This window comes from Felis catus, chromosome C2 (genome assembly GCF_018350175.1).
Source record: "Felis catus isolate Fca126 chromosome C2, F.catus_Fca126_mat1.0, whole genome shotgun sequence".
NCBI classification, from domain to species: domain Eukaryota; kingdom Metazoa; phylum Chordata; class Mammalia; order Carnivora; family Felidae; genus Felis; species Felis catus.
Genome location: NC_058376.1, coordinates 108,822,453 through 109,110,810, shown reverse-complemented (window position 1 = coordinate 109,110,810; position 288,358 = coordinate 108,822,453). Strand labels below are relative to the sequence as shown.

The 288,358-nt window shown below is 39.6% G+C and overlaps 2 protein-coding genes and 1 pseudogene across 11 annotated transcripts in view; 1 reads left to right on the top strand and 2 right to left on the bottom strand.

The window, feature by feature from the left end:
* Window positions 1-51,644: 51,644 nt before the first annotated feature.
* On the bottom strand, window positions 51,645-272,880 carry PLCH1 (phospholipase C eta 1). 8 transcript variants are annotated; one of them, XM_045037407.1, is made up of 29 exons: window positions 272,742-272,880; window positions 270,097-270,198; window positions 264,382-264,599; window positions 248,030-248,285; window positions 244,771-244,977; window positions 242,574-242,642; window positions 240,306-240,422; window positions 142,775-142,921; window positions 140,365-140,608; window positions 129,573-129,702; window positions 125,958-126,128; window positions 113,472-113,565; window positions 110,784-110,987; window positions 101,197-101,317; window positions 95,419-95,590; window positions 91,212-91,319; window positions 81,888-82,049; window positions 76,713-76,784; window positions 73,455-73,546; window positions 72,192-72,289; window positions 68,503-68,682; window positions 68,303-68,410; window positions 66,693-66,817; window positions 62,373-62,457; window positions 59,877-60,023; window positions 59,550-59,629; window positions 57,954-58,013; window positions 57,163-57,517; window positions 51,645-54,833 (listed from the first exon to the last, which is right to left on the bottom strand). In XM_045037407.1, exons 7-29 carry the CDS (start codon window positions 240,382-240,384, stop codon window positions 52,753-52,755), a joined length of 5,115 nt encoding a protein of 1,704 aa, XP_044893342.1. In that variant the 5' UTR covers window positions 240,385-240,422; window positions 242,574-242,642; window positions 244,771-244,977; window positions 248,030-248,285; window positions 264,382-264,599; window positions 270,097-270,198; window positions 272,742-272,880; the 3' UTR covers window positions 51,645-52,752. The 8 variants fall into 8 exon arrangements, with proteins under 8 accessions (XP_044893342.1, XP_044893343.1, XP_044893345.1 ...); XM_045037408.1 differs by lacking the exon at window positions 57,954-58,013 and having other exon boundaries at window positions 72,192-72,310; XM_045037410.1 differs by lacking the exon at window positions 57,954-58,013.
* Window positions 205,835-206,872, top strand: LOC101089035 (annotated as a pseudogene).
* A 13,863-nt stretch (window positions 272,881-286,743) lies between the features above and the next one.
* CC2H3orf33 (chromosome C2 C3orf33 homolog) overlaps window positions 286,744-288,358 on the bottom strand; it is a 14,845-nt gene continuing 13,230 nt past the window's right edge. For all 3 annotated transcript variants that reach the window (XM_023260448.2, XM_023260449.2, XM_045037404.1), the window contains exon 5: window positions 286,744-287,550. In XM_023260448.2, coding sequence (XP_023116216.1) covers window positions 287,149-287,550 — 402 coding nt within the window. In that variant the 3' untranslated portion in view covers window positions 286,744-287,148. The remainder of the gene's footprint in view (window positions 287,551-288,358) is intronic.

The window sequence follows — 288,358 nt, the reverse complement described above, 5'->3', positions numbered from 1 at the left end:
TCTTCACAGGAAACTTCTCCAGAGTACAGATAGCTCTCACATTGGATGAATTCCAGACCTTCCCCTGGGGTCCAGCTTTGTCCATCTAAGGCAGAACCAAGATGCACTAGACCTTATTGGAGTACCTTCCCACTAGTTATATACTCTTTTCTGGCACAGTCGGCAAGCAAAGTACTAGCACACTTGCCAACAAACCCAATGTCCTCTTCATAGCGACCCTTACAGGAATGAGAGGCAATTGCATTAACCAAGTCCTTCCACAGGCTGGCGCAAGCATCCATCCTTCCAAATAAGCACTTTGCTTTTCCTATAATGGCCTTCTGTTACATTTGTATTCTCTGTACTTGTCAAAGCTATTTCACATGTAACAGTTTTGTTTGACTATTACCATGACTCCCTGGGCCAAATAAACAAAGTAGATCTGGTACTCCCATTTTGCAGAAGCAGAAGAAGAGACTCCAAGAGTCAGCCCCTAGGAGAGGATGCTAACCAAAACTTGACCACAGATCTTAAAACAACTAATGCCATGCTCTGAGCAATATACCAAGTGCTATCTCCAAGATCTGCTCATCTAGTTACAAGCTAACTCAGGTAACCATTGCCAGAACTAGTCTAAGGAATGGCCAGCACAAGAATTAACACTAGCTGCAGAGTTGGTAAACTAAGCTAGAAATACTAGTTAACAAAAGTAATCTCAACTGCAAATCCATTTTAGATAGTGTTGGAATTGGGGTGTGACCCTACTGAAAACATTTTTCATTCTTCTTTGATTAAAAATTCCTTTAATTTATTTAATGTCTGTCAAGCGGCATATTATGCCTGTAAACAGATGGGGAGAGATTGTAAATCTGAGCTGTCAATAAAGGAGATTCCAAGGCTCCAGCTCACCACTGTATGAAATCACCACAGTTCTTCCCCAGAAACTTCCATTCTGAAATGTTAAAAGGTAGCTGAAGAGGAGAAAAGGGTAAATACTTTTCTGGAGAGCGATATTAATATGTTATTTCCCCACAATCTATTCTGCTTCTAATCTCCCTCCATCTCCTCCCATCCCCCACCTCTGTCTCTCTTCCCACACCCATTTCAAATTTAGTACTTACAGAAAATCATTTTATCCCATCAAAATTACATTAAAGGACAATTCATTCAAAGAATACTAATAAATGACAGATATTGTCTGAGAAAAATTAAATATTCTAATGATTTTTCCTTGCTTTTGGCAAGAATTCATCTTTACTTTAAAGAAAACAATAAAGTACACGCTCTGTAAAGTTGAAGTGATTCATCTTATTCTTCCAAGGTGAAGTGACCTACACCGCTTCGTCATTTCAGACTAGCAGTCATGTGAGGTTTCAAAATATGATTACTCAAAGGTAAAAACCAAGCACACCACAGCGAAAAGGCATAATATTCAACTTTTCATCCCTCTAGTTTGCATTTTTCAATCCTTCTTCCTTGCATCTCTTTCCAACTTGCCAGAATGAGACTTTATTATTTTGGAATAAAACAAAGTGCTTAGATGTAGAACTGTCTCCTTCAATTTCATTGTATATGGAAGAGGGTCAGTAGGAAAAATCTTTGATCTTCTTACACATCTCAGGATCTTGACTTTGTTGACCTTGTTCCTTAAGCATGGCAGAGCCTGGGGCAACTGGGTGGCTCAGTCAGCTGAGCATCTGACTTCAGCTCAGGTCACAATCTGGCGGCTGACAAGTTTGAGACCATTGTGGGGCTCTGTGCTGACAGCTCAGAGCCTGGAGCCTGCTTCAGATTCTGTCTTCCCCTCTCTCTCTGCCCCTCCCCCACTCATGCTCTATCTCTTTGTGTCTCAAAAATAAACATTAAAAAAGGAGAAAAGAATGGCCGGATCCTGGGGGCACCTGAATGGCTCAGTTGGTTGAGCATTCGACTTTGGCTCTGGTCATGATCTCGTAGTTCATGAGTTGAAGCCCTGCATCGGCTGTCTGCTGTTGGTGTGGAGCCTACTTCAGATCCTCTATCCCCCTCCTCCACTCATGTGCGTGTTCGCTCGCTCACTCTCTCTCTCAAAACTAAATAAACATTTAAAAAGAAAAAAAAAAGAAGACAAAAAGAATGGCCACAGCTTGAATCTTGTATTTTTTTAAGAACCATAATCCTGGGGGGGGGGGGGTGAGCCAAGATGGTGGAACAGCATGAAAGTTTTTTGTGTGTCTTGCCTCCATGAAATACAGCCGGACCAACATTAAACCATCCTGCACACCTAGAAAACTGATTTGAGGATTAACACAACAATCTCCACAACCTGAACCACAGAATTCACCAGGTACATGGCACGGAGAGGTGAACTTGGGGAGCAAGAAGCCAAGATGGGCAGGGAGCAGCTTTTGTGGGCAGAGAGTGGAGATTGGCGGCGGAGGGGGGGGGGGGAATACGGTAAAAGCACCCCTCTCCAAAAGCAGCTGGAGAGAAAGTGGAAAATTGGAAACAGCCACAGGGACTAAACTAAAAAGGGAGAAAGGAGAAAGGAGAGGGTTTAAATTCCATTAAGACTGTAAACAAGGGGAGTGCAGAGTCTGCAACTCCACAGCTTGATACCTGGCGGTACTCTGGTGGGAAGGGTGAATCCCCAGGAGCAGAGTGGGGTCCGGGAGGTTCTCAGGCCACACGGGGAAAGTGGTTCCACTGCTGGAAGGACATTTGGTAGAGACTGTGGAAGCCACCTGGTCCCAGCAGAAACCAGAGAGCAGCCACATTCGCTGATGCTGGAACAATGTCACTAAGGGTGAAGCCTGGTGCTAGATGTGTGTTGTGATTTTCCATAATCCCTGAAACGCTGCTGCTACACTATCTCACGAACTTTTTCTGGGTCGGGCTGGCATCTGGCTGCAGTCTCGGGGCACTGGCGGCAGCAGCAGTGTCCAGCAGGCATTCCTGGGTACAGCTGATATTTGGCCATTGCTTGGTGAGACCCTCTCACAGAGGAATGGAATGGGCCAAAGCCACAGTCCTTTAGAAATAAGGGGCTAGGGAAAACAGTTGCATCTGAGACAAAACTCGGGAGAGAGGAAATACCTGGGGCTTGGTCACGGACAGTGAAAAAGTGGGGAGTGGACAAAAGCAGAAGGCGGCAGAAGGGTGCGCGATTGCTGATCAGGGAGAACAGAGTTCCAATACTAGAGACTAGGTAGCTGGATGACGCCATTTTCACCACTTCCACGCATGCACATACGCACCTGTGAGTGCCACAACAATCTACCCAAGTAGGTTAGCAGCGCCACCTAGTGGAGAACAGAGCCGTTATACTAAGCCCCGCCCAACAGGGCCAACCTCACTCTTCAAGAACACAAGTCTCACCGCCTGCTTAGTTTATGGACAATAAAGAGCTTCATAATCTGACTTCTAGGGGAAACGAAGTAATTTCAGTCATATTTCTATCTGTTAGCAGGTCCATCTATTCAATTTTATTTTTTTCTCTTTTTCACTTCTTTTTTTGAATACAGAAAGAGAAAAAAATGAGTTTTATTTTCAAATTTTATTTAAAATATTATTCTTTATTTTTTTTACTATATTTTTTACTTTTGTGTAAATTTTTTCAAATTCTGTTTTACTTCCATCATTTCATTTTAGTCCATTTCATGTATTCACTTTTTCAAATTTTCAAACGATCCCCTTTTTTTCTTTCTTTTCTATTTTTTCTCTTTTTCATTTCTTTTCTTTTCCTTGAATACAGAAAGAGAAAAAATTCACTTTTACTTTCAATTTTTATTAAAAATATTTTTCTTTAATTTTTTTCTAGTATATTCTTTACTTCTGTGTAAATTTTTAAAATTCTACTTTACTTCCATCATTTCATTTTAGTCTACTTCAGTGTATTCATTTTTTCAAATTCTCAAATGACTTCCTTCCCCCACCCCCACTTTTTTCTCTAATCTGTCAAACCACTTTCAACACCCAGACCAAAACACACCTAGGATCTAGCATCATTTATTTGATTTTTTTTTTTTGGTGTGTGTGTTTTTAATTTTTTAATTTTAATTTTTTTTAACTTTTAATTTAAAATTTTTCTAACTCATTAATTCCTTTTCTCCCTTCAAAATGACAAAACGAAGGAATTCACCCCAAAGAAAGAGCACGAAGAAATGACAGCCTGGGATTTAACCAACACAGATGCAAGTGAGATGTCTGAACCAGAATTTAGAATCACCCTAATAAGAATACTAGCTGGAGTCAAAAATAGACTAGAATCTCTTTCTGCAGTGATAAAAGAAGTAAAAACTAGTCAGAATGAAATTAAAAATACTACAACTAAGCTGCAATCACAGATGGATGCAGCAGTGGTAAGGATGGATGAGGCATAACAGAGAATCAATGATATAGAGGACAAACTTATAGAGAATAATGAAGCAGAAAAAAAGAGGGAGATTAAGGCAAAAGAGCACGATTTAAGAATTAGAGAAATCAGTGATTCGTTAGCAAGGAATAACATCAGAATCATAGGGGTCCTAGAAGAGGAAGAGAGAGAAATAGGGGTAGAAGGGTTATGTGAGCAAATCATAGCAGAAAACTTTCCTAACCTGGGGAAAGACACAGGCATCAAAATCCAAGAAGCACAGGGGACACCCATTAGATTCAACAAAAACCAACTATCAACAAGGCACATCATAGTCTAATTCACAAAATACTCAGGCAAGGAGAGAATCATGAAAGCAGCAAGGGAAAAAAAGTCCCTAAGCTACAAGGGAAGACAGATCAGGTTTCCAGCAGACCGATCCACAGAACCTTGGCAGGCCAGAAACGAGTGGCAGGATATATTCAGTGTGCTGAATCAGAAAAATATGCAGTCAAGAATTCTTTATCCAGCAAAGCTGTCATTCAAAATAGAAGGAGAGATAGAAAGTTTCCCAGACAAACAAAAATTAAAGGAGTTTGTGATCACTATACCAGCCCTGCAAGAAATTTTAAGGGGGACTCTCTGAGGGGAGAAAAGATGAAAAAATATATACATACACCAAAAGCAACAAAGATTAGAAAGGACCAGAGAACACCACCAGAAACTCCAACTCTACAAGCATCATAATGGCAATAAATTCATATCTTTCAGTACTCACTCTAAACATCAGTGAACTCGATGCTCCAATTAAAAGACATAGGGTAACAGAATGGTTAAGAAAACAAGATCCATCTATATGCTGTTTACAGGAGACCCACTTTAGACCTAAAGATTGAAAGTAAGGGGATGGAGAACCCCCTATCATGCTAATGGTCAACAAAAGAAAGGCAGAGTAGCCATACTTAGAACAGATAATCTAGACTTGAAAATAAAGACTGTATCAACAGATGCAGAAGGGCATTATATCATAATCAAGGGGTCTATCCACCAAGATCTAACGATTCTAAACACTGATGACCCAAATGTGGAAGCACCCAAATATATAGAAACTCATACATAAAGAAACTCATTGATAGTAACACCATAATAGTAGGACACTTCAACACCCCACTCACAGCAATGGACAGATCATCTAATCCAAAAATCAACAAGGAAACAATGGCTTTGAATGACACCCTGGACCAGATGGACTTACCAGATATATTGAGAACATTTCATCCTAAAGCAGCAGAATATACATTCTTCTCCAGGGCACATGGAACGTTCTCCAGGATAGACCATATACTGGGACACAAGTCAGCCCTAAGTAAGTATAAAAAGATCAAGATCATACCGTGCATATTTTCAGACCACACGCTATGAAACTCAAAATCAACTTTAAGACAAAATTTGGAAAGGTAACAAATACTTGGAGACTAAGAACGTCCTATTAAAGAATGAATGGGGTAACCAAAAGTTAGAGAGGAAATTAAAAAGTATATGGAAGTCAATGAAAATGATAACACCACAACCCAAAAATACTGGGATGCAGCAAAGGCGGTCATAAGAGGAAAGTATAGCAATCCAGGCCTTCCTAAAGAAGGAAAAAAGATCTCAGATACACAACCTAACCTTGCACCTTAAGGAGCTGGAAAAAGAACAGCAAATAAAACCCCAAAACAGCAGAAGACAGGAAATAATAAAGATTAGAGCAGAAATTAATGCTATCGAAACCAAAAAAACCAGTAGAACAGATCAGTGAAACCAGAAGATGGTTCTTTGAAAGAATGAACAAAATTGATAAACCCCTAGCCAGTTTGATCAAAAAGAAAAAGGAGAGGACACAAATAAATAAAATCAAGAATGAAAGAGGAGAGATCACAACCAACACAGCAGAAATAAGAACAATAATAAGAGAATATTATGGGCAATTATATGCCAATAAAATGGGCAATCTGGAAGAAATGGACAAATTCCTAGAAACACATACACTACCAAAACTGAAACAGGAAGAAATAGAAAATTTGAACAGACCCATCACCAGTAAGGAAATCGAATCAGTAATCAAAAACCTGCCACAAAACAAGAGCCCAGGGCTCGATGGCTTTCCAGGGGAATTCTACCCAACATTTAAGGAAGAGTTAACACCTATTCTCTTGAAACTGTTCCAAAAAATAGAAATGGAAGGAAAACTTCCAAACTCTTTCTATGAAGCCAGCATTACCCTGATTCCAAAACCAGACAGAGACCCCACTAAAAAGGAGAACTATAGACCAATTTCCCTGATGAACATGGATGCCAAAATCCTCAACAAGATATTAGCCAACTGGATCCAAAAATACACTAAAAAAATTATTGACCACAACCAAGTGGGATTTATACCTGGGATGCAGGGCTGATTCAATATCCACAAAACAATTAACGTGGTTCATCACATCAATAAAAGAAAGGACAAGAATCATATGATCCTCTCAATAGATACAGAGAAAGCATTTGACAAAAAAAAAATGCATCCTTTCTTGATAAAAACCCTCAAGAAAGTAGGGCTAGAAGGATCTTACCTCGAGATCATTAAAGCCATATACGAGCGACCCAACACTAACATCATCCTCAATGGGGAAAAACTGAGAGCTTTCCCCCTAAGGTCAGGAACAAGACAGGGATGTCCACTCTCGCCACTGTAATTCAACATAGGATTGGAAGTCTTAGCCTCTGCAATCAGACAACACAAAGAAATAAAAGGCATCCAAATTGGCCAGGAGCAGGTCAAACTTTCACTCTTCACAGATGACATGAAGCTCTATATGGAAAACCCAAAAGATTCCACCAAAAAACTGCTAGAACTGATGCATGAATTCAGCAAAGTTGCAGGATACAAAATCAACGCACAGAAATCGGTTGCATTCCTATACACCAACAATGAAGTGACAGAAAGAAATCATTGAATCCATCCCATTTACAATTGCACCAAAAACTATAAAATATCGAGGAATAAATCTAACCAAAGTGGTGAAAAATCTATACACTGAAAACTACAGAAAGCTTATGAAAGAAACTGAAGAAGACACAAAGAAATGGAAAAAGATTCCATGCTCCTGAATAGGAAGAACAAATGTTGTTAAAATGTCGATACTACCCAAAGCAATCTACATATTCAACACAATCCCTTTCAAAGTAACACCAGCATTCTTCACAGAGCTAGAACAAATAATCCTAAAGTTTGTATGGAACCAGAAAAGACCCCGAATAGCCAAAGCAATCTTGAAAAAGAAAACCAAAGCAGGAGGCATCACAATCCTGGACTTCAAGCTATACTACAAAGCTGTAATGATCAAGACAGTATGGTACTGGCACAAGAACAGACACTCAGATCAGTGGAACAGAATAGAGAGCCCAGAAATAGACCCACAAATGTATGGCCAACTAATCTTTGACCAAGTAGGAAAGAATATCCAATAGAATAAAGACAGTCTCTTCAGCAAGTGGTGCTGGGAAAACTGGACAGCGACATGCAGAAGAATGAACCTGGACCACTTTCTTACACCATACACAAAAGCAAATTCAAAATGGGTGAAAGACCTCAATGTAAGACAGGAAGCCATCAAAATCCTCGAGGAGAAAGCAGGCAAAAACCTCTTTGGTCTTGCCCGCAGCAACTTCTTACTCAACACGTCTCCAGAGGCAAGGGAAACTAAAGCAAAAATGAACTACTGGGACCTCATCAAAATAAAAAGTTTCTGCACAGCAAAGGAAACAATCAGCAAAACAAAAGACATCCAAAAGAATGGGAGAAGATATTTGCAAACAACATATCAGATAAAGGGTTAGTATCCAAAATCTATAAAAAACTTCTCAAATTCAACACCCAAAAAACAAATAATCCAGTGAAGAAATGGGCAAAACACATGAAATAGACACTTCTCCAAAGAGGACATCCAGATGGCCAACTGACACATGAAAAAATGCTCAATTTCACTCATCATCAGGGAAATACAAATCAAAACCACAATGAGATACCACCTTACACCTGTCAGAAAGGCTAACAATAACAACATAGGCAACCACAGATGTTGGCTAGGATGTGGTGAAAGAAGATCTCTTTTGCATTGTTGGTGGCAATGCAAGCTGGTGCAGCCAGTCTGGAAAACAGTCGGGAGGTTCCTCAAAAAACTAAAAATAGAACTACCCTACAACCCAGCAATTGCAGTACTAGGTATTTATCCACGAGATACAGGTGTGCTGTTTTGAAGGAACACATGCACCCCCATGTTTATAGCAACACTATCAACAATAGCCAAAGTATGGAAAGAGACAAAATGTCCCTCGATGGATGAATGGATAAAGAAGATGTAATATATATATATGTATATATATATATATATATATATATATATATATATATATGTATACACACACACACACACACACACACACACACACACACACACATACACACAATGGAGTATTACTTGGCAATCCAAAAGAATGAAATCTTGCCATTTGCAACTACGTGGATGGAACTGGAGGGTATTATGCTAAGGGAAATTAGTCAGAGAAAGACAAATATCATATGACTTCACTCATATGAGGACTTTAAAGGACAAAACAGATGAACCTAAGGGAAGGGAAACAAAAATAATATAAAAACAGGGAGGGGGACAAAACAGAAGAGACTCTTAAAAATAGAAAACAGAGGGTTACTGGAGGGGTTGTGGGAGGGGGGATGGGCTAGTTGGGTAAGGGGCATTAAGGAATCTACTCCTGGAATCATTGTTGCACTATATGCTAACTAATTTGGATGTAAAGTATTAAAAAATATTAAAATAAAAGAAATATATATATATATATATATATATACTTATATATATGAACCATAATTCTAATAAAGGAGAATTGTAAATTTGCTTATTGCAAAGTGGCATGGATTCCTGAAAGCATTTCCCCTAAATATTGAGTTTCTAGCTTTCTTGTACAGACAATATATAATTTTACATATACTTTTTCACTGCTCCTCTTTTGTCCCTGGATGACTCAACATTTAGTTTAGATGTACTATCTAAATTTCTCTCTTTCTCTAAGATAGGTACTCGTTTCTGCTCCCACAGAAAGCTATGTACAGTGGCTACAGTGTCTGAAGGCCAAGATGTAAACGCTGGTTTTTCTACTCATTAACTTATAACTTTGAGAAGAAAATAAAAAGAAGGTAACCTCTCTCAGCCTGAGTTTTCTTATCTATAAAAACTAATGAAATAAATGAAAGCAAACACAAATAAATGGAAAGAAATCCTATATTTATGGTTTAGAAGGATTAATATTGTTTAAATGTGCATATTATTCAAAGCAATCTACAGATTCAATATAATCCCTATCAAAATCCTAAAGACATTTTTTACCAAATTAGAATAAAACAATCCTAAAATCCACAAAAGACCCCCCAAGAGCCAAAGCAATCCTGAGCAAAAAGAATGACATGAAGACATCACCTTTCCTGATTTCAAAATATGTTACAAAGTTATAGTAATCAAAATAGTATTTTACTGGCATAAAAAGAAAGGTATAGACCAATAGAATACAAAAGAGATCCCTGAAATAAACCCACACATATATGATCAACTGATCTTTGACAAAGGTGCCAAGAATACACATTGAAAATGAATAGTCTCTTCAATAAACGGTGCTGGGAAAACTCGACAGCCATGTCCAAAACATAAATATCGGACACTTATCTTATACTATACACAAATACTATCTCAAAATGATTAAAAAACATAAATGCAAGAGTTCAACTATAAAACTCCTAGAAGATAACATGGTACAAAATCTTGACATTGGTCTCTACAATGATTTCTTGGATACGACACCAAAAGCACATCTACCAAAGTAAAAATAGACAAGTGGGAAACAAAGCTTAATTTAGCTTATTTTGCAAGGCTAACTTGATGTAGATCATTTCTTGCTTGTGTCTCTGGAAATGATATGCAAAAACTTGAACTGTTTCTGAAGGGTGATATGAGGTGACCTCTGAATATTATAATATTATAACCAATCACTGTGAAGAATATACAGTCACTGCCTTCCCACTATATAGGCTGCTTTATAACAATATGTCACTGAGCTTTATTCCATGTTCTGGTTTGAGTGCTCCTGGTTTGTAAACTGTCTTTTTAGTGTCTGCATTATACAATTTTATCAATAACTACTTCAATGATTCATTTGTTTTACTTTGGCTATTTTGAACTTTGACAGAATACATCAATCTTAAAAACTCCACACAGCAAAGGAAACAATCAACAGAGTGAAAAAGTCAACCTAAAGGATGAGAGAAAATATTTGCAAACCATATATCTGATAAAGGGCTAATATCCAAAATATGTAAAGAATTCCTACAACTCAATATCAAAGTAACAACTCTACTTAAAAAATGTGTAAAGGGCTTGGATAGACATTTCCCCAAGGAAGACATACAAATGACCAACAGGTATATTAAAAGGTGCTTAAAATCACTAATCATCAGGGAAATATCAATCAAAACCACAAAATATCTCCTCTCACCTGTTAGTTTGGCTATTATCAAAAAAAGAAGACAATAAGTGTTGGTAAGGATGTGGAGAAATTGGAACACTTGCACACTGCTGGTGAGAATATAAAATGGTTCAGTCACTATGGAAAAATGTATGGAAGTTCTTCAAAAAGTTAAATATAGAACTGTCATATCTTTGGCAATCTCATTTCTGGGTATATATAGATCCTGATTGAAATTAGGATCTTGAAAAGACAGGTAAACTTCCATGTTCAATGCAATATTATTCACAATAGCAAAGATATAGAAGGAAACCAAATGTCCATTGACAGATGAATGGATAAAGAAGATATGGTATATACATACAAAGGAATATTATTCAGCCTTTACAAAAAGGGAAATCCTAACATTTGTGACAATATGGATGGATCTGAAAGACATCATGCTAAGTGAAATGTCTGTCACAAAAGGATAAATACTACATGATTCCTCTTATATGAGGCATCTAAAAGAGTCCAAGGTATAGTAGACATTAGAATGGTGCTTACCAGGGGATGGGGGGAGAGCAAACATGGGGAGTCATTGTTCAATGGGTATAAAGTTATAGTTATACAACACGAGTAAGTCCCAGAGACCAGCTGTACAAAATAGTGCCCATATTTAACCGTAAGGTATTGTACACTTAAAATTTTTTTAGGGGTGCCTGGGTGGCTCAGTCAGTTAAGTGACCAACTTTGGCTCAGGTCATGATCTTGCAGTTTGTGAGTTCGAGCCCTGCATTGGGCTCTGTGCTGACAGCTCGGAGCCTGGACCCTGCTTCGGATTCTGTGTCTCTGTCTCTCTCTGCCCCTCCCCCACTCGTGCTCTGTCTCTGTCTCGCTCTCAAAAATAAATAAATGGAAAAAAAAATTTTTTTTAATTTTTTTAGAAGGGTAGATTTCATGTTTTCTTACCAAGAAAAGGGGGGAGATTAATGAAACTTTTAGAGGTGATGGATATATTTATTACCCTGACTGTAACATGAGTGCTTACATGTGTCCAAACTCACCAAATTCTATACATTAATTATGTGTGGTTTTTTTCATACCAATTATGTTTCCAATAAAGCTAGGGAAAAAAGACAATACCTTGGATTTGAGAAATTTCCCATAATGCCAGCTATTGACATAGTTATTATTAGAATCCTTATGGTATTATTACATTGTGATTTATGTTTGTTTACATTTCCCCTACTGTGCTAAATGTTTCTTAACGACAGGGAATATATTTTAGATAAAATTTATTTCACCTTCATTTTCTCTGGTTATATATAGAATTCTTGGTTGGCAGAAATATTTTGTAGAGTGCTTTATTTTTAAGATTTTGTTTTATTATTATTCTTATTTTAATTTTTAGAGAGAGAGTGTGAACAGGGGAGAGAGGCAGAGGGAGAGAGAGAATCTTAAGCAGGCTCCACGCTCAGCATAGAGCCTGATGTGGGGCTTGATCCCACAAGCCTGGGATCATGATCTGAACCAAAATCAAGAATAGGACACTCAACCAACTGAGCCACCCAGGGTCTCCTGTTGAACACTTTTAAAATAGCATTTAGTTGACCGAAGGCTTTTATTGTTTCTGTTGAGAAGTCTGCTGTAAGTCTTACTGCTGATCCTTTGAAAAGATTGTGCCTTTTGTTCTGTTTTTAAAATGTTTTCTTTGAGGGCACCTGGGTGGCTCAGTTGGTTAAGCATCTGACTTTGACTCAGGTCGTGATTCTCTGTCTCCCTCTCTCTCTACACCTCTCCAACTTGTGCTCTCTCTCTCTCAAAAAATAAATAAACACTAAAAATTTTATTCAATGTTCTTTTTGTCTCTGGTTTTCAATCTTTTTGTCTCCAGTTTTCAACAATATATTTATGTCATTAAGGTTTGAAATTTTTATTTCCTTTATAGTTTGTGGGCCTTTTTCAATTTGTGAATTGATATCTTTCAGAGATAATTGAAAACTCTTAGTCATTAGATCTTCAAGTATTTCTGCCCCATTCTCTTTCTCATCTCTTTTTGGGACTGTAATCACGTATGTGTTAAACCTCTTCATCAAGTCCCATGTTTCTAATATTTGTTTCTGTATTTTTTTAATGTTTATTTTTTAGAGAGACACAGACAGAGCGTGAGCGGGGGAGGGGTAGAGAGAGAGGGAGACACAAAATCCAAAGCAGGTTCCAGGCTCTGAGCTGTCAGCACAGAGCCCAGCGCAGGATTCCAACTCACAAACTGTGAGATCATGACCTGAGCCGAAGTCGGATGCTTAACCAACTGAGCCATTCAGGCACCCCTATTTGTTTCTGTATTTTAAATTTTGTTTTTTTCTATGTACTTTCTTCAGTTTGGATACTTTATACAGACCTCTCTTCAACCTGATGTTATTTGTCTGTTTTTTGAGTCTCCTTACTCTAGCAAGGGATATTACACTGGGTACTGAAGAGATCTTCGTTATATTCAGTACTTAAAGTGAGGGACTTTTTCTTGTATATTTTACAGAAGTTCAATCTTGAGACACTAAAGAAATAAAATCTGGAGAAATACACCTAACTTTAATTCCTTACTGCAGTGGACTCAATGTGTTACCCCAAAATTTATAGGTTGTAAACTTCATTTCTAATATTTGGAGGTGGGGCTTTGGGGATGTGATTAGGTCATGAGGGTGGAGTCCTCATGAATGAGATTAGTACACCTATATAAGGGGTCTCAGCTCTCTTGTTCAGTCCACCACATGATGTTGTAGTGAGAAGTCAGCAATCTATGAACCAGAAAGTGGATCTCACCAGACACCAAATCCATTGGTGCCTTGATCTTGAACTTCCCAGCCTTCATAACTGTGAGAAATAAATTACTGTGTTTTAATAGACCACCCAGTTGGTAGTATTTTGTTATGGTAGCCCAAATGGACTAAGACACTCTGTTTCATGGGTTATTATTCCTGTGTGGCATTCATTAACATTTTTCTCTCCTTTATTATTTTCGATGTTTTCTATGCTATTTAATCCTTTTGTGGGCCTGCTTCTAAAACTAAAACTAGGGGCACCTCAGTGGCTCAGTCAGTTAAGGGTCTGACTTTGGCTCAGGTCACAATCTTGCAGTTCATGGGTTTGAGCCCCACATCAGGCTCTGTGTTGACAGCTCAGAGCCTGGAGCCTGCTTCAAATTCTGTGTCTCCTTCTCTCTCTGCCCCTGCCCTACTCACACTCTGTTTCTCTCTCAAAAAATGAATAAACATTAAAAAAATGTTTTAATAAAAACTAAAACTAAAACTAGATATTTATCACCAGCTTTATGAATTCTATTATAAATATAGGGAACCTGAATAGAGATAGGCAGAGAGCTACAAACTTTTCTAGTATGCTCTATAGTAGAACACTTAGACAAAATAAGAATAAGAATAAGAATAAAATAATAAGAATAAGATAATTACACCTATTTTTCTTTCTGGGAATGGTGAGAAAGATAAAATATAACCTAAGAAGAGAAAGAATGGAACACTGAATGAAAATTAACATCTTCAGCTTGGAACAGTCCTAAGTGTTTACTACAAAAAACTAAAAACCAAGAATCTTCTATGCTTTTAAAAATGTAACATTGGCACACCTCAATATCATTTAAACTCTTCTGGAAGAAGAGGCTTTGCAACATATGAGCATTTATAAACCTGAGACATGAGAGAATATAAAACCTGTATTTTTGGTTATGGTTATTCTGAATGGAACTAGGTTCATTCCAGGTGAATAAACATGAGACGGCAGCTTCTGAAGTGTTCTACATTTATTTAAGTAACTATCTACCCCTTAAGGAAAATATTTTACAACTCTAATGGGGCAGTGAGAAGAAATCATGCAAGTTATAATGCCTTCAAGTATAACAAAGGCCTGGAGACTCCAGAGAAGGAAAACATATGCTAAGAAACTATCCAGCTTGACAACACTTAGGAAACACTGAAGGAACAGGAACTTTCTGGCTCCTTCAACTGCCCTAACAAGAACTTCCACATATCATCTGCAGCCAATGCCAACTACAGTACTTACCCTAGAAAAATATGACAGATTCTGAGGAAAAAACAGATTTTATCCTCAAAACTGGAGGTAGAGTTGGCAGGGGTGCTGGGAAATGGGCAGGTATGCCTTCATGGAGACAAATATGAGTAAATATAGTATAATTCTCTTGTCACTGGCTCATCAGACCAAAAATAATTTCCTCCCTCATAGTTCCTTGTTAGTGAGCTGCATAAGTCCTTGAATATTAATGTTAATCATGTCCGCAATTTATGAATTAAAAGAAAATAACTAATTTGTTTCAGAATTTCTAGGAAAATGTTCTGGATTTTATACCTCTCAGGTATCATCTCCTACCATCATTCTTTTGATCACTAAATAAAGCATGTTAAGCATTAAATGAGAAATGAGAAAAGCTCCCTCCTGCATTCCCAACACCATGTTATGACTGAGCACAACCTTGCAAGATACAGTAGATTCAGAGACCTTTACAAATGCAAAAGCATGTCAATGTCTCCAACTCTATGAGTGATCAGTGATGACATTAAGAAGAAAAATTGTTGAGAACCAACATATTAGATATGTTCATAAGCACAGCATAAAAAGGACAAGCAAATGAAACTCTGATCTCCTTATCAAACAGAGGCAAGAACAGTTAGACTCAGATTTTCTTCTTGTGATGGTACAACCTCTGAGAAGTAACATTTTCAAAGGTTTTGTTTACCACTGTTGACTATAGGAGATTCTAAAAAATGCAGTCATCAAAACAAGCTAAATGGCACAATATCAACTCCATCATCTGTAACCACTTGGATTTCAATTTTCACTAAAGGTTATTTCATTCTCCCCAACCCCACTCACCACCCCCCCACAACAGACCTGGTAATATCACCTCCATAGCTCTTTCCTTGTTCTTTAATGTAATAACTTGTATCCAAAATATTTTGCATGACTAAGAAAAAAGGATTGAATAAAATATTATACTTTGCAAATCTCACTTAGCAAAATATGTGCATATAAATCAACATTTCTGTTAAAAGTCTCCAAATCCTTTTGGTCTCCCACTGAATTCACTCAGTGTCTCACATATGAATACATTCAGAGGAATAATGCTTTTGAAAAGTGTCTCACTTGATATTAATGGTTAAAAGAATAATTCAACAAGATGATCCCAGCTGTAAGCCTCATTTGAGCCTTCAAGATAGAGGTGGGGTTCAGTCATACCATTTTGTCCTAAAGCTGCCTAAAAGAAAAAGGCCTCTGGCCATGTAAGTGGTGCCATTCAACTCAAAAGAGGACTCTCCTTTTTATATATAATGTATATATATCTACATATATATACATGGTATATATAGATATAATTTATGTTTATTCATTTTTGAAAGACATAGAGAGACAGAGCATAAGCAGGGGTGGGGCAGAAAGAGAGGGGGACAGAGAATCCAAAGCAGGCTCCAGGCTCTGAGCTGTCAGCACAGAGCCCAACGTGGGGCTTGAACTCACGAACCACAAGATCATGACTTGAGCCGAAGTCAGATGCTCAACTGACTGAGCCACCCAGCACCTCAAAAGAGGACTCTTTACACACACACACACACGCACATACTCATATACATCCTAGGAAGATGGTGTGGTAAAATGAACAGAGCCTGGATAGGCTTTACAATAGGGCAGAACCAAATTTGAATCCAAGCTCTTCATCTTGATTAAATCGTTCAAACTTGTTGACCTTAAAGTCCTTCCTTCAGAAAATGGAAGTAATAATAACTACCTCTTGGAGTTTTGTGAAGACTAATAAGGTATTATGTGCACATGAACTTGGCACATAGTAAGCTCACATCCAGTAATGTTCATCACATCTTTCATCCTTACCATTTCCCAGCTATAATAGGTTGGCAAGGAAAAATATAAGAACCCTAATTCAAGTAATGGTTCTTAAATTATATCCAGTCTTTTAAGTAGTGTGCCCTCTGTCCAGGAAAAAATAAACCACACATGTTCCTGAAACTCTAGTATTATTGGTTTCTCACAGAAAGGGTGGGTAGTAAAATCTAGATGCAAATTGTCTTACTGTCAGCCCATCAGACACATTGAGTCCAAAGGAATATATAAAGCAATGCATTTCCTCAGATTTGACTTCTGACTGGGTGGGACTTTAGTTCTTAACCCTTAATGCATCGCCTAAGAGACAGTAGAGAAATCTCTCCTACCCTAGCTTTATCTTCCCCAGGACTCCTTGGGAACAGTTTCCTCTTTCATTCTGTGCCTTTAGAATATTCTTTTTTGTGTGTACTGGTAATCATCTTTTCACCAAATGCTATCTAGAAGATTCCTGGGCAGAGCATTCTGGGAGGTGGAGAAAAGGAGGAGGAGAGGCATTCATGGATGTCTTCATTTAAGATGCAATAGCTTCCTAGTGATGAACACTTTCACACTTCCCAGAAAATCTTGTGGGCACCTCCAAAGTGTTCTTTTAAAAAAATTAAATATTTATTTATTTGTGAGAGAAAGAGTGAGAGAGAGATTGAGAGAGAGAGAGCATATGCATGGGAGGGGCAGAGAGAGAGGGAGAGAGAGAATCCCAAGCAAGGTCCTAGCTGTCAGTACAGGATCTGATACAGGGCTCAATCTCATGAACTGTGAGATCATGACCTGAGCTGATATCAACAGTCATACACTTAACTGACAGAGCCAGCCAGATGTCTCTAAAGTATTCTTATGTGTTTTTCCACTAGTGAGAAAAGAAGAAGGAGAAAACGGATCCATCCTTCTATGCCCCTTCTATGGAAACCTCTCATTCATTCCTCACAAAAGCCAGTATCTCTCTCACTGGCCTTACTTGTGTGTGAAAAGGTACTAAGGTTTCTCCATATGTCCTTTGCCTTCAACATTCAGTCTCTAGACTCATAGCCAGTCTTCCAGGACCAACAGCTTAGGCACCACTCTGAACCAACAGCGCTGTCTCTGTCACGTCTATAGACTATACACACCAGAGGTCATTCTGCTTCCAGGATACCACTTACCATACCCATCCTGACACTGCTGGCTCCAGATCAAGTACTTTACCAGGAGCACACTTCCTCCTTGATTTGGAATGGTAAAAACAAACTCCTCACACACCTGAGAAGAAGAATCACTAAGCCTGTAGGCTCTCCCCTTCAAGCATCATCCTCCCACTGTACATCTTTTCCTACCCTTAGAGAGAGTAGAGGGGACTCTTCTTGACTTTGGGACACAGGTAAACTTTCTGAAAAATAGCACATTCTCCCCCTACCAACTCCCAGATAAACAGGAGAGCATTCTGAGCCCTGGCTTGGTCCAACCTTCAGACAAACTTTATCAATTTGAAGGTATCCTAGCTGGCCTTTCATTAGACTGAATTTGGGGTTCAAATACTATTGAGTACCATCTATTAAGTACGCTGGATTGCTGATGCCTCTGCAGGTGACAAGGGACTAGTCACCTTAAAAAGTCACTAAACTTTTTAATTTCAAACAACTGAACCACTTTCAGTGGTAAACAGCTCTCAAAATTTCATCCTTGATCAGAATAGACCCAAGAGAAAGATCTTTAAATTGTTAGATTTTTTTTTTCCTGGACCTGTGTGATGTCCAGGGGGGAGGGGGAGAGGATAAACAGTCCATTACCACCAGTATATCACCAAGGTTCAGATGTATAGCCCTCAAACAAACAGACAAACAAACAAGTCAAGGTCAATTAATTTTAGGGGTTTGTTGCTTGAATGATTTCCAGATGTGCTGCCTTCAGGGAAAATACTTTCCCTGAATACAGCAGATTCAGCAGTCTCATTTTATCACCACATTTCCCACCATCAGAGATGGAAGAATGACCCTAAGTATCTCCAGTGCATCTTTCCTCTCCATATGGCTCAAGTTATCATGCAGTATCCTGGATCCTAGAAGGGACTATTTTCAAATACCCCATCGATGGTGCACTCAGTGACTTTATAGGACACTTCATTTCTGGAGCAGAGCCCTCCTGGTCCTGGAAAAGCCATGTACCTTCCCTGTTACAGGGTTCACTTTTCCACCTTTGTCCACTGCCCCTGGCCCCAAAGTTTCTCACTGGGGATCTTGCCCACCCCATTCCCACAGGGGCAGTGGTGAGGAGTCTTGCCTGACAAAAATTCTCAGCAGAATGTAGGCATCTTTTCAGGGCTTATCTTGTCTTCCTCAGTCATGGGTCTGGTAACATTCAATTCTCCAATGTGAACCTGAGAACAGGGACTCCTTTTCCAATGGTCTGAGGCATTCAGAATCTGCAGCACAGTATACTGACCCACTTTTGCCCATTTGTTTAATATTATTAAGCTTTCTTGCAGAACCTGTCTCCTTCCATCATCCTAGCACTTTTTATGTCCAGTGCTAGGAAGTGCAAGAGAAAGGAGGTAAACCATGGCCTTCCACTCACAAACACACACAATCTTGTACATAACTTGAAGACACACGTTCGCTGCCTGTGTAGTTTGCTAGGGCTGCCATTACGAAGTACCACAAACTGGGTGGCTTGGACAATGGAAATTTACTGTTTCACAGTTCTGGAAGTTAGAAATCCAAAATTAGGGTGTCAGCAGGGTGGATTCCTCCTGAGGGTGGAGGGATCTATTCTGGGGCTCTCCCTGTGGCTTGCAGATGGCCATTTTTGCTCAGTACCTCTTCACATTGTTTCTCTTCTATCTGCATCTATCTCTAGGTCCAAATTTCCCTTTTTATAAGGGACACCAGTCATTTTGGATCAGGACACACCTTTGATTACCTCTGTAAAGACCCTGGATATGTTTTGGGCAGGTTTGGGGCTCACACAATTCAACCCACAACACTACCCATTCATAGACTCTGTTGAAGAATGCCCAGACTAAAGCATCATCCTGGTATAAGACTGAGACTCCAGTGGCAATTAGAAAAGAATTTTTCAACAAAACAAAACAAAATAGAAAAGAATTTTTTCTAGTTCTTATGCTGATGCTTAGTCAACAACAAAAAACTATACTCCCACCCATGGATTTATCGATCACATCAATTACATAGCATCTATAAATATTATTTTATTCCAATTTTCTGTATTTAATGCGAATCCTTTCTGGCATCTTAAAGCTCAACTTTTAAATAGGTAGTTTAAAAAAGGCTCTTGGTGTTTTTTTCAATTAATTTTGTTCACAATGGACATAATTATGGGATTCTTTTGGTTGAAATTTATTAACTGTAATGAATTAACAATATGTGCTGAATAAGTTGCCAGCATGAATATATATAAAGCTGCAAATAAAATGAGTTTCCTACTTACCAATTTTCTGTTTTGTACTGCCTGGGCAATTATCAACATGCTTTTGTACTCATCAAGACCAAGAAATTATCATTCACATATGTAACTAGTTTAACTCGGGGCTCTGGGAAGTTCTTTAAAAGCTATTAGGAACTGGGGTGCCTGGGTGGCTCAGTCAGTTAAACCTCTGACTCTTGATTTTAGCTGAGGTCATGATCTCATGGTTTGTGAGTTCAAGCCCTGTGTCAGGCTCCATGCTGGCAGTGAGGAGCCTGCTTGGGATTCTCTCTCTCTCCCTCTCTCTCTGCCCCTCCCTCACTCTCACTCTCTCTCTCTCAAAATAAATAAACTTTAAAAAAGTTATTAGGAACTTTTAAAGAAATGTTTGATGGAATTTGAAAAAAGTCGCCTATTTTAGAAGTTTGTTCTTGGAAAAATAACCCTTCTTGCATTGTCCTTTGAACAAATGGCACTGTAAGACAAATTAAGCCAGACAGGCAATAAGCCTTTTAGAAGGAGTATTGGTTTTACACAGATTTGAAATTTCAGAAGCACACCTGCCCCTCAGGACAAGAGTCTATTTCAAAAACTAGGATCACTTTTAGCTTTCAGCTTTTAAGTTTTGATAAAACCTAAATCCTATCCCCCCTCCCCTGCCCTGCAAATCCTCTGACTTAGAATGATTCTATCTTTCCATAAAGATCTAAGTACTTTTTTTATTTTCCCATGCAAACTCAAAAGAATTCCAGAAATTCCCTCAAATGAAAACCCATTGAGAAGAACCAATGCTGAGAAGCAATATGAGTTCTTTCTTCTCTCATATTTAGGTGAAGACCCTGAAGCACTGAGTGACCCAAAGTTTTCAGGATGAGGTCATCTGAACCTCAGATACTTGAATCAGGCCAATTCTAGACAGTGCAGAAAGGGGAAGTAGGCAGAAAACCCAGGAGAATGAGTCATAATAACTGAGACAGCTTGTTAACATCTAATATCACTTTGGGGTATAGGTAGTTAATATCATTCTACACTGACTTTATTGGACTTAGTATCTATTTTCAGAAATGTGCCCCAGATGATCTACCAGCCTATTTATCTGTTCTCAATACTATTCAGTCTGAACATTCGACAGGGTTGACCCGTTTGAACTCACAGCAAGCACAGCTATGCCTGGCATGTCAGCTATAAGTCTGTGAAACCGACAGTCTAGCTCACCTGGTTCCTAAGAGCAACCCTTATTTCTATCCCTACATCTTTCCCTCCGGGTTCCCCAACCCAGGCAACAACTCCTGTTTTGCCCGGGTTAACCCAATAAACACAGTTACTAGCATTTCAATGGTTTGGGATTTGTGAACAAATTTGCATCTCAGTTTCTTCTTCTGGGAAATTATGGATGATGTATCAGTATTTAGCAGTTGTATAAGCAATTTAATCACCTCAATTTGTGAGTTGGTGAGTTGGTGTTCCAGTCTCAAAGGAAACTTTTACATAGAATGGCTGGTAGTAGGAAATGCCTCCTTTTGGATCATGGTTCAGATGGTTGTGGGTTTCCACTTTAGTTTCTGATTTAGTGGAAGCTGGAAGTGAAATGTGATCTCAGAGCATTTGGTAACTGAGCAGGTGATTTTCAGTTCTGTGACTGGGTTCTGTTCTCCCATGTTTTTCCTCAAGTCAGTTATTGGATATTGGGGGTGGGGGTGGGGTTCTCATTGTTCCACATATTAGCCAGAATTTTCTGAAGAAACAGAACCAGTAGGGGATATATGTAGAAAGAGATTTATTGTAAGGTATTGGCTTACATGATTATGGGGTGAAGTTCCATGATCTTCGGTTACAAGCTGGAGCCCCAGCAAAGCCAGTGGCATAGTTTGAAGTCCTGAGAGCCAGAGAGTCAATGGTGTGGACTCCAGTCTGGCTCTGAAAACCTGAGAGCTAGGGGAGGTGAGGGCAAGAGAAGATTGATGTCCAGATGTCCAGGCAGAACTAATTCAGCTTTCCTCTACCTTTTTGTTTCTTGCAGGCCCTCAACAGATTGGATGAAGCCCACTCACATTGGGGAGGGCCATCTGCTTTACTCAGCCCACCAATTCCAATGTTAATTTATTCCAGAAACACCCTCATAGAAACCCAGAAATAATGCTTAACTGGATATCTGGGCATCCCATGACCCAGGAAATGTTACATAAAATTAACCATAGAAGGCTGTGTCCCCAGGGATTGCCACATGAAAAACAGCTTAGTTTCCATTGACTTGCTTCCTTTAAGTTTCTTAAAGGAAATGGGGGTTTCTTTTTCATAAGCATTTACATTGCTTATGTATTTCTCGGTAAACCAACAATTAGCAACACTGGGACCAGTACATATTTGCAGCCAGCAGTACTGCTTCATGCAGATTCAATTTGCTATTTTTAAATGGTATGTGCAGCACGTAGACTAACTTAATGCTTGCTTTCATTCCCCTATCTTGTAAAGCAAGATAATAGAGCAGAACATTGAAAATCTCCAATTCACTCAGGTTAACTTGACCTAGAATTATATTCTTGATGAAGGCATGAGGCGGAATACCAACATAAGAGAAAAGGAATAGAACAGACAAAATGAGAAGTCATATTCTTTCAAGATAGAAAAAAAAAAAAAAAGAGAATTGTCCTTCCACAACTGCACATAATTATACCACACTAAATTGTGCATAATATTGGAAATACATTCCAAGTACTTCACCAACCCTTAAATTCTCTAAACAATATGTTTTCTAAAAACTTTACTATATTGGGGCGCCTGGGTGGCGCAGTCGGTTAAGCATCTGACTTCAGCCAGGTCACGATCTCACGGTCCGTGAGTTCGAGCCCGGCGTCAGGCTCTGGGCTGACGGCTCAGAGCCTGGAGCCTGTTTCCGATTCTGTGTCTCCCTCTCTCTCTGCCCCTCCCCCGTTCATGCTCTGTCTCTCTCTGTCCCAAAAATAAATAAACGTTGAAAAAAAAATTAAAAAAAAAATAAAAATAAAAACTTTACTATATACAGTTTGGAATACATCTTTTCTCCCTTTTGCCCCCCCTCCTTTATTTTATTTATTTTTGTGCTTTCTTGGTAAAGGTTTAGTGGTATGAAAATAGAGGGTATTCATAAAATCATTCTCTCCTTATATATCTTACATTATGGTCCAAAGATTAAAACAAAAATTTAAGCACCAGTTTAAATCAATAATACTCTAAAGGAATTTCAGTGGTAGTTAAGTTTTTATGGGGAAAAGACAACATTAAGTACAGTGGTTTATAATTACTGGAAGAACTACTACTTATGAAATTGTTTTCTCATTAGAGAGTAATTTGTATTAATTGTAAAACATTTTATGTTTAATTATATGTAATTTTCATATAAAATTCATCTATGAAAATATACCTACAATGTAAACCATTTTATAAATGACTTTTTCTTCCCTTAGCTAAGTTTTTCTTTCTTATAATTAATACCTTTGGACAAATTTTAAAAATTGCTCTCCACAAAGGCTAATTTATAAATCTACCAGTAAAAAAATTAAAATCTTCTTTCCCCTCTATTAGTTATGATCTTCAAAATACAGATCTATTCTGACAACATGATCATTTAGAAAAGTAGTTCATTATTTCGTTTTGAATGTCTTTGGTTATAAGTTGTAAAATTTATTTGTTGTTACCAATTTAATGACTGTTTCCTTTACATGTGTTGTCTCTTGGGGTATTCATTTACCTTGTTTTCAGTGGCATGTAAGAGCTCTTTATGTATTAATATTATTAACCCTTTGTCTTTCATAAATTTTATAAAAAATCTTTTTTCTCACAGTTTATCATTTGTCTTTATATTTTTAAAGTGTTTTTAATGTCCTAAAGTTTTAAATTTTCATGACATCAAACCTATTTATTGTACCTGGCTATTTCTACCTGTGGTGTCTGTCTGAGCAGGGACTTCTCTACCTTAAATCTATATAAATATTCATCAAAATTTTCTGCAGCTGTTATGGGTTTATTTTTTATACTTATATCTTTAATTCATCTGGAATTTATTTAGATTTAAATATGAACTAGGAAGCTACCTGCTCCTCTGCTCTACACCCCTCCGCCCCCAAAAAGTTAGTCAATTGGCCAAGAATTTATTAAATAATTCATACTTTCAACCTAGATTTAAACCTCTTCATCACTCTTCTTCATTTAAAAAAAAACCTCCTATACATAGATCCCTCCTTAAGATCATTCTGCAATTTTTACTGTTTCTGTTTTTTTAATCCATTGTTATCTGATTGAGATTACATTATATTTTTGATTTATATATTAGGAAGGGAGACTCACAGTTCCACAAAATCAAGTCTTCCCTTCAACAGCTAATCAAGTCATGCATGTCCTTCAATAAAATATTTTAGCTTTCTTATATAGAACTGGTTGGATAAACATTAAGTATTCTTAGCAGCTATTTGGAATTGAATCACTTTTCCCCTTTTATTTTCTATTTTATTGTTGTTGCTATGAGAAAGTATTTTGTTTATTAGTTCATTTGTTTGTTTATTTGTCTACTACACTCCTTAGGATTCTTAGCATAGGAGAAAGGACTGGTGGTATTGAAGAAATTCAGAATTACCTTTGTTTTTTTTTTAAGTTTATTTATTTATTTTGAGAGAAAGAAAGCACAAGCGGGGGAGGGGCAGAGAGAAAGGGAGAGAGAGAGAATCCCAAGCTGGCTCCACACTGTCAGTGTGGGGCAGGACTTGGGGGCTGGAACTCACAAACTGTGAGATCATGACCTGAGCTCATATCAAGAGTTGGACACTTAACCAACGAGCCACCCAGGCGCTCCCAGAATTACTTTTAGTTACTATGGTTTGATGCTTACAGTGATTGAAAGAAATATTGAATTTCTGTTAGAGATTAGTGAAAATAAGGGTGAAATTGTTTTTCCATCCAAGCTGATGACCCCAGGCTGTCCTTGGAGTTTTTTGCCAGGCCAGATGATGATGAGAGAACATGCCCTTAACAACTGTTTGCCTGGAATACATTTTTTATTCCTTTATTTTTCAGTCTTTCTAAGTCATTTCATTTTAGATAGCTCATGTACACATCACTCATAGACTTTAGTACAGCCTGAGAGTCACTCACAATTATGAGTATCGAACTACTCAAGATTTATCTCCGCAATCTTACTCTTCCGTGATTATTTTTCATGCTGTGATTTCATTTTGTTTTGTAATTTGTTGCATTTTTGCCTCATTTAAAAAATAAATTTAGAAGTTTTATATAACCAATTTCTAGCCTTCTAGACTTTTAAAATACATTTGAGCTTGTATTTTTCTGTCATCGTTACCTTCAACATAACGTGAACCTAACAACAAACATAAAGGCAGGCATAATTGAAAGGATGTTTATTTGTCTCTCTTCCACCCCATTCTACTTATTTACCCACAACAAACAGAGAGGAGAAAACGAAGGGTGGGAGAAGTTCTATCACCTATCACCTTGGGTCTTGGTCGGCACCAAGAGATAGAGAACACGCAGCTAATAGGACAGGACAGAACGGTTTTCCTACACTTCTTTGCGGATGACATGTAGGGATGCCCCTTATAGAATTCTGAGTAAGAAGCAGTCCATGGAACCTATTTCTTTTTTATTTAGCTTGCTTAAGATTACCATGCCATTAACTGACTGTAGTCTGATATATCATGGGCATGGCCAGGAGCCTGGTCTACAGTAGTAGTATTTTACCCAGTGTGAGTCTCCATTTTTCTTTCCACTTGGGTCTCCTTGCCTCTGGCTTGAAATACAAATTTTAGTTAGAGTAATATATGCCCTCCCCTGCCGTGCACCATATCAGCACCAACTTATTAGCTAATGACTTTGTCATCATCTTGGTCAGTTGACAAACATGTGTAAGCATATATAAGTTTATACCTATGTAAATACACACATCAATACAAACAACTTCTATTTCACTATTTATATTTCAAAGACAGTATAGAAATGTAATTAAGAGTATGGAACTGGGAGCTAGATCTTCTAGGTTCAAATCCCAGTTCAGCTATTTACTGACTAAAAATTTGAGCAAGATTTTTAACTTCCTGGGACACCTGAGCAGCTCAGTCGGTTGAGTGTCTGACTTGGGCTCAGGTCATGATCTCACAGTTGGTGACTTTAAGATCCATGTCAGGTTCACTGCAGTCAGAGCAGAGACCACTTTAGATCTTCTTTCTCCCTCTCTCTGCCCCTTCTCTGCTTGCAGTCTCTCAAAAATAAATAAAACATTTTTTAAAAAACTTTAAAAAGAAAGAGTTTTAACTTCCCTATGCTTTAATTTCTCTGTAAAATGAGAATAAATAATGATATCACCTATTTCATGGGGTTATTGCAAAGATTACTTGCTGACCCATGTAAAGTGTTTAAAACAGCACATAGCACATAGTAGGTATTCAGAAAATGTTAGTTATTACACACTGTACACATAAAACAAGGAATGTTCACAATGAGTGCTTATAGCATTCTGGAGATGGGGTTAGTCATCACAAGGTGCTGACGCTAGAAAAGGGGAGCTTCCAACAAGTTGAGGTTTTCCCCAAAAGCCCTTTTGACCTCACAAAGTGTTGATAGTCTTTGACCCCATCCAGTTTGTGACACCAGATGAGGGGAACCTGGGGTTCACTCACAATTATGTGAGTCACTCACAATTGAGTACAGTCCCAAGAATGCACTGATGCCATAGTTCTTTCAACCCAACCCCCTTCTCACAGTGCTTGATTTGTGAAATGTTGATGGTGCACTGCATTCTAGAAACCATAGACTTCACACTTCCTGTGCTGTATTTCTCATGGGGTAAAGAGTGAAGTGAGATTGAGATCTCGAAAATAATCTGGGGGCAGGTTTGGGAGAACATTCTTCTAGTCTTCTTAGAGAAGCAAGTGTCTTTTTTGGTTGGTATAGACTCTGGCTCCCTGAGGCAGACAGAAGAGATATAAAGTGTATTCCTACTGTTTTTTATGCTGTTTTTGTTTTACTGAATTTTTTCCCTCAGCCCAGCTCCATTTGCTTTAAACTTAGTACATTTCTTTGCAGTTTATTAGAACTGTTTTTAAGTTTCAGCTTTTGATGGTAATGCAATCCTTTTTTTTTTTTTTTTTGTCTGTTGTCATAAGCAATTTAATTGGAAGCTGTTAGACAGTTGTCATTTGAAACAGGAGCCTCCACTACCATCTCTTCTGTTGTTTAACTGTTATTAAAGTCCCAGATAATGTGCATGATTCTGAAATACACAGTAACAAGTGATTTAGTGGTTTCGTTTTTCTGCCTAGAGTCTGAGCAGTTGATTCTTTGAAAAATAAGCCAAGTTGTAGTTTGTTTTTCAGGAGGGAAAATTTTTCACAATCAAGCCCTAGTTTCCTACTCATTTGTAGTCTACAGTTTTGATTGGGAGATCTGAAAAACCCTGTATAATGGAAACTTATTTTAAATTACTCTGAGTTATCAAGCAAGAACCATCATTTTTCATCTTATCAGCCAAACAGACCTGTTCCCAGGAGGTTGCTTGATATTAGATCTCAGGAAATGCTCAATTTTCTCCAGAATAGGAAGTTGTGATTGAATGCAACTATGCCATCAGCGACTGTGATTCAGAGCCCCCAAGAGGGGAATTCAGGAGGTTGTGTTTCAACAGCATAGTGATCTGGGGCAAATATTTGATGCTTCTATCCTTGGACATTGAGAACACTATTGTCATGCATGTTGACTTTGAACTCAACAACAATTTCCCTACTTCTTTTTCTAATCTGGCAGAGCCTGCCTCTCATGAGAGAGGCTGAAAATGCCAGACGCTTATTTGCCATCCTCCCTTGCAGCCAGGGGGAGGAATAATGGGAATTATTCTGACTAGTGAGGAATAATGGGAAGTTTGATGTGAAGAACAATTTTCTTCTTTGATTAAGAAATCAGGGTGGGAACTGAGAGAGAAAGAGAGGACTTACTCCTCCTGATAAAAAGAGGCAAGGAGAACCTACCCCTCTCTTCCTGCTTCTGGATATTGGCATGAGGATATGATATTTGGAGCTGCAGTAGTCATCTTGTGACAAAAAAAAATGTCCCTGACAAATCAGGATCCCAGATTGGAAAGACAGGAAGCACTTAAGTCTTCAATAACTGCTGAGTTACTAAAACAACCCTGGGACTATGTACCTCCAAATTTTCTACTGGGGAAAAACTAAGCCCTTGAGAGAACTTACTACCTCTGGTTGCCAATATCCTGTTCTTTTCTACTTCTGGACACACAGGACACAGCACTTCTCTGCCACCAAAGCATGGCCCTGTGACTTGAAATGAACTGTGACTGGAAGCTGCTCTTCCCTGCAGTGGTAATCAGGGAGCACATACACTGAGGGAGGCACCTAAGATCCAAGCAGCCTGGAATGATGAGCCAATGCCTAAAAACAGTTTCTGTGGAGCACTGCCTGGACTCTCAACCGCTTGAGCATGAGTGAGAAATAAACTTATGTTGTGTTAAGCCATAGGTGGAGGTTGTGTTGTTACCATCACATAATATAGCCTATGGTGCCTGATATGCTGCTAGTATAGCTGAAAGCATCCTAATTGATACAACATGCACAGCAATTTGCAAACAACCATTTTTGTAAAATGAGAGGGTTGCATTCATGGTGAAATGAGTATCTACCATTTTTGCCTGCCTAGCCTCCAACCTCCATCTTCTAGTAACAATTTTGCTTAAGGGAACCACTGTAGCAAACATGTCTTTCCTGGACCTTGTCTTCTCAGCACTCACTTCTACTCACAGAAAGCTTCTCACTGCAAACTCCTAGGTCTCTTTGTCAGAAAACTTTTTTCTAGTTGTAATAGCATGTTCAATTCATACACAAGATAAGCCAGTAGTACCCAAAAGTTAATGTTCCAGAAGCCCTCAACAAATGTTTTAAAGGAATACAGTTGGAAAATATCCTACCTTCCTCATCTTTCAGTTGAGATAATTCTGATGTGTGTTCTACACTGTATCCTTATACGATCAAAGTCCAGTTTTCCAGAGTGGGAACTGCTTTGGTAACACATCTTTTATTGGCTTCTTTCCCTTCCCTGTCTCTCTTCTCCAGTCCCAAATAAACCTCCCTGGGATCAGCTCCCAAATAAACCACTTGTTCTTGGATCCATGTCTCAGAGTCAGACTCCAGGGGAACCCGAACAAGACACTATCTCCTCCCAAGTGAACCCAATCTTTTTGAGACTGTCAATCAAGGTGCATTACCTGCTCTGTCTTTGATATTTGGATCTCAAATGCAATCACATAAAGATTATCTTCAGGGAGGCAGAAGCTTTTCCAAGGGTCTACTCATTAGTTCCTTCTATATAGATTTCTGCAGTCCCTCTAACACCTGTCTTTTTTGAGCCAGATTTCTTAGTTTTTTTTTCCCCAGTCTAAGAGTTACTCCATATCCTTTCAATAAATTCATTTTAGGATGAGATAGCTACAATTGCTTTCTCTGACCTGCAGTCAAAGAAATCAATGAATATAGATGATATATTAGGCCTCTTTCAGCTATAAAGATTTTGTGATAAAAATGAATGAGTTATAAATAGTATAAGAGCACTAAATGCTATATATTTATTATTTATAAAATAAAATCCATGGAAGTCACTTTAAAATACCAGTGTTTTCGTGTTTCTTCACATTTTACTTGAAATGGTATCTCTAGCTGATGAGAATGTCTTTCTAATATTTTAACATAATTCCCACAAACAGCTATTAATACAGAAGAGAAAAATAAATTGATGGTCATGGTGGTTGCTGTTGTTGTTGTGTTTTTATCTGGGGTGGCTATTAAGTTCCCATCATCTGGTGTAGAATCTTAAATTAAATGTATTTAAGAGTAAAAAGTTCTTAAGAGATTTCCATGCCAAGAAATCCATAATGCTATAATCATAGAGAAATTTTATTTATGCTAATCTTACATACCTGAACATGAAAATTCATAGAGAAAAGCTATTTAAATATGATTTAAAGAGAGGCTCCGAATACCCAAATCTAGGACAAGTTGAGAAACAAACTAAATAATGAGAGTAATGGATTATAACCCATAATATAAAATGCATCTATTTGTGAGTCCATACTGATATAAATAATTGAATGAATGAATGAATGAATGAATGAATAAATAAATAAATAAATAAGAATTCCAAGTAATAAATGTAGAAGGAATAATGGAAATACAATCAGTTGGTGACATTATAATAATAATTATCTCAAAGATAATAGATGCTAAAATTAGCAGGTGAAAAGTATGATGAAAAACAGAATATTTACATAGTCTCAAATATCTCCCCACAAGATACTTATCAGATATAAAAGGGAAATAGTAAGGTTGTAATGGAAAAACTCAGACCACTCTGCCTTATCCAAGTGATCCAAGTTAACATCACCAGTAATGAGACAAAATGGCATTATGTGCCTCCTGATTTGATGTGCTGAGAAGGTGTAATAGTTGATTTTATAAGTCAACTTAAGTGGGCCATGTGGTGCCCAGTTATTTGGCTAAACATTATTTAGGGTGTATTTGGGAGGGTGTTTCTGTATGAAATTAACACTTGAATTGGTAGACTGAGTAAACCAAAAAACCCTCCTCAATGTGATTGGGCCTCATCCAATCTGTAGAAGGCCTGAGTTGAATAAACTGAATGAGAAAGAAGAATTCTCTCTGCCATACTGTCTTCATGCTGGGACATCAGCCTTCTGCCGCCTTTGGGCTCAGACTTAGACTGGAACTATACCATTGGCTCTCCTGGGTCTTGGAGTCCTTAGCCTCCATAATTGCATGAGCCAATTTTACACACATACACACACACACACTATTGGTTCTGTTTCTCTGGAGAACCTGACTAACACAGATATCTTGCTACTGAGAATGGTTTTAGAGGAACAGAATTTCCTCTGTAAGGATGAATTTTCTGATTTTATTCTGGACTGTCTGGAATTGATTCCCTAATCTGATTAGATTTAAAAATAGTAATGACTCCATATCGGGTAGTAAAGAGAACACTGATAGTCCATGGCATGATCTGGTAATAGAGATATAATATATTCACATTGGACAATCCTAACCAACCACTTATAAGAAGTAGCTGAATGATAGGTGTATATGATACTTCCAAACATTTTTGGAAATCTAACCAATATAATGAGTTTGGCTGTTTGCTCCTAAAGTTGTTAAACAAAGCAGTGGGGAAAAAAGGGTGAGCTGGTGGATTCAAATTCCCAGTTCAGGCACCACATAAATGACCCAAAAGCTTCCAAATGTGCCCTGAAGGGTGCTTATTTCCTGTAGCTGCAGGACTGAAATTGCTGAAAATCAAAAGCAGAATCTCATCCAGTGATTAACTGAATTAGAGCACAAGTTGAATTCCCAGACTTACAGAGTATCTACTGTTAAAGTAAGAGCATTGGTTGGGAAAGGATGGGATCCTGTAAGCTAGCATGGGGCTATGTGGGAAGACCCCAGATGGAGCTGGGGACACTTTGCTCCTAAATCCTAATGAGTCTCCTTTGACTAGTGGAAAGATCTCCCCATACCGAGTGGAAGACAGACAAAGGCTAAAGAAACTTCACAGACTCAGGGAGACCAAGAAGACTAAATGCAACTTAGGATCCCGGATTGGAATCTGATCTAGAAAACGATCATCAATGGAGCCATTGATAACATTTGAATAAACTTTCGATTAGTTAATAGTACTATATGAATATTCACTTCCTATTTCTGATCATTGTGTCACAGTTATATAAGATGTTAACATTGGGCAAGCTGAGCGGAGGGTATATAAGAATTCTTTGTGTTATTTTTGCAACTGTTTTTGTAAGTCTTAAACGATCTCAGACTGAAAAGTTCAAAAAGAAAAAAGGAAGTTCAAAACATTAAAGTAAATTACACAAACATGCACTGAAATAGCAACTGGAGATAGAAGATACACTGAGGGAATAAATGTGAAACATATCTCAGATATTGTTTAGGCCCTCTGAAATCATACTGTGTTGAAAGCAAGCTGTGATCTCACCATGAAAAGCAAAATGGAAATAAGAAACCAGATGTAAAAAAAATCACAAAACAGCACAAAGAACAATGCAAAATGACCACTTTTTCAATGTACAAATGTCAAATGATTCAGAAAAAAGAACTGATTGAAGAATGATTTGGCAGTATTAAGATAAATGTGATGGGAAGCAAGTGAAGGACGTTGACATATGGGTGATATCCTTCTTCTATTCATTTCTGGTAATTGTAAGTATGTAATCTCTATAGGTGAACATATTCTCTTTTTTCTAATAAGTATGCATGTGTCTATAAATTAGAAATTTCTCTACATCACTGTAAGTAGGAAAGGATGGGTATAGGGAATTGTCCATAAGTTAGAAACTCCTGTGAAAACATTGGAATTGTACTCCAAAGAGAAACTGATCAGCCCAGTGGTTATACAACAAACTGAAAAGCATATGTAATATTATGCCATAAGATAATGATATAGTATAGCAGCAAAAATTTGAGCATTTAGTATCTGCCAACCACTATTAGCCAACAACTTTACATGTTAATTCATATCATCCTTACAACATAGATGATGGATGTACTGTTATTCCCATTTTATAGATGATGGTAAAAAGTAAATGGTGGGGTGCCTGGGTGACTCAGTCGGTTAAGAGTCCAACTTCAGCTCAGGTCATAATCTCAGGGTCTGTGAGTTTGACCTTCTCATCAGGCTCTCTGCTGTCAGCTCAGAGCCCACTTTGGATTCTCTGCCCCTCCTGTGCTCTCATGTGTGCACTTTCTCTCTCTCTCTCTCTCAAAAATAAATAAACAAAAAAAAGTAAATGGCAAAAATGGAATTTGACTGTAAGCAGTTTGGCCCAGAGGTAAAGCTTTTAACCACAGGATCGCACTGCTTTGAATTTGCAAGAACAGCCTTGACTAAAGAGACTGGTTTCCCGTACTCCTGGGAGATGCAGTTTCTAATTTACAATACAGTTAGGCCTTAATATGATCAGTCCCCAGGAATAGGACCTTCCTGTCACCAGGAAAGGATGGACTAGGGCAAGGTGGCAAGGTGAGGAGCAGAAGGAGGGGAAGAGGTGGTGAGGAGGTTCAGCCCACACCTTGTCAGTGAGGCTGGTTGTAGCTCCCCTGGTGGCAGGGGCTCTCAAGGGACCAGAGTGAGGTACTGCCATACAGACACTGTCTTTTCCCTGTCTAGGATGGTCTCTAGAATGTGGAATGATTAGAAAATGGACTTTTGGGTAGAATTTGATTTGAACTGATGACATCAGGCCTTGTCACAAGCACCACTGGGCTACAAATTGGCATCTGGGAAGAAAATCAGTGGTGGACAATGGACAAATTCTCCTAAGTGTGAATTTAGATTTGAAAAACATCCTCAATCACTTCATATATTCTGTGTTCAGAAAATATGGACACTGGGGCACCTGGGTGTCTCAGTCGGTTGAGCGTCCAACTTCAGCTCGGGTCATGAGCTCATGGTTCATGAGTTCGAGCCCCACATCAGGCTCTGTGCTGATAGTGTGGAGCCTGGAGCTTGCTTCAGATTCTGTGTCTCCCTCTCTGCCTCTCCCCTGCCCATGCTCTGTCTCTGTCTCTAAAAAATGAATAAAAGTTAAAAAAAAAAAAGACAGAAAGAAAAAAAAGAAAATGTGAATCAGGACTCACTAAGGTTAATTGAATAGGAAAAATAACATAATGAAAACATTTGACTAATATTTGTTCTGGGAGCAGAATTTGAAAATGAATTTAGAGGAGGGTCAACTTAAAAGCCTACAGAAGCCAGGGAGGTAATGGATTATAATCAAGTGAAACAGGCAGAACTGCTTCTTTTGAAGAGGTTTTGTTTCCTTACCAAACACATAGATTATTCATTACATCCACAAAGAAATACGCTCTCTCCAATTTTGCTTTTAAACACACAGCTCTTTTGGGCTATCTTTTGTTTTCCTGGCTTTGATGGATAGACTTATGCACAGAGAAATAGTTCTGTCCTACAAGACTTTCAACAATGTAAGTGTGATGATAAATGAGGACTGACAAGCCCTAATAATCAGAGAAAGGAGAGGGAGGAGGGGAGAATGGAAGCTAGAGAGTACATGCCAACTGATGGGCACAGGCTCTGTATGCCCACAAGTGGTTTTTACCATGCAGAATGTGGGCCCAACTGTTGTCAGACCTGTTGATTATTCAAGAGAGGCTGAAAAATCTACATTTTTATATGAAATATCATGAACTCCCCATATTTATTTGTAACTTCTCAAACTATGTGTAGACCCCCTTCTTAAAACACTTTTACTTTTTCTTCCATGATACTTGAGTCGTTTCTTCCTTCTCTTCTCATCTCCTTTTCTGGATCCTCCTCTTCTGCTCGTCATCTAAAATGAGGGTATCCTGGGACGCCTGGGTGGCTCAGTTGGTTAAGCGTCTGACTTCGGCTCAGGCCATGATCTCATTGTTCATGGGTTTGAGCCCTGCATTGGGCTCTGTGCTGACAGCTCAGAGCCTGGGGCCTGCTTCAGATTCTGTGTCTCTCTCTCTGCCCCTCCCCTACTCGTGCTCTGCCTCTCTCTCTCAAAAATAATAAACATTAAAACAAACTTTTTAATGTTTTTAATGTTTATTTCTGAGAGAGAGAGAGAGAGGGGGAGAGAGAGAGAGAGAGAGAGAGAGAGAGAGAGAGAGAGAGAGAGAGAGAAAGCATGAGGGGGAGGAGCAGAGAGAGAAGGACACACAAAATCCAAAGCAGGGTCCAGGCTCTGAGCTGTCAGCACAGAGCCCCACGCGGGGCTTGAATCCATGAACCATGAGATCATGACCTGAGCCGAAGTCGGATGCTTAACTGACTGAGCCACCCAGGTGCCCCATAAAACAAACTTCTTTTTAAATGAGGGTATCTTGGTTCCCCTTCTCTATCTACATCCTCCTCCTGGGCACCCCCCACCTGATCCTACAGCATGAAGCCACTTATGCCAGAGATTCCCAAACCTATATCCAACCCTGTCCTCTTTCTGACACTATAGACTGTGTCAACTTGCTATCTCCAAATGAATGTCTACTTGAAATATCAAATTATCATGACCAAGAGGGAACTCTTCCCTGACCTACCCATACCTTTTCTTCCTCATCTCAGGAAATGGAATCCACCAAGTTGTCCAAGACACACATACAAAAGCACTTTCTGTATATATGGTGCAATTTTATGCTTCAATCTGTTCGCATTTTCCTTCTCCCTAGGAGATCCTTTCAGCTCCTTATCCTCTCCTTTTCACCATGAAAATTCCTAATTATCCTTCAATAGTCAGTTCCAACATGATGACCTCCAGGCAGGACTGATCAATAATTTTCTGGGCATCTCATCTCTGCAAAATGAGAACATGGGTGAAGTCAACCTACCACCACACAGCTGGCCGCCCCAACCAAAGGGATTGTAGCCTCTTCACAGAGACACACTTGGTACCTCAATTGGGGGTGGGAGAGAGGCTCCATCAAGTTCCCGGCCAAACATGCCTGTGGCACTGTGAGAGCAGAGTGGGGACAACTGTCACTTTGCTCCACCCCAAGACAATGCAGGACCAAAGTCTGACCTTGACCCTCCTTACCCCTATGCCCTTGTGTCTGCTGGTGGTGAAGGGTGATGGCAGTATGTGGACCTTCCCTGCCCAGTTCACTGCTGCTTCATGGCGTGAGAATGGGCTGCTGAGAACCCCTCCGAAGGAGACAGGGAAGCAGTGGAAGGTAGGATTGCTGAGCTGAGGCTCTAAGTCCCCTGCACATGCTTCATTGTCCCATTGGACTTCACTTTAAAACTATTAAGAATTTCAAGACCAAAATGTAAGACAGGAAGCCATCAAAATCCTCAAGGAGAAAGCAGGCAAAAACCTCTTTGACCTTGGCCTCAGCATCTTCTTACTCAACATATCTCCGGAGGCAAGGGAAACAAAAACAAAAATGAACTACTGGGACCTCATCAAAATAAAAAGCTTCTGCACAGCAAAGGAAACAATCAGCAAAACTAAACGGCAACCAAAAGAATGGGAGAAGATACTTGCAAATGACATATCAGATAAAGGGTTAGTATCCAAAATCTATAAAGAAGTTCTCAAACTCAATACCCAAAAAACAAATAATCCAGTGAAGAAATGGGCAAAAGATATGAAATACACACTTCTCCAGAGAAGACATCCAGATGGCCAGCCGACACATGAAAAAAATGCTCAACATCACTCATCATCAGGGAAATACAAATCAAAACCACAATGAGATACCACCTCACACCTGTCAGAATGGCTAATATTAGCAACTCAGGCAACAACAGATGTTGGCAAGGATGCGGAAAAAGAGGATCTCTTTTGCACTGCTGGTGGGAATGGAGAGTGGTGCAGCCACTCTGGAAAATAGTATGGAGGTTCCTCAAAAATTAAAAATAGAACTACCCTACGACCCAGCAATTGCACTACTAGGTATTTATCCAAGGGATACAGGAGTGCTGTTTCAAAGAGGCACATGCACCCCTATGTTTATAGCAGCACTATCAACGATAGCCAAAGTATGGAAAGAGCCCAAATGTCCATCGATGGATGAATGGATAAAGAAGATGTGTATATATGTATGTATGTGTGTGTGTGTGTGTGTGTGTGTGTGTGTGTGTACACACACACACACACACACACACTATGGAGTATTCCTCGGCAAACAAAAAGAATGAAATCTTGCCATTTGCAACTACGTAAATGGAACTAGAAGATATTATGCTAAGCAAAATTAGTCAGAGAAAGACAACTATCATATGACTTCACTCATATGAGGACTTTAAGACACAGAACAGATGACCATAAGGGAAAGGAAGCAAAAATAATATAAAACAGGGAGGGGGACAAAACATAAGAGACTCTTAAATATGGAGAACAAGCAGAGGGTTACTGGAGGGGTTGTGGGAGAGGGGATGGACTAAATGGGTAAGGGGCATTAAGGAATCTACTCCTGAAATCATTGTTGCACTATATGCTAACTAACTTGGATGTGAATTTAAAAAAATAAATTAAATTAATTTTTTTTAAAAAACTACTAAGGATTTCAGGGACAACTGGGTGGCTCAGTTAGTTAAGCGTCCAGCTCTTGATTCCAGCTTAGGTCAAGATCTCATGGTTCGTAAGATTGAACCTCACCTCGGGCTCTGTGCTCACAGCACAGAGATTGTTTGGGATTCTTTCTCTCTCATTCTCTAAATAAATACACTTTAGGGGCGCCTGGGTGGCGCAGTCGGTTAAGCGTCCGACTTCAGCCAGGTCACCATCTCGCGGTCCGTGAGTTCGAGCCCCGCGTCGGGCTCTGGGCTGATGGCTCAGAGCCTGGAGCCTGTTTCCGATTCTGTGTCTCCCTCTCTCTCTGCCCCTCCCCCGTTCATGCTCTGTCTCTGTCCCAAAAATAAATAAACATTGAAAAAAAAATTAAAAAAAAATAAATACACTTTAAAAAATGAAACTATTAAGAGTTACAAAAGGGGGCCACAAAGCATTAAACCCCTAGCATGGGCACTTCTGAGCATGGGGCCCTAAACTACTGGTTGCATGCCAATGAAGGTGGTCCTGCCTCCAAGAAATTATCCTTGGCCAGGCCCAGAAATTGAGCTAACTGCCCCTTTATGTGCTCCCTGCTCACCCCATGTTTGTATTTCTCACTGCATTTAGTACATTATATTATCTATTTATATGTATGCTTTACAAAATATATATATGTATATATATATATTGGCAAGGATGTGGAATATATATATATATATATATATATATATATATATATATATAGTAAAACTGGGTCGCATTATTGAAGCTCCTTCTCAATAGGTCTTTGATATGTGTTTAAATGGCCCAACAAATACACTAACTGGCTGAGCTGGACCCAATTTATGCACCATACATCCTTGGCCCTGCCAACACCACCAGTGCCACAGCCACCTCCCTTGCATCCCAGCCAGAAAAGTCCAGCAGTGGATCACACCTGATCCAGTTTTACATCCCAACCGCTGTGGTCACTTCCACCACCACTGACTGGGGAGTTCTCATGCAGCTGTTACCAACAAGGAGAGATCATCACCTCTGAACACTTGCCAGATGGCACCTGTCTTCCCCAGGGTAGCTGGGAAAGGCTGAGTAACACAGCTGGAAAGGTGGGAAAGTTAACACCCTAAGCAGGAAGATTTTAGCAGTGAAAGGCAAAAGATAGAAAGGAGTCAGCAAATATTTTTCTCTCATTCCTTCCCTTGATGGACTGTTCTGAAACATGGTGATTTTATTTGGCCTCTTGGCAAATGTCCCACAAGGCTAGGCAACCAGCTATTTGTTCTGAAGCCATGGTCAGCTTGGCAATACTCCTCCTTGTGGTTTCTCTCCTTCCTTCTTTGTCTCTCCTTCCCTTTTCCCCCTGACTCTTGCCTTCCTGTGACTGTATCTCAGAAAATCATTAGCACAAAAGCTATCCTCTCAGACTGTCTTTGAGAAACCCAGCCTAAGATAACTGAAATAAAAGTGGGGTAGGAAGAATGGATGATATGCTATGGCATCAGAATTACTAATGTTCTCACTTGTGGTTGACTGGGATAAGGTGGAGGTTTATAGTGAGTCTTGGGATATCAAGTTGCCACTGCAATTGATTATATGGGGGTGGAATAATTACAGAATTTTTGTGGTGGTTGACTACTTACAAGGCATTGAAATCCTTGACAGATTCAGGGCAGTTAATAGTCATTTTAAGACATTCTTTGAAAGCCATCAATGGCTCTAAGGCAGGTGGTAAGAGCAGATCATGAATACATCCAGCAAGACCAGAGAAGCATTCATGGGGGTAGATCTTGAGGGTGTTAGACCAGGAGAGTGAATATAAGACTGAACAGGAGAGAGTATGTTGAAATGGACAACTTGCCCATAACTTGGAACTTAATGTCTAGCAAACCTTAATTATGTCCTAATAAAATGTAATGTCTACCAGACCTAATAGTTAGCTGGGATGACACCTTAAAGCCTGGATTCACCATGGCTAAGTTGAGGTGGAATTGCTGGAACTTACTTGGCAGAATAATGAGGAAGGGCTCAGAAGTCTCAGGAAAAAAGGAGAATTTTAGAATAAAGACATGCAAACCCACTACTTGAGTACATTCTCCAGGAGGGCCCAGGGGACACACCCTTCACTAAGAAATGCACCGATGACGGGGGTGCCAAAATCACTGAGAAACCCACTGTTGGCTGCCTTCTTTGGGCCAGAGTTGACAATGTAAGATCCTGGCATAGCACTGTGCTTCTTAGTATCAACAGAGATACTGAGATTCTGGAAAGGCAGAAGCCAGATGGATATAATTACCATAGTAAGCAGTATAGCCAAAATGGCAGTCAAGGTGACGTGGCAAAGTAAACTAGTATTACAGCTAATTGATGATGGTTTTCCAAAGGAAACATAGACAACCACCTAAAGCAATGGCTGTTGAAATGTAGGACACCACTTCATGTAGTGTAGTGTAGAACTACAGATTAAGCAGCTTAGCATCACCCAGAAACATGTTTGAAATAAAAATTCTCAAGCCCTACTCCAGATCTACCAGTGCAGAAATTCTGGTGATGTGGCCCAACAATCTATATTTTAACTAGCCCTTTAGGTGATTAGGATGCTTGCTAAAGTTTGAAAACCATTGCACTAGGGTTTCGCTTCATTTATATAACCAGAAGGAATTGAAAACTGAGGAGCATAAAAGGCTGATGTCAGACACTGTGATGGACAGTTGCGATTTCCAGTTACTAGACCTAAGTCAGTTCACCTATCGAGAGCCCATTTAAGGGAAAGCTGGGTCCCCACAATGCCACCACAAACATGGCAAATATTTCCCTAGCCTTTCCTCAAATTTGACAGAGTAACTGTGCACTGAAGAAAAAGGAATGCCCAGATTTCTTGAGGATAGTTAGAATGAAGTCACAGCTGACACTGATATTAGGGAACCCACCTTACCACCATCATCTTCCAATAACAATGCCACCTAATAGATTCCAGAGTGTAAATAGTGTTTGGGCTCAAATCCATCTCACTGTGAATCCAATAGGTCCAGGGATGCACTGTTGCATTTCTCTAGTCTCTGACTGCCTAATAGGACTAGATATACTTAGAATTTGGTCCTTAGTTTCCTGAACTGTGACTTAAGGGACATTATGATAAAAAGTTGCAATCCATCTTCCCATCCAGCCAAGATAGTAAATCAGAAGCAATATCATCTCCCAGGACTGCAGAATTAATTACCAACAAAGTGAATCAGGGATAGTGATTCTCATAAAATATCTAGTCATTTCACCTATCTAGCCTCTGCAAAAAAAATCATATGGATCATGATGGACACCAGTGGATTACTATAAACTTAAAGTGGTATCCCCAATTATAGTGTCTGTGCTAGATAGAAATTTTATTGGAGAAAATCAACTCACCTCTGGCAATTCATTTGTAGCTATTATTTTGAATGCTTTATTCCTTTTTTTAAAAAATGCTTATTTATTTTGAAAGACAGAAGAAGACGGGTAGGGGCAGAGAGAGACATGGAGAGAGAGCATTCCAATCTCCGTCCTGACAGCACAGAGCCCGATGTGGGGCTCAGTCTCATGAACCATGAGATCAGGACCTGAACTGAAATCAGGAGTTGGACACTCAACTGACTGATTCCCCCATGTGCCCCTTGAATGCTTTATTCCTGGTTCTTATCAATAGAGAGGATCAAACGCAGCTCACCTTTACATTGCAAGGACAATAGTAAATCTTCATAGTCTTGCTCTAGGTCTGTGTTGTATACTGTTGTGGTCTATTCTGTAGTTATCTCAGTCATCTTGATATTCTGCAGCACATCATGCTAGCCTTCTATATAGACTGACATTTTACTCATTCGACCAAATAAGGTGAATGGGTCAAGTAATTTGAATGCCCTAATAAAACACATATGTCAGAGACTAGGCTTTAAGTCCTTAATGATTAAGGGCCTGCAATATCAGTGAAATTTTTAGGGGTCCAGTGATCTGGAACATGGAGGGACACAGCCTTTGAAGTAAAACCTAAGAGCCTGACTTCGGTACACCAAGTAACTGTACAACTAGGAGCTGTCCATCCTGAGCTTGGTATTAACAGAAACTCCTCCCCGCCACACCAAAAAGGTTGAGAGGCATAGAAATAAACTACTATATAAAGGAAATAGATTTAGGAAAAGACTCAAGTAGTCCAGAAGATGAAAAAAATATGACGTGCTGGGCTAGACCATATCACCTCTGTTGCACTGGTGCCACTTCCTCAGCTCACATCTGTGGCCTCATGGGAAATTCCCTATAACCAACTGAGGAGAAAGACAGATCTTGAATCCAGTTCAAAAACAGTTTGGTATGCCATAGTGGGGTCTATAGAAATGGATCACTGCAACAATAAAATCTTACTTAGGAGTGACTAAAAGAAGAGCATAGCCGCAAGGAGACTCTCAACAAGTCGGTAGATAGGATGACCCATTTTCTGGGTGTTAGTGAGCTTTTCTTCTTGGTCAATCCACTGGTTGCACAATGGGCTAATTAACAAAGTGGCTATAGTATCAGGCCCAGATCCTATATAGAGATCCAAAAGAAGGGCTCCAGGAACCAAGGGGTAGAACTGGGATCAGCCTCTCTCACTATCTTTCTCAATTATCCAGTTGCAGAACTTGTTTTTGTTGGTTTTTTTGTTGTTGTTGTTGTTGTTTGTTGTTGTTGTTGTTGTTCCCACAACCTTATATCTGCTGGATTAGAGACCCTGATTCCAAGAGGAACGTTGCTTCCTAGAAACTGTATTAAATGTTTCACTGAACTGGAAATTGAACTACTCTGAGCTCTTCATGCTAATGGATAAATAAGAAAAGCATTACTGTATAGATTGATTTAACTGACCTTGACTGTTATAAGAAGCTAGGGCGGTTGCTATAAAATAGGGTGGCAAATACAAGTACATCTGGACTACAGGACTCACTGGGGCATCACCTCTTGATGATTCTGTGCCCAGTGACAGTTGTAAATGAACACTCACAACAACTATTGTCTGATCAAAGGAAAACCACCAAGGGTTCAACCTATCAGACAAGCAGCCTAGAACAGCTGAAATGCTAACTGACGGTGAGAGAGAAACTGTAATGGTTGACGAAGGAGGGAGCTGATAAGTATTAGCTACGACCCTGGGACCAATTGCAACAGTGAGGACTACAGTTTGGTTTGCTAACCCTGTGTGAATCTTGTTTAAGGGATTGAAAATGACTACTGTTTAGGCCTAGCCTTGCATCTCACTTCTCTTCTTAAGGAAGTAGAGAAAGCATCTTGTCCTCACACAAGGTCTACTATATTATAACAGGAAAAAAGTAAATCTGATTGGTGCAAGGGATGTGATGTAAGAGACACAGTTGATGTATCACCCTAGATGCACCCATCCCTGCCTACCCCCATTCTACCCAGGCATCAACCATTTGCAAATATTCAAAATATTTTCAGAGTGGTTAAGTCCCAGCCACTGCTATTGCCATTGTACACTACGGATCCCCACATGTATCCACTACTGACATGGAGAGCCTTCTGTGCTGCAAGCCAGAGGTTCTGGCTGCACCAACGGCTGCATAACACAACCTGGACACACAAGAAGTTAATGCCTTATAAGGTGGACTTCACCATGGGAAAAAAGGAGATGTAAAGGACATCAGGAGATTTCTTTCCTACCCTTCCTCCTCTTCAGTGGATTGCTCTGAGATGCAGTCTTTCCATATGGCTTCTCTGGAGACATTCTGAAAATCTAAGCAACTGTCTGATTGTGTTGTGAAGCTGTGGCCTTATCAGTAACCCATCTCTTTGAATTTTCACTCCTTCCTTTTCTGCCACAATTCCCTTTTACCCTCATTCTTTCTTCTCTGAGAATGTACCCTCGCCCCAGTAAAATGTTAGCGTGTTAGATCTTGCCATAGGTAATTTTTCTGTGATCCTGAGCTAAGGTGTCAGCTATTTTGGTTTTTAAATAAATAGGTGATTCAGGACTCTCACTTTCCAGTTCAACAGGTAAAGAGCTTACAAGTCACCTACTGCAGCCCAACAGCAAGTAAAAATCTGAACAAACTGAAAAATCAACACCTCTTAGATCTGACAGAGAAGTGAGGTCATAGGGCAAACTGCTGCCCTCAAAATTGGAAGAACACAGAGGTGAATACAGAAAATCACAACTTACCAGAACGGAAACCCATCAGTAGATAGCTCCTTGGGAACCAGTGCCAGGGTAGGAAAACCTGAGCTATACTTGATGAATTGCTACATGCTCAATGAGGACAAACCGGGAAGTTAAAAACTCTAGAGGGACCCAGTCATAGGAAGGTCCCCACACTTTTGCGAGTTTTACCTCCAGGAGCTCTACCAGGTCCTCACAGTGAATATTGGAAAAAATCCCCTCAAGCTTCCAGCGGTGGAAGGGAAAAGGAACTTTGTTGAAACATTCCAGAGGGTTCTGTTCTTCTTAACAAGGCTGTCCCTAGGAGAAACTATTCTACCTGAACTTAACCTGCTGGGATTTTATTAGAGCCTAACCAACCAGGGAAAAGGAAAATACTCAACTAAAGCCCTTCCTAATCCATCCTGTCCCACCTAAGAGGGGAAATATTGAGAAGTACTGGTGAAGTTCACAGTCCAGCGCACAGACTCACCAAAAACCAGAGACCTAATCATAGGACTATAGAATACTTCCCCTACTCACACACACATTACCATCATATGACTAAAGACCTAGATACTTGTTCCCTTTACCCAGTACATCATGTACACCTTTCAACCAAAAATTACAAGGCATACTAAAAGGAAAAAAATACTGTCTGAAGAGACATAAACAAGTATCAGAACCAGAGTCAGATACGAAAGGAATGTTGGAATTATGGAACAGGAATTTGAAAAAAAAAAAAAACCTGTAATTAATATGCTAACAGCTTTAACGGGAAAAGTAGGCAACATGCAAAAACAGAACAAGAACATATAAGCAGTGAGATGAAAATTGTAAGAAAAAATCAAAAAGAAATACTACAGATCAAGAAACACCTTTGATGGGGTCATCAAAGCCCATCTTTTGGGCTTGAAAATGTGACAACAGAAACTTCCAAAACTGAAAAGAGAACAAAAGTTGAAAAACAAAAACAAAACCAAAAAACAGCACAGGATATCCAAAAACTGCAGGACAACTATAAAAGGTACCATAATACACATAATGAAAATACTAGAAGGAAAAGAAAGAAAAGAACAAAAGAAATATTTGAAACATTAATGATAGAATTTCCTCAGATTAAATGTCAGATACCACAGATTCAGGAAGCACAGAGGACAGCAAGCAGGATAAATGCCAAACAAACAAACAAACTACATCTTGGCATTCAAACTGTGGAAAATCAAACATAAAATAAAAATCTTGAAAAAAGCCAAGGCGGGGGGCACCTTACTTATAAAGGAACAAATATAAGAACTACATCCAACTCCTCCCCAGAAGCCATACAAGCAAAAAGACAGTAAAATGAAATATTTAAGTGTTAAGTGAGAAAACCTATCAATGTAGAATTCTGTATCCTTCAAAAGTGAAGAAATACAGACTTTCTCAGACACACAAAAATTAGAGAATTTCTTCCCATTCGACCTACTTTGCAAGAAATGTTAAATTCTTCAGACAGAAGAAAAATAATATAGGTCAGAAACTCAGTTCTACATAAAAGAAAAAAAAGGAGAGTATCAGAGAATAAGTGAAGATAAAGTAAAACTTTGCTCATCTACCAATACAACAATGTTTTCAACTATGTGTGCTTGTATGTATATGTGTGTGTGTGTATATGTATATGTATATGTATATGTATATGTATATGTATATGTATATGTATATGTATATGTATATAAGTGAAGTGAATGGCAATAATGACACAAGGGACAGGAGGGAAGACTTTGAATTAATTTTGCTATTATAATGTACTCATACTACGTGTGAAGTGTAGTGTTACCTCAAAGTGAATTAGGTGTAAATGTATATTGCTAACTCTAGGGCAACCACTAAAAAAAAAAGTAAAATGAATGGAATCATATAAAATGCTCAACTAAAACCACAAAAGGCAAAAAAAAAATGTAGAAGACAAAAATAGGAACAAAAAACAAGGGCAACAAATAGAAAACAGTAACAAACATGGTAGATATTAATGCAACTATATCAATGATTACTGTAAATGTCAATAAACTAAGTAAGCCAATTAAAAGACACTGAGTGGATCCAAAAAAAGACCCACCTATATGCTGGCTGTAAGAAAGTACACTATAAATATAAAAACACATACAGATAAGCGAAAGAAGAGAAAAAGATATACCATGCTAACATTAATTTTTTATTTATTTTTAAATATTTATTTTTGAGATACAGAGCACCAGTAGGGGAGGGGCAGAAAGAGAAGGAGACAGAGGGTCTGAAGCAGGCTGTGCACTGATAGCAGTGAACCTGATGCGGTGCTTGAACTCACTAACTGTGAGATCATGATCTGAGCCAAAGTTGGATGTTCAACTGAGTCACCCAGGCAGCCCGGCTAACATTAATTTTCTAAAAAGTGAGGATAACTGTACTAATTTCAGACAGAGCAGACTCAAAGCAAGAAAAGTTATCAGGGTTACAGATGGACATTACATAATGATAAAGGAGTTGGTTACCCCAAGAAGATGTAATAATCCTTAATGTGTATGTACCTAACAACAGAGCATCAAAATACATGAGGAAAAAAATGAAATAGATGAATATACTATTATAATTAGAGACTTTAATATTTCTCTATTAGTAATGGACAGATCCAATAGGCAGAAAATCAGTAAGGACATAGTTGAACTCAACAACACCACAAATCAATTGGATATAAGTGATGTTTACTGATTACTTCATCCAAAGACAAGAGATTACATATTCTGCTCAAGCTCACATGAAAATTCATCAAGACAGATGACATTCCAAACCATGAAACACACCTTAATAAATTTTAAAGAATAAATATCATACAATGTCTGCTCTAAAAGCCACAATGGAATTAATTAAACTAGAAATCAACAGTTGGAAAATCCCCATATCCTTGGAGATTAAGCATCACACTTCTAAATAACATATAAATCAAAGAAGAAATGTATATTCATTAAATAAATTGAACCAATAATTAATAACCTTCCAAAACAGAAAGTACCAGGCCCAGATGGGTTCAATGATGAATTCTACCTAACATTTAAGAAAGAAATTATACCAATTCTCTACAATCTCTTCCAGAAGACAGAAGCAAAGGGAATACCTCCTAACTCATTCTATGAAGTCAGTATTACCCTAATACCAAGACCAGACAAGTCCTTGGAAAACCATAGACTAAAATCTCATTTAGTATCTTTCATGAACATTGATATAAAAATCTTTCACAAAGTATTAGCAAATAGAATCCAACAATATATGGGATGAATAATACACTATAAATCAAGTGGGATTTATGCCAGGTATACAATGCTGGTTCAACATTCAAAAATCAATTAATGTAATCCATCAAAGCAACAAGCTGAAGAAGAAAAATCGCATGGTCATATTAACATATTCAGGAAAAGCTCTGACAAAATCCAGCACCAATTCATGATAAAAACTCTCAGAAAACTAGGAATATAGGGGAACATTTTCAACTTAATTAAGAACATATACAAAAAACTAACAGCTATCATCACAATAGTGAGAAAATTGAAGCTCTCCTGCTGAGGAAAAGAGAAAGGATGTCCACTCACACCACTGCTTTTCAATGCACTAGAAGTCCTAGCTAATGCAATAAGACAAGAAAAGGAAACAATAAAAGGAACAAAATTAAAAGTATTCAAATTGGAAAGGAAGGAATAAAACTATCTTTGTTTTATGACATGATTGTCTACATAGAAAATCTAAAATAATTAGGGGAAAGGGAGAAAGACTCTTGGAACTATTAAGTGATTACAGCAAGGTTTTAAGATATAAGGTTAATATACAGAAGTTAATTGCTTTCCCTATACCAGGAATGAACGTGTGGAATTTGATATTAAAAATACACTAGCATTGGGGTACCTGGGTGGCTTAGTTGATTAAGTGTCTGACTTTGGCTCAGGTCATGATCTTGTGGTCCATGGGCTTGAGCCCTGCGTTGGGATCTGTGCTGACAGCTGAGAGCCTGGATCTTGCTTTGGATTCTGTCTCTCCTTGTCTCTTTGCCTCTCCCCTGCTCACATTCTCTCTCTCTCTCTCTCTCTCTCTCTCTCTCTCTCTCTCTCACACACACACACACACACACACACAAATAACATTTAAAAAAATTTTTTTAAATCACTACCATTTACATTAGCACCCCCAAAAATGAAAAACTTAAGTATAAACCTAACAAAGTATGTAGAAGATCTATAGGAGGAAAACTATACAACTCTGATGAAAGCTATCTAAGGAGAATGAAATAAATGGAAAGGTACTGCATGTTCACAGAAAGATTCAATATTGCCAAGATGTCAGTTCTTCCCAAACTGATCTACAGATTCAATATAATCCCAATCAAAATCCCAAAGTTATTTTGTGGACACTGACCGATTCTAAAGTTTATATGAAAACCAGGGGCACCAGTTAAGCATCCAACTTTGGCTTAGGTCATGATCTTGTGGTTTGTGAGTTCAAGCCCTGTGTCAGGCTTTGTGCTGACAGTTCAGAGCCTGGAGCCTGCTTCGGATTCTGTCTCTCACTCACACTCTCACTCACTCACACTCACTGTCTCTCACTCACACTCTGTCTCTCTCTCTCTCTCTCTCTCTCTCTCTCAAAAAACAAACAAATAGGGGCGCCTGGGTGGCGCAGTCGGTTAAGCGTCCGACTTCAGCCAGGTCACGATCTCGCGGTCCGTGGGTTCGAGCCCCGCGTCGGGCTCTGGGCTGATGGCTCGGAGCCTGGAGCCTGTTTCCGATTCTGTGTCTCCCTCTCTCTCTGCCCCTCTCCCGTTCATGCTCTGTCTCTCTCTGTCCCAAAAATAAATAAATGTTGAAAAAAAAAACAAATAAATAAATATTTAAAAAAGTAAATAAAGTTTATATGAAAATCAAAAGACTCAGAATAGCCAACTCAATATCGAAGAAGAAGAATAACACTAGCAAGGTTGTGGAGCAATGAGAACTCTCCTTCATTGCTGATAGGAATGCAAAATAGTACAGCCACTCTTGAAGACATTTTGGAAGTTTCTTACAAAACTAAATACATTCTTATGCCATAGGATCTAGTAATCATGTTCCTTGGTATTTATCAAAACGAATTGAAAACTTATGTCTATACAAAAACCTGCACACAGGTATTTATAGCAAATTCAATCATAATTGCTGAAACTTGGAAGCAACTAAGATGTCCTTCAGTAGGTGAATCAGTAAACTATGGTGCATCCAGACAATGGAATATTTTCAGCACTAAAAAGAAATGAGCTATTATACTCTGAAAAGACATGAAAGAAATTTAAATGCATATTACTAAGTGAAAGAAGCCTGTATGAATATGCTATATGATTCCAAGCATATGACATTATGAAAAAGGTAAAACTAATGGAGATGGTAAACAGATCATGGTTTCCAGGGTTTGCTGGAGGTAGGAATGAATAGGCAGAGCACAAAGGATTTTTAGGGCATTGAAACTATTCTGTATGATACTACAATGGTGCATACTTATCATTATACATTCATCAAAACATCAAGACTCTATAATGCCAAGCATGAACTCTAACGTGAACTACGAATTTTGGGTGATGATGTGCCAACATGGGTTATAAATTATAATAAATGTGATGTCAATAGTGGAGGAAGTTGTGCATATGGGGGAGGAGGGACAGAGAGTATACGGGAACTCTATCTCCTACTCAATTTTGCTGTGAATTTGAAACTCTTTAAAAGACAGTTCATTAATTTTTTAAAGTGCGGTATTCATGGATATCATATGTACAGCAACATAACTTTCTAATTCTTTCCTTCCATTTTCAACTACCATATGTAATAAGTTCCTAATTGTTTGGACATCTGGAACAAAACCAGTATATCATGTCTCAGCATTTCTACCAGCTTGTGACTCCCTAAACACAAGTCCCTATTGTCATAATACTAGTACCCAGATGAATGCCTAGCCCAGAGTAGATGTTAACTAAATGTTTATTAAAGGCTTCAGGAAAAGCAATGGTAGGGGAAAGAAAGGGGAAAGAAAACCATAGTAGGAGTTGCAGTAACCTTACTTGGCTATTTCCTACCCCCCCCCCATGACCTTGGGTAAATCACATGTCCATTGAGATTCATTTTCGGTATCTATAAAATGGAGATAACCTCCACTCCTTGTGAAATTGTAAGGACCAAATGAGATGCACCACCTATAAAAGTCTTTTTAAGTTGCAGAATGCTTTAAAAAAAATCAGCTACTCTTACTCATGACAAATGACTAGACAGATACTACATTAAAAGGGAAAGAAAAGGAAGAAAGGGCTGGATGGAAACAAGGAAATGAGAAAGTTAAAGGAAAACAAAGATATACTCAGTTATCACCATTCAAACTACTTGGAACAAGGTTCCGTACCTCTTCCTCCTTCCATGCACACAACAAACGGATACCAGACACATGCTTTCTTTCACATTTTCCTCATGTTCTCTTACTCACCAATTTTTCAAATGTTTACCAAATGCAAATAGGTACCAGGCCTTGAGCTAGGAAAAGGGCACAAGGCACAATCACAGTCCTCAGAGAGGTCTAAGTCTAGTGGAAGAAACAGACATGTGAACAAACTTATACAATGGAGTGGAATCAAAGCCCCCCACCTCCCACAAAACCCTAATGGGTTGGGTACAGGTAGGGGAAAGGAGATGACACAGAAAGCTCTCTAGGGGAAAGGATCCCCCAGGACACATCATGGAAAATGTAGTCAGCAAAGAAGGAAAGGGCATTCCAAGACAGAGGAGACTAGGCGGTGGAAACAGACAAGGGCATCAAATCAAAGAAGACCTTGTATGCAAGGCTATGGAAGCTTATTTCATATATGATGGGGATCCACTAAAGGGTTTGAAGATGGCTTGGTCAGATTTATATTAAGAAGCTTTACTTTCACCCTCTGTGGATATTGCTATTGCTGGAGACAACTCTCCCAGGCACCTGTTGCCGCTCAGCCTTGGAACAGTCTGTCTGGTCTCTAAGAAAGGAGTCAGATGAGAAACTTTGACACTTCACAGGGCTTGCTGTAGTCACACTTTGCAGAGACAGGGGGTGTCTTGCTAGTTCTCAAAAGAAAAAAAAATTGGAAAACTTGTTAATATATTGCTTGAGATTTTACTTGCTATGTGATTTCTTTGTGACTGAATGAGTCCTTGATCCATCCTCCAAACAAGTGAAATCCTAATCAGGAGTCTAATCTGAACACTGAAAGCTTGTAGTAAAAGTCAAGCATTATTGCTTCCTCTTCTTTATTAGCAGTCCCACATAGTATGTATGAATTTGCTCTCTCCTTTTTTTTCTTAAGTCCTATCAGGAGAAGAATACTACTTGTGTGGGTAACAGACGCACATGGTGCTGGGGGGTGGGTCTGATAACCCATCACTTGACATCAACTATTTATGTCACCACTAGACCACTTTGAAATAGGGTTAACATCCAAATGTAAACTCTTGGATTTTTTTTTTTTTATAAGAATACCAATTCCATCAAACAAGGCAGCTAACTTCTACCCCTTTGCAAGTGAATTTCAACAACTTTACATTATGTCAGTCTCTTTTAAGATAAGGGTACTTTAAAAACAAGCCAAGGTCTAAGGATACAACTTTGTAGGTTTCGAACCACCCCCCAAAAGACAAAAATATCTCAGGTTCATTAAGGGAATGAAATTGGGTCCCTCTCCCTTTCACCAGGACACAACTACCCCAACCAGCATCCCAGTGTTTGTCCAAAGAGAAGACCCTCAGCACTGGGGAAAAGTTCTGAGTTGGGGACTTAGGGCCATCAGGGTGCGATTGCTTTTCGCACCACTCTTTCCCCACACAACAAAGCTTCAAGTAGTCTGATTTGCTGAACCCAGCATCTTGCCTGTCCCCACGCCCAGGGCAGGATTTGGGAAGGATTATTTTTAAACTAGCAATAGCAACACAAATGCAAGAAACTCATTACATTTGATTTCTTTTCAAGTTACCTTACAAATATGGTCTTTAAAGGCATAATGAAAACACTCAGAGACATAAATTGCTGCTTAAACCTATCCCCTGTAGAAGCTATCTTCTGCTGTGAACAGATGAAAAGGAAAATATTTCTGAGTGCTCTGGGTCCCTTACTCAGCAGTCACATATGAGCTGCAACTGAAAAAAACACTCACCAAGTGTTTAAAAATCTGCTTTAATTACATTTCCATGAATTCCAAGAAGAACATCATTGCAGTTAATATTACAAAAAAGCAGAGAGGGACATCTGAACATGCAATAAAAAATGGATTCACAGTGAAAATAACGTATGTTGGTTCTAAAATATAGTTACGTGGCTCCGTGAAGGGAAAAGGTTTCTTCTAATTATCTACTTACTTGGATTTTATTATGAGAAAAATGTTTTGTTTTGTTTTGTTTTGTTTTTTTTTTTGCTCGACAGCTTTGGGGATGTTTTCAATCTGTGCTACAATTATTGTTAGCGTCTGACAGAAGTCCCTCGTTCTGAAAGCCATTATTTGCAGTCTATAATTTAATCAGAAAATTCAAAAGTACAACAAATAGCTTGGCAACTGTGTTCTTGTTACATACAAAGCCGTTAGCAAAAATATGTAACAAAATTTATGTAAAACAAACAATTTTGTCTCTATATACAGAAGTTTGTTTTCTCCCTCACACCCTCCCAGCCTACTCTAAAATGAGAGGGTGTGGGGGGAAGAGCTACCAATCTCCTTTGAACTCTTATTCTGCCTGGGGTAGAGAAATCTTAAAAGGTAGGGTAACTCTTTCAATCTTCTTTTAGCTGAGTTATAAAAATGAGTTTGGGCTTCTCAGCAAAGAAGGAAAACTAGGAATGATGATGATAGCTTTAAAATAAAGAATGTACCCCTTTGTCCTTTGCAAAGTTTCTTAACGAACTCAGCAATTTGAGAGTAAAACTGACTACATTTGTGACTGTGATCTGAGGACACAGAGCAAAGGGGGTGGTAAAGAAACGTACACACATCATAACCCAAGCCGCTGAGAACTGTCACACCTAGGGCATGCACATATTTCTTACTGACGGCATTTACACTTCGGGGAAGAGAGATCATATGCACATGGGAAATGTCACCCCAATCTATATACAAACACATAAGCAGGAAGAACATGTGGAGTCAAAGGGAGACCAAAGCACAAGTTTAAAAATACATTTTAAAATCATTTCAAAGCCAAGACCGTATTTACCGAAAACTCTGACAACTCTACGGAATACCTTGTAAACACTGAAAATGCAGCTTTACGTAATTCACAGTCTCAAAAGAAAATAAATTTCTGGTTTGTCATCACTGTTTGGCTCGGTCTGCAAAACAGAATTATCCGGACAAAACTGGTCGACGTAGCCAGGGCGCAAGGCTGCGCACGCCCCTTCGGGGATGCCGCGGCCCTCCGGGCCCCCAGCTTCGGTGCTCCTCAGATAGCCTGCGATGTAGGAGCCGGTGGAGTGCCGGTTGCCCGCAGGCAGGGGCGCTGACGGCTTGTTCCGAAGAACCACTCCTCCCGCGTGGCTGGGGTTTACACCTTTTTGCTTGTTGGCTTCCTGCTTTTCCTTGGCACGACTGGCAATATTGCGCACTCTGCTCTGACTTCTGGATGACAGCTTTCTGACCAGTGCCCTGGGGAACTGGTTGGCATCCTGCTTTGAGTAGAGCACTTGACAGCCCTCGTCCTGGTCAAAAGACACAAGCTTCCGCAGCTGCTCGGTCAGGGCGTCTATAGGCTCTAAGGACTTTGTCTTCACAGTCACACCCTTCTTGTCTCTAATGCCAGTTGTAACAAAGCTCTTACTGATACACTGGTACTTGCTTTCGAAGTTGCAGGCAATGTCCTCTGACGTTAGGTCCCCCAGACTTTTGGATTTGCAAGGACTGGGCAGCTTCAGAGCAGGCAGGGGAGGATGTGTGGGCTGCTTGGGGGCGGGGGCATGCGTGGCTTCATCACTAGACAGGGGCACACAGGTCTGGTTCGTTTTTGCATTGGAATTTGAGCAGGTGTTATGCATAAAACCAGCACCCTGATAGGCTAGACAGGAAATGCTTTGATTTTTGACATCTTGAATATTGTTGAAGATTTCAGAGACAGAAGAGTGGACAGTCTCTTTACAGTAGCCATTTCTCAAACCTCTTTGAAAATGTTCCACCACATCCTGACCGTACTTCAGTTTTAAAGGAGAATCAAGGTGACTTGTGTCCTCTCTTCTATATTCATAGGCTGTTATAGACAGGTTTTCTGAGTCCTCATCCATTTCCACGAGACTGCTCTCTCCAGAATTTAAACAGAGAGTGGCATCGGCTATTACATCTTCCAGCGTCGAGTCCGTGCAAGTGGCAGGGCCGTGGTTCTTTAGCATTTCCCAGTCTTTTCCATGGTTGGGACTTTTTGGTAACTGGCAGTGAGAAGTGTTAGAGGACCCAGGAAGGCTGTTTTCCACAGCCCCCGTCTCGGCCTTACCAGAAAGTTTGTCATCTGGTTTGGTTTTAGAGACAGGAGTGCAGGTAGTTTCGCAAACTGTGTGTGTGGAGTGTTTGGAAGTCTCGGGACTTGAGAAAGCAATTGGCTCAGGAGATGAGCACAGGAAGGATGACCTAGGTTTTCCCATGGAAAAGTCATGCCTGAAAGGCAATTTTCCATCCAAGGGGGGCAAGGGAGAATGACGTGACACGGCACTGGCACCATGGACGTGAGAAACGACTGTGAGGTTTGCCTCATCACTGGCCTCCTCACACTGGCCAATCAGGGCAGAGATGGAACTGCCCGGCTCGCTCTCATTCGTTAAAGTGACATCGTCAATAAGATGGGAAATTTCACTCTCCTGCAGAACGGCAGTGGAACGTGAGTCAGGTATGTCAGAACAGAGCGTAGAGACGTCTGACAACGAAAAGGATGTTGCAGCTCGGCCCTTACCCCAGTGACCTTCCAAGTTCTTAATCTCCAAATTGCTTTGAGAGAAAATGCTTCCTGGCAACGTGCTTTTCTCTTCCACAGAGCCCCCCACATTGCCACTTTCCTTGGTTTTCACACCACACAGACCTTGTGTTGGAGTAACGGCAGGATCAAGAACCAAACGCTGCCGCGGGGAGAGGGATTGGCTGGGGCATTCATGTTCCCGGCAATCACTTGACACGTTTGCTTTGGCTCTCCCACCCTTAGGACCTGGCACTCCCCACGGTTCTCCCGTGATTGCCATGCTGGCAACAGACGTGATGGAGTTGCCTTGGCTGATGTCTTTGTGTAGGAGAGCGCTAGAGGAAGAGGACAACTTTCTGTTGAAATTTGGAAAATGTTGGTCTTTTACACTTGCCTTCCCTTTTCTTCCATCCTTATCTTCTGCTGAATGAAACAAAGAACATTTTAGGTAACATGTATCGCTTTTTATAGACCCTGCAAACACTCATGTTTGTCTTCAGACAGACAAATGGAGAATGCAGATCTGTTACATCGTGACAGAATATAGTTATGGATTGCAGAGGTTTGTAACAAAGTGTCTGTGTGATGAATAAATGGTAAACTATATAGGAATTTCACTGAAGCTTCCCTTTGAGTATCTATTACATCAGCTAAGGATGTAATATTCATTGTCAAAAAAAAATGTCAATGAGTTACCATACTTTTACAGTGAGGATTACCTTAAGTTGTTTCCTATTCAGATTTGTACTACACAGAAGCATGGCAATAAAAATAGAACAAGACAGTTCTGTTAAACGAAGTACTGTGGTACCTGTAAGCAAGATACTATAAGCTTTCAAAGTTACACATGTATTAGTAAAAATCACAAATCATATTATTTTAAAAAACATCTTGGCAAAACAGCTACTTTAATCAGGTTCTGAAGCAGGTTACAAGGTACAATAAATGTATTAAAATACCAGTATCTATTTGAGGTGTAAAATTAAAGACTTGGTCACCAATTCTATGCTGGTGCTAATATCTAATTTTTTGTTAATCATATTTTTGTTTTTAATACACAAATTTCATACTGCATTTTCCCCTAAAAGAGGCAGTAAAATATTGGGCACCGTATGGAAAGCTATAAAAACACAAAATTCACAATACTTTGGGCTACTCCATCATGCTTAGGATAATGCTAAGATAATATCAAATGTTCAATTATCCTTGATCTAATTAATAGCTTTTTTTAATGCTTTCAGTCAGGATATATAAAAAAGAAGAATTTATTTAACTTACCAAATACCTTCCTAACTAAAGAAAAATCCATCATAAAAAGTTTGATAAACCCAAAAATTATCAAGGGAAAAATTAAATACCCTATGATGTTACCACTCAGAGATAGCTACTGTAACCTTCTTTAGAGGGACAAAATTATATACAGAATTTTGTATACTGCATTTTCTCCACTTTTTTTTTTCTCCATTATAACTTGAATCATTGCATGGCTATGTTTGTTCAATTGTTACCATAAGTCTCATATAATATACATGAAAATGACAAACCTATATAGCTGTTAAAGGGAGGATACACACACCAACTAAATATTGCTTTCTGGGTTAACCAGTACTGATTTCTATTGAGTACAGATTTATCTTCCCCCAAAATGGGGTTTTGAAATAAACCTTAAAGTATGTATTTCATCTCTTCTCTGACACTGCTCCTAGCAAAATTTCAAACCTTTAAATTCTCTTTTTCTCTTCAAATAAGCCATTCAAAAATTCATTTGTTCCCTTAGAATATCTTATAATAAAAATCCACATAAGCAAAATGAAGTTTGTGAGAAAAGAGAAGACTGAAATTAGATTGATTGATAACAGGAGTATTTTCCTAAAGTAAATAGGTATCACATCATATTTGTCTGACAGGATTCTGATTTAATTAAAACTCTTGTTGCAGAGACATCAAATGGACAGTTTTGGTGCTTAAATTACCAAGAGCGGGGGAAGGAGTCACTGACACAATTCAGGAGCTCTTTGGTACCGTGCAAAGCAGGCATCATTCTTTATCAAGTTCTTGATATGAATGAAAAAGCATTATGCTCAGATTAAGAAAAAGATGGGTAATGCTTGGTCCCTATGCTTGAGGAGCCTATAACCGGACAGGAACCATGGACATGCTTCCTTCCCTGCCAGTATCTGGGGATCAAGGAAATGAGACCACAGGAAAATATCACCTGAGCTACCTCTTGAAGAAGCAAAGATTTCTCAAGTAAAGAAGACGGCTTGCTGTTAACATCTGGCTTTACTTCATTCTCCATAAACATTTCCAATCATGGAAATGTGTTATACATTGGGGGAAGAAATGCAACTACAGTTAACCTCAGAAGAATCACTATGATTCTATTTAACCTCAGAACCATCAGTAACATTTGTACCCACTTGGTAAAACAAGATCTCTGCTCCTATTTCGCAGGTTTCACCTCCCTGCACGGCACCTCGCAGACCCACGGGCTCTGTACCATCACACCTGATCGTTCCCCTATCAATTACAAACTTCGATGTGATTCTAAGGCTTTAGGTGACTAGAAAATAGCTCTTCTACCGCCCTCTTCCCAAAGTTTAAAATCCTGTCTAAAGGTAACATTAAAAATGACTTATTTTTTAGTATATTTTTACTTTGACTATAAAATGTCAACCAGGTCCTAATGGTAACCAGGGACCAGAATATGGGTTCAAAGGATTTATTCTTAGAGAAACGTAAAGCATCTTACCCAGGGAGCTTTCTTTTCCGTCAGTGTCCTTTGCTGTTTCAGATACAGGTAGGGACAAAGCCCCCAGCAGACTTTTGTCAACAGGCATAGAGACAGGGCGCTCTTGCAGACTCCGTGTGGTCCTCCTCAGGACACCATCCTGATCTCTCGCAGCCTCAGACACAGAATCCTTTATCTCTACCATTTCTTGGAAGCCCATTTTGCTCTTTTTTCTGCCTTTGGCTGGAGCACTGGCGGTGCGTCGCAGAATTCTATCTCCAATTGATCGTTTCCGAACATAATGGGAATTGTTTTCCGAAGAACCGTGCCTGGGATTCTTATTGAACAATCCCTTCAGACCTTGGAGCTGTCTGTTCTGAAGACACAAAAGAATGAAGCGCAAGTTAAGCAAATCCCATTGTGGCAACCGCTTGCCTTTGACATGACAGCTCCATGAAAAATGAACACAAAACAAAATTTTACAGCCATTGAAGTATATTCAAACCAAGAAAATGGCAGCTCACAGCATGTCTACACAACACCATGCAAGTCTTATTGACCTTACTTTGTGAGGAGGCAGCCTTCCATTTTCACAACCAAGCTACCCAGAAGTTTCCTACCCAGAGATGATGAGGTGATAGGAAAAGTTTCCACACTTAATAGACTGTTATGAACTTCGGCCGCCTTAAAGCAACAGATGCATGTTTCAAAGTGGTAAGCAGGAAATGGAGTGATATGAGAGAGCATGCTGCCATAACCATTTAAAAAGAAAAATGTGTCGGCAAGAACAAAGCACCATGCTGAGAAACTACCTTTGTAGCTCCTAGAAAGTGCAATATAGTATAACTGGGGTTGAGTATTAAAGGACTCCACTGCAAGGGAAAAAAACAAAACACAACAAAACACAATTTGGGCTCATTCAAGAAAAGTGGCACAAGTAAAAACCAAGGAGAAGAATAAAAATGCTTCTATAAACCCTTTCTTCCACTTTCGGCGAGTGTTAGTCACAGGTTCATTCGTTGCTCAGCTCGTCACCTCCGCATTGTGGATTATGTATCCCAACCCAAATACACCTTGAAAGTAATATACAATGTGACTGGAGGAAGACATCTGTGTAGGAACATGGAAATCCTATGGAACACTTTCTTTTTCACATTTTCATTTATTTCTGGTTCAAGTTTTAGACGAACTCTGAATTTTATTGTTTCCCTCAAGCCTGATACATGCTAGAGATCCTACTACTTTCTTAACCCGGGATTCCTAGAAATTCAAGCATCATTTTCTAACGTTTACATTTGTGTGCAATTGTGCCAGAGGAAGCATTCCAACAAACAGCATGGGCAGAAACCAAGGATTAAACACAGAACATCACAGAATAAAACTTCACTACTCTTGGAAATTACAATCCTCAGTGCCCCTCCCATACCAGCCGATGTACAGCTAAACATTATACCCTCTAATTCAGCCTGAATTGGTCCACTCCCTGGAATTTGGCTTGTAGTTATAACAGTATTAATATTAACCAACATTTTTGAACATTTACTATACGGTAGGCAGCTTTCTAAGGATAAGGATAGCGTATTGACGAGGTAGGTACTATTTTTACCCTACATTTAGAGCTGAGGAAGATAAGGCACAGAGAATATATCGAAGTCTACAGGAGACTTTCTAATAAAGAACACTGGACATTCCAAGGTGCTAGTCAATGCTCTTACAGTCCCTCCAAATCACATCTGGTCCTGGAAATTCATTCTAGTGGCCAAATCCCCAATTACTTGGTGTGCCTACAGGATAGCCCATTGATTTGTAAACCTCAAGTGAGCTGTGTACTGAAGAGAACAGCACGAGGAGAAAAATAGGTGACACTTTTATAGTCTATTTCTTAAAAGAAAGAGTCCTTATAAAGTCCTTAAAATTCCCGTGGGTGGGGAGTTTTAGGTTTTCAGTTAAAAACAAAGGCACCAAATGAGCACCTCCTGCCTAGAACTGGCTAGAATCACAGTCTGGTTAGTACTCGTAATTCATCAAACATCTGAGACACTACATTTCCTGCTGCAGCCAGCTAGGTCCTCTTAAGTATTTAAATAAAATTTAACGTTTAACTATATATTTATTGTTTTAGTGAAACAAATGATCATCTGAGAGAAGAGCAGTTTTTTCATAAGCCCAGAGAGCCCCCCTGGTTGGAAGCAATGAGTACACACCCCAGAACAATGGAAGGAACACATGTGGATCAAGATGGGACCTGATAGGATAGCACACTGGGCTCGCTAGGCTTCTCAATAGTTGTCTGCTAAAGAACAGTTTTGTCAAGATGTATGTTCCTTTTAAGCAATCAGTCAAAAAATAAGTTTGTTAAGGACCGCATTGTTGTTGCATGTGGCTTTAAGCACTACAGTCTTTCTCACCTTTCCATAGATTTCATTGATTGTTATGTGGACAAATATGGATGCTTCTGTCAGTCCTTCCAAATAGACATGCCGGTAGCCTGATAAAAGCAGAGAAAACAGTTTCTTTTTACTTGAACTTACATTTGGCTTTCCCATTGGGGCAACTGAATTAAGTATTTGACTTTACTATAATTCTTTACATTTCATAAAACATGTCAACACTCATATAATACATGGTTTATATACCATATATGCCATATGTTGTGTATATCACATATCATATATTAAGTTTTCCAAAGAAAACTGAATGGTCAGCCTAGAAAGGAAAAGCCAGCCTATACCTACCCGGCACTAAGCTGCTGAAGGTCACGGTTCTTTGTCCAACAAAGTCTCGTCCAATCGGATCATGATCCCACACAAGGAACCGAACCAAAGCTATTTCTGGCATGTGTACTGTAAATGTCAGGGTTTCTTCCCACACAGGGTTAAATCCTCAGAGAAATAGGAAGAGAAAAATTAGAAAAGCAAAAGGCTTGACTAAAAATGAATTGGCAGCATCGCCTGCAAAGCAGACTGAAAATTGCTTGCGATGGTTATTAAACTCGTGAAGATGACCAAGCCACTCCAGGATGCCTTCCTGAAATAAAGCCTTGGAATTTGCCCCATTGCCAGAAAATAATTGGTAGGAAAATTGCCTTTAAATGATTACATCAATTCTAATAATCTTTGATGCCAAATTGCATTATAGGACAAGTTCCTTTAGGCAATTTCAGAATGCTTCAGTAAGCTCAAAAAGTACCTTTAGTAGTGGTCTAAGAATAATGTTTTAGGAAAAAAAAAAAGAAAAAAGGAAAAAGAAAGAAAGAAAGAAAGAAAGAAAGAAAGAAAGAAAGAAAGAAAGAAAGAAAGAAAGAGAAAGAGAAAGAGATACTTTGCCAAATATAATCATGCTTCTCACCCACAAAAGATTCTGCTACTATAATAATCACCAGCAAACATTTTATAAGGTCCTGTGCAGGTTCCAATGCCACTGTACATATGGCATCTTACTTAATTCTTATGGCAATCCTCTAAGGATGGCAAGACAGGGTTTTGGGTTTTTTCTAATTCAGAAAAAATACATACTATTTTTCAAAACTACACAACTTTTTTAAATTACACAAGTTATAAATGCTTTTTTTAAGGTAAGAAATGTAAGTATTTATAAGTCATTTTGCAGTTGAGAAAATTGATATTCCGAGAAAAGAATACACCTAAAGTCACACTAGTTACAGAGCTGAATTAGACTACACCCTATTGTTTTCCAGTGGCTTCTCATGAAGCTAGACCTTAATACATGAAAGATATATTTTCATAGCCATTGAAAATAAATAGAAAGGTATATAATTCAACTCATATTCTCAAAGTAAAAATACACTTATTTCTTGATAAAATTTTCTCAGACAAAATAATTATATAAACTGCTAAAAATTCAAATACTCTGTAAATTTGTTTCTCTTTTCTAAAAATGCAAATAAGTTTTATCAAATACAGCAGTCAGGAGGTATCAGCCACCTGACCCTATTAAATGCCTCAGGTAAGGAAATAATTATGGACTGAAATCACTGAGATACCCCTCCTGAACAAGAGAAGAGATTATGTTTTTGTTAACTTAGTAATGACCTCTCAATTACTTCTGAGACTAAAACAAAAACAAAAACAAAAACCAGAAAAAAAACACACCACCAATGGGCATTGGTAGGAAAATGCAATATAGGAAGTTTGCTTCCTTTAAGCATGTCATTTCCTAAAGTCATAGGCTTATGCTATTCTTGAATCCCCAAATTCCTTTCCTTAAACTAGAAAATACCTAGGGTCTCACTATGAACCTCTAATTTCCTGAATGTTTTGAGCATTGAGGTTTAGAGTTCAAGTATTAATGACTAGAGACTGAAAGAAAATAGGTATGCCACAATGTTTGTCAAATATATGAACAAACCCCATTTAAGAAGATTACCAAGAAAAAGACATGAGGCTTGGGTAAAGAAAGCTTTGTTTTACATCATGACCAGAATACAAGAATGCTGCCAATAGACCAGATGCACATATCAAGAAGTCAACTTGCCAGTGCATGCTGCACTTGCCTTTAGAGTTTTACATGCTCCAGAAAAAGAATGAAAAATCATCAAGACATGTAGGCTTCATGAATAAGAGCTTTGAAGCAACTATGTCATGAAAACACAGAGGCATTTTCCTAATTTTCAACCCAGCCCTTTAAAATAACATTTATTCTCTTCATTAGGGAAAACACACACACACACACACACACACACACACACACACACACACACAATTTGCTTCAAAAGCAAAGAATTTAGGAGCCTAGATTACAGCATCCACCAGAACATACCATGCACCAAACCCACATTTACTCAGTTTTATGTGTTTAAAAGATTTTAACATAAAATTCAGATGGCAGTTACAAATTTTAGGGATCTGTTTCTTTCCCACATAGATATATTTTTCTTTTTCAGTACAAATTTTATTTTTAGAGCTTCTTGATAAAAAGTAAACAGATTATGAGGGCACCTGGGTGGCTCAGTCAGTTAAGCGCCCGACTTCAGCTCAGGTCAATGATCTCGCAGTTTGAGCTCCTTGTCAGGCTCTGTGCTGACAGCTCAGAGCCTCGAGCCTGCTTCTGATTCTGTTTCCGTCTCTCTCTGCACCGCAGCCACCCACCCACCCCCGCCCCCACCCCCACTTGGACTCTCTCTCTCAAAATAAATAAATAAATAAATAAATAACCAACCAACCAACCAACCAACCATTAAAAAAAGAAAAGCAAACAGATTATCATCTTACCATTGTCATCTACTACGCGAGTTTGATCTTTACAGCAGTCTACTGGCAATCCAATAATTTCAACTTCAACAAAAGGATCAATGATCTACGTAAATAAAGAGAGTATTATTACAACTGATACATTTCTACGTGTGTGTTAATTGAGAATATTGGCCACATTTCAACAGCAAACCATTTTATTAGGTGCTTACTAAGAAAGAGAAACTGAACGACAGATTTAGATATATGAAACATAACTAGAAGATTAAATTTTTGTTTGCCAGTATTTACTGATGCTACACAAATTTTATCCAATGAACCCACAAGTCCAGTTCAAGGTATATACCCAACAGAAATGAGACCTTTTGTCCATGCTCAGAGCAGCCATATTCATAATAGTCACACATTGGAAACAACCTACATGTGTATCATGAGTAGGAGGGATGAATTGTGGACTATTCATTTAATGACTATCATACAACAATGAAAAAGAAAAAGTTCTGGTACAGAGACATAATGTTGAGCAATTCAGACATAGAAGAGAATATACTAGGGGTGCCTAGCTGGCTCAGTTGGAAGAGCTTGAAACTCTTGATCTCAGGGTCGTGAGCTTGAGCCCCACAGTGGGTATAGAGATTACTTAAAAAATAAAATCTTAAAAAAAAAAAGGAGTACATACTGTAAGAGTCCATTTACATACAAGTTGAGCATAGCACAATTAATCTGTTGTGATAGGGGTTGGTGTTTGATTGGGGGTTGGGAATAGATATTTACTGGAAGAGTGAATAGAAGCCTTCTGGGGGGTTCTCAGATGTTCTGTCTGGATCTGGGTTGCATAAACAATAATCAAGCTATCCACATTTGATTTGTGCACTTTACTGTATTTAAATCAACTGAGTACTATAATGTAACTTTAATTTTTTTTAATGTTTATTTATTTTTGAGAGAGACAGAGAGACAGTGTAAACAGAGGAGGGCCAGAGAGAGAGGAAGACACAGAATCTGAAGCAGGCTCTGGCTCCGAGCTGTCAGCACAGAGCCTGATGAGACCATGACCTGGGCTGAAGTCAGACACTTAACTGCTCTTTTAAAGTTACATTAGGTCAAAAAATTAAGACTAAGAAGGAATCAATAGAAAAACTGAATGCTTAATCTTCTTTCCCACATCCCCTACATCCCCTATCTTCCAGAAGGGATCCTGATTTTATCATGCAAATAAGCTATTTTATCATGCAAGTTCTGGATAATGAGCAATGAAAGACTGGAACCTAAAGAGTCCAGAAAGAGCAGATCTAAAAGTGTAAAGGAGAGACTAATGAAGTCTGAGAAAACATGTTCTAGGAACTGGGGAAGTAAGGGGAATATGGTGTTTTGGGGGGAGCTTCAGGGAATAAGAGCTAGAAGAATGCTGGAAAAACATGCTGAGAAAATTGGGTGGATACACATACTTTTTGTCTACTACATAAACTCTGATGTTTATTCATTTTCAATAGGGCATTTTATGCTAGAGGTTTTTCCTTTTAATAGAACCCTGGGCTAAAACTGGACAATTGGGTAGCTCAGATTTTGGGGGGCAACTAATAAGTATGACTTCTGACTTCTGTTCATAAGGAATTCAAGAAAACCGCAGACTTGAAGAGCAACTTCCTGCTTCAAAACTTGGCTCCTGTGCTGCCTTAGGCAAGTATCTGTGCTTCAGTTTCCTCAAATGCAAACCTGAGACACCAGTGTCTGCTTCCACATACGGTAATCCAGCTGAGATGCTGGAAGAACAGAATTGGATGGTTGGCAGCAAGACTGGAAAGAGGTGTGGGAGGTAGAAGTCCGAGGAGATAGTAATATATCATATGTGGAGAGCAAAGACAAGATGAAAATTTAAGATGACAATCAGTTTTCTGAATGAAAGCAAGACTAATGGTTATTTCATTCTCAGATGAATAAACAATGTGAGAGATCATGGGTTGAGAATTCAGGGAGCCTGGATAGGGGGAAAAACTGTATCTTTATCTTATCTTTATTTTCATTAGCTTATGACTAAAGCCCAATATAATAGTACTAGAATTGTAATTTTGTATCTGGTAGAAATCATGGATGCTTTTGTGTCCTATTACAGTTGTTGCAGAAATTTCCATGTATCATCTACATTTATCACGGCTTCAAAATTCTAATAGTTAATAAACCAACCCCTAGATCTTGCTATTTATTGCATTAATAGATATATGCATATCACAATTTATTTTTAATATTTTGATAAGTGAATTTCAATATAACTGATTTCCAGTATATCCCTACATATTTTATTTTATGCATCAAAATTTTTATTCTGAGAAGGGGTCCAGATGGCCACATTATATACCAAAGGGTTCCATGGCTCAAGAAAAGTTGAAATCTCCTGATAGAGAACCTTATAAGCCAAGTTAAGGAGATTGGGTTTTATTTTAATGACCAAAAAAACCATATTTCCTCATATATATAAAAAATTACTCTAACCCCCCCACACACTATATATTAGTTACAAAGGTAAAGAGATAACTAGACAATGAAAAACACCTGGAAGAAGCCCCCTTATTCAAGTAATGTGATCAATCACTGAATAAAGTGACATTACACAGATCCTGATGTGATGTACTGAGAAGGACACAACATTGCCCAGGGAGTACTCCTGACAAATACATTTATGTTTATTCCATTCATGAAGAAGCAATCAGGACATTAAATTCAAATTGAAGGACATTCTAAAAATAACTGATTTGGGCATTTTGTAAAATGTCGATATCATGAAAACAAAACAAGAAAGCTGGAGGACTGCTGTAGAATTTAAAAGGACCAGAGAGGGGCACCTGGGTGTCTCAGTCAGTTAAGCCTCCGACTTCAGCTCAGGTTATGATCTCACGGTTCGTGAAAGCCCCACACTGGGCTCTGTGCTGACAGCTCAGAGCCTGGAGCCTGCTTCAGATTCTGTGATTCCCTCTCTCTCTGATCCCCCCCGCCCCTTCATGCTCTGCCTCTCTCTGTCTCTCAAAAATAAACAAACATTTAAAAATGTTGTTGTTGTTTAAAAAAAAAAAAGGGCCAGAGAGAAATAACAATTAAAAGCAATATGTGATCCTTGATTGGATCCTGAATACATAAAGAAAAAAAAAGGACATAAGGACAATTTGGGGATAACTGGAGAAAACTGAATATTGATTTTATATTAGATAATATTATTGCATGAATATTAAAAGTCATGCCTTTATTATGGCTATACAGGAGAACGTTCTTATTTTTAGGAGATAAATGCTGAAGATGGTATGTATTTAGGGGTCAAAGGTCATAATGCCAACAATTTATTCTCAAATGACTGCAAAGAAATGCAAATGTGTGTATTTGCACTTGTGTGTATATGTGTGTATATATATATATACACACACACACATAAAATATACTTATGCACACATATATAAATACATTTACACATGAAAGAGAGAGAAAGGAAATGTAACAAATTTTGTAATTTTATAAGTGAATCTAGGTGCTGGAGATGTGGCATTAATTTTACTATTCCAACTTTTCTGAGGTTTAAAAATTTTCAAAATAAAAAGTTTGAGAGAAAAAGTAAGAAGTGAGTCCTCATTTTTGCAGACAGTGAAGAAGAGAAAGAAGGAAAGGAGAGGTAAGGATACATATTCTGACACTGCCCAATTACTCCCGCTGCTTAGAGGACAGAATGGCCACAGGGAGACCAGTCAGCTGGGAGGTTACCACAGCAGAACTGACAAGAGACAATGGTGGTGTGGATTAGGCTGGAGGCAACGGAGATGGAACAAATGGTCCCATATGAAGCTCCTACTTTCTGAGAAGTAGGACACGGTGCCATCTGTTGAAGATGAGAAGGAAGTGATGAGAACACAGGTTCGAGGAGAGAGAAGGCTGGAAATGGCCACTGTGGAGAATGGGAACGAAGGTTGACAAGGTGAGGTGGATGGCCACAGGGTATCACGGGTCAGCTGAAATTTGCAACAAAGAGCTTATGGTGGAACCCAACACCAGAGCTGTGTGGTGTCCCCGGTCAACATTCAAGATCCAGGCAAAGAGCCTGGGGTGATAGACCTTCTCTGAGAAGAAGGACATGAGCATGCCTCCAAAATAGAAGGTACACTGCATTCCAGAAGGAACCCTGTGTGCTTTGCCAATAAGTCAGTTGATATCTGACGTGCTGAGGTCAGTGCTCATTTGTGAACACATACACATACACACATAGAGAGAGTGAGAGAGACAGAGAATTCTGAAGATATTTCAGATACAATATAAACATAATAAAATAATCACATAATTAACATGTTCATACATGTGGCTTACCTCGCCTCGGTCTCCAAACATGGAGTCTGGAGGTTTGGGGAGTTGCTGTCCGCTGATCACTTTCAGGATGAGCTGCTTTTTGGGGTTGGCAGGAAGTGGATCACCAGAGAAAGGGTTGAAAGTACCTAAGCCAAATAAAGCAGAGGTTAAAATCTGAGGCTGGTAACATGGGAAAACACACACGCGCGCACACACACACACACACACACACACAGTTTAAGCATGTAGAACAAAGAAACGACAAATGCTGAATTACTACAGTGTTTTTTAGAGAAAAGAAATGATCACATAACTATCAGTGTGGCTTTTGACCGAAGGCAATGCCAGCTGGCATTTCTATAGCTGTGGTTTTTGCTAGAATCCATGCTCCCAAAGGCAAAAGAATGGGCCAATTTGAAACATCTGTGATGCAATTATCAATCATGGCATGAGGGAAGAGAAGCATGTTATTGGAATGCCAATAGTGTAGAGAAGAAGAGCAGTTATGTCAGATGTGAATAATCCCCTAACTTAAACTATCATAGGTATAGACAGTGAATATAACAAACGGAAAGAAGACCTGAAACTGAGTAAACAGAAGAGTAAGAAAACATGCAAAGCATAAAATCCAGAAGGCACATCTGTCACCGCTTTTTTACCTGAATTGTTAAAAAGCCAATTTGGAAATTTTTAAAAGAATTTTAATGAGCAGAGCCAAAAAGAAGTGTTTCTTGATCTAACGCGACATTATCTTTTCTTTTTTGTTAGCACTAACAAAGACTAAAAGGGCTTGATACAATTGTTTCAGGTGGTATTTTAATTTTGCTAGCAGGTTTCAGACTCACTTATACTCACGGAGTTTCTGAAAGACAGGGCTCAGACCTTAGAAGGCAGCACAATTTTATAAGTGATGCCCAGGGAGTATCACGCTGGGACACTGGGTTTCAGATAATGATCCATGGCTATCCACGTCCCCCTGAACATAAAAAACCTCACAAGAGAACATTCTAAACACCATGCTACCCAAACATTAAACAGTTGTGACAATTTGCATGCCAATACCTTAACCTATCTATTTTTTTTTTTAATCATGTTGCAGGGGCACCTGGGTGGCTCAGTCGGTTAAGTGGACGCCTTCGGCTCAGGTGATGATCTCATGGTTCACAGATTCGAGCCCCACATCAGGCTTTCTTTGTCAGTGCAGACCCTGCTTCCGATCCTGTTTCCCTCTCTCTCTCTCTGCCCCTCCCCACATGCTCTCTCTCTCTCAAAAGTAAATCAGTATCAAAATGTTTTTAAATTTTTTTTTTCAACGTTTATTTATTTTTTTGGGGACAGAGAGAGACAGAGCATGAACGGGGGAGGGGCAGAGAGAGAGGGAGACACAGAATCAGAAACAGGCTCCAGGCTCCGAGTCATCAGCCCAGAGCCTGACGCGGGGCTCGAACTCACGGACCGCGAGATCGTGACCTGGCTGAAGTCGGACGCTTAACCGACTGCGCCACCCAGGCGCCCCACAAAATTTTTTTATAAGAATCATGTTGGAGAACACTGATGTATCACATTTTGCAGAGAGTTCCTTCAATAAGGTTACCTGCATTCAGAGAGACAACCATGAAATGAACACACACCTTTGCACATTTGCTGGGGTTTGAGGACATAGCCACAATTGCCATTTGTCTTGAATTTGGCTCGATTTAACTGCATCATTCGCCCTTCAGACTGGTAGTTCAGTGCCACTGTGCAAGTTCAAAGTTTGAGAGAATTAGGTAAGACAGCAGCATAGAGTCAGGACATAACGGAGAACCGCTTCTTCCCAAGGCGTACGCACCTAGCTGGCAGCCTGCGTTCCAGTACGGCAGAGGGTTGAAGTTACTGGAATCAATGCGGTAGGCAGAGGGGTAAATCCTCGTGAGCTGCTTTTGGTTATAAATCATGAACTGCTCCGATTTCTGCTGAACCACCTGATGTGCTCTTGTTTCGCTAAATGATAACACATTCCCTGTGGTTCCTGGCAGTTTTTAATAAAGGAAAAAGAAAAGTGAGAGCCCCTGCCAAGAAAACACCAGTCACCAAGGACTTTTACCTATGTCAGATTATGCCCATAATAAAATGCAGAGCAAAAGAGTGAATTCAACCAGAGGAGCAGTAGCTTCTAACCAAGAAAGATCCATAAAACCCCATTCTTTAGCCATTTTGAGGACTCTTCAGCCATTTTGAGGCCAAATCAGAGGTGCACGTCTGGCTGGCATAACTGCATGTTTCTGAGTCCCCTGTTCTCCCAGGAATTCAAAACATGTCACTAATTCATGTCTATCTGGCTAGTATGATGAGGGCTGGCACAAAAATTGCTTTTTAGGGGCATGAGTCCAACAGAGTATCTTTGCCAAAGATATAGACAGTCATGGATAAATAAAACTATGAAACTTATTCCTGACCACAGGGAGACATTCATTGAAGGCATTCATCTACAAAACATTCATGTGAAACACATATTAACGGATAGCATTCAGGGTCCAAGAAAATAAAAGACCAATTCCAAAAAAGAAAAAAATGAGTTTTAATGTTAACTTAGATAGAATTATGAGTAGGAGTAATAGTGGAGGAAGATTTGTAAAGAGCATTATAAAAAAATAAAATCTCAGAAACAAGAACCATCATCCACCCTCCATACATACAATGAGAAATATAAAGGGAGGAAAAAGAACAGGAAGCCTATATTAACGTTTCCTGACTATCATCAGGAGGTGTCAATCCAGGGCCAAGGTGGCTGCCAATTTGAGGGTCATGATGGAGGTAACCTCCCACCAAGCATTCAATTTCCTACCCTTTCCTCCCAATCCCATGTCTATAATGCCCCTACTACTCCTACCCCTTCACCAAACATCCACACCCTACCTCCAAAATGACCAGCCATATGTGTTCTGAAAGAAGCCAGCCTAAATAAAGAACCAAACTTGCCCAGAGCCTCATTCCCATTTCAGTGTTGACTCTGACAAGCTAAATATGTTGGAACCCAGACTGAGGGACACAGCTCATATAGCCAAGGAGCTGAACTACAGAGTCTTGCTGGGCCAGCTGGGCCAGAACCATACCCACACTGCATGTTCAATGGAGCACACAGTTTCCCAGGGTCCCTGTTGTCCTCAGGATTGTATACCCTTAGATATTAAATGCTGGCCAAATGACTGCCAGTTACACTCTAGAGATGGAACTTGGGATGATCATGTATACAAGATAGAGGCAAAGAAATAAGAGCATTGCAGTTTTTAATTAGATGATTTCCCTCATATAGACTCTTTCCTTATCACATATATTTTATTGACATACTTATTAACAAAGTTTACATATGTCAAGCATACTAAAAATAATCTTCTGCAGATTTTGATGAGCAATGCTTTAAACAAGATAGGAAGAAATACACTCTTTTTGACAAGCCACATTCAGATGCAGAAACGCTATAATCAGTACCACTGTTTTCTATGTCTCTCCACATAAACATGTACACATTATCATTAAGATGACCTTACTAATTAGGCACATATAAATTAGCATATGAATAGATTTGAGTTGCTTTGCATTGGGATAAGACATGCATTCATTATTTAATGCTCATTTTGTGGCCACACACACACACACACACACACACAACAAAAACTCCTAACTTCAAGAGCTAAAGAGTACTCAATATTATTTTCCATTAAGCTAAGAGAATTATGATTACTTAAAGTATTTATTAGAAATTAGGGGCGCCTGGGTGGCGCAGTCGGTTAAGCGTCCGTCTTCGGCTCAGGTCATGATCTCACGGTCCGTGAGTTCGAACCCCGCGTCAGGCTCTGTACTGACAGCTCAGAGCCTGGAGCCTGTTTCTGATTCTGTGTCTCCCTCTCTCTCTGCCCCTCCCCCGTTCATGCTCTGTCTCTCTCTGTCCCAAAAATAAATAAATAAAAAACGTTGAAAAAATTAAAAAAAAAAAAGAAAGAAAGAAATTATATTCCTCTAGGGGCACCTGGGTGGCTCAGTCAATTAAGTGTCCAATTCTTGGTTTCGTCTCAGGTCATGATCTGATAGTTTGTGAGTTCGAGCCCTGCATCGGGCACTGTGTTGACAATGCAGAGCCTGCTTGGGATTCTCTCTCTGTCCCTCTCTCTTGGCCCCTCCCTTGGTCTCTCTCTTTCTCTCTCTCAAAAATAAATAAATAAAAACTTTTTAAAAATTAAAAAAAGAAATTATATTCCTCTAAACCAAATACACCTGTAACACCATTAAACCACTCACTGAGTTATTTTCTAGCTATGGGTGGTTATTATAAGGATGCGTTGTTCACTTGCTAAGAAAACCACAGTTTCTCATGTTCCCTCATGTGAAATTACTTTTTTTTTAATTGTCACCATTTGAAGAAGGAATCAACACAAAAGGTAAGAAAATCTGTACACAGAAAAAGATACACTTGTGGAATGGGAAAAACAAAAAAGACAGATCTGAGGGAAGAATCCTGGAGGTTTGTAATGGACAGAAGACTCACCAAAATGTCATTTTCCCTTCACTAAGACTTGTTGGGAAAATGAGAGATTTTTAATTTACATTTCATTCCACTAAAATTAAAATTAGATTGAAAAGCCACATGACTGTACTTCATTTCTATAAGCATATTCAGTAACTGAACAAAACAGAAATGAGAAGGGAAGAGGGTAAAGGAAAGAAGAGCAGAAAAGTCCAGGGTAAGAACACCTGTGACTAGGATTTCTCAGCTCAACACAAGGCAAATAATAGGTGAAAAACAGTGAAAAGTCCGTCCTTCTGAAATCCCTGCTCTCTCTGCTAAAACTTCAATTTGTGCATGAAATTATTTTCATCAAACTTGGGGTGCCTGGGTGGCTCAGTCAGTTAAGTGTCTGACTCTTGATTTCTACTCAGGTCATGATCTCACAGTTCATGAGTTCAAAGCCCCACATCAGGCTCTGCACTCTGGGATTCTCTCTCTCTCTCTCTCTCTCTCTCTCTCTCTCTCTCTCTCTGCCCCTTTCCCACTCTATCTGGGGTGCTCTCGCTCTCTCACTCTCTCAAAAATAAACATTTAAAAATAAATAAATAAATAATTTTCATCAAAGTAAAAACTTCCAATGAGAAAATATGGGGCTTTTTGAGGTGCTAGTTTAGCCAATTAATTTCTTCTTTCTTCTGGTCATTCACACTAGGAACATCCATCTGTTACCTGGCCACCAAACTAGGTCAGGTCTCCATAGTTCACGCCTTGGGCAAGACCTTGCTGTAATGCATTTGTCTTTGCAGAATAATGAAGTCCTCCTCGGCCCTGAAGGAAATTTCTCTAGCTCCAGCCAATCAGGCAACCACAGTAATCAACATACTCCTCCTGATGAACTAAGCATTATACTGGCAGTCAGTTTCCTGACACTTACGTTGGATTCTACACAGTTCCAGAAACGTGTGCTGATGATTAACAAACAGTTGACAAAGAAAGGTCAAGAATTTATCCTAGAAGAAAAACTCAGTCCTTACCATCATCCACAATGTCTTGGGCTGCCACAGAGTTTGTATATACCACCAAGTCAGAGAGCTCTCGGCAGAGCTTCATGGTTTTCCTTCGGCGACCCAACCTGTGAAATACACACCCAGGACTAAATGTCATTGTAGAGCTGGAAGACGTTCGGGCTTTTGGTTACTCAACCTTCCCTACCAGCTCCTAATGGAGCCAGGATTAGGACCCAAGTTTGATTCCTAGTTCAGCTCTCTTTCCATCACAACACCCTAACTCATGTGGTTTTATTCAATGCTCATCTGAGAATCACAGGGTCCTCTTATGTATTTGTGAGTTCTGTCGTGAAGGGCTTGATTGCCATTGTTACCCAGCTAGTGAGGAACACCAGAGTTCACTGGACATCTCCTCCACTTTGGCAGGAGAACCTGGACTTCTATTTGAGAACATTCACAGCAGAGGTCTCCTGGAAGGTGATCCCATCACTCTTACATCCTTTACTGTAGATATGTGTTCAATTTTCTGTACCCTAAGGGTAGGAACCACACACATCCTCTCTGCCCTCACTAGTTACTCTCTTATGTATGAACATTCCGTCAAAGTGAAGCTAAATATAAAATTTAATTGAGCACTAAATGTCATCCATTCCTACATGCTCTTAATTTCATTTAATTTCAGTCTTTCAATAAAGACACAGGGGTGTGTGTGTGTGCATTTATCTATGATAAAATTTACATTCCTCTGTGACTCTACTGTATACACAAACTGCCAGAAAATCATCTTACTCATCTGAAATTCTATTGGCAATAATAAAAAAAAGTAGCTAATATTTTTGAGTGCTTAGTTCATTGGAATAGGGATTATTGGGCTAAGTAGTTTACTTCCTTTAATCTTTACAATGAGCCTAAGAAATAGATACATATGAGAAGCCTAACTTGCCCCATGTTAATGTTGAAGGAGCAAGAGTTTCAAGTCTGGCTGATCTTAGATGCCTGGCTCTTAACATGTGCTCATGACCCATCTTCTCCTTTAGTCACCTAGGAGAGCTCCCTGTACCAGCTCATGTGGCCCCTCTCTCTTCTCTATAGCTACTGCTTGGGAAGAGCGTCAGGCACAGTGTAAGTCCCTTACATGTCTTATTATCTCATACCCAGTTGATCTTCACATGTCCTGCTGCACTGAGCACTTGACCATGTGACTTGATTCTCTAGATACATACAACGAAGCCAAGCTGATGGGGGTGGAGAGGCTCTAGGAGTCTGAGCAAAAAACGTGGACATTCTTACCTGTACAGCTGGCCAGTTTCCTTGCCAGAATTCTGCTGTGTGTCTTCCTCATCATCAGTACTATAAGACTTAGACCGTGATTTTGTGGTTTTCTGCCGGAAAAATCACAGTAAACTTAACAACAAACTCACTGCATCAGGTACATCTACAACGTATGGAGAATGGACTCGGCATTATAATACATACAAAAAGGACAATTACCTGGAAGAAAACAAATTAACCAAATATTGCAGCTTGCCTTACTATCAATAACAAACATGCCTATGGTCATAATCATATTAGAATATTAAGGCAAAACTGAGGGTTTCATGCTTAAGGCTGACTTCTAAGCCACATAAGCTGTAGATTTTAGAAAGACTTTCTTAGTCATGCATTGAAGGTCTCCATGAATGGAAGGGTCAGAGTTGTCACATCTATTTAAATGACTGTAAGGGGATAAAATATCCTCTTATTTAGGAAACTTACTACTCCTGCTGACTCAAAAAAGGCAAATTTGATTAAAAAAAGACAGTAGTAATTTTTTTTCACGAATAACTTTTTCCTGCTTTTGATCAGCATGCATTCAAACAAACTGCCTAAATCAAACTGCACTTTTGAGATTGTGGTCCATTTTAATTTCTAGCAAAAGGATGAAAATTATTACCCACAGGATTTAGGCTGAAAGGCTGTAGGACTAAAGGCTATCAGAAAAAAAGCCTTTTTGGAATGATGCAGTTTCATCCCAACACATTAGCGATAACCCCAATATTTATCAATACGTAACAGAAAAACAAAAGATGGGGAGGGAACCTCTAATTGCAGAAAACCTTGCCACCAAAACTACGCCTTCCACAGACAAAAGCAAGACCTTTAGATGAGTTCCCTGGATATCTGAGGACTGCAGCTTAGGAAGGAAAAGGGAGCCCACCCCCGCGTTACCATGGGGCCATATCACTCTCCACATTTTCTCTTACTCAACAAATAAAACCCCAAGCTGGCACAAACACACTCAGGTCTATTGCACTGATAACAAGGCGCCAATTTAATCTGGATTCTTCTCAGGTGTTACTGATGTTTTGAGAACCTCAGGGAGCACAGTGTGGGAACCCTAGCACCTGATGAGTTCACGTTCCAGCTTGGCCTATCACCAAGCTGGCTAACCTCTCCAGCTTCCCATTGTGTTTTTTAAAAGGACAGAACAGTAACAACAATTTTAAAGGATTATTGTGATGATTGAATGAGATAGGTGGAAAGTCACTGTGTCAGCTACATAATGTTAGCTTTCAGTATAAATAATAAAATCCTGTTTATTAAGATAAGCTGTATGTAGTCTTATGAACATTCATTCATATGATTTGAGATATAATAAATTTTAATTCTATAGCAGCTAAAATATTCCATGAAAGATTTACTTTGGAAAATGATTTTAATTCAAATGAGTAGTTGTAATCAGAAATGAAATTTTCTCCATTTCTACAGATTGTCAGTAACTTGAGGTATTATAATAATAGATCTGTCTTTTTAAAGTTCATTTTTAAAAAAATTTTCTAACATTTATTTATTTTTTGAGAGACGGAGACAGAGTGTGAACAGGGGAGGGACAGAGAAAGAGAGGGAGTCATAGAATCCGAAACAGGTTCCAGGCTCTGAGCTGTCAGCACAGAGCCTGACACAGGGCTCAAACCCACGAACTGCGAGATCACGACCTGAGCCGAAGTCGGATGCTTAACGGACTAAGACACCCAGGCGCCCCAAAGTTCATTTTTAAATATAAAACGTAAAATGTAGAAATAAGTAATGAATCACCAATGGCCTAGTATTTGGAAAAATGAGGATATGTTTTCTTTCTACATAGATGTGACATCTTATTAAAGTTAACGTACTACATAATCAGTTTTTGACCTTACTCCTTTATTCAGTGTTTTGCATGCTGAGCTCTTCAGAGTGATCATCTTTCAATGGCTGTATAATTATTCGTTCTGTGAATGAATCATGGACTGAATAAGTCTTTATGGATGAACATTTTGGTTGTTTTTAATTTTTTATTATAATGACTACCTTGTCCAACCTTTTAATAAATTATCCTATTGATGGAGCAGGAAACTCCAGATACAACACTACTTAAAGTAAGGAAATAGCCTTACAGAAACCTCATGCATAAAGTTTACCATTCAATAATTGATTTCTTGTATAACACATTTTACCTTTTTATTGAAGTATAGTACACATTTAGAAAAATACAATCTTAAGTACACAGCATGATGACTTTCCACAAAGTGCTATCATCCAAATGAGGATTAGCTGTCCAAAAGCCTTCTGACTCTCCCGTTCAGTCATTACCTTCTCCCTAAAGGTAACTACTATCCTGACTTTGACCTCATTGATCTTTTTTGCCTGTTTTTAAACTTCATATAAATGGTATCAAACTGTATGTACTACATTGGATCTGGCTTCTTTTGTTCAATGTCATGTTTATAAAGATTTTATTGCAAAAAGTTGTAATTGTGTCGTTTTCATTGCTGAAAAATATTCCCTTATGTGAATATATCACAATTTTTATACATTCTGTTGTTGACAAACATTTGAACTGTTTCCTGTTTATTCTATTACAAATAATGTCACTATAAATATTAGGTATATGTCATGAGGCTGAAACACAACAATGGAACTGATAAGACATGGTACACAATACAGCGTTAGTAGATACTGTGAAATAGTGTGAGGTAGTTGCACAAATGCACACTCCCATTGGCAGTGTATAAAGTTCAAGTTGCTCAGCATCTCCACCAACCCTTAGTGCTGTCAATCATTTTATATCTGCTATTGTGATGGATATGTAGGAAATCTCATCACCATTTTAATTTGCATTTCCCAGAGGATTGATAAGGGTGACCACCTTTTCCATATTAGCCATTTGGAAATCTTCTTTTGTGAAAGCCCACTCAAGTCTTTTGCCCACTTAAAAAACAAAACAAAACAAAATAAAACAAAACTATGGGATCTTTTTATTGATTTATAAGAATTCTTTATATATTCAAGATACAAGTCCCTTGTTGGATATATATATTGAAAATACTCTTACCAGTGTGCTCTTCGCTTTTTGATACTTTTAATGAACAGAAGCTCTTAAATTTTAAAGTGGCTTATTAATCTTTTTCTTTTCTGGAGTCCTATTTAAGAAATCTTCAGTTATTCCAAAGTCGCGATGATACTGTCCTGTTACTCTCTAGTTTCTTGAAATTAACTGAATCATGCACATTTGTCGCTCTTAATTCATACCTTATGTTTTCCAAAGTTGGTCATGAGGGATCGTCCATGTGATTTCTTTCCATTTTCCTTCACGTCTGGATGCTGAGTAAATAAAACATAATATGACTATTTATCTTCCTCCCTCTTTTCTTTCCTTAGTTCTGGTGGAATGGCGGGGGAACCCTCTCTGCCTTAGGGACAGCAAACAGGTCTTGTTCATTTGTTGCTGTTCCACATCTTCACTACTGCAAAGGTTGTGGGATCTGCCTCAAGAGAGGGAGACACTGGCATGGAGCGGTCTGGGCACCAACCAGGACACAGTAACTGCCAACAACTTCCCCAAACTGGTGTCGAAGGCCTCTCAGTAACGCCCAGCTGTGCAGGTCCCTCCAGAGCCTGTTCGCAAGGCTCTCTACAGCACAAGGTATATTCTTTTGAAATGCCCTGAGTGGGGATAAATCATCTTCAGTTAAAAGGTAGATTTAATTTTGAAAAATGGCCAAGTCGTTAAGAGCTAAATTCTGTTGAATGAGAAAAAATAATAATCACACTGATTGAATACTGCTATTTGGGATTTTAAAACACTAAAAATAAAATCCAAGCACATCTATTAGATAATAAGATTGGTTTTGTTTGTTTAAGTAAACCACAGCAGAGCTTATCTGTTCACTGAAATTAATTCCCTCTGTGGTGAGCATTTGGAAGAGGTATTGTAGCCTCATGTGGGTTAATTTTCCAGGCTAGAGATCTCCTTGCTCAAGCCTCATTAGGGGAAAGAAAGGACACCCTGGGAAAAGGGTTTAGACTCTTTTTCAATCGTCATCCCTAAAAATATGTATTAGCTGGTTCACAGCTAATGACATGATATAAGGACAGATAGGCAGGCCCCATCCTCCTAGGGCTCTGGCTAAACAGAGAAGAAACAGAGATAACCACATAAATGGAGTAAATGTGGGTGAGCAAAACTACTTAAAATCAAAAGGCCAGGGAGGCACTGACATATATCCATAGAGACTAGTCAAAGATGTAATTTGGGGTAGGGAGGAGAAAAGATTAAGACTTGGTTGGGAAAAGAGACAGTTCAGAAAATGCTAGAGCGGTGGGATAGGGGGATTACAGGGTAATTTCATTTGACTGGTTAATGTATACTGACTGCCTTTCAAGATCTATTGAAGCTGATCATTAAATGTTCAAAAACCCTGGAGTTAAGAAGGTAGCCAGAGAAGGTCATTAAAAGTAACACCTCTTTCCAAGTTAGGAGACCCAGTTCTGACACTAAGTAGATAAATGTCCTCTGGCAAGCCCTTTCTCTTGACCTCAGTTTTCTTACCTGTGAAATGGGAAAAGAATGGATCAACTAATCTCAGAGCTCCTCTCTGCTTCTAATAGCCCATCTACTGGTCATGGGACCATCATTTATTGTCCAAAACAGAACCCTTTTAAGAGTGAAATGAGGCACTTTTAACAATTACGCTGGGACAACAGGTATGAAGCAGGGCTGTCCCATACGAGTTGAGGTATATGGTCACCCTATTTGGTAGGCAACTATCTCCAAGGATTATGCTAAGTGCATTCCATATACTCTTATTTAGTATATACAACCACCCTCAGAGATAAGTACGGTTAAAATCCCATTTTACAAATAAGAAGTACAGTGAAGTTGGATAATATGCCCAAAGTTACAAAGCTAGTAGCTGATAAAACAGGGGTTCTGTGTAGCTTTAAATCTTCTCTCTGGCTTGTCCCCACCAACTTCTCCCATTGCACACCACCTCTTTACATAGAAGGGTTATACACACAAATATCTATCTCCAACTTGACCTCCCCCTGAGCATCAGTACCACATTTCTTAATGAATCCATGGATCAGACATTGTGCTAGGAACTTGGCATGTATATGAAGACGACAGCAAGGAAAACACATACAGACTCTGTCCTCACTGGGCTTGCAATCTAATGGTGGAGACAAGTGAACAACACTGTGTGATAAGTAATAAGACTTATGACGGAGGAAAGTGGAGGGCATGGCAAGATGGCAGGGAAAGGCCATCTACCCAGACTTGAGGATCAAGGAGGACTTCCATGGGGACAGGAGGCAAAAGCTGAAGCTGGAAGAGTGCAGACATTTTCTTTTTTATTAAAAGTCTTTTTTTTTTAAGTTTATTTATTTATATGGAGAGAGAAGAAGAGTGAGAGTGTGGTTGGCGCAGAGAGAGAGAGAGAGAGAGAGAGAGAGAGAGAATCCCAAACAGTCTCTGCACTATCAGCATAGAACCTAAACAGGTGGCTAGAACTCATGAACCATGAGATCATGACCTCATAATGGAATCAAGAGCCAACCAGGTGCCCCCAGAGGTAGACATTTTCTAAGTGAGATGAGGAGGAAGAAGTGTGTGGTGGCCAAGGGAAGAGCAAACACAAAGGCCAAGTGCTAAGAACGTGGTACTTTCTAGGAGACAAAGGAAGTAGGGTGTGTGTGTACTTGTACATATGTGCACAGATGGACAAGTCAGAGCTGGGGCCAGAGCATGGAGAAAGGATCTTATGGGCTACATCCTGGAGTGTGAACATTATCTTCCAAACTTTCAAACTTCCAAACTTATCTGTGAATGGTTTAAAACATGAGGATGGCATTCTCAGATACACATTTCTGAAATATCACTATGGTAGTGGCATACATGAGAAATTGGAGTGGGTGGGATGGCAAAAGAGTGGGAAAAGTCCATTTAGGGAAAAACTACAGCCATCCAGATAGTTGCCACTAGTATGCAGAGAAGGGAGTAGATTTCAAGGACTCCAAAGAAGGCAGGCATCTTTCTTGGTCTACTAAATTCTTCCAGGCTGAAGGAGGAGCACTTCATTCTTATTTTACTGAAGTAAAAATAAAATAAGCTCTTCCGGGCTAAGACAGCACAGGAGAACACGGTGGTGCACTGCTGAATGACAGCCCAGCAAGAAGGAAGCCGGGGTGACATGCTGCCCTGAACCACACAGCATATCCTCAGCCTTGGATCTCAACATGCACGTGTATTCAACACAGATGTACTTCCCTCAACAGTAACTTGTCTTTGCTTGTCTACTGAACCAAAACCATGTTTTAAAAATGAACAGCAGTGTTAAAAACCTCAACACTTTGCAGCCCACTTTATCGAAGGCACAAGCTCCACTTTCTCAGTCTACTGCATCCTTGTAGTCACCCAGATTTAATGGAAAGTAAAGAATAAGCAAGAGGGGAATGAGTTTTGCTCCACCACATCTTGGAACTTTGAGATCTCTTACTATCTTACCTGATAGGAAAGTTACCATTGGAATTTCTTTCATGAATAGCAAAAGAAAGATGGGTTTAATATGTTTTATCCAAAATCTCTAAGACCTGCTGTGGCCTGTCCAATTGGAATGATCTAGGATGGAACAAAAAGTTTTCCAAAAGCATCAGGGGGAGCGATTAGCCCAGATTAGCTAATGAGAATTCAGTAAGAACAAGAAGCAGAATCAAACTGAGCTAACCAAATAAGCTACCCAATTTTATAGACATTTGTGTGGCTAAAACTAAGTGACAGGAAGGAGAGGGTGAGGGGGGGAACCTTATTGCTATTTATACAAGTTTCTAAGAAAATTCAAAATTGCATGATCAACGGTAATGGCAGTAATGCTGTAATTTACATTTTGGTTGCCTCCCCACTATTCCATTCTGCCCCTCTAACATGCAGCTGCAGAGGGGCTGACTTTGGCACCACTTCCAGGAGTAAGTTGTCTTATGGCATTAACAAGACAAGGCTTTGGCAAGTTATTGTTCCAGGAAGGAACAATAGGTTAGGGGTGGGCACATGAGCTAAGCTGCCCAACTAGAGCTCAGCACAAACTCTAGACAGTAACCACGACACTAGGTTGTCACTTAGATTCAAGGGTGGTCACCCCATATGGTCCTCCCACTACCTGAGGATTCCTGAGTCCTGAGAGACAGGAGGTCCAAGAGGGGAAGTCTGTTACTGGCTGAGCCAGTGAGTTCATGGATCTCTAGGCCAGAATAAGTGCCCTGAATGCCCTGCAAGGATAATAGCAATAAACCCACCCTCCTTCTTCCCTGCCCATTTCCGATATTTCTACTAGAAGGTAGAGTTAAAATCGCAGCCAGAGCCCAAATCATTCATTCATTCAACAACTTAATATGAAAGTCGCACTAAGGCCCAGGCACTATAATAAGCCAGAAAAATCATGGTTATTAGGACTGACATAGTTCTTGTTTTCATGGAATCTATAATCTAGTTGAGAAGACAGATATTAAACAAATAATTGCAAAGGTGTAAAAAAAAAAAACAACCTTCATAAAAGAGAAGATATAATGGGAAGCTACCCTGGACAATATAAGGGGGATAACTAACCTAATCCCAGGTCAAGGCAGGACTCATTTAGGGCATCACACTGAAGTTGGAATTTAAAAGACTAAGAAGAAGTTAGTAAGAGCAGATGTAGGAATGGAGTGTTCTGGGCAGAGGGAACAGAATGTGAGAAAGACCATGGCAGACAGACAGTTGTGTTTAGTGGGACAATGGTGGGAAGCAGTGTGATAGGGAAAACGAGAAGACTTGAGAGGTAGACAAGGATGAAATGACACCTTGAAAACCTGGTTAAAGAGTTTGTAATTCATCCAAATCCTAATGGAAAACCACTGAAGAATTCTGAATAGTGGAGTGACATGATCAGATTTACCTTTTAAAACATCATGCTAATTTCAGAGTGGAGATTAGACTGAAGGAGGGCAAGAAAGGTCTAGGTGACAGTTGACATTGGCCTAGAACAGGACCCAGCCATGGACAAGGGAAGTAGACAGACGGAAGACACACTCAAGGAGGTGCAATCAATGCAGCACAGCGGATGACTGGCTGGAGAGGTGGGAGGGTGATGCACGTGGTGGGCTCGAGCTCCTCCCACACCTGAGCAGGCAGGGGAAGATGGGTCCAGGGCCACCGCACTTTGTCCTGAGGATCCCAGTGAAGCAGTATTTGAGTTATTTCCACCCCTGCCCATCCACTTTTAACAATTTCTCCCATCATTTTGCAATAGGAGATTTTCATTTCTCAAGTAAGATGAGGATAGAAATGCAAGAAACTGGAGAAGCAGCTCACAAATGACAAATGATTAGAAACAGAGTATGAGGTCCATTCTTTTTTCTGTTGAAGGACAAGTCCAAGGGAGAATTGTATACCTGTTTCAGATGTGCATTTAAGCCTTCGTGTGTGGCCTTCAGTAGTGCCCTCACTGTGAAACTATCAGGATCTTCTTTGTCTCGAATCTGAGATTCTTTTAACAATGACTCCAGTTTTTTCCTTATGAAAGATTCCACCTGATGCTCAGTGGTCCCATTATTCTGCAAAGAATTAAGCAATGTGAATTATTTCCCTGAAGAAACACAGAATCAGTTAGAACACACCCTTCATTCAAGCCACCACTGCTTTTATAATTTGATTATCTTTCAATTACCAGCAAGAAGTTAAGCACGTTATACGATTTTGGTCCTTCCCTCCCCACCACACACACTGATCCACCAAAATAATGATTACTATGATTGTATTCAACCCTCAAGAACCTTACAAGGTCTTATTTTATTTTCAGAGATACAGAATCTGATGTTTAGAGAAATTAAATTGCTCAAGGTTACAAAGCTAGCAAGTAGCTGAGGCAGAATTCAAACTTAGGTTCCCTAAATGCTTCCCACCATGCTACACTGCATCCTCGTGCGTGCTCTCTCTCTTTCCTTTTCTTTCTTTTTCTTTCCTTCCTCCCTTCTTTGTCCCCACTCCCTCCCTTCCCCTTTTTCTCCCAGAAAGTTAGGGGAGAGGAGGAGAGAGAGACAGAGACAGAGACAGAGAGAATCTCAAGCAGGGTCCACACTCAACGTGGAGCCCAATGTGGGGCTCAATCTCACGACCCTGGGATCATGATGACCTGAGCCAAAATCAAGAATCAGACACTAAACCACTGAGCCACCCAGGCACCGCTACATTGCACTTTCTTTCTTTTTTTTTTTTTTTAATGTTTATTTTTGAGAGAGAGAGAGAGAGAGAGAGAGCAGGCATGAGCGAGGGAGGGGCAGAGAGAGAAGGGGACAGAGGATCCGAAGCAGGCTCTGTCTTGTGCCACAGACAGCTCAAACTCACAAACTGTGAGATCATGATCTGAGCCAAAGTTGGACACTTAACCAACTGAGCCACTCAGACACCCCTACATAGAGAGGAAACAAAGGAGAGTTTTTGAAAACTAAGTTTTCTATATCTACATAGGTAAATTTGAGCAAAAAAATATGCTATTTTTTTCTTAAAATTTTTAATGTTTATTTATTTTTGAGAGAGAGAGTGTGCGTGTGAGCACAAGAGGGGCAGAGAGAGAGAGGGAGACAGAATCCAAAGCAGGCTCCAGGCTCTGAGCTGTCAGCACAGAGCCTGACGTGGGGCTCGAACTCATGAACTGTGAGATCATGACCTGAGCCAAAGTTGGACACTTAACCAACTGAGCCACCCAGGCACCCAAAATATGCTACTTTTTAAAAATCATTTTGCTTCATTGAGGGGAAAATAAGGCTATGGAAATCTCTGGAATTGAGAATTATTCTGAGATAAAAATTTCTTTGGTATCTCTTATCCCAATATGTAACTAAAGAGGACTCACTTACTGACCTGTGCTATGATTCATCATTATAATTACATTAAGATCACAAATATTTTGGATAATAAAGCTATGCTCACATCCAGATGACAACTTAGGCAATTTTCAGGTGAACAAGGGACATAGATTTCCTTGAAGTCTTGCTTAGCATGGCTTTTTGGGCACCTTGCTCTGCCTGATACCAGTAGCCCTGGGCTCCTCAGCTCCTTTCCCCTCTCCCTAGACCCAGTAATTGTGCTTAGTTCTTCAGACACCTGCTGGAGGCCAGCTCTAGCCACAGGGAAGGAGAGCGGTCCTCCTCCAGGAGAACAATGCCTCTATTCCTCACCAAAAGTTTAAGGACTGTTTTCTACTTGCACATTTGTTACTAAGAGGTCATTATATTTAAACCCTGTAGAACCAGGTAGTTTTCTGGTAATGCCTTCCATTTTCACAAAATCTTATAAGAGAGAAGCAATATAAACGTCCTAAGGGAAATTTGGAAAAATAAGCCTCCACCACAGTAGGTTGCTGACTTTCCCTGTATTAAAATCACATGCACAAATGTCTTTAATATATCTAGTTAACAAGGCACTCTACTTCACTGGAGGCCCTCAGGTCCTGAAGGAAATGCAAAGATGGAAAAGAGCTGATCTGCATGCTGCCTGTGCCTGCAGAGATGCTACAGATGCCTATGAAAGCACAGACATCCAGTACAACAGCAGTTCTGAGAAGGAGCATGGCATCCCTGCCCGAGCGACCAACAAATCATCCAAGAAGAGCTGGACATGTCTGGGGCTCAGCAACAATGAGGAAGACAGGGGGGTTCCCGTCCTCCATAGTTCCGGCGAGGTTTCACCTTAATAATGTGTGCTCTGTACACAGGAGCAGACTAGTTCTCCTCGAGCACGAGTTCACAGAAGAGGGTACTGGAGGATAAAGCTAGAAATGTATGTTAGGGCCAGATGGTAGAGGTACTTGGATTAAAGAGGTATGGAGCTGCTCGGAGTCTCTGGGTAGGTACGTATCTGAGTAATATTTTAGAAATAATACTAACCTGGCAGCATGGGCAGAAAGAGGACAGGGGCCTGCAGAGGAAAAGCCAGACACATTGGTTCCTACACCCAGTACTAGGCGCCTAGGCTGGGGAGGGATTCAACAAAGATAAGGGTTTGAAAACAATTCATGTTGTGTAAAACAAACCCATTGAGCTGTTACATGCCAGGTGAGAAACATTACTAAGGCACAACCCCAATGTCTCAGAACCTTCGGTGTCATGGACAAGACAGACACATGAATGGATAACTACACAAGCAGGTGCAAATGGTAGAAGTCAGGAGTGTCAAAGGGCATACAGAGGAGGGACACCTCATCCAGTCCCGGGAGGGTGGGAAAGACTTCCAAGAGCAGAGGAAATTGTAGCCAACCCTTAGATGATGAGTATAGTAGTTTCCTGTGGCTGTTGTAACAAGTTACTACAAATCTGGCAGCTTAAAACAACAGAAACTTTGGGGTGCCTGGGTGGCTGAGTCAGTTGAGCCAGTTGACTCTTGATTTCAGCTCAGGTCATGATCTCATGGTCGTGAGATCAACTCCCAGTGTCAGGCTCTGCACTGAGCATGGAGCCTGCTGGGGATTCATTCTTTCTCTCTCTCTCTCTTTCTTTCTTTCTTGTTTCTTTCTTTCTTTCTCCCCCTCTCTCTCTCTCTTCCCTCCTCCCTCTGCCCCTCTCCTCTGCTCATGCTCTAAAATTAAATAAAATTGAAAATTAAAAAAAAAAAAACAGAAGTGTGAAATCAAGGTATCAGCAGAGCTAATCCTCCCTTGCTTCTTCCAACTTGTGGTGGCTCCTGGCATTCCTTGGCTTGTCAGCCTAACTCAAGCCAGGGCCTCTTTTCTTCACATAGCCTCCTTCTGTGTGTCCCCTGCTTCTGCTGTGTCTTCTCTTCTCATGAGGACACTCATCATTGGATTTTTAAGGCCCACTTGGTTATGGATCAGGATGACCTCATCTCTACAGCCCTAAGTTAATAACATCTACAAAGACTCTTTTCCAAATAAGGTCTTAGGTACCAGGGGGTTAAGACTTGAACAGGCTTTTTGGTGGCCACAAATCAACCTCCTACAATGAATAAGAATTGACGAATGTGACAGAGAGTAGAGTGACAGCATTCTGACATGGGTAAAGGTGCAGAGAAAACCAACAGTAGCAATAAGAATAGTATCCATATGAACATGGAAAAAAGCACAAGGAAATATAGAAAAAGCAACTAAGACTATGTATCATGCTAAAATTCACAAAGTACAGTCATATACTAATACTTTATCTGAGCTGCCCAGCACCCTTTAAGGTAGCACTAGGTTTAGCCAAATTTTATATTCATGATATAGAGGCAGAAAGATTCAAAACTTGTCCAAAAACACATGCCTAGGAAATGGCTGGATTGGGACTTGAACCTGAGACTTCCAATTCAAAATTCTGTGTCTATTTCACCATATAATGCTGCAGCCATCCCTCTCATACTGTTACAGAAAAAGATAAATTCTTGACTCTAATTAACCATGAGCAGGCTTATATTTTGACAACCATTATCCTTTTTTTATAAAGTTTTTTTTTAATTTTGAGAGAGAGAGAACATATGTACAAGCAGGGGATGGGTAGACAGAGAGGGAGAGAGAAGATCCCAAGCAGGCTCCATGATATCAGTACAGAGCCCAGCTCGGGGCTCAATCCCACGAGCCATGAGATCGTGACCTGAACCAAAATCAAGAGTCTGCCACTTAACCAACTAAGCCACCCAGATGACCCTTGACAGCCATTATTCTTATAGGACACCTGGGAACTATATCCCCACAATCCCTCTGTGGGAAATAGTAAGTTTTACTTATTAAGTTCTGAAGGAAAAGAATTCCAGGTCAACACATGGGATCAAGTGACCAGAGCCTGGCAGGGAGCACGTTTGTTGGGAGGACCAAAAGAGAAGGTATACACAGCATCCCCAGAGAGCTCCTAGCATGCCCAGGCCATATAGAATACCCTAAATAAATATCAGTCTCCTTTTCCGGCTCAGGGCTGCAGAAGCCAGAGATAGTGAGGAGATGAACTGTGGCTGCTATGCCCAGATACTTTCACTGTCAGCAAAGCAAAGCTAAAAATACAAAGCCTGGCCAACCGGTGCTGGAAATAATGAAGGCTTAATACAAAGGCTCTAATTATTCACCTCACATCCTCCAAACACTGGGAGTTGCTGAAGGAATGATATTACTGCCTGTTGATCTTTCTCTTCTCTGTGATGTACTGCACAAGAAAATTAGTAGCCGTGGAGAACAAATAAACGTGTGGCTGAGGTTTCATTAATGTGTTATCATTTGGTCCTAGAACCCAGGAGCACTACTGAAAGAAAGCTGAGACAGACACTTAACCCCTCGACCTGTTAGCCACTGTGCAGTGGCAGCAGGGACCACAGCTGAAAGCCACATGCATCTCACTCTTTTGTTCCTTGAGCCAGTGGTAGAGGAAGGATGCTGCAGTTGCCGGGGGCGGGGTGGGGGTGGGGGGTGGGGGGTGGGTGGGGGGACAGGAAGCAGCTCTTTAAGATGGTTGGGAGTAGTTTCCACCAAAGAAGAAATCCAGGTTCCTAATTCCTATTTCTGAGAGGTAAATCAGACCTAGGAATATCTACCAAAAACAACACTTTCTTGTTTTTTCTCCAGTGTAAAATTGAAGGACTGGAAAAGTAGACCGCCAGAACCACAGCTACTACCCCAGGCTGGGAAACAGCAGGAAAGGGGAGGAACTGGGTTGGAGGGGCTGCCCCTTACACAGGGACCCTCTCAAACAGTGGTGCTCTACTTCCGCTGCCCACCAGAACCCCCAGGGAGTGTTCCCAAATCCAAGACCCCACCCCAGACCAATTACATGGGAATCTCTGGGTTGGAACTGGGCACTGGGATTTTTGAAAGCTCCCCTGTCATTCCAATGTGCAGCCAAAGCTGAGGACCTTTACTTTAAAACAAAACACTGGACTATCTCACCATCCCAAAATGCTTCTTTCTCTGCATCCAGGCTAAAATCTGGAGACAGGAAGGATAATACGTCAGCCACCCTTTGTGAGGGCCTTAGAGCTTTCCAAGCCTGGTATCTGAAGGTCTTGGGCTAAAGAACAGCTGCTTCTCAGCCATCCAAGTGTGTGCATTTACTACTATCCTCTACTGTCTCCTGCCTGCTCCTTTAGCTCTCTTAGAGCACCCTCTGTTCAAGGTCCAGCTCAGGACTCACATTACCAATAATGGTGCTACTACTGCTTTTCCTGTTACAAACAACATCTACTATTTATTGAGCACAAATCATGTTCCAGGAACTGTTCTGAGTCCTTTACAGGGTGTGCAGAAGTAGTTACGTGTTACTGTACAAGGGCTCGTTTAAAACTTGTTGGAAGGCTTCGTATTTATGGGATGAGCTTCATGTACAAGACAGCTAATATTTGTGCCTAAGAGGCTGGCTGAATATAGATTCACAGAACACAAGAGAAAAGATAGTGAATAACTCAGTATTAGAAGAAAAACACCACTGAAGTTGAAATATAGGGGTGGAAAGTCTTTAAGTCACATTGACATTAGGGGATCCCGTAAAAATGAATAATGGTGAGTTGGCCTCACTGAATCAAATCTGTTAGATAACTGTACTGTGGTTGAAAGGAAACTGTCCCCTGTGTGTTTTTGAGCTGCGTGATTCTTGAGTCACTGGACACACTGGCTTTTCCATGGGGCTTACATATATTGGGCCAGATTTTGTCTGCGGCTGAAGCCACAAAATGTATCAGGCAGAAACCGAAAGGATTCAATTAATTCAACAATTGAAAGATTGAATGAACGAGCAAAAAAATTTTGGTGTAGTTTGAATCCCTTAGTTAGAAGTAACCATAGACCAGGAGGAATAAGAAGACCTGTGTGAGGGTCCTGCCTCCCACTCTGCTTTTTACACCAGGTAACGTGAGGGAACCTCAAGTCCTGTTTCTGGCCTTTGCATTTGCTGTTCCCTCTGCCTGGAACATTCTTCCCCAGATATCAGCACAGCTAACTCTTCACTACTTTCAGGTGTTTGCTCACATGTTACCTCCTCTGTGAGATCATTCCTGGCCAACCTATCTAAAACTTCAATAGACTCTTTACATAGTACACATGCACATGCCCCCCCTCCACACACACACACCCACACACGTGCATGCCCACATATGCACATGTGCACACACACACCCACACACACATGCCCACATATGCACATGCACACACACACACACACACACACACACACACACACACTTTCTACACGTTTTCCCTACCTTACTTTTTTCCCATTAGTACTTACCACTGCCTAGTACCTTATACAGGTTACTTATTTGTTTTACCTCTTATTTATCCTCCTCTTTCCCCATTAATGTGTAAACTTCATGAAGGCAAAGATTTTTGTGTGTTTTTTGTTCACTGATATGTGCCCAACACCTACAACATGATGACTGCATTTCCAAAAAGAGATGCTCAATAAAAAATGTTGAACGTGCCTATGAGTCTTGTATAAGTCTGGTGAGAGTCAGTGACCTGGTATTCATGAATGCTAAGTTAAAATTTTTATTTATTGCAATAATTCAGATATAATTTGTAAATCTGACCACATTCTGTTAACTTAAAACTGAGGTTAAGAACTTCCTCTAAGGTAATTATTGGTTTCACATAAGCTATTCACGGTACATCCTCTTTTGCAGAAATGTGATCGGGCAATTTACATTCAACACTCAGATAAGGCATCTGAACCCTGTGCAGACAATAAGACTATAAACTGACTGATTACAGAATTACACTTTGGTTTTCTAAACATGGCACTGCCTTTTCTCAGAAGAGCTCAAAAACAGGAAAAAAAGATTCAAAAAAGTGAAGTAAAACTTTATATATTTCCACTGGAATATTGGCTCCTTTATGTATTTTTTCTCCTAGAGTCCAGCAAAGAGATACCTGTAAAATGTCACAAGTTAGGAGCTCTCTGCTTTTACTAAAGCCCAAATCAAAGAATCCAAATAAAAGATCATACGTATCTTTACAGAATCATGTTCTAAACTATCTACCTATATGGCTTCCTAGAAACCATCTAGGAGGCTTTGAAGATGGGAGGGGTCAGCTGGATATTTTCACAGGTGAAGTTACTGATTCGTTTCCATAAAACTACAGCTAACTCTATTTATAATTATAGATACTTCACACGAAAAGTTAGGAGTTCACTGATAGTAGAAGAAAAATTATATAACTGGGTGGATTTAGAATCTAAAACAAGTTGGGTTTTACTCAGCAATAAATGACTACGTTGTGGTAATAGCTGAATTTCCATCACTCATTTTCCCTAAAAACAGTATTTCCTAACTACATACTTTAGTCAAGCCTCTCTGTTCCCTACTTTCAAATGATAGACTACTCTGAAGCTGGTAATCAAGAGATTTTGGAAAAAAGATGCAAAAATAATGAAGAGCAGAGACAAAAATTTGGTTTATAAAATAAAAGCTTAAAAAATAGAGCTACATTATCCATAATTGCATGTAAGTAATTACAAAAATAGTAAATAACTGGAAGAGTAAAAAATAAACTTTAATATATTAACCATTTTCACTAATGTAAATCTATTTAGATTAATTTTCTATGACTATAGCCCTATTGGTGGTACTTGACTACACTAATATAAACTATAAAAGGGAACAGATTAATACAGATGGTAATTTTTCCTTTTCAGTTCAAGCTGAATCTTTCCCACTTCATCCTTTTTAAATTGCATTAGAGTCAAGAAAAAAGTGTCTACTGAGACAACAGCTGTCACTGTACTTATGTCCCATTGGTAATAATGCTGGCTCCCTTTGGTAACTATAGGAAGTCATACTCATTACTATTATTTCAAAGAGAATGGACTGTTTTTTGCAATGTAATTACTGCATTCAGGGGATTGGTGTAAATTTGAATATTGTGTACAAAATTTATCTAGTGTTTTTTTTGAGAGAAGAATAATAGTTCTGATATTTAGAGGAATACTACTTATCCATAGAAATGAAACTGCAAACCCTGTAACAAACTAATGCCGGGCTGGGGTGGGGGGGTTACTCTCAGGCTGCCATGTGATCCTGACAATCATATGAGTTGTAGAGGTGAGAAATCCTAGCCCCCCACGAGGAGGTGGGGGGGGGGTGGTAATCTGTTTAAGTTCTACATTTCCTCTAGGTTTGCATTTCCTTTAGATTATCTGCCTAAATGATGCTTTTCTATGAAGGCAGCTCCTTGATCTCAGACAGGGGTCTGAAGTACCACACAGACAGCAAACTACCCTATGCCATTTTATCCAAGATGTGGCAAATTAAAGATTTATCCAAGAGTCCTATTTCTGGCAGAGCTTGGAAACCCTCTGATCCAAAGTATCTTCTCAGGACAAGGATGGGCATCCTAGAGGAGCAGACCACATGCCGTTGGGTTCTGCAAGCCAGCCTTGACAAGCAGCATAGTGAGGTTGCCAGCAGGAGGCAGAGGAGACAATGCTAAAGCCAGTTTATTTCAGCAAAGACTGTGACATTTCCAACAGCAATCTGAGTTTTGACAAAGTTGGCAAAGTTGTAATAGGAGAGGATTTGTCCCTAGATAGAGGGTCAGAAAGGTTAATCACGAACATTCCTTCCAAGTGTAAGACACAAAAATCCTTGACTCAATAAGCATCTAAGTGTCTGTTTCCCCAAAAACGAAGTAACTTTCAACAAATATCCCTTTTGCACCACAGCTACCATATTTGTGAGGATTCCAACACAGCAGTAATTCCTACCGCAACACAATGAGGGTAAAAATTATAACTAAGGCTTTAACTTACATAATGGAGCTTGAATTTGCACTCGTCCTCAATTTCATCTGCGCTGTCTTCGTCAGAAACTTCCCCTTCCTCTGCATCATCCCCAAGGTGATAAGGCAACTTCTTGCCCTGAAATGGAGCAACACACCCAATTTAAAAATGAAAACAGTGTGCATGTCTGATGTTTGGGGCAGGTTCACTTGATTGGGAGCATCTAGAGCATGTGCCTACATCCTAGCTCCGAGAGGCTGCAAAAGCCAAAATGTCTAGCATGTTCAGCCACTAGGAGGGGATTCCTTAAAATATAGGGATGGGGGGTAGGGGCGGCTGGCTGGCTCAGTCAGTTAAGCGTCCAACTTTTGGTTTCAGCTCAGGTCATGATCTCACAGTTTCGTGGGTTCGAGCCCCACTTTGGGCTCTGCACTGGCAACGTGGAGGTTGCTTGGGATTCTCTCTTTCCCTCTCTCTCTGCCCCTCCCCTGCTCATGCACTGTCTCTGTCTCTCTCAAAATAAATAAATAAACTTAAAAAACAACAAAAACAACATAGGGATGAGGAGAACTCCTTAAACATGGAAGGATTGTCATATGCTTGGCAGCCAAAAATAATGATAAATCTCTAAACATCCCAGACTGCTAACCAGGCTGATCTTCTCTAAACTCAAGCCCCAGTGACTTCTCATTCTCCCACTCTCCACACCACTATTGGCCCTCTTCAGCATGCTGGATTTTCTCCTCACCCACTTCCACTATGCACAGGACCACCACCATAGTCAGGTTTTCAGAGAACTCTCCATCCCTATTTTCCTTTTTTTTTTAAATTTTTTTAATGGTTATTTATTTTTGAGACAGAGAGAGACAGAGCATGAACGGGGAAGGGGCAGAGAGAGAGGGAGACACAGAATCGGAAGCAGGCTCCAGGCTCTGAGCCATCAGCCCAGAGCCCGACACGGGGCTCGAACTCACGGACAGAGAGATCGTGATCTGAGCTGAAGTCGGACGCTTAACCGACTGAGCCACTCAGGCGCCCCTCCATTCCTATTTTTTTGTACCTTCCCTGATACCCAAAGCTCTTGACCTTGGGTCCTTAGCACAGTGATAGTTTCAAAGCTGATTAAATCATTTACATAATGAACACAAAGTCTATATTAAGACTCTAAAGTCTTGGGGTTTGGATACTTAAACATTTTCTTCAACATATAGAGGATCATTTATAGGACTGAAAGGGTGAGATTTAATTTCCCTTTGTAATGATATGTATTTTACTCCTTATTTATATGTGCTATCTGCAAGTGAAAACTACACTCTTTCCATTTCACACAAACATTTGTAGAGATAGATATAGATACATGCATACATACGTATATATAATTCTAAGTAAATATGGCGAACATTTTTTAACTTTCTCTGTATCATTAATAACAAAACAGCTCACAATTAAAGCATTTATGTCTATATATTGATTTAAGTCTTTTCTGATACAGAAGACTTCTATAAAATGAATTTATTTTTCTTTATTTTAGAGGGCACTATAGAGTAGCTATGTTAATATAGCAGCATCAGAAATAAAGTACTCAACCTAATGATGACCAGACGTGTTCAGGAACACAAGACATCAAGTTAATGACCTCCTTCATTTATTCACCACCAACTACTTATTCAGAGTCAACTCTGTTTTGGGTACAATGACAGATAACCAAGATGGATCTGTCCACAAGACATTTGAAATATAATGACAGCAATTCCCTCTTTGAAATAGAACAAAGCCAACATATTTTTTAAATGTTCAGCAGAACAGAGCTACCAAATATGAGAAGTAACATCTGCAAGTAAGGAGTAATAATCCTTGAATGATATAAACAGTTCTGATACCACAAGATGGAAACAAAAGTGTAACCGTGATGGGCAAGCAGTGATGAGCTGGTAGGGAGCTGCACCAAGTTTTAGTTCCCCCTCATTTAAATGTGGCGGCAGGTGGGAGAACACATTATTATGGATGCTCAGAGCATCCATAGGTAACCTAATTTTCCATCCTTAAAATTGAATTAAAAGATATGAGGGCTATATTTTTTTACCAACTCTTCCATATTTCTGGTTCTCAAAAGTAATTTATCCAGGCAAATAGGAAGAAACGCAATGCAACAGAACATTGTTTCTTGATGCTTCTTATCAACAGTTACATCTAAGGAAAATTATAGAATAAATTAAGGCAGAACTTAAGGTGACTTAAGGAACTTAGCTGTGGTCCAGTAGATACAAAGAATGTACAGTTGTCTTTTAGGGATCTCTTTCCGATTTACATACTATTTCATGCAGGAGTTATCAAGAATTAGATTAATTGGTCCATGATACATACAAGTATTGCTAGAGACTGGAATGATAGCTACCATTCAGCTCTAAGCTATATGACCCAAGAAGAATGGTAACGACTCTGTGATTCACATCTGTAAAAAGTAAGAAGCTTAGACCAAATAGTTACAGTTTCTTTCGGCAATAAGAATCTATGGAAAATTACTGTTTGTTATTATTTTTGTTCAAAAGCCAACTTTTGTTTACTTTTCAGGAGATATGTGTGTGTATATATATACTTGGAAAGCATGTGTACTAAAATTATAATAATACACAACTTGTCAATCTCTAAAGTGTTAATTGGCCACTAAATGGTGCCTTTCGGTTCAAAGGTGGCTCTGATGCCAAAGGTACGTAGGAAAACCCATTCCTTTATTTTTGCTTCAAATGGAAATGCATTGGTCCATAGATCTAGGAGATCTTCTTAAAGTCTGAAGAACATTGCTACTAGCGAATGAACCTTAGATGCCTTCATATGCTCGCAGTCCACACTGCTGCCACTCCTCCCACTGAGTGCCCCAGATCATCTGGTGCATCCTGGTGCCCATAAGCCCTAGGACATTCTATGACAAATGACCCAAAGTCCAATTATGCAGAAGGGATTCAGTGCATATCAAATGTCTTAAATTCCACTGTCCAAAAGGGAAGCATTTCAATCAAATGGACTTACTCTGCGTTTAACCTTCTGACTGCTTGCTAAAGACTACAGGAAACATAGAAACATTTACAAGGCTACTAAGGTGACATTTAGCTTTCTAACCCAGCAATCAGTTTTTACCACAAGAGTTTGCTTTAGCAAGATTTCAGGAAAATTGACCTTAATGTTATCTCTTACAGTATTTGGAGCTTTTATTCGAAATGCTGTCCCACATACAAATGCCTGACAATACCTCTTTGATGAATTCAGTCTGTAATTTTCATTTAACTGATAGAAAAATGGGTTTTGACCTATTCCAAAGATGAATATTTCACATCTTTCCTATTTGCTGCCCTCCGTTAGAGACCCTATTAAACTATTCCTAGGAAATTACATTGTTTGACTTTCCTATGCCTCCTTTGTGATATCTGGTTTTTTGGTACACATTGCTGTTAAGTAAAATATGACCCGACTTGAATATTAATACCCTCTTGCTCTTCCTTAGGTTTTTGGTATCAAAATAATACAACTATCCAAGGTGGATTTATTCCAAACACGTAAAATTAACAGGAATTAAGTAAAATCACAAAGTCAGCCCTGTGAGATTTCAAGTAACTGTTTTTCTGGCTATTCTTCGTATTAATAATACTCATTGCAGGTAGTAAATTTCCTCTCTCAGAAAATCTGTTCATAAAATGTCATTCTCTTCACCTACTGCTCCTTCACATACACATGAGTCCTGTGGGGCATTATGTCTGTGCCTATGCTCTGCTTTCAAGTGAGCTCTTCTCACTTACATAACCAAGGGCTGATCAACCGTAAAGACTGTTTGTTTTTTTCTTTTTCCCCCCTTCTTTTTTTTTGACAGTTATTGGAGCTTGAAATGGGAGAGAAGAATCTGAAAGAAATGCTTTCAGATGTGGACACAAGGAGGCTTCTCTCACTCCTATGCACATACTTCTGGCCAGTGTAAACTATAACAGACTCAAATACTAAACATTTGGCTTACAGTATTGATATTCTCACTTCACAAAAACAACTCCCAAAATATGTGGTTAGTCAATAACAAGCTTTTTCTGAAGGTATAACTATTAATAAATTGGAACAAGATGCAAACACAAATCTAGGCGACCCTTCATGGATTAACTCTATTATTCTCCTGATAAACCAGTTTTTAGTCCTTAAGGGAGGGAGGGCTTAGTTGGTCGTTAATGCCTTTCATTGCATTTCTGGAGGTAATTACCTTCACTAGGATTTTGCCTTTCAAACTCTGAGGGCTTGGAAGCTGTTTGGTCTCTCCTGTGTCTACAGATGACAGGTCCAGCTTGTCTCCAAATATTCCTTTCAGGTACTGAGCAATCTTCCTCTGTTGCTGGACACTGCAGTGATTCTCAATGGACAGTATGACCGGGAACCTAAGAGGATAGCGACATATTCTAAAGGCATCAAGTATAGGCAACTCACAGGGGTGTTTGAAAATCACTCTATATATTCACTATGCTCTTATAGTCCTAATGACAGTATTTGTGAAAGCAGTACTGACTAAAATGAGAAAGATGAAAGGAGCAGTTTTTAAGAAACTCCTCTAACCAAATATATTTTGCCAGGCATGATGGCTGAGCAGAATACCCATCATGTGGGATGCCCTCATTTAATATTTTGCTTTTAAAAAAGGTACATACATTATGTCTCTTTTGAAAGAAAAAGAGAGAAAATTTTAAGAGAGATAAGCCTAAATAAAAAACTCATATAATGTAATTTTGTCTTATCTATTCAAAAATCTAAAGGAGGAAAGAACATATAATCTTCAATAAATGTTGCTGAGAAAAACTGAACAGCAACATGCAAAAGAATGAAACTGGACCACTTTGTTATAGTACACCCAAAAATAAACTCAAAATGGATTAAAGATCTAAATGTGAGACCTCAGACTACAAAAATCCTAGAAGAGAACACAGGCAGCAATTTTTCTGACATCACCCATATCAACATTTTTCTAGATAGGTCTCCAAAGGCAAGGGAAATAAAAGTAAAAATAAACAATTAGAACTACATCAAAATAAAAAGCTTTTCTGCATGAAAGAAACCATCAACAAACAAAACAAAAAGGTATCCTACGCTAAATGGGAGAAGATGTTTGCAAATGATATATCCAAAAAGGAGTTAATAACCAAAATATAAAAAGAAGTCATACAACTCAACACCAATCCCCCAAAAATCCAATTAAAAATGGGCAAAGGACCTGAATAGACATTTTTCCAAAAAAAAAGATGTAAGATGGCCAAACAAACACATAAAAAGATGTTCAACATCACTCGTCATCAGGAAAATGCACATCAAAACTACATAAGATATCATCTTAACATCTGTCAGAATGGCTAAAATCAAAAACACAAGAAATAACAAGTGTCGATATAGAGGTATATGCAGTTGGTGGGAATGTAAGCTGGTACAGCCACTGTGGACAACAGTATGAAGATTCAAAAAAATAAAAATAGAAATATCATATGATCTAATAATTCCACTACTGGCCTTCACCCCCCCAAAACCCCAAAACACTAATTTGAAAACACACACCCGTATGTTATTGTAGCATTATTTACAATAGCCAATATATGGAAGCAACCTAAGTGTCCACTGATAGACAGATGGATCAGGAAGATGTGGTATACACGCGCGCGCGCGCGCGCGCGCGCGCACACACACTAGAATATTGCACAGACATAACAAAGGATGAGGTTGTGCCATTTGCAATAACATGGATGGACCTAAAGGATATTATGCTAAGTGAAATAAGACTGAGAAAGGCAAATTCCATGATTTCACTCATATATGGAACCTAAGAAAAAAAGCACAAATGAATAAACAAACAAAAAGCAGAATCAGGCCTATAAATACAGAGAACAAAGTGATGGTAGCTAGAGGGGAGGAGGGCGAGGGGTTGGGCAACATGGACGAAGGGTAGTGGGAGATGCATGCTTCCAGTTATGAATTGAGTAAGTCATGGGAATAAAAGGCACAGTAAAAGGAACACAGTCAATGATATTGTAATAATGTTGTATGGTGACGTTGGTAGCTACACTTGTGGTGAGCATAGCATAATGTGTAAACTTGTCCAATCACCGTGTTGTACACCTGAAATTAATGTAACATTGTGTGTCAACTATACTAAAAAAAAATAAACTTCAGTATGAAAACTTAAATAAATTCAATTTTCAGAAAAAGTCTATAAGCGTCTAAGAGACCACAGTGTATCATTATGTGCTGACATTTACTCTAAAAATATATTATCAGCCCCCAGTTTGAAAACTACTATTGAGGATAAAATATCATAATGGAATTTTGTGATTTATAGCATCCTATGCCAAGCATTTTAAAATCATTTGTATAAAATTATATACTAGTCTTTACTTTCAGAAAGGAAAACAAGTCAGGCATTCACTCCCCACAAGCCCTCAGATTTCTGTGCAGAGTATGTGAAACCCAAGCAGACTGATTACCAAAGACAGCCTGGGGAGCTGGTGGCCAAGGCAGAAAGGGAACAAGGACTCATTACTGATCTTACTCTTCTTCTGATTTTTTTTCTTCAGAGTAAGAAATTATTTCAAAATTAGCTTGTTGTGGTTTTTTTTCTAGTTTTCTATCACATATCTTCTGAAGAAATAGGCAATATCTATTTTTCAGAGTACAAAAGCCAATATTTAAATTGGCTAATACATCTATGTAGAGAAAAACAATTTATTTCTGGGCTTGTCTGACAATAGCACATGCTCCATAGAAAGGGTTATGACCTCCTGAAACTACATTCTTTCCCCATTGGTAAAACCTGATGCCAAAGGTAATATCGGAGATGAACCTTTGTGACTGGAGTGGGTTATCTTGCTATAATCTGTTTGCTCTTGTAACCACATAGGTTTTATCCCAGAGTGTTAGAGAGAAAAAGAACAACAAACTAGCAAGAGATTGTCTATGAAATCACATCAAGGAGTTCTAACAACGAATTTTTAAATTATCAATCTGTTTGGGGCCCCGAGTGGCTCAGTTGGTTAAGTATCTGACTCTTGATTTTGGCTCGGGTCACGATCTCATGGTTCATGGGTTCGAGCCCTGCATCGGGCTCTGTACTGACAGTGCAAGCCTACTTAAGATTCACTCTCTCTCTATAAGTAAATAAACTTAAAAAATAAGTAAATAAATTATTAATCTGTTTATAAAAAGCCTATTAGTGTTTAATGATGCTAAACATAAAGCAGTACTTCTCAACAGGGGAGGGGGGAGACTGTATGGCACCCTTCCCAGACAGATAATTTGTCAACATCTGAAGACATTTTTGGTGGTCACAATATGAGGGAGGGAAGGAGTACTACTGACATTTAGTGTCTAGAAGCCAAGGATGCTGCTAACTATCTTACAATAAACAAGACAGTTCCCCATGACAAGGAATTACATGGTCCAAAATGCCAATAGTGCCAAAGTTGAGAAATCCTGGTATAAGGAAGGACTAAGAAAGGAAAGAAAAAGACTGAACTTTGAAAATGTGCTCAACAAGCATAGTAACTTTTAATGTGAAGTGCTTTTCTAAGTATTCCCAAACTTGAAGCACTGTCAAGTTATCAAAGGGTCCTCCAAGGTAGCACATCTTTTCAACACCCAACTTCACATTTTGGAAAATAATGGCAAAATCACTTCATCAACTTCGCTAAATCTAGTAGCAATCAGGGTAGAAGAGACCCATCAGAATTCAGTACTTGGGATTCTTCCATATAGCAGATACCATAAACTAAACCTGCCATGCAGCAAGTGTCTCTCATTAAAACGGCATTTTTAACCTCATGGTTAATAAAAAAGAAGACCAAATATTAAAAATTTTCAAGGCCACTAAATTCTATAAAATTGATTTTATGCAACTGTAATTTTCTTTTTATTCAAAAATCATTTCTTAGCTTTATGGTATATTGCAGGCATCTGCTAGGCAATAAAGAATGAATAAGACAGGGGTGCCTGGGTGGCTCAGTCAGTTGAGTGTCCGACTTTGGCACAGGTCATGATCTCCTGGTTTGTGGGTTCGAACCCCGCGTCAGGCTCTGTGCTGACAGCTCAGAGCCTGGAGGCTGCTTCGGATTCTGTGTCTCCTTCTCTCTCTGCCCCTCCCCAACTTGTGCTCTGTCTATGTCTTTCAAAAAATAAATAAATGTAAAAAAAATTTTTTTTAATAAAAATAACCATTAAAAAATCTTTAAAAAAAATAAAAAAGAATGAATAAGACAGAGCCCCATATTTTCAATGAGGTCTTGGTCTTAAAGACTCAAAAGAAGGAAGGAAGCCAATAATTGTAAGAGGGTGCTATATAGATATAACAGAAATATGCTCAGAATGCTAAAAGCAGAGAAAGGAGCATTTAAATCAGATAGTGTAACAGTAAGTTTGCCAGAGGGACAATGTTTAAGCAGTCTTGTAGAATGAATAAGAATTAGACACGTGGAGTAATGAGGAAGAGTGTGCCAGGCAGAGGGAACAGCATATGCAAGGTAGGGAGATGTGAAAGAACTGGGGTCACCAGAGGATCTGAAAGACAAAGGAAGAACCCTCCAGCTCTGTGGAGCATTGGTGGAAGAAGACCCTGGAAGAGAAAGAAGAGGCCAAACCTTGAAGGGCACGTAAGACATGACTGTGTACTACAGGGAGCTTTTGAAGGACTTTAAGAATACAACATCATGCTTATACTTTCAGAAAGGAAAACATAGCACCAGTGAGGACAATGGCCCAAAAAGAAATGAAGAGAAGGCAATGGAGTCAAAAGATAATTTAGAAAGTATAACTGACAAGAATTGGCTGAATTTAGAATGACTCAGTTTTTGGCTAAAGACACTGACTACGTAAGTGCTACTCCTAACTAAAAGGAAATAGAGAGGGGCACCTGGGTGGCGCAATTGGTTAAGTGTCCAACTTCGGCTCAGGTCATGATCTCATGGTTTATGGGTTCAAGCCATGCATTGGGCTCTGTGCTGACAGTTCAGAGCCTGGAGCCTGCTTCGTACTCTGTGTTTCCCTCTCTCTCTGCTCCTCTCCTGCTCTCTTTCTCTCTCTCTCTCAAAAATAAATAAACATTAAAAAAATTGGAAGGAAACAGAGCAAGAGAAGGTTCGGCAGAATGAAATGCTGACTGGCTTGAGATGTGAGCTGCATGATGGTAGGAGTCATCTCTTTTGTTCAGGGTCGTGCCTCTCTGCACCTGTTACAGTATGCCTGACTTAGAGTAGGCACCATTAAATATCTGAATAAATAATGACATTTGTTGATTCCGAGGTATGTATGGGACACTCAGATGAATTTTTACTAAGAATTTTGCTACACACCTCTGAAACACAGGTAAAAGTTCTGGACATATAATTAAACAACCCAAAAGGAGAACAATGGCAACAACTTAAGAAATAGTGACTAAAGGAATGAGGAAATGGAATAGAAGACCATAGGCCAAACAAACAAAACCAAGAGAGAAGCAATGACAGCATAGAGGAGAATGTTATAATAGAAGCCCCAAAAAAGCAAGTATTGAGGAGAAAAGAGTCACCATTATCCAATGCCAAGGAGGAGTCAAGTAACACAAGGATGCTAGACACTTCGGTATATATAGGACCATCCAGCAAGTCTGAAAACCTAGCTGTTACTATTTTACTGTATGTTAATATAATATCAACAAACTATTCATCATGTACAGTAACCTGTGTTTCCAAAATTTACGAACACTCTATAGAAATTTTGAGGTCAGTCTTTGCAAGAACATGCTTCAAGGAAGCAATGTCTTGAGAGAGAATGGAGTACATAATAAATGGAGCATGAGAAAGTACAAACATGGAGCCCTTATTATTTGCTCACAATGTTTTGTTGGCAAGGAGGGAAAAGAATGAAGGGAGTAGAAAGGGAGATGAAGACTCAAGGCAAGAGTGTGTGGTGTTGTAGTCATGGTACATCAGCCAATGCTCTCTAAGCTGGCTTAGCTCCCAACTGTTGCTATACTTACTCATTCTTCACAAAGGCATGCCTGTTGATGGTCTCCACAACATCTCTGAAGAGAATTTTTGAAGTGAGAGTATAACCGTGGTGTACTACTGGCTCTCCATCTGGGCCATCCCAACAGTCAACTGTCAAAAACAGAACTTCACATCAACAACACAAAGTTTCTGGTTTTGCTAATATTGCTGGCAATATCAGACAAACATTATTTTACTATTTGAGATTATGCCTATTATGATGATGACAAAGATGTCAAATGGAGAGATGGGTGTTCTGGCATATTTATCAGAATAAGGAATTAAAGATAGTAAGTGATTTGTTTCTGAGTACTTACAGTTAACAAAGATGTCACATTCACAAGCAGCCCAGCATTTACCAAGAATGCTCATTAGAAATCGATCTAAATCCAATCAAGTGGCCCAAGGGTAGTGATATTTCTTAACAGGTTGCTCCTCTAATTTCACTTCTTCCTCTTCAGTTTACTAAGGTCTTTTAAGAAGCTGCAGTGGCCCTCCCAAATCGATAACAGGGTTTTTCATTACTCCTCACTTAAACTCATTAGGTTTCTATTACATTTTCATTTTATTAATTCCACAATAGCTCTAAAATAACACTGACTTCCTAAGTTCAAATCCTCAGGCCCTGCCAAGATTTATATCAACATGGGCAAATGATTCAATCATTTAAAGCCTTGCTTTCCTCACCTATAAAAGAAAGTCATGGTAGCATTTGCATCATAAGTTTGAGTGATGCCTAAGTATATGTAAAGCTGCTTATAATACTGCATGATACATAGTAATTATGATTGTTATTGATAATACTGTTATTGTTATATGTATAGACAGCTTCACTGGCTCCCAGCTAGAGAAAGACAACCACTTCCTCACCATCCACCCTTAGAGTTTGTCTTCTTTGTTTTACACTCTACCACCAGACTAGATTCTCAAAACAATGCTTTCACCACGTTGTTCCTTTGCTCAGAAGCCTACTCATTGCATAACACAGCATCCAACACATACACAGTAGGTACTCAGTAGACACAGGCTGAATTTATTAATATCCTGTAGCTCCTCCTGCCTGCTTAACCCCAAGGTCCTTATCTCTTGTACTACAGACTGGCTAGCCATTCACTCAGTCTGTATCCACTTTCACCCTGGCACACAGCTGGACTACACTGCCCAGCCTTCCCTTGCAGCAGGGTGTGGCCATCGAATTGTGGGCAGAAATTATGTGCACCACTTCCAGGTCTGGTCTGTGAAAACTTTCCCTACAAAGCCATCCAGACTTTCTCATCTTCTGCTATCACTGCAGAAGACATGTGCTGCAGATGGCATGGCCACAAGATGGAAAGAGCCTAGACCCCTAAATCATTGCTTGAAAGACTCACCTATTTTGGACTTTACATAAGCAAGAAATAAACTTCCTCTGTTTCAAGGAACAGAGATTTTAGATTTAATTCTTAAAGGAACCACCGTTGCCCTAATTAATACCCTAGCTTCTGTCTGACAAATCGATCTTATTTTCTCCTACCCCTGAACTCACAGACTTGTTCTTCCATTACACAAGTTTCCTCACATAGGAAACCTCCATGATTTTGTGTCTTTCATTTAAGGTCAACCAAAATGCCCTCTTTCACTTTCCTTATCTAAATCCCAGTCAAGGCTAAGCTAGGACCCCCCCCCCCAAAGAATCCTGCCAGCTCTCATGACATTGCCCTTCCTTGTGGTAGTCTGGTAGCTCTGGTTGCCAGAGCCGAGAAAAATCAAAAATCTAGACATTACTCCTGTGAATTTTCCCAATTTTTAAATATCAGCAATTAATCTAGTTTTTAAATTATAATATGAGCCAAACATTCTTTGGCTAATGGAATGCCAGTTAAAATTCTGACTTTTAATTAGGGCCAGACATTTCATGACTACACCTGTTCTTTATTTTAGTACCTTCCTCATATGTGTGCTTTGTATACTATGTCAGGAGATGCTATGTTTATTTATTCTAATACTTTCAAATTGTTCACCATAACCATAATGTGATTCGATGGTAAATTTTATGTGTCAACTTTGCTAGACTATGGTGCCCACTTATTTGATCAAATACCAGTCTAGATGTTGCTGTTGGGGCGCCTGGGTGGCGCAGTCGGTTAAGCGTCCGACTTCAGCCAGGTCACGATCTCGCGGTCCGGGAGTTCGAGCCCCGCGTCAGGCTCTGGGCTGATGGCTCAGAGCCTGGAGCCTGCTTCCGATTCTGTGTCTCCCTCTCTCTCTGCCCCTCCCCCATTCATGCTCTGTCTCTCTCTGTCCCAAAAAATAAATAAACGTTGAAAAAAAAATTAAAAAAAAAAAAAGATATTTGTTAGATGCGATTAACATTTAAATCAATAGATTTTGGGTAAAGTAGATTATGCTCCATGAGGTGGGTGGGCCCCATCAATTAGTTGAAGGTCTGAAGAGTAAAGACTCCCATTTCCTGAAAAAGGAATTCTTCTAAAGACTGTAATGTAAGTCTCCAAACTGCTGGCATGCTATACAGATTTCAGACTAGGAAATCCCCATGATCACGTAAGCGAATTTATTAAAATCATTCTTCCTCTCTCTCATAATAAGAGAGAGATCCCATTAGTTCTGTTCCCTAGTACAGTCACCTATATTACAATTAAACATTGGCTACAAATTATCCTTAGGGGAAAAAATGAAAAAGGTAAAAGGAGAAAAAAATTTTCAAGGTTAACACCATAGGAATATAAAAAACAAATTTTAAGAATAAAGAAGCCATTGAGAAGATCAAAGTCTTGGAGATACTAGCATGAAGAACTGTATTATTCCTTTGGGCCTGCAAATGAGGTCAAATGTATCAAAGACATTTTCTAAGAAGAGAAGCTCCATCCATCTTTTGACATGTACTTGATATTCTTTAATTTGTCTTTGGATATGGGTGTGGAAAGAAGGCAGAGATGTTTCAAAGGTACGTAATTTGATTAATTTATACTCTGATTTAGCCCCCTTGTGGACGAAAGGCGGCATAACGGTTCCTCATAAATGAACTAATACCCTTTCAAAAAGAATGAATGTAGACAAGGCAATGCTATGCCTTATTTGATTGTCATGTACACATAAAAATAGCTCTTAAACCACATGGATCATGAAATAAGGTGCTCTTTTCCTATTATTTATAAACATAGGCAGAATATCCATAGTCAAGGACAGCTCTTCTAAAAATGTTCACACTTTAGATCTATTTCATCATCTATCCGGTGAATAAGGATAACCACACTCCCAAACGGTACCAGCATCCTAACATGTGGCAATCATAGCCAAGTTCAAATGACAGGGAAGTTTCCTGTAAGAACTAATGCTGTAATGGGAATGCTAGCAAGGTAGAGACCCTCTAACTAATTCCCATGCCCACAAAACTGCCAGTGGCCCATTTTTCAATCACATCACACATTAGAGCCCTCCGAAAGCACTTGGACAAAGAGGTGGTTAGTTCTGCAGCCTAGACGAGCAGCTAAGATGACAGCTTTTCATAATGGAACTTAAAAGTACTCCATCCTGATAGCACTTCCAGAGATAACAGGAAAGGTTGTAAACCAATTATAGCAGTGATGCAACATCAGTTCCATAATGAGAGTGAAAATCCCCTGGACAGAACATCCATATTTATTAGGCAACTTGGGCTGAAAATCAAGGGAAGGTAAGGCCATGTAAAAAGTGTTCTCAAATTGATTTGCTGACAAGCCCACTTCACCAAAAAAGACTTATTAGTCTTCCCCAATACTCTCTATGTATCTTTACCAAAGACATTCCTACAGCTGTACTAATGGAGATGGAAAACACAACATTATAAAACTAGAAGCTTGAAAGTGGAGAGATTCTTCAGGTCACAATACCATGAAGAACCTGTCCAGAATCATTATTCTCTGCCTTGAAGTGCTATCCTTGGCAAAAGCTGCTTCAGAAAAATGTCTGTGGTAACTGAGATTTTCAATCCATGACCTGCTACACTCTATACATCAGGTTCTTTAAATCTTAGCTCCATCTATTTAGGAGTAAAAACAGCTTCATCTGGACCCAAGGTAGATGGCATATCACTGGGTATATATACACTGATGTCTCCAGGTCCAAACTTCAGATGCGAACTAAGATCTCGAAAGCACAGCGCTGACAGAAGTTGTTAGGAAAGCGCAAAAGATCGTGTCATCAAATTCTAAGTCTTTGGGAACATCTAGTTAGACGGTAGTCCTAATCTTGAACCAAGCAAATTCCTTCTTCTCAAGCCAACGTCCCCTCAGTGCTTCACTTCAGTTTTTCTAGCTTTCCTTATGTGACTGATGACTGTCATTTGATCCGTGTTAGGGCTGATCGTGCCATTCAAACTTCCTCCTCCAAAAAGCACATAGACTTCCCAGGGAAAAGTGGAGCAGGGGAGTTAAATCAACTTGAGTTAAAACCTCAGGTTGCAAGCTTCCCAGCTATGGAAACTTGAGCCACTTAACCTACTCCAAGATGGGGTATCCTCTTAAGGAGATTATTCTGTCCCCCTTAAGGTTGTAAGAATCAAATGAGAATGTATAGAAAGCACTCACTGAGGACCTAACTCACAAAAGGGGCTGAAATCATGGTAGTTCCTTCCTACAGTACATTCAAAGCCAAAGTGATAACCCTAATTTGGAACAGGAAATAGGTCAAGGACAAAGCTGATCAAGTCTCCCAAACAAAGATAATTCTTGTCCTCAACAAAAACGTTCCAGAAATAGTAGTTTGACTTTCACTGTCCACTTACAGATTATTTCAACAGAAATAACTTCAAGTAAACCAAATACAAGGGGAGGAATTTACTGACACGAACTGGTAAGGGAGATATTTGACAGATTGCGTGTCCTTTAAAATTACACCGTAACTGTATATATCCTCAGCTTGTGTGAATATCTGGAGCAGACAAGCTCCTACTAGAAAAGGAGAGCCAAGTAGCTTCTTTCTATTACTTTGGTGAATGGCAGTTAGGAAGAAAGAAGGGACGTACAAGGGAAGGCCCATATTGAATAACATCTGCACACAATTTCTAAACATTCTCATTTTAAAATCAAAAGACACTAAAAAAGGCTAAGACTAAAAATCATTTGTACCTTGCTATAAATTGTCTTAATCAGATAACTTTCCTTCTTAATAGGCAAAACTAAGCTGGAGGATTAGATGTTCTAATTCAGTATAAGGAGTTGATCATGGGAACATGGTTGGGCTTGGGTAGGACACTGATTTTTTACTAAAAAAGCAAAAAAGAGAAGACCAGGTACCTGGAGGACCTGAAAAGCAAAATAAATACCATACGGGACACAGCACTTAACAAAATTGCAAAACTGTCTGGAGTTAACTATCATTTCATGGAGTCACTACAAGTCATTTTCCATACTTGGCCCTCCAAGGAAATGTCACCATTTAAAATGATAGGCAACCATCACTGTGAATCCAAAAAGGCTTTTTGCCCAGGGAATCTCTGTGCATGTCAGACATGTAAAACTTCCTGAGTACTGAATGAACAAAGGGTTGAATAATGGCTGAGAGCAGAATGTCATCTCGAGATCTTCTAAAAGGTTTTTCTTTATGTTAATATTTTATAAGCATCTTCATTAGTTGCTTAAGCTACTCAATTGTCAGTCACTCATTGTCAGTAGGTGCTCTCTGCACTGACTGCAAAAATGACATCTCTTAAAGCCTAAATTTCCAGAACACTAAATTTGTAGTGGTTCTAACTGCTCTGTATGTAGACAGTTCTTAATGCCTGTCCAGTTTTAAAATGTTAATTGACCCTGATAACATGCCAGAAACTATATGACAAAGGCTCATCTAGTTACTAGTCTTATCACCCTACTGCTTTATTCATTTCCTCTACACTGTTTCACCAGCCCAGGATGTGCGGTTATCTACTGCTAACTCCCAGCACATCCCCACCAAAAAGTGATTCCCCTTTGTTCCATGGAATCTCCATTCCATCACAAACTCCCTTCTATCATCCGACTCTTTTTGGAATTCTCTTTCAACCTCCTCATCTTAACAATCAGCTTACCTTGGAGGACACTACTTTTCTCCACAGATGTTTTTTAGTATAAATCACAGACCAAGAGTCATTCTCTAGGGCTTTTTTTTTAATTTTTATGTCTAATTTATTTTTTTTTTAAATATGAAATTTATTGTCAAATTGGTTTCCATACAACACCCAGTGCTCATCCCAACAGGTGCCCTCCTCAATACCCATCCGCCATCAACCCTCAGTTTGTTCTCAGTTTTTAAGTCTCTTATGTTTTGGCTCCCTCCCTCTCTAACCTCTTTTTTTTTTTTTTCCTTCCCCTCCCCCATGGTCTTCTGTTAAGTTTCTCAGGATCCACGTAAGAGTGAAAACATATGGTATCTGTCTTTCTCTGTATGACTTATTTCACTTAGCATAACACTCCAGTTCCATCCACGTTGCTACAAAAGGCCATATTTCATTCTTTCTCATTACCACATAGTATTCCATTGTATATGTAAACCACAATTTCTTTATCCATTCATCAGTTGATGGACATTTAGGCTCTTTCCATAATTTGGATATTGTTGAAAGTGCTGCCATAAACATTGGGTACCAGTGCCCCTAAGCATCAGCAGTCCTGTATCCCTTGGGTAAATTCCTAACAGTGCTATTGCTGGATCACAGGGTAGATCTATTTTTAATTTTTCTCTAGGCCTTATTGCTATTTTTAAACATTTTTTCTCCTACATCCATTAAGAAAAACAAAAATCTCCTTACTTTTGAACCTCACTTTATCCAACTCTACCTTTCTGTAATCTTCCAAGTGTCTTTCCTATAGTATTTTTTTTTTTTTGCATTTAAATATCTGGCTTAGTTTTTAATCTCCAACTGTTAATCTTTAAAATTTTTAACACTTAATCTACCTGTCAACATCCTTTGTGAGGTGAAAGTACAGGTGGGCAACTTACTCCATCTTTTTACCTTTGACCTCTCCAATGCTAACAATCCCATCCCCACTCTACTTCATTCATGCCCACCCATGACACACCCTGGATACAGTCGTCACCTGTAACTATGTCCAAAAGCCCGCGCTCTGTGATAACAACTCTCTGCTCTTCTTTTGTGTGTGTGTGATGACAACTTTCCCCATATTTCTATTTCTTGGGGTTTTCTAGTTTCCTTACCTCATTAATGGCCCCTTATTCATTTATTTTCCTTTCTTAGACTCACCGACCTACTGACTACTTACTTAAGAGTGCTCACCAACACCTTGAAGATATTTTATATGACCTAGAAATCTAGAGGCATGGATCAATTTTATAATCTATCTTCACTGCTCCTATATCTAATCTGATGGGAGTGAGGTGGGAGGAATCTAAACATGCAGATCTTGTATAACAAACAGACTGTTTTAAGACTGTTTTTGAAACTAGCTAGGAACTTTCCCAGTTTATCTTGTCAACTCCTCTCCCATTGTTTATTGATCTTCTTAAGCCTCCAAGCTAACTTCCACTTACTTTACACTTAGTAGATGATGCTCTCATCCCAGAGAAAAGACAGGCTATCAGATATGAACCCTTTCAAAATCTGGTCCCCTTATCCCATCTAAAAACAAAACCTGTGTCCTCATTTTCTCTTCTTCCAAGTGTCAAAATCTCCCAAACTTGTATCATCCAGTTTTCTTCTACTGCAGAAAAATGCCAAGTGACTAACCCATAGCAGATTAGCTACCCCCAACTTCTCACTAATATGTCACCAAAACTATCTATCAAAAGACACCAGAGGCACCTGGGTGGCTCAGCTGGTTGAGCATCCAACATCAGCTCAGGACATGATCTCACAGTTTGTGAGTTCTAGCCCCATATCAGGCTTGCTGCTATCAGCCCAGAGCCCGCTTCGGATATTCTGTTCCCTTCTCTCTCTGTCCCTCCCCTAATCCTGCTCCTACCCTCACTCTCAAAAATAAATAAAACATTAAAAAAATTTTTTTAAGACACCAATAACCTCCTAGCTGTTAAATGCAACCAGATTGGATAATTAATTTTTACCTTATTTTACTTTTCTGTTGCATGGGAAATTTATGACCATTTCATCCCTTAGGACCCAGTGACCATTCTAAGTTAATCCCCATTGGTTACCCTTGCTCTTCCTACATCTAAATGCTGGATCACTTCCCTACTCAGGCCTCATTCACTTGTCCACTCGTCTCTGTAAGTGATCTTGTACACTTTCATGCTCTTAAATATCACATACAAAACTCAGAATTATGGAGTGCCTGGGTGGCTCAGTCAGTTGAGCGTCCAACTCTAGATTTCAGCTCGGATCATGATACCAGCATTGTGGGATCGAGGCCCATATCAGGCTCCACACCGAGCATGGAGCCTGCTTAAGATTCATTCTCCCTCTCTCTCCCTCTGACCCTCTCCCCAATTCGTGGTCTCGTTCTATAAATAAATAAATACATACATACATACAGAAATACAGAAATACAAAAGTAAAACACAGAATTAAATTATCTTTATCTTGCCTGGATCTTTCCATTGAGTTCAGATATTATTATCCAACCGACTGATAAAAATGTCCATGTAAATGTTACAAAGTCACTATAAACTCAACTGATGGAAAACTGAACTCGTTAATGCTCTTCCCCCCAGATTTCCCACATAATGTGAGGGGACCATTCATTTACTACAGCTCTCACCCTCATTCCTTACATCCTTTACTTCTTGCATTGGGTCCTGCTGAGTTTACTTCTTTAATATCTATGTAATTGTCTCTCCAACTCACTCAGTCCAGTGAACCCTTCCTTGGTATCACTGTAATAGCCTTCGTACCATTCTCTTTGCTCTATCTAGCTTCACTCTTCTTCCCTGCCACAAACACATATTTTAAAAAACTTGTCCTCCCACACAGTGACCCAAATGATCTTTCTAAACTGCAAGTCTGATCATATCACCATATGTATGAAAACCTTTCAATGAACCCGTTACCAAAAGCTAGAGCTGAAATTTCTCACTACAGCACTCAAATCCTTTACCTCTTTATGACTGACCCAAGTTTATTTTCCCAGCCTACCTATTTCTCATCGCATTTTATTTCACATCTTACTCTTTGTACCAACACTTCTCAATATGTATATGATTTGCCTGGAGGAATTCTCATGTTGTACTACTGTTTTTAGTGGCCACCCAGTCTATAAGATTGTCAGCTCCTTGAAGGCAGAAACCATGTCCTATATCTGTGTCCTCACAATCAAGACCCCACAAGAAATTTAATAAATGTTGCTGACTGATGAAGTGTCTCAAAAAAAAAAAAAAAGTTATCCTGAACTATCTTTGTCATTGTTTAAATTAAAAAAAATCTTTCTAGGAAAACTTACATTTTCATCACAATTTTGTAGCAACTGAAGGTGTGCTTCCTAACTTCTAGTACATCCCTCTCTCTCTCCTCCTGATTGGATAATAAGGAGGATCCAGAGAGCATCATGAGTAAAGAATGACTTTACAATAAGCAGAAAAATGGTTCTGATTAGTGTGAGTACATATTTTAAGTCTCCATCAACACACAGCAGAGCTCAGACAAAGCACAAACCTTCCACACAGCGACAGCCCTCTTGTAGCACCCGTGCATACATGTCCACTTTGGACTGGGAAAGGAGCTGGTCCCCCGTCAGGTATGTGTTGTGAGAGGAAGCGATGTAGTAGTTGCACAGAGGCTGATCCATGTCCTGGTACACTTCATGGTGCAATGGATTAAATATGTCACAAGCAGGACTACGCATGAAGCTCGTGAACCCTTTGGAAGAAAGAGAGAGTAAAGTACTTTAGCTTTCAAAGTGTACTTAACTGACTCCATCAGGGACAACAGAGATCAAAGTATGTTCATAGCAGGGCAGCTGGGTGGCTCAGTTGGTTAAGCGTCCAACTTTGGCTCAGGTCATGATCTCATGGTTCATGAGTTCAGACCCCACATCAGGCTCTGTGCTCAGAGCCTGGAGCCTGCTTCAGATTCTGTGTCTCCCTCTGTCTTTGCCTCTTCCCCACTCATGCTCTATTTCTCTCTCAAAAAATAAACATTAAAAAATCAGTTCAGGCTCTGTGCTGACAGCTCAGAGCCTAGAGCCTGCTTTGGATTCTGGGTCTCTCTCTCTCTCTCTCTCTCTCTCTCTCTCTCTCTCTTCTCCTCACTTCACACTCTGTCTCTCTCTTTCTCTCTCAAAAATCAATAAACATTAATAAAAATTTTTTTAATTAAAGTATGTTTTAATGATTATCTTACTTACTTACACTCAGGACAGGTACTATGAGGAATACTAAGGCAATGAGAGATTTGTTTCAGGTCAAATAGTGTTAAAAACTGAAACATGACTGGGGAATAGCAATGTGAACATAACCTACAGAAAAATAAGTAGGCTTTTCAAGAATTTTGATTGAGTATGAGAGAGGGCTTACTCCAAAGCCATTCAATAGCTACTGAACTCAAGCTAGGATTATGCAGCATGATCTAATGGGTTACTGATGCAGTGTTAAGGCAATTTTTACACAAAGTGATACACTGTGCAACCATCAATTTGATAAGTTATTCATTTAAAAAACAGTACTGTTAGTGCCATGGGTGAAGTAATAGGTCAAAAGTTAGGCACAGCCTAAATTGAGAGTGTGGTTATTTGACTTTGAAATTGGTTTGGGAAGATGCTGCTAATAGCTAGCACATTTGTAACTTTAAAATAATGTTTAAAGATTATGCAGAAATACAGACAACAAAGTGATGGTTGCCAGAGGGGAGGGGGATGAGGGGTTGGACAAAATGGGTGAAGGGGAGAGGGAGGTACAGGCTTCCAGTTATGGAATTAACAAGTCATAGGAATAAAAGCGCAGCTTAAGGATTAGAGTCAATGATATTGTAATAGCGATGTAATAAGACAGACAGTAGCTACACATAGCATAAGCTATACATTTGTATACATTTGTAGAATCACTAAGATATACCCCCAGAACTAGTGTAGCACTGTGTATCAGCTATACTCAAACAAACAATTTTGTAGAAAACCCGATCAGTTTTTCTACAGTTTTTCAAAACATAATACCTAGGTAGAAGAGGCATTCATTAATACATGAATAAATACTTGAATGACCACAAGTACTTAAGTGGAATGACATTCCAATTTATCAGGTTAAATTGCTTCAAGTCTTCAAGAAACTGTATCTGTATCTGTAAATATCCTCTGAGACTCTGGAGAATTTCTTCATGCCTATCTTTATGACAATAATGTAGAAATCATGTTTAATTCCATTTTGGGGGGCCCACCAAGCAAAACATTCATTTCTTGGTAAAGAAAAGGCCCAAATTAGTTTATCTTCTCTAGGTGTTTTAAAATGGTTCTTAATATATATAAGTTTTAAATTATTCCTTTCTTTTAATTACCCTCCACCGCAGGAAGTAAACATGTGGTACCAAACCTCCTTGTCCACACTGAGCCTGAAACCAGTGTGTGTGGGGGGGGGGGGGGGGGGGGGGGAGGGCAGGAATCAAAAACAGTAAGATAAACCATGGCTTTGGATGGTCTTGAGGGCAATGGGGGGCCTTGGCGGTCCTTCATTAGATTATTGGTTCTGCCTGAAATTTGTTCTTCTCTTGGGTAGCAGCCTGAAATTTATTTCCCCACGTATTTTAAGTATATATAACTTACACATACATGTAGCTATATTCACATTTATGTGCAAGATCCTTGAAGCTACATTCTAAGTATATAACTCTGGGCAAATTACTTAATTTCTTTGAGAGCTTCACTTTCCTCAACTATATAATGAAGTAGTTGTATTAACAAAATTTGTGGCTCCAACAATATCTCCACTGCTACCAACTAGGTAAAAACAAGTTCATTGCCAAGATTTTTAAAGAAACCTGTACTTTCAAAGTCACTAATGTCATAGATTAGTTATTTGAAGACCAAATTTCCTTTTTTGAAATCACCAGGTTGAATCTCTTTCCAAAATTTGCCATTTGAGAGAAGTCCAAATATTTCTTGGCATCTATCACCTACATGGTGGCATCAGGTTGACTTGCTTAGAGTAGAACATGCATATGATCATTGCCAAAGTAAGAGAAATAGCAATATCATGGCATCTGTTTTATAGGAAAATATGTTGTTTTGTGAGTTTTATTTGAATCACCTGTAATCCATGAATATTTCCTGACTTCTTTTACTAAAAATTTTGCTAGAATTTAACTTAGCAAACTGAACTGAAAAATGAGAAATTAAGAAATTAGTTATTTTACCTTCTATGCCAAGAACATTTTTTGTCTTATTTTCTTCTGAAACTTCAAATTTCCTTATGATGTCAAGACAATAGTCTGTTGTCACATTGTTCATCTAAACAAAACAAAACATTAGTAGAGTACCTGCAATTCCATGAGATGTTTTCTTCTATGCTAAAAAGGCACATTGCTTAAGCATTCATGATACAGTGCAAAGTGATTTAATGAGCATTATTTGAGATTACTAGTGTCATAGCAACTTTATCTTTAGAAAATTATCTGAATCTTACCATGTTACCCTTCAGATTTAATCAGTGAAAACATCCCTTCAAGTAATAGACAAATGTATTCCATGAAGCAAAATTAATAAAATTAAATCAATAATCAGTGCAAATCCACTGTTAAAATCTACTTACTATAAGCTAGTAGCTATTTGCAAATTAATGTTTTCTACACAAACACTACAGTTTGCTAATCATAAATACATACAGAAAGAAAATGATCCCCTGACAAAACAGGATGTTCTAGGTAAATCCACTCATGGGTGTACATATCTACAGATCTTTCCACTGAATCACAAGAGCAATCTGCCATGGTGATTCAAGATCACAAAGGTTGGCAAGAGAAAATAAAACCAAAAACCTAGATGAAGCAGCTAGCATAATAAAGTACTCTGGAGTTAGATGGCTTTTGTCCCAATTAGCCATCTCATATTATTAACAGCGGGATCTTGAACTAGTCACTTACCTTCTCTGTGGCTACCTTATAAGGTAGTTGTGAAAATGAAATGCATTACGTGTGACATCAGAGAAGCAGTGCATGCTATTATTATTGAGGCATTCTCAAGGTTGCTGCATGAACACACATACTTAGTGTCACTGGGCAAAGTACACTCTTCAGGAATAATTAATTAAATAGCAACATGAAAGGTATGATATTTTGATCCAAATTCCATTGAGTCCCACAGTCTAACAGTGACATTTAAAAATACTAATGAACAGTGATAGAGAAAACTAATCTTATGAGCCACTTCTCAATATTTCTCAAATATTCTATTATCTCTTAGGTTTGATGCTTATGTTTTAGTGAAATCTCATTTGTCTAAACAGTTTAAAAAATTTTTTTTAATATTTATTCATTTTTTTGAGAGACAGCACAAGCAGGGGAGGGGAAGAGAGAAGGGGAGACACAGAATCCAAAGCAGGCTCCAGGCTCTGAGCTGTCAACACAGAGCCCAACGCGGGGCTTGAACTCATGAAACGTGAGATCATGACCTGGGGTGAAGTTAGACGCCTAACTGACTGAGCCACCCAGGCACCCCTGTCTAAACAGTTTAAACAGCACTTAAACCTTCTGCAGGGGAACAAAAGCTTTGTTTTGCAGGGTTTTTTTTTTGTTTGTTTTTTGGGGGGTTTTTTTGCTGGCTTGAAATAGCATAGAATGCTTCCCCTCCCCCCCCCAAACTAGCTGCACAATGGCTGATGCATCCATTGAGCAAATTTTACAATCGTTCCTACATTCAGAGGCTTAGATTACCAGACAACACCAGAAAATACCACAAAATAAATGAAATCATGATACCTGTAAAAACTCTACTGACCTAGTCAGGCTTTAAGCAGCTCATTAATTTGTCTGCTATATAGTATCACATGCAATCTAAAAAATAAGTAATTTCTCACAAAATTTTATAAAATTGGGGTGCCTGGTTATTTCAGTTGGTTAAGCGTCTGACTTCAGCTCAAGTCATGATCTCACAGTTTGTGGGTTGGAGCCCCGCGCCTGACTGTGCTGACAGCCCGGAGCCTGGAGCCTGCTTCAGATTCTGTGTCTCCCTCTCTCTCTGTCCCTCCCCTACTTACTTGTTCTCTCTCTTTCTCTCAAAAATAAATAAGTAAACATTTTAAAAAATTGATAAAAAAAATAAAATAAAATTCATGTGCCATGGGAAGCCTGAGTTTACACTGCAATTATTTGGTTTATGAGGCTGTTTGTTCAGAGATGTAGGGGCCTTGTCCTAGACTTAGGTCTACCAGGAGCCCATGTTTGATGTAACAAACATCAAAAATATCATCCTGGGATAAAACTAATTGCAGTTGAGCAGAGAACATGTTATTGGTTCAAGATACAAAGCAGAACATGTTAACAAAAAGCATCCTATTCGAGAAGTATTCAGTAAATTGATGAAAATATCAGTAGGCATTCTAGGAAGCTCACAATTTTCTGGGCATTATATAACAATAAATGGGAAATAATCCACTTCCTATCAAAATTCAAGTATTAAGGATTAACTCAGTGAAATACAGTAAAACCCCATAATAATGAGAAATGAAATGTACATGTCAATCAGTTTCCCTCCTTCCCCCAACTCCTGGTCTAATTTAAATAACTCCCAATAGCAAAATCCGGCATTTCACAAAACTGAATTTTTCGGACCTTACTTAAAAAGCCATTGTGAAATTCTACTGTATGAAAGAAGGTTCGACATAGGGTAATGCTCTTTACTGTTTCTTTCCCCTTTGTTTTGCTCCCAATACCACATAGTTAATAAGGTGAAACGGAAAAGAACTTCTCCCTACTCTACTCCTATTTCTCATGAAGCTTATTTGAAAGTTCTGTTTGCTGTCAGTATCTGAGCCACTTGCTGTTTCCAACATGAAGGACTCTTCTTACCATACCAGGCAAGTGGTGCTAAGACAGCTTTAAAAATCCTGGATTTAATAATGATTCTTTACATTTAAATAATGTAGTCAATGCTGTGCAGTTTATAAAGAGCTTTTACACATAAAATCTTAAATAGTTCTTACAACAGTCTCATAAACTTGGTGTTTTTATTCCCATTTTAAAATATGCAAATCTATGCTAGAAAAGGTTCACTATCTCAAAGTCACAAAACTAACAGGAAGCAAAATCAAGGTTCAAATTTCATTCTTCTGACTTCAAATCCAAAGCCTTTACTTTTACATTATACTTATTGTCTGGGTGTTTTTCTTCATCTCTACTGAAAAATTGAAATGCTTACTTTCAAAACGCTTTGTTTTTTTCAATATAGCTGAAACTCCTGAATCTTCTTATTTTTTGAGATGCTTTAAACTGTCAAGTCAGTTACTATAATTTGACTTCCTTGATTATTCCAGGTTGGACTCCATTCTCTTGTCCTAGTTTGCTATAATACTTTAATCTCATCCAAAAAAGACTAACCGGCCCTCATATTAAAGGTCAATCCACTTCAGGTGGACTAGTTGTAGAAACCAAAGTCATAGATCCCTATATAACAGTAGTATTCTGATACTAACATTTTATCCTCAGACTTCTTATAAGTTATCTGGCAAAGCTCTGACAGTGAGTATGAATTTCAAAACAAAGTCAGAAGTAAATAATTATATTTCTTAATAGCTATGATTCCCAAAGCACACCAAATCCAAAATCATAGTATAATTTGCACAGAATTTTAATATTGTTAAACTCTTTTCATTTTTATCAAAGTAATATATATTCATAATTAAGTAAATCAAAACCAAGAAGCTTATGATTGAAAGCAGAATTTCCCCTCCTATATGGATAATCACTCTCCAAAAAAAATAATGTCAACATTTCTAGATATTTCTGTTGGAAGGAGTCTTTATATTCCGAATTGTTATGTTAATGATGCTATTTTCTATTTTTATACACCTTAAGCATTATCTATGGATGTTTTTATTGTGTTGGATAAAAAATTTAGCTTGTTTGAGCCAGCAAAACTAACTTTTTCCCTCTATCCCTCCACCTAGGATAGTTATATCTTAATTTTTTAATTTAATTGCTATTCAGTGTTGAATTATTCTGATTATGCAAGTGTTGAACATTGAGTCTATTGAATAATGACTGTGTTTCTTGAACATTTTTTGTTTTCAGTTTGTTAATTGCTGCTATTTCTACCCATTTGGTTAATTTTTAGTGTCCTCTCATAAATTCTTCCTCATGATGCTAATGGTGTCTCGATTACCAAGACAACAAACAATCCATGAATTCCAATTTTTTATCCCCTATAAAGGTCGTCCTTCTTCCAGGTTGGTGGGATTCAGCACTTGATTCAGGTTTTGTTCTGACTTCATTCTGTCATTCTCATCAGAGAGTACTCAGAAAGTAAATTATTTATTTCTTGCTTGTATTTCTGTGTTCTTCCATGTGTGTTTTACTCTGCACGCACGTTCAGTTGACAGATTCACCAGGTAGAAAATTCTAAGTCAGAAATCATTGCTCCCATGTTTTTGGTTTCCAGAGGTGCTGTTGAGAAGTCTGATGCCATAGTGAATCTACTCCTTTTACAGGACCTGCCTTTGCTCATTAATTGGATCAGCGCTTTTTCCCCTCTCTCTTTCTGCAAACTTTTAGGGTTTTACTCTACCCTTGGCTTTGTGAAATTTCATTATCATTGGTCTCTTTTTACATCCAGTGTGCTTGGCACTGAGTGGCCCTGCTAGTCTAGAGAGTTCTACCTTTCCGTGCTAGTCATTTTTTGTATTATTTATTTTATAATCTCCCTTCTATTTGTTCTTATCTTTTTTCTGTACCTCTGATTATTCAGAGTGGGCTTTCTGAATCAATCCACTAATTTCCTTATCTTTTCTTTCTACTTTTCATTTCTTTGTGTTTGTTCTATTTTATGGGCAACGTTCTCTTTATCTTCTAAGCCACTTATTGAGTTTATTTCTCTGCTCTTTTTTTCCTCAGAACCATCTTTTCCCACAGCATACTGCTCTTGCTTCGTGGCTGCAATTTTCTGTTTCATCACTCTGATGTTAAGGGCAGTTTTTAAAATTTCCTTCTCCCTGCATTGCCTCTATTTCCTCAAAGTTTCTCAATGCTATTTGTTTACCTTGGTCTCTGTATTTTATGGTAGAGGATTTCCTCAAACATGTGGTAAGCCTTGGCTATTTAAAACCCATTTTAAAATTAGCTATTGAAAAATGTATTTAAAATAAAGTCAGTAATAAATTGGTCGGAAGCTCTGTATTCACAAGCAGAGCTGAGTGACTAGGGGGCTCGCTGTAGAATTCCCTGTCTGAACTAATTTATTAGATGTCTGATGCCTATATCTTCAGATTTTGGGGGTTTTCGTGAGACTGGTATATTAGTTTCCTAGGGCTGCTGTAACAAATTACCACCAACTTGGCTTAAAACAATAGAAATTCATTCTCTCATAGCTCTTGAGACCAGAAGTCCAAATTCCAGGTGTGGGTAGACTTGGTTCCCTCTGGAGACCCTGAGGGAGAATCTGTTCCATGCCTCCCTCCTTGCATCTGGTGGCTGCTGGCAAACCGTGGCATTTCTTGGCTTGGGGGCTTCGTAAGTACAGCCTCTGCCTCCATGGCCTTCTTCTGTGTGTCTGGATCCTCTTTTCTGTCACTTGTAAGAGCACTCATCATTGGATTTAGGGTCCACTCTAAATTTAGCATTATCTCATCTCAACATCCTTAATTTAATTATGTCTACCAAGACCCTATTTCCAAATAAGGTTACATTCAGAGGTACCGGGAGTTAAGACTTGGACTTATCTTCTGGGGCCACTATCCAACCCTCTGTAGCTTGTCATAGTCTCCTATTTCCTACCTGTAATTTCCCTTATATAGAAACCTGGGAGTAGAGTGTTAGAAGAGGGTTATGGTTCTCCCACACGGCACAGACATTCATTTCACCCCTGTACTCATTACCTATCGCTCTGAAACAAGCCACCCAAACTTAGAAACTTAAAACAACAACCACTGTTTTAAAATCACATTTGTGCAGGATGGCAAGTGGGACCAGCTTTGGCTGGACAGTTATTTTGCTGTTCTCACCTACGGGTTATTCAAGTGCCTATAGGCACCTGGGCCCCTGACTACAGCTCAGTGTATAAGGGGGCCTCTCTCACATGTCTGTGGTTGGTGCTGGCTGTTGGCCCTGGGCCTCTTTCTCTGAGTAGTGTCTCATCCACAAAACCTTGGCCTGGTTTCCTCACGTGGTAGTCGCACAATTCCAACAGGGCAAAAGTGGAATCATCAAGGCTCCCGGAGGCGTAGGTTCTTTGTACATCACATCTGCTACAATCTATTAGTCAAACCAAATCCTGAAGCCAGACGAGATTAAAGGGACAGGAAAACAGATGGGAGGAGAGGCAAAGTCACCTTGCCAAGGGGCATGCATATAGGAATAGGAGAATTGCCACAGTCATCTTTACAGACTATCTACCACAATCCCCATCTTTTCAGTACTCAGGTGTGCCTGGTATGCCTCAGTGTAGACCCTTTTGGGCCATCTTTCTCCGGTTCTGACTTTTACTTTTAGGCCAGGATGGAGGAAGGACAGTTGCTCTGCTGCAAGAAGTAGGAGACAGGATCTAGAGCCCTACTTCCAACCAGTACTTGGGTTTTTGACCCCTTCTCATCTCGTATTTTCAAGAGCATCACGTGACTTCAATTGTTGAGCTTTTCTGGGGTTCCCCTGGGCTAATGAAATTACTTCATGGTTTCCTGCTCTGTGGGCTTGAGTTTCAGTGCTCTGAGGTCTCCTTTAAATCGGACAAATTTCAAGATTTTGTTGTTCCTGTCTCCTCCCCTGTTCTCTTTGTCCTTATAGTTTTATACAGAAGAAAAAGCCTCTTCCCTCTATTTTTGGTTAATTTCAGAAGGGAGTGGAGAAACATTTCTCAGTGAATGGCCCTTCAGTTTTCAACCAAATAAGTAAGAATTTTCCTCCCCAAAATGGCTACCTCTAACTCATCTTGAAATTAAAACACAACTTTCAAAGCATTTGAAGGTATGACTATTTCACAGAAAAATGCCATTTGGAACTATATTAAAGGCTGCAAAAATACTACAAGATGTAATTACTCTGAAAAGTCTCTCAATTGCTTCAACTGTGAATAATTAAGTAAACGAACAGAAACTCAGGAATGACTCTTAAAGGAAGGCTTTTATGATGAAGAAAATGCGTTAAAAAAAAAAAAAAGGATAAAGGTACACTAGCCCCAAAAGGGATAGTTATAAGCAAAGAAGAGTTTCTAAGTATTTATCATAGAGAGGTAAGGTTAGAATGACCATGACTCTCACGAAATCATTCTGGATTCAGTAAAGAATAATGAAGGGAGATGGTACAAACAACACTGGTAATTGGATTAGAAGAATCAAGGGAATATTTTAGCGGAGAGTTTAAAGACACAAAAGGGGCAACTGTTAGAAGTGCCACAATGAGATAATGTATAGATCTATGTCAGATAAACGCAGTTACAATAAGAAGAGGGCCCTCCAGCATGAGATCAGTAAAGCTCTGAAAATTCCCCTGGAATTAACCACACATATGTATATTTCAGATGAAAGTGATGCATAAACAGAAGCCTGCTTTTGCTTATCCATGAAGATAGCCTTTGTGCTCAGGAAACAGCTAGCTGGTTTTTCAGACTGTAAGGATGCTTCAATAGTCCTGCCTTCTCCTCGCCTTAAGCCACAAGAAACAAAAGGATAGAAAGAGAGTAGAGGCTTGTTAAGAAAGGCTGTCAAGGGGGATGGGGGAATGAAATCCAATTATAGCTCTGGAACCAAAACTCTGAAAAAGCATTGAATACGAAACACATTCCGCCCCAGTGACCGTAAATGGAGAGTAAATCTGGAGGAGACATAGACTGACGGTAAATGGAGAGTAAATCTGGAGGAGACATAGACTGACGGTAAATGGAGAGTAAATCTGGAGGAGACATAGACTGCCTTTTGGCAAACACGGGGGGGAAAATGAAACCAAAAAACCTCAACCAAACCTAGTACTCTGGAATCACAAGCTAGCGGATGTCAGTGATCTTTATCTGTGGTTGCAAGGAAGAATGAAAGAGAAATGTCAGCCAGCTGGTCTCTTCTAATTGGCACTTCTTCATGGATATAAAAGACAGAGAGAATTTCTCTTAGCACATACATGTTTTAAAAATGAAAGACGTAATCAAACAGCATTTGGAACTGTCAAAGGTATAAATTCAATTTTCAGAGGACTTCAGTGAAATAAAAGTCTGACCCATGGGCCAATATTTGATTTCAGATAATCTTTGACATCACATATGGCCAGCAGTGATATTTTATTTCACAACTGAGTAAATCTGTAAGTTGAATACTCTGATGTCTACACCAATTTTATGCCATCAGAAATGAATGAATTACTGCCATATGAATGGTCAAATTGCCTCCAATTTGCTCCATTGTGAAAATCCCATTTTAAAATTCAAAATCCCACAAAACTCTTAACCAATGACTCTGATGCTGCACATTTTAGATTGTGTCCAATTTTTCTCTATTAATTTATTTAATGTGTTTTATTTATTTTTGAGAGAGAGAGACAGAATACGAGCAGGGGAGGGGCAGAGAGAGAGAGGGAGCAATTTTTCTCTATTTTAAAATGCACAAAGGGTACCTGGGTGGCTCAGTGGGTTAAGTGTTAGACTTCGGCTTAGGTTATGATCTCACGACTGGTGAGCTCGAGCCCCATGACAGGCACTGTGCTGACAGCTCAAAGCTGGCTTCCAATTCTGTATCTCCTTCTCTCTCTCTGCCCCTCTCCCACTCATACTCTCTTTCACTCAAAAATAAATAAACCTTAAAAAAAATTTAAAAATAAATAAAATGCACAAGTGGAGCACCTGGGTGGCTCAGTCAGTTAGGCGTCGGACCTCAGCTCAGGTCATGATCTTGTGGTTCGTGAGTTTCAGCCCCACATCAGGCTCTGTGCTAACAGCTCAAAGCCAGAGGCCTGCTTCAGATTCTGTTTCTTCTTCTCTCTGCCCACCCCTTCTCCCCGACTCACTCTCTGTTTCTGTCTGTCTCTCACTCTCTCTCTCAAAAATAAACATTAACAAAAAAAATTTTTTAATAAATAAATAAAATGCACAACTTTACATCCTTTTTTTTCTGTACACAATTATTTCCTTAGAATGAACTATTAGAAGTAAAACAAATTGGTCAAAGTCTTATAAGTTATATAAAATTTAATAATTAAACTATCTGATGGAAAGATTATACCATTCCACAACTTCACTGGAAATCTAAGAAATGGATACCATGTTTGATAGTATTTTTTTTTAATTTTTATATGTCTGGTGGGTGGAAAATGGTCTTTTCATTTTGTTATATATATTTGAATTACTAATGAAGGGTGAAATTTCATAGGTTTATTGAGTTTTTATGAAATTTTTCATGTTTCAAATGTTTTGCCTGTGTTTCTATTGGGTATTCATTTTTTTCCCCTCAACTGCCTGTGACAGTACTTTCCATATTAAGGAATTTCACTATTTCTCCCTTTGTGTGTTACAAATACCTAGTTTGTGCTAGACATTAACTTTATGGCATTTGATAAATTGGACCACATATAAACTTAAAGCTTCAAGACATTAATATTTTCCTTTATGGTTTATGCATCTCGATATATGATCATTTTTTAAAACTTTCTTTCAGAGTACACCCATATGTAGCTTCAAGTTAATTTAGAAAATTAAACTGGATACAGGTAATTATCCACCAGAAGCAGATGTCATAGAACACTGGCTTCTGTTTTCCCCAATTAAGTCTACTGGTTGAATGTCAATGTAACCAAAAGGAGGACAGAAACACATGCCCCTTAGCAAGTGATATCCACTATTGCTATTCAAATGGACTAGGTTGCTTCCACTTGTCCAAATGAATTTGAAGTCAGTACCTTTAAATATTGTAATTTTAATTTGTCACATTGCTGTGCTTCTGAACATCTATGTCAAAGGGCCTTCACATTCATCATTACGATCAATGTCCAAGTTGACACTGTGAGATAGGAAAGGTAGATGTAAGCTCCCCTTTATAGATAAGGAAATAAAGGCTCAGAAATGATAATGAATGATCTGCCCAAGATCCTCCAGCCAAAAAAGCTTGTAAGATGTGGAATGTAGGTCTCATAGGCCCCTGGTCTAATGTTCTTTCTTCTGTATTAGAGGAGCTCTCCAGGTGAGAGTGGAAAAAGTAGTTACCAGAGCAGAGAACAGAGGAGTAGAGATGTATGTAGAAGAGCATATTTGCTGGGCAAAACAATAAATCTTTTATTCCATCTTGTGTTCTACCTGTATTATAGCTAACTTTGTTAATGGAGAATTGCTCCCTTTGCCAAATTAGCAAACTAATTAAAGTAACTGATTCTGATACAAGCATTTTGCTAACACTTAATCCTTAAGAAAGCAACATCAAAATTCATTAAATCTGAATCTCTTATTCCTAAAATGTGTGTGATTGTGGAATGGGGTAAAGTAAATCATTACCACATCTAGTATATTTTTTTTCTGACACCAACCAAGTTTTAGATTCTCCAGCACTAACTGGGTGTCCAACAACACAATTTGGTTCTGACACTAACTACCTGGAGTTAGCATTAGACCCCACAGGTTAAGGGTTCAGTCCCATAGACTGACCATCTCAGATGCCAGCTGCAAATGAGGTGTTCAGGCTTCCCCCATTTCCGCTTGGCCTACTACAAATTTAGGGGCTCTATCAAAGAAAAAAAACAGACCTAGACAGTAGTTAAAGCAAGAAAAACATATTTTAATCAGTAGCTATTGCAATAGGGGAAAAGAGAACTCAGTACTGGCTCAGTTCCAAATACAGGATGGGCAAGGGGATTTATAGCAAGGATCAGGGTGGAGTGGAGGGAACATTAGAGGTAAGTGGGATTCTGGCTAACCCTACCTAACAGGGTTCTTTGCTGAAGGAGAGAAAGTGATCAGATATCACGTGGGAGATGGTGAAAGATAGGGAATTTTATCACAAATCGAGTTGATCAGATATCAAGGATGTGGGGTTTGGTTAAAGAGTCTTAGCAGGATTCTTGCTACAGCTGGACTCTTGAGGACAAGGCCCAACAACAGGGCCTAGTCAAAAAAGGACTCAGAAAAGCCTATCTAGAGTTTAGTCAAGGAAAAGTCTCTGTCAGTTCCCATAATTCACTAGAATGACTCACAGAACTCAGAAAAGTGCTTTATTTACTAGGACTGGTCTACTACAAAGTGTACAACTCATGAATAGCCTTGGGGAAGGTGTTCAGAGCATCTGTGCCCTCTCAGGGCATACCCCTTCCACTTCCCAGTCCGTCCATGTAGCTTCGCCAACCCAGAAGCCCTCCAAATCTCATGGTTTAGGGGTCTTGGTAGATGTCCCATTATGTAGGCATGATTGATTAAATCATATCCACCATTTGTGACATATTTAAAACCTAGAGGAAATTATGCTATGTGAAATGACACAGAAAGACAAATGCATGATCTCACTGGTAAGTGGAATCTAAAAAAGTCAAAATCATAAAAGCAGAGTAGAGTGACAGTTGACAGGGACTGGGGGGAATGGGAGGGTGTTGGTCAAAGAGTATAAAAGTTCAATTAAACAGGAAGAAGTTCTGGAGATCTAATGTAGAGCATGGTGACCACAGTTAATAATGCTGCGTTATATACTTGGCATTTGCTAAGAGAGTTGATCTTAAGTGTTCTCACCACACACACACAAATCAGAACGGTGTGAGGTGATGAATGTTAATTAGATTGATTGTAGTAATCATTTTACAATGTATACATTATATCAAAACCGTACATTGTACATCTTAAACATACACAATTTTCATTGGTCAAGTAATACTCAATAAAGCTAACACCCCCTCAATCACTCACTTATTCTTCTACTTCAGTGAGAAACAGAGTTTAAGGCAATATAAAAAAAAGTAGTATGAGAAGACCAGCTTTGCTGACCACAGTTGACCCTACATAGTATTAAAATCAAAAGTCTTGTTTTAAATATATTTAGGGATTATCTTTGCTAATCGGGACTTAATTTACTTAGTCTTCTCATATAATTGAATGTCAATTTTCTATAAGAGTTATCAACGAATTACTAGATTGCTAGCTAAAAATGATGTCATAGTTGGACCTCCTGGGTGGCTCAGTCGGTTAAGCGTCTGACTCTTGATTTCGGCTCAGGTCATGATCTCACAGTTCCTGAGTTCAAGCCCCATGTCGGGCTCTGTGCTTGATGGCATGGAGACTGCTTCAGGGTTCTCTCTCTCCCTCCCTCCCTCTCTCTCTCTCTCTCTCTCTCTCTCTCTCTCTCCCAGTCTCAATAAATAAACAAACACTTTTAAAAAGTTAAAAAAAAAGAATTATGTCATAGTTAACAAATGCCTATCTATATTATTAGTGTAAAGAAAACATAACCGTTATATGTACAATGAAACACATGAGTTAACATCCGTTACTTTGTGCAAAAATATGCATTTCTACACTCAACGTATTTAAGGTAAAAAATTATACAAGTGTTCAATTTATCACACCCTCTTAAAAGCTGCTAGAAACATGTTAGAAATAACTCATAAATAAGATTTTTTTGGGTGGAATTGTGATATTTACCCATCTATCCTAAAAATAAGGTATACCTATATCCAACAGCAGAAGAAGCCTGTATATTCATAAATATTTTTGAGTAAACATGTAATTCAACAGTCTGATGATACCTTTTGTTCCACCTTCAAAAACTGAGCCAGTTCTTCCACAGTTAGGTGATCTTTCTTGTCGCTGTAGCTCAAGAGCAACAAATAAAGGTCCCGTCTCAGTGACATCATTTTGTAAAAAACACAGAATTCTTCAAATGTCAAAGTTCCCTGATTCTCATCTGTATCAGCTTCCTGAAAGAGGCATAGAATAAACAAGGCAGTGTGAGAGTTTGAAATAGGAAATTCAGCACAGAGATGCTGAGAAATAATATTTACTATAAAAAGGCTAGAACGCGTATCACAAATGGTAAACACATTCTTTTAAAGCACACATGGAACCACTTAAAAAATGACTATTTATTAGGCCACAAAAAAAGTTTCATGTTATAAGCAATCAACCTTATAAAAACCAATTTCTCTGATCACAGCAAATTTATAAACCAACAAAGAAAGCTTTAAAAAAAAGTAATTAGAGGAAAACGAAGTTTTCAATTTATTAGAAAGCAAGGTAGATTAAAAATAGATAATAATTCAACTCAAAAAGCTAGAAAAATCAAGCTAAAGAAAATATAAGGAAAAAAATTATAAACAGAAGCAAAAAGCAATGAAATAAAGAACCAAAGAGATACATCAGCAAAGGGAGAGCAATTAAACCAAAAGCTGATCTTTTGAAGAAACTAATGAAAAAGAAATCTTGGAGAAAATGAATCATGAACAAAAGAGAAAAACTTTCCGACACATTATGAAAATACCAGTCTCTAACCAGCTTCTGAATGTAATTCAATCAATACAGTTTTTAAATATAACAGAATCCCTCCTAATTTGACAGACGTAGTTTATTGTTCTTACAGCTATCAGGATCATTGAAACCTCCTTGTTTCCTCTCCACAGAAGTCTGAAAAATCCATTTAGACTGATTTCTAGTTGAAATAATTTGTTTCTAGTAATTATTGAGCAAGAATCTTTCACCATGTATCTTCCTTCTGATTGGCTGAATTTGCCAGAAAACACTAAAATTGTTGGGGATATGTTATGAGCAACAAATCTATTTACATGATCTCCATTTTAAATGAACACAGTTGTAACCGAACGAAAACTGACAGGGAATGAATGGCAACTTGAAATGCATGGGTTTTATGACATATACTCAGATGTAGGGGGGTTAAACATAGCTTTGAAAGTCAACATGTTCATAAAAGATAGATTTTTTAAAAACTTTGTTAGCTTTGGGACAATTATGAACACATACTTTAGCCAATATTTAAATCATACACAGTTGCGTTATAGGGCAGATTGCTGTTGCCTTCTATCCTTTTAAAGGTAGAAGGAGAATGGTGTATAAAATATCCACATTTTTGCTGTATGAGATGCTTGTTTGTAGAATCACCGCATTTTAAGAAACTGGGTCTAATGTTCAAATTTCTGTCCTGATTTTGTTTCAAAGTGTCTAACCCTGGATACAGAGAAGAAACATTTTTCAACTTCCTTGTAAATGCTGTAACAATTAAGAACAGTAAAACTCTCACATTAAACAACAGCATCTAAAGACTTCAAAAGGAGCTATCCATAACTGAATAGATTATTTTAAAAAATTTTAGTTGAATCTAGCTCTACAATAACAAAAGCAAAGAAACCTCTAGAAAGGCTTCAATGTCTGTACCAGCAATTCAGCCAGAAGAAGAATGTTCCTGAGACAATGCTAAGATCTTTGGTCCTCTCACTCCCATGAAGGGCATTTACACAACCCTGCTAGATGCAAGACCTACAGTGGAAATGTTCTATCTAGAAATGTTCTATCACTTCTGGCTTGATAAGTCTTTAAACCTAAAGGTCACAAAAAGACCCCCCTGATGTTTTCTTAAAGTTTGTCTAAAGGATTTACTTAAAATGCATAAAACATTTGACATAAACATTTCCTGATTTACCCTCTACAATGTTTAGTGCATTAGAAATAAAAAGGTGTTGGGGCACCTGGGTGGCTCAGTCAGTTAAGCGACCTACTTCGGCTCAGGTCATGATCTCATGGATCATGAGTTTGAGCCCCGCGTCAGGCTCTGTGCTGACAGCTCAGAGCCTGGAGCCTGCTTCAGATTCTGTGTCTCCTTCTCTCTCTGCCCCTCCCCTACTCATGCGCGCGCTCGCTCTCTCTCTCTCTCTCTCTCACAAATAAATAAACATTTAAAATAATTTTTAAAAGAAATTAAAAAGTGTCTGAAGGGGGAAAACATATAAGTAAAAATAGATCAATAGCTTATGTTATTTCTTTATCTTACTTCCAAAAAGTACTCTCACATCATTATTTTTGCATGTATAGACTTTGCCTTTCTCTTTAAGCTTGGGCCTTCTGATTTAATCAGCAGCTACTCTTCAGTACAATGAGCATTTTCTATGAAAAGGAACAGATGGGAGTGTGGGGCTCACAACAAGCAAAAGTGAGATGTCACAGGGAGTACCAGGAACATGGCAAAACTTCCCATTAAGTTGAAGGACAGTTCACTTTCTTTGTGACAACACATTTCCCCTCCCAAGTCCCTCACTCCATCTCCAGGGTTCCTTCTAGAGCATATTCCTTCGTCTTCTTTCCTCTCTCTTATGTTGTTCTCCAGTGCAACAGGACCAAGTTCCCTTCACTGCAAACCGTGTCCAGCCAAGAGCTTCCCAAGCACAGGCCCACTGTAAGAGGTCACAGAATGGAGCCAGCCTCCACCATTCCTCACTGCCCCTCATCCCTCATGTCATTTGTGCCCTTCCCACCTCTAAGGACAAATGGTTAGAAAACAAAGGAAACACAAAACATTAACCATCACACAATTTCACACCTTCTGCTTATTTTTATATGTACAAATATCACTGAGATACAAAATATCACTTAGAATAGAAAATTATCGCAAAACATGGATTGTGGTTATGACTTATCTCCACATAAGAGCACTTCCTAAATTAATATATTAGCTGTTAGTTATAATCTAACATTGTCTTCGCACCCACTTAACAGAGCTCACTTCTGCACCTCAGACAGAGGACTAAGTGCAATCCCAGCTGGGTGCCACAGAATAAGTCTGGGCCCAAGGATTTTCCTCAAGGACTGACCAACAGGGAAAGGGCATCTCATCTAATACCAACAGGCAGTTGAATGAACTTCTGGAGAGCTCCCAAAATGGTAGGAGTGACGTAGCACTTCTGAGAATCAAGGATTCTAAATCTTAAACTCCTCTGAAACAAAACAGAGTCTCCTGAGAACTTAATAAGTGCTGTTTTTTTCATGTTACTAAGTCTTTACTCTGATCCTCACAAGAGCTCTGTGAGGTAGACACATGAGATGTTATCACCCTCTCGAAGGGACTTCACGGAGTTTGCTCCAATATCTAAGTGCCAGGTAGTCTTATAATTACTCTCTGAAAAGAGCAACAATAAAAAAGCATTTTAGGAAGTGAAACTGTGGACACATGCTAAGTTTAGGAAGTCTTTTTTTCCTTCATGAAACAAAACGCCTCTCTTTTCATCAAAGAAAAATAAAACACTACAGAGCAGGTGATACCAACTTCCAACTAACAAAATAGCCTTTGAAATATCTAAGTACATCAATAACATGCAACGTGTATTTTACAAAAAGCCAACCCATTTGTGAAAACATACCTGAAACATTTGTCGGACTTTTCTTCGGGGCAGATTGACATTTAGTTTATGCATCAACTGGTGTATCTCTTCAATATTCAATAAGCCATCACCATTCTTATCAGCTTCCTCAAAGGTCTGCTTTACCCACATGAAGAAAGGTCAAGAGAAACACTTTTTTCATGAAAATAAAAACTGCTCTCACAGAATACTCACAAGGACATTTACCATTAACACAGAGCTTGAGAAGAAATTCTTGGGAGAAGGCCCTGCCTGCAATTCATGGACTAGTGATCTGCTACCAGTGACAACAATCAACAGGGGAATGGGTGCTTGGAGGTGATTCCCTTCACTTTGAAATGAGAGTCAAACCAAGTTCTTCTGGGAGTTTGTTTAACTCACACATTTTTATCCAATCTGTAAAGGAATACGATGTGATGAAACCTCAAATGTACCAAATTCAGGCCTTATCTTCTTCCTCTATGACCTTCCAGTTAGCGTATTTTTACCTTCACAATACCCCACACTAGACAACTTTTTCAGTTCCCCTTTCTCAGTCCACTCCTACATTTAGAAACTGTCTAGTTCAATCTCCTCATTGTTCAGTTGAGGATATAAAACTAGAGGAAGAGAAATTGTTAAAAAATGTTGGTTTACTCAGAGAAAGAGAGAGCAAGCAGAGGAGGGGCAGAGAGAGAGGGAGAGAGAGAATCCCAAGCAGGCTCTGCGATGTCAGTGCAGAACCCAGCACACTCCATCCCCCCAGGCCCCCCAGGTCTCCCAGCAGAAATTTGTTAAGGATAAATTAGTAAGAGATCCACATTTTTGGAAACTTAGTCTAGTATTCTTGTCTCCTATACAGCAGATCTGTCTCTATACTATATTCATCTCCATATTACTAGCTTGGAAGGTTCTTAACCTAAGAGCCTCAAATTTCTAAATCAAAAGCAAACCTCATATGTTAGAGGTTACACTCAAATTGCAGGTAGGATATTCAGTGACTGAGGGTATGAAGCTGAGTTTAGATACAGAAGATTTACATCATGTGACCTGAGGTTTTAAAAAAAAAATCCTCAGGGGGAGTGACTCTTGGGTTGTTTCACATCATGAGGAAGCAGAATAAATGGTAACCAATGGGTGATCTGAATTTTTTTTTTAAATGAATAATCCAAGGGGCTCCTGTGGGGCTCAGTCAGTTAAGCATCCAACTCTGATTTCACCTCAGGTCATGATCTCAGGGTTCGAGAGATTGAGCCCCATGCCCTGACAGCATGCAGCCTGCTCCAGATTCTATTCCCCCTCCCCAGCTCACGTTCTCTCTCTCTCTCCCTCTCTCAGAATAAATAAATAAATATTTTTTAAAAATGGATGATTCATAGTTATTGGGGGTAAACTGCAGAAAGCAGGAATCATGTGCACACTTAGAAAACCAAACTGGGCTTCAAAATTTGAAGGGGAATAAAGGTGGTGGAAAGAAACCAGAAAATCAAAGTAAGGGAAGGCATAGGTTTAAAACCAACAAATAGGAGAATGAGAGTAGGTGAGAGAGGGGGAAATGGATAATAGTTGCCTCAAGCAGATGATATCAAACTGATTTTCTTGTTAAGTCAAAACACTAAAAGTATAACATAGCATATTTACATTTCTTAGGCAATTCAAATTATGATTGTAGGAGACAGGACCTCAGGAAGTAAAAACAACCATAAAGACTTATTTCTTCTAGATTTAAATACCTAAATACTGTAAATACCTTGTTTCACATTTTGTTCCCTTTATAACATTGGAAAATAACCAGCCCAGTTCTTTATAATTCAACTTCTCATAGAAGGACCTCATTATACATGACATCTGGAAGTTAACAGGTGACCCAGGACTAGGGTAAAAATAACTGAAGAATCAAAAGAGTGAAACATTTGGGCCAATTATTTTTTAAATTTTTTTTTTCAACGTTTATTTATTTTTGGGACAGAGAGAGACAGAGCATGAACGGGGGAAGGGCAGAGAGAGAGGGAGACACAGAATCGGAAACAGGCTCCAGGCTCTGAGCCATCAGCCCAGAGCCCGACGCGGGGCTCGAACTCATGGACCACGAGATCGTGACCTGGCTGAAGTCGGACGCTTAACCGACTGCGCCACCCAGGCGCCCCTAGGCCAATTATTAATAAATACCTGAATCTCATTTTTTTTTTCTGTTTTCTGGACACACAGTCCCCATCCATCTCTATTTCTTATGACTGTGGACACTGCTCTGTGTTCAAGGAAGTCATGAAATGAGTCCAAGAGCAGTCATATTTTCATCCTTTTATTTTATACTTCCTTACCAAAGCCTCTCAAAGATTTCTCCAGAGGAGAGTCAAGGACAAGCAAACCCTAAAAATGAGTATTCTGCCAGTACAAACCCTAGGATAGGCCTGTGTCTATAAGGCCTTCAGTGTCAACATATAAACTGGCCTTGACAGTTGGTTTAGGGAATATGGGATTGGTAAGACATAGAGGTAGAATCCCACTGAGAAACAGACACTAGTCCTGATTCTGCTGACCTGGCACTGTGACAGTGGCTCACTTATGGCACACCTCTTGGGCCTTGCATTTCCTCATCTATAACGTCAGTGAACACAACTAGATGACCTTGAAGTCCCTTCCAACTCTAAGATTCTATGAAAGGAAAAACCATTCTCTCCCAGTAACAGTACACATGGTATACAATTACAGGTAAAAGTATTCTGATATCTTAAAGCTATTCTTCATAATTAAGATATGAGGACTCAAGAAAGCTCTAAATTAATGATTCACATCATCATACAGGGTGAGTTTAAGAAGAGAAACAATCATTCTGCAAAGAAAAACTGGGATAGTAAAAACTGAATGACAGTTATGGCCTAGAATTTTCTATCAGAAAGTTAAAGGAAATTCTAAGTATTGAATGGTAGTATTTACCATAGGGTTGGGCAAACTTTTTCTGGAAAAGGCCTGATAGCAAATATTTTAGGCTTTGCAGCTCTCAACTGCAACTACTCAATTCTGCTATTGTGACACAAAAGAGGCTATAAGCACCACATAAATTAATTGGCATTGTTATGTTCCAATACAATTTTATTTACGGACAGTGAAATTTAAATTTCAGATAATTTTCAGAATTTCACAAAATATTCTTCTTCTTTTGATTTTATTTTTCCAATCACTGAAAACCATTTCTTAGCTCAGGACCACATATAAAAAAGGCATTAGGCCAGATTTGCCTACAGGCTACAGTTTGCAGGGCCCCTGATTTACTGGGAAGGTGTAAACCTTCAGTTGACAACATCCTTTCGAGACTGCCCAAAGTCTTCCAGAGGTAATTAATTTCTCCTGTGGGGTCAAGAGATAAGGTGGGGAAATCATGGAGGAGAACGGACTGGCGGAGAAAAATGCTGAGGCTTTCATGCTGGGGCCACTGAGATTTCAGACTTAATCTGAAGAGGAAAGCAAAAGATTTGCCAGTCCCTACCTCTCTTCAGCAATAAAATAGTAGCTATTATTTATAAGTGCTTAATATGTGCTGGACAGTGTTCTAAACACTTTGTGTACATCAATTCATTTGATCTTCACACAACTACATAAGGCACACACTATGATTAACACCATTACCATGTGACAGACAAAGACTCTAAGGCAAAAGAGTTTAAGTTACTTATCCAAAGTTACCCGGTACATGGCAGAATTGGGGCCAAATCCCAGGCAGTGCAATACTAGTCCTTAAACACAACACTATATTGCTATTAATAGACATGAGTAATGCATCTACCTCCATGAAACATGGTCATATTCCAGAAATAACCTGAATTACATTTTACACTGGAGGGATTTTTTTCATACAGCCACTTAAGATTCACTATTCTCATTATTCATTCACAGCTGAAATTTTCAGGCCTATTTGTAATGTTGTCCTCAACTAATGTAATTAAATGTCTGTCCAACCAAAGATGTTATTCTGTTATTAAAATATTACCTACAACCCTATCAAATCCTGACAAATATGTATGAGGATTGTCCTCTGATTCAACATAACTATTCTATTTTTGACATCAGCTTCTTTATTATTAATTTCCTCTGTCCTTTTCTCTCCTCACTGACACAAGCATCAACTGTTTCTATATTTCTTATAAAATTATTCCCTGTGCAATTCTGGGGTACATTTGCTTTCCAAATAGCATATTTTCAGAATATGAAATCCCTCAGCTGTCAACCTGGTTAATTCAAACACGAAAACTTTCTATTGCCAGTAAACATGGGCAAACGAAATCAGGTTCAAAAAGCTATTGAGCTAAGCTAGTATAAATTCAAATTAGAATATTATAACTTTATGATGTTAAATGTAACCCCCATTGTAACCATAAAGAAAACAGCTATAATGTAAAAAAGGACATGAGAAAGGAATTTAAAATTTCACTATAAAAGTATCAACCAAACAAAAAAGACAGTAATGCAGATGCAGGAAACAAAAGACAAAAAAGTTATAACGCATATAGAAAGTGAACAGCAAAATGAGAGAAGAAAATCCCTCCTTATCAGTAAGGAGTTTAAATGTAAACGGATTAAATTCTCCAATCAAAACACAGAGATTGGTAGAATGGATTAAAACACATGATCCAACTATATGCGGTCTACAAGAGATTCACTTAAGATCCAAAAACCTGAACAGGTTGAGAGTGAAATGATGGAAAAAGATATTACATGCAAATAGTAATGGAAACGGACCAGAGGTGGATTTACTAATATTAGACAAAATAAGCTTTAAATCAAAAAATGTTTCTAAAAGATAAAAAAGGACATTATATGTTGATAAAAGTTTCAAATATAACAATTACACATCTAATGACAAATCAAAATATATGAAGCAAAAACTGACAGAATTGAAGGGGAAATAGACAGCTCTACAGTAATCGTTGGAGAATTCAATATCCCACTCACAATAAAGTATAGAAAAACCACATGGAAGGTAAGGAAATAGAGAATATAAACAACACAATAAACCAACTAGGACTAACAGACATGTACAGAACACTTGAACCAACAATAACAGCAGCATACACATTCTTCTCAAGCACACAGAGAACATTTTCCAGGATAGATAATATTGTAGGCCTAAAGTAAGTCTCCAATTTTAAACACAGATATCATTCAAAGTATCTTCTTTGACCACAATGGGATGAGATCAATAACAAAAAGAAAACTAGAAAATTTACAAAATTATGGAAGTTAAACAATATACTTTTAAATAACCAATGGATCAAAGAAGAAATCATAAAGGCAATTAGAAAATACTTAAAGATGAATGAAAATGGAAACAACATATAAACTTAGGCAGTGCTAAGAGAGACATTTACAGCTATAAATGCTTACATTCAAAAATAAGAAATACACTTGAAGCTACTGTAACTGCATGTCAACTATACTTCAATTAAAAATAAATGTTTTTAAAGATGAAAAATAAAATTTAAGAAAGATCTCAAATTAACATTTAACTTTACCACTTAAGGAACTAGAAAAAAAAGAAACTAAATCCAAAACTAGCAATAAATAAGTAAATAAAATTTAAAAATCCAAAGCTGGCAGAAAAGGTAGAAAATAAGAAAGATTGGAGGAAAGAGCAATGAAATGGAGAAAGAAAACAACAGAGAAAAAAAATCACTGAAATAAAATGTAGGTTTCTTTGAAAAAAAAGAGAAAGAATTCAAATTAATACTAAAATCAGAAACAAAAGTAAGAACATTATTACCAATTCTACAGAAATAAAAAGGATTTAAAGAGAGTACTATGGTATCTTTCTCTGTATGACTTATTTCACTTAGCGTAACACTCTCCAGTTCCATCCACATTGCTACAAAAGGCCATATTTCATTCTTTCTCATTGCCAAGTAGTATTGCATTGTGTATATAAACCACAATTTCTTTATCCATTCTTATGTGGATCCTGAGAAACTTAACAGAAGACCATGGGGTAGGAGAAGGAGAAAAAAAAAAGTTGGAGAGGGAGGGAGCCAAATCATAAGAGACTCTTAAAAACTGAGAATAAACTGAGGGTTGATGGGGGGGTGGGAAGGAGGTAAGAGAGGGTGATGGGCATTGAGGAGGGCACCTGTTGGGATGAGCACTGGGTGTTGTATGGAAACCAATTTGACAATAAATTTCATATTAAAAAACAAACAAACAAACATTTATAAAGAGAGAGAGTACTATGAACAATTGCATGCTTACAAAGTGGATAACCTAAATGAAATGGACAAATCCTAGAAACACAAAACCTACAAAGACTAAACCACAAAGAAAACAAAACATGAACAGATCGATAACTAGTAAGGAGCTTGAATCAGTAACCAAAAATTTTTCAACAAAGAAAACTTGATACTTGACCTTGATAGCTTCACTGGTAAATTCTACCAAACATTAAAAGAACTAACAGCAATCCTCAAATTTTCCCAAAAAATTAAAGAGGAGGGAACATTTCCTAACTCATTCTATGAGGCCAGCATTATGCTCATAAACCCAGGCAAAGATACTACAAGAAAAACAAAAATACAGACCAATAAACAATCATGCAAAAATCCTCAACAAGATACTAGCAAATAAAATTCAGCAGTATACTAAAAGAATTATACACCATGACCAAGAGGGATTTATTCCTGCAATATAAGGATGGTTCAACATATGAGAATGGATTAATGTAATATACCATATCAACATACTGAAGGAAAAAACCACATGATCATCTCAATCGATGCAGAAAAAAGATTTGACAAAATTCAATACCCTTTAATGATAAAAACACTCAACACAATAGGAACAAAAGAAAACCACCTCAACATATTAAAAGCCACATATGAAAAAAAACACAGTAAATATCATATTCAATAATGAAAGACTGAAAGCTCTTCCTCTAAAATCAGGAACAAGGCAAGGGTGCCAGCTTTCACCATTTTTATTCAACACAGTACTAAGTTTTAGCCAGAGCAATTAGGCAATGGGAAGGAGGGAGGGAGGGAGGGAGGGAGGAAGGGCATCCAAATTAGAAAGAAGTAAAATTATGTTTGTAGATGATATGATACTCCACAACAAAAGCTGTTAGGATAAATGAATTCAGCAAAATAGCAGGATACAAAGTCAACACACAAAAATTGGTTCCATTTCTATATATGAACAGTAACAATCTGAGAAGGTACTACAAAAACAATTCCATTTATAATCACATCAAAATAATAAAATAGAAATAAAGGAGGTAAAAAAGGTGCACAATGAAATCTACAAAACATTGCTGAAAAATTTTAAGAAGACATAGCTAAATGAAAACACATCCGATGTTCATGGATTGGAAGATAATTTAGTTAAAATGTCAATACTACTAAAGGAATCTACAGATTCAATGAAATTTCTATCCAAATACCAATGACATTTTTCTGCAGAAATAGAAAAACCAATCCTAAAATGCATATGGAATACCAAGGGACCCTGAGAAGCCAAACCATCATGAAAAAGAACAAACTTGAAAGATTGACACTTCCTGATTTCAAAACTTATCTCAAAGTTACAACAATCAAAACAGTGTTGTATTAGTATGAAGACAAACACATAAACCAATAGAATAAAACAGCTCAGAAATAAACCCTCACATCTATAGTCAAATGATTTCTGACAAGGTTGCCAAGACCATTTCATAGAAAAAGGACAGTCTTTTCAACAAATGGGCCTGGAAAACTTGGATATCAACATGCAAAAGAATGAAGCTGGACCACTACCTAACACTATCCACAAAAATTAACTCAAAATGGATTAAGGACATAAATGGAAGACCTAAAACAATAAAACTCTTAACAGAAAAGAGAACAAAATCTTCATAGCATGGGATTTGACAATCATTTCTTGGGTATGACACCAAAGCACAGGTGACAAAAGAAAAAAACAGACAGGGGCACCTGGGGTGGCACAGTCGGTTAAGTGTCTGACTTCAGCTCAGGTCATGATCTTATGGCATGGGTTCAAGCCCCTCTTTGAACTCTGAGCTGACAGCTCAGAGCCTGGAGCCTGCTTCAGATTCTGTGTCTCCCTCTCTCTCTTCCCTTCCCCCACTCGTGCTCTGTCTTTCTCTCCCAAAAATAAACATCAGAAAAAACAAATTGGACTTCATGAAAGATTTAAAAATTCTGTGCACCAAGGATATTATCAATAAAGTAAAAACACCAACAGAATCGAAGAAAATATTTTCAAATCATGTAACTGATAAGTGATTAATATCCAGAACATACAGAACTCTTAAAACTCAACAACAGAAAAACAAACAACCTGATCCAAAAATGGAGTGGGGGAGATAAGAGTGTGCATCAAATTGTTACCATCAGTAACCTTGGAGAAGAAGGTGCAAAACTGATAGGGGTGAAGATGACTGATGTTTTCTTTATGCAACTCTGTATTCTCTGGCTTACCTCAATGAGCATGCATTTCTAGGGTAACTAGAAAGATCTAACAAAGGGGGAAATTTTGCTACCACTTAAAAAGAAACAATATGCCCATTTCTCTTACTGCTCTACTTCAAGGCTTATGAAAGTCATTTATATAAGTGGCTAAAAGCTCTGGAATATTGTGAACTTGTTCTAGTTGACTGGGTGAGAATAATAACTTCTAGAATTGATTGTCCTCCCCTACGGCAATTTTCCTTCTTTCTTCCTTCTTGAAGAACCTCTATTTTGTTCAGGTGTGCAAGAACCATGAGCTTTAATGAAGGCAGAAGGGGTATTTTGATGGATGTTAGTATAGCTGTCTCCAAAGTACAATTCAAAGGGTCTTCATAACCAAGAGGAGCCCCCTTTCCCCACTTTTTATGTGTGTGAGGCTAAATTTTCTTCATGCATTTCCACCAAAACAATACAACATGCAGACTGAAGGCAGAAACAGATAGGAGAATGCATGTGTTCTATCCAGATACACATTAAAGAGACTTGCAAAGTGAAAAGCAACACTACTCTTTCTCACAAATTTGTTTTGCTTTGAAAAATAGTTTTCGGCGGCACTTGGGTGGCTCAGTGGATTAAGCATCCAACTTCGGCTCAGGTCATGTTCTCACTGTTCGTGAGTTCCAGCCCTGCGTCAGGCTCTGTGCTGACAGCTCAGGGCCTGGAGCCCGCTTTGGATTCTGTGTCTTCTTCTCTCTCAAAAATAAACGTTAAGATGAAACCCACATAAACAAAAACTCTATATAGAGTCTTTAGTTTTTAAGCATGCAAAAGAGTCTTGAGCTCAAAGCCCAATTACGCTAATTGATTTATTTTATCGAAGACTGGTTCAGGAATGGACCTGCAGTAACAATTCTGGCCAATGATGATATTTAGTCTTGGGCTGGGGTAGGCATCCTGGAAAGATTCACATTGCTCTTAAAAAGAAGCTTGGTGAGAAGAAACTATGCTTCCTCTGGGCAGGGCTGTGTTTGGAGCTGCTGCCCAAAGCTGCTGTACCTCTGTCTGACCAAGGGGCAACCTACCCAAGGACCACGCCAACATGCTGAGAACGGCAGAACCCAGGTCTTGGGTGACATCACTGAGCCACTGATTAACCAGTTCTTGAACTGCCCTATCTCACATCTCCTGTTCATGAGAAATGAATATTGTTTTAGTTCGAGGCACTGTTAATATGATTCTGTGGTTTAGACCAGAAAGCAATTTTATTCAGCATTTTGTTTGTTTTTTACCAAATGTTAAGGAGTTAAGAACCAAATGAATAGAATAAAGCACAGAAAGTTCCTTTCTATGTTTGCATTTTGTTCATTTATGAATCCCAAGTGCCTTTATCTGCATGCTGTGAATATTGATGAAAATATCATGGCTCATCAGCTCAGACCTTCCCACTGTCAAAAATCCTTTCATGGGCTGAATATTTCCACTCTGCTCAAACAATACCCTGGGTGTGGAATTATAACTAGAGCAGCACAAATTTATCACTACTCTGGGGGACAAATTTAGGACACACATTCCAATAATAGCAAGGAAGTAGGACTACTCCCTTCATAGATGGGGGCACACGTGTTTTAAGACCCTTCAAAATGTGCAGAAGGAAACCAAAACAGTCAACAACTCTATCGCCCTCACTTTACACATAAGGAAATTGAGGCCAAAAAGGCCATGTCACATGACCAGCTCCATAGCAGCAGAAGAGGTGCCTTCAGACCAAGCATGTTAACTATTTATCTTGTCAGCACTACAGGACCTCAAGAAATGAGTTTAATTAAGGCGACTCAGATGAGTCTCCCAGTTTCTTGAAGAATTTAGAGAAGGTAAATGGTATTGTGTAAAAAATGACTTCCCCTTCAGTATCAATCAGTTTCCACACTGTAAATTAAAGAGAGAGAGAGAAAGCAGGAAGGAGCTTAATACTGTGTGTGTAATTGGAACTCAAAAGTACTTGTTCAACTAAACTGACTTGATTACAAAGCAGGATTTGTAATCAAATAAACACTTTCCCAGCTATCTAATCTCTCTTAGGAAACATTAGGCTGCAGTTGGAGACCTCTCAGATTGTGGAGCTAAATTCAATCTCCTCAGAAAAAAGCCTGCTCCTGAGTTCATGCAAGCTTAAGTTTCTGTATGTTCTACGCATTCATTTACTTGGGATGAGAGTGAGGAGAGAGCAGAAAGGTGCTAGGGGTAAAGAAAGAGAAAGAAAGAAAAGTAGCTTTAAGCCCCAAAATTATAGGAAAAAATAAAATAAAGTCTAATACACACACACACACACACACACACACACACACACACACACACACAGCTCAAAATTAACATTCTAGGGAGGATATTGGTCGTGGGTCCTCTGCCGCTTGGCAAGTGAATCTTCATCACTGATGCCGGCCATCAGGTACTTGAGGCCTGTGATCCAGGTGCGGGCCTCCTCAGGGTTGGAGGTGATGAGATCCAGAGACTCCATGTGGTTGCCATGGTAGATGGTAAAGCAGCAGCTGGGATCGAAGTGCCCCTCAGCTTGTCTGTGGAATATTTCAGACTGCCGACCTTCGGTGACTTTGTAAATGGAGTCAATAAGTACTGTGAGGAAAATGAAATGCAGTTATGTGGCATGTGGAGATATGTACATGTATTAAGAAAAAAATAGCAAAATCATCTTAAATTTTAAAAATAAGCATGAACATGGGGCGTCTGGGTGGCTCAGTCAGTTGAGCGTCCAACTTCAGCTCAGGTCATGATCTCACGATTTGTGAGTTTGAGCCCCACATCGGGCTTTGTGCTGACAGCTCAGAGCCTGGAGCCTGCTTCAGATTCTGTGCCTCCCCCTCTCTCTGCCCCTCCCCCGCTTGTGCTCTGTCTCTCTCTCCCTCTCAAAAAGAAATAAGCATTAAAAAAAATAAGCATGAACAAACTCACTGTCTGTGAATCATGGTATTAAGTTCAAAAGTGAACTACAAGCCCTGTCATTTCCTGCCATTAACCCTCTCCACATACCACTCTACCTTCCTGCGCAGCCTGGATAAGGCCCTCTCAAGCTTTTAGTCAGGATATGTTGAAATTTATGATAGGAAGATTGATGTATGCATCAGGGCAAAAAGACTGGTAGAAAAAGGAGATTATGAATACATCAAATTTATAGTTTACATATTTGCACAGGGAAAACATATGAAGACCTCGAACCAACCGTGGAGTTTTACAACACATATAAGATGACAGTTAAAACCTGGAAGGGAAAAAACCGAATAGCAGAGCTAAATGTGATGAGCATTTATAGAAAGAATGCTAGGATGATGAAGGTATAGCAGGGCTTGGAGAGGTAGAGAGAAACAAGGTGGCATCCCAGGAGAAAAAGTGTAAGATACAGAAACATGAGATCCATTCCAGGAATGTTAAATAGGCCATTTACACCAGACTATAAAGCTCAAGAGAGAAAGGAAGCGGGGGATAAAGCTAGAGAGGCTAGATCAGAGAGAGCCTGATACAAGAAACCAGAGATTGGCATCATACAGGTAAGAGAGCAACACTGCAGGTTTGGATCAGAGAAGCACTAGCAGGGACAATTACTTTAGACTAAAACAGTACTTTCTTATTTGTTTGCTTGTTTTTAAGCATGAATCAGAAGTGTTGTAATCTTATTGATTTGCCCTATACCCCATCTTCCCTTCCATTGTGCCTTAATGGCAGAGTCACAATTTTCTTCTGGTATCAACTCATTCCCCAAATGATTCACAGGGAAATGAGCCCACACCCACTCCAGGGCAAGTTCTGGTGAGTCTAAGCCATTGAGGTGGCCCCATTCCTATTTCTTATGATTACTTTAGGCGTAGGAATGTAATTCAGTTCTAACCAAGGAGACATGGGGTAGTCTGCTTTGAGGCAAAATTCTGGAATGAAATCCTCTCTCCTGAAAAGGAAGCACCATGTTGCTGCTGCCTTGACTACAGGGCCAACACACTAGGAACAGAGCCAAGAGCACTTGGGAAAACAGAGCTAGAGACTCATGTCCCACGCCTGGGTCTGCTGATCTCTAAAGTTCTTGTTATGTGAGACGATATATTTATCATGTAAGTCTAATTTAGTCAAAGTCTTGTGCTACTTGAAGATGAAAGTATCTTAACAGACAAAAGCAGAAACTAGCAAAATGGAGATTGGCTAGGAAGTTTCTCAAGAGGCCCAAAAGGTAAAGAGACCACAGACCAAGGAGATTCCTATGAAAACAGGAAGGAATGAGATGAGACAGCCATTACACAGGACCCAACAAGGACTTGGTGCTGAATGTACAAGGTGTGGGAGAGAGGGTTTAAGCAGGAGTCAGACCAAAGCTCTTTTGCTTAAAATCATTAAAACAAGTTTGTTAATTCACTAATCAGTTACCGTGCTCAGAAGAATGCAATATACTTTAAATCCCACTGGATTTGATATCCTTCACCTTTTATAAAAAAAATAAATAAAAGGCCTCGGGTTATAAAACATCACTAAAAAATATATCATGTCTCCAACACAGGGGAAATATTAACATTTACAGCATTCATGGGCAAGAAAACTTTTATGGAGTGAAACTTCCAAAGAAATAAAAAGGCAAAAATGGTCACTACTTATTCAGTTTCTCTGTATCCTTTAGCAACTGACCCCAAATCTTGTAAAAATATCAAAGTTTCACAGATCTGAGGCTGCCAAAGAGCCCAGCCAATACAACCCATGTATTACTATTTCAAGCCAGGAAAAGAATTCAAAGGTTGGTCTTACTTTTTGCCTTCTCACTCTTCCTTGAGGGTCTCCATCGGAGGCGGGTCCGATGTTCATCCAGGTAAAAGAGCCGGACGAGCCCTTTGGTTCCACGTTTCAGTTTGATCATCTGTGTCCCGGACTGCATCACACTCATGCATCTTTCAACTACAAAAGAGATTACAGTACTTTCAGCTCTTACACAATGCACATGCAGATGGGTGTTCAGAAACTTCACTGTCAAATAAAACCTCTGATTTACTCCTAAAGATTTCAAGGACCAAAAGACAAAGTTGGTAAAGGAAATCTAGAAAGAGCTATTGAGGAATTGATTCACCAGTCTTAAGCCAGTGAAAAGCCTTCCTGGTTGAAATAAAATTCTACTTCCAGATAAACAATGCATTAATGCTGCACAGAGCCATCTTTTGTTCTAACCAGCAACATATTTTTTGCTATGAGACTGATCATTTGATACCTGGATTTAAGTTCATAAAGCAATTCTCGGACTTCATATTAAGTCTTGTGAGTTTTTATATAGCCAGTTGTAAAAACATCTTGTAATAATGCTTGCACATACAATCAACAGAAACAAGATCAACAAAATGTTAACAATTTTTGAAGTTGGATAATGGTTACTTATGGGTTCACATTATTAGATTTTTGTGTATATTTGAAAATAGATACATATCATTTTTTAAATGTGATTAGAAAACAAATCATGTTTTCACAAATGAACATAAAACAACTGTTGATTAATGAAATAAACTGCCAAGATTTTCCACCTAGAAGAACAGCTTAGTGATTGAATTCAGGTAATATCCAAATCACTCACTGTCCAAGTTAAAACTATCATCTAGGGGCACCAGGGTGGTTAAGTCGGTTAAGCGTCCAACTCATGATGTCACGGTTCGTGAATTCATGTCTGTACTCACAGTGCAGAGCCTGCTTGGGATTCTCTCCTTCCCCTTCCTACTGTCCCTCCTGCCCATCAAAGTAAATAAATAAACTTTAAAAAATAAATAAAATAAAATCTTTTTTAAAAACTATCATGTAAATTCTCTCTGCTTTGAGATGAACCTTGTTAGAAGTGGGCATCTGTTGGTGTTGCCTGTTTCCCCTTCTTTGGTAACTGGAAATACTCCTTTCCCATTTCATGTGCTTTTGGTGACCCCCAACTAAGAAATGGGCACCTAACTTAAGCTAAGAACAAATTTGACTCCCTTCCAAAGAACACAAATCCTGATCTGACCACTGAAAGAAAACAGAATGGAGCCATTTCAATGGCCAAGACTTAAGAGATGCTCTTGCTTGGCCATCCTAAGATGCCATAGTTGTTACAGTTATCCTTGCGGCTGACATTTTCCCTTTGATTCTGTAAGTTATCCAATACTCTTCCAAATACTTTCTCATTATATTAGCCAGAGATAGCTTTTATTTCACCTGCTAATACACAGGCACGTATATAACCACTAGAGCACTAGAAACATCTAGTTCTGAGTACCTATCTTATCAAGCAGCATGCTGTTAGAAACAGATAAACACAGAAAACAGATTCCAGCAACATCAGACTTCAGCTTTTTTGACTAAGTATCTTGCCTTTACCAAGAAAGATAATGTGATCTTAAAGCTTAACACTGTACGTGCAGGGTACTCGCTAAAAGTAACTTCAACGTAACCAACTTCCACTCTTCTTCACATGAAGAGCCTTTTCTTTTCCAAAGAAATTAAGGAGGAACTGCATAGTATCAAGTATCACTTTAAGATTTGATATTGCAAGGAAAGTGAAGTATAGGTTGCTCTTTCTCATTTTACTTGACATCAAATAATAAAAATACAGCTTCAGAAAACAAACACAAACTTAAAGTGTTTAACTTGAAGCACAGAACAAAATTTGAGATTTGGTTTTGCATGCATTAGAAAAATCACCCACTACTGAGCACCATTCATTTAGGTAACAAAAGCCCAGATTTGAATTCTTGGCAGCCACACTGACCATCTCACACCAGTAATAAGAGGAAGAATAGAGAGTACCAGTGTATCAAGATAATATCATCAAGTCAAACCAACAAAGCCAAAACTCCTAGAAAAACCCAAGTACTTGACTGACCACTGATTATAATAGGTCACATCAGGGTGCCTGGCTGTCAGTAGCACATGTGAGTCTTCATCTTGGGGTTGTTAAATTCGAGCCCCATGTTGGATATAGAGATTACTTTAAAATATTTTTTAAAGGAATAATTTTGATTCCAAAACCAGACAAAGACCCCACTAAAAAGGAGAACTACAGACCAATTTCCCTGATGAACATGGATACAAAAACTCTCAACAAGATACTAGCCAACCAGATCCAACAATACATTAAGAGAATTATTCACCATGACCAAGAGAGATTTATACCTGGGCTGCAGGGCTGGTTCAATATCTGCAAATCAATCAATGAGATACATCACATTAATAAAATAAAGGACAAGAACCACAAGATCCTCTCAATAAATGCAGAGAAAGCATTTGACAAAATACAGCATCCTTTCTTGATAAAAACCCTCAAGAAAGTAGGAATAGCAGGATCATACCTCAGGGTGCCTGGGTGGCTCAGTCAGTTAGATGACCAACTTCGGCTCAGGTCACGATCTCACAGTTTGTGAGTTTGAGTCGCGCGTCTGGCTCTGTACTGACAGCTCAGAGCCTGGAGACTGCTTCAGACTATGTGTCTCCCCCTCTCTCTGCCCCTCACCTGCTTGCTTGCTCACTCTTTCTCTCTCTCTCTCTCTCAAAAATAAATAAAACATTACAAAAAATTTTTTAAAAAGAAGGATCATACCTCAGGACCATAAAAGCCATATAAGAAAAACCCACCACTAATATCCTCAATGGGGAATAACTGAGAGCTTCCCCCGCTAAAGTCAGGAACACGACAGGAATGTCCACTCTTAACATAGTATTGTAAGTCCTAGTCTCAGCAATCAGACAACACAAAGAAACAAAAGGCATCTAAATCGGCAAGAAGGAAGTCAAACTTTCACTCTTCACAGATGACATGATACTCTATGCGGAAAACCCAAAAGATTCCACCAAAAAACTGCTCGAACTGATTCATGAATTCAGGAAAGTCACAGAATATAAAATCAATGCACAGAAATCGGTTGCATTTCTATACACTAATAATGAAGCAGCAGAAAGAGAAATCAATGAATCAATCCTGTTTACAATTGCACCAAAAACCGCAAAATACCTGGGAATAAACGTAACCAAAAAGGTGAAAAATCTATACACTGAAAACTACAGAAAGCTTATGAAAGAAATTGAAGAAAACACACACACACAAAAAGGAAAAACATTCCATGTTCATGGATTGGAAGAACAAATATTGTTAAAATGTCAGTACTACACAAAGCAATCTACATATTCAATGCAATCCCCATCAAAATAATACCAGCATTTTTCAGAGCTAGAAAACAATCCTACCATTTGTATGGAACTAGAAAAGGCCCTGAATAGCACAAGCAATCCTGGAAAAGAAAACCAAAGGTGGAGGCATCACAATTCATTATTTCAGGATATGTTACAAAGCTGTAATCACCAAGACAACATGGTACTGGGACAAAAACAGACACTCAGATCAATGGAACAGAATAGAGAACCCAGAAATGGACCCACAAATGTATGGCCAACTAATCTTTGACAAAGCAGGAAAGAATATCCAATGGAATAAAGACAGTCTCTTCAGCAAATGGTGTTGGAAAAACTGGACAACAAGATGCAGAAGATTAAACCTGGACCACTTTCTTACACCATACACAAAAATAAACTCAAAACTGGGGCGCCTGGGTGGCTCAGTCGGTTAAGTGGCCGAATTCGGCTCAGGTCATGATCTCACGGTCCGTGAGTTCAAGCCCCACGTCGGGCTCTGTGCTGACAGCTCAGAGCTTGGAGCCTGTTTTAGATTCTGTGTCTCCCTCTCTCTGACCCTCCCCCGTTCATGCTCTGTCTCTCTCTGTCTCAAAAATAAATAAACGTTAAAAATAAATAAATAAATAAATAAATAAATAAATAAACAAACAAACAAACTCAAAATGGATGAAAGATCCAAATGTAAGATAGGAAGCCATCAAAATCCTCGAGGAGAAAGCAAGCAAAACCTCTTTGTCCTCAGCTGCAACAACTTCTTCCTCAACATGTCTCCAGAGACAAGGGAAACAAAAGCAAAAATCAACTACTGGGACCTCATCAAAATAAAAAGCTTCTGCATGGCGAAGGAAACAATCAGCAAAACTAAAAGGCGACCAAAAGAATGGGAGAAGATATTTGCAAATGACATATCAGATAAATGGTTAGTATCCAAAATCTATAAAGAACTTATTAAGCTCAAAACCCTAAAAACAAATAATCCAGTGAAGAAATGGGCAAAAGACATGAATAGGCACTTCTCCAAAGGAGACATCCAGATGGCCAACCGACACATGAAAAAATGCTCCACATCACTCATCATCAGGGAAATACAAAATCAAAACCACAATGAGATACCACCTCACACTGGTCAGGATGGCTAACATTAACAACTCAGGTAACAACAGATGTTGGTGAGGATGCGGAGAAAGAGAAACCTTTTGCTCTACTGATGAGTATGCAAACTGGTGCAGCCACTCTGGAAAACAGTATGGAGGTTCCTCAAACAATTAAAAATAGAACTACCCTACGACCCAGCCATCGCACTACTAGGTATTTATCCAAGGGATACAGGTGTGCTGTTTCAAAGGGGCACATGCACCCCATTGTTTATAGCAGCACTATCGACAATAGCCAAAGTATAGAAAGAGCCCAAATGTCCATCAATGGATGAATGGATAAAGAAGATGTGTGTATGTATGTACACACACACACACACACACACACACACACACACACACACACAGACGCACACACAAACACACAATGGAGTATTACTCGGCAATCAAAAAGAATGATATCTTGCCATTTGCAACTACGTGGATAGAACTGGAGGGTATTGTGTTAAGTTAAATTAGTCAGAGAAAGACAAATATCATATGACCTCACTCATATGTGGAATTTAAGATACAAATCAGATGAACATAAGGGAAGAAAAATAATATAAAAACAGGGAGGGGGACAAAACATAAGAGAGTCTTAGATATAGAGAACAAATTGAGGGTTGCTGGAGGGGTTGGTGGTGGGGTGGATGGGCTAAATGGGCAAGGGTATTAAGGAAGACACTTGTTGGGATCAGCACTGAATCACTGGATTCCACTCCTGAAATCATTATTGCACTATATGGTAACTAACTTGATGTAAATTAGAAAATAAAATAAAGAAATGCTCATCAATTAAAAATAAATAAATAATAATTTAAAATACATCATAATAATAGGTCACAGCAATGTTGGAACGGCAATTCCAAACACAGGGTTATGTAATGAAGTAAAGCAGAGAACAAGGAGACTTTGTCTTTGACCTAAATTGGTTAAACTTTAAGAAAATAAAACATCTAAAAGGAAAATTTATTAATGGTAGTTTAGAGCTATGGTCAAGAACACAGAGTCTGAATCTACACAACCTGGGATAAAATTCCAGATCTGCCACTTAACTAGCTTTTTGACCTTGGGCAAGTTACCTAATCCCTGTGCACTTCCATTTCCTTATCTATAAAATGAGGATAACAATCTTCAAACGTTGAGGACTGAATAAGCCAATTCATGTAAAGTACTAAAATCGGTGCCTGGCATATCATAAACACTATAAATGGTAGTTACAGTTATGGTTTTATTATTGACAGAAATACTATGGGAGTCCGTAGAGAAAGGAGAACACAGTGGGCTGGAAAGGGGAAAAGTGTGGTAATAACACAGTATCAGTGAATGTCTGGGGACGGAAAGAGTAGAGATATGCTCAGAGGGTAGGCAACGATGGGTCTCCAACTTTGGAAGAGTGACTCAAAAGGAAAATGACAAGACATATGATTATGGGCTGGATACAACTAGGCTGTAGGGGGTCGGGATGTTGGTAGAATAAGATCTTAATCTATTGGCAGTGAGAGATTCACTAGACATTTCTCAGCAAAAGATGGGCGGGATAGAAACATAATTCAGGAAGATGTCTCTTTGGGAAGAAAGAATAAAATAAATTGTTTAAACAATTTTGGAAATTATGGAAACTGAATTAACTGTACTGTCAAAGATCTGATAGCAAGTGCTACTTATACATCTGACACAGTGTCCTCTACTTTGTTCACACTGCCCCTTCTTTCTCTTTCCTTTTCACAGTATCCCCCCACATTTTTTAACCTAGAATGGAACTGCTACGGCTATAAAATCTCAACACTTTAACAGGGAAAGCATAATGATATAAAAGTGTAATCAGTTATTTGAGCTAAGAAATACCACTTACCATTCAGCAAGCATCATTCAGAGAAACCCAAATATTTTAGAAAGTAGTATCCAATCCTTCAATGTGGAAGTGCCTTTATATTATATAGTAATATCCACTAGCTTCATATTTACCCCACCAATTCAGCCATGAGCTGAGACTTCAGCTTCATCCACTGCCGTAAACAAGCATACATGATAGAAACGTATTTGGCAGAGCTAGGCTCTGAAACAATGTGCTGCTTAAATTGTTTACGTAGCTGCTTTTTGCGTCTTATCACATAGAAAAGGCATTTAGAGTTAAATTGAAAATTCAAGTTCAGTGGAGTCTTGAGAGTCATCTAACGTAGCTCTCCCTTCCTCAAAACCTCATTGTAGACAATCCATTGAGTAGTAAAGCTAACCAAAAAAGGACCAACCTCAGTCATTCTTTGTAACTCATTCAATGTTGAAAATAAAATATTCTCCCAATGTCATCTAAATCACAAAGTGTCAGCTCAAGCCAACTTCTTTATGTTCTGCCTCCTGTAGTGACAGATAACAGTAGTTGCTACCCACATAGAAGTCATTCTCCAAACACGCCAGATGGGTAGATTCCATAAAATAGGACAAGAAACAAGGGAACAAAGGAAGACTTCCAGTGACAGGTAAACAGGGGAAGAGTTCCAGGGGCTTAGAATGATATAACCTTATCACACACATTCTCAGGGCTGGAAGGTGTCTAGGAAAATCTGCCAATGCAGGTCACAAATGCAGGCAACAACCAACATAAGCACAATCCCTTTGATTCTACATTTTGTCTATGATAGCTTTAATGTTTTTAGGAAAGAAGTTTATTTTGATACAGCGCAGCAACATTCAGGAATATTGAAAGAGAAACACCCATAACACACATATTGTTTTTGTCTATTATGCTCCAGACTTCAATATGTACACAAATTTGACATACTGGTTGCAATCATGATATTTAGGTCATTTGGCACGCTGCTTTTTTTCATTTGTATAATAAACAGCTTTCCATGTTTCTACACAGTCTTAATAATTATCATTTTAATGGCTGCTAACAAAATAGCATAAATATTTAAAGAGCAAAACAGATGAGAAGACTGTATTTCTAACTTTATTACATAATTAGAGTTTTAAAACTCTTAACAGAGTTTTATCTGTAAAACGAAAGGCGTAACAAAGTGATCTGCAAGGTCCTTTAGAATTCAATTCTTTAAAAGGATTAAATCAATCATTTCTGCCCTTTAAAATAAGTAAATTTCCGTAGGGTTTATTGGCTCACTAAAACCCTCAAGCAGAAAATGCTATAAAAAATATACTTCTGATTTGAAGTATAATAGAGAGTATATATCATTGGAGGAGAGATTCCCAACATTTCCACTAAGTGCATATGACATCTAAGAGGGTTTAACTCTTTATGCGATGCTTGAATTAGAGGTCATCACATTCTGGTAGGAATGTCTAACATATCACCTGATGTGAATTTTTTAATAGCTTTATTGCAGTACAATTTATATACATTAAAATCCACCTGTTTTAAATGTACAATTTAATGCCTTTAGTACATCTACCAAGTTGCGATCTTTTTTTTTTTTTTTTTTTTGAGAGAGAGAGCCTGTGCACGCACATGTGCACAAGCAGGGGAGGGCAAAAGGAGAGGGAGAGAATCTTAGCAGGCCCCTGCTCAGCACAGAGCCCTAAGTGGGGTTCAATCTCATGACCTGACCTGAAATCAATAGTTGGTCAATTGAGCCACCCAGGAGCCCCACTGATCTCATTTTAGAACATGTCCATCACCCCAAGAAGAAACCTCATGTCTACTTGCCGTCATTCTCTGTTTCACCCACAGCCCTAGACAACCACTAACCAGTACTGTCTCTATAGATGAGTCTTCTCTGGATATTTCACATAAATGAAAATCTTACATTCTGCAGTCCTGTGTGTCTGGCTTCTTTCACTCAGCATATTTTTGCGATTTCTACAATGATTGTGTTCATTTGTTTTTTGTCTTCTCTTCCCCCCTCCTTCATATCACATTAAACTCTTCCTCAGCCATTCAGGGTAAAAATGATCCTAAACAGGAAACTGGTTGAATAAAATAATATATACATACATACAGTGGACTACTATATAACTGTAGAAGAGAATAAAAAAAGATCTCCATAAACTGATATGAAATAATTTCTAGAAGGTATTAGTAAGTGAAAAAGGCAAAGTATAAATAAGCACATATATATAGTATGCTACTTTTGTGTAAAAAAAAGCTTGGGATTTTTTTTTTAAATAGACAAATATTTATCTTTACAAAAAGAAACACAAGAAGGATAACCAGAAAACAATGAAGCTGGTTACCTGCAAGGATGGGAGAATATCAAGTGGAAGGGATATGGGAGTGACCTCTCTTGGTATCCTACATGTTCAAAATTAAAATTAATAAGAATGAGAAGGAGAGAAACAAACACAGAAAGTAAACAGGAACACAGACGTATACATATTTGTGTATATATATTTGCATGTTTGTATTTGTATGCATATATGTATACACACACACAGGGACCTGCATGTATTTCCTAGCGCTGCTCTTTAAAAGGCCAAGAAGAATATAACCTCCCGCACTAATAAGCAAAACGAGGGCCCTGCTCATTCTCTGCTCTAAATGTCACCTTGAGACACTTTCTCACATACGGGGTTACAACCATGTCTGTGTTAAGGCCATATGAGAATATCACTTGCGCTCTTTTGTAAACACATTTATTCTGGGACAATGCTCATCAAACTGTGCATTAGCAGGTTTAAAAAAAGGTCCCGTTCCCCTGCAAGAGAATCTTTCAGCAAAAGGTACATGAAAAATGTGAATTGATTTCTTGCCAGCTTCTACCGATTAGAGTAAATCTGAGTGACTGAAAGGGATTAGCTTCTGGAAACAATTTCATTTCTATGTGGAAAGTGTCAAACAATGCAGATAATGTTTCCCTCAAAGGAAGGAAAGGGAGATTTCCTAAAATCATCAGAGCAGAAGAATAGGGTGTTTCATTCTCCACACGGACCAAAACATAATTTGGGACCCATTGCCCAGTAAGTACTGAGGCAGCTTGTTGATGGGCCATGCAGCTGGGTCTCAGGGTCAGTCCACAGGTCGGGGGCAGAAGCAGAGGGGCAAGAAGAGTTCTACTTCTGGCTCTGTCACAAACTGGCTGTGTGCATTTCGGAAGGTCAAAGAATATCTCTGAATATCCCACTACCCTCAACCTAAAAATGTATTTTCTTCTAAGTTGTATGAGTCTGTAAAAAAGCTGATCTAGCTTTCACAAGTATTATCTTATCTTTCAAGAAGATAAAATTCTAGTTCATCCAAAAGCCTTTCAGAATAACTTTAAAGGAAAAAAAAACTGATTAACATCTGGGTAGCTTACCAGAGACATGAATTTTTAAAACGATCTTTATATAAAATATAACTGCTCTTCACAGGGAATGGCTTCACTTGAAAAGCTCCTGCTTGCCAGCAATGGAGGCTTAAAGTCAAATCATGTCAGCTTATGAATAAATGTGCTTACAAACAACCATGGAGTGTGCTCCACTCTTAAGTCCTGATTCTTCCCAGTGAGGAGCAAACAATGTAGAGTTCATTGATTTTTCTTTCCAATACCTAAATCACTCCTGTGGAGAAAATTATTTGAAAGGTTTTTAGAAACTAATTGGTTGGCAGTAACATTTTGGAATTTGTTTGCAAACTTTATATGCACATAGTCAATATGTTTGCAAAGTTGATAAATACGTATGGGGGATTTAGATCAAAGAAAGGGTGGAAGGAATTTATCAGTAGTTTTTATATGTCCGAACCTTTTCTTCTATTTTGTTAAAGCCTTCCAGATAACACTGTCTGTTTTAATGAGACCTATTTTGTATTCAACAATTATTTCTGCTCCATAATTGTTAACCCTGGGAAACAAATGAGATACAAGAGAGAACTCATAACAATATGATTTTGTTGGTTTTATTTAATGTCACCCTATGGGGGAGGGGGATACAAGTTAATTTCAAAAATTCTAAATTTAGTTCTGTCTAATATGTAAAGAGTTTTCTGCTTCAATAGAAGAAATGTCAGTGTTGCCACCATTCCACAATATGGCTATAAAATACATACATACTAGATTTTTATTCCATCATTTATTAAGTAATATGACATTGTACTGGATATTTAGAAGAACTCCCAAGCCACAATAAATACTGGCCTTTACTTACAGAGAACATTGCCAACTAACAAGGCTCGCTCGTGGTTCTCCACCTTGGCTGTAAATCAAAATCACTGAGGGACCTCCTTAGAAGCGTTGAGCACAAAGCCCTACCACACACCAATTAAGTCACCATCTCTAAGAATGGGGCTGAGCAGGGATTTTCCTGGGAATCCAGAGTGAAGACTATTGACATATTATCTCAATTATTCCTCTAAATATCCCTGTGAAGTAAAGATGATTAAATGTCCCTCGCTGTAGAGTGAGTCAAACAGACTCAGAGAAGTGAAGAACTTGTCTGAGATAATAAAGCTAGTAAATGGCAGACAAGCTTTGACACCAGGTACCTTGATTTCCCAGGGCAGTTCTCTCTCCATTTCAGTGCACAGAATGTCTGCCTTCACGTCCTGTCCAGGCCCCTAACTGGCTCATCACTGGTACGTTTTTTAAGCAGTCTTGATTCCAGTGATCTGATGTATAGAAATAAGGAATCAGATTTGCTGACTCCTAAGACCTCTTCTAGCAAATACTAGGAGTCTATAACATACGGTCTAGCTACTAGAAACTTCATGTATCGTGGTGATGCTACTTCATGGTAATGATAAGACTGGCAAGTAATATGTAAAATTAACAATAAAATAGGGAGGGGGTGTAAAAAAATAAGGATGATAAGGACCAAGGAAGGCCGGGGTGGATCGAGGTGAATTCCAGAGGAGACAGAATTTAAGCCTGGCCCCTGAAGATCATAATAAGAACACCTGGTGCATTTTTTTTTTCCAATTGTTCTTGTGCTGGGCCTGTGCACATTTTCCCTCCACACTTAGAATGTATAAATGGTAGTTGTAATTATTTTAAATGAATTATAAATACTCTGTTTGCCACATTAAAAAATTAGACTCTATGGGTGCCTGGCTGGCTCAGTAGGTAGAGCATGTGACTCTTGATCTCGGGGTTATGAGTTCAAGCTCCACACTGGGTGTAGAGATTACTTTTAAAAACCTTTTATAAATAAATAAACTCTAATTCTGGTTTGTTTGTTTGTTTCTTGAGAGAGAGAGAAGCATGAACAGGGAAGGGGAGAGGAAGAGCTAGAATCTTAAGGCTCCACGCCCAGCACCGAACCTGAGGCAGGGCTCGATATCACAACCGTGAGATCATGAGCTAAACTGAAATCAAGAATCCGACACTTAACCAACTAAGCCACCTGGTGCCCCTAGACTCTAATTCTTGTTCTTAATAACTAGAAAGCCAGTTTCACTTATTTCTCACACCTAATCTTCCTGGCTGGTTTCTTGGGTAACACTGGGCAAGGGCAGTTTATTCAGCTATATGAGTAAGACTTAACCTTCCTGGAAGTCAGCAAGATATTGTCTCTCAGTTCTACAAGCGCTGTCATGGCAGAGCATAAAAGTATTTCTACTGGGTATGTTAAAAAGAACAAGCAGTTTATCATATCACACATTAATTTCAAAGTGCTAGCTTATTATTTGGCGGTTAGATCAAAATGGAAGCGTACATGGCTATTAGAAGACAGAAGTTGAATGCGCTCTTTGGACAAATCCAACTTCTCCTAAGGTAGCAACTGGTCCCCAATCTTGGCTTTCTTTAAAATACAGACTCCCAGACTACATCTCCAGAAATTATTGTTTCTTAAGAATCTGCATTTTAAAAGCTCCTCTTCATAATGCTGAGACCCATTTTTGGAGACCACAGCTGGGCACCATCACTTAGCAGGGTGGTCAATGGGAGCCATTTTCCCAGGCACAGCCCTGGGCCTTAATTCAGTCACTTACGTGAAAGAAGCAAAGACTTACTCAGAAGCTCAGTTACCTATTAGGACATTAGCACAAGGTTTTGCCCCCCACTGATAAAATAGGAAACATCCCAACTTAAGCAAGGATTAGAAGATATGAAATTCTGATATTCAAATAGTCATTCACGATTGTTTCTCTATAAACTCTGTCTCCTTGACAGCTGCTCAATACTTCATAATTTCAGATCTGTTGTAACTTGTAGGTAGCTGCTGAATAGGACAGAGTGTTAAACCTTAAAGACCAATCAGCATTTTATCCAGAAGTTGAAAAAATGTCTCTACAGGGTACTGACACAGTGTGCTGCACATAGTACATACACAGAGCAAGTATTTGTTCAGGTGGTTACCGTCTTACTCATTTCTTAAAGCGCAACTTCCACCTACCTCCTGCATTTACTTGAATTACATTTAAAAAAAATTTTTTTAACGTTTTATTTATTTTTGAGACAGAGAGAGACAGAGCGTGAACGGGGGAGGGGCAGAGAGAGAGGGAGACACAGAATCGGAAGCAGGCTCCAGGCTCTGAGCCATCAGCCCAGAGCCCGACGCGGGGCTCGAACCCACGGACCGTGAGATCGTGACCTGAGCTGAAGTCGGCCGCTTAACCGACTGAGCCACCCAGGCGCCCCTACTTGAATTACATTTTAAAAGAGAATGCCTGTTCTGTATTCCAACAAATTCGCATACCCCCAGAATCCCCAATTCTTACACTTGAGCCCCTATTTCCTTCACTAACTATTGACTAATGGAGTTGATTCCTTTTTTTGGTCAAAAACAACAGCAGCAACAACAACAAAAGACAAAAAAGCTTAACTGATTTCATGCAAACTGTCCTAATTTGGTCCATTGAGGTCCTATTTTAAGGCTCTCCATCAAACGGTGAAATAACAGAAAATGGAACAAGAGATCACATTTCTCTAGAAAACAAAGTATCCCTCCCTCCAAGCCTTTGTTGCTCTCAGGCCAATGGCTTCTCAGGAGGTTTCAGAGACCACCTTCTGAGCTAAAGCAGGCCTGGCACCTTCTGGCCACACAGCCTGTTGGAAATCAAGTCATATGGCATTTAAAACAGGCAACTTATTTCTGGGGCAGGTGTTTTTGTGGGGAAGAAAAATCCATGCTTAAAAAAACATAAAAATAGATATCCGTGTGGTAAGGAAAATGCCTAGGAAAATCCTCTCAGGTTTATGTTTCAAAAGTCATTTGTCCTCATCCAAACCCTGGTCCTAATATCATAAGCTTCCCATTTTTTTAAAAATATAATACCACATAAACATCATTGAGTAACTGAGTATTCACACAGCCTATTAGCAGCAATTGTGATTGGAATTGCTATCCCTAATCACTGCACTGTAGATCTTAAATCACTTTTTTAAATAGAAAAATCTAAAAATGGGAGAAAATTAAAAAAAAAAAAAACCTGAGAGTTTCTTTCAAGCAAAGTTGGCATATATAATCAGAGCAGATGTGCTATAAAGTTTCCTAAATAGTCAATCCCAGAAAAAAAGGCCAGCGTTAAAACCATAACTATCTGGATACAAGTATTCTTGAGTCTCTCCATTCAGAAATAATTGCACACACTAACACATGCACATGTATGTGAACATGAGCATTCATGTACTTCTTTAGCAGTGCAAGGGTGACTACCAAGCGAGAATACAGAGTTGAGAAGTGACACAATTACCCTATGTTTGGTGGAATGATTCAAGTAAATCTTGGGAAGCATCCAAGATTTGACCATGAAAAAATGTCACAGAGGGCAGAGGTAATGTTAGGGATGGGTCACACAGCACAACATTGGCATTGACAAGAAGAAGCAACTGGAAGCAAAAGTTTTGATGGTGAAAAAGAGTAACATCAAGAAAGAAAAAAGATAAGAAAGAGCTGTAGCCCAGGAAAAAAAAGTAAGAGGTGGGTAGGAAAAATGATGACCCCCTGATAGCCATCTTAATGTCAGAAGCATAGGTTGTTGGGAGAATCATATCTGACATGGTAGGTCAGTGAAATATAGAATATATATTTCGGCCACTACAGGACATACAGTTTTTAATAGCTAGGCAATGCTGTATAACAAAGTCTGTCCTCCTAGAAGCTTTTTCAGAGTATAGATTCCACACATTCTATAATGTAAACAAAAGACAGAAGTCCTAATGGAAAGGATGATAAATTTAACACTGTGTAAATCATAAACAAAATTCAAAATAAACAACAGACTAAAAGAAAATATTTGCAAACATACATAATAAATGAAGGACTAATATCTATGATAGAAAGGGTTCTTGCCAGTCAGTAAGAAAAAGACAACAAGCCAATTAAAAAATAGGCAAAAAATATATATTTATAAACACAATTCACAGAAGAAATGACCAATAAAAATACAGAAGAAAATGCTTAACCTTATTCATGGTTAAAAGTTTAAAGTCTGGGGCGCCTGGGTGGCGCAGTCGGTTAAGCGTCCGACTTCAGCCAGGTCACGATCTCGCGGTCCGTGAGTTCGAGCCCCACGTCAGGCTCTGGGCTGATGGCTCAGAGCCTGGAGCCTGTTTCTGATTCTGTGTCTCCCTCTCTCTCTGCCCCTCCCCCGTTCATGCTCTGTCTCTCTCTGTCCCAAAAATAAATAAACGTTGAAAAAAAAATTTTAAAGTTTAAAGTCAAGGCAAAACAATATTTTACCTAATAAGCACCAATTATAATGTTATTAAATGCTATTGTGGATGAAGTTGTGGGGCAGATAATAAGATCATAAGTTGAGTAACATTATTTGAATCAATTTAGCAATATTTATCTAAATTTACAAGAAAGATGCATTTTGACCTTGCAATCGTAAGACCAGGAATTTATCCTGTATAGAAACTGGCATAACAAGGGGCGCCTGGGTGGCTCAGTCGGTTAAGCATCCGACTTCAGCTCAGGTCATGATCTCGCGGTCCATGAGTTCGAGCCCCGCGTCAGGCTCTGTGCTGACAGCTCAGAGCCTGGAGCCTATTTTAGATTCTGTGTCTCTCTCTCTCTCTGACCCTCCCCCGTTCATGCTGTCTCTCCCTGTCTCAAAAATAAACCTTAAAAAATTTTTAAAAAAAACTGGCATAACGAAGCATAGAGATAGAGATAAAGATAAATGGCTGATCACTGCCACCTTCTTAGTAATTGTTTAAAAACAAACTAGAAATAATCTAAATGTCCATGAGGTTAACCATAAAATGTAATATTAAAGAAATTATGGGTGTCATTAAAAAGAATCTCATAGATCTTAATTTGCCAAAATGGAAAGCTGTCCAAGATACATTGTTAAGTGGGGGAAAAAAAAAAGTTAACGGGGCACCTGGGTGGCTCAGTTGGTGAAGCCTCCAACTTCAGCTTGGGTCATGATCTCATGGTCTGTAAGTTCGAGCCCCATGTCAGACTCTGTGCTGACAGCTCAGAGGCTGGAGCGTGCTTCAGACTCTGTGTCTCCCTCTCTCTCTGCCCCTCTCCCACTCACACTCTGTCTCTGTCTTTCAAAAATGAATAAACATTAAAAAAAAATTTTTTTAAGTTACAACCATTATGGCATAATGATGCTACTTGAAGGTATTATAGTCTCAAAAATCTATGAAATTTGTAGAATGAGCATAGTACTTGAAGAAACAAAGATACTTAATTCTCACCTTAAAGTCTTTTGTATTGTTGAGGAATTTTTTTTCTCTTTGCCATGAGCAAGTACTGCTTTGAAACATCTTTTTAGTAAACATATGGGCAATGTTATATTTACCTTAAAATTGCACATAATTTGCAAGAAAAACCAACGGAAAATACTGCCACTCCTTTATAACTGCCTATTGCAAACATGATGAAGCAAAACGCAAGGCAAAAGCCCTGCATGTGAATTCTGGCTTCACTGCTCAGTCCCACTGTCACCTGGCCTACTCTGTTGACTCTGAGCCAGTCTCCTCACGTTAGACACAAAAACAAAGTACAAAGAATGTCTTGCTCAATTCTCAGCACACATTAGACTCAACAAATACCAGTTTTTTCCTTCTTCCTATATGATATCAGAGCTCAGAAAAAGCAGTGACTCAAGGTACTGTCAGCAGATTCTGAATCACTGAAAATTTCTATGGCAGGACAATAAAACTGCTCCCAAATGTTGAAGGAACTTAAGTTTCTATGCTACTCCAAGCAATGTGGCCTATCCCGGAGCATTAATTCTGTTCTCACACAAATGACTTCAAACGTAACTCTCCAATACCATCCTCTACCTTCAGTTTTATAAAGGCCGGTATGATAGGCTGCCAGATGACAGAGCTGGGATGTCTAATAAGAATCTTAAACATAAGTCTAAAACCTATTTCTCTCCAGCCTCTCCATCTCAGTAAATGGCTCCACTACCCCCCCAATTGTTTGACTCCCAAATCAGGAAGTCACTGTTTCTTTTCTCTATTCCTTCACAAAGCCTTGATTCTTCATCTAGGCATAACCCAACTTCACCATGTCTATCAGGATGGAAACCCCCACATCATCTCTCTCCTGGATGTCTGAGCATTCCAGATGGCCTCCCTGTTTTTCCCACATAAGCAATTCTCCATCTCATAGCTAATGTGGTACTTTTTTATTTTATTTTTTATTTTTTAAAATTTACATCCAAATTAATTAGCATGTAGTGCAACAATGATTTCAAGAGTAGATTCCTTGATGCTCCTTACCCATTTAGCCCATCCCCCCTCCCACACCCCCTCCAGTAACCCTCAGTTTGTTCCCCATATTTATGACTCTCTTATGTTTTGTCCCCCTCCCTGTTTTTATATTATTTTTGTTTCCCTTCCCTTATGTTCATCTGTTTTGTCTCTTCAAGTCCTCATATAAGTGAAGTCATATGATTTTTGTCTTTCTCTGACTAATTTCACTTAGCATAATACCCTCCAGTTCCATCCACGTAGTTGCAAATGGCAAGATTTCGTTCTTTTTCATTGCCGAGTAATACTCCATTGTACGTATATACCACATCTTCTTTATCGATTCATCCATCGGTGGACATGTCATAGCTAATGTGGTAATTTTTAAAGATCAATTAGACTTTTTGAAACAATCCAACAGCCTTCCCCAGGAAGCATAATTACCCCAGTAAAGTGATGATACTATCACTCTAGCCAGTCTCTCCTTTTCCTGTTCTTTATTGATCACTGGGATCCATACAGTTCCCCAGTACACTTTGCACTCACTGCTCCTTCTCTCTGGAATGCTTCCCCCCAGACTTTTGCATGGCTAAGGCCTTCTTGATATTCAGGCCTAAGATTAAGTAACCCACAGGAGTAGATCCTGACACCCAAACAGAACAGGCTTCCTGGTTGCCAGTTATTAATAGACATTTATTTGTTTATTTTCTGGGTTTGCCCCACTAAAATGTAAGTTCCACAAGGACAGGAATGTTTTATTTACCCATGATTTCATGTGCAGAATAGTGCCTGGCACACATTTTTGGCCATATGTTTTTGTTCATTAGATTAATGAATCTGTGGTTCTCAATGAACTGATCTAAACAAGATCCCCAACTCTTCTAGGTTGCCATGAAAAAAAAAATTAGATAGTATTTTATGAATAGAAGCTGGGGGTCAATTTGCATTTATCTCACAAACAGTGATTTTTAGCATTTAAACCTAAGATTTGACTAAGGGTGAATACAATTGTAAAAAATAATAACTATTAGCTTAAACAGTAATCAATGTGTTGTCTCTTCTGCTAAATATTGAAGAACGTGATTTGGAAGTGTTTTATTAGATTTTTCAAAGTATAGTGGAGTAACTCAGCTGGCTAGAAAACTTATCCAATCATAATATTTTATTCTCTTAGAACTCCAAGTTCAGGATAGGTAAACTTCCTAAAGCAGGTCTTCGGGTTGTCCGCAAGATTTCTCTGTATTATAGATGAGGCAGCATATTATAGGCCCTTTCAGTTTTTCTGGGACTTACTCCCTCATTTGGTGTCTACCATCTACATGTACTTTTTTCTGACTCCAGCACTAGGTGAACCACACAAAAGTGAGTTTCTAACATTGCATTTGGATACTGTAGATCATGGAAAAAGGAGAAGAAACTAGAAGGCTTTATACCAAAAACGCCAACCAAAGTTGTTTCTGGATTACAAAGCTACACATGATTCATAATCTTCTTTATTCTCTTCTGTGTTTTTCTTTTTTTTTTGCAGTTAACAAGTGATTTTTTTTAAATAATACAATGAAATTAAATAACTAATTAATTGGGGCATCTGGGTGACTCAGTTGGTTAAACATCCAACTCTTGGTTTCGGCTCATGGCATGATCTCATAGTTCATGGGCTCAAGCCCCATATTGGGCTCCACGTTGACAGTGCAGAGTTTGCTTGAGATTCTCTCTCTCTGTCCCTCCCCCATTCTCACTTTTTCTCTGTCTTTAAAAAAAAAAAAAGAAACCCTTAAAATAAATAATTAAAATTAAAGCTTAATTTTTTAAAACTATCTAATACGCTATTTGCCCATATGGAATAAGAACTGAAAAAAGATTTGAAAATTAAAAGACAAATAGTAAAATGTTTTAACATGATAAAGGAAAATTTTAGAATTCACAATATTCTTTATCACTCACCATAAAACAACTTCTAATTTTTAATTTTTAAGGGAAAAATATCTGTGTTATTTTTAAAAGTAATTTATTTATCTAACCCTAAATTCAGATCTAAGTTTACTATAAAAAATTATACCGGTCCACATTTATGTCCTACATGCCTGACTTAGAGCCAGAACTAAGCATAACATAGGAATCAATTTTGGTAATTTGATAAATTCACAAGAACACAGAGTAGATTCCCAACAAACAATTACAAGCTTTAAAAATGGGATGGTGTTCCACTGTACACACTGTATGTTAGCTAACTTGACAATAAATTATATTTAAAAAAATTTTTTTAAATGGGACGGTGCTCTCACATGTAAGTGATTGTATCAGCCCCCATATAATGCTAAGATTGTTGCTAAATGCAAGGTATGCTGTATTTGAACATGATGCATGCACTTGAAACATTAGGACTTCAGTTTCAAACAAAGTACTTGAGGAAGCAGTACCAGTAAAGACCCAGGAGATGCACAGGCCTTCCCAAGATGCCTACTCACCCTATATTATTCACTACAGGAATGAACAACATATAGGCCCTCATCCCATAAGGCTGCTTCCCTCAAGATCTATTCACAGGACAATTATGTCGCGTGCTATTTTGAATTTGTGCAACTGATTCATCACTCCAATTGCTGATAAGTACTGTAATCAGAAATTCTTTTCCTCTAGCAGAACAAGGGCAATTCAAACATCAGAATTTATCCCTACCATCCCCATCTGAAAGATAAAAAAGCCCCAACGAAGCCTACATCTTCTTCAAATCTCAGAAAACATTTGCAGCACTGTGAAGGCAGTGTGATTCTAATGATAGAAGAAACTTTTGATGAATAATGCAAAAGCATCTGTCAGCATTTAGGAAACAATTACCAATACTGGCCATTTAACCAAGTCCATCCTAGGTGAACAAGTGACTCTGTTTTGTTTTACAAAACAGAAGGACTCTGTTTTGTTTTACAGTACTCAACTCAGGAACGTAAAAATAATCAAGGTTCATTTAACTGAAATCACATTTTTGATCAATGTACCCTTCCTTCTGTTCTTGCAAGGTGTGGATCCAAGGTTTTAGCCACACTGGCCAGCTTGACTCACCTAAAGCAGTTTTCAGTAGCTTCACAGAGACCACTGACTGTCACATGGTGGATGTGGCTAGGGAAGGCCATATCAGCAAATGATAATGATTGTGTTGGAAAAGAGCTGTTCTCAGTGGCAGAAATATTCCAACTATCGGGGCACCTGGGTGGTTCAGTCAGTTAAGTGTCCAACTCTTGATTTCGGCTCAGGTCATGATCTCACAATTCGTGAGATAGAGCCCCACTGTGCTGACAGTGCGGAGCCTGCTTGGGATTCTCTCTCTTTCCCTCTCTCCCTCTACCCCTACCCTGCTTGCATGCTCTCTCTCAAAATAAATAAATAAACTTAAAAAAAAAGAAAGAAATATTCCAGCTACAAAAACACTACAGGTGGAAACCCCACAAAACCAGCTGATTTGTAGTTTAAAAATATTCTATTCCAATCCACTTTAGCACACACTACTCCCTATATTCTTATTGCAACAACAACCAAAAAAATCATATCTTCTTTAAATCAATTACCATGATTTAAACCAGAATATGGAATTATTGAGGGCAACTGAATCAAGCATATTACTTTCTGGAGCCATCATTATATCCATGAACAAATCAGCTGTAAAGCAGTTTATCGTTGGAGATTAATTATTTCCCAGTCAAAAATGCAGCTTTAAAATATAATTTTCTGCTTTGTCCTCTGTATTCTGAGACAACTAGGTCTAAGTCAATTTAACTATCTCTACAAAGCCATGCCCATGTAGGCACTTTAAAAAGCTTGTTCACAAAATATTTTTTTTATTTGTTTTTTCAACGTTTATTTATTTTGGGGACAGAGAGAGACAGAGCATGAACGGGGGAGGGGCAGAGAGAGAGGGAGACACAGAATCGGAAACAGGCTCCAGGCTCCGAGCCATCAGCCCAGAGCCCGACGCAGGGCTCGAACTCACGGACCGCGAGATCGTGACCTGGCTGAAGTCGGACGCTTAACCGACTGCGCCACCCAGGCGCCCCCACAAAAGATTTTTAAGGGTTCTGCTTAAAGGAAGATCTTAAAAAAGAAAAATAATGTTCCTGGCATAGTTTTATTTAAAATGAAAAGAATGGGGGGGCTGGGTGGCGCAGTCGGTTAAGCGTCCGACTTCAGCCAGGTCACGATCTCGCGGTCCGTGAGTTCGAGCCCTGCGTCGGGCTCTGGGCTGATGGCTCGGAGCCTGGAGCCTGTTTCCGATTCTGTGTCTCCCTCTCTCTCTGCCCCTCCCCCGTTCATGCTCTGTCTCTCTCTGTCCCCAAAATAAATAAAAAAAAAAAAAAAAACGTTGAAAAAAAAATTTAAAATGAAAAGAATGATTAAAAAAAAAGTGTGTATATATAAACAAACATACAAATAAATAAAATGAAGGAAGGAAGACACATAAGCCAACTTTCTTAAAGTTTTATTTATAAGAATCTTTTATTAGTAAACTAAAGAGGACAGTCTATGCATGATCTATAACATTAATATTATGAATGCTCATAGTAATCACATTAAGAAATTAATCTCCATTTGGATTTTTGATATTAATAACATGCTCATTTCCAACTTACCAATTCCTAGGCTGCCTTCCTTTCCCTAGCCCACTTAACACACATACACCAAAATTCTTTCCTGGAAAAGAAAAATCACTTTACTTCTACTACTAACATTGCCAATGATGTCAGCAGGCTACCTTAAAACATTTCCAGACTCAGCATTTCCCCCTCAAGTGTGAAAACCTCTTATCTGCTTTTTTACAAAGGTGAGTTCTACTTGATGGGGCCAACAGGGAGAAGGGACAGGAAATGTGGTAGAGCATGCAAAGGGTCACCCTTGAGGGTTGAGAGTGTTCTACAGCTCCCTCTGCCTACCATTCAGATGCCCATCTCCTTAAATACATCACAATCCAAAACTGCGAACGCCCTAAGAGGCGATATATTTTAAATGTCATAATCTTGTTTAATTTATTGCTTGTTTCTCCCACGTGAATGCAAGTCCCATGAGGTTAAGAATTTTTATGTTTTTATTACTGCTATATCCCCCCATACTTGCCAATGAAAACTCAATAGATAGTTGATGAATAAATCAAAGGATAAATTATAATAGACTCCATGCTGATGCATTCCTGACTCCATCATGTTTTTGTTTTGTTTTGTTTTTAATTTATTTTTAAGACAGAGAGAGACAGAGACAGAGCATGAGCAGGGGAGGGGCAAGGAGAAAGGGAGACACAGAATCCGAAGCAGGCTCCAGGCTCCGAGCTGTCAGCACAGAGCCTGACACAGGGCCCAAACTCATGGACTGCAAGATCGTGCCCTGAGCTGAAGCCAGACACCCAACTGACTGAGCCACCCAGGTGCCCCCTCCATCATTTTTTTTTTAAGTTAAGGTTAACATATGTTTAGGAGGTTATGGGCTAAAACCCCTATCGTCTCCAAATTCCTTTGAGTTGTTTGAACAACATGAGTCAATAACTAATCCTAAAGAAGGCCTATAAATTGTCCATTGCTTATCACCTTAGGATTGTAGGAAAACTTACATTTCAATATCAAATTAATTTAACTGTTAAAGTAATTTCACATATCCTTCCTAAATGAATAAGGAATAAGCACTCTTCAGGGTAACGCTGAACAAGAGGAGCCTCTTCCCCAAATCACACCAACAGGGGCATCACCCTTGTTTTCTCTTATCTCAGGCTCACAGTGATGAGAGAGACTGAGTCTGCGGGCAGCAGGTCACCAGGACCAGCAATGGGCAGTGGGACATCGCTGGACACTTGCAGGGAAATGAGGATCAAATGAAAACTAAAAGGATCCACCCTAGAATGGGGGTTCAGAGGTAGGCTCACTGTCTAGGATGCAAAGCTGAGGTGTGGCTCTGGAGTCCAGAAAGGAGACTGAAGAAAACCACTTTCAATCGCTTTCAGAACTGTTGTTTAAGAAGGGCCTGGGAGGTACGAAAAAGTAGAGGGAGCCTCTCTACTGAAAACTGAACCAAACTTCATGGCAAAGAAAAAAAGATCACAGACCCAAAGAGAGAGGGCAGATGGGAGCAGGGAAAGGTGCTCAGGGACCAACTATGTCTGTACCATTGTATCTCTTTAAATGGCAGAGGGGAGCACTGGATACCTGGATCATTCTTACACCATTCTCTGTGCTTGTCTGTACAGTTGAAGTATTCCATATGGAGGGAGTATAGTTCAATGGTAAAAGCATAGATTATGGAGTGGTGGACCTCAGGCAAGTTCTTAACTTCCCTGGACCCACTTCCTTCATCTGTAACATGATAATGGTATCTCCTTCAGTCAAGATTAAATGAATTAATATAAGAAAAATGCTTAGAATACCTGGCATATAATAATGTCGCACTCTTAAAGTGCCACTTCATAACTGTAAAAATTAAAATCTCCCAGCTCTACTACCAGCCACGCACACATGGCCACAGTCGGCCTCCATCTCCTTGTTTCCTTCTTGTCCACTTCTCAAACACTCCGACTTCCCAATGTCTGGTGGTAGTTCTTTTTATACCACTCGGTATTTCTCAAGCCCTGTAGCTTCTGTCTCCCTCCATCCGGGCTTTTCAGTCAACTCTAAAGGCTGGGAGCAGAGTGCCCAAGGGGAAGAAAAAAAGAAGGTACAACCCTTGGGTCTGAGCTAGGAGCAGTTATTGATAATCTAAATCCTACAGCCAGCTCTGAGAGTATTACGTACATTGTGCACCCACCCCAAGGGTTAGAAACGCCCTATATCTCAAAACAAAACAGGCTTTACAGCTATAGTACACCTTGGTTTTTTTGTGGGTTTTTTTTGGGGGGGGGTGTTTATATTACATACACTGCTGCTTAAAATGGTTGGCTTACAAAATAAATCCTACAGAGACATCTATTCCTTGTAGGCTTTTTGCCCACAAATCTACAAGCTGCCACCTCATGAAAAGCCATGCCTTGGGGTAGACCACGGCATGGAAAATTGATTTTTAAGCACCTCATCAATTATTGTTTTTCCTTAAAAACTCAATATTAAAATATATGCATTGAACTACTCTTAAGAGTCTCATGCTCTACCGACTGATCTAGCCGGGAGCTTGAACTACTCTTAAATTACTGTTTATATGTTTTATGATGCTAGTAAGCAAAGGATCAACTACACATTGCCTAAACAATAGCTTTTTCAACCCCACAGAATAAAAAGTTTGAAAGATAGTAACATGGTTAGTTTATTTCACAGTACAAGAATTTATTAAAACCCCAAGTTTCTTCCTAAACTGATAGGTTGCCAGATGGCTGTGGTAGCTCCAGGCATCATATCCTTGTGTTGTTTCTTGGTATCTCTTGTTTAAGAAGAAATAAAATATTCTCAGAAGTACATTAATTTCCCTCACATCTCAGTGGCCAAAATTGGTTCCTACCTACACCAATCATTTGGAGGAAACTGGAATAAGGAATCTGACCAATATTCACCCAGACTGGGCAGATGCTCAGGCTTCCCTTAAATAAAGGATTTACCTGCCAAAGAATTTGTTAGAAAAAAGGTGGTTGCTGTTGGGCAACAATATTAACCTAGCAACTTTAGATCAAAATACAATTCTGGGAAATTTCTCTTTAACATTTATTTATTTTTGAGAGACAGAGAGAGATAGAGAACAAGCAGAGGAGGGGCACAGAGAGAGGGACACACAGAATCTGAACCAGGCTCCAGGCTCTGAGCTGTCAGCATAGGGCCTGGGCCTGACGCAGGGCTCGAACTCATGAGCGGTGAAATCATAACCTGAGCCGAAGTCGGATACTTAACCGACTGACCCACCCAGGTGCCCCAAGAAATTTTTGAAATAGAAGCTTCTAGATAGGATTTAACTTTTTCATCTTCAACTAAGTAATTAGATTTGGTGTTTCAAAGTATAATCCTAGGACTTATGCTAGTCTGCAAACTGGCTGTGATGGGTCCAAAGTGAAATGAGTGAAAAAAATACTGAAAGAATTTAGATACTTTTACGCTTGACAGGTTAATTTTATAGCTCTTAAATCTAAGAAAAATTTGGAGCTTTCTTTGTATCTTGGTATTTATTAGTAGCAATTGATTTTTATTATAGTCTACAAAATTATCAGTCCACAATGGCCTGAAAAATTTTAAAAATTCATCACAGACTGCCCTATGCAATTTGTCTAACTTTAGTTTAAATGTTATAAATAGTGCAATTTAACTTTACTTTTAACTGTCATAACAAATCCCAGGAGCTTTTTCCTCCAAACTGGATTAAGGTCTAGGACTCTTAGAGAGAAGTAAGTAGTTTAAACCTTGCACAATTCCCTTGAATGTAAAAACTGCATTAAAAAATAAAACTGGGTAGGACTAATGATCCCTAAGACAGAGGTCGATTACCTGGTGGGCTAGTCAGTTCCAGAAGAGGCTAGACCTTTAAATTTGGCCATCCCCTAACACAGTATATAGTAAAAAGGGAGTAGGAGAAAGTTGGGTAGAATTTGACAGAGCAGTATCACTGGAAAAAAACATGTCAGGTCTTGTTCTATCACAAGATGAGAGAAGTCTTTATGATGAACAAAATGTCATTGTCATTGAAGAGGGGATTCCAAGTTTATCTTACTTTTTCCTTCAAACAGGAAGATTACCTACATTCAATTAGCACTTCAACTCTTCTGCTATGGAGATGTGTTTTGTACACGGTCCCACATCTTATCATATTTATTTTCCTGGTAGAAATCCTATTAATTAATTCTTGCACCTCTCCATAAAGAAGGAACAGGACAGACCTTAGTTAAGTGAAAATTAGGAGATTACCTCTGCCATAATTAGCATACATCAGTAGCACATTTTCATAACCAAAGAACCTCTCACCTACTTGGGTATGTTTATTCAGCGGATTTAAAGTAATCTTTCAAATCACCAAGTGCAAAAATAACATTCCATCTCAAAACGTATTCAAATTGGGCTCTTGGATGAAGCTTTAAGAAATTGTTAACATACCATCTTCTTATGAAAGGCTCCCAGACATCCCTGAAGAGCACTAACCAGGCCAGAAGGGAAACAAGGTTAAGGATGCTAAACTGATTCTCCAATTGAAGCTTGAAAGTAAAAGTCATTCTGAACTTTAGCACATCCACTAATGGCATGTGTGAGTGGGTTGCTTCCTTCTCCTTATTTTTTTCCCATTGGTTATCATGGCACAGTTCTCCAAATGATTTTTGGGGGGTATTCCATTTTAGGAAGTCAAGTGCAGGTATGCTCCCTCCCTCGTTATAGGAGAAAGTGGTTTCAAATATTTAACAAATAGGTTCACCTACTGGTCTCTTTAGAGAGGTCTACTACTTTTCATCCACTATCACCCTAAGAAATCTAGTGATATGATCCCTTCAACAGTTCCCATTACTGAACTTTAAAAATACAAAGCTAGGGGCGCCTGGGTGGCTCAGTCAGTTGAGCAGCCGACTTCAGCTCAGGTCATGATCTCGCGGTCGGTCCGTGAGTTCGAGCCCCACGTCAGGCTCTGTGCTGACAGCTCAGAGCCTGGAACCTGTTTCAGATTCTGTGTCTCCCTCTCTCTCACCCTCCCCCGTTCATGGTCTGTCTCTCTCTGTCTCAAAAATAAATAAAACGTTAAAAAAAATTTTTTTAATAAAAAAAAATAAAAATACAATGCTATACCCTCGGCCATGCACAGTCCTCCACCAGGAGCAGTTCTCACAGAGAGCTAAATGTAAGCCTCATTAAAGAAAGAGGCAAAACTCCATTTGTTTCAGACTCTGCTACCTATATTTGTGGACATGCACAATAGCTGACTTTGCCATCAAAGATCATCCTTCTTTTCCTGGAGCAGCCAGCTGTGACTTCATTTCGAACTTAGGCTATGATTTTTCTGATTTTTCTCTTTACATGTGCATATTTATTTGTCACAACTTGAACTTTGAGCTACCTCCAACTCTAGAAAGGATTTGGGCAAGTTGCCGTGTTCATAATCTTAAAGCCTCCAGCTTCCCAAATTATACAAAAATCTATCTTCTGTTATTTAATTAATGTCAAACTCAATGTCATGCAACATTGCTGTTGGAAAATCTCTATTTTTCGAACATGTCTATTCTCCTACACATAACTAGAATGAATAAAACTTCTAAATAAGTCAAAGGCATCTGTACAAGAGAAGGATGAAAGAGTTTAACTGTCTACCATAATATTGGAACAAGATCTGGGGGAGAATATTAATGAATAAAGGATTATAATCCTGGGCAGGCAAGTGAATACAGCTTAAATATGCAACATTAGTTTCCTCCAAAAAATGAACTAGACTTTAAACTGCGTATGATCATATCCCATGCATCTATATATTATATAGCACCTTAAAAACCCTAGGTAATAATTGTTTAGTAAACAAACAAATGAGTAAATGAAAAAATTCACAAGATATACAACCTGGTTGGAAAGGTAAATTCCCAGTTGCTTTAAGCTTCTCTTAAATAAACCATGAAGATGGCAATTATCTGATTGCCTGATACCAAAGACAAAAGCCCAAGTCTATTTAAAGATATCTGAGGGTAACTGGCAGGGGTGGGGAGATATCAAGTGTTGATATCTAACACTGTTCTCTGTGGTTTTATATGGAAGTACTCTGAACACTCCTATCCAGCAAAATAGCTAACTGCTTTCACAGCCAGTGCTACTCATGTGACCATCCCCTAGGTTCAGGGGAATAGCAGAAAGCCTGTCTTACTCTGGTCCATCAGATTTACTTTCCCAGGATGCAAGAGTACCTGAGAAGCTAGTCCCTATCTCAGCTGATCACTTTCAGGAAAGAGGACCAGGGGGTGTGGCGTGGCCATCAGCAAGCATGTCAAAGCAGAGAAACGCAATCTGCAGACAGGATGAGGCAGGGGGCAGGGAGAGCCCCAGAGATCAGAGCTGGGGCCTCGAGGGTTACCTATGCATCTAGCTTCAGTCTCTTGTGAAGCCTGACCATCTTTGAGTTTCTTGAGCTGACTCAATATCCAAGATGTCTGGATAATAAATGGGGGAAGAGGGACGTAGAATAAAATTAAGAACTGAAGAGAAAGGATGCAATAACAGTCTGGACTTCCTTTGAGGACTCTATAAACCACTGAAGGGCTTTATGCAGAGTGACCAATGATCAGGATTCATCTTTACCGACACCACCCTGGCTAAGAATAGACAATGGGTTGGAATGGAGCAAAATTGCAATGAGGAGACTTTTATGGTAATCCAACAGCCCACGGTCCCAGGGAAGTATTTGTTGCTAAAGCATGGTGCTCCTTGCTGGCATAATTTAAAAAGATGGGCTATATCTTTTCAAAAGGTCATGTTTTATGTAAGATCTCTAAACATTACATGAAAACTCACTCTTTGCTGCCCTATTACAATAAATTATAAGACTGTTAGTCCAAATGCTCCATGATTATGTAATTAAATCATTAAGACTAGAGATTAAGTCACCAGGGAGCTTCCATTATTTAACAGTGCTGTATTTCAGAATCACCCAGGGACAGTATCACTCTACTGGTCTTTTAGCACACTCTCTAACATTTCTCCCTGAATGCTGGAGATCCTTTCCTAAGCCTCGGAAAGTAAATTTCAACAAATGAATTCATAAGGTAACACTTGGTAGCAGATACTTTTGCTAATTTCACAAAATCTTTCTAAATCCCTTAGGATTTGCAGTTTTCTACACTTCTTCTAAATATCACTGAATATTAACCTGGCTAAAGAGAGGTAGAGTGGAAGTTAGGCACTGAAATGGGGACCAGCATGACTCTGTAATAAGAATGAATTCTGGGGGTGCCTGGGTGGCTCTGTCTGTTGAGCGTCCAACTTTGGCTCAGGTCATGATTTCACAGCTCGTGAGTTCGAGCCCCGCGTCAGGCTCTATGCTGACAGCTCGGAGCCTGGAGCCTGCTTCAGATTCTGTGCCTCCCTCTCTCTCTGCCCCAACCCACTCACATTCTGTCTCTGTGTCTCTCAAAAATAAATAAACACTTAAAAATTTTTTTTCAATTAAAAAAAAAATGAATTCTGCTTTCTACAACTACCTGAACCCCATATAGATGCAGTTCTTGGAACACATTTTCAAAACTGACCTTCAATCCAAAAGTAAACCACAAAAACAAACACCTTTTAAGATATTTCATTGGCCCTGGCATTTATCCTTTTTTAATTAAAAACCTTAATAATTAATAACTCAAGTCAATGTTTCCTATAGATCCTTTATAGATCATGTCTTACACTTGAATGGTCAAAAATGTTATACTGTCTCGTATTTCTATTTGTATAATAAACCAAATAAATACTCCTTAAATATGCTTGATCCATTTTATGGTCAAAATGTGAAGGCAGGGGGAGATCCTCATCAAAACTCAAGCTTAGGGCACCTGAATCCTGCAAATTAAAAATTCATATTAAACCCTCAAAAACATCTACTGCTTCTCTGGCAGAGAAGTTATTAGACACTAAGCCAGAAATTAATACTGTTTAGATCAGCCAAAAATCTTAATAAAACCACTAATTCAAAGACCCACCAGCTGCTGAAGGGTTGCACACTAAAAACTAGGTCAAGTGTAATTTTTTCCAGTGACAAAAATAGCAAAAGCCTGAACAATTATTTTTTTTAAAAAAAGAACTGCTAAAATTTATTGAACACTTATTATGCACTCGCAATTCACTATTCACAGAGCCTGGCATGGATGGAGTCACTCAACAATCAAAACAACCCTAGGAGCAGGTACTACTATTCACTCTGTATTCAGCAGAGGAATTTGAAGCCTAAGTAAGCTAAATAACCTCCCCAAGTTCACCCAACCAGCAAGCGGTAGAGCAGGATTCCAGCACCCACACAGAACTACTGCCCGAGGCCCAGATGTTACTCGGGATTTAACATCACTGCATCCTTTGATACACCAAAAGAAGGACAAGATTCACTCAAGGTAAACTGCAGGCTCTTCCACGCTACTTCCACTATCATTTTCTTTTTCTTTGTTTTTTTTTTTTCCTTTCTTTTCTTTTTTTCCCAACAAGCTAAACAGTATCTGCAAGCAAGCCAGGGAAATGAGGTGGACAGCTACTTGGTCCAGCGATTGGTGCTTCATCTCCTGCTCACTTCCAGCCGGTACATCTAGTGACCTCTTCACAGAAGGAGTCATGTTACGGTGGGTGGAGGTCTACAGCCAGCTCAGTGCACTTCAGAGAGACATACGGAATAAATCCTTAGTGTCTGCTTGGTGGGCCGGGCTTTTCCACCAACTAAAGTGGTCCTGAGCACTTTGAGTGTTCTTTGCATTCTACACCCTGCAGCTACGTCGTCTATATTCTGATTGGTTTCACCCTACATTGTCTAACTCACTTCATAACTGTTTGTATATCTTGCTTACAAGTTATACAACTGTTTATCAATACATTCCAGAACATGACTGTATTTTCTAAAACATGTTTATTACAACTTATCTACGACTCTGAGGTAAAACTTTATCTTTACCAGTAAAGGCACCGTCACTTCCATTGAAAGAAGCCTAAGAGGGGGCGCCTGGCTGGCTCAGTCAGTACAGCATGCAGCTCTTGGTCTCAGGGTCATCAGTTCAAGACCCACTTTAGGCATGGAGAAGGAAGGAAGGAAGGAAGGAAGGAAGGAAGGAAGGAAGGAAGGAAGGAAGGAAGGAAGGAAGGAAGGAAGGAAGGAAGGGAGAGAAAGAAAGGCCAGCCAGCCTAAGGGATTCCACTCTACTACAGTAGCTTCTAAACTCTCTACCAATCACCAGTTTAAAAAATACCAATCACCAATTTAAAAAAGACAAATGTATAAATACATGGCATCCTGAAGACTTCTATTGTATATCATTTTACTATCAGAACAGTCCTGTGGCACCCAGAGGTGAAGTGCATTTTCCCAACTAAGGGTCATGGGAAGCCACACCCTCAAGCTGGGAGAGACTACCAGTGCATGGGGAGGAGAGTGCAGAGAAACAGCAGGACACATGTCCTTTCTGGGATGCAACTCAGGCTCTCTGAGGAGTCCACATAATTTAAGTCCACCGTACATACCAGTCATAATTATACGGCAGACACTCGGGCAGGGTGTCAACAAAGAAATCAACCAAGTATGGTCAACTATTTCAGTATTCCCCATTAATACTGTTGGCTACAGACACCAAAAGGACTTTTTTCTAATGCATGTGAATATCCCTCCACTGTCTTAGATTTTTCTCCGATTTGTGTAGTAGAGGCTGGGGGAACTTCCATTACATGAATTTCAACAAACTAACCTTAGTTTAGCCCACCAAATTTTGTTTTGTTTTATGGGGATATACTTTAAGAATCACTGATCTAGAGCACCTGGGTTGCTCGGTTAAGCATCAAACTTGTGGTTTTGGCTGAGGTCATGATCTCCTGGTTTCCTGAGTTCAGGCCCCATGTGGGTCTCTGTGCTGATAGCATGGAGCCTGCTTGGGATTCTCTCTCTCTCCCTCTCTCTCTGCCCCTCCACCCCTCATCACTCATACTCTGAAAAAAAATAAATAAAACTTAAAAAAAAAAAAGAATACTTAAAAAAATAATCACTGATCTAAAGCCTTCCTTATCCCTAGTGATTAACAACTTATTCTAAATAACTGTCTCTCTTCCATACTAACTAGTAAAGAATTTTGCCTTTTCCCTCATCTCTTCTGGACATCAAATTTATGTTTGGGCTTTTTAAATAACCAGGGAATTAGAACTCAATGTAGAACTAGGACCAAACGTTCCTATTTTCTGTTCCAGGGAGATAAGGCTTAAGACAAACAAGCACTTAAAAAAATCCATGATAATTAGCTAACCCAATTACAAAATAGGGAACAGCATGCATACCTATTCTTTGTCCAATTTGGATGGTGTCAGGCACTTGATTGGATAATGGCAGAAAATTCACATGGAGAACTGTTCTCATATACAAGAACTGTAGTATTTGAATTTCTATGGGCTAAGGAAAACAAATTCTCCTGGTAAAATGGCTCTCAAACACTGGGACCCTAGAAATCATTTCATCCAGGGAAATTCGTATTTTGGCTTTATTTTGTTACGTGTTTTCCTACAGATAATTGCCCATGTGACCAGAAATGCACACTTGCAGTCCCCATTATTGATAAGAAAGGTGAGTTTAAGGTAATCAGCAATCAATCTACACAAGAAGCAAAAGAGCATGAGATAGTTTGTTTTTGTTTTGTTTTGTTTTTTTACCTAGGGCAGACACTGCTCACTGCTTATATAAGCACATGGCCATGTGCCTAACTTAAAAATATTTCCCAGCCTCCTTTACATATATGGGTGGTCATGTGATTAAATTCTGGTCAATGTGGTTTACGTACAAGTTCATAGCCATGAAAGGTATTTCTATGAAAGGTATTTTAAAAGTGGGCAGGGGAGCCTGGGTGGCTCAGTTGATTGAGCATCCAACTTCTGCTCCAGTCATGATCTCACAGTTCATGAGTTCAAGTCCCATGATGGGCTCTGCACTGACAGTGTGGAGCCTGCTTTGGATTCTCTGGTGTTCCCTACCCTCTCTCTGTCCCTCCCCCACTCATGCGCATGCTCTCTCTGTCTCTCTCAAAAATAAATAAACATTAAAAAATTGCTTTTAATAAAATAAAAAAACAAAAGGGGGCTGATTCAGTTAACAAGTTCCCTTTTGCTCTTGACCCTTCCTGCTATCTGAATGTAGATCTGATGGCTGGAGCTGCAGCAGCCATATTGTAATTACAAGGCTTCCTTGAATAAGGAAGTTAGCTCTCTCCCTTATACCATCATCCTTCTCCTTTATATCACACAGTTTAGTTTCCAAGAAAGGAAATTCAAATCTTGATTTTATGCTGCCATGTTCTGTGTACTTTCATTTTACACCTCCAATTACTATCTCTGGATCAGAACAAAGGAAAATATTCACTTCCTAACAGTCCCCTTTTCTGTTGGCTGGACAGGCTCCCCTTTTAAAAATCAAACCCAAGTCAGTGTGGTGGCAGTGACACGCAGCCAGTGGAACTCCTGTAAAAGTTTGTCTCTGAATAGAGACTGGAAAGCAAAGGGATATGGGCAAATGCATTTTTCACTTATTCTCAGTGAAGTTCAGCCATTTCAACAGTACACAGCCCTAGACTGTACAGGAAAGTGATGAAATAAGAATACTCTTTGTTTAGTAGTACTTCATCACTTTCATAGCCCCTTCTCCCACATAAGCTCACCTATTTTCCACCGCAACCCTATGAGACATAATGGGAAGGAAATATTGAGCCGCCTTCCCCTGATCCTTATGTCTTCCCCTAAATCCTTATGTCTGATTGCTCCCAGACATCTCCATCCAGATGTCCCCGTACCCTAACACCACAAGTATGAAATAAAACTCTCCATCAGCCCCACTGTTTTAAGTGTACCCAGGATTTGTTGTTAAATCCTATTATGTATGTAAAACACACAGACATGAAAATGACAGTCATGAAGGAAGAAGTCTGATATACTCTCTAGTTTCCTAAAATTAGGAGGCACCTGTGCTACCGGAAAGCCACGCAGGGAAGCACAGGGGGGTCAGCCAGGAGGCAGAGGGATTGGGTTGGGGGTGGGGAGGGTAAAACGAGGGCAAGAGCCTTTGGTGTGGTTTCCACAGGAAGGAATGGGCAAAGCAGAATAGGTTGGCTAGTGTGATACATTTTAGCAGGCTCTGGGGCCTAGGGCCCGCTCCTAGTTGTCTGGTACTTGGCCTTGGGGTGATTAGGAAAGGTGATTATTGACCCAGGTGTGAGAGGCTCAAAAAGGAGATGACTGGGAGCCAGGACTCTGGATTGGTTAGTTTGTATAGGAAAAGTATCCTCACAGGTGAGTTAACTATGAGTAGAAATTAGCTAACCCTGGGAGGGGCAGCCCCTCCAGGGTCTATAAGGCTCCAAGACGTGAAAGTGTCTGAATACAGCAAATAAAAAGTGGTTCACACACCCGCCTATACGTTGTTCCCTACCTGGTTTCAGTCCCATGAATGGATGTCATCACCAACCACCCAGTGGCTGAAGCTAGACACGGCGTCCCTACGGCCTTCTCCGTTCTCCCACACTACACAGCCTGGCCTCTCCCTCCTGCATATCTCCCCTCGCTCCCCTCACCACTCAGTCCTTCATCTCCAACCAGGGCTCTCTCCATAACCTTTTAAATGGCATCCTGGAGGCTGGTAGTGCCATGGACCTATTTCTCCTTCTCCCCTTCTCTCCTTCTCATCACTGACAACCCTAATCCCTTCAATGTGCAGCTTGACCCTCCTGAGTCCCGTGCTCAAATTCTTTGAAGATTTTCTTTCATCCTTTGAAAATATGAGAAACTGTATCTTCAACTTCCTCCGTAAGAATTCCCAAATATCCTTGAGTAAAACTGGCCTTCTAGGAATAGCCCCTTTTTATTTTATTTTTTTTTCAATATATGAAATTTATTGTCAAATTGGTTTCCATACAACACCCAGTGCTCATCCCAAAAGGTGCCCTCCTCAATACCCATCACCCACCCTCCCCTCCCTCCCTCCCCCCATCAACCCTCAGTTTGTTCTCAGTTTTTAAGAGTCTCTTATGCTTTGGCTCTCTCCCACTCTAACCACTTTTTTTTTTCCTTCCCCTCCCCCATGGGTTTCTGTTAAGTTTCTCAGGATCCACATAAGAGTGAAACCATATGGTATCTGTCTTTCTCTGTATGGTTTATTTCACTTAGCATCACACTCTCCAGTTCCATCCATGTTGCTACAAAGGGCCATATTTCGTTCTTTCTCATTGCCACGTAGTACTCCATTGTGTATATAAACCACAATTTCTTTATCCATTCATCAGGTGATGGACATTTAGGCTCTTTCCATAATTTGGCTATTGTTGAGAGTACTGCTATAAACATTGGGGTACAAGTGCCCCTATGCATCAGTACTCCTGTATCCCTTGGGAATAGCCCCTTTTTAATCTTGACACTGCTTCAAATGAACTAGGGGGTAAGGCCATCACAATTGAACTAGGGGGTAAGGCCATCACACGCCTAAGGAGAGAACCTAACCGAAGTCCTTCCTGGAGCAGCTCTCCTAGCTAGCCGGCCTCATTCCCTGCACAACCTGCCTCCTACCTCAACCTCATGCCCCTGACACACCACTAACTCTGCAAATGTAAGCCCGTGGACACACCATGCCTCTGATAGTCTTTGACTTATTTTGCTTGGCTGGCTTTGGATAAAACAGCTCAATTAAACAAAGCGGTAAGTACAGGGGACATACCTGTGGTGATGTTTAAATATAACCATAAATTATTTGACACTCCTGTCATGAAGACATGAAGTCCAAGTCCTCAAACTCTGGGTATGGGCTAGCCTTAGTGACTCATATCTAACAAACAGGATGCATCACCAGAACACATAGGATATAGAGTCAAGACTCTCTGCAGCTGTGCAAAATTAACCATCACCTTCATTCTTGATTTACAACTCTCTTCCCAGAGAGTGAAATGATTTTGTATAAACGCAGTATCATGCAGGGCCAGCCCCAATTGCTTTTCCTGTTTAGTAGGCTGAGGATGTAAATGCTTAGCTAATAAGAAATGCATGTATTCTTAACCCGAGAGTCAATAAGAAAAATTAATGTGCTCCCCCACCCAGCATAACAATAAGCATTTGTGCTCCCAACAATTAAGTAACTCCCTACATACACTTTAACAGTCCCAGGATGAAAGACACTTGACTGCTTCATTCAAAAGTACTTTAATAAGAATGTTCCTGGGGATAGCACTATCAAGCCAAGACACATTTCCTAAACCTCTTGCTCCCAAACTTGCAGAATCTTTTAGATAGCTCAAAGGATACAATTAACAGGAAATTGCATTTCCTGTGCAGATCAACAAAGCAGCCAATTTAGGAGATCAGAAAGGAAAAAGATGTACAAAGAGCATTAAGAAACAAATACCCAGTCTTTGGATCCTCTGTCCCTCTTTCTCTCTGTCCCTCCCCTGCTTAGGCTCTCTCAAAAATGAATAAACATTTGAAAATTCATGGGGGCGCCTGGGTGGCTCAGTCGGTTAAGCGGCCGACTTCGGCTCAGGTCATGATCTCGCAGTCCGTGAGTTCGAGCCCCGCGTCGGGCTCTGTGCTGACAGCTTGGAGCCTGGAGCCTGTTTCAGATTCTGTGTCTCCCTCTCTCTGATCCTCCCCTGTTCATGCTCTGTCTCTCCCTGTCTCAAAAATAAATAAAACGTTGAATAAAAGAAAATTCAAAAACAATAATATAATAAAATAAATAAATAATAAATTAGAGGGCACCTGAGTGGCTCAGTTGGTTGAGCATCCGACTCTTGATTTCGGCTCACGTCATGACCTCAGTTTGTCAGATTTGAGTCCAGAGTCGGGCTCTGTGCTGATGGCGGTGTGGGGCCTGCTTGGGATTCTCTCTCTTCCCTCTCTCTGCCCCTCCCCTACTTGCTTTCTCTCTCTCAAAATAAATAAATAAGCGTTTTTTAAAAATTAAAAATAAGCAAATAAATAAGTTAGAAAATTTATAAAAATTAAACCCCTGAGACAGGAGAAAAAGAAATGATTGAAGACAGGACAGAGTAAACATTAGTTTTCCTATCCACTCATCAAGGAGTTTTGAGCAACTCTGGAACATCTAATCCAGTTCTGTCTGAGAATTCTGAGCCTATGGCAGAGCCAAATCCGGGCATTTAACTTCCTCTCTTCCATTTCCCTAGTACTGACTGTCTTCACTATACGAGGAATTTTGGCAGGGTTCTGGGAAAGAGCAATTTGTGTCTTCAACCTGCTGAGTTTACTGCAAGGTGATAAGAGGCCTGGCTCATTCTTTCAAACTGAAAGCTAAGACTACTTGAAAATTTGACCCTTGGATCAAAAGAGAGAGAAAGCCTAATTAGTGATAGGGTCATCTTAAAACCTCTTGTAGGAGTAGCATATCCATAGGGTCACAGCTCAGGACTTTAAATTCTTCCCCAAGCCCAGTGGGCAAGGACGGTACTGGTGGAGATGCCCTGATACCCAGCTTCGCCCCTCCCCCATTCATCAAGTCAGATTAAAAACGAAGAGACAAAACTGGAAGAAGAACTATCACAATAAGATGTTGGTGCCTGCGTGGCTTTGCGAGAGATAAGAAATCATTAAAAAGGAGTCTTTAGGGGCGTCTGGGTGGCTCAGTTAAGCGTCCAACTTCGGCTCAGGTCATTATATTGCAGTTTGTGAGTTCAAGCCCTGCGTCGGGCTCTGTGCTGACAGCTCAGAGCCTGTTGCCTGCTTCCCATTCTGGGTCGCCCTCTCTGCCTCTCTCTCTCTCTCTCTCTCTCTCTCAAAAATAAGTAAACATTAAAAAAAACTTTTTAAGACGTCTTTAGGGAAGGCGGGACCATTTGGAGTCTCAAAAATAAATAAACATTAAAAAAAATTTTAAGGCATCTTTAGGGAAGGCAGGACCATCTGGAGTCTCAAAAATAAATAAACATTAAAAAAAAATTTCAAGGCATCTTTAGGGTAGGCGGGACCATTTGGAGCCTAGGTATGTTTACATGCCTCTGTCATGGTGTCCTTCTCAGCAAAAGGACTCTCCTCCTTTACAAAGGCCCACTTTCCTGGCAAATGCTCAGCTTCCAGCAGGAGAAAAGCCTAGTCACACTTAAGTTTCCCAAATTACCACAATTATTTATATATCTTGCAGCAAGTAAATACTGGGTGTCTAGTGTGTACAAGATGTATTTCTAGATGCTAAGGATACAATGATGAACATGACAGAATGCCTGTCCTCATTAACCATGAGTGAGTGACAATACACAACAAATTAGACAACAAAGTATTTCGTAGTATTTGTCATTAGTGCTACAAAAAGAGCAAGACAGAAAGAGAAAGCAAATGACAGAGGACATGACAGCCTGGGGTGTCAGGGAAAGCCTCTCTGTGGAGGCTGCTTTCAATCCGAGCTCAGACTGAGCAGCAGTTAGCCAGGGAAAAGACAGTCACGAGCAGTCCATCACAAGGGCTGAACACGAGTGGGAGTGCTGGGACAATGTGCTAGGAGGGGAAAGAGGACCCACCTCACAGGGCCTCTTAGGTCTTGCTAAGGATTTTGGTTTTCATCCTAAGAGCCAGAGAAATCTACTGAAGTCTTTCAAGAAGGGAGAGGACATGAGGAGGCTGGCCTTTTCTACAGATCACCCTCCATCACCCTGTGGCATGGAGGACAGTTTGGGAGGACAAGAGTGTGGCTGAGGGGACAACTGGAGAAACCCACGTGCACCAGGACAGACTCAGGGCAGAACTGAGCTATGTGGGCTCATAAATTGAGGTCTTCTCCAACCACTGTTCTTCACATATTTGTTCCACATTGATTTAGAAACACGTCTGAAACTGCTTGACGAATGTGAGGCAAAGAAGCCTCTCTTTCTCTGCAACGGTCTAGCCTGCCAATACCCTGACCAACAGAACGGTCTAGCCTGCAAATACCCTGACCAACACAACAAACCATGACACTCAGTAGACCCTGTCCTCCTCCTGCAGGCCATGTGACAAGGGCATATCCTTCAGGTAGGACCATCCCATACGGTGTGCTGGTTGTACAGCCCACAAGTAGTGCAGTGCACACCCTATACTACAGTTCAGGACAGCCCTATTGGCTGGTGGGGAGGGTCAGGGTCTCACTTCTCTACCCCCTAGTGACTTCCAACCAATTTTCTCCATCTCCTCTTTCTAGTCATTTCCCTGGTCAGCTAGCAAGCTGACTCATCTTTACCCCAGCTCTGATTTGGATTAGAATGATTGTAGTAGGAACAGAGGGACAGGAAAGAATTCCAAAGTCTACTAAGAAGTATAATTGGGGCACCTGGGTGGCTCAGTCAGCTAAGCGTCTGACTTTTCATTTTGGCTCAGATCATGATCTCACAGCTCATGAAACTGAGCCCAGTGTTGGGCTCTGTGCTGACTGCACAGAGCCTGCTTGGGATTCTCTTTCTCCCTCTGCCCCTCCCCTGCTCTCGTGTGTTCAGTCTCTCTTTCTCTCAAAAAGAAAAAAAAAAGTAGAATTAATAAAACTCAAAATGTGTGAGTTAGGGCAAGGGAGGCATGGGGAAGGACAGTGTCACACTTTTACAACTTCCTGTGGCTTCCTCAAAGACCTGTCACATAATAAAAATAGGTACAGGGTGCTTTATAGCTAATGTCTTTTTATTTTCATTATATGATGTGACTATCACAATAGTCCTGTGAGACATGACAGGTATAACCCTTGCTTCACAAGTGAAACTCCCCAAAGATCACACAAGTAGTATACAGGGAAAGAAAGAAACAACAACAAATAAAACCCAAGGACTTCTAAATCTAAATCCATACTCTTGCCACTAAAACACATCGCCTGTAAGTGCCATAATAATCTAGCAGTGCCACAAACAAGCACTCCGTGGGCTCCTTGGAGAGTCTGCCAGAGGAGATGACCACTAGCACAGCTGGCTGGAGGCCCCTCAAATCAAATGTAATTTAGCAGCCTGGAATTAGCCTTAAGTCACCAAACTGGAATATTTCTTTTAACTGCAAGAGAAATGACAAAAAACGCTATAAAGAAAGTCAGGAACTGGGGGCATCTGGGTGCCTCGGTTGGTTGAGCATCAGAATTTGGGTCAGGTCATAATCTCATAGTTTGTGAGTTTAAGCCCCATGTCAGGCTCTCTGCTGTCAGCACAGAGCCCACTTCAGATCCTCTCCCTCCCTCTCTCTCTTAAAAATAAATAAATATCAGGGCGCCCGGGTGGCTCAGTCGGTTGAGTGTCTGACTTCAACTCAGGTCATGATCTCGCAATCTGTGAGTTCAAGCCCCACGTCGGGCTCTGTGCTGAAAGCTCAGAGCCTGCTTTGGATTCTGTGCCTCCCTCTCTCTCTGCCCATCCCCTGTTTGCACTCTCACTCTCAAAAATAAATAAATATTAAAATAAATATTTTTAAAATTTTTAACATAAATAAAATAAAATAAAGAAACTGAAAGAAATGAGTACATATATTTTCAGTACATGTGACAGAACTGCATTTGCCTCATATTCAGTGAGCTCTTACAAATCAATAAGAAAAAGATTAATGGAGGGGAGCCTGGGTGTCTCAGTAGGTTAAGCATCAGACTTTGGCTCAGGTCATGATCTCATGGTTCATGAGTTCGAGCCCCGCATGGGGCTCCATACAGACAGTGAGGAGCCTGCTTGGGATTCTCTCTCTCCCCACCTCTCTGGCACTGTCCCACTCTCTCTAAATAAATAAACATTAAAAGAAAAAGAAAAAAGGTAAACTGTCATAAAAATGGTTACAGACTTTAGACAATATGGAGAAGAGAAAATTACTATAAACATGAGAAGATACTAACATCTTACAATGTTAGCTAATGAAGATGCTAACAATGTTAATGATTCAAGAAATGTAGCTTAAAACCATGATATCCTATTGTTGCCTGGATTTAAAAGGCTGACATCATGCAGTGTTAGCTAGCGTGTGGGTAAACAGGCATTCTCATCCACTGGAGAGCTTTAGCCACATCCAAATTTTCCTATTTTTCAAAATTGCAAGTTCAGTTCTTGGCATTTACACACTGCACAAGGGTACAAAGGCATATGTAAATGAGTATCTGTTATGGCGTGATTGTAAGAACAAAAAACAAACAATGGCCAACAGAGACCTAGTTACTTAAAATATGGTACAACATAATATTGAAAATACAGCTGTTAAAAGGAATGGGACAGATGGGTAAATAACAATATGAATAAATATAAACAGTGTGTGTGTGTGTGTGTGTGTGTGTGTGTGTGTGTGTGTGTAATGCAAAAGAGAAGAAAATAAAGCAAAACCAGGGGTGCCTGGGTGGTTGGTTGGTTAAGCATTTGACCCTTGGTTTTGGCTCAGGTCATGATCCCATGGTTCATGAGTTTGAGCCCTGCATCAGGCTCTGCAGTGACAGCCCGCTTGGGATTCTCTCTCTCCCTCTCCCTGCCCCTCCCCCACTTGCACTGTCTTCATCTCTCTCAAAATAAATAAAAAAAACTTTACAAAAATTTTAAAGAATCCAAGTCAATGAATTGAACAGAATGTATAATAAGATACATTTTTAGTGTTAAGGTAAATTATATTTGCATGTGCATAGGGTAAAAGTTAGGAAAAGACATACACCAAACTGTCATGAATATGTACAAAGGGTAAACAGCAAGCAGGAGAGTGGAGGAACATATCCCAAAAGAGGCCATTTACATTTTACACCACATACTTCCTCATTCTTAAAATTTCCAGTGACAACCACATGTTAATAATTTTTTAAGCTAATAAGAATATCTTAATATGGAAAAACTTCTGGAACTTAATGTCCTTCAGCAAGTAAACTATAACACTGAGTAAACATCCTCGATTATTACTCACTTTACTTCTCAATCGCTCTCGGTTTCAATATGAAATTACCTTACCAGCTGATCTCACATGAAACATTAATAAAAGAAATCTCTGCTTTCTTCTTCCACTGTTGCTGACAGGCAGATTAAATGTTCCAATTATCTTCTCAGATGTACTACTTCTAAATCCAAATCCTTGGAAATGATCAATATTCCCTAGGATAAACTAGAAGGAAACACGAATATCTGTTGGTCACCATTTTTAAGTCCTAACTTTCTAGGCTTTCCTCCCTTCAGGAATCTCTAAAAATATATGTTATGCCTCAGAGCCTTTGGACCCATGCAGTTAACCATGCAGAACAAGCTTATTAATTTGACTTTCTCAGTGAACATAATGATCAAATCATTTTAAATGAGCAGGAAGCCAGGGCAAAGTCCAAGTTAGAGGTTAGCATTGATTTGACTTTACATCTAACCCTAACTCTTATTTTTCCAAGCATTCCAGGAAAGTTTGGGCAATAGGGAGCCAGTTAACTTTAATCACTCATGCTGCTAGATCCCTCAAACAGCCATAACATTTAAACTAAAAAGCGCTCCATTAAACCTCTTACATCTGATTATTTCATAGATTGCTATTAATCTGCATTTGTACAGCATCATTTCTCTAACGCACACAAAGAAACCAGCACGGCAGATCACTAGACTAAGATTATTATCAGCCAGCATTCTTTTGAGTCAGTAGGACAAGTCCACATTCTGTTATAGGAGACCACAATTCCCCTTCAGGTTGGTGAGGAGAGAGTTGTTTTTTGTTTGGGACCCTGTTGAACACGTTCACATTTTCTGAGCTCACTTTGAAGATAGCTTTACATGTTCAAGATCATTTATTCACCATTTATTACTAGGTATCAACTACCATTTATAAAGTGCTTATTATAAACAGGAAGATCTTTAAGTCCTTTTATCTCATTTACTTCTCCTCCTCACTGCTGCTTTCAGACCATGACCCCTGCCCCAAACACACACCTAAAAACAAAGCACATGTCTGTGCCTATACCACCTGCTACCTACCCTCCTACAGTTGTGAACCACCCCCCAGGTATTCTCTTTCATCTCTTGATTTCTGTACCAACTTCTACTCCTGCAATCATTCCAGGTAACATTGACTTAGTATTGGATGATGCATCCATACTCTGGCATTTTAGTTCCTGGATCTCTTCACTTCCAGTAATCTTGTCACTTCCCTACCTCAGCCTCCTTCTTCAATGGTCCCACCTAGACTCTAATTATACAACTACCACTAACTGTATAATTCCTAGAATCTTCACTTCAAGCTTTCCACTAGACTGCCACCACTGATTTGGTTTTCTTTTCTCTCTCTCTCTCCCTCCCTCCCTCCCTCCCTCCCTCCCTCCCTCTCACTCTTCTCTGGTAAAGATCCTATTATTCAACCCCATCAAGAATTCCAAATCATTGGCTTTTTTTTTTAATGTCTTATCCCATAGCCCTCCTTACACAGCATTGGTTCCACAGCCTTGCATAAACATCCATCTCCTTCATCCCACTCTCCCTTACCAAAGTCATTTCCTATTCTCCACCTTCTCTGTGCCTACATGCAATTGGCTAGAACAAAATACATGAATAAGGCTCATTTTTAAATTTGTGTCCTCACTTCCCAATGGGCCTTCCTTTCCCTTCTCAGTTTATTACATCACACTCTAAAAATGACTTCAACGAAGCTCCTCTCTTGAGATCTCCAGTACCCTTCCCATTCTCAACTAATAACTTTGCTTCTAATTTCACTAACAGTGGAAACAAGTAGAGAAATTCCTCATTCCACTACCATGTTATCTATGCCCACCTGTTCTGCTTCCTCTCTCTCCTGCATCATCGATTTGTTTTCTTTCTACTAGATCATTTATAATAGTCTTCAAATACTCTATAAAAAGTCCCTTTAAAAAATTCTACCCCTTGACCCAACATCCCTTTCTAGTGACCACCCCATGTGTCTACATATCTTTAGGGGAAAAAAATCCTCAAAACAGTTGTATCTCTCTATTTCTTTCCCTCCCCCTTTCTCTTCAATCCATCCCAACCAGTCTTGCATCCTCAAGTCCCCACTCAAACCATGATGATCAGACATGTTCATGACCTCCAAGTTGCCAATCCCATGATCATTTCTCAACATTCATTGTTCTCAACTCTGCAGTGGCATTTGACCCAGCTGATCACATCCTTCTCCTTGAAAAGCTTTCCTCCCATGACTCCTGGGATATGCTATTCCTTTGGTGTTTCTCCAATCCTCCTTGGTTTCCCTTGCTGGATGATCTTTTCCCTGGGCTCTCAAGTCTGGGGAAAACCAGGACTCAGTCTGTGACCTTTCATTTATTCTTTAGTGATCTTAGCAAGTATCATGATCTTATCTATACTCATGATTCTAAAATGTATATCTACAAAGCTATGCCCTCTCCCTTGAGATCCAGAACCAAGCATTCAAACTGTCTATCAACATCTCCATCTAGAAATGTCAACCTTAACATGCCGAGGAAGAATTCTTGTCACACACACACACGTATACCACAAGCACCACAACAAAAAAATGCTCTTCAATCATGCCTTTCCATCTCAGGAAATGACATCAGCATCACCTCATTTATCCTGAATACTTCTCTTGTACATCCCATATCCAACCAATCAGGACATCCCATCAAGCCAACACTTAAAAATCTGACCACTTCTCATAACCTCCCAGTTACCACTTCAGTCCAGTCCACCATCTTATGCAATAACATCATAACTAGTTTCTCTGTTTTTCCTAAGTCATAAGCCCATCTTCTCTGGTACCGTCTAAGAGGTCTCTCTAAAGAGGACATTATCACTTCCCCCTTAAAACCCTGCAATAACTTCCAATTACCATTAGAAAAAAAATTGAAACTGCATGGTCTGACTACTTCTCTGACTCCATGTGCTACTATTTTTTCTATCATTGACTTTACTTCCACTGCCCTGGCATCCTTGCCATTCCCTCCTTACCCTGCCATAAGGCCTTTGCAGTTACTGTATCCTCTTCCTGGGACATTCTGCCTTTAGCTGTTATATGGTTCACTTCCTCACTTTATTTAGGCCTCTACTCAAAAGTCACCTCATATAAAGGTCTTCTTAGATCTGTCTATCTAAGAATTCCCCATTAGTCAATATTTCTCAGTTGCACCACTTTATTTTACAGAATCAATCTTTTACCGAGTCAATCTTCCAGCATCCTTACAGATAATAGAAACTACCTGAATCCAGATCTGTCCATACACCCACCAAAGGAAAGCAAGAAAAACCATCCATAACCCACACCCAAAGAATAACTAGGAGTTAGATAAAATTGTGAATTTCAATTTATATATAAGTAATAAAATAAATAACCCAACATAGCCAACCTCAGAATTAGACATCAACCATGTAGAAAATAGAAGGGGATAGTGGAGTCCTAGAAGTGGTTGAAACAAACAAAAATCTCTTCTGGAAAGAAAAGCTACCTACTAAAAGGCTAGTGAACAGAAGAAAACAGAAAGGAAACACTTTTTTTTATATACAAAAGAGTAAGATTACTAAATAAACTTTAAAATGCAGATTCGTTGGGATGCCTGGGTGGCTCAGTTGTTTAAGCATCTGACTCTTGGTTTCGGCGCAGGTCATGATCTCTCAGTTTAGGGAGTTCAAGCCCTGCATCGGGCTCTATATGTTGACAGTGTGGACACTGCTTGGCGTTCTCTCTCTCCCTCTCTCTCTGCCCCTCCCCCCACTCATGCTGTCTGTCTCTCTCAAAATAAATACACTTTTTAAAAGAATAAATAAATAAAATGCAGATTCTTCAAGAGAGAAATAAAACAAGAGACGAAAACCCTTACTAGCAAATATACTCAAGACAAAAATGACATAGCATAAGTAAAATAAGAAAATTATAAAGAATATTGAAACAGAAGATATGCTTAATACCAAGACAATCTTTCATTAACTCTAAGCAAATAAATTTGAAAACCTAGATTAAAGGGATGCTTTCCAAAAAAGATGCACTTTCCCTAATTTGATCCCAATGCAGATAGTAACTCAAATATCAATTTTCATAGAATAGAGAAAATTATTCCCTCAGATAAAAACTACCCCCCAAAAGAAGCACCAGACCTATGTGACTTTATGACAGAAGTTCTATCAAATCTTCAAATAATTTGTAATCTCTATGCTACTTAATTATTCCAGAACATAGAAAAAGAATCATAAGCTGTTGCCAAATTTGTTTTATGTAGCAGCTATAATACTGATACCTATCTTGACTTCATAATAGATTGCACAAAAAATAACTACAGACAAACCTCACTTATAAAATGGCCTTCAGGGCATTCAAAGAATACCATTCTTTGCAAATTGGTGCAGCCACTCTGGAAAACAGTATGGAGGTTCATCAAAAAACTAAAAATAGAACTACCCTATGACCCAGCAATTACACTACTAGGTATTTATCCAAGGGATACAGGTATGCTGTTTCAAAGGGACACATGCACCCCAATGTTTATAGCAGCACTACCAACAATAGCCAAAGTATGGAAAAGGCCCAAACGTCCATTGATGGATGAATGGATAAAGAAGATATGGTATATATATATATATATATATATATATATATATATATATATATATATATATATACAATGGAGTATTATTTGGCAATCAAAAAGAATGAAATCTTTCCATCTGCAACTATGTGGATGGAACTAGAGGGTATTATGCCAAGCGAAATTTGTCAGAGAAAGACAAATATCGTATGACTTCACTCATAGGAAGACTTTAAGATATAAAACAGATGGACATAAGGGAAGGGAAGCAAAAATAATATAAAAACAGGGAGGGGGGACAAAGCAAAAGAGACTCTTAAATACAGAGAACAAACAAGGGTTACTGGAGGGGTTGTGGGGGTGGGGATGGGCTAAATGGGTAAGGGGCATTAAGGAATCTACTCCTGAAATCATTGTTGCAGTATATGCTAAGCTGGATGTAAAATAAAAAAATAAATTAAAAAAATAAAATAAATGTTTCTGGAAGGAAGGAAGGAAGGAAGGAAGGAAGGAAGGAAGGAAGGAAGGAAGGAAAGAACAGAGGGAGGAAGGGAGAAAACAAACCATTTCTGGGGCACCTGGGTGACTAAGTCAGTTAAGCATCCAACACCATCTCGGCTCAGGTCATGATCTCCTGGTTTGTGAGTTTGAGCCCCACATCGCGTTCTGCTCTGGGAGCACAGAGCCTGTTTGGGATTCTTTCTTTCCCTCTCTCTCTGCCTTCCTCTATCTATCTCTCTCAAAATAAATAAATAAAGTACCTCCCCAAAAATAATACCTTTCCTGATTTAAAAAAACAACCACATGGGGCACCTGGGTGGCGCAGTCGGTTAAGCGTCCGACTTCAGCCAGGTCACGATCTCGCGGTCCGGGAGTTCGAGCCCCGCGTCAGGCTCTGGGCTGATGGCTCAGAGCCTGGAGCCTGTTTCCGATCCTGTGTCTCCCTCTCTCTCTGCTCCTCCCCCGTTCATGCTCTGTCTCTCTCTGTCCCAAAAATAAAATTAAAAAAAAACGTTGAAAAAATAAAAAATAAAAAAAATAAAAAAACAACCACACAATAAAATAGAAATTAAAGGATATTTCCATGTGTGTTGTGTGTGTGTATCCCTCAATCACAAAGCTAACATCTTATTTAATAAGGAAACACTCAAATCATACTGCTAAAGTCTGGAATGAGCCAAGGATACCCATTATCTCTACATAACATGATATTAGAGGAGGCATTAGCCAACACAATCAGACAACCAGACACACAGGCCAATGGAACAGAACTGAGAACCCAGAAATAAATCCACTGCATATATAGTCAACTAATATTTGACAAGGGAGCCAAGATTATTCAATGAGGAAAGGATACTCTCTTTGATAAATGATATTGAAAAAACTAGATAACCACATGCAGAGTAATATTGGACCCCTGTCTTACACCACTCACAAAAATTAATTCAAAAAAGATTAAGATTTAAACATAAGAACTGAAATCATAAACTCCTATAAAAAAAAATACAGGGATAAGGTTCTGTGACTCTGGCCCTCAGAATGATACTTTGGATATAACACCAAAAACACAGCAAGAAAAGCAAAAATTAGTAAGTGGTATGACATCAAATGGCACAGTTTCTGCACAGCAAAACAAACAATCAACAAATGAAAACACAACCTAAGGAATGGGAAAAAACACTTGCAAAACATACGTCTGATAAGGGGTTAATATTCAAAATATATTTAAAAAAAAACTCATGTAACTCAATAGCAACAACAAACAACCTGGTTAAAAAATGGGCACAAGACCTGAATAGACACTCTTCCATAGATGACATACAAATATTTGGCTACCAGGTACATGAAAAGATGCTCGCTATAACTAATCATCAGAGAAATGCAAATCCAAACCATAATGAGGCATCACTTCACACCTAATAGAATGGCCATCACCAAAGAGTCAAGCAATAACAAGTACTGGCAAGGATGCAGGAAAAGGGCAACTTTTGTGCACTGTTCGTGAATGTAAATTCTACAGCAACTATAGAAAACGGTATGGAAGTTCCACAAAAAATTCAAAATAGAATTACCATATGATCCGTCAATCCCACTTCTGGGAATATATACAAAGAAAATGAAAACGGGATCTCAAAGAGATATCTGCACTCCTATGTTCGTTGAAGCATTATTTGAAACAGCCAATACATGGAAACAAGCTAAGTGTCCATCAACAATAAAGATGTGGTATATATACATACGCATATATACATACATATATACATATAATGGAATATTTATTATTCAGCCATGAAAAAGAAGCGAATCCTGCCTTTTATGACAACATGAATGAAACTTGAAGGCATTATGCTAAGTGATATAAATCAAAGACAAGTGATATCACTTATATGTGGAATCTTAAAAAAGCTGAACTCACAGAGACAGAATAGTGGTTGCCAGAGGCTGAGGAATGGGCGAAAACAGGGAGATGTTAGTAAAAGGGTATAAATTATAAATTACAAATTATAAATCAGTTCTAAGATGAAGAAGTTCTAAGGATCTAATATACAGCATGGTGATTATAGCTAACAATACTATATTAATATACCTGAAAGCTGTGAGGAGAGTACACCTGAAAAGTTCTCACCACAAAAAAATAAATGATAAGTATTTGACATGACGGAGCTGATTTGAGGGTGGCCATCATTTCACAACATGTAAATGTACCAAATAAAACACACTATACACTTCAAACTTACGCAATGTTATATGTCAATTCTATCTCAATAAAGCTGTGGGGGGAAAGTCCTTCTTGGGTTTTATGACCTGCTACAGGGGAAGATCAGAAAGTCCTTCCTGTACATGCCATTTCTCAAATTCCTTTAGCTTAAAATATTCGACATGCCACAGTGCCATATTCTGAGGTAGCATGTCTTGAACCCCATCACAGACCATGAAGAACAGTAATCCCTACGAGTTGGGAATCAAATGGAGTGAGTTGAATGGTTACTCCAGCTTACTGCCTGGGGAGATTTTCTAGACTTAGAAAGGGGTAACCCAGGAACAGCTTGACAGTCTCTCTGGGTTGAGAAGACAAAATTGGGAGTCCCGGGAGACCAAGCTAGGTAGAGTTCACAGGACAGATTACAGGAGAGGAGAGAACTGCCTAGAGAGAGCCCTCTGGAGATTTCGAGAGGGTCCCCTTTCAGCCTTCAGCTGAGTACTGATTAGCACATGTAAAGAATTAGAAGAAACAAGAGTTAGAACTCAGTTTAACTTTACAATAATAATATTAATGGAGTCAGAATATACTACCTCAAAATATGACACCTTGGAATATTGAATATTTGAAATAACAGATACAGGAAGAATTCTCTGTATTCCTCCTTTTCCTCTGAAATAGGTCACACATAATACCCTCTTGTGAGAGGTACCCTTCCTTAACCTCCTTATAAGGAGCATCCTTACCTGTGAAGACAGGGAGGCCAAGAGAAATCCAAACACAGAGCCAGTGTTCAGTTTCCCACAGTTTACTACCCTTCGCTCATACCCTTTTGTCCTAAAACTTTTTTTTTTATTACTCTTCACCAAACCTAGTATAAAAACATTCAGACTTAACTATTTCTTCAGGTCTTCAATTCCTTATGAAGGTTCTTGTGTCATATAAAACTTCTATTAAATAAATTTGAATGCTTTTTCTTATCATTCTGCCTTTTGTCCATCCAACTCACAGAGCCCCAGCCAGAGAACCTAAAAGGGTGCTAGGAAACTGAAACTTTCCTCCCTTATATTATTTCGAAAATATTTATTAAATTATAATATGTGAAACTATACTTTTGAGAAAAAGGTAAGATACTCCCTATCATTTCCCATTATTTACTCCTTAAGGTTTATCAGTAAAGGACAAAATAATTTAGTAAAGAATATGCTTTAAAAAATAAAACTTGAGGGGCACCTGGGTGGCTCAGTCAGTTAAGCATCCAGCTCTTGATTTCGGCTCAGGTCATGATCTCACAGTTCATGAGAAAGAGCCCTACATCCGGCTCTGTGCTGACAGTGCGAAACCTGCTTGGGATTCTCTCTTTCCCTTTCTGTCTCTGCCCCTCCCCTGCATGTGCTCTCTCTCTCTCAAAAACAAACAAACATTTAAAAAATTTAAATACAAATAAAAAAATAAAACTTGCTTTTTTTAATTTTTTCTTTAACTTTTATTCATTCTTTTGAGAGACAGAGGTGAGTAGGGAAGGGGCAGAGAGAGAGGGAGACACAGAATCCAAAGCAAGGTTCAGGCTCTGAACTGACAGCAAAGAGCCCAACATGGGGCTTAAACTGACAAACCGTGAGATCATGACCGGAGCTGAAGGCAGATGCTTAATTGACTGAGCCACCCAGATGCCCCTAAAACTTGATTTTAAAGAAGTTTGGGGGCACCTGGGTGGCTCAGTCAGTTAAACGTCTGACTTTGGCTCAGGTCATGATCTCATGGTCCATGGGTTCACACCCCGCATTGGGCTCTGTGCTGACAGCTCAGAGCCTGGAGCCTGCTTTGGATTCTGTATCTCCCTCTGTCTGTGCCCCTCCCCAGTTCATTCTCTCTCTCTTTCAAAAATAAACATTTTTTAAAAAATTATAAATAAATAAATAAATAAATAAATAAATAAATAAATAAATAAAACAAAGACACTTGTTTCTGGGGCATCTGGGTGGCTCAACAGTTAAGCATCTGACTTCATCTCAGGTCATGATCCTATGGTTCCTGAGTTCGAGCCCCGCATTGGGCTCTCTGCTGTCAGTATGAGGTCTGCTTGGGATTCTCTGTTCCCCCCTCTCTGCCTCTGCCTCTCTCTCTCTCTCTCTCAAATAAATAAAACATTTAAAAAAATTTTTTAATAAAGAAGTTTGTTTCTATTAAGTTAATCTCTATTTATCTTTGATGCATCTACTTCAGTCTGGCTTGCTCCAATGGTTGAATAATCCTACCTAGAAGTATGCCTTTCATAGTTGGAAAGAACTAGTCACACATTTAATTATGCTTTCTCTCTGGCTGCCTGCCAAAAGCAATCACAGTTCAATATTACAGCTTCTCCTTCAGAAGTAATTAAGAAGTTAATCTTACTTAGAACACATAATTACCCAGCAGACCACAGAATCAACTTATCTACTTGTCATGAGTTAAAGCTCAAAGAAGCAGTACCACACTGAAGGGCAACATCCAAACTGTCTCTGTAGCTATCCCATCAGCACCATTTGGAAATGTGTGGAGCCCATCACCACCCACCCATCACTGGAAACCAAGCCTCCCCAGCTTCTTTGAAGCATCAGGAAGCAATGGAACTGAAGCCCATGAAGGACACTGGGCACAAGCCATTGAAGTTCCTAGTCTGTCAGGATAACAATGGATACATCTGAAGAACCAAGGAGCCCTCTGGAGCTCTAAACTGCAGAATATTCTGGGGCGTCTGGGTGGCTCAGTCAGATGAGCGTCCAACTTCGGCTCAGGTCATGATCTCACGGTTCGTGGGTTCAAGCCCCGCGTCAGGCTCTGTGCTGACAGCACAGAACCTGGAGCCTGCTTTGAATTCTGTGTCTCCCTCTCTCTCTGCTCCTCCCCCACTCATGCTCTGTCTCTCTCTCTCTCCTTCAAAAATAAATTAAAAAAAATTTTTTTTAAACTGCAGAATATTCTTTTACTGCTTCTCAGCACCAGCCAGGGGTGAGGTGTTATTCACACCTAATCCCTTTCAAACATCAGTCAACCATTAGAGGAAAGACCCTTCTGCTTCATTTGACACTGGTATGCCAAGGGCCTACTATGTGACTTACTTAACATGGAAAGCATTTCTTCACTTCATTACCTATACCCATGGATGGGGGAGCCAGAAATCTTCTAGAATGTATGGATCCTTCAAGAAAGCACCCACACCTGATCAAGGTGCTGCCCACTCTGTGTCATGGTCCTCAGGGCCTAATAGGCTGAACACAATCAAAAGTCAGAATTTTTTTTGTTAAGTTCATTTATTTATTTTGAGAGAGAGAGAGGGGACACATGCACATGCAGGAGAGGGAGAGAGAGAGGGAGAGAGAATCCCAAGCAGGCACTGCACTGTCAGCGTAGAGCCTGATGTGGGGCTTGAACTCATGAACTGCGAGATCATGACCTGAGCCCAAACCAAGAGTCAGATGCTTAACCGACTGATCCACCCAGGCGTCCCAAAAGTCAGACTTTTCTTAAAAGTGCAGACCTGTGGCCACCTGAACACACCATTTTTGGGTAAACTATTGTTCTTTTCAGAAGTCAACAGCCACTTTTAGCGACCGATTGTCTCTCCAAGCTGGCTCTTGGCACAAATTCTGAAATTCTTAAGAATGTTGCAGAAACTAAAGGCATCTGAAATTGACATTACAGCAGAAAACTCCAAGGCTATTCCCAGCCAGTGATAGCAGGCCTCATACTATAAGGCTTTTTCAATAGTTGAGCCCCTAGAAACCTGCCGTGTACACAACACTATACTAAAGAATGTAGAGATTTATGAAGGAAAATATACTGTTTCTGTCCCCAAGAAACATATATTCTCTCCTAATATCCTAATATCAGAGGTACTCTTAACTACAGCTGCACCTGAACTTTAGCTAAATTATTTCAACTACTGCAGGAGTCTAGTGGTGAGGCTGGGTGGCTAAAATAACTCTTCTACTTATTTTCCCATATTAGTCTCATGAGTTTTGTCTCATTGTGCATTTGGATTTTACATTATTTAAAGAAAATCAACATGCTCCTTTTTTAAAAAAATCACTTCTTGGAAAACAAATTGACAATTCTCTTTTTCCTAGGTTACCTTAGAATGAGTGGCTCCCCTAGGGTGACTTCATAGGTAATTCAATTTCACATGAAATTTACCAAATAACACAGGTCTGATGTGCTCTGCAGAACATTCCATATAGCCCAAATCCCTATCTGCCTGCAGTTTTCAAACATAATGCCACATGAACAATTGGCATGTTGAAGAACAGGGGAGGATGGTCCCCTCAGTGAATCAGCAGAATTTATAGAGAAAGCCTACCAGCTGACCCAAATTGGAGCTGTCATCCTCCATATCCCAGCTGGGGGGCCTATCACCTGTGTAGTTCAATAAAGACCTTAAAAGAACTGTTTAGATAAGCTAAAGATATAGACATTCACCAGAATTAGAGGAACTACTGCCATAATCTAAAACTTTTATGATAATCCTGAGACTAGGCAAAGTAGGAGGCCAGAAAGAAAAAAAAATGCATTCCAACCAAATATCTCCACCCCAGTGAGAACTCTGAACTATTCATTGCTTTTTTAAATTTTTTATATGTTTGTTTATTTTTGAAAAAAGGGCAGGGGGCAGAGAGAGGGGACAGAGGATCCGAAGCAGGCTCTGCTGTCAGCCCAATGTGGAGCTTAAACTCACAAACCGTGAGATCATGACCTGGGCTGAAATCGGACACTTAACCAACCGAGCCACCCAGGCGCCCCTCATTGATCATCTATGTTATATATTTCTTTCTCCCTTTTTTTGTAACTAAAAGGGATAGTAAATCTTTCATTCCAACTGCAAAACTCGAAATATTTTATCAATAAACAATTATTGAGCATGGACTCCATGTAGGACATTGTCCCTGTTCTGCAAATTTCTTAGAGCAATATACCTGAACAGCTAAATTCTACAAAGATTTTCTAAGTATATACCTTGTGTTTTGGCATCCTATTAAAATCCAACTGCTCCAAACAAAAAGATGAAAGAGAAAGCTACAAGTTTGTGTGTACTAAACATAGCTGCAAAAACACCTCTTTCATAACATGTGATTTAATCAATTTAGGCAAGTGCCTTTGGTCAGATTTGGGTAACTAAGAATACGCATGGAAAAGTAAATCTTGACCCAGTTCTATCATTAACCAACTGCTGAAACCTTTGTTCCCTTATTCTCTCTCTTGTTCTGCCCCTCTTCCTTACTTTCCATAAACCAGCCAAAGTATTCAACCTCCTGATTATTACAGTTAAAGAGACTGCTGCTCCAGATATTAACTATCTATAAAAGTAACTCCCAGCAAAATTCTCCCTGTCTCTCAAAGGTAAGGAGATATGTGCCCATCCTTTTTGTATCTTCTGTCACTAAGCTACACATGCCTCAAGCAGGGACAATGGGCTCATTTACCTGACCATCTTTGGAACCAGGTACAGTGCATGATGCATAACAGCTACCAAGCATCAATAAATGCTAGCTCAAGAAACTTCCCCTCAATCATCTAGCTTTATACCTCTACATGTTAAATGTTGAATTTGTATTGATTGGCTGAGAGAAACTCTTATTTTGCCGATCATTAGAGAAAAAGAGTTACCATCAAATTTGCACTGCCATTGTTCAGGCTGTTATATCTTCAAGCTAGCAAAAGCCAGTCTATGTAATAAGCAGAAACAAACATTAATGAAGACAGTGCATTTACAATATGAAAGCATTTCTTAGTCAACTGTCCATTACTCTGCCCTTTACTCCCTGCAATAATCATTTGTTTAATATTTGCCAACCATAATGAGTTGAATAGTGATGTGCTATAATGATGACTGTTTGGTGACTGTTCCAATTATAATGATGAGAAGGGGCATTTACTTATGTTTAGAAAAGAACCTGGCAAAGGCAGCACAGTAGAGGGGATTCAGCTGGGACTGAACTCAGGCTGCCTGATTAACATGGCCATTTAGCTATTCAAAGAGTGCAAAGGAACCTACAGTGTTCATCCACTTTAGTGGAGAGGCATCTCTCCTCCTGAAACTGCCTTCCAGCTGCATAACTTTTGAACTACAGAGCTCTAAAAAGAGATTTCAACCCCTCAGTAAAGATTCCCTGAGCATCTGCTACATCTCAGACACCACTAAACACAAATGAATAAGACCTCAGACACTCACAGTCTAGTCCAAAGGTTGGCAAACTTTGTAAAGAGCCAGATGGTAAACATTTTAGGTTCTGCAGGCCATACAGTCTCTGTGGCATTCAACCCACTTTGCATGTAGTGCAAAAGCAGCCTTATAATATACATAAACTATTGAGCATGGCTGTGTTCCAATAAAGCTTTATTTACAAAAGTAGGCATTTGTCCAGGTCTGGCCCACAGGGTATAGTTTGCCAATTACTGGTCTAATCTACATGTCAGGTACACTTTTTTAAAAAAGCAAAACAGTGAGATCTGTATTCATGAAGTTGTCCTTCTTGTATCTGTATAATATTTCAGAATTCATGAAGCTATTTCATGTCTGATGCCTCAAAATTTAATCTTCATACCAACACACAGCCAGGGCTGGAACTAGGATTTAAGCTTCTGCCTAATAGGCAGCAATTACTATGTGTTCACCAAAATTCATTTCCTCTTCCTCCAGGGCACACACCAGACTACACTTCCCAGGATCCTTTGTGGTTAGGTCTGGCCATGTACTTAGGCTCTAGCCAGTAGAATTTAGGCACTGCCCATTAAAAACTTCCTCATAAAACTCTGCACAGGACTGTCTATTTTGTTTTCCCCTTTTGGTGGCCTGGAGAGGAGACACACCTCAGGTAACCTTGTGAGTCATATGTTGACAACAGCAGAACCACAAAATAGAAGGAGCCTGAGCCCCTGAATCACCACCTGGAAGAGAGCCACTCATCCAGGAACACCTGTGAAAGCAGCAAGAAATGTGTCTTAAGCCCCAGAAATACACAGATTTAATAATGTTACAATAGCTAGTACTGCCTTAACTAATACAGCTGAGGCATAGAAGATGAGTTTACCGTGCTAATGAGGCAGAAGAGATCATATTTCTGACAAGGGAAATATCAGGAAAAACAAAGGATGCCTTCAAGAAAGAACAAATTGTTGTAAATGGTTTGATAGTAAACTAGCAAGGCTGTGGAAGGAGAGGCAGAAAAGATAAACAGTGGGAAAGGATGACATTGAAGGAAAAGGACTGGGAAAGAACAAAAGACAGCAATTAGACACTGAACCAGAGGAAGAGGCTGGAAGCAGTGAGACCACCTCTAGGGTCTCAGAATAGCACTGGCCTAACCAGAGCACAGCTGGGAGCCAGCAAAAGAGTGGTTTGGTTTTTTTCTATGTAGCCAGATTTTTAACCAGATTTGATTTTTATATTTTATTAATGTAATATAAGTTAATTATAAATGCACAAAGAAGTATGAAGAAAATCATACAGAATACTATAGTTAAAGATAACTGGTACTACTAGTCCAAGGCATAAACTTTTGAGCTTACTTTACCTTTTTTATGCACATACACTTAGGCATTAAGGAAAAAACTATCTACTGGGGCACCTCAGTAGCTCAGTTGTTTGGGTGTCCAACTCTCGATTTCAGCTCAGGTCATGATGCCAACGTTGTGGGATCAAGCCCTGCACAGGGCTCTGCACTGACAGTATGAGTCTGTTTGGGATTGTCTCTCTCTCTCCCTCCCTTCCCCACTGCCCCTCTCCCCTGCTCATGTACTCTCTCTCCTAAAAAATAAAAAAATGAAAATAAATTAAAAATAAAACCTATCTACTAGTGTACATTTAGGTTGTTCACCTTTTCTTGCTATTACAAAAAAAAAAAAACAACTTCAATAAACATTCCTATCACCCGATCATTGTCCAAATGTGCAAGTACTTTTTAAAGCTTCTGAAAGTAAAACCACCAAGCCAAAGGGTTTGTTTACTGTCAAACTGCCATCCAGAAACACTAATTCAAATTCCTACTGGCAGTATAGAAAAGTGCCCATTTTCACATACCTCTACTGATACTAGATATCTGGGGTTTTTTGTTTGTTTTTTAATCCTTTGCCTGTCAGGTAAGGTAAAAACAAACCATATCTCATTTTTTTTAATTTTTGAAAAACAGATAAACAAGCCCTCTTCTTGTATTTTTTAAAACATCCTCTCCAGGGGTGTCTAGGTGGCTCAGTCAGTTGAGTGTCATGGCTCAGGTCATGATCTTGCAGCTCATGGGTTCGAGCCCTGCATTGGGCTCTGTGCTGACAGCTCAGAGCCTGGAGCCTGTTTCAGATTCTGTGTCTCCCTCTCTCTCTGCCCCAACCCACTCACATTCTGTCTCTGTCTCTCTCAAAAATAAATAAACATTAAAAAAAAAAAAAACCCTCCAGCCTGTGGGAAATCCTAAACACATAACACTTAGAAGTTATCTTTGGTAAAGGGACAGTTTGCTTAATTTATGCAATTGTCTAAGTGATTAGAAGCCGGGCAACTTTTTGATTTGAAAAACAGCATGAGGGGCGCCTGGGTGGCGCAGTCAGTTAAGCGTCCGACTTCAGCCAGGTCACGATCTCGCAGTCTGTGAGTTCGAGACCCGCGTCAGGCTCTGGGCTGATGGGTCGGAGTCTGGAGCCTGTTTCCGATTCTGTGTCTCCCTCTCTCTCTGCCCCTCCCCCGTTCATGCTCTGTCTCTCTCTGTCCCAAAAATAAATAAAAAACGTTGGAAAAAAAAGAAAAAAGAAAAACAGCATGAAAGAAGTTAAAACAAATGATTCAATATTAGTTATTCTTAGGAGATATGAAGTATTGTGGGTAAGCTGTGATTATCAGAATTGAGTGGGTAATGTGTTTCCACATTTACGTACTCTAAATAATCTGTCTTGCTAATTAAAATCAACTAAGGATTTGTTTAACTGATTGTTTCCTGATGTTTTTATTTTGCATCTTTGTCATACATTTGACTTTGGTTTTGAGTATGTAGTAACTAGGCAAAAAGAGTAAGTATACAGGAATCAGAGGAAAAAAGAAAACTGAAGAAAACAAAAGAAAACAAAAAGAAAACAAAAAGAAAACTGATACAGGTTGTCAATCCAGAGAGAAAGGGGCATGTGTGCGTGTGTGTGTGTGTGTGTGTGTCACAGATACTAAAATGAGCAGGTATGTGTGATTAAGGGAAAGATATAACATTTAATTAAGGCTTATGTACCAACCACTGGGCAAGACTTGTCACACTCATCATCTCACTAATCTTCGCAGTTCTTTGAAAGGCAAAGAATCAGTATTTTTTAAATGAGGAAAATGAGTGCCAGAAAAATTGACCCAGGTGATTACCTAAAAAATTAAGCTGTCATTAGAACTTTTTTTTTAATGTTTATTTATTTTTGAGAGAGACAGAGACAGAATGCAAGTGAGTTAGGGGCAGAGAGAGAGGGAGACACAGAATCCGAAGCAGGCTCCAGGCTCCGAGCTGTCAGCACAGAGCCCGACGTGGGGCTCGAACTCACAAGCTGCAAGATCATGACCTGAGCCAAAGGCAGACGCTCAACCGACTGAGCCACCCAGGCGCCCCTGTCATTAGAACTTTCAGTTGTCTCCTGCTGCTATTTTACTCCAGAGTCCATATTGTGCCCCCCACTGTACCAGAGCACTGAATAAACCCTGGATTAGAACTTCTGGGGCTCACCCTGATACCAGCGTCCCTCTTTTGTCACTGGGGATACAAGGAAACAAAGAAATGATAAAGTAAAAAACAGAACAGGTTGTGTGTGAGAATGGGGGAAGATTATAGCAATATGAATAAAAAACAAGAAAATAAATTAAGTGCTGAGTAAATGAGAAATTAAAGAAATTGAACAGAGAAGTGTCAACTTAAAATTGCATCCAAAAGACAATAATAAATGAGTATAGGATAAAGAAGTAGAACAGGGGCGCGTGGGTGGCTCAGTTGGTTAAGTGTCAGACTCTCAATTTCAGCTCAGGTCATGATCTCAGGGTCGAGGGACTGAGCCCTGCGTCAGGCTCCGTGCTGAGCGTGGAACCTGCTTGAGATTCTCTCCCCTTCTGCCCCTCCCCCACCCATGTATGCACACTCTGTCTTTAAAACAAAACAAAATAAAGTAGCACAATAAAGCAATGGAATGGAATAAAAACGCATATTAGTCAAAAGAAGAAATTAAAAAACAGAAAAAGTAAAGCAATAACTAGAAGCCACAGAATTATAAAACCGGGTGGTTCAACCAAGAAATGTTATATCCAGCCCCTTAAACTTGACCTGTTCCTATGGAAAGGACCCATTTTCCATTCTGTTGCTACTCATTATCATATGCCACTTTCTCCACCACCCTCTTTAAATGCAGTGACCAAAACTGAACTCTGTCTTCAAGTAAGGATGATATCCACCCACTGAATAGAAACAGAATGTTAGCCAGGTCCCACAGCATCATTTCCACTGATCATTGACAACTTTAGAATTCATCGGTTTGTCGTTCTCTATGATCTTCAGGGCTTTTGCCAGACCTGCCAATATTTGTGATTTGTGTTGCTTTGGATTTGTTCTTATTTTTGTTTATGTTTACTTATATTTGAGAAAGAGAGCGCAAGCAGGGGAGGGGCAGAGAGGGAGACACAGAATCTGAAGCAGGCTCCCCAACTTTGGGTTTGTTCTTAATGATACTCTTCTGAATTTGAACAAGAAAAATCGTGGAAGGCATCCTAGAAAGATCCCCCAGCCCAACATAAATGGCAGACAACTGCTCCAGCATCTTAACAACTAATATACATCAGAGCCAAAGTAATACCAACCATGGATCCTTATCTTCATGGACTCACATGTAGCTTTATAAATAAATATATTCTAAATTTTACTTCTGTGAAAAGAGAAAGGAAATAAGAAAACTAAGGCAAGGAAGGTTAGAAACTAAAAGGAGGACTTTGTGGAAGACTGATCACAACCAGTATAAGACTGAGTGCCCAGGGAGCACCTGTGTGACTCAGTTGGTTAACTGTCCGACTTCAGCTCAGGTCATGATCTCGTGGTTTGTAGTTTTGAGCTCCCCATCAGGCTCTGTGCTGACAGCTCAGAGCCTGGAGCCTGCTTCAGATTCTGTGTCTCCCTTCCTCTTTGCCCCTCCCTCGCTCATGCTCTGTCTCTCTCTCTCTCTCTCTCAAAAATAAATAAATAAATAAATAAATAAATAAATAAATAAATAAATAAATAAATAAACATTTAAAAATATCTTTTAAACAAAAAACCTCAACACCAGTAGACTGCTCACAGTATAAGAGGCATTTAGTGACTAAGTCCAGGCTGAAGTCCTATCTTGTGTTCATATGGGGGATCAACAAGTAGCAATAGGAAGGTAGGTTATGAAATGGCCCACACAATTTATGTTTTTCATTGTCCTTGTTGCTCACATAAAAATGTAATTCCCTATGAGACCTGAAGTATGGTGTGGCTCCTCTGTATGTGTGTCCACATAAGTATGCACACTCCTGGAAGAATGTAAGTCCAGATGTGAAAAAGAATCAACTGTGGTTACACCTGAGGAGTGAGAAAGGCAAGGGGAAATTTTACTTAGAACTCAGTATAAATCAATATTGCTTGGTTTCTTAAAAACAGTCAGCAGGTATAATTTTGGACATTCAAAATAAAAAATAAAGAAACAAGCAAATAATGACGAATGAATTTAGACACGAGAGAAAAAATGTGCAAAGAGAAACTCTAAAAGAGAGTAACACAACTGTCCTTTAAAGGGGTCTTATTTTGTCCCTTCTCTTCTGATTTCCTATCTGCATTTGGGAGAAGGGGGGGCCTCAGACCCCTGGCTGTATATGTCAAGTTTTCTTTTCACATGTTACCTGGAAAACCAGACAGTACTGACATTGATTTTAAAAAGCAAGAAGCAACAAGTCGCTGAATTAGATGAAAACCTTATATTACACACGTCTACAACCATGACTTACTCTTTAAACAGATCAATAGAAACAATCATTTACCTTTCTTCAAAGAGATGGCTGAAGTAACTCTAGCTCACTCATGATAGCTTCTGTGTTGTTGACAAGTAATTAGAGATAGTAATGGATTGTTTGTCAAAACCTCAATGACTAAGGTTCATGGTCTTAATACGCCTGAACCAATTTCTCAAGTAGATTGCAGGACCCTTTATCAATCCTTCACAGGATTTTTCTCCCCAAAATACCACTTTTTTTTCCTTAAAATACCAGTCTTTTTCCCTAAAATACCACTTTTATATCACCTGTCAAATCCAAAGCTTATCATCTTCTTTCCTTCTTCATTAGATCCAACCCAAACTCCTCAGGGGGATATTAAAAGCCTTGCTTAGGGGCACCTGGGTGGCTAGTCTGACTCGATTTCAGCTCAGGTCATGATCACACAGTTGATGAGACCAAACCTCGTGTTGGGCTCTGTGCAGACAGGATGGAGCCTACTTGGGATTCTCTCTCTCCCTCTCTCTCTGTGCTCCTCCCTCGCAAGGACTCTCTCTCAATAAACAAGTAAGTAAACATGAGGTAAAAAAAAAAAAAAACTTAAAAATAAATTAAAAACCTTTGCAGGATCTGGCTCCACCCTAAGCATTCTTACCCCACTGCTTTCTTACACCAAACCCTGTTTATCTGCCTCACAAGTCTTTTGTCTCTTAATCAATAAGTACTCACTTGCAAGTCTATTTACTCAAGGGAACAGCATACGCAGAAAGCAGAAGTTAAATTAAGATGTCTTTATAGAAATGGTAATGGTTTTTGTTTTTCTTTTAAAATTTTTTTTCAACGTTTATTTATTTTTGGGACAGAGAGAGACAGAGCATGAACGGGGGAGGGGCAGAGAGAGAGGGAGACACAGAATCGGAAACAGGCTCCAGGCTCTGAGCCATCAGCCCAGAGCCCGACGCGGGGCTCGAACTCACGGACCGCGAGATCGTGACCTGGCTGAAGTCGGACGCTTAACCGACTGCGCCACCCAGGCGCCCCTTGTTTTTCTTTTAAACAGAGAAGACAATCAATTGTTTCTTGCCTATTTATAATACCAACTCCAAGTAACAGTATGGCTAAGAAAGAGAACATGACTGACTGCAAGTCCAGGCTCCAAAGTCTGCTCACAGGATCAAATGTCAGCTCTACTAATTACAAAATTACAGTATGATCTAGGGCAAGTTATTTTTCTCTCTGTACCTGAGATTCATCATCCCAAAAGTTGAGATAACAACTATGGTCATCTCATTGAGTTCTGATGAACATAGCTAGTTGTCAAAATTACTTTTAGGTACTCAGTTTTTTCTAATGAATTTGATGCCATCATCTGGCATAGAAATCTCCAGAATCCAACCTTTTCTTCAGATACCATGTTCTGAACCAGTACCCTTAATTAAAATTAAGCAATTAAAAATTAAATTAGGTGATTACTTGCTCTGGTGAACATTTATATAGTCATAATAACATAATTTTATGCAGTCATAGTATGTAAACTTTGCTTATTGATATTAAACTTTTAAAATCAACCTATGATTGAAACATGGAAGGAGTAATGATGAGAAGTTAGAGAGACAAGTGAGAGAGAGGATGGGTAAAGGGAGTACTATGGTCACAGGTAGAGTATTTCTATTTGGCAGAGTAGGAAAAAAAGTTAAGTGAATTGTTAAAGTTACAAAGATAGCCAACCAATAAAGTAACTGAAAGAGATGTGGGGATGCTACTAGTGGGCTAATACCTCATCTACCATAGAAGAAAATCAATAGAGAATATCAAAAACTGAAAAATCAATAGGTAGTAGAGTAAGTACATCATATAGAGATATGAAAGGAACACTAAAACCCTACAAAAAGGATAGTAAGAGTTAAAAGTAATTTATTTAGGAAAGAAGTGAAGAGGGCTAAGAGATAAAATCATACTTCTTGTACTAGTTCTTTTATACTACTGTGTTTAAGATTTTCAACTGCTCTTGGGGCACCTGGGTGGTTGCCAGTTGAGCGTCTGACTTCAGCTCAGGTCATGATCTCACAGTTCATGAGTTCGAGCCCCGCACTGGGCTCTGTGCTGACAGCTCAGAGCCTGGAGCCTGCTTCAGATTCTGTGTCTCCCTCTCTCTGCCCCTTCCCCGCTCATGCTCTGTCTCTCTCTGTCTCTCAAAAATGAATAAACATTAAAAAATTTTTTGAAAGATTTTCAACTGTTCTTAAACATAAGAAAATGTAACTCTTTTCTCGGAAGATGGTGGACATTCAGATGCAGTGTGCCTACCAAAAACAGTCAACCACCTTTCAAAATAAGAGGAAAATCCTGCTTGGAGAAACTGGCAAGTAGAAGTTCCTGTGGTACTATAAAAACATGGGTCTGGGCTTCAAGACTCCCAAGGAGGCCACTGAGGGTACCTACATTGACAAGAAATGCCCTTTTACTGGTAATGCCATCTGAGGGCAGATTCTGTCTGATGTGGTGACCAAGATGAAGATGCAGAGGGCCACCGTCATCCCCTGAGACTACCTCCACTACATCTGACAGTACAGCTGCTTTGAGAAACACAAGAATATGTCTGTGTACCTGTCCCCGATTCAGGGATGTTCAGAATGGTGACACTGTTACAGTGGGCGAGTGCTAGTCCTTGAGCAAGAGTGTGCACTTCAACATGCTCAAAGTCATGAAGGCCACTGGCACCAAGAAGTAATTCTAGAAATTCTGGGACTGTACATCTGCCCACACCCCACACCCCCAAATAAAGTTATTTTCCCAGAAAAAGAAAGAAAGAAAGAAAGAAAGAAAGAAAGAAAGAAAGAAAGAAAGAAAGAAAGAAAGAAAGAAAGAAAGAAAGGTAACTGAAAAAAATCTATTCATAATACCAACTGAAACCACAAGAATAAACCTAACAAGACATGTAAACAAGCTACATGAAGAAAACTCTTAATCCTCATCGATGTGAAAAAAGACTTAAAATTTGGTGAGTCCTACTTTGTTCCTCAAAGGCAAAACTCAGTGTCTTAAAGTTGGTGATTCTCCTCAGTTATTCCATAAATGCAATGCAATTCCAATTTAAAAAAAATCCTAACAGAATTACTTTGGGGACATTCCAGGCTATTTCTAAAATCATCTAGAACAAAAAAACACATGAAAAGAGAAAAAAATTTGAATGAGAACAATGATAAAGAACTTGCCCTACTAGATAGCTCAGAACTAGACTAATTGATCTATGGAACAGAATAAAGTACACAGTATCATAAGCTTTGCCCTTTTTGTGAAATAGGGAAATCATAATTTTTAACAAAGTTAAATACCAAGAAATGATCACTGACCTCCCTACTCTAATGTTATATTTGAGCTGATTATGCAAGCTTCATGACAACATTCAAATCAATGTCTTGTAACCTAAAACAAAAGGTTGAGTTGGGGTTCTCTGAGCTTCCTGGGAAAAATATTTTCTGTTCTCTGTAAAAGAAATACAGGTACATAATCAGGCACAATACTAATAGACAAGAGGTCAGAAATTTGGAGCGGAAATGTTAAATTTCACATCAGGTAATATTACCTACTTGTAGCTAATATATTCCAATTGCAAGACAGTGATCGGATAAAATGTGGAAGGAAGAAGCAGGGTGAATTCTAGAGCAGCTTTGATCAGGGGCAAAGGACAGCAATGTAGACTTCAGAGTTCCGTGTTTTCTCATGAAAGATCTAAGCTAAGAAACTTGGGACCATTGTGTTCTCACCTATTTACTCCAAGAGCCTTCTGGTCTCCCTTGCTCTAGCTTCATCCCTCCCCTCAGTCTCTAAACTGTTGTCAGAGAGATCTTTCTGAAATTCAAATCAGATTAATCTCTCCCCAGCTTAAAACCTTCTTCTTTGGAGTGGGGGGTGAGGGAAGGAGGATAATGTTCAAATTTCTTAGCCTGGATTATGAGGTCTTTAGTATAACACCTGGCCCTGGCCTACTTCTTCATCTTCAATCCTTGCTTATCTACCAGATATAATCCTTCTTATTCTTCAAAGCTTAGTCAAATGTTTCAACCTCCAGAAATCCTTTGCTTACCTCTCTATGCTCAAGCTACCACTGGAATATATTCCTCTATTACAGTGCTACCATAATTACATTGATATAAGCATGTCTTTGCAATATACTATGTATTACTGAAAAAAAAGTTAATACTTTTATTCACTTTCATATCCCCTACCAGCATTTTGTACATAAAGCATTCAATACATCTTTGATTGTACCAATTAACTAGTAGCAGTTATGGATTCCAACAGAAACTCCCCTCCCTTGTACAAAGTAGTTTTCCCCTCCCTTGTACAAAGAATTCAAATGACATAAAGAGAGAAATCACAAGTATCTAAAATGCTTAGCATCTTCTAAAAGCAAAAATCTGTATGATTAAAAAGAGTAGGTCCAGCCACCATCATCTGGGAATAAGAGGGCTCAATTCCAGCCACAGATCTATTTCATGTCACAGAGGAAAATGTACAGCCTGGTTGTTTTGTTTTTGTTTTTTCCTCCTTAAAAGAGTAAGATTGCTATGGTTTCTTCCTGCTCTAGAAATCTAGGACTCATTCCTACATTGACATCAGCATAAGGTATTCAATACACAGTGTGCACCCTGCTGTCATGTAGGTTATACTAAGCCAAAGGGAAAATTAGTGGCAGATGCTACCAAGGTTCTAGGTCAAAGTGTTTTTTATTTGCACTCCAGAACAAATAAAATTTCTCTTCAATTAAAGTAGATGAAATGTGCATTACCCTTATTTCTATATTTATGTCATTTTATATTTCTGTGGTCTTTCCATCTTCCAAATGCTTTCAGAGGCATTATACCAGTAATTCTTATAATAACCTTATGAAGTAAGAAGTAGTATTATCCCTAGTTGCTAAAAAGAAAGTTGGGGTTCATAGACATACAAGATTATAAAAACGCTTGCCTTATATGCCTAAAGCTTCTTCTGACTTCTGTTTTTATGTTGCAATTCAAGTATCTTACAGTATATTGAATGTAGTAAGAATCACTGAGATAACTTCCAACTCAGAGGCTTATTATGTTATACTAAATTTTGAGGCTAATAGTATTTCCTTAAGTATATGCATAAATACACACAATATAGGAGCAAGCATGAGTTTTACACTTAACACAGTTTTAGCACTACAGATATGGCATCAGAACTCAGGTTTCTTCTCTCTGGTCTTTCTGGCTCTCAAAGAACATTTTTCAACCTTATATCCCCATCATTTGAAACAACTTCCACTAACATCGTTTAATAATAAATACAACTCAGGTTTGGTGAAAATTAGAATCTACTAATTTTAACACACTATGAAAATGAATTGATCTCTTTAATCTAAGATATATCATTTAAAACTGTTCTGGAATTCAGAAGAAAGATTTCTTTAAAAATAGTCTTGCTATCCAGTAAGATTAATACCAAGATAGGCAGTCAGTAGAGAAAAATTTTTCACTCAGCAAAATGAATCATTAACCTGAATAATTGAAAATGTGTTAAGTAACATATGAAATATATGCTCATGAAAAAAATCTCTGGTAAGACCATCTGTATGTGAAAATATCTACCCTGAAACAAGACACCTTAAATTCATCTACCTTAAAAGCTTATATATGACTAGAAAAACTCATTGCAAATGTCCATACTGTTTCATTTTAACTTTAATTCAGTCTTAAAGATCATTATATGGTCAAAGTAATGGAAGTCATTTTCATCATTACTTCCCTGATGTGCAAAGCAAGAGAAACTTGACAGTATGCTGTGCATTTCAACTTACTCCTATATTCAGCATACGAAAGAGTTGCCAAACATATTAAGACAAAACTCTAAATGGAAAATCCTTCTGAAAAACTGCTTGTTGAGTTAACCAAATCCCCAAACCCTAACCTATTTCTATATAAAAGATCCTTCCAAGGCTTAGAAAACTCGGTCATGCTCAGAAATCTCATCCATGATCTATATTTTGAATAAAAAGGAAGCATCAATGCTGGTTACTGTGAACATGACACACTGAAGTTGATACCATGAACTAGCAACAATCTCAAGACAGGCTCTCAGCGCACTGGCATGATAAAGTCACATTTGAGTAGACACACATGAATAATCTGAAATGACAGACGAATTTCAGTTTGAAGACAAGTTTAGAAGACATTTCTTGACATGTCATTTATTCTGTCTGAACAGGCAGGAATATTTCTTATAATTCAAGAACAGTGTCCATCTATTTTAAATTTCTGATCTCCTAACTCACACTTTCAAATGTTTCTCTCATGCTACAGGAGCTGACAGACTCTAAGAACATGATACATGGATTCTGCCTCCATTTTATCTATGCTGAGTACTTATACCATGTCATTTTATAAAGCTAATTATTTTCACTATCCATGACCCTCTTTAATTGATACAAATTAGGAATGATTCTGTCCAGATTATTGTAAAAAGTTAAAATACAGCTTTAGTCATTTTCAAACTGAATAACACTTGGAATGTTAAAATTAAAACTCACTATTCCTAAGTGTCAGGCACATAAAATTTTTAAGCACATCTATATCCTTGACTTGTAACCTAAGAATACAAATGATTTTGTCACTGGCCACTTTATCACAATGTACTCCCAATTCATCAGCATGCAAATTCTGTTACAAAAAGTACACATTGGCAAGAAAAAACACTTTGCCTGATCAAAAATACTTTACCTTTTCATCTCATATCGAAATAGAATACCTCAAATATGTTGTCAAGAGTTCAAATAAATATTTAAACTTAATTAAACATAAGATAAAATAAGAAATATTTACCATCTTTTACTAGGACTATTACACTTACCTTAAAATTAGTAGTATGACTCTTACCTTTTTCTGGACTCAAGTTTTTATACACTTCAAGGTCTGCCATTAAATTTAATATTGTTATACATTATTGGCAAGAGCAGTGAAATTTCTCTCTAAAGGCAAAGCCTTTTTCTGATACACATCTCCAAAAAGGAAAAGAAGAAAAAAAAGGCAAAGAAATCCTCAGCAGCCCCAGGAACTTGGCTCATTCTGCCCTGTATGGCATGAGGAGATCTTCACAATCCAGGCTTTACAGTGTGGAGAAAATAAATCCATGAGATATGATTATAGAACTTTGTCCCAAACTGAAAAGCACAGCCAGCTAAGAACACTGGAAGCATCTGCTCAGGGCTGCCGCTATTGTGGGAATGCAGGCGCTGTGGCTACTTTGGGTATGAGACATGCATGCTTAGTGCAGGGCTTAAAACCCTCCAGGCATTATGCACATTTAATGTCTGGGAAGTGTAGGTCTTTAACCATCAAAGAAACCCTCCTCACCTACAGAGGCCATTGAGAAACACTGATTACCATGGTAGTGACGCAGGCTGAATGCAGAAAATGAACATGCACACACACAGAGAAACACACAGAAGCACACACACAGACACGCACACTCTCGGAAGCAAACATCACTCCATTGGAGGCAAAAACAAGCCATTAAAAAATAAGCTATCTGTGGTCCTCTACACTGTACACTACTTTTGTGCCAGTCAGGGTGAGCACATATTATTGACAGCATTGAAGCTTTTCCTTGATTTTTGTCCTTATTCCACACACAAACGTAGCAATGATCATAGAAAAGACTGGAATGTTTTCAACTTAGATTGAACGAGGTGACAGTTTCAAAATACTTGGCAGTAAAGGCTACTTCTCAGGTAAAAATCACATGCCTGTGGGTAAGGGAAGTAGCAAGAATGGGTCTGAGAAAGCTAGTTTTTAGTGAATGAACAAGCATATTATTAAAGTACAATTTTCCCTAAAATATACATAAGAATTATTTGTATGTTTTAATCAACTTCTTCACAGAGATAGGTAGACAGACAGACAGACAAAACAGGCAGGCAAGTCTTTCACAAAGCAATTTACTGTAGTCTTGCATTTAAAAGCTCTAACTAGGTCTCTCCATCCTGAGCATTAACTCCCTTACTCCAGAATTCTCTACTATCAGGGCCCCTTGCCATTTTCTTCTCTCCAGCTTCAGCTGTGCCCCTGAGACTCCCATTACCACCCATTCTGTACATGCCAGCATCAACCCCTCTACTCCACTCCCATTAGGACCACATAGCCCAGATCACTAACCCATCCCTCTCCTCAGAGGCATCAAGTTCTACTCCATTCCTATTCACCTGTTTCCCAACTGAATTGCCCCTCACCCAATTTGCAAACCCCACTGTTTACTCTTAAACACTCTGAGAAATCTGAATGTCAAAGATGTATGTGCAAGTACATATAATTAGGAGATCCTTCTTGCAAGATTGCATCTGATATACACAGAAAGAGAGAGAGAGAGAGAGAGAGAGAGACATATACACCTACCCAAAATAGCAGTTAAGAGTCTAGGAGCCCATCTGCCTGGGTTCAAATCCTGACTCTGCCACCAACCATCTGTGTGACCATGGGCAAGTTATTTAAATGGTCTGCTCCTCGATTTCTTTATTTGCACAATAGGCATAATAATAGTTCCCATTTCAAATGTTACTGCAGGAATTTAATACACATAAAGTGCTTAGAATCAATTATTTTATATTATGATGATTATTATTATCATACTATGGCTATTAGTCTTGAAATCCTTTACATCAACACAGAAATGCAGTGGGGTTCATTGGTTAGTCTTAATGAACCAGTACTTTGAAAGTAGAGTGGTACCCCCAAATTTGAGGTATCTCAGAAATTCCCACTCCTGTTAAATTCAAACGTTTAATACTACCAGATAATCTTATACAAAAAGACAATAGTGTTCCCATAACACAAAATTTGTGCAAAGTGATGGGTTTCTAATTCCTGTGACTTATCAGAACCAAAGCCACCTGAAAAGCAAAAGGCATCTTTCGGTCAATCTCTCACTGCGTCCAGGAAAGAGATGGAGGCCAAAGTGCTCCTTTGGCCCCTCCCAGGGAGGCTGGGAAAAATCTCCCTTCCCTTTCCCTTCCAAAGATTCCCCACCACAATCTTGTGATGCTAACACAAGGTAGGGTCAGGAGAGAGGAAGGGGGCAAACTGCTCCTCCCCCTCCTCATCCATAGGGAGTTTTCTCCCAATAGGTTCTTCATGCTTCTGGCCCTCTAGCCCTCAAAGCTCCCCAGGCTCCTCCCTAGAAAGGCTTAAACATGAAGCCCACCACCACAGCGATGGGCAGTGCCTCAGGTTTATCCTGAATGGGATGGTGAGCACTCAGCAGCTCCACAGAGCAGGCGGGGGAGCTTTTAGAAAACAGGCATGGCCCATGAGTATGCATTTGACCACCAAGGAAAACTCAAGGATTTTTTAGAGTTCAGAAATATCTACACCTTATTAAATATCCAATTCTTCAGCGGCAGCAAATAATTCTCTATGCAGCCCATTTGAAAGACTCCTTTGAAACACCTATTCTAGGGTTGGCAGAGACACTGGATGACTAACACATTGCCCCCTAGTTACTCCCCAGAGTTCTCCCAGCAGAAGGTCATGTATAAAGTCGAGGTCAACAGGCTTTAAGGGTGGTGATGTTTCCTTTGACTGGGTCACCCAACAACCATACAGCTTTAGAATTTTTAACTTCTTACCTGAAATTCTCATTTGAAAAGACTGGGCATTTTCCAGATTAGTTCCAGCACAGTAGTTGGCATACAAAATAGGTACCTCATTAGATGTCTCCAATTTCTAATCATTAGACCTAATAGGAAATTCTCTTCCACCAATCAAGTGAAAAAGAAAAGTGTCTCCGAGTTCAGCTTCTCAATTTACAATGAGTGAACAACTTTAAGCCCCATCTGACATTTTCCTCACCTTTCACACCTGAGTTCTACTTCAGATTTCTTATAGAAACATCACAGAGTAACAGGCTACAGCATGGGCTTCAGAGTCAGATGGAGGAAAATCTGAGTCCCAGCTTTCATGACCTTGCGGAGTTACGGGTGGGGTGGCCAGGTAAAACAGAACACCTAGTTAAATTCAAATTTTGGATAAACAACAAAAAATGTTTTAGTATAAGTATGTCCCATGCAAAATTTCCTATATTTTTATTTGTTAAATCTGACAACCCAACTGAGGGGGCCTCTCTGAGACTAAAATATCGTCATGTGGAGCCTGTAGCACCCACCTCATAGGGTATTTCTGAAGGGTAAATGAGCTAGTATAGGCCAAGAGCCAACTCCCCGTACCTGGACAAATAAGTATGCAATATCCAGAAGTTAAGTGAATGGCCACTCCAATCACTGGGTGGATATAACTTTATTTAATTAAGTCACATGCTAAAGAGGTTGTACACTATACTGTCTCCACACACACCTCAATCTCACCAGCCACATAATTCCAAATTGAGACCAACTCAGGGCAAAAGCATGGCATATATGTCTGCCTCAAGACTCCCAACTCCAATTAGAAAGCCTACTGACACCAAACATGGGAGCCACATCACTTCATGAGGCCATTATTATAAAAGCTACCATTTACCAAACACCATAAACATTACCTTCTCTAATCTTCATGCAAATTCTGCAAGCAGATCTATTAGTATTCTTATTTTAAATTTAGGTAAGGAGACAGATTCAAGTTGGACAAGATGCCCAAGATCATACAGCTGTGCTAGAACCAGAATTCGAACCCAAGCTAACTCTAGGTCAGGCCCTGTCCACCGGCTCCATGTTTCAGGCCAGATGAAAACCATCTACAAGATTTCAGGCCTAAGTTCAGAATTCTTCACTCTCCCAATTAGAGAATGTTCCTCATTGTCAGAAGCTGTTAAGGCCTCTGGCTTAGGAACACAGAGATGCTTAGTAAGTAAAATCATCTGGAAAACCATCATTTCAAATTATCCATGCAATTTTTTATGTTTTTTTAAGTTTTATGTGCATTCAAAGTAGTACAAAAGCAAGTGGAACTCAGCGGTAACTTCACAGTGAAAGAGCCTCTGGGTGGTACCGAGCCACATCCTTGCACAGAACCCGTCCTTTACTCTTAAAGCACCTAGGTAACTTAGTGAAGGGTTGATTTCACAGGAACTTTCACACACTGCTGATAAACTGTAAGTTAAGAGCATAAATTTTGGGGAGCCTGGGTGGCTCAATCGGTTGGGTGTCTGACTTTGGCTCAGGTCATGATCTCGCGTTTCATGGGTTCGAGCCCCATGTCGGGCTGTGTGCTGACAGCTCAGAGACTCGAGCCTGCTTCGGATTCTGTGTCTCCCCCTCTCTCTGCCCCTCCCCTGCTTGTGCTCTCTGTCTCTCAAAAAATGAGTAAATGTTAAAAAAAATTTTTTTAAGAGTATAAATTTTAACAAACTTATTGCAAAGTCAGGAGGCAATATGCAACAAGAGTCATAGAAATGTTTATATTTATTTTAGTCAATAATCATTACTGCTAGAAAGCTATCATAAAGCTATGAGAAATATAAAAATCTATGTACAAGGATATTTCATTAGTATTAGTTATAAAAATAACTGTCAATCTAAATGCCTATCAACAAGAGAACGATTACTAAAATATACATTCATATTTTAGAATTCTATCTAGCCATTAACAATGTTCCAGACATTGCATTACCTGAAGAATGTCTGACATACTATATGAAAAAAGGAGGGGCACCTGGGTGGCTCAGTCAGTTAGGCATCCAATTCTTGATTTTGGCTCAGGTCATGGTCTCATGGTTCGGGAGTTCCAGCCCTATGTCAGGCTCCATGCTGTCAGTGCAGAGTATGCTTAAAATTCTCTCTCTCTCTCTCTCTCTCTCTCTCTCTCTCTCTCTCTCTCCCTCTCTCTCTCCCTCTGCCCCTCCCCTGCTCACACTCACACACACACACTCTCTCTCTCAAGATAAGCAAAATTTTTAAAAAAGAAAAAAGATACAAACTAAATATACGATTTTTATTATGTAAAATGTGTATATAAACACAGAATGGAGGACTAGAAAAATATATGAAAAAGATTAACAATGATATCTCTAGGTATTTTTATTTTCTTCTGAAGTTTAACTATATTTTAATATTTTAGAACTAGCATTTACTTCTTTTGTTCAGGAAACAAAACAACATTTTTTAGAGTACAGCCAGTTTAGTAATACTCAACTAGGGAAGAAATAATCCCTTCCCACTGGTGTATTGAAACAATGAAGAAATGTCTTTGAGAATTACTGACATTTATGGAGCACTGACTACATTTCAGACACTGCTCCTAGCACTGCACATGCCTTATTTCATCCTTACAATGCCTGTACAAGTGAATTAAGTATAATCCTTTCTCTAGTTTCAGATGTGGAAACTGAGGCAGAGAGAAGTCAAGTCACTTCCCTGAGCTGGCCCAGCAAATGAGTCATAGACCTGAGATCTGAATCCCCACAGCCTGTATTCAGGACTAATGCTCTTCACCACATAAGGCAGTACAGAGATCCTGCGATCTATTTTTTCATCTGAAAGCCTTGTACAGCAGCACATAGAACTATTAGAGCTTAATTCCTTTTATGAAATCTCACTGTGCGCTCAACTACACAGGGAGCCCCAAATCCTCAATATAATGTAGCAAAATCACCCATATAACTACACAAACAGATGAAACCCCAACAAGAATCCTACACATACATACAAATTCAAAGAGCTAGATTTCAGGATACCCCCAAATGGATGCTCCAGGGAGATCCATGCTACCAGGATGAGCGAGCACATTTGCTTCGGTAAGTCAGGGGGATCCTCCACTGCGGCATTATTCTGCCTGAGGCCTCCCTTCTTCACCCCAAGCTGGTTCAGGTCATTCTGGGGACACTGGGGACACTGGGCACCAGTCCTTCAACAAAATCCCCTGACCACTCCAGACCATCTGTACTTACTAGCTCTCTTAGGCAATACCTGGCTCTCAAGTAGGGGCAGCTCCATCCAATTAGTCGGTCTATGCAAATCACAGACATCAAAGAAGAGCAGCTAACTGAAGGGTAGAGACCTTTGCCCCTGAGGGTCTATTAATCTATGGGATAGCACTGGAAATCTGCTCTTGGTTTATATTTACAATGGACTCAACTAAGGAAAGCTGCTGCAGTCGTTGCAGATTTGAAGTTACATGGATTAAAAAGAGTAGGGCTCCTATATCCACTCAAACCAGCACAGCACACACCCATGACCTATTCATCACCAATGCATTTAAGGAGACCACTATTATATGAAGCTCAGAAACTCCTGTCAGGACTATCCCAGAAAACTGCTAGAGCTTTTGCATCAAGTACCATGGAACAAAACGGAATGTTACCATGAGTTCATCTTCAAAGAAAAAGTTAAGGTGCTCCACAAAGGGGTATGTAATGTCCTTAAACGCTCAGTGGCGGTAATCGTGATAACCTTGCCACTCCTGTGTGGTGCTTTCCATTCTATCCCTTACAAAGCCCTTTAAGGAACGGATGCCTCAGTGAACCTGACAACTGTATGAAGTGGGAGAGGCACCAGGATCATCTTGCCTTACAGATGTGGAAGCTGAGCCTCAGAGACTCTTCATGACTTGCCCAAGATCACAAAAGTAACAGCAGGGTGGGAGGGAATACCTGAAACTGGACTTTCTAATCCAAACACAGGGTCCTTCCCCCATATCGTGTGTACACCCTTAACATTACTGCCAGCAAGAAATAACTGCTAGACAATAGAGTATAACCAAGAACTGTAAACCCCGTGCGCTACAAAAATGTCATCTGAGAGCCGAGGAAGATCTGGAGGAACACAGGTTTCTATCCAATGACTGTTAAACTATGCTGAGAATGGCAGAAACAAGGATTCTATTTAGGCAGCAGGCTTACCATGGCTGTTTATTCATCACTGGAGACAGAGAACTACGTATTCTAATCATATGGAACATGTCCTATAGATCACACATGCTTGTCAAATAAACCAGTTTGGATTTCTCCTTCATTAAATACCTGATGTGCATCAGTGAGCAGTAATTGCTACACATTTTTAAACGTATGAATCCCAAAACAAACTAAGTATTACCCATATTTAATATTGCTATGTTCCACAGGACAGAGATGAGCCACCCTTTGGCCCCACTGCCTCTTTGAAATGATGTTTCCTTGATGATTTATTGATCTCTCTCTCAAGACTCTTGGCGTTAAAATTAACATTCTCATTTTTTTGAAAGATGACTATTGGTCATGTCACTTTAAATTTTATAGGTTAGCATAAAAATTTACAGGCACATCACTATCAGTTTCATGAAGATGTCAATATAACTCAAAATAAAATCCTTGGTAGGCTCAGAGCTTGATTTCAGTTTGAGCTATCCACAAATAACTGAGACCTCACGAGCAAGTTTTTGTACACAGGCCCTGTAAGAAACCCAGGAGCTTGCAGCCAGTGAACACTTAAGGCACTTGAAATGCTTTTGGTAGAGACATGGAAAATGTGAAAACTCAACTGACATTTGAGTTTCATGAATTCATATCTAGATATAAATAAAGGTACCTAGACTTTATAAAGTCAGCATCAACTGTTTAGGTATCTACCATCAGTTCTGATCAGTGTTAATTATAACATCAAGAGAGGGGAATTAACCAGAGATAGGTAGGCACATGGGAATCTCTAATAGTTGTTGACAGTGACATATATTAAAACAAGTATCTTCTCTTGGGGCTGAAGCTTTAATTAAATTCTCAAAACTTAAGTAGTGACACATTCAAACTCCCCCACAGCACTCAGGAGACATGTGTATCATTGAACAGAGAAGCCCCTTTACCTCCCCCCTTGGGAGGAGAGACTGGACAGATGGAGTGTAAGAGTCCAGAATTAACCCGAGGTACTTGTACTCTCCAGCACTCCAGCCAAAGCAGGACCATTTGCTTAAATAATAACCATGCTTGTGCCTATCTGATATTTTAGTAGAGGACGTTTTACATGACTTAATCTGACATCTCTGAGTTTAATAAAAAGTAAATGATATTATCTGCCCAGGCATTGCTTGGCTTACAGTCAAAGAGGGATTATAATATGTGCATTCAAATGGGAGGCACACGTGGTCATCATAATGCAAACCCCTTATCCGTTAATACTGAACCCCAGAACACTACCTATACAGCTTGGTCCCACGAGGAGTGCAAACACAAAGATAACCATAGGAGAAAGGAGTGAGGGAAAGGGGAGAAGGAGATTCTAGATTATTAAATGACCTCCCTCTAAGCAAAGCTCTTCTGAGTACAGAGTGGAAAGCAACTCATATCCCTGAATACAGTCAGTAGTCCCAACAGCTCAGGCCAAACAGACAGCAGCCACATCTCTGGAAAGTGTCATAGGCCACCCAAAGCCAAGGCCTGGTTAAGTAGGGACCAAACTGCAAGGTTCATTCTGCACAGCCAGCTGACCCCAGCCCCAGCCTGCTTCAGAGCTGTTTTTGCCTCTGTGCAGCTGACCAGAGACGCTCTTGAGAACAGGAAGCAGGTTCCAGGGAGAACTGAATGTCCATAAGCACCCTAAAGGACAGGAAGAAGATGCACTCCTCTGAAACTCTAATCCTCTGGTGTCTGGGAAGGATATTTTAACAACAAAATATGACCTTCAGGGCAAGGATGACCTTAAAAGACCGAGGCAGAGAGACCCCGGCCCTCTTTCTGGAAGAAAACCAAGGAAAAGGATTGTACTGACTTCTCTGGTAACAATTTTCAATATGTCACAATGCAAACATTATAACAGTCTAAATTCCTAACCTAAATTACTCTACAGAATTGAAAAGTCGACCCCTTTGTTGCTTTCTTGATGAGACAGAATATGGTCATCCTCCACACCTTCAACAGTGCATTTCCCATGTATTCCTTTCCAGTCTCTCTTCCCTGGGTCAAGTAATGTCATTTCTTCAGCCTTTCTTTCTTCTTCTATTATTTCCCCCAACAACAATCCTGGCTTATTGATCTTTTTTTCTGCCTAATAGCCATCCTATGCAGGTGGGACATAGCCACAGGGAGGACTACAACATAAACTCCAAAAAAAGGAACAGTAAATTTCCTGTCTACAGATGCACTCCCAGGGCCTAGAGTGCGTCAGGCCAGTTGTGGGCACCAAGGAAGTCTGAGAGCAGGGAGACCCACCTGAACACAGAAGCTCAGATTCCAGAAAGCTGTCCAACTGCCAGGAAGACTCTGGGAATAAAGCAGGACCTCAGACCCCAAAGGATGATGGAAGGAATCCAAAACTGGGGAGCATGAAGAAAACCAGTTACTGCGATAGGAGTATATGTTAAGGCTGAATGAGGGAACGACCACAGAAAGTCTTTTCTCTATAAATCTGAGAGAAGATGAAGATGGAAACTACTCATGGGCTGTTCCCTTGACACAAAAATTATTATCAACTTATTAAAGTTTCCCAAATGGCCTTCTAGTAAACACATTAGCCCAGAGATTTAGGATGAGAGAGAGAAACAGCCTATGGTACCAAAAGAAGGTAGAGATCCTTAGGAGAAAAGGAGAAAGGGAGTTCCAAACTGAAAGAAATTAAGCACAGTGGGGCGAGAGTTAGGGGCACGGAGTAGTTGAAAACTATGTGACAGCTCTCAGATATGGAATCAAAACGACACAAGTTCAAATCTTGTTCCCACCAGCTAGCTCAGCAACCTGAGCCAAATTATTTTAAATTCCCCTAAGCCTCAGTTTCCGTATCTACAACAGTACCTACGGTATCAGATTCAGAAGTTCCTAGCCCAGTATAAAAGTCCTCTAAGCAGGACCAGCTACATAATCTCTGGGTCCAGTACAAACTGAAAACATGGGCCTTTGTTCAAAAATAAAGAATTTTAACAGGGCACCTGGGTGGCTCAGTTGGTTAAGCCACCAACTCTTGGTTTCAGCTCAGGTCATGATCTTCACAGTTCGTGAGTTCAAGTCCTGTGTCAGGCTCTGCGCCAGCAGTGTAGATCCTGCTTGGGATCTTCTCTCTCCCTCTCTCTGCCCCTCCCCTGCTCGTGCGCTCTCTCTCTCTCTCTCTCAAAATAAATAAATAAACTTAATTTTTTTTAATTTTTTTTAACGTTTATTTATTTTTGAGACAGAGAGAGACAGAGCATGAACAGGGGAGGGGGCAGAGAGAGAGGGAGACACAGAATCGGAAGCAGGCTCCAGGCTCCAGCCATCAGCCCAGAGCCCAACGCGGGTCTCGAACTCAGGGACTGCGAGATCGTGACCTGAGTTGAAGTCGGATGCTTAACCGACTGAGCCACCCAGGCGCCCCAATAAACTTAATTTTAAAAAAATAAAGAATTTCAAGATGGCAATGGTAAAGCATTAAAGCAAGGACCCGTCACACACACCTCGGGCCAGCCCTACCATGAGAACTTAGTTGTTGGTTTTTTTTGTTTAAGATTTTTTGTTAAATGTTTTATTTATTTTTGTGAGTGCACAAGCAGGGGAGGGGCAGACAGAGAGTGACAGACAGAAGATCCAAAGTGGGCTCTGCACTGACAGCAGCAAGCTGTATGTGGAGCTTGAACTCACAAACCGCGACATCATGACCTGAGCCGAAGTCTGTGTCACTCAACGAACTGAGCCACTCAGGTGCCCCATTTAGTAGTTTTTATGATGCCATAGCATTTTCTCTATGTTTGTTAGTGTCCTTCCCCAGGTCTGTTTCCCTATAGAGATCAGATTTAAAAAAAACAAAACAAAACAAAACAAAAAAAAAAAAACCTTTCAAAAATAAAGGACCTAAAAAAACATTTAAAGGGCCTTACCAATTTTAAATTAACTTAAATTGATAATCGTGCCATGATTATAAAAGGTAATATCCCCATTCTTAGGACATATATACTGAGGTATTTAGGGGCAGACCATGAGGTATGGAACTTATTTTCAAAGTATTCATAAAAAATAATTTGTGTGTGTGTGTGTATGTGTGTAGAGAGTGAGTGTACAAGTTTGTAATGATAAAGCAAATGGTGTTAAAGTTAACAGTAAGTAGGGCACCTGGGTGGCTCAGTCGGTTAAGAGTCCAACTTCAGCTCAGGTCATGATCTCACAGTTTGTGAGTTCATGCCCTGTGTCAGGCTCTGTGCTGACAGCTCAGAGCCTGGAGCCTGCTTCAGATTCTGTGTCTCCCTCTTTCTCTGGCCCTTGCCCACTCATACTCTGTCTCTGTCTCTCTCTCTCAAAAATAAATATTTTTTTAAAAATTAAAAAGCAAGTTATCAGTAAGTAAATCTGGGTAAACACAAATGAAGTTGCTTTGTTGTATTCTTATTCTTGCAACCTCAATTCTTGAGGAGCCAATTACTTCCAAAGAAAAAGCTTCCATAACATAAAGTTCCCACGTGAGCTTGGGGGGCGTGGAGACAGAGGAAGAGAGCAACAGCAAAGGAGAGGCAAGGCTGTAAGCTCTACACAGACAGGGGCCATTTCAACTTTGTTAACTGCAGAATTCCAGCATCGAACTTAGGTCAACAAACATTTAAGGCAGGAAGCAGAAAGGAAGCAACATCCTGTGCTCAAACTAGCTTGGGGAATAAGGACCCGGGGCAGGGACAGATGGTTGATAGTTATACCCGCACTTGGGAACCAGCAAGCTGCCTCCATTTAGCATGAGACCAAGAATCGTGTGAATATGGGCGAACAGTAGTAGCACATGGTGTGTACCACCCCCTGCACCACACTGAACAGGGCCTCAGTTCTTATCACTTGCTAATAGTTCAGGCAAACTCATCTTAGGCCCACCATTTGACCTTCCCAGGCTTCAGGATCCTCACTGACAGAATGTGGGAGATTACGAGTGCATTCACTTACTGGGCATCTCCCATATGCCAGGCCCTAAAGTCACATTCCCTGTTCTCTACAGCTTTCATTCTAGAAGGATCTCACAAACTGGATGCAGATTTTCTCGAGATCCTTGTGGTCTTTTCCAGCCCTGAAAATTCCACACAAAAACTATGGGGCTTTTTACTTAAAAAATAGCACCAATATTATGGTATAACCACTCTCTGAAGTAGTCATAGAAAATGGAAAAAAAAAAATAGGAGCGCCTGGGTGGCTTAGTCAGTTAAGCATCTGACTTTAGTTCAGGTCATGATCTCAGTTTGTGGGTGCGAGCCCCATGTCGGGCTCTGTGCTGACAGCTTAGAGCCTAGAGCCTGCTTCAGATTCTGTGTCTCCCTCTCTGCCCCTCCCCCACTCATACCCTGTCTCTCAAAAATGAATAAACATTAAAAAAAAAAAAAGTAAGAAAATGCATACTCTCCTAAAGGTGAAAATATATTCAAGTGGCCTATGTTTAACTTTTTTAAATTTATTTTTATTTTAGAAAGAGAGAGAGTCAGAGGAAAGAGAGAGAGAGAGAGAGAGAGAGAGAGAGAGAGAGAGAGAGAGAATCCTAAGCAGGCTCAGAGCACAGCCTGACGTGGGGTTTGATCCCAAGACCCTGGGATCATGACCTGAGCCAAAATCAAGAGTTGGATGCTCAACCAACTGAGCCACCCAGGAGCCCCTATGGTTAACTTTTTTTTTTAAATCTACATACACATGGGCAGTGAAATGCTTGAGAACATACACAATTAAGCCTTCTACCAATAATCAAGTTGATTTTTAGCTACCAAAATTCTTGTTCCTTAACAAGGTATACAAATAGTAAGAATTTCAAAAATTTAATAAAGCTCTGTGGCTAGAAAAAAAAAACATTATAAAAGATAGAAATACTTTTTAAAGCAATAAATTTTAGCAATGAGAAAAATAACTGTAAAGTGTAGAATAATAATTAGTATTAAAATTAAAACATCCGAAGTGTTTTAATTTTCTGCTTCATTAGTCCTCCTCATTCACAGTCAACTGGCATAAAAATGGTTACAAAGGCTAATTTTGTTAAAGACCTTGGAGAAAAGAGGAAAGAATTGCTCCTTCATGAATACTAAAGATGATAAAATAGGAAACCAATAACATTTTATCACTTTATAGAAATTAATCTAATTTAAAAATAATTTAGTACTATGCTTTATGCAGAACTTGTTATGTATCCAAGAAAAAAATTTATAATATTAGTATCATGGTACCTACAGTTGCCAGATATTAAACATCTGCACTGATTTATATAATTTAGGACAAATGGTAAGGGACAAGAGATCAAAAATATAATTAAAGATTCAAAATAAGAGGCATATGAAAATAGTATTTCCCAGATGGATTCTCAGGAGCTAAAGTGGGAGCACAGATCTATGAAAGTTGGTCTCAAACACAGGCTGCAAGTTGAGATGCCAAGTATTTGTCCTTCAAAAACCATCCTCATGGACTCTGACGTAATTCACAAAGATCTGGACACTCTATTATTTTTTGGTAGATGCAAAGAGGGACCACTTTAACAAGTTAACTTCTACAACTAAAGGCCATTCTTCTACAGTTTTACAGAGCAGCAGCTTTAAAAGCTTTATCCTTAGAAATGAAAAATGCTCTAAATGTCCTTTGGATTCACGGAGTCAACACTTTACCAGATAGTAAATTACCAGATAGTGAAATCATTACTTGATCCAAATGCTACATGGATTATATTACTCTATTTGTAAAGTTCAGCACCTGGCTCCCCACAGAGAGTTAATAATCATTTATTAGCTACGAAGACAGATACAAAAGTCACTTGGATGCCACCGGGTGGGGAGAGCCCTGTCTCATGGAACCCTGCTGCCCTCAATGAAGGGCCAAACAGGGCCAATGCCCAGAACTTTCTGCCCTGTTGTTCCATCTCTGCAATGAATATCTTCTGAGTCACCTGGCTAATACACAGAGGCTTTGAAATGCTTTCAGGTAAAATTCCTTTTATGTCACAATATTCCAATGCTGTAAAGAGCTAACCATTTCCCATAACCAGAAAGTGAAGAGATTTACAAGAGGTATCCTGCAGAAAATCCACATAGCATTTCATAATACTTAGCTCAGATCATAAAGACCAGTTCAACTGCATTAGCAGAAGGTTGGCATTTAGAATTAACTCTGCCAATAGCTGGTTGGTATGAATATGAACCAGTCACCTTCTTACCTATTAAAAAAAGAGCGGTTTTAGAGAGAGGTTTATAACAGATTACTTTGAAATATGATAAAAACTAAGGACTGTGTTCATAGAAGGATGCACAAATGTATACATATATACATAGCATGTTTTGAATAATGTTCAATGATTTCACTAATGTCCTGAATCCCAGTCACAGGTTCAGTTTGGAATCCTTCAATCAGATGGCTTCCCAAGTCCTTGCTAGTTCTGATATGCCAGGCATCATTGCAGACCAGGGTATTGCTTATATCCTCAGCTATACCTTCCTAGGTTTAGACATAGGAGGTTCATATTTTTAAGTCCATTCTACAAAGAAAATTACCTGGGCATTTATAGCTTCATGTCTCCCACTTGAAAATCTGAGCACTGTGGGGGAACCTGGGTGGCTTAGTCAGTTAAGCGTCTGACTCTTGGTTTCAGCTCAGGTCGTGGTCTCATGGTTTGTGAGTTCGATTCCTGCATCGGGCTCTGTGCTGACAGTGTAGAGCCTGCTTGGGATTCTGTCTCCAACTCTCTCTGCCCACCTCCCCTGCTCTCTCTCCCTCTCTCAAAACAAATAAGCTTTTAAAAAAATTTTTTAAAAGAAAATCTGAGCATTGGGATAGCATTTGGGGTCTCTGTCTTTAACTATATCCCTTGCAGACAAGTTTCCACCATCCAAATGTATCATTTGGTGGGAAACAGTTCTTCTCTTCCCCCTAACTCCCTTCCTCTCCCAATTCTTCCTTGGAGGTAGGAATATGCTCAAGGGCTCACACCTAAGCCCAGTGGATCTCAGAGAAGTGTTTACACTTTACAGTGTATACAAATCGCCTGGGTATCATGTTAAAATGCAGATTCCAAATCAGTAGGTACCAGGTGCAACTCAGAGTCTGCATTTCTAACATGTTCCCAAGGACCACTACAGCTGATACCAGTTCTCAGCCCCCGTGCACTGGTTCCCTAAGTGTTCTTCTCAGCTTAAAGGCAACTCACATTGGTGTCTCTGTGGAGTTCTTCAGTAGCCCCTAAAAGATCTAGAAGCCTTTTTAAAACACGCAAACCCACACCCTCAATTGCTTTAAAAGAAAAAAGTTTGTGTAACACATCATTGTATCAAAGTAGAGAAACCCCAGGATTTAAGAGTCTGACAAACCTGGGTTTGAACACCATAATCTAACAATGTGGTCTGATAGCAAATTGTTTACTTCTCTGAGTCTCATCTGTAAAACTGTCTTGTTGAAAGACTCAAGAGAGAGAATGCTGGTAAAGCAACTACCATCACCAATTTGATTCAGGATTAACTCAAATTCCCTGATGGTGCCCCAAGATTATTCAAATGTAGAATCCATGGATTCCTCCTGACTAGGTCTAAATTTAGTTATCTTAACACTAGCCCCAAATTGCTGTGTCCGCCATACAACCCCATGTGCAAAGAAGGAGGTATCAGGCAAGCACACAAGTGATCCAAGATTTCTCATTCACACTCTGAAACTTCTAGGAATAACACAGGGGTCCTCAGCATTAGTTTTCTCACACAAAGAGAGATTAGGGGTGAAACAGATGTCTACAAAGGCTGACAAAGTTTGCCATCTACAAAAAAATGTATGTGTTTCTCTAAGTCTCTAGGTACCCCCTTTACCAAGGTAGATAGGCAAACAATTCTAATGATATGCAGGATTACATCTGATGTATTCCAAATGATGGCACTGTTCCCTCTAATTCCTGTGTTTCATTTTTATTTCTCTATCAATTCTTAAATTATCCTGCTGTGAACTGGGTAGTAATCATTATGGATTAATCACAACAAAATACTATTTGTATGTTCTTTGTTACCTATTCTTCTTAGGAACCTTCCCAAAGTATTTCTGTTCATCATCAGGAGGCCATGGATAACACTGTGAGATCAGTTAACGCTCAAAGGTTCATTTTTGTATCATGTAACAGATATATTGGCTATAAAGACAAATCACGGGACACTAAGAAAACATGATATTAAAAAAGAGTAAGAAGTAAGGGTACCTGGGTGGTTCAGTTGGGTAAGTGTTCAACTTTAGCTCAGGTCATGACCTCATGGTTTGTCAGTTCAAGCCCCGCACTGGGCTCCGTGCTAACAGCAAAAACCCCACTTCGGATCCTCTGCCGTCTTCTCTCTGCCCCTTCCCCACTCATGCTCACGCTCTCTCTCTCTCTCCCCCCCCCCCTCCCCCCCTCTCTCCCCCCTCTCTCCCCTTCCTTTCCCCCCCCCCTCAAAAATAAATAAACGTAAAAAAATATGAAGTCTGTTAGGAAAGAAAATATGAAGGTGAGCATATCACTTGCCCCCCCCCCCACAACGCCTCTGCATAAAAATCAAGATTTTCTTTTTTTTTTTTTTTCAACGTTTATTTATTTTTGGGACAGAGAGAGACAGAGCATGAACGGGCGAGGGGCAGAGAGAGAGGGAGACACAGAATCGGAAACAGGCTCCAAGCCATCAGCCCAGAGCCCGACGCGGGGCTCGAACTCACGGACCACGAGATCGTGACCTGGCTGAAGTCGGACGCTTAACCGACTGCGCCACCCAGGCGCCCCAAAATCAAGATTTTCAAGCATCCCTTTTGCCCGGAATAAAGAAAAATTACATACTGAATTATATCAGTAAACTAATACCTGATTTAGCTTACTATCATTATCAATCAATGTTTCAGTCAATCAACAACTTTAGTCCTCGGGGTACCTGGGTGGCTCAATACATTAAGCATTCAACTCCTGGTTTTGGTTCAGGTCATGATTTCAGGGTTCATGGGTTCAAGACCCACATCAGGCTCTGGGCTGACAGTGTGGAACCTGCTTGGGATTCTCTCTTTCTCCCTTTATGTGGGGAAATAGGTTCTACTTACATAAATGAGTAAGAAGAAAATCTTAGAGCAGAAAGACACCACCACAGGATGAATGCACTCGAGGTTAGCTAGCGAGATATTGTAATGGGATCATGAGTAACTTGTTATACCACCTGCAAGAAATTGCTTCCCAGCTGACACCAATGTACCTTGATCACAAACTCCACTTTCCTCCCAGACCCTTTGCTTCTTACCTACACAAGTTAATGATTACTATCTGATTGTTTTCTCCATGTTCATGTGTGTAAGATCCTATTTTCTTCATGTTCTCCACGTGGGTAATAACTTGTTTTCTCCATGTTCATCACGTGTATAAGATCTTGTTTTATTAACATTCACCACGAGGATAATGTCTTGTGAGCTCAACAAAATACGGAGAGGAAGCTCCTGTTCAGGGCTCTTGTCTCCTCCGGGACATTAGCCTCTCTCATATTCAATTCTGCATCCGCTCTCTTGCTGGATAAGAGAGAACTCCAGACTCATAGTCTGTGACACCTTTCTCTCTGCCCCTCCTGCATTTGCGTGCACTCTCTCAAAATAAATAAACTTTAAAAAACAAAATACAACTTTAGTCTACTGATTCTCACCCCTCCTAGTGCATCAAACTCACTTAAAGATAAATATATAGAGATATAAAGGTATAGATATATACCTAGATAAAAATGTAGATATAAGGAATCAGTGAATTAAGATATCTGGGTCCCACACCCAAGAGATTATTTTACTGGACTGAACTAGACCCCAAGCATCAATATTTTTTAGATTCTAATGTATAACCAGAGTTGAGAATTGCTACTTAATCTTTGGTTTTTCAATCATTTTAAGAAAGCAGAGACTTAAAACACATACTGAGGGGCGGCTGGCTGGCTCACTTGGTACAGCATGCAACTCTTGATCTCAGGATTTTAAGTTCAAGCCCTACATTGGACGTAGAGCTTGCTTTAAATAAATAAATAAAACACATACTGAGATTACGTTTTCTGTTTCTTTGATCTTTTCTATACTCCCCAACTTGTTTTTACAGTGAGGCTGCATTGCTATCACCAGAAAAATAAAATGGAAAAAAAAAATGTTTTAAGGAAACCAGTATCCACAAAATCCCAAGCATAAATGACCCTTCTACATTTTCCCTCTTCCTCAATATTCACACTATTTGTGTCCATATCCTTCTTATTAGATGTCCCCTCTTCCCATACTTTTATGATTTAGTACAATACAGGCTATCATAGAAAATAACCATTATCAAATTCATGAATTCTATAGCTCTGTATCTGCCACCTTAAGTCCGGGGTTTTCAATCCACCAGAATCTAATTGGCTGCCCATTGGCATCTCCCAGGGAGTTCTAAAAATTCCCCCACATCCTGGACACACCCCAGACCAATTAGATGAGAATCTCTGAGTGGGACACACAACAGTTTTATATCCCCAGGTGACTCCAACGTGCAGCCAAGGCTGGGAACCAGTGGCTTTAAGAGTTAATTAATACAAGTCTCCACATCTAGCAGTAAGCTCCTGCTAGCTTAAAAGCACAATACCTTGGTGTAATTTCAAAGAATGGTCATTTGTGAATATGCATCGATGTTCAATTTCAGGTTGGCAAGGAATAAAAATAGACACTAAATAATAAATGTGTTCACTGTTCCCCCTTTTAATTGGACATAAGTCACCATCTTTTATAGTTAAATATGAAAAAGTCTAAGAACACTGTCACATATTCTGACCCAGTTATAAAATAGGCAAAACAAAATTGGACAAAAAATGTTTTCACAAACTCTGCATTTATCTTACTCAGGTCAGTGTTATTTCTGAGTGACTTTGCTACTTGGTAGTCAGAATTATGCTCTTATATTGCTTGAGATTCTTAGATGAAAGACCTAGGTGCTGACCATTCTTCTTGTTTGTAAATCTGAAATAAAGTGCATCTGCTAAAGTTTTAAAGAAATCCTATTCTGTTTGATTATTCTTCTCATGTACCCCCAGGCCTCCTATCCTCCTCTTTTACAGAGAAAACTGGTGCTTTTGTTTTGGTGCAGGTCTGTTCTATGCTCTCTGGAGTAAGAATTAGCCCACAGACAACACTCACTTCTGTGGAATGAACATTTTTCAGACACAAGAAGCAGAGAATTTTAACAGTATGCAAAATACTGCAATTAAACAGGTTTTGCTGATAGTGTTATTTTAATGAGTGAAACCTCCATATTCAGAGTTGAATAAAATAAACACACATATGACCAACATGGAAATTCTGGAGAGTAGTCTTAAATGAATTCAAAAAGTCTAAAATTCTTTTAAAGAAATGGGTTTGTCCTTTTCCACTTCAAGCCATTACACATCTGTAATAATCTCTTCTAAAGCACACTCGGATTCTCAGTAGAAGTGGCCTTTTCCTTCTCAGTCTCAGGTAGGAATGGTTTATGGGTATTGCTTTGTTTTCTAAGGCAAAAGCATGAGTGAAGGAAAGAAGAGGGTCTGCAGCCAGAGAACTGATGCATTCCACAGCACAAAGATTAAAAGCTTAGCTCAGAGTGCAAAAATAATGAAACAGTAGGTGGTTCTTAACTCCCCTCTTGAGTGAATTCACTCTGCGGTATTTTACTGAGCACCTACTATAATGTATGCAACGTACTGTACAACGTACCAGAGATAGAAGTCAGAAAAGTCTCTATTCTCCTGGAACTTAGAAGGAATGGGGCGGACAGAAATTAAACTGGTTTTCATGAAACTATTGTATTACCACAGGGATAAAACAGTGAGTCAGCAGTGCAGGGCAACAGGAGAGCCTAAAACAGGAGCCTGACCTAGTCTGGGAAGTCAGAAAAGGCTTCTCTGCAGAAAGGACCTTTACTCTGGGATCTGAAGGAGGAGTTGAAAGCTGGACAAGTGAAGGAGTGAGTTTTGTGAGCATGGAATGCAAAAGTCCACACAGCCAGGGCATAATGAAGGAGGGGAAGAGCAAGTTGAGGCTGGCGAGGCCAACTGGTACCAGCGGGACGGTGGAGTTCTGCTGCAGACGTGAGTCTGAGGGCCCGGAAGGCATCAGCAGAGTGTCAGCTGAGAGGGTGGACATCTGGGTATGGAGCACCGAAGGGCAGTCTAAACCAGGGTGCACCGTTGGGAGTTACCAGCATGTGGACGGGAGCTGAAGCTGTGGAAGGGTGAAACCACTCCACACTAGGCCACGAGCCTTAAATATGAGATCTGAATATCCTTTGACACCAAGAGTTTGCACTTGTAATAACCTCAGACATGCTTGCTGAGCGAAATGAGCCCTAAGGTAATACATAAAGTATCAAAGGTCTATTGGGATGACTTTTCATTTACACAATACAAAAGAACAAACTACAATTTTTTATTTATTTTATTATTTTAGAGTGAGCAAGAGAGCATGGCAGAGGGGCAGAGAGAGAGACAGAGACAGAGACAGAGAAAATCTCAAGCAGGCTCCAAGTTCAGCACGGAACCTGATGTGGGGCTTGATCCCACGACCCTGGGAACATGACCTGAGTTGAAATCAAGAGTCGGCCACGCAACTGACTGAGCCACCCAGGTGTCCCCAAACTGCAATTTTTAACCTCTGTTTTGATAGCTGCAAAATAGAAAGGTATTGTGACTACAAATGCAATCACTAATAATTATTACTGTGGTCCAAGAAAAAAAAAAAAACCTGGATCTTTTGTGCAACTAAATTAAATAATTACGTTGCCCTGAAACAACCCCAAATCTACTCACGGAAAGACATTTCATCCTCCCATCAATCTCTGTGCATACATTAGGCACAGAGGAGGAAAAGACAATTGGGAAAATGAGAGAGCAGGGGAAAATTAATTATAATTATGGAAATGCAGCTTAAAGAACAAAGGCTTAAATTTGTAACACAGGTCTAAGGGGAAATAATTCTCATGAGCAACCATTTACAATGTGAGAAGTCTGCAAATCTCAAGGAAACGGTGACTGTTTATTAGACATGTTATTTCTTCTTTCTAATTTAGTAATCAGAAAATTGGTACTCCCAAGCATAAAGGAGTAAAACAATCACGGGCCTTTCTGCTTGGTTGGACAGCCAATGGCCATGGTTTAAGAGAAGGAACTCGAAGGTCCAACAGGAAAGGCCCGCCACGGATCTCACTTAACTGCAACAGGCTTGTGGCTCCTAGCAGCTGAAGCTAATGCTTCAAAGACTGAACATTGTTACTTCTCACCAACCTAGGCTTCCCAAATATCCAGACCTTCAGTTTGCCATTTTGCACTCGACTCAGATCTTTTCATCCCCTCTGTCATTACAGAATGTGAGTGGCCTCGACATAGAAAGCATGACAAGAAAGAGGTCACTGTGGAGTCGGTTACCCAGGAAAATCTCCCCATTAGATTCCCAAATGGGGAAAAGAGGCTGAGACATCTCAGCGTGGATTTTTGTAAATCTAGATCACTGCTTGGTTCTGATCAATCCAGCTACATAAACTTGAGCAAAGCAAGCACAATGAAAACCACCAGTACCTTTGGGGAAATGAAGTAACCCTAATTCGAGCTGGTGTGGACAAGAATCAGAGTGGCTCTGGAGGGGTCAGAGGAAACTGTCAGGGGTTAGGGGGATAGGATTCCACCCAATCAAAGTCACATAACCTGATCCCCTATTATGTGTACAGCCTAGAGCCTGAAGGGCAGGACAGCACTCTGAGGAGTGAAATCAGAGGAAGCACCCCTCACTGCCAGAGACAAGAAGGGGAAGAGCCAGCAAAGAATGATTCAGAGGTTTCTTCAGGCTTGTGGGACTCACCCCTGTAACAGTGTGAGAAGAGACAAAACAGACAACAGGCAGTAAGGCTGGGAAGAGCAGACAGCGGCTGTATACCCTTTCCCATCCTCCAAAGCCCACAGCAGTCTGCACACAACTCCTCACGGAGAAACATGGAGATAAGAGACAAGTAGGGCCGGACAGTTGCCCAAGTGTCCTCAGGGGAAGGGAAGCCATGCCTCAGCCAGAAGCAATTAGGAACAGAGAATGAGGGGGGCTGGAGGGAGACAGCAGGCCCTCTCTGAAGAGTCCCTGGTGAGGGGCCAAGTGAAATTAAACGTCCACGGAAGATGGACCCAGAGCAGGTCTTGATCACCTCGCCACCATGGACATACAAACAGGTGCCCAGGCGTGGGCTTGAAGAACTTTGCTTCCCCATCTCTCTTCCTCGTACCAAAACCTGAGGGGGAAAGTCCGAATTCCTCTTCAAGGGGGAGAAGTACAGCAGAGCCACATCCACCTCCACCATCAGCCCCCAACAGGCAGCTCAAGCCTGTGCTGGGAGTCAGGGAGGAGATGGGGCTTAAAGGAGTTTGAGATTAGGGGCGCCTGGGTGGCGCAGTCGGTTAAGCGTCCGACTTCAGCCAGGTCACGATCTCGCAGTCCGTGAGTTCGAGCCCCGCGTCAGGCTCTGGGCTGATGGCTCGGAACCATCCGAGCCATCCGATTCTGTGTCTCCCTCTCTCTCTGCCCCTCCCCCGTTTATGCTCTGTCTCTCTCTGTCCCAAAAATAAATAAAAAACGTTGAAAAAAATAAAAAAAAAAAAAAAAGGAGTTTGAGATTAACGTTTTAAATTAGATCAAACCCTCGGTAATCAAAAAATAGCCAAGAAAGTAATAGAACCTGCCCAAGATGTTGCAAAGAGTACTTTTAAAAACATTAATTGGGGAAAGATTAAATAATTTCTTGTAAATGCTACACTAACTTTAGAATACTCAATAAACCAGCTACAGATGAAATGCCCATCGTGGAGGAAGATAAAAAAAGAAATTAACTTGCAATTTTAAAATATAAAATAAATAGCATTTCATTGAGGCTTTCATTGAGAATTTTTTATAACTCTAGGAAATGAAGAAACATCACGTTTCCAAAAAGCTATAGAGTAAGTCTGTTTCATACCAGCTCATATTAAAGGTTATTTCCTTTGTGTTATAACTAATATATAAGTACCCACTTTTGTAAGGCTGGCTGTGATCTGTCTCAGACCACAGAAGGAGGAAAGTGCATAAATCAATTTGGTCAGTTAATTCACAGCAAATTCTCCAATTAACCTCTGTTTGAAAGTGGGATGAGGAGAGGTTAAAAATAAAATAAAACAAAAATTTTTAAGTTTATTTATTTTTGAGAGAGACAGAGATGACATGACTGGGGGAGGGGCAAAGAGAGAGGGAGAGAGAGAATCCCAAGCAAGCTCTCGCTCTCAGAACAGAGCCCAATGCAGGGCTCATGAGATCATGACCTGAGCCAAAACTAGTCAGATGCTTAATCGACTGAGCCACCCAGGTGCCCCAAAAATAAAATACTTTTTTTTAAAAAACCAAGCACTGGGGCGCCTGGGTGGCTCAGTTGGTTAAGCATCTGACTTCGGCTCAGGTCATCATCTCACAGTTCATGGGTTCAAGCCCCGCGTTGGGACCTGTGCTGACAGCCCAGAGCCTGGAGCCTGCTTTGGATTCTGTGTCTCCCTCTCTCCCTGCCCCTCCCCCGCTTGCAGTCTGCCTCTCTTTCAAAAATAAATAAACATTAAAAAAAAATCTTTTTAAACCAAGCACTTAGACATTTAGAAGTCATTTGTCCTAAATCACAGCATTTTGCTGGCATGGAAAGTCTATCCCACAGGGAACAACTCACCCAAAGTGACCCAGCTGGAGGGCTGGCCCTTCAGGGTGCCATGACCCTATGCAAGGCCCCTATAAGGCAGGCCATGCCTGCCTTTGCCTAAGCCTTCACTGCCTCTGGGATATTTGCAAGGTGCACCAGAACATCATACACCTGAAAGAATGCTTCATTCGATGCTTTCTGCCATAATGGCAGATCCTTTGGGGACAGGGGGTGAGGGAGGGGAAGGGGAGACTTGAGGAGAGGGCTAAAGAGGATCTACCTCCAGAATTACTTCTATTGCAATTTATAAGATTTAGAACTCAATACATTTTCTCCCATTTGGCCAATCTTCGTTTATTCCCACCCTTTCTCTCAATTTGTGTTTGATATTTTTTGCATGCAGTGTAAGTCTCCAAGAGACAATACTTCTTTTTTTTAAGTAATCTCTGTGCCCAACGTGGGGCTCAAACTCATGACCCCAAGATCAAGAGTCACATGCTCTACCAACAGAGCCAGCCAGGTGCCTCCAAGAGATAATACTTTCGATTTTAATGATGCTCACAAAATCTTGACTGTCACTGCATTAATAGTAATTCTATGTGCACTGGTATTTTCTGGACCTAGAACATGCTTATACAATCCTCAGATGGAAAAGCTAGGCTTTAGCTCAGTAATGACACTAATATAAAATCTAGTGATGTCCCCACCTCCCTAAAGCAGGCAGGCTGCTGAAGTCATAACTTGTTAATAAAATGGCCTAATTAATGAGAACCCTAATTCACTTCTGCATAATTTCATTCTCCTTTCATATACAGCAGGTAGGATCTGGCATTCTTCCTTCTTTTTCCAGAAAAGATGGAATGCCAGTGTAGGGGGAGGGAACTTCTCCACTCTTCTTTTTTTAATATAATGATGTCTGTCCTGAAAGCTTGCTTATCTGTCCTAAGTACTGGTCTCTCCATGGTTAGGAGGAACTTGAGAGCCCAGCACGTGCACACACACACATGCACATACATCCATTCTCCCTGAAGGGAAATGTAAGTTTCTGCCAGTACAAAGCTAACTACAGAGTTAGCAGTCAAAAGAGATTCTTACCTCCTCTTAATCAGTATCTTGCCAGACTTTCCTTCCCACATCCTGGCCTATAGGATGCTCTCATTCACCATACACACTTTCTGATGTCTGACTACGCAGACCTCAAGCATTACTGCTAGAGGGAACTTTGGAATCTGGCAAAACCCTCATTTTAGAAACAGAGAGAAAGTGAGGATCCCCTAGGTGACAAACGCAACACAAGTTGGTAGTGAAACTGGAAACAGAGCTAATCTCCAGGATCCCATCCCAGCTTACTTTCTTTCATAAACTGGTAGTTAAGTTTCTAAATTTACTGAGTAGGCCTCTGGCCAGGAAGGGAGGTTAGATAAACATTAAATTAATGATAAAATTAATAATAGATAAAATTAATTCATTAAATTAATTAGTTGTATTAGAAGGTTTCTTGAGGCAAAGTAAAAGTACATAGAGAGCAATTTTTGAAAAGACATATTCCACATTTAATAAGAGAACTATTCTTCACTTTATCTAGGTAGGAAGACGACTCATAATTCGGTTTAAAACCTTCCTACTCTAGGGGCACCTGGGTGGCTCAGTGGGTTGAGCATCCGACTTCGGTTCAGGTCATGATCTCACAGTTCGCGAGTTTGAGCCCCACATCAGGCTCTGTGCTGACAGCTCAGAGCCTGGAGCCTGCTTTGGATTCTGTGTCTCCCTCTCTCTGCTCCTCCCCTGCTCATGCTCTCGCTCTCTCTCTCTCTCTCTCTCTCTCTTTCTCTCTCAGAAATAAAGATACTTAAAAAAAAAAAAAAACAACCTTTCTACTCTAGATTTGTGATGATCATTCAGAAACATTCATAAAACATGATAGCAACAGAAATAAACTTCATTCGGGGCGCCTGGGTGGCGCAGTCGGTTAAGCGTCCGACTTCAGCCAGGTCAGGATCTCGCGGTCCGTGAGTTCGAGCCCCGCGTCGGGCTCTGGGCTGATGGCTCAGAGCCTGGAGCCTGCTTCTGAGTCTGTGTCTCCCTCTCTCTCTGCCCCTCGCCCGTTCATGCTTTGTCTCTCTCTGTCCCAAAAATAAATAAACGTTGAAAAAAAAATTAAAAAAAAAAAAGAAATAAACTTCATTCATTATAAGTTGGGGTGACAACATGATAACTAAAATGAAAGCAATTAATAATTCTTTCCAACATCACAATTATAATTAGTTCATGAAAACAAAAGTTAAGTCACCTCTAAATTTACTCTATTAAGGAATTCAAATGTGTGGGAAAAAACTTACGTGCATAAAAATTATATATATTAACTGCAAATACACTGATTATTGGTTTAAGAATCTGTCCCAGGTCAGGAAAAAAAAAAAAAAAGCTATAATTCGTTGCAACCAAGAGAAACAGCTGAGAGTGTAATTTTCAAATAAGAATAATTCATGAAACTAGAACCTATTAAAATCAGATTCATACAGGGATGCCTGGGCGGCTCCATCAGTTGAGCATCTGACTTCAGCTCAGGTCATATCTCGCGGCTGGTGAGTTGGAGCCCCACATCGGGCTCTGTGCTGACAGCTCAGAGCCTGGAGCCTGCTTTGGATTCTGTGTCCCTCTCTCAGTCTGCTCACCCCCCACCCCCCACTACTCTCTCAGTCTGCTCACCCCCCACCCCCCACTCATGCTGTGTCTCTCTCAAGAATTAAATTTTTTTTTTAATTTTTTAAATTAAAAATTTTTTAGGGGCGCCTGGGTGGCTCAGTCAGTTAGGCGTCCGACTTCGGCTCAGGTCGTGATCTCGCGGTCCGTGAGTTCGAGCCCCGCGTCGGGCTCTGTGCTGACAGCTCAGAGCCTGGAGCCTGTTTCGGATTCTGTGTCTCCCTCTCTCTGACCCTCCCCCGTTCATGCTCTGTCTCTCTCTGTCTCAAAAATAAATAAACGTTAAAAAAAAATTTTAATTTTTAATTTTTTGAATTAAATTTTTTTTAATTTTTTAAATTAGAAAGAAATAAGATTCATATTACACAAATCATTCTTTGCCAAGTTTTGTCGTTTTTTTCTATTTCAAACATCAGGTGCATAAAAGCCAAGTACAGAAAAACCTCAGCTATTGGGGCATCTTTAATAGGTATACAAACCCTTTAGATTCAATAGATTCCCTAGAAATCTGGGCAAGGGACAGATGAGTGAGAAATACAAAAACAGCTTTTTATAATTCCTATCAGGACCCCTCTCATCACTGAACATAGAATTCTGTCAGTTCAACCAGGTCATTTTTGCCACCCAATATACACCATTTCCTAACTTTTCCAGATATTCATTCCTACCATCAGGATTGTTGCAGAGAAAAGAGAAGATAAAACACTGGACAGAAACAGACTATTAACAGTGTTTCTCTTTGGGCGGTGGGATTGTAGGTAACCTTCCAAATTGTTTCCAATGAGAACATACTACCTCAATACTCAGAAAATGAGACTATGAATATGCTTTATGAACTGTGAAGCAGTATACGAATGTTACATTTTTTATTTTTACTTTTGTTGAGCATTGTAGCTCATATAGTTCTCATTCTAATGTAGCTCTTTTCTCCTGACCACCATGTAAATCTGTATGTAAAGTGTCTGGCCAGCACAATTTGCACAGCCAAGTCTATACAGTCTAGAAGTCAAGTATCTTGCAGAGGAAGTGGTTCTTTTCTGTTTATAATGGAAGAGATTTTGTTTCCTTTTGTTTTGAATGATTTGGTTACGTGAGGAGAACTATCAACATAGACCATGTGAAGCCAACCTATTAAGCAAAAAGCATCCAACTACTCATCCCATATTTCAGAAGCCCCTTCCAAAAGAAATCTGGTATTTCTGACTCAACATGCCCTGCCATTTCTCTTCTCTCAGAGATGTTCTGAAATCCTCTACAAAGATACTATCATTAGTGGTCCCTTGGCTTAAAATATACAAAAACTCCTCACAACTCTCTATTAAGTTAAAGAAGTTCATGTCTTAACAGATATTCATGTTCACAGAGGTAAAGAGGAAGAGTAGAGGCATCATTCTTTCCTGATAAATATCCTTACACAGGGAAATCCAAAATGATACTTTACACTATCAGAAACACTTAAAGCTACTGCTTTATTATAAATGAATAGAATCATAATTCTAACTGGCCTTAATCCTTTTAATCTTGGGTAGATCTAAGATCCCTAAATCCTTTCAAAAGAGGAATTCTTAAATGTAAGGAACCAATTCTTATTTTAAGTATTCTACTGCCCCCTTGTGTATCTCATGTTTAGTGGGAAAGGTAGCTCACAAAATACAGCAATTTTTTTTATTCTCAGAAATACTTCAGTAGAATCCCAAATATTAGAACTAGAAAGAAACTGAAAATCAAGACCAGCATGTTCATTTCACAGGGGACAGAAGGGAGATCTTGAAGGATTATATCATTTGCCCCAGATCATCACAACGCTAGTTAATAGCAGAGCAGATACTGCTGAATGGAACTTAAGCCTCTGAGTGCTAATTTCTCTACTGAAATGGAGACTGCAGCCTGGAAGAAAAGAAATAATGGTGTTTTGGAGCTAGAAAGATCAGAGTTTGAAAGATCACCACTTCACAATTTTCCCCAAGCCTGTTTCCTAGTTATAAAATGGGATGAATAATAATTATTACAAAGCTGTCCGAAGAATTAAGTATGACCATGTTCATCAAGCCCTCAGTAAGTATCTGCAATACAGTAATACACGAAGTGGTAATACAACTATAAAAATACATAGAAAATTGTTTTAAATTGTTATAGCCTTTGAGATCTCTGGACAAAGGTATTCTAAAATACTATCTGGCGGCATTTAACTCTAAACTTTGTCTAATCGGGCACAAAATAAAACTTGAAAAAATAAAGCTAGTTCTTCTAACTCTTGTGTTGCTTCAGTTATCATATTTATTCTTTTTTTTTTATTACCAGTAAGAAAATTGTGACAGAAAATACCCCACAACAAATGCTGAAGCAGTGAGCGGAACCCTTAGATGAAGGTCACAGAAAAACAAAGCAGAACTCAGTGTCCCGGTCACTGTATAAGGTCACAGCTCCTCTGTCTCCTTTGCTAAGGGCCCTGCATTCACCACTGCAAGGCCAGGAGAGCCGGTCTGGAAAGGTGGAGGCAGGAATTTTACTTCTGACCTTGCTAATAATTAACTAGATCAACTTGGGCCAGTCATTTCATCTCTTTCTTGACATGTAAGATAAAGTACTACTCACCTCGTAAAGTCCTATAGTAAGGTAGCATAATAAATGTGAAACAAGCATTGTAACCTCCGAAGTACTTTAATAACCTCTGAAGTAAGTAAGCTAAGTTTATCTTAAACTGAAAGCAATAAAAAAGCATAAGTCTGTCATCAAGTAGGGGAAGAAAAACTAAACTTGGTAAGTTGAAGGCAGCCTACATTACAGGATGTTATACAAACAGCATTCTGATCCCTGGGAAATTTCTCTCTACCCTCTATGATGCCCCTGGCTTTTGATGAAGATTACTCCCAAAATACTGGCAACATGGAAATCTTTGACTCTTAAATAAATTTCCCTCAAGGGTATCCTGATAGCAGGATTGACAGAGCTTATCCCTGACTATATATCACAAAACAAACGCACCAGCAGGGTAAAGGCAATTCATCTTAGTTTGCCAGGAAAATGACTAATATTGATTACTCTCTGATTTGTGGCTGCAGTAATCCTGATCCTCATAGGCAAGTGCTGTGAATGGCTCTGTTCTATTTTCATAGGTGGCCTGAGAGTGTGACACACACCACGCTGGTAAGGAGCACGGACTGGTGATCCACATATGTTAACTGAACACTTACTATGTGTCTAGCCTCCCAGAATTTCAAACATCAGAAAGAGGTATTACTGGAGTTGGCAGCATAAAAGAGGAAAGGCACTGATATAAACTAATCTGTAAAGAAAAAAATGATAACAGCATTATGGTTATTGAGATGGGCACATTGCTTACACCTGTAGGGAGTAAGTCCACTGGGGCTTCTCAGGCAAATCATCCATCAACAAGTTAACTCAAGCTCTTGATTCAACCCAACAATGACACCATATTTGCATCCAGAGTGCTAGAATAAAAGTGCTGTCGGAAACAAAATAAAAGATCCAACTCCATAAACATAAAAGGCAGCTCACCGTGAAACACACTGTTGTCCACCAGAAAATGCCTGCGGTACTGCACACAGTTTCTTTTCTCCAAGTTCCAGTAGCTCATTGTCAGAAGATTTCTGGCACAGCATCAAAACCAAATTGCTGTCAAGGGAAACAGAATGAGAGAAAAATGAAGAAAATGGCAGCCACACGCTCACCCCGGTAACACAATGCATCAGTTACCCAGCATTATGAGGCAACCCATGCAGCACACAACTTCTCCACACATGGAAGCAGAGTCCCGTACGTCCTGAGAAATTTCCCACAAGCCTTCCCAGAGGGTAGAACATCATTTAATGCACGAAAACGGTAGCTTTTTCAAATAGCACTTTTCAGGACGCAAAGTTATTGCTGTCTCAAGGGAAAAAAAAATCTACCATTCGGGAATAAGTTTCAGGACTAGTTTATGGGCTCTAGGCCTTGCCCATATTTGACCAGGACTCAACCCAGCCGATGCTGGTAACGTCTCAGGAAATTTCATCTGCAGGAGGGAAGTGAGTAACAGGAGGGTGACTGTCATTACCAGTTGGTGAATTTTGTGTCAGTACCACTCTGGTAGACTATGCAATCAATCCACAGAAATCTTAGAAATTAACAATGTCCATGGAGCAATGGATAAGCTAAACACAGTAACAAAGCCTGCCTCCTTTTGGATTCACTGGTGGTCCATTCAGTACCATTAAGGTCTGGATCAACCCACACTGAACTTATTGGTGTAAGTAGAGCTGGGCGCAGGCCTCAAGCAGGGTGAACAAGCAGTGTTGCCTGCCCCCACGTGAGGCTTTCCCCTCCACAGAGAAACACAATGCTAACTAGAGCAAGGGCTTGAAAAGCAGAGATTTGAGCTGATGAATTAAACTCCTCCAAAAGCTGATGTGCATAACCCTGAACAAGGCCCCCTTTGTTCACAGGATTTGGCTAAAGCAACTTTTCAGAATTCCAGCTTCTTTTCTGGTCACGGAATAAGGCCAGGCAACACCAAGCAGGGCTGGCATGAAGGAAAACCCACAGGTGGGAAACAATTTGTTATCTGTCCTAGTAGAACAATCTAGAGTTTTGTAAAGATACTCCAGGATGAAGTCAGCCACCCAGTGAAAAAAATAAATCATCAGAGCTTTGTCTATTCATCAATGGAACAACTGGTGAAAGTCCCTAAAACTTCTCCTTGGCTCAAAGGCCCATTCTTAACCCTCTCTAACAGCAATCTTATCTGACTCCTACCTATCCTACCTTTCTTCTGGCTCCATGCCTCATCGCCTACTTCCTGCCTTATCCTCACCTGCTAAGTCTGGCTGCCTGCCGCCCCTACTCCCTCAGGCTGAAGATGAGTCCCACCACTCCAAGTTAAAACCACCTGTGGATCCCATTGTAAAATATGACAGAAAACAACTGATTATTGGAGACAATGTCCTCCTCCAATCCAAGTGAATACTACAAAGAGCTCTCCTCTTAAAAACTATTTTTAGGGGTGCCTGGGTAGCACAGTTGGTTAACCATCTGACTTGTGATTTCAGCTCAGGTCATGATCTCACGATTTGTGTGACAGCCCACATCGGGCTCTGTGCTGATAGTGTGGAGCCTGCTTGGGATTCTCTCTCACTCTCTCTCTTTGCCCCTCCTCCACTCACATGCTCACTCTCTCAAAATAAGCATTAAATACTTTAGTTATATAAATAATGTGTTTGTATACATTTATTAATTTTTTAATGTCAACACAAATTCATCACAAATTTTTCAAAATTTAAAAAACCCCGCTTCCCTCATTCCACATCCCTCTCTTGGAACGAACACCTTTGTTTGGTGTGTATCATTCCAGTTCTTTTCCTATGTATTTACGTATGTATGTATATATACAATACACACATGAAATTTTACTTAAATTTATTTATTTATTTTGAGAGAGAGAGCACAAACAGGGGAGGGACAAAGAGAGAGGGGGAGAGACAGGATCCTAAGCAAACTCTGCACCATCAGCACAGAGCCTGATGCAGGGTTCGAACCCATGAACTGTGAGATCATGACCTGAGCCTAAATCAAGAGTCAGATGCTTAACCAACTAAGCCACCCAGGTGCCCCCAAAGACATCTATATTTTAATAATACCATTTTGAAAGAACTGGAAATAACTTTTGGGATTATCAGTAGTACCCATTTTCTTAAAAAAATGTATTGTTTATTCATATTAGAAATATTTTGAGGTACATGGAATTAAAGAGAACCCTGTCCGTATTGATGCTCATTTTTCCTTACTCACTTGATTTTGTGGTTTCCTGTGTCATTCTTTTGCCCTATTCGTTCTCAATCCAAGGAAGTTTAGAGGCATCTGAAGGTGAAAGAACAATGTGCATTTGTATATAGTTAGCAAAACACATGCACATACCTGACTCTCACTTGGCGTCCTCTTAACCAGATGAAAGAAGGAAAGAAGAGGGTGTTAGCATAAGTGATTCACCCATGCTGCTAGGAAAAGGTGGCAGTGGGATTTGAAATCATATCTTCAGATTCCAAACCCAAGATTCTAGCCATAACAGGCTATAAAGAACTAGACTGTTATGTAATGCAGTGGTTTTAATTTTTTTTCTTTTTTTAAATTAATTTTTTGGTGGTTTTTAAATATGTCCTATAAATTCTTGTGCATTTCTCCCTCTCTTCAAACAGTAGAATCTAATTCGCCTTCCTTTGAATACGGCCTGCATTCAGTGATTCATTTCTAGCAAACTCAGCTGTAATTGATGCTGTGTAATTGGTTCCAAAACTACATCATAAAAAGGATACAGCTTCTGCCTTGGCTCTCAGAATGTTCACCCTGAGAACCAAGGCACCATGTTGTAAGGAAGCCCAGATATGAGTGTTCCAACTGACAGCACCAGCTAGGCCCTCAGCCAACAGCCGACATCAATGAATCTATTGACCATTCTAACCCCAGCCTTCAAGTATTCTAGATGAAGCCCCAGAGACAGAGGTACAGAGACAAGCCATCTCCTCTGTACCTCATCTATATTTCTGACCCACAATAACAATGAAAGCTAATAATTATTGTTGCCTTAAGACACTAAGATTTGGGTAATTTATCATACAGCAATATATAATGAATATAGGTAACATCCTCAGATACATTCAGTGAGGACTGAGACCTTCAACTCTTTGAGGACAGAAATACAAATTCCCACAGATGTATGTAATAGAGATATTTGATCACCAGTCCTCTACGGACCCACCTTTCCAACTTGATCTTTTTATTCACACTATAATCATTGCCCTTTTCTTTAAGGGCTGGTTAAAAAAACCACTGCCTTCCTGAAATACCCCCAGGATCTCCCCCTCCAATTTACCTGAAACTCTCTCAGGCACTGAACTGCCATAATCCTAGCTACCAGTTATTGAGTACCTACTACGTACCAAAAAAAAATTTTTTTTAATTTTCAAGTTAGCTAACATATAGTATAGTCTTGGCTTCAGGAGTAGATTCCAGTGATTCATCACTTACATATAACACCCAGTGTTCATCCCAACAAGTGCCCTCCTCAATGCCCATCACCCGTTTTCCCCACCCCCATCAACCCTCAGTTTGTTCTCTGTATTTAAGAGTCTCTTATGGTTTGCCTCCTTCTCTGTTTTTGTCTTATTTTTCCGTCACTTCCCTCCCCTTCCCCTATTGTTGTCTGTTCAGTTTCTCAAATTCCACATATGAGTGAAATCATGATATCTGTCTTTTTCTGACTGGCTTAATTTAGCATAATACCCTCCAGTTCATTCCATGTTGTTGCAGATGGCAAGATTTCATTCCTTTTCATCACCGAGTAGTATTCCATTGTATATATCTACCACATCTTCTTTATCCATTCATCAGTTGATGGACATTTGGGCTCTTTCCATAATTTGGCTATTGTTGATAGCACTGCTATAAACATTGGGGTGCATGTGCCCCTTCGAATCAGCACTGCTGTATCCTTTAGATAACTTCCTAGTAGTGCAATTGCTGGGCTGTAGGGTAATGCTGCTTTTAATTTTTTGAGGAAACTCCACACTGTTTTCCAGAGTGGCTGCACCAGTTACTAAGTACCAGTTATTGAGTACCTTATCACAGTTCCTGTGATAAGGCTTTATTGACATCATGGGGTCTCAACCTTGACTACACATTAGAATCAATCTCTTGGGAAACCTTAGAATCCCAGATCCCAGGCCACACCCTAGACCAATTATATCAGAATCTCTAGGGGTGGGACTTAGGTATCACTCCACAGGTGATTTCAAAGTGCATCCAAAGCTAAAAATCATTCTTCACATATATTATCTCTCCTTGAAGAAACTCTTCTGGGTGGGTGTTTTTAGGAAGAAGAGGCTCAGAGAATATATACGGTTGAGCTAGAGCACGAAAGACTAAGTAGTTGAACCCTATGGCTTCCAGGCTGTAAGCCTCCTTACTTTGGTTAATTGCTTACACATCTTACCTCTCCTGGCATCTGCTTGCTGCTGAAGGATAGAAGATTGTAAGCTGCCTCTGGGTGCCCGACCCGGGCAATGCACACTGCAGGCCCTTAGTAAACATTAACGATGCCTTCCTTATATGCCCCATTTCCTGGATTCCTACTTGTTGAAGACTGAAGGAAGAAAGGGCTCACTCTGGCCTCTAGAATCAGAGCAAATGATTTCAAAATCTAGAGATGATGGAGATGGAGATAATGGAGTTAGTAGGGCTGGGGCAGAGAAAGAGAGAGTTGTGCAACAAACTCAATCTTGGTTTAGATCAGATTTAAAAGATCCCAGGGCCAAGTGCTCACCAAGGGGAAGCAACTGAAAGAAACCTTAGAAATCAGCTAAGATAAACCTCTCATGTTGAAGCCAGAAAAAAAATCTGAGGCCCAGAAACGATGAATAATTTGCAGAATAGCATAGCTGTTAGATAAAGCTGGCAGGAAACCCAGCCTCAGGAGTCTCAAAGCAAGGATCTCTTGAGTGTTTCATGGTCCCATTTTTGTGAACACAATATGTGAAAATACCTACTAAAATATACTTTCATTGATTTTTCAAAAAATAACAATTTAGATTACATCAGAGATGTACTTCACTGTACCCTGTACTCAATTTGAAATTGTTTGGTCGATTTTCAAGCCAAAGCAAAAGATGTTTAAAAACTGATTCAACTTGGGGCGACTGGGTGGCTCAGTTGGTTGAGCGTCTGACTTCAGCCCAGGTCATGATCTCGTGGTCCGTGGGTTCAAGCCCTGCATCGGGCTCTGTGCTGACAGCTCGGAGCCCAGAGCCTGTTTCAGATTCTGTGTCTCCCTCTCTCTCTGACCCTCCCCTGTTCATGCTCTGTCTCTCTCTGTCTCAAAAATAAATAAACATTAAAAAAAAAAGTTTAAAAAAAAAACTGATTCAACTTTCTTTTGGGACTTACAAAATGCTCACTCCACCTCCTAAGAGGTTTATGGAATGTATATGTTACATTTAGAACTCTTTAATAGAACATACAGATCCCCAATCCTTGCAATGATTCACAAAATTAATAACTTACAATGACTAAGAAACATCGTATAGAGAAGTAACTGTTATTAAAACTGGCTTCAGATTCTGCCTCCAGAACAAGGTTAATAATTTTTTTTTTTTTTAGTGGATGGTAAAGTTATAGGAAATGCTGTATAAATGCATTTATGTTTAACTGTTTTTATCCATTTTTAGAGCTTTAAACACATAGAAAAGCTCAAAAAACATACATAGTGATATCACTCACCACCCAGAGACAGCTGCCATGGACACTGTGGCCTATTTTCTTTTTTTAAAACACAAATCAGATCCTACTGTTCTGTAGTCTACTTTTCTTACTTAGTAACTTACTCTAGCCATATCAATAAATATATTTCTACAAGATAAATGTAACTTGAGAAAGAAATTGTAATCAACTCCACTCAAAGACCCCCACATTCCAAAAACTCAATAAGAAATAAGGCAGCCATAAGAAATGAAAGAAGCCATACAAGCATGCAGAGAGGATGCATGTATCAGAGGCACTGATAAACATCCACAAAGTTTAAATACTCCTAAGTTTGCTTTACGATTAGTATCTTTTATCATCATTCTACATTTATTCATTTTTGCTGTTTCATCTGTAGGTTCATGGCTAAAACTGCCAATGTCAAACTATAGGACAATCAGAAAACTATAGCAGGACACCACCAACAAAGAAAACAGAAATTCTAGGATGACACCTTTTTTTTTGTTAATTTTGTTTACTGTTTATTTTTGAGACACAGAGAGAGAGACACAGAGTGCAAGCAGGGGTGGGGGCAGAGAGAGAGAGAGACACAGAATCAGAAGCAGGCTCCAGGCTCTGAGCTGTCAGCACAGGGCTCGAACTTACAAACAGCGAGTTCATGACCTGAGCTAAAGTCTGACACTCAACCGACTGAGCCACCCAGGTGCCCCTAGGATTGATACCTTTAAGAAAAGCAGGAAGTATTTTCAGTAAAAAGCAAAGATGTTTAAAAATGCTTTTAGATATGGTAAATATAAAAATATATAAACCTTGGTTTTTTGAGCATAATTCATTCCGGAAACATGCTTGTAATTCAAAGCACTTCTATATCAAAGTAAATTTTAAGAACCATTGGCTCAGTTGTGATCATGTGACATCCAGCGTCACATACAAATTGTATTGCAAGACATCACTCGTTTATTGAGTTAAAATTTATTAGAAATGTTTGCTCATCGGGGCGCGCGGGTGGCTCAGTCAGTTAAGCATTGACTTCAGCTCAGGTCATGATCTTAGCTCAGGTCATGATCTCGTGGTTTGTGAGTTCCAGCCCAGTGTCGGGCTCTGTGCTGACAGCTCAGAGTCTGGAGCCTGTTTCAGATTCTGTGTCTCCCTCTATCTCTGACCCTCCCCTGCTCACGCTCTGCCTCTCTCTGTCTTTCAATAATAAATAAACGTTAAAAAAAAATTTTTTTAAAGAAAGAAATGTTTGCTCATCTTGTGGAACACCCGCAGAACAAGTTACTCATAATCCAAGGTTTTACTATACACTGGAATATTACTCAGCCATCAAAAAAAAATGAAATCTTGGGGCACCTGGGTGGCTCAGTCAGTTAAGTGTGCAACTTCAGTTCAAGTCATGATCTCACAGTTCATGGGTTCAAGCCCCACATCAGGCTCTGTGCTGACAGCTCAGAGCCTACAGCCTGCTTTGGATTCTGTGTCTCCCTCTCTATGCCCCTCTCCTGCTCATGCTCTCTCTCAAAAATAAATAAATGTTAAAAAAAAAAAAAAAAAAAGAATGGAATCTTGCCATGCAATGACCTGGATGGAGCTAGAATGTATTAGGCTAAGCTAAATAAGTCAATTGTAGAAAGACAAATACCATATGATTTCACTCATATGGGGAATTTAAGAAACAAAATAGATGAACACATGGGAAGGGAGGAGGGGAGAGAAGAGATGAAACAAACCACAAGAGATTCAACCATAGGGAACAAACTGAGGGTTGATGGAGGGAGGTGGGTAGGGGATGGGCTAGATGGGTACCAAGTAAGGAAGGCAGGTGTTGTGATGAGCACTGGGTGTTATAAGTGACGAATCAGTGAATTCTCCTGAAACCAATATTGCACTATACGTTAACTGACTAGACTTTAAATTTTAAAAAGGGGGGAGGGGGATTGCTTTTAGCACCCTCCAAATTAAAAAGAAATCCTTCATACAAACAAGTACTTAACTGAACTAAAGTCCCCTCAGGAAAAGCTCCAGAGTGGCAGGCATCTGCTGGTTGTCGTACCCAACCCTCCTTCCTCTGGCTTTCCTCTAGGAAACTCCTTTATGTCCATAGACTTAGCTCATGTCAGCTTATCCCCTGACCCAGGTGGGCATGTGGTTTAGGCCTGTCAAATCAGAGACCTGCACCCTCCAGGCCACAGTACAGGAGGTGCACATCTTTTCGGACCACCGAGAGTCAGGCACAGATTTCTGTTTGACCTGTTGGAGAAAAGAAACTTTTCTGTTAGACTTAAAGTTGTGAGCCCTCAAAACCTAAAGTTCCTGGCAGCCATCTTATCCCTACAAAGGTACAATCTGCGTAATCCAACCCAGAAGAATGGAAAGAAACTAAGTCCTATTGGATCCATCCCCCCACTTTTTAGTTAAATGAGCCAGTACATTCCCTTTGTTTAGTTTTGTTTAAGCCACATGGAGTTGAGCTATCACTTGCAGCCAAAGGGTCTTGACGGGTGAAACTTGTCAGCAAAGCAAAATGTAAAGACAATCCACCTGGCAGTTATGAGCGCTCTAGTCTAGTTTCATCTCTAACAATGACTCAGGGGAGACCTTGGGCAAGTTGTTTTTAACTGGTCCTGAGTTTCACAATAGAATTCTGTATTTTCTTGGGATTTCCTTAGAGGTAACACTGCATTTAAGTCCTTTGTTCTGATTGCAAAGGATCCCCTCACACCCTTTGAAGGTGTATGAAGCACAGCAAAACCTGAAACTTTCCCTTTAGCTTTAGAATTCCCTTAGTGGTTTTTCTTGGTTGTCTTGTTTTAATCATTCTTCTTTTTTTCTTTAGTTTATTTATTTTGAGAGAGAGGGAGAGAGACTATCCCAAGCAGGCTCCTCACTGTCAGCACAGAACCCTATGCAGGGCTCAAACTCATGAACTGTGAGATCATGACCTGAGCGGAAATCAAGAGTCCTAAGGCTTAACTGACTGAGCTACCCAGGTGCCCCACCCCAAACCTCAGCATTTTTTAAATGTGTGGCAAACCCATATCAGTGCTTTAACATGAGTTTTATGAAACACTACAAATCTATTCAAGTCATTTGAATGGCTTAATAAAAGATAAATTATTCAAGTTTATACATGGAAACCAGAGTTCTAACATTGTGCTAAAGGAATCAAAAGACAGAAAATCTTTGAGAGAGAACTTTGCAGGGTGGAGGGAACACTATACATACATACAAACACACACACACACACACACACACACACACACACACACACTTATACATACATATATAATTTTTTTTAACTCCAGTACAGTTAACATACAATGTTAAATTTGTTATGGGTGTACAATATAGTGATTGAACAATTTCATATATTACTCAGGGCTCATCAAGATAAGTATACTCTTGGCGCTCCTGGGTGGCTGTCTGTTAAGCATCCAACTTCAGCTCAGGTCATGATCTTGCGGTTTGTGAGTTTGAGCCCCACATCGGGCTCGCCGCTGTCAGCCTGTCAGTGCAGAGCCTGCTTCAGATCCTCTGTCTCCCTCTCTTTGCCCCTCCCCTGCTTGTGCTCTCCCCAAAATAAATATATTTATTAAAAAAGATAAGTGTACTCGTCATCCCCATCACCTATTTCACCCATCCCCCAACCCCCTCCCCTCTGGTAACCATCTGTTTGTTCTCTGTAGTTAAGAGTCTCTACAGTTAAGAGTCGGTTTTTTTGTCTCTTTTGTTCTCTGATCATTTGTTTTGTTTCTTAAATTCCACATATGTGTGAAATCATATGGTATTTGTCTTCTCTTTGACTTACTCGCTTAGCTTATTTCGCTTACCCTAACACTCTCTAGCTCGTTCCCCGTTGTTGCGCTTCGTTTTCCTTAAGTAGAGGGATTGGTCTGCTACATGCTGACTGCCTCCTCTACCTCTTTACCTACTACTGCTACTACTGCTACTACAGCCCGTTCTCCTTTGACACCCCTCTTCCGTCAAAACTGACGTTCCTACTCCCATTCCTCCCATTCTTTCTTAACAGGATATTATTTGCAAATCCCTTTATGGTTTATACAACATTTCCATTTGTATCTTCTTTTCTTAAAAAACTGACACTGGGGCTCCTGGGTTGCTCAGTCAGTTAAGCGTCTGACTTCAGTTCAGGGCACGATCTCCCAGTTCATGAGTTCAAGCCACACATCCGGCTCTGTGCTGACAGTTCAGAGCCTGGAGCCTGCTTCAGATTCTTGTGTCTCCCTCTCTCTGTCCCTCTCCCCAACTTGTGCTCTCTTTCTCTCTCTCTCTCTCTCAAAAACAAACATTAAAAAAAAAAAACTGACACTTAGAATAGCCCTATGAATCATGGACCATGAAGTATGAGTTCAAAGAAGTTAATAGGAAACAACAGGTTGCAAACCTATGTCCTCTGACACCAAATCCACTGTCCAGCAGTGTTCCATCCCTGACACTCAGCTTCCTATGGAAAGAGCCTAGGGCTGTGTTACTCGTGATAGGTAAGACTTATTCTTCTCATTCCCACCCCTCAATCCAACTCCACTAGGGGCCAAAGAAGGGCAGGCAGCAGGAGGCAAGGCCTAAATGAAATGTTACTTCAAAAAAAAAAAAAAAGCATACCTTGTCCCTGCAGCCGGGAGCCTTTGAAGTATACAGATTGGAAGGGATCAGAGTAAAGTGTCAGTTCTCTATCAAATGGTGGGAGGTTTCTTTGCAATGAAATTTGAGTGAACTACTTGGACCAAGTTCAGAAACACCAAGGCCAAATTTTCTAGCCAGCCATTATGTGAAAACTGTTTGAGGAGCTCATGTATTCTCCAAATTGCTAACAACAGTGAAGAACGCTATAGCCAAAAATCAAAATATAATGCATAAACTCTGTTGTCGGAAAGGAATTAATAAGGATTATGGGCAACTCCTCCCTACTATCCCAAACTGTATCTTTATTTATAAGTTAAATTATAAATTAAAATTACAAATTAAAATAGCCCGGAGAAAGCAGAGTTGATTTCCATTAGTAGATACTATAGCATTTAACTTATATGGAGAAGTAGTGATTTTCTTTAAGCCTTGCTGAGAGATAAAAGACATAATTAATAGGCTCTGACAGCATTATTCACAAAACAGTAAGGAACAGGAAGGCATAGGGAAAAGACCACAAAACTGTCCAGCACCACATGGCCTTTGACAACACATTTGGGAATTTCTGCACCCAGGCATCCCTAGAAGGTCAGAATTCAAGTCAAATCCAGTTGAAAGCTAAGATTTCAAAGAAAGCTTCTCTTCTTGCATTTCTGCACTAATTCTGAGTTACGAGAATTACACAGTGCAGGGATGAGGTTTGAGGGCCATAGCTCTTCCTCCTCTGGACCAAACCCAAACTGATGGCTTTAAAGCAGTTCAGAACCCTGGGTGAGGCACGGGGGGCCTGGGGCCCACTCCACTCCTCAGCTGGCAGGTCACTGTCCTGTATCCACCTCCCACCCCCATTCACAAGCTCCCTCCTCCACTTCCCACAGGTTTTCAAGCCCTGCCAAACTGGTTGTCAAAGGGCTCTACAAACAGCCTAATTCCATAGCTAGCCCCCCTCCCCACTATGTACAGAAAGGGAAAGAAATAAAAGGGCACTTTGTTCATTTTTTTAGGCTCACAGGGGACACCACTAAACCCTAAGTTCCTGGTGTGTTTTGTTTCTTTACAGCAATCAGGAGCTGAAAATGCTCTGAGCTAGTTGAGCAATGAGCTGCAATGCACCCTCCAAAGACCCATGGATGCTTCATTTGAAAAGGCTGGCTTAAAATATAGTATGTATCCAGCACTTGACAGAGTACCTACCTTTCACTTCACTAATTCCTCTTCTGGAAATACATCAGAAAAAAATAAAGAAATTTTATGTACACATAAAAATGTTCACTGCATCATTTTTCATGACACAGAAAAATCAGAACTCTAAATATCCAACTCTTGGGTTAGCATTGACGGTCATACAGATATTAACAATTGTGTTTGCAAAGACTCTGTAAATGAGTGTGGAAAATGCTCATGATATCATACTATATGAAAAAAAAGCAGGATATGAAACATCAACTAGGAAAAACAATATTGCATAGAATCATGGATCCTGATCTTAACAAGAAAAAAATACTTCCATGTTTTACCATTAACAGTCATGTCTGTTGTAGGGTCTTTGTAAATTATCATCTTTTTAAAAATATTTTTAATTGCTTGTTTATTTTGAGAGACAGAGCATAAGCGGGGGAGGGGCGGGGGGGGCGGGAGTACACAGAATCTGAAGCAGGCTCCAGGCTCCGGACTGTCAGCACAGAGCTCAACGCAGGGTTCAAACCCACGAACTGCGAGATCACGGCCTGAGCCAAAGTCGGCCGCTCACCCAACTGAGCCACCCAGGAGCCTCGTAAATTATCATATTAAGAAAGCTCCCTTCTATTTCAATTTCTTAAAGTTTTTTACATGACATTAAACATTTTAACACACTTTCTCTGCATGTGATATGATCTTTCACCATTAATTTGTTAATATGATGAATTTTCTAATGTTAAATCAACCCTGCAATTCCAGGATGAATCCAATTTGTTCACAATATATTGTCTTTATTTTATTTAGGTTTTGTTTTGTTTTATTTTGAGAGACAGAGCGAGCTGGGGAGGGGCAGAGAGAGAGAGTGACAGAATCCCAAGCAGGCTCCACACTGCCAGAGCATAGCCTGATGTGGCAACAGACTCCTCGTACTCACAAACCAGGAGATCATGACCCAAGCCAAATTCTACAGTTTGACGGTTAACTAACTGAGCCACCCAGGCACCCGTGTATTGTCTTTTTAATACACTGATGATTTAGCTTGCTCATGTTTTATGATTTTTTCAGGTATATTCCCAAGTTTGGTCTATAATAGTTTCCATTTTTAATATTGTTCTCAAGACTTTTTGCATTGAGACTATAGCTTTATAATATGCATCTCTATTCCCTAGAAGGATTTATGCAAGTTTGAAATTATCTTTTTCTTGAATGTTTGGTAAAACTTGCCCATAAACCCATCTAAGCCTAGACCTTCCTTTACGGAGAAATATTTGGCTACTGGCTTATTTTATTTAAAAAAATATAGAATCGGGGAGCCTGGATTAGGATTGAACACTTGATTTCGGCTGGGGTCATGACCTCACAGTTTGTGGATTCAAGCCCCTTGTCAGGCTCTGTGCCGACAGCGAGAGGCATGGTTGGGATTCTCTCTCCCTCTGCCCCTCCACTACGTGTGTGTGTGTGTGTGTGTGTGTGCGCGCGCGCACGTGTGTGTTTTCTCTCTCTCAAACTTTAAAAAACATAAATAAAATAAAAATTATAGGATGATTTAGCCTTTCTATTTTTTTGAATTTAGTTTTGTTAAGTTATATTTCTTTAGTAACTTATTTACTCTAAGCTTTCAAATGTTTTAGCATAAATTAGCTCATAATATAGTCTTTTTAGTTCTAAAACATCTGCTTTTCCATTCCTAATACTGTTTATTTGTACTGCTCTCTTCTATGCAAATCAATCTCACATGTTTATCAATATCACTAGCTTTTACAAATGAGCCAAAATTTGTCATTATTAATCCTCTCCATTGACTAACATGAAATTATTACTATTACTCTTTTCTATTTTGAGTCTATATTGCACCTTTTTCAAATTTTCTAACTTCAACATTTAGTTAACTTTCAGGTTTTCTAATATAGGCATTTATACATACGTTAGCTGTTTTCCCCAACCCTGAATCTTGACCCACAGTATTCCTCTAGTTAAAAATATTTTCTGGGGGCACCTGGGTGGCGCAGTCGCTTAAGCGTCCGACCTCAACCAGGTCACGATCTCGCAGTCCGTGAGTTCGAGCCCCGCGTGGGGCTCTGGGCTGATGGCTCAGAGCCTGGAGCCTGTTTCTGATTCTGTGTCTCCCTCTCTCTCTGCCCCTCCCCCGTTCATGCTCTGTCTCTCTCTGTCCCAAAAATAAATAAACGTTGAAAAAAAAAAATAAAAAAAAAATATTTTCTGGTTTCCATTAGAATTTCTTCTTTGATCCAAAGTTCATTTTGAAATATTTCCATGCTTATTCATAGTTATATTTTTGTCAGCATCTAGCTTAATTGCATTGTGGTCACAGATCTGGTCTGGATGATGCCAATTATTTAATAATTATTAAGGCTTGCCTGATGTCAAAGTTTGAAGTCACTTTTTATAAATATTCTATGTGTGTTTGAAAAAAAATGTGTATTCTGCAGTTTCGAGATACAGTGATCTTCACATCTATCAACTCAAAATTATTCAAACTATACTGCTCAAATCTTGTATTTGGTCACTGACCTTTTCCCCACTTTATCAAGTACTAAGGAAATATATTAAAATCTCAGTAGGAATACAGTTGACCTTTGAACAATGTGGGAGTTAAGGGTGTCAACACCCTACACAGTTGAAAATCCATATATAACTTTGACTCCCCCCCAAAACTAATAGCTTGCTGCTGAACTATAGTCTTACAGATAACATAGTCGATTAACACATATTTCGTGTGTTATATGTATTACATAGTGTATTCTTACAATCAAGTAAGCTAAAGAAAAGAAAATGTTAACAAAATCATAAAAGAAACTGCAGAATACATTTTTTTTCAAACACACATAGAATGTTTATAAAAAGTGACTTCACTTACTGAAAAAAATCCATATGTAGTTGAAACCTGTTCAAGGGTCAACTGTATATGTTTCTCATTACAGTCCTCTCAATTTTTGCTTTATATTGAGCATACAAGTTTACCATTCTGTGCTAAATGGACCAAGTCAGTCAAAGAAAGACAAATCTCATATGATTTCACTCATATGTGGAATTTAAGAAACAAAACAAACAAAGGAAAACAAAAGAGACCAACAAAAAAACCAGACTCTTAATTATAGAGAATGGATGGTTACCAGAGGCTGGGGGGGGGGGGAGCAAGGGGGGCAGTGAGTGAAGTAGGTGAAGGGGATTAAGAATATACTTATTGTGATGAGCACTGAGTCATGTAAAGAATTGTGGAGTCACTATGTTGTACACCTGAAACTACTTTAATGCTGTATGTTAACTATACTGCAATTAAAATAAAATTTTAAAAGGTTTACCACTCTGATGAGTTGAAACTTTTTAATATGATCATTTTTGTTTCTGAATATGTTTTCTTGGCATTTAAAGTCGATTTTGCCTGATGTCAATATAGCAAGCTTTCTTTTGGTTTGTAATCACCCATTCATCTTTCTCTATTCCCTATTTAACTTCTCTGTATCCTTATGTTTCAGACATGTCTTTCATAAAGAGTAAATAGTGAATTCATTTTTCATCCAGTGTAACAATCTTTGGTTCCTTCAGATTATACTTACTGATACAATTATATTTATTTCTATACCTTATTTTGTACTTGTTATTTGTCTTACTCATTCTATATCTCTTTTCTCCACTGTTTTGACCTCAAAATTTATTTTTTTCATTTCAATTTTCCCCATTAGCTAGAAAGTTGTTCAGTCTTTTACTAATTTTTAGTTGTTGCCTTAGAAATTTTAACATGCACACTTCACTAACTGAAATCTAAATTTAACCAGTACCTTTAACTTCCTCCAAAACCATGCAGGAACTTTCTAAGATACTAACTCCTTTTACTTCTCCAACGTATGTCATTTATTTTATCTACTTCCCACTGAAGACACTATTATTTTATATAGTATGTGCCTTAACTTACAGTTTTTTCCCTTTCTTTGCTCTTCATCATTTTCTGTTTCTAAGACCTTCCATCTGGGAATAATTTTCCTCTGTCTGAAGTGTACCCTTTGAGTGAGGATCCTCTAGAACAAACTGTAGAGTTTCTGTGAAGCCTGCAAAGTCTTTGCTTTCATTTTTTAAAGGTATTGTTAATGGAAATAAACTTATAAACTGACAGTTAATTTCTGTCACTGCAAAAAAGATAGTATTTTTTTGTCTTCCAGCTTCTGTTGTTGCACTATCGGGATAATCCATCATATCTTTAAAGATAAACGGCCTCTTCTTTCTGACCTTAAGATCTTCTCTATCTTTTATATTCTACAATTTAATTTTATGTGATTTGACTTCATGATTTATGGGCAGTGATGTTTTTTCTTGGTCCTTGAAATTCTCAGGCATTATCTCTTTAAATGGTGTCTCCCCTCATTTTTTTCTCCTCTCTTTCTGAAGCTATAACTAGGGGCCTCTGGGTGGCTCAGTCGGTTAAGCGTCTGACTTCAGCTCAGGTCATGAGCTCACAGTTCGTGGGTTCAAGCCCCATGTTGGGCTCTGTGCTGACAGCTCAGAGCCTGGAACCTGCTTCAGATTCTGTGTCTCCCTCTCTCTCTGCCCCTCCCCTGCTCACATTCTCTCTGTCTCTCTCTCAAAAATAAACAAACATTAAAAAAATGAAACTATAGCTAAACTTACGTTGGATCTGAATTCTCCAACTTCACATTGATTAACCCTTCTTTTGGGTTTTTCATCACTTGCCTCTCTGTATTCCATTGAAAATTTTCTTCAGGTGAATCCTTCAGTTGACTATTTCCCTATTCAGCTTGTATTCATCTGTTGTTCAATCCATTCACTGAGTTCTGATTTTCAATTATTCTATATTTTTCAAGTTTTATATCTGGTTCTTTTTCTTTAAAATTTTTTTTAATGTTTATTTATTTATTTTTGAGAGAGCAAGGAGAGGAAGGGCAGAGAGAGAGGGAGACAGAATCCCAAGTAGACTCCATACCGTCAGCACAGAGCCCGATGTGGGGCTCAAACCTGCGAACCATGAAAACATGACCTGAGCCAAACCAAGAGTCGGATACTTAACTGACTGAACCACCCCGGCACCCCCTATATCTGGCTCTTTTTCAAAGCAGATTGGTTTAGTCTTTACAGTTTCTTGTTCTCAGCTCACATCTTGTTTTCAGTCTTTTTTTTTTCTTTTACTATTAAATGACTATTTGCTTTCTAATTGTATTGATAGGGATTCTCTGAAGTCTAGAACAAAATTAGATTCCTCCAAAAGAAAGGGGGAAATTGGCTTCTGTGCAGTATGAGGGACAATTCCAATACAGGAACTTTTTTTTTTTAAATAGGCTCCACACGGGGGCGCCTGGTTGGCTCAGTCGGTTGAGCGTCCGACTTCAGCTCGGGTCACGATCTCGCGGTCTGTGGGTTCGAGCCCCGCGTCGGGCTCTGTGCGGACAGCTCAGAGCCTGGAGCCTGTTTCAGATTCTATGTCTCCCTCTTCCTCTGACCCTCCCCTGTCCATGCTCTCTCTGTCTCAAAAATAAATAAATGTTAAAAAAAATTTTTTTTAAATAAATAAATAAAATAGGCTCCACACCCAACATAGGGCTTGAACTCCCAACCCTGAGATTAAGAGTTGCATGCTCTACCAACTGACCCAGCCAGATGCTCCATGGGAACCCTTCAAATCAAATTTTCATCTTGAGGTTTTTCTGACCACCTAGTTATTGTGATTCTAGATGTGCATCTGTATTAGAGCTGGTTTAGTTTCACAAATTCTCAGCACCAAATATCAAGCATTTGTTCAGAACCATGGTTTTCAATGGGTGAGTTTTCTTACACTCTTAGTTTAAAAGAGAGATGAGTTTTTTCTTTTTTATTCTAATTCAACCTTATATTGAGCAAGACACCTTCTGAATTCCCAGCTTTAAGACCAAAGACTGCCAAAGACCAAAGGACAGATGTCTGCTGTCCCTGTGCCCTCAGGACCATAAAAATAGTCACAAGTCAACAAGTTAAACTGGTTTAGCAAATGTCTTCAAGGAAAAAGCCAGCTTCATTGCAATAGACTTCTCTTCACTTAGCTTTTGTCCTGAATAGTCATTACATTCATACTGGTTCATTGCATCTAAAATACCATTTTATCCAGCGTCTTTAAGTTATTTCAGCCAGAGGGTTAGTAAACTATATTACTAGGAACAGAATTCAATCTTGGGAATGCACGTTTAAAGCCACAGAGGCTTGCAGTTTGAAAGCCAAATCAGGATCTGATCTAGCCCAAAAATGTATTAGTTCAGTGCCTGTCACTTTGTAATAACTTGATATTTTAAAACTTCCTATATGCCAGGTATTGTGGTAAATATTTTGTAAATATTATGTTATTTAATCCTTACAATGATCCTAAGGGCTAGGGATTCTTATTATCCCCATTTTACAGAATCACAGAGATGTTAAGTAATTACCTAAGGTCCACAGCTACCTAGTGACAACACTAGAATTTACACTTGAAAAAATCTAACTCCAAAGAACGCACTTTTGTTTTAAAGGTTGCACTCTTAAGATCCATGTAATTTGCTTCTCAATAAATAACGTAAGAGAAGGAAAGAGGGGAAGACTAGGAGAGATAGCATGCACTACTAGATATGATAGAGTCCTAATGAAATCCAGACTCAGCCACTTATAAGCCTTTCCACTTCCCTGTGCTCAGGTCAGGGTTGGCATATTTCCATCATTTTTTATATATTTCTTCATTTTATTTATTTATTTTTTTTAACGTTTATTTATTCCCGAGACAGAGAGACAGAGCATGAACAGGGGAGGGGCAGAGAGAGAGGGAGACACAGAATCTGAAACAGGCTCCAGGCTCTGAGCTGTCAGCACAGAGCCCGACGCGGGGCTTGAACTCACGGACCATGAGATCATGACCTGAGCCGAAGTTGAACGCTTAACCGACCGAGCCACCCAGGCACCCCTATTTCTGCATTTTAAAAAAGTGGGCACAAAGGGCTGATTAGAAATGAAGACTGCATTGATAAAACAACACCCAAAGGAATGACTGGTAATTAGATTTCAACTCTCGGTGGCCATTAATCTTGCAATCTAGCCCAATATTAACACCTCTGATTACATTTGAAGACTTTTCCTGGTGAAAACTCTAACAGCAGATTTTTTTTTTATTTTAAAATTCTAATTTTATCCACTATGTGTAGGTCTAACATCCAAAAAACCTTGATTCAGACTAATAGTCTCTAAACCGGAAATTTCCAAACTTTTTAAATATTGAAAATGGACTTCAGAATAGTTCTGCTCCCCATTCCTTCATATATGAGGATGTCCAATATCTAATTTCAGAAAAGGCATTCCCAGAGAAGGGCGGATCTCCCAGTTCTCCTGAGTTCATCCTACATCCTACACTCTTCTTGTGTCCACTTACCCACCCAAAAATGAAAGAAGGGAGCTTAGTGATCACAGGGAATGTGTTGGGATTCTCATCTTCGCCTGCTGCGTTCCCTACCCCTTCCACTCAGCAATGATTGTAGCTCCAACAGGAGATCTACTTCAACTGGTCAATCAAAGCTCCATCACCTCTCATTCCCAACGAAACAGCAGGGTAAGCAGGGAAGTTGCTCCCCTTCTTGTGCCCAAAAATAGGAGTCAAGGAGGCTTTAAGGTGCAAAAGGTTGTAACTGTTCGCAATTCATGAATCAAGTAACTCAAGAGTATGTTCTGAGCCATACTATAGGCCCTATAGTTACTGAGGGGATGGAGAGATGCCTAAACATAACACCAGTCATTAAGAAACTAACAATCTAAGGGCACCTGGCTGGCTCAGTTGGTAAGCATGCAACTCTTGATCTTGGGGTCGTGAGTTCAAGCCTCATGTGGACAGCACACATTACTTAAAAATTAAACTAAAATTAAAAAAAAAAATTAAAGAAACTGACAATCCAGATGGGAAAACAGGGCATACCTAGAAAGAGGAAAGATTGATAAAAAAAACCTACCCTGGAAAGGGCAGGATATATGAAAGATGGCAAATGAAGCATACTGTAGGAGTCCAAAAAAGGAAACCAAGTCAGTCAGGAAAGAGTGCCTTGGAGGGTGGGATAGTAGAGACAGATCTCAAAGGATCAGTAGGTTTAAAAGAGGGAAGAAGAGGGTGCCTGGCTGGCTCTGTTGGTAGAATATGTGTCTCCTGATTTGGCGGTCTTGAGTTCCAGCCCCACATTGGGCGTAGCGCTTACTTTAAAAAAAAAAAAAAAACTTTAAAAAATAATAGTGAAAGAGGGTTAGGTAAGAGGGACGGACATCTTAGGAGAAAGGAATGGTATATGCCCAAAATACTGCTCTCAGTTATCAAGGTAAAAATTACTCACATACATTATTAGTATGCTGTTTAATGTAATGTGATACAACAAAGAACATATAAAGAAATTGATAAAAATTACATTTCACCAAGAATGCTTTAAACATAAATTATTCAGAATCTAAGTCTTGAGAAAGACCTCTCTTTAGAAGGATAATAGCAATAATAAAACATTTTTATAAAGATTTTAGCCTAATGGGGTGCCTGGGTGGCTCAGTTAGTTAAGCATCTGCCTTTGGCTCAGGTCATGATCTCACACTTCAGGAGTTCAAGCCCCACATCAGGCTCTGTGCTGACAGCTCGTAGCATAGAGCCTGCTTCAGATTCTGTGTGTGTGTGTGTCTCTCTCTGCTCCTCCCCTGCTCATTCTCTCTCTCTCTCTCTCTCTCTCAAAAATAAACATTAAAAAAACATTAAAAGGGAGGGGCACCTGGATGGCTCAGATGGTTAAGCATCCAACTTCAGCTAGGGTCATGATCTCGCGGTTCGTAAGTTTCAGACCCACGGCGAGCTCTATGCTGACAGCTTAGAGCCTGGAGTCTGCTTCAGATACTATGTCTCCCTCTCTCTCGGCCTCTTCCCTGCTCATGCGCTCGCTCACTCTCTCTCTCTCTCTCAAAAATAAAATAAACATTAAATTATTTTTAATTAAAAAAAAAGATTTTAGCTGAAGATAATAGTAATAAAGTTAAAGTTTAGTTTATCTAAAGCCAGCAGAGAAATGATCAACAGAGAGTCCCTGCTATATGCAGATATAGGAATATCAGAAATTGGTCCTCAAAGCAATAGTTACAAAAGTAAATGGGATATTAAACCTGGATTGGTCATAAGAATTCTCAAGCTCAAAAGAGAGCATAAATACAATCTAGTCAAATATGTTTAAGTTGTGGAAACTCAGCTTTGTTTTTCATGTGCTAAAATTTTAATTCTTTTTGGGGGAGGTACAGCGTGTGGGTGGCTAAGTTGGTTAAGCGTCTGACTCTTGATTTTGGCTCAGGTTATGATCTCAGTTCGTAAGTTTTGTTCATAAGTTTCATGATCTCAGTTCATGAAAACGAGCCTACTGACAGCCTGAAGCCTGCCTTGGATTCTCTCTCTCCTTCTCCCTCTGCCCTTCCCCTGCTCATGCTCTTGCTGTCTCTCTCTCAAAATAGACTTAAAAAATAAAATAAAAAAGCAAAGCAATACCATGGGGCAAAGTCAGTCTTTTCAACCAATTGTGCTAGAAAAGCTGGACATTCACATGTAAAGAAAGGGAACCCAGACACACACTTTACATCCTTCACAAAAATTAACTTAAAATGAATCACAGATCTAAATGTAAAATGCAAAACTCTAAAATTCCTAGAAGATAACACAGGAGAAAATTCAGATGACCTTGAGTGTGCCACTGACATTTTATTTTATTTTTTTTTAATTTTTTTTTCAACGTTTATTTATCTTTGGGACAGAGAGAGACAGAGCATGAACGGGGGAGGGGCAGAGAGAGAGGGAGACACAGAATCGGAAACAGGCTCCAGGCTCTGAGCCATCAGCCCAGAGCCCGACGCGGGGCTCGAACTCCCGGACCGCGAGATCGTGACCTGGCTGAAGTCGGACGCTTAACCGACTGCGCCACCCAGGCGCCCCGTGCCACTGACATTTTAGATACAACACCAAAAGCACTGCCCATGAAGGAATGAAGTGATAAGCTGGATTTCATTAAAATTAAGGGGTGCCTGGGTGGCTCAGTTGGTTGAGCGTCCGACTTCAGCCAGGTCACGATCTCGCACTCCGGGAGTTCGAGACCCGCGTCAGCCTCTGGGCTGATGGCTCAGAGCCTGGAGCCTGCTTCCGATTCTGTGTCTCCCTCTCTCTCTGCCCCTCCCCCGTTCATGCTCTGTCTCTCTCTGTCTCAAAAATAAATAAAACGTTAAAAAAAAATTTTTTTTTAATTAAAAACTTCTGCTCTGTGAAACACAGTGACAAGAGAATGAGAAGACAAGTCACAGACTGGGAGAAAATCTTTGTAAAAGGCACAACTGAAAAAGGACTGTTATCCAAAATATACAAAGAACTCCAAACACAGTAAGAAAATAATCCAATTAAAAATGAGCCAAAAGTCTTCAGAGGCACCTCACCAAAGAAGATATACAGATGATAAATAGGCATATGAAAAGATGTCATTCATCATATATCACCAAGAAATAAAAATTAAAACAATGACGAGGGGCACCTGGGTGGCTCAGTCTGTTAAGCATCCAATTTAACCAGATTTTGGCACAGGTCATGATCCGACAGGTTCATGAGATTGAGCACTGTGTTGGGCTCTTTGCTGACAGTGTGGTGCCTGCATGGGATTGGGATTCTCTCTCCCTCTCTCTCTCTACTTCGCCCCTGCTCGTTCTCTCTCCCAAAATAAATAAATAAACTTAAAAAAATAAATAAAACAATGATGAGATACCACTACACACCTGTTAGAGGAGCCAAAATCCAGAACACTGACAACACCAAATGATGGCAAGGATGTGGAGCATGAAACGTTCATTCACTGTTGGTGGAAATGTAATAGGGTAGAGCCACTTGGGAACAGTTTTGGTGGTTTCCTACAAAACTAAGTATAATCTTACCATACAATTTTGCAATCATGTTCCTTGATATTTACCTGAAAGAATTAAAAACTTATGTTCACAGAGGCACCTGGGCGTCTCAGTCTTTTAAGCATCCAGCTGTTGGTTTCAGCTCAGGTCGTGATCTCACAGTTCATGGCTTGGAGCCCCACGATGGGCACTATGCTAACAGTGTAGAGCCTGCTTGGGATTCTCGCTCTCTCCCCCTAACTAATTCGTGCTCTCAAAACAAATAAACTTAAAAAAAATTTTTTTAATAAAAACTTATGTTCACAGAAAAACCTGCACATAGATGTTCACAGCTGCTGTATTCATAATTGTCAAAACTTGGAAGCAACCACGATATCCTTCAGTAAGCGAATGGATAAAGAAACTGTGATACATTCAGACAATGGAATATTATCTAGTGCTAAAAAAACATGCTGCCAAGCCATGAAATAAAAAAAAAAAAGCATGGAGGAAACCTAAATGCATACTACTGAGCCAATCTGAAAAGGCTACATATTATAGGATTTCAACCACATGACATTCTGAAAAAGTCAAAACTATGGAGACAGTGAAAACATCAGTGGTTGCCAGAAGTTAAAGGGTGAGGGAGAGATAAACAGGCACAAAACAGGATTTTTACAATAGTGAAAATTCTCTGTACAAATCCATAATGATGGGTACAGGTCATTACACATTTGTCCAAACCCACAGAATGTACAACACCGAGTGAACAGTAAAGTAAATCACGTACTTTAGGTGATAATGATGTGTCAGTGTAGGTCTCATCAATCGTAATCAATGTAACCACTCTGGTGGGGAATGTTGATCATGGTAATGTTGATAATGTGGACAGGCAACGCACACGTGGAGGCAGGAAATATATGAGAAATCTCTGTACCTTCCCTCAGTTTTGCTGTGAACTAGAACTGCTCTAGAGAAATAAAAGTTTTTGGGGGTGCCTGGGTGGCTCAGTCGGTTAAGTGTCTGACTTTGGCTCCGAGGGTCATGATCTTGCGGCTCCTGGGTTCGAGCCCCGCTTCCGGCTCTGTGTTGACAACTCAGAGCCTGGAGCCTATTTCAGATTCCGTGTCTCTCTCTCACTCTCCGCCGCTGCCCCCCCCCCCCCCGCCCCCGCCTGCACTCTGTCTCTCTCTCTCAAAAATAAACATTAAAAAAAAGAAAAAAGAAAAGTTTTTTAACAGAGAATTAAGAAGCTCTATATGTTGATACAGAATGATAAAACACATGGTTATACGAAAAAAAATGCAAAATCACGTGGCTGGTGCACGACCACTTTATTTTTAAAAGGAGGGAAAAAGCATCCATATGTATTTGCATGTACAGTTCCCCCCTTATCCACACAAGATAGGTTCCAAAAACCCCAGTGGATGCCTAAAATGGTTGATAGTACCGAGCTTTATACGAACTACGTTTTTTTCCCTATACGTACCTATGATGAAGCTTAATTTATAAATCGGGCACGGTAAGCGATTAACAACTACTAAAGTGTACCAATTATGACAGTGTACTGTAAGGAAAGTTATGTATGTAATAAATGTGGTCTCTCTCGCTCTCAAAACACCCTGTACCTACTCACCCTTCTTGCGATGGTGTGAGAGGTCAAAACGCCCGCGAAACGAGAGGAAGCGAGGTGAATGACGTAGGCAGCGTGACGTAGTGTTAGGCTGCTACTGACCCTCTGATGATTCGTCAGGAGGATCTTTTGTTCCCAGTTACTGAAACTGCAGAAAGCGAAACCGCAGACAAGGTGGGGACTATTATATATATTGTATACATAATTACACGTGTGTTGTTCTGAAAAAAATACACAAGAAATGAATGATACTGTTGGTCTATTAGAGATATAACTGGATGACTGAGGGACAGAGGTAAGAGAGGATTTTCACTAAATGCCCTTTTAAGTTTTTTAAATTGTTAAGCATGAGAATCTATGACCTATTCAGCTATTCTTTTCCAGCAAATAAATACACAGCAATAAGAAGAATTTTGTAGACAGATGTACACTTTTTTATTTATTTCACCAAAATGGGATGAGAAACTTAAGAATGTGTTGAGAACTGGTCCTGACTTGAGTTTTTGCTTTTGACTGAAACTTGGACACTAAATAACAGATTTCACATTTCTCTCTTTTGATGAGTGAAAAAAGAAGTTTGTAAACAGTTTGTGTTCACTCTCTTCTAAGACTGTATTTTAATGACTTACCCAGTAAACAGAAAAATACTTCCAATTCGCGACTCATTTAAAACAAAACAAAACAAAACAAAACACTATGGTTCAGAATAAAACACTTGTATACAAGCTTTTTTTTTTTTTTTTTTTTTCAATTTGAGAAGAAAAGATTCCTCTGACAATCACATTCAGACACCGCTCAGGAAAATAAAAGAATAATCACGTTACGGATTTCTCTATGGGGGAAAGTAATGGGCGGGGGACTTTCTAGCCTTTGCTCCATAAACACACTGCCAGCCTTTAGAGAGGTTCAGCTGCTCAGGAGTGGGAAAGTCTGATTTCCACTGGCCCATGGAGTCTGGCTGCAACCAAGAGGTGATGTTTTATGAAAGAAAGAAAACAAATCAAAAAACTTCCCCAGCCCTGTTACAGACATTCAGAAGAGTTTAAGGAAAACTGCTCTTACAAATTACTAAATGTGAGGGGTGCCTGGGTGGCTCAGTCAGTTAAGTGTCTGACTCTTGATCTCAGCTCAGGTCTTGATCTCAGGGTTGTGAGTTCAAGCCCCATCTCTTAACAAAAACAAAACAAAAAACTAAATGTGAAAACACAATTACTAAATGTAAACTTTGGTGAGAGTTAAAAAGGTAGTAAGAGAGAATACAAATCAAAACCCCAAAGAGGTATCACCTCACACCTGTCAGAATGGCGAAAATCAAAAACATAAGAAACAACAAATATTGGTGAGGATGTGGAGAAAAAGGAATCCTTGTGCACTGTTGGTGAGAATGCACACTGGTGCAGCCACTGTGGAAAACAGATGGAGGTTCCTCAAAAAATTACAAAGAGAATTACCCTATGATCCAGTAATTCCACTACTGGGTATTTACCCAAAGAATATGAAAATACTAATTAAAAAAGATATATGCACCCCTATGTTTAGCACATTATTTACAATAGCCAAGATATGGAAGCAACCCAAGTGTCCACCCATAGATGAATGGATAAAGAAGAGGCGCTATAGATAGAAAGAGAATAGAATAATATTCAGCCATAATCAAGAATGAAATCTTGCCATTTGCAACAACACGGATGGACCTAGAGGGTAAAATGCTAAGTGAAAAAAGTCAAAGAAACCCAAATACCATATGATTCCACTCGTGTAGAATTTAAGAAACAAATGAACAAAGAAAAATGACAAACTAAAAAATAGTCTCTGAAGTGTAGAGAACTGATGGTTACCATAGGGGAGGCGGGATGGGGGATGGATGAAATAGGTGAAGGAGAGTAAGAGGACACTTACCATGATGAGCACTGAGTAATGTATAGAATTGTTGAATCACTACATCGTACACCTGCAACTAATATAACTCTATACATTAATTATACTGGAATTACTTCCCAGTCTCCTACTTTTACCACTTAGGAGTCAGGATGTGATTACTTATTCAGTTCTTTATTATTCAAACCCAAGCATTCTTTTTATTTTTTACTTTAATTTTATGTATTGAATTTAAGCTTCAAAATTCAAAAGGCACAAAAGGGTATAAAATGAATAGTTTACCTCATATCTGTCTCTCAGCAACCAACATTATTAGTTTCTTGTATATTCTTCCAGATATATTCTATATGCATACAAGGAAACCTTACCTTTTTATTTTCTCAACCTTCCCTTTTCTTCTCTTTTACACAAATGGCTACATGGAACCATGTCTTTAAATTGAAATAAAACTCAAAAAATCTTTACATAATCTTAACTCCTTATATGAACACATTACTCCTGTCTATAAAGAAATCTCTTTTAAAAAGACAAATTTCTTTTCAACATCTCCCATATCACTCAAAGTTAAGAGAGAGTTGTTTGGAAGAAAGAAAAAAACACGGGTGAGATCTAAAAAACTAAACTGCATACAATTACACAACAAATCAACTCACTGAATTTCTGGTCCAGGATTCTGATTGATCCCTGAAAAAAACTATAGATCTTCAAAGTTCCCACCAAGGGTAGTTTTGCAGAGGCAACATTAACACTCCATGGAAACCTGTTCCGGGGTCCAAAGGCCCCTTCGATGAAATTCAAGAGGGAGAGAAGAGGGAAGTAGGAAGCTAAATTCGAATGTTTGGTTCTTGTGGATTAGCAACAAGGAAGTGAAGGCAGATGAAAAGAAGCCAGGATTGCCTCAGATCAGTTAATCAGTAACACATATGCTAGCACTAGAGCCTTCTGCCTTTTAGCGGGAATTGATAATTCATGGGCACCTGAATGTCTGGACAAGTGTGTAAGTCCCTTGTTAAGTTAAGAACCAGCCACAGAGAAAAGAGGCTGCTAGTAGGGTAAGCCACAGATACTCAAGAAGAGGGAAACCTTGGAACCTGCAGGGGTCCTTCCTGTGTAGTACCCAAAGCCAAGACTGATTTCCAAAGTGGAGTCCAGCATCCATTTTCTGAAACCCTCAAACTTCTCTTCCCTGCTAGAGTCAGACATAGGGAGTAAGAAGGGCCAGGAGAGAGGTGTGCTTTTAAAGCATGGTTTGCTACTAAGAACACTAGACCAAATGTCTGCCAGCAATGTCAAGGTTCAACGCAGCTCAGCTGTGTTAAGTGCAGACATTCGTAAGCTTCAGTTTCTGCGTGGGTAAACCAGCCCAGTCCAATCCAGTTTCAATTTCTCAACAACAAAGCAGAGCTGTTTTAGGGGCACCAAAACTCCAGCTTAAGTTTAGAAATTTTCCGCAACTGGACCACCTGGGTGGCTCACTTGGTTAAACAGCCACTCTTAATTTCAGTTCAGGTCATGATCTCACAGTTCATGAGATCAAGCCCCGTGTCAGGCTCTGCACTGACAGCCTGGAGCCTTCTTGAGTTTCTCTCTCTCCCTCTCTCTCTGCCCCTCCCCAACTTGCATACACACACCCTCCCTCTCTGTCTCTCAAAATAAATAATCTTTAAAAGAAAAAAAGAAATTTTCAGCAACTATCCAAGATAGTTATTATCCAAGTTAGCAATTATCCAAGATAATTCTGATCTCCAATTTGAAAAGCATTACAGGAAGATACCCACTGGTTCATTCCAGCAATGTCTCTCACTACTATTTCAAGAAAATAAGTGGGCAAGGGTTACAGAAGATAAAACTAATATTTAAGTCTTAGGATGCCAGAAAACACACATTAAAACCATGAGGGGTCCTCTTAGACCCGCTGCAATTTGACAACAATCCAGAAGTGATAAATAAGTGAGCCGCTTTGATGTAGAAAAGCCCCTGCAGAAGAGAAGCTAAACACCACTCACTTCTAAACAAATAGCCAACACAGTTTACAAACAGTCTTGAGTGTTTTTCTGGAACCAGGGCTGAATTTATAACCTCCTGAACTCCACATAGGGAATGCAGCTTCTTCACTCACCAAAAAGCTGATTAGAAACGTTTCTACCTGCCTGTACTTTGGACAGAAGAGTTTGAAAAGAAAACCAACCCAGTATTTTTCATAAACTTAGTCTTTGTTTCCCAAGTGGCAACATGATCTGATAGAACACATAGGCTGAAAGACCCAGGCTCAAATTCCAAGTCTGTTCCATGCTGGCTTAGATCTTGGGCAAGAAATGAACCTCTCTGAGCCTCATCAGGGACATGAGAGAATTCCTGCCTCCTGATTATTGTGGGCTTTAAAGAGACACACGGTAAATGTCGAGCCATGTGGTCAGAACACATTAGTATTCATTTTCTCCTTTTCTTGCAGAACACCTTCAAATTTTTACTAAATAACCAGAAAAACCGTTTCCCATTACATTAAATCATAATGATGCCAGAATTCCTCAGACTAAAATAGATAATAGTTGAAGGCTCTTCTGCATATATGCAAACCATGTGTTCGTATGATATACACATGTGTATAACCAAATATATAATCAAAAGGTGCTCACTGTCAATTCTACTCAGTGAAATTAAATCACAGGACATTGCTGTTCATCATTTTATGTCTACAACTATAGTAACTTCAAGTCTAGAGCAAGGATTTCATATGTGCCTGACCTTGATTTCCTGGAAATAGCAGAATCATTAAAAATCAGAAACTGGGCATCTTCATCCCAATTCTGCCATTTATTAGCCATGTGACTTTAAGAAAATCATTTAGCAACCTTGGGCCCTGGTTTCCTGACTTACATAATGAACATGATAGATTCATCTCTTTCTGCTCTGTAATTTTATGACTAAAATGAGGCACAGGTGCTTAGCTTAGTGCATCCAAAATGCAGTCGGTGAGAATGTTTTTAACTTTGCTATAAAAGTTCTCCTGGTTGTCCCCTCTGCACCCACCCTGTCCTCTTCTACTTTGAAGCACAGAAAACAGAGGCCCTGATGATAATAACACAAAGCTGTGTAAACTTCTTCATGGGCCCTTAAAACGCACTTCTAATTCGGTACACCCTACCACAGCAGTACTGAATTTCTCCTTAAACAAAAATGGTCACGGGTGTCAAAGAGATGTGAGTGAGTGTCCACTGAACTGTGTCTAAATGATTTTCCTTGTGAGGAAAGCCAGCCTGGAATAAGCCCCTACTAGTGAGAAGAGAAAACATGCTTCCCAGGCTGAGGAGGCATTGTTCAAAGTAATGAGTTCTGCACCACTTGGTCCACACTTCACAGCAGAGTCTGATTTTCATAGACAAAGAGCAATAACCAAATGGAGATGCTCTTCAGCAAGATTTTCTGAGCTGATTACTGTTATTAAACTCATGAGGTGGTGGGAAGGAAAAAAAAAGGAGACTACAGTCTCCCTAACCTGCTACATTCTCCAAAAGAGGAAGGTTTGTCAACCTTGGTCAGTATTATGCCAGGGGGTTGTCTGTCATAGCTATAATGGATTTCGAGTCTAAACTCACTACAAATGCCTAGAATTATTCCAGCTCAAAAGTCTAAATGTTTAAATGCTCTACTGTATTCCTTTTATCCTTCTATCATAATTTTATCTTTTTTTTTTTTTTTTTTTTTTTTTTTTTTGCCCAGAGAAATAACAGTCATGATCCTTGAAGCATGCAGACCAACACTATTCTTAGAAGGGAGCTGCAGGAGGTTTATTATGTCATGAAACATGGAGCCAGAACAAAGGACTACTGAATCACTCACCTTATCTTCATCTAAGAAACCTGAGAATTACAGGGTTTCCCTGTTCCTCTCAAACTCAGCACTGCACTTGTGAAGACAGCAAGTTGTAGGGCCCAGTCTATACTACAAAAATGTAAAAAAAAAAAAAAAAAAAAAAAAAATAGATGCACACAATGCTTCTCACAATATACTTATCTAAAATACTCAGAAACAATGTTCAGGATTATTTTAAATCAAAGTTTAAACATTTGTTTCTGAATCTAGACGTATGATTGCTCAGCACTAAATCAACTGTTCTCCCTAAGAGTACTGTAAGTATTTACTCTGAAAACCTGAAACAGCATTAGAATTATTTCAGAACTCAACTCTGAGTTTATCGAAGGCAGGAATATAGATTGATTTATATGCCTTATATACAGTTTGCAATAAATATTTGTTGACTAAATGAATAAATCTCATTTAATCAAGAGTTTTCCCAGTATATTACATTAGGGCACCTTAACACAAAGCACCAATATTCTATTTTTATAATTCTATCCTTGTAATTATTTAGAAGACTGATTCTAAAAATAAGTTCAATTGATATTGATGATGTAAGAAAATGTATCCAACAGAAGCAGTAACTTTAACAGCTTTTACGCCGAATATGGTGCAGCAATAAATCTTGGCTCTGCCCATCAACCTTCCCTCCCTTTGTCTCCTTCCCAATGCCTGTCCCCAGCCTTCCCCCAAGCACTTGCAATCTCATTATCCCATGATCTGCTAAACTGCAGTTCACCTCCTGGAACCAGCAGAAACACATGTCACTGAGAATTACGGAACTGGAGCCAGTTACAAACCACCAAATAGGGTCACAAAGTATCTGAACCTGAAAATTAAGAGTGTTTCTATTTTTTTTAATTATGAGAAAAGGGGAAAAAACTTAATTGGACAGTTTTGAACATTTGAGCTAGATGGATTGCATAATGTCTAGGCATTTATAATGAATGGGATGGGAGAGATAACTCTAACAGCATGTTATTTGCTAATCAGCTGAAAAGTAATATCATGTTGACTTCATTTGCTGATGGTGGAAGGATATTGTCTGAAAACTTCTACCACTAATAAACATTTGCTACTCTTGAAGGCAAATTGTTTAAAAGTAGGATACAGCAAGACCGTACCCCTAGTTCTTCATCTAAAGTATTTTTATGCCACACTTTATTCAGAAAGAGTTACTCCATTTTTAACTTTTACTATTTTAATTTTAACCAATATTTATTTAACTAGACATATTAATCCTGCAGCCTAGAAAAATGATCAACAAGATTCAGGTCCTTAAGATGTGTACCCTTGCCAAATGCTAACCTGTGTGTAAATAAATGGGATTTCCTAAAAGGGATAGAAGCTGTGGAGACTCACAATTTCAAGAAAAGGAAAAGGGCATTCTTAATGGGAAGCTTGAGAAATCTGACTGGTTCCCAGTAAGGCTTCTTGAAACATTCCCTGCAGAAGATTAACCTCAGAAGTGAACAAAACTGAGGGGCAACTGGAAAAACAATCACCCCTTCTGGGAAAGCTTTTGTTTCTTTTCAGTGGCATTTTACTTCGGTCCATTTTGGAGCTCATCTCCTTCTCATAAACATGCCATAAGGAGGACACAGGTGCTCGGGTTTGCACACATTGCACTAACCACCTGCGCAAAGGAGGCCCAAGTCTGTAACCTTACCGCTCAAGAGCAAGGGTCTGATTGAATTTTTTAATGCCTCACCACCAAGGAAATATATTTTATTTAGTGGGGGGAACAGTTCAGTTACTGCCCCAATGATCAAAATGGTAATGCGAAACGGCGGGGAGGTGGGGGACAGTCTTCTATTTCAGTTTAGTTGGTTATTGTTTTAATGCTGAACTGCTAGCGTAAAAATGAGATCATAAACTCATTCCGAGTTACAAACAAAGAAAAGGAAGAGGAGAGAGGGGGCCGCAGACGCCCAACAGGGGACTGGGCTTAGGGGCGAGCCTGGTGGCATCTCGGACTCGCGGCGCCGTCGCCATGGGAACCCCGCGCAGGCGCAGAGAGCGACGCCGCGCAGCGGAGACTTGCCTCCACCTCCCCGCGCGGCGTCGCTCCGGTGCCCTCGTTTATTCCAGGAAAGGGTAATGGAGTAAATCCTCCTCGCGTTGAGTGTACCCGGCCTTCTCCGAAAGGGTCCTGAGTGGGGTCACCGAGCACAGGAAGAGTCGTGAGACTCCCCAAGAATAATGGACAGCGTACTTTTCCTTTCTGGGAAACGCGGACCTGCTTTCTCCGCGCTGTCGGGAGGTCAGAGTACGGTTCTGGGGACCCCGCGTGTGGGTGAAGCATCCTGCAGCAAAGCTTCGCCCTCCAATGGACGAAACCCCATCCACCGCCACGGGCGACTCGAGAAGTCATTTCTGGCGCGGGCACACGCACACCCACGTCTTCTGAATTACGCCCCCCAACCAACCCCCTCCAGGACTAGCCGTGGTCCAGTTCGCGCTGGGGGGGTTGGGGGATCCCCACGCACAATACTCACACAGTCCCTTAAAGAGCGCGTCCCGGCCGGGACTGGGAAGAGGAACTTGAGCCACCTGCTCATTTGCACACCTGGTCTGGTGTACCAGTCCTCGTTCTCTTTCCGCCTAGCTCCCCCCAAAGCACTGACCTGCTCAACTTTGAGTGTACGGCAGTTGAAGGATTCCTGGGAGTCCTTGGCACAGGAGCAACCTCCAAAGTGCTGGAGTGGTGAATTGTGGGCCCCTGTGACTTTCAACTCCAAAACCCCGTCGAGGGACGGAAAAGCCCCCCAGAAGCGCACTTCTCCCCACCAGCCAACAGAAAACCCTGAGACGCGCAGGGGAGAGCTGGGCGCCGCCGCCACAACCTGCTTTCTCATTCAAATCCTTACGCTAACACTGGAGCCCCCTCCCTCCCGGCCCCGCAGCTCCTGAGGAAATCAGGAACTGGAGCTGGAGAGAGCGGACTGGAGCTCCCACCTCCTCCAAGGGCCCCAGCCGGCCGGGGGTAAGGGGTCGAGGGCTGGACCTGGACCGCCCCCGACCCCCGGGCGCATGCGCCCTTCCGGGGCTCTCAGGGGGCAAGAGCGAGAAGCACTGGGAATAAAGTCTTTTTTTTTTTTTTTTTTTTACCCGTAGGTTTCAAAGTTTCCCAAACCCAGGGACACCTCCTGGATTCTCAGTTTGGGGCTGTGTTCACAAGAGCCTCGGTGGTTGTAGGATAAAGGAGTTTGGAGAAACGAAGTTGGAAGCGAGGAAACAGAATGGGAACGGTTTGCAGCTTGCACCAAAGTAAAAAAGTGTCAGAACCACACCTTAAAAGAAAATCCCAAACCGCCCATCTTATGTCACCTTCTCTTACCATTCTAAGAAAATAGCATTTAGTATGCTGTTATAACCAAGGAAATCTGCCTTGAGTAAAGTGCAACTAAGACGGAGGAAGAGGGAGGGTAGGTAACCCTCTGCTTTTATTCCCCCCACCTCCCACCGTCAGTTCTTCCAGATGTTTCTCCTAAACGTTAACGGGACAGTTATTCAATCGATCAGTTTAGTGGCTGGCAGACTCCAGCGGCCACCCGGCAGTAAGAGCTTGGCCAGGGCGGAGGAAAGCTTGCACACAGTAGGTACTCAAATAGTGATGCAAATGATGAAATCTACTGAGTGCAAAGACAAGGTGATTGACTCGGTTGGTGCGGCTGCTGGAACGCTGACTACCGCTAGCCTCGGCAGTCACGGGGTGATCCGGTCTCAGGATTCCAGGATTTGCATTTATCAGCCTTCATTCAACCTGCCCTATTGTTAGTTCAAAGCCTGGCTGGGAGGGACTTCTAGACTCTGCTCCTCACTCACCTTCAGTTTAAAATTCTCCACCAATAAGAAGGTCCTAGAAAAGCTGGCAGCATAGGGTTGGCAGGGATTTTCTGGGCTTAGTGACAACATAAACTAAAGTCATTTTCTTTTTCATGCGTGAATTTGCTCAGGAAGTTACAACTGAGTGCTCGAGCTTGGAGAGAAGGGCCGGGCTGCCTGTCCGCTTTGACGGACAGTTAGTGTGGGGGGTGGTAGCACCGTGACCTCTCAGCGCAAGATCTAGGGTTTCACCTTTTCATCCCACTTAGCCGATACCATAGAAACAACCCATTTGTATTATTCAATTCAACAGAGGCAATTACAATGTCACAGCAAAGCACCATGGGCATGAAGAAACTTTATCCTGAAAGCAATCTTGGACTCTCAAAAAAAAAAAAAAAAGCCACCGGAATAGTCATTTGAATTTCTTCATGCCAGGCTACCAGGGAAAATGCAATTTGGAAAAACACATATAAGGTCGTTTGGCTCCAAAGAAAGAAACCTCCCAATTTTTTAAATATGTCCATACAAAAATCCTCAATTTATAAGAAATTAAACAGGTAAGGTAACTCTTCTAACCCCAAATTGCTTCTTGTTTTGCATGCAAACATGTGCTGTTTAGAGATTTGTTTTGCTGGTAATCTCCATGGTGAACAGGAAGTCCAAAAAGAAAGAATGAGAGACGCGCACACACACACCAAGACAACATTTCACACAACCATGGAAGTTATCCACTCCAAACCTCCTGTGTTTGTCTTTCTCATACCTGAAAACCCACAGATGGGTGTTAAAATAAGCTCAGACACCAAGTTTCAAAACAAGAGCATTTGTTTGTGATGCAGTCTTTATTTTGAAAGTTTTAATTTCCATAATTTCAAGAACTTCAAACTTCTTTATGCAATGTTTCAAACCTACTAAAATCAAGGCAAATACCCATATAATACTCCTGCTCCTTTACACCTTTTTTTAAAATAAAGCATTACAGATACAGCTAAAACCCCATTTCCTGACCCTCCTCCCTCCCATTGTGTGAATCATACTTAATCATGGTCTTAAGTGTTTAGGACATATGGATATATCCATAAATCTTTTAATGTAGCTTTTCCCTGTGAGTCCTTTTTTTTTTTTTAACACCATTAATCAGAAAAATCACTAACTAAAACCAAGAAAATACTGTTACATTGCTAAGTGTTTAGAAGCCAGACAGAACTATTTTTCCCTGCTGGTGACAGGGGGAATGATAACAAAGGGATTAGACAGTGGGTAGTAAACAGCCTCTCTAGGTTACACAAACCCTTCCATGGTTACAGAATGGTCAATAGAAAAACAAAACAAATACTACCCCCTTCCTTCACTGGGTACAAGAGAATTGGGGGAAAAAATGGGACCTAGATTAACACTTCTTTGGGCAGGTAAAACAAAAGTCCTATCTAAGTAATACCTTTTTTGCATGGTCTCTTGGTCACCTAAACACTAATCTTTTAGTGTGGATTTACCCCTTTTCCAAATATAAGGGCTTCTGCTGGTAGCTCAATTCAAGGTTGAAATCAATCCCGCTGAAAAGTCCGGAGTTGAATCTTCCTTGCTTCCCCATACACGGGGACCTCCATCTGTACTGCAAGTTCAGCCAAGCCCTTTACAGCAGTCCTTTGACTTAACCTCCTCTGTGCAGTAAAAGGGCTATGAAAGCACCGATTTTTCTTAAATGCCATTTACTGGTGAAAGACATCCTTCCCCACCCCCACTCTCCTCTGGCTTCCAGAGCGATGACTCTCATTAATTATACTGGCACAGCACTGTCTGGCCTCCCTTCTAAATAGCTGCCAGATTTCTACATATCACCTCTGCCTTGATACAGAATGTGCACTGACAACAAGATCACAGAAAATCCTGTAAAAGGTGCCTGATAGCTGGTAAGATGATTGATGTGCTTTGAGGTGGGCCTGCTGTGCTGTGCTGCGCATCATAAAGGGTTTCTTAGAAAACTGCACTAGGAATCTCTATGTTGGAAGTAGATATTTCTAGCTGTACAAAAAGGGTGGCTTTCAGTTGCAAAAACAGGCATATTTAAGATACTCGAATTTAATCAGCAATAATCTGCAAGTTATATCCATAAGGCAAGAAAGTGAAGGAGATAAATATTATCCCTATTTTAACCAATGAACCAAAAAGTCACAAGCATAACCAAAGAGTTTGACAATTACCAAGGAGGAGTTATATCTCTCCCAACACATTTCTTGAGTACTTGCCATGTACCAGGCACTGTGCTAGATGGTAATTCTTAGCTGGAATTCAGATAGTACTCCTAAAGTACAGATCAGTAGCTCTCCTCACGGCCCTACTTTTAAATACAAATAACAAAACCACAACTCAAAGTAGCTTGAGTAAAATAGCCAGTGTAGTGAGTCCCACCTTACAAAAGAGGCAAGGATATAGGCTTCAGGAATCACTGGATCCAGGAAATCAAAATTCATCATTTCTTTCTCATATTCTCACTTTTGATCCTTCCTTTTCTCTCCCTGCTTTTCTCAATGTTTCTTTGTTTAATATTTGTTTATTTTTGAGAGAGAGAGAGAGAGCACGAATGGGAAAGGGACAGAGAGAGAGGGAGACACAGACGCTGAAGCAGGCTCCAGGCTCTGAGCTGTCAGCACAGAGCCTGACGTGGGGCTCGAACCCACGAACCGTGAGATCATGACCTGAGGCAAAGTCGGATGCTTAACCGACTGACCCACCCAGGCACCCCTCAACGTTTCAACCTTACTCTTTCCTATTACACAGGAGCTTCCTCTATAGGCCAGTGGGTAGAGAAAGCATTACCAGAGACAGCTCCAGGTCTCAATCATCTCGGCTAGTGTTCCCAGGGTAAAGAGAGGATTTTTTTTTTTTTTTTTGCTTTTACTATCTGTAAATAAGATGGTAAGAAAGTGGGGTGCCTAGGTGGCTCAATCAGTTGAGTGTCTTTTCAGCTCAGGTCATGATCTCACGGACCGTGGGACAGGCTCTGCACTGTCAGCACAGGATTCTCCGTCTCCCTCTCTCTCTGCCCCTTCCTGCCGCACACACACTCTGTCAATTAAAAAAAAAGAAAGAAAGAAAAAAGAAAAGATTGTAGGCAAGGATCCTAATTGACCTGGTTCAGGTTACGTGTCCATCCATAGGTCAATTAATGTGGTCAACAACAAGTAGAGTGTATATATAGCCAGTCTCTGATTATATACCCACCCCTACAGCCAGGAGTTGGGGTACCTTGAGTAGCAGCCCCACCAGAACTATGTGGAGTCAGGAGGGTTTGTCCCCCATAGGAAGGGGGCTGTTCTTTCCAAATGAGGGTAGGAATGGATTCTGACAGGTAAAAAGAGCAAGGGTCCCCTACTGTGTCACCTCCTTAATCTGCCACCAAAGATAGCCATAAACACCTTTGATAGATTCCTATGTGTATGACAGACATTAAAAAAAAAATGAGTAAAGAAACTTCCTGTGTCCATTAGGAAGAACTGAGGGGACGGGCAGTATAAATGCCACCAATCTTTCCCTCCCTAGCTACAGAAGCATATATCCCCACATGAAGCACATATCCCCATTTGCTAAGCTGAAAAAGGAGAGAAAGGAACATAAATAAGCAAGATGGCTGACCTTGAGAAGAGTGGCTTTGTATTTGTGCTTTTCACTTTTTATCACAGAAATTTTCATACATACACAAAAGTAGAATAGTACAATGCCCTACATGTTGGTCACCCAACTCTCAATAGTTATTAATATTATGAAAATCTTTTATCTATTCAGGAATATGACAGATTCACTGAATACTTAGTTTCATAAATTAACACATTTTTCCCTGTTGTGATCTTGGTTAATGGAAGGAATGCATGCCTACAAAATAACTATATTAAATAAGACTACTACACGTGAAGCTCTTAGCAAAATGCCTGGCACAAAATAACCTCTCAAAAATCTCAATTATTGGGGTGCCTGGGTGGCTTAGCCGGTTAAGCATCCCACTCTTGGTTTCTGCTCAGGTCATGATCTCATGGTTTGTGAGTTCAAGCCCCACGCTGGGCTCTGTTGCTGAAGGTGCAGAGCCTGCTTAGGATTCTCTCTCTCTGCCTTTCCCTTGCTCATGCTCTCTCTCTCTCAAAATAAATAAACACTCTTAAAAAATAAAAGTCAATTTTTTAGGGGTGCCTGCCTGGCTCAGTTGATGGAGCATGTAACTTTTGATCTTGGGGTTGTGAGTTCGAGCCCCACGCTGGGGGTAAAGATTACTTAATAAATAAATAAATTACTGGTATTACTTGCAACCTATTTAAAGCTTTTAAACATTAGCAAAATCTACACATTGAAATGTATTTGGGCTACAGAGGAAAACAAATTAAGGCTAAACTCCTTGACAATAGACAATAACATTTTTAAGTGATCCATTTAAAAAAAATTTTTTAATGTTTAATTTTGAGAGAAAGAGAGTGTGTGTGAGTGAGCAGGGGAGGGGCAGAGAGAGAGGGAGACACAGAATCTGAAGCAGGCTCCAGGCTCTGAGGTGTCAGCGCAGAGCTGACATGGGGCTCGAATTCACAAGCAATGAAATCTTGACCTGAGCCGAAGTCAGACGTTTAACTGACTGACTCACCCAGGAGCCCTGTAAGTGCTCAATTTTTAAATGGGTGATTTGTAATTTTTATAGCACAAGCCTATGTAATTGTTTCCCCCTTTCTATATGAAAACATCAAAAATAGTACAAGCAGGGGCACCTGGCCGGCTCAATCAGTGGAGCATAGGGCTCTTGATCTCAGGGTTGTGGGTTCAAGCCCCACATTGGGTGTAGCGATTACTCAAAAACAAAAATCTTTTTAAAAGTATATTATAAGCAAATGGACTTTTCACCTTACAAATAGTAAGACACATGTTAAACTGTCAAGCTCAGGAAAGAGCTTGGACTAAATATCGGAATTCTGAATTCCAGGTTCCCTACTTGAATACCTTGGCAAAATAATCCAGCCTTCAATGCTGGGTGAAGACAAAATAGCAGAATTGAGTCTGTCTAGGTTAAATCCATCAATTCAACTAAGATTTTCTTATACCTCAGTTATACTTCTTAAGAGACTCTCAGTTCCCAGCATAGAATGAATACTTTTTTTTAAGTGAATACTTTTTTTAGAAGTTCATTTATTTTTTTTAATAATCTCTACACCCAACATAGGGCTCAAACTCACAACCCCAAGATCAAGAGTCCCATGCTCTTCTGACTGAGCCAGCCAGGAGCCCCAGAAAGAGTACTTTTTAAAAGGCAGGAAGGATGCTAATTAAAGTGAACTTACTCCATTTTCTGTTTTTCTCCAACTTACTTCACTGTTTTCTCCTGGTGGTTGGGGGGCAGGGAATAAAGTATTCTAGAGAATATTTGACAATAGTATCAGCGCCCCCTTGACTTCCTCCTAAGAGCTTCCCAGCCCAGCTCTGTGACTTTTGTTTCCAGAAAGACCTCCCACAGAGCCGGTATCTACAATTTTCAAGATAGTCGGTGTCTGCTGGGCAGGACAGACATAATTGAAGTACTTTCTTGGGCCCAGAAAATAATACTGAAACTCGGATATCACATATTTTCATTACGGAATATACTGGGTTTCCCCTCCCATACCACCATTAAAAATTCCTCTAGAATCCCATAATATAATAAAAAGAAAAATGCATCTTCACAATCTATTCAATTGCGGACCAGTCATCTAATACAGCAATCATTTTTATAGACATTGAACAAAAGTTTAGGCAAATGAGCAAATTGTAAGGCGAAGAGAAAATGAAGAGAACTGGTAAGCCAGGACGCAACTTCTAAAGCTTTCAAAGCTGAGGAGGAGGGAAGGCAATTTACACCATAAGGAAAATTCTCCTGTTTCTATACTATTTGGAATCCTACTGGTGTATGACCTCTCTTATTATTAACACCTGCTTTTTTAACCAGAAGACAAACATTTAGGTTTTTCCATACATAGTAAAAGGAAAAACTGCATTTTAAAAGCCATGTTAGTTTTTGTTTCATTTAAGTATTTGCACTAAATATGTACTTAGGGGGCTTGATTTGCCCAAAATAAGTATTGTTTTCAAATTTGACAAGTTTTAAAATATTCTTTCAGACCACTGAAGGCAAATTAATCTTCACAATGTAGGATCATATGATGTATAGAGGAAAATTAGAATGGAAAAAGATTCTGGTCAAGATGAGTAGGCAACAAAGAAACGGTTCACTTCATACTGTTTTGTTTTATGATTTTTTTTTTAAAGTAATCCCTACACCCAACATGGGGTTCAAACTCACAACACTGAGATCAAGAGTTGCATGCTCTGGGGTGCCTGGTTGGCTCAACCAGTTAAGTGTCCAACTTTTGATTTTAGCTCAGGTCATGAAGTCACAGTTTGTGAGTCTGAGCTCTGCGTCAGGCTCTCTACTGTCAGCCCACTTTGGATCCTCTGTCCCCTCTCTCTCTGCCCCTCCCCACTGGTTCTCTTTCTCTCTCTCTCAAAAATAAATAAACTTTAAAAATAAATTAAAAAAGAGTCACATGCTCTACTAAGTCAGCCAGGCACCCCAGTCTACTTCATTATTTCATTCCTTATTTAACAAATATTTGTAGAATTCCCAATGAGCAAGAAACTGGACTAAATGCTGTGGAGAAAGCAGAAATGCTCCAGTTTAATAAGGTACGGTTTGAGTTGCAGGATCCATTCCACTTTGGAAGAGAGAGAAGACAGGTAATTATAATGTAATGTCACAAGCACTAAAATAGATATGTGTTCACTAAAATAGATATGTGTTCAGTGTTGTGGAAGAACGGGAGAGGGCACTAATTACTCAATTTCATTGCTAAAGTATATATAAACTATGTTTCGAAAACCAAAACAGGAAATAGAATCATCCCAATACATCAAGTTTAAAAACTCTGCTTCTGTCTCAATTACTTGTTGTCCTCACTTTAGTTATGGAAATCTATTCATCAGGCTTCTTCAAAAAAGTCCTAGAAAATGAGATCTGCATTTTTTGCGCGTCAAAGCCAGTGCACATATTCAAATATTTACAACATGCAAAAAAATAACAAAACAACCCTTCTCTTTGCTATGTGCAATGCACTGTGATATATTTTACTCTGTCCTGTTTTTCTTAGTCCAACATGAGGCTTGAACGCAGGACTCCAAGATCAAGAGTTGCATGCTCTGCTACTGAGCCAGCCCCGCGCTCCTGCTCAGTTCTTTTGTTCTTTCTTTTTAGATTGCTGGAGGCAACTCATTAAATTGATTTCATATCTCACTAATATATCATGGCCTACAGCTGAAAAACACTACTCCAATATGTCCTTTAAAAATGAAAAAGAGGGGCGTCTGGGTGGCTCAGTTGGTTAGGCAACCGACTTCGGCTCAGGTCATGATCTCGCAGTTTGTGAGTTCGAGCCCCGCATCAAGCCCTGTGCTGACAGCTCAGAGCCTGGAGCCTGCTTCAGATTCTGTCTCCCCCTCTCTCTACCCCTCCCCTGCTCACACTCTGTGTCTCTCTGTCTCTCAATAATAAATAAATGTTAAAAAAAATTTTTTTTAGTAACAATGAAAAAGAGGAGCACCTAGCTGGCTCAGTTGGTAGAGCATGCAACTCTTGATCTTGGGGTTGTGAGTTCAAGCCCCATGTTGGATGTAGAGATTAGCTTTAAAACATCGTAAAAAAAAAAAAAAATCGTAAAAAAAAAAAAAAAAACCATGAAAAAGCATGGCAGTAGTGCTCAGAACAGAAGCAGTGTGGTCAGGAGGACCCCAAGTCATACCTTCTGCCCAGCAAATTAATAGATATCAAAGCCATATAGGAATAAGTCTCTGGGAGGAAAAAAAAAAAAGGCCTGTGATTGCTCAACCCTTTAACCATGAACCCACATGAACAAAAAAGGCCCTCTAAAGTTGTCCAGTCCCCAAAGGGTGAATCCTCCCTAATGGAGGATCCTTTGAAGAGACTGTGGAGTATAAGGGCAATCTTCTGGAGAGCAGAACTGGAGCATCCAGATTGACTGACCAAGAAATTCACACACTGCAGGACTGGGAGTCATCATTTTCCCTGTCCAGCTGAGTAAGTAACATGCTATGATCTACTGACATCCCATTTTCCCTCCACATCCTACATTCCCTATGTATTGGGTGCATTGACATTTGGCCTTATACTTCCAGATCATGAGGAATTACTCTGGACCTGAGGAATTCATATTACTCAGAGATCCTAAACTAGGGCATGGACTTGATTCCTAGATGAACACAATCTTTCCTGAAGAATACTAAACCCTAGAATCCTATCTCAGTCCAATTCCACTTCATCAGAGTTTGCAAAACTTCAAAAAGCTAGAGGTTTGCAAAACTTCTAGCTAATTAATGGCATCTTCCCCTGTTTTCTATCATTTATACCATCTTTTCCTATTTCCTATTTGATATTTTAATGTAATTTGAATGGAAGTTAAATGAATGCACTCCATGGCCATCTTGAAATAAAAGTATAGTTGGTTCATTTTAAAGTTTTTTTACTGTTTCATTTTTAAAGTTCTGTTCTTGATATTTTAAATAATTTTTAATTAATTTTTTAAAAAATAAGTTCTATGTCCAACATGGGACTTGAGCTCATGACCCTGAGATCAAGAGCCACATCCTTTATTGACTGAGCCCACCAAGTGCCCCTGTTCTTAATATTTTAATTTTTAGGGGAACCTGGATGGCTCAGTCACTTAAGCCTCTGATTCTTTTTTTTTTTTTTAACGTTTATTTATTTCTTTTTTTAATTTTTTTTTCAACGTTTATTTAGTTTTGGGACAGAGAAAGACAGAGCATGAACGGGGGAGGGGCAGAGAGAGAGGGAGACACAGAATCGGAAACAGGCTCCAGGCTCTGAGCCATCAGCCCAGAGCCCCAGGCGGGGCTCGAACTCACAGACCGAGAGATTGTGACCTGGCTGAAGTCGGACGCCCAACCGACTGCGCCACCCAGGCGCCCCACGTTTATTTATTTTTGAGACAGAGAGAGACACAGCATGAATGGGGGAGGGTCAGAGAGAGGGAGACACAGAATCTGAAACAGGCTCCAGGCTCTGAGCTGTCAGCACAGAGCCCAACGCGGAGCTCGAACTCATGGACCACGAAATCATGACCTGAACCGAAGTCAGCCGCTTAACCAACTGAGCCACCCAGGCGCCCCAAGCCTCTGATTCTTGACTTTGAGTCAGGTCGTTATCTTGTAGTTCTTGAGTTTGAGTCCAGAGTCGGGCTCTGCTCTGACAGGGATATGCCCTGATTCGAGAGACCCCCCCCCCCCCCAAAACAAACCACCAGAGTCCAGAGTCAAAGCCAAGCGGCAAGGGTCGTTTATTGCAGGTTCGAACCCGGTCCTCTGCGCACTCATTGCTGGTGACGCTAAGAAGCCCCAAGCGAGGATCTTACAACTTCTTTTATAGACAGGCACAAACAAGTTAGGAATTTTTCGAGGTTACAGAGCTGTTATTGGTTGACATTTAAATTTGAACACTCAGCAGAACTTGATTGGTTCCCGCCTTTATTTCAAACCACTCAGCAGATCTTGATTGGGTCCCGCCTTTAGGTCAGACCACAACAGGGCGTGCCCTGGCTGGTTTCGGGAAGGGGGGGGGGGGAGGGGTCTTTTCTTTGCAGTTGTGACTACACCTGGTAATTTTTCTCTTAGTCTCTCAACAGCATGGAGCCGGCCTGGGATTCTCACTCTCTCCCTCTCTCTCTGCCCCTCCCTTACTCTCTCTCTCTCTCAAAATGAATGAAACAAACTTAAAAAAATTAAAAGAATAAGAATAAAGTATACCTTAATTTTTAATCTTGCATTTTAAATTTTCTTCAGTCTTTTTTTTTAAGACCCAATAGCTGAATATTAAAAAAAATTGTTTAACATTTATTCATTTTTTGAGACAGCGAGAGACAGAGTGCAAACAGGGGAGGGGCAGAGAGAGACGAAGACACAGAATCTGAAACAGGCTCCGGCTCTGAGCTTTCAGCACAGAGCCCAATGCAGGGCTCAAACTCATGAACCGTGAGATCATGACCTGAGCCGAAGTTGGCCACCCAGCTGACCAAGCCACCCAGGAATCCACAGTCTTTTTTAATGGTTATGTATTTTTGAGAGAGAGAGAGAGAGAGAGCATGAGCAGGGAGGGGCAAAAAGAGGGGGACAGAGGATCCAAAGCAGGCTCCATGCTGACAGCACAGAACCTGATGCAGGGCTCGAACTCAGGAACTGTGAGATCATGACCTGAGCCAAATTCAGATGCTTAACCAAGTGAGCCACCCAGGTGCCCCTTTTCTTCAGTCTTTTTATAAATTTGCATTGCTTTCTTCCTGTGACTTGCCTTCACTGAAAGAGTTGCATTGGTAATGGCGTTAGAGAAGCTCCAAACCCAGAGATTGAGGACACACTATCCCAAATGTGGCACCTTGGCAGAGTGAACATTTTAAGTTGAAGGAGTCAGAAAACAGCAGGAGCAGGAAGGTCATTCTGATCTCCCTCCCTTGCCCTTTTTCCCTGAAACTGCTCATAAAATCATCCTCATCATCATCAGAGAAGTGTCCTCCCAATAGCTGGAGGTCTGTTTCTCCTGTTACATAAAACTTATGTTGAATAAATTTGCATACCTTTCTCCTGTTAATCTGTCTTTGTCGGTTTAATTTTCAGACTCAGCCAGCGACCCAAAGAAGGTGGAGGAAAACTTTTTCCTCCCCTCACCACAAAGAAGAGCCTGAAAACCAGACCACCCCAGCTATCCCAGCAGCAAATGAGCTCCTTAGTGTATCTGCCATCCCTCTTAATGGTGGCTTAAGTAATAATCATTCGTTGGGGCCCTGAAATTCTGAAGTGCTGCTGTTTTTTGGTTTCTTGAATGGTGTTGTTTCTCGTTAGAGTCACTGGGTTCAAATCAGTGCCATATACAACTGCTGGATTTGCAACAAACTGTGTCAACAATATGCCCCTTGGCAGCAAAAGGAGGGATTCAAATCTCAAAGATGCAAATGTAGGGAAGCAAAATGCACCATCCCAAAAAATTCTTCTTTGGCATAAGGATTATCTTCAGAGGGTTATTTTTAAGAAACTGCAGACGTAAGAGAAGCTGTGAAAACTAAGTAAAAGTTAATCTTTTGTAAGAACAATTTACATTTATAAGGAAAATCTCCATTTGTCAAGGTGTCTCTCCCTGTACCAAGGAAACTAAATCTGACTCTAAATCTCTACAAATTTACCAGTGGAGAAGGCATGGATTTAAGTCTGTATGACAACCTTACTCTTGTTTACTGTGCTTTTCAGGGTAACCTCTCCTAACTGGCCTCGCCATCCCCCAACATCTTAGCTGGAGATACTATTTAAGGTGATGGCTTGGGCCATCTGGGGGAGTTACTCAGTTTTCCTTGGTGTCCCCCAGGTATACAGGAGGTATACATGTTATTAAACTTCTGTTTGATTTTCTTCTGTTAATCTTTTTATTACAGGTGTGTCTCAGCCAAGAACCTAGAAGAGTAGAGGGAAAATTATTTTTCCTCTCCCCCCAAACTTCACTTTGGTGAGGAACCAAATGATGCTGGAGAAATACAGAAGATAAAACTCTTGGCATATTATCTACCTCAGATGTGGTTAATTCTCCTAAGCGGTTTTGCAAGTGTACCAGGTTGGTGTGAGGTGCTGACCGGGAGCTTTACTACACTCAGAGTGACGTGAGAAAGCAGGCATAAGTAAGAGACAGCAGAACTGTTGAGGTCCGTGGCCCTATTTTTAAGTCAAGTTTTTTAAAAATGGCATTTCAGGCAGCAGATTCCCCAGGCTTTCCCAGTGCTGGGAAAGATCAAGCTGATTTAGAAGGTTTCAGGACCAAAAGGTGTAAGAGGTTTTGGAATAAGTAAGAGTTGGACAGTTAGAATTCATGGGGCAGCAACCATCTCTTCCCTCTCCTGTTCACACAGAGGAAGATTTGACATGAGCACTTTACTTCCTTTTCGACAAGACTGAAAGTGCCATATATCCTGTTTCCACTATGTTAGGAAATAGTGATTATGTCTTTTCTGATATTTGCTAAGCTACACAGCCTTCTAGCACCTCATTTACCTGAGACAAGCAGAACGAAGCATGATAAAAAGGGAAGCAAGAGAGAGGGAGTGGCCCACATTCCCATCACTTCGTTTAAGAATACATGAGTTTCCTGCAAGTGGAACTGACACCATGGAAAGTGGCAGGACTGAAGCCGACTTGCTAATACTCCCCACAACACACACCCATGAGTGGAGTGAGTAAGCCCAGTCACTTTCCACAAGCAAACTCATGTTCCTTTCCATCCCAAGTGGTGGTGATCCAAGAGTTAAAGGCTATGGACTAAACTGCCTTGGGAGTTAAGAAGGAAGGGAGAGAAAGAGGTATGAATCTCCCAAGCCAGGGGACTATGATAGAGAGCCCCTACAGAACCCTCAAGGAATAACCATGGCCAAATTGTGCTAGAGAAGAAACTGTCTCATGGACAGAACTAACAAATAGCAACACAAGAAAAGTAAAATGTAAGGAGACCTTTGTTGTGTGTTTTCTCCCTGGGTGTTGCTGGAATATGCTTTTAGCTATTTTCTGTCATTATCATCATCCTCATGATTTTGTCCAGAGGGTTACCCTCTTCATCTAACAATAGGTAGAAATTAGCCATTCTTTATTACTAGAAATGATCTACAGTGACCTTCTCACATACGTTGCCCCAAATTCACAGTTAGAAGACACTTGGGAAAAGAGTAGCCTCAGACATGATGCATAGAGTTCCTTTATTATAAGTAATCAAAATTGATAAAACCGGAAAAGTAAACAAAATATTCTTGTTGAACAAAAATTAAATATGGCTGCCCCAAATAACTAAAATAATACAGTGTCCAATAGTTAAACTCTGTCTTCAAATATTAACATTACAGATATACATCCTTTACCCTGGTAACTTTATAAAGTATTTCATTTTTCCTAAAAGCATATTATATTAATCACAATTTGCTTAAGTAATTCTGATATGACATTTAAAATAATCATCTCTTAAATATTTAAGTACCATTACAATGCAACTTTGATCATTTGGAGGAATTTCCGTTTCAACTCAATATCCATATATTTACATAGTTTACTCTTTTCTGAGCAGGTCACCTCCAGGCCTCTTAGAATATTTCACCCTTTTCTACGAAAGTGTATGCGATTCATAAGTTCTCTGAACTTCAGTATTAAGGAGTAGTTATTTATGTGGTCTTTCCATGTTTCATAAGTCCTTCTAAGTTTGTCATAATAACTTTCATTTTTCAAATTGAAATCTGATCCAATTTTTTTAAAATAATTGTCTTTTTTCCATATTTCTCTCCAGGAGCCCTTCAATTTTTCCAAATAACTTTCTTTTTCATATTCTTCCTTCCATATTCCTTCTCCTTTTTTTAACGCTGTTAATTCAGCTTTAAGTAAGTTTCTGTGAATTGTCCAATAGATTTTAGAATCATAATCTAGCCCTTTAACAAGAACAGTTTTGCCAAGGCCTCTTCTCAAAATTTCTTCATTCAGACTCACACTAAAATATCTACCCTTGAATAAAAAATAAAACAAACCAATTACTTAAGAATTTAGTAATTTATTCATTTACTTAAAATCAGTCATTCAGCATTTTTTCCTCCAGAGAAAAGCCAAAAAACAGGAAGCAAAAGGGTCCCCAAGAGCTCAAAACAGCTAATGCTAAATCCAAGAATTTCATTACTAAAAGAGATTCTTGCTCAAAGTTAACTGCCTCTTTTGTAACATAGTAGTTCTTCACAGACTCACTGGTCATCTAACCCAAAGAAGGTAGAAGTAATAAAGTATAAGAAGTGTTCTTGATCTGTTTGTTGTTCAGAGGAGTAAAGGAGCACACAAAATAGGCGAAAAGACAGAAGGCCACAGCAAAAGAAACTAAAAAGTATAAAATGCAAAATAAACTGAATCATCACTGAACTGTTAGATTAGGTTCAGAATTCCACTGTGTAGGAAGGCACTGGCATGTAAATGCATTTTTAAAAGACTTCCCACATGAGGCGCCTGGGTGGCTCAGTCGGTTAAGCATCCGACTTCAGCTCAGGTCATGATCTTGTGCTCCGTGAGTTTGAGCCCCACGTCAGGCTCTGTGCTGACAGCTCAGAGCCTGGAGCCTGTTTCAGATTCTGTGTCTCCCTCTCTCTCTGACCCTCCCCCCATTCATGCTCTGTCTCTCTCTGTCTCAAAAATAAATAAACGGGGGCGCCTGGGTGGCGCAGTCGGTTAAGCGTCCGACTTCAGCCAGGTCACGATCTCGCCGTCTGTGAGTTCGAGTCCCGCGTCAGGCTCTGGGCTGATGGCTCAGAGCCTGGAGCCTGTTTCCGAT

Bases quoted from the DNA above. Each gene is read 5' to 3' on its own strand.
- PLCH1 (XM_045037406.1), bottom strand. From the start codon at position 240,384: ATGAGCTACTGGAACTTGGAGAAAAGAAACTGTGTGCAGTACCGCAGG. The intron at 82,050-91,211 runs GTAAGTTAAAGC...AATTCTTTGCAG, and splicing joins GCAAATTCAAGCTCCATTAT to AATAATGGGACCACTGAGCA. The intron at 68,411-68,502 runs GTGCGTACGCCT...GAACTTGCACAG, and splicing joins GAACGCAGGCTGCCAGCTAG to TGGCACTGAACTACCAGTCT.